This window comes from Cydia amplana, chromosome 19 (assembly GCF_948474715.1).
Source record: "Cydia amplana chromosome 19, ilCydAmpl1.1, whole genome shotgun sequence".
NCBI classification, from domain to species: Eukaryota; Metazoa; Arthropoda; class Insecta; order Lepidoptera; family Tortricidae; genus Cydia; species Cydia amplana.
In genome coordinates, this window is record NC_086087.1 from 6,403,934 (window position 1) to 6,643,358 (window position 239,425).

The 239,425-nt window shown below is 35.9% G+C and overlaps 7 protein-coding genes, 1 long non-coding RNA gene and 1 pseudogene across 8 annotated transcripts in view; 4 read left to right on the forward strand and 5 right to left on the reverse strand.

Annotated features, from left to right (window-relative positions):
• Positions 1-7,329, forward strand: part of LOC134656932 (alpha-tocopherol transfer protein-like) — a 14,374-nt gene extending 7,045 nt beyond the window's left edge. Inside the window, exons 2-8 of the mRNA XM_063512486.1 lie at positions 844-996; positions 2,242-2,401; positions 4,252-4,310; positions 4,615-4,811; positions 5,233-5,343; positions 5,742-5,844; positions 7,123-7,329. Coding sequence (XP_063368556.1) covers positions 858-996; positions 2,242-2,401; positions 4,252-4,310; positions 4,615-4,811; positions 5,233-5,343; positions 5,742-5,844; positions 7,123-7,274 — 921 coding nt within the window. The 5' untranslated portion in view covers positions 844-857 and the 3' untranslated portion in view covers positions 7,275-7,329. The remainder of the gene's footprint in view (positions 1-843; positions 997-2,241; positions 2,402-4,251; positions 4,311-4,614; positions 4,812-5,232; positions 5,344-5,741; positions 5,845-7,122) is intronic.
• A 3,828-nt stretch (positions 7,330-11,157) lies between these two features.
• On the forward strand, positions 11,158-22,647 carry LOC134656930 (alpha-tocopherol transfer protein-like). The gene is made up of 8 exons (XM_063512483.1): positions 11,158-11,311; positions 16,573-16,721; positions 17,560-17,719; positions 18,301-18,359; positions 18,811-19,007; positions 20,381-20,491; positions 21,669-21,771; positions 22,487-22,647. Exons 2-8 carry the CDS (start codon positions 16,574-16,576, stop codon positions 22,636-22,638), a joined length of 930 nt encoding a protein of 309 aa, XP_063368553.1. The 5' UTR covers positions 11,158-11,311; position 16,573; the 3' UTR covers positions 22,639-22,647.
• Positions 22,648-27,592: 4,945 nt separating this feature from the next.
• LOC134656928 (alpha-tocopherol transfer protein-like) lies at positions 27,593-40,576 on the forward strand. Its single transcript, XM_063512481.1, has 8 exons — positions 27,593-27,696; positions 34,824-34,982; positions 36,017-36,179; positions 37,071-37,129; positions 37,632-37,828; positions 38,351-38,461; positions 40,038-40,140; positions 40,355-40,576. The coding sequence occupies exons 2-8, from the start codon at positions 34,829-34,831 to the stop codon at positions 40,504-40,506; spliced, it is 939 nt and encodes a 312-aa protein (XP_063368551.1). The 5' UTR covers positions 27,593-27,696; positions 34,824-34,828; the 3' UTR covers positions 40,507-40,576.
• Positions 40,577-43,213: 2,637 nt separating this feature from the next.
• On the reverse strand, positions 43,214-48,887 carry LOC134657061 (aldo-keto reductase AKR2E4-like). The gene is made up of 7 exons (XM_063512616.1): positions 48,776-48,887; positions 47,551-47,634; positions 45,676-45,840; positions 45,256-45,372; positions 44,811-44,978; positions 44,115-44,315; positions 43,214-43,438 (listed from the first exon to the last, which is right to left on the reverse strand). The coding sequence occupies exons 1-7, from the start codon at positions 48,818-48,820 to the stop codon at positions 43,250-43,252; spliced, it is 969 nt and encodes a 322-aa protein (XP_063368686.1). The 5' UTR covers positions 48,821-48,887; the 3' UTR covers positions 43,214-43,249.
• Positions 48,888-49,709: 822 nt separating this feature from the next.
• On the forward strand, positions 49,710-198,620 carry LOC134657025 (uncharacterized). The gene is made up of 3 exons (XR_010097580.1): positions 49,710-49,857; positions 196,471-196,572; positions 198,528-198,620. It is a non-coding gene; the product is annotated as an uncharacterized LOC134657025 (long non-coding RNA).
• LOC134656802 (uncharacterized) lies at positions 53,997-54,811 on the reverse strand. Its single transcript, XM_063512325.1, has one exon. It carries the CDS (start codon positions 54,384-54,386, stop codon positions 54,069-54,071), a length of 318 nt encoding a protein of 105 aa, XP_063368395.1. The 5' UTR covers positions 54,387-54,811; the 3' UTR covers positions 53,997-54,068.
• On the reverse strand, positions 61,758-86,683 carry LOC134657011 (cytochrome P450 4C1-like). Its single transcript, XM_063512578.1, has 10 exons — positions 86,508-86,683; positions 85,317-85,423; positions 85,025-85,115; positions 82,459-82,644; positions 81,980-82,055; positions 81,194-81,488; positions 79,637-79,703; positions 63,537-63,707; positions 62,613-62,795; positions 61,758-61,955 (listed from the first exon to the last, which is right to left on the reverse strand). Exons 1-10 carry the CDS (start codon positions 86,662-86,664, stop codon positions 61,792-61,794), a joined length of 1,497 nt encoding a protein of 498 aa, XP_063368648.1. The 5' UTR covers positions 86,665-86,683; the 3' UTR covers positions 61,758-61,791.
• Positions 192,905-201,541, reverse strand: LOC134656888 (cytochrome P450 4C1-like). The gene is made up of 10 exons (XM_063512431.1): positions 201,370-201,541; positions 199,452-199,558; positions 198,065-198,155; positions 197,351-197,536; positions 195,566-195,644; positions 194,897-195,206; positions 194,524-194,592; positions 194,072-194,240; positions 193,567-193,746; positions 192,905-193,067 (listed from the first exon to the last, which is right to left on the reverse strand). Exons 1-10 carry the CDS (start codon positions 201,527-201,529, stop codon positions 192,907-192,909), a joined length of 1,512 nt encoding a protein of 503 aa, XP_063368501.1. The 5' UTR covers positions 201,530-201,541; the 3' UTR covers positions 192,905-192,906.
• A 13,565-nt stretch (positions 201,542-215,106) lies between these two features.
• Positions 215,107-232,861, reverse strand: LOC134657134 (cytochrome P450 4g15-like; annotated as a pseudogene).
• Between the last annotated feature and the right edge of the window lie 6,564 nt (positions 232,862-239,425).

The following is a 239,425-nucleotide window of genomic DNA, read 5'->3' on the forward strand; positions in this document are numbered from 1 at the left end:
TTTTTAGAAGTCGTTCTAAATGGCGGAGCCATGGGTGTTCACTATGTCTACAACTCGCAGATCCTCTAGTCTTATTAATATATGCATCGTCACGCCCCAGTCATCAGTGGCCATAGTTAAAGTCTGATTGCTGTGTCGTCACACGCAAGGTTGGAAAGCGCAGTTTCTTAATCGTGCGGATTGCACACTGTATGTGTACTGTGTATGCGCAAGTACAGTGAAAACAAAGAAGTAGGTTTTCATGTATGGTTCGGTAATTTATTGATAATCCGTTGATTAAAGGATGACTTACATAAAAATTAACAAGATTGTACCTTAGCTAGTCAGGAAACTAATTTATTGTAAGTGAAGGTGATGGTGTGTGGAATACGCCTCTTTGTCATGTCAAAGTCTCTGAAGAGTTAGCTTAGACAATGCTATTTGGAAATAAATTCAAATTGCTGCAATGCTGGCTAAAACATTACACCAACTTTTCGTGATAATGATGCTTGATGACAGACATTTCGGAAATAATGCAATGTTTTCGGCCGGTAATCATGTAAATAACTAAGTATGCAGTGGATTTAGTTTCTCTGTTTACTGACTTTAAAGCAATGTATTTACAACATGCGGAAAGTATTACACTTGGGTAAAGAGTGGTGGTGATAAACCAGGTTCCAAAAACACTTATTTAATTATAATGATACTAGTGTCTGCCCGCGACGTGATAAAATCTCCTGGAAATGGATCTTATGTCCATCCTCGGGCCGACCATACTAATATTATTTCTAACAAATTAACTTATCTTGAAATAGATATCATATGACATCATTTCGCTAAACCCCAGTCTTTTGCTAATTTCAGCTCCCAAGGCCAAGATGACTCTAGAACAGCCAGCTGGTGAGATGTGGCAGAAGATCCGGGAGGAGCTAAACGAGAAAGCAGACACTAAGGATGCTGACCTGGCCCATATTAAGGAGTGGCTCACGAAGGAACCTCATCTTCCTGATGAGTTCGGTAAGAGTTTATGCTTTTGTTTCATATATTCCTGTTGTGCCCACTGGGACAAGTACAGATTTCAGCCCATATATTATGTCAGCCACAAGGATCTTTTCTACCTACAGATTCAGTTTCTTTATTCATAACGTAAGTTACATGTCAATTTTATTATACCTACATATTTACATCTTATGTATATTTTATATTAACAATAATAAGTATCTCGTTTCAATATCACATAACATTTTTTGGATTCGTAAATTCATCTAATGAGTAGAAGGCCTTATCTTTTAAATATTTCTTTAGTTTACTAATAAACATATTGTCTGATAATTCAACTGACTTAAAATTATTTGGCAAACGATTATAGATTCTAGGACCTATGTACCACAAACATTGCCACAGCCTTTGAAGCCTATGTGTATATGTGTGAAATTAGTGTTAAGTGTTATGTGGTGAACTTTGCGTACCGTTCACCGGCAGGCGCTTATAGTGCTTTAATGCTTAGAATGTATCATCCTTCACTTGTCCTACGATCTCTACAACAGACTTTACGTCTGTGGCCTTAGTGAAAAAGTGTACAAGTCTGGCAGCGCAGGGGCCCGTTTCTCAAAAGCTTGTAACTAACTTGTAATACAATTGGAAGTCTCTTTCTAACAAAAGCTGTCATAAAGTGACATCCGCTTGTATTATAAGTTACAAGCTTTTGAGAAACGGGCGCCAGGTGTAAAAGAAGTTCCAAGTAACAATTATGCCCTTTTACACCTAAGCTGCGCGAGACTTGTACCCTTTTTCACTAACGCCACAGATGTATTATTTTTGTATGTGTATGAGCATTTACACCAGTATATCTGCTAAATATGTACAACTGTTCCCACAAAAATGAGTCATATCGTTCAGCTGTAATACCCGGATGAGCAATCATTATTGCACCATTAAACCAACCAATAAATTTACTTAAATACAATAATAACACGTCTTCGCCTCGGCTAGTCTGTGGCCATGAGTAAGCCCATTTATAATATAAAAAAAAAATATTATAACAATAAAATAGTAAAATTCATAGCAATAAAAAACGCATCTATTAGTCTACTAGGATTATTTGCATTTTGTTTCCTCTGTTTTCTCACAATTACCGATATTTTACTTGTGCTCGACTAACTATTAATGAAGTGTGTTCTCGTATTGTATTTGCACTTTTACAACAAGACATGAAAGAACTTAACGATATATTGTTACTGATTCATAAACCTCCATCTCCAGATGACCAGCGTATCATGACCTTCCTTCGCGGCTGCAAGTTTTCCCTGGAGAAGACCAAGCGTAAACTGGACATGTACTTCACCATGCGTTCGGCCGTGCCCGAGTTCTTTACCGACCGCGATGTCTCCCGCCCAGAGCTCCAGGAGATCCTCAATATTGTGTAAGTCCATTAAAAATCTTGTTTTTTTAAGTTTATTTAGAACACAAACAATCGTAATAAGCATATTACATAATATTGTACTTACACAATGTACAGAAACTAAGATAAAGAAGAAATAGATTTGGAGGTTTATTAGTATTAGGTATAAACAACGTTTACAAGATAAGATAGGTTAAAATAAAGTTTAGTAGTTCCAGAATAATAACATCCAGATCCAGAATAATCACGGACTAATGAAAACGGCCCACTTTGTATAGAGAACGCCTCACAAAGAGACCCATATTAATTGTGCCTGAGGGTACATTAAAATTCTAGACTAGTATTTTTTTATACAATTTTTTTCATGTTTGACGATCCTTTTGTGAAATTCTTAAATTTGTGTTAAATTTGATTTGTATAATAATCCAATATTATTATGGAATAATAACATCAATAAATTGCTCTGATAATTAGCTTAAGATAATATTATTTATGTTAACGATTCATAAGTGCTTGTTGCTAGGCCTACATGAATGAAGTATATTTTGAGTTTGAGTTTGAGTTTATCGAAAGGAAAAAGAAAATAATTCATTAATAATTAATAAAAAAAATAGCTTCAATATAATAAATTTTGAACATAAATAAAAGAATGCCGCTTTTGTCCCAATGAGACCCAGTTTCCCTCCTGGGTTCAATGGTGTTGTTGTAGTCTCTTTCGTAAAAACAAATATCTACCTTATGCCAATATTTCGTCGGTGCGAATAAAACAATCGCTATGTGTTTTTTTTTTACGATTTTTTGATTTTGGCATATTTTAATTCCTTTTTCAATTTCCCGTCGACCTATATCAATATTTTTTTATATCTATATTAGTATTGAAAATAACTAACAAAATTTGTACAAAAAAATAGCTATGTGATTTTTTTTGCACATAACGAAATTAAATGCCTTGTTTTCCGTCGAGGGTGATGGCGATAATGTTGCACATGGCGATTTATTGACCCTAAAATCCGCTATGTATCATTTCTCGTGCTACGTTACTTTGGCAACAAATCGCTATGTGTAAACTTTACACATGACGATTTTAAGTGAACCAAATTTAAATCGCTATGTAGCCAAATTACGGTTAAAATAATTTATATTGTAAAAATTTACGAAAACAACTGTTTATTTTCTGCATAAGTATCATGTAAAAACCATTGATCTACCAGAAAAAAAATACAGGTGCAACAAATATATTACAAACAGGAAAATAAGCAGTTTCTTTTGTCTCCTGTTTTAAAGTAGCTAAAAAATACATGGCGATTTTTTTATTCGCACCGACGATTTGTCTTTTTACGTGAGCTGTACGGATATGATGGTCGTTCTTGTCTACGTGACAGCGTGATAAAACGGTGTCCGTCACTTTCTTTCCCACGGTGTTAAACAGTGACAGTTATTTTATCACGTGGATAAAGATGGATAAAGCTATCCATAATAGGCTGGCTGGAGCAAAAATAGTGGGACAACGACGCTGCAAAGATAACGATAATTTGTTATTATTACCGCACAAAAGTTGTTGCTGTTGCTGAATTAATCTTACAATGTAAAAAGAAAATCACATGTTCCATACGTGACAAATGTAAGGATCATGGTATTTAAGATAGCTACTTAAAATTAATCGCAGGTACCACTTATGAGATTTCCACCGGGTACAATAATGAACATAATGCACTGTTCAATTAACAATATAATAATAAAAAACATTTTTGCTTCTATCAGGTTTAAAATTGCGCGTGATCCTTTTTCCTGATCTAGAAAAGAAGAGTGGCGTCAAGTGACAGTGGCAGCTTTATTTCTAAGTGTAGATACTAATGAACACTATGTTTTAGGCAAATGCCGCCTCTGCCTGGCCTTACTCCCGAGGGTCGCCGTGTTATCCTAATGAGAGGTAAGAAAACGAACTGGTTATTTCTTTAACACCCCTTAAAGGTATAGATACCTGCCGTTAATACATAATATAATATGTATTGTACGAAAAGGGGGAACTATGTTCAAAGTAAAAGTCCAAATATCTAATGCTAACAATCCATTCTCCTGGACATGTTTATCGCTTTAGTAATGAAAAGGCGTGGTCAAACTTTTCTTAAATTTTTACAACTATAGCTCCAGTCGTTTGTACTACGTATATTATTATAAATCGCAGAAGAAAAACTATTTTATATAGACTAATTCCATCCTCTTTTCTCAATCAGGCATAGACAAAGACATCCAAACCCCGAACGTGGCCGACGCATTCAAGCTGGCGCTCATGCTGGGAGACGTGAGGCTGAATGAGGAGAAGGAGGGAGTAGCCGGAGACGTTTACATCCTCGACGCTTCCGTGGCCACGCCTACACACTTCGCCAAGTTCACGCCAACGCTGGTGAAGAAGTTCCTCGTGTGTGTACAGGTATGGAGGTTTCCGTCCTCATTCATGATCATCATATTCTTTAGCCTGGTATCGTTCGTTGGCGAGCATACCATTTCCTCTTTGAGGATTCCACCCACCCAAGTTCTCCAGTGTAGTCTTGTCCAGAAGTGACCGGTAAATTTTCAACATAATATTAACATCGAGCGATGGATGTAAGCCACCGCGATCACTATTCTTTAATTGTATCCTTAATAAAATACAGAAGATTCTCAAAATGATTCCGTAATTCGTATCCATCGTTTGTACTATTATGCTGATATGCTTGATATTAATCCACAGCCTAAAGACAACATGCTGCGGATGTTCATGCTAACACTCTTGAGCAATCGCTCAACTAGAACTCGAAAAAATCTTTTTTTGTGTACATCTCTTTAGTATATGTTTTTATTTTGTATTACAGGAAGCCTACCCAGTCAAACTGAAGGCAGTCCATGTGATCAACGTGTCGCCATTGGTCGACAAGATCGTCAACTTCGTCAAACCTTTCATCAAGGAAAAGATCAGAGACAGGGTATGTTTAACCATTCTTTTAGCAAAGAAAAGAATCACATAATTAAATATGTAGCTGCCTTTAGGAAATCCTTGCATACTGATGTGTGTAACGATCAATATGTATCGCCCACTATAGTCTGCCATCTTCCCAAGCTACATATTTATTGAGAACCCTATTTCTTGTACAGTCAGCAGCAGAAGTTGCTAAGCGGGCGAGGTGTTTAAGGTAATTAATTACCTTGACACGCTCGTATTCTCTAAACAATAAAGTCGCGTCAAGATCATTTTGAACACCTCGCCCGCTTAGCAACTTCCACTGCTGACTGTATCTACTCACGTCAAAATCACATGACAATTTCTCGCGTAAGCTGTATCGTCGCATTGACCGAGTTTCCATTATTTGAATGCTTATTCCAGATTCATCTCCATTCTGATATCAATGATCTCTACAATCACGTTCCTAAGGAAATGCTTCCTACAGAATACGGTGGCAACTGCGGCTCCATGAATGATCTACATAGTAAGTTAGACATTAACGGCGTTATTTATAAACATCTGCCAAGTTAATCAGCTGGTGATCGTCGTTTGTCCCTCTCTATAGCATAACGACAGATAGGAACAAACGACGATCATCAACTGATTAAGTTAGCAGCCGTTTATGAATAACGCCATAATCTTTTAAATGTACAGCTTGGGAACAACTGAAGCGTACAATACAAAACTTGTCATTAATTTCACACTAGGGTTTGACTGCGACTTCATCTATTCATGATGATTATTGATTAAGTACAAAATCGACGTTCTACGTCCTTCTGGTGGTCTCAAACTATCTCGATACCAAATTTCATGTATATGTTCAGCGCTTTAAGACAAACAGCGTTACATTCGCTTTTATAATGCATACTAGTATAGATCTCAAACAACGAAAAACGTGATAAGTTCACACGTGTGTAAGTAGAGGTTAGAGAAAAACAGGTCTAGTGTTGTTGTTTTGTATTAAACAGTCAACTGTAAAATAACTTCATAAAGTTCGAATCAGGCCGATAGTTTTTGTGTTGTGATATATTATTTTCATATCCCAGTGGTAGGCCGTCGTAACCCGACCGATTACGTCATTTAAATTTCAAATTTGATAAATTTAAATAAAATAAAATTTCTAACTACTGAAAAACGATGTATAAGGTCAAGTGAGGTAAATGCAACTATGGGGTTATTGCGTCTCTCCGTTCTTTATCGAATACGATTGGTCGAAACGTGACCTTACCACTTGAAGAGGTAAGTATATAAAAGTATAAAAAGTATATAGTTGGAGCATACTTGTGTAGTGGCTAGCAAAATAGGCACACTTTACGGTAATAAAATATAGCACAAGAAACAAGAAAGACGAATATTTTTTGAAATTATCTATTAGCTCGAATGAAAATTATTTAATAAGTACCTATATATAATAGATACTTCATTTACGTTCTGACAATAACAATGCTGTTCTGACGTAAGTCGTTAAAAATAATGTTGTTTCTCAGAAGACGTATCTTTCTCGTCTTGAATATTTTTGTAAATTTCATATGTACCTACCTATTTCATACAATGCAAAGAGTGACATGTGGACAGACAATTATTGACAAGTTTATTATATTCTTGTTACCTTACCTATACCTCTCAATATTGCTTAATGTGTTAATTCAATCTGGTATCAATAAATGAGTGATCTGACTTTTACAATCCAAGACAATGCCCAACGCCCAACACGAAAAATCCTATTTAGTAAATTAGTCTAACATATTTTGCTGTTCCACAGATTCATGGGTGAAGAAACTGGAAGAGTACAAAGAATGGTTCGCTGAGCATGAAAATATTAAGGCGGACGAATCACTCCGGCCAGGCAAGCCCACCAACTACGATGAGCTCTTTGGCATCGACGGTTCCTTCCGTCAACTCGTCATCGACTGATCAGTGACGTAGACGTAGTCCTTGCTGAAAGCGACATATGATCTCCAAAAGCGACTATAATTAAAACAAGTGACAGTTTATATTGTCGCTCTGTCGTGTTTGTCGCTTCAGTTAGGAGGCCTAACGACGAATGGGAACGATCTTAGTTTAAAACTAATTGGTAATTTTGGTCAAAAAGTTCCACTTGGTCGGTTGTTGGAAAGCACAAAGGTGATTTAAAAATCCTTTCTAATAACAACCGATAAAGTGTTTCCTTTTGCCGAAAAATTGTAATTAATAATTTTCAAGTATGTAACAACACGATAACATAAACGTATAAATTTTTGTTTAGAAGGACCGTTACCATTTGTGTTTGGCGTTAGGTATAATTTTTGATACTCGGCCAGATTCAAAAGACTTTGTCATACAAAAAAAAAATACTCAAATTGATGTCTTTCTAATTTGGCAACGTATTGTTAGCGTCTCTCTACTGTCGCTTTACTTAGTTACCATTTAGTTTATTTGGTGCTCTTGTATTATATGGACCAAATATTTCGTGGACCAAAGTTTAAGGTCCTTGCTCAATGTTTGCGGTGATATGTTTGATGTTTGCTTTGAATATTTTAGGCGTTTGGACCAATAAATACTCTATTTTTTACAATGTGTTTTTTTTACTACTATTTACCTATACATATATCTGTCCCATCTTATTCAGGAAAATATCGAACTAAATTGTAGTTACTAATAGTTTAAAAGATTTAGTACACACATAGGACAGGGTATTTAGGACATTAAGCCTGAAAAAACTAACTTTGCAATAAAAGTTAAATTTCTATGAAAGTATGACATTTTATAGTGTCACTTTCACACTTTGTTACTTTAAGTCCGTGCAGAGTTACTTTAGACGGAATTAAGTAACAGGATTTTGGAATTTCACGCACTTCTATCAATTTATTTGCAGAATGTATTATTTGCTTACCATGTTTTCATTTTAACAATGAATGATTCGATGATTAACAAACGTTTAGCCCTGATACAAGTTTTTGGTCCTGAGAGCCTACCGCGAACCACGTTCGACGTGTTGCCTCCCTGTCACACTTACGTACGAATTAACAAGTGTGACAGAGAGGCAACACGTCGAACGTGGTTCGCGGTAGGCCCTCTGGGTTCTAAGCATAGGAGCATTTATTCGTTTCCGGGTCTAAGGAGAATAAAGGTACTCAAAATATTTTTTTGGTTGGTTAGAGTGGTTTGGTTGGTTGAGATTGAGAAACGTAACGATTACATACCGGGCTCTGCATTATACCGACCTACATGAAGAATTATTGTTGTCATCAACGTCTAGTAAACCGGTAATGTTCTTATACTCGTATTTAATGACTGTCATGACTAGTCAGATATCATACGAACGAAACGAAACGGGCTTTTAAATGCCAGCCGGTCTAGTATGATTTGCGTTCTCGCACGCGAGTCCATACTCGAAATCGCGCTACTCGCGCTAGATGTATGGAGTTGCGCGCGTTAGAACAATTTCGAGGATGCTGTTTATTTAAATATGACAGTTCATTTTTCCACTTTTAATTTGTTTCTAAGCTTAGGTAATAGCATAGTTTGCAGATGCTTCTGATTAATACAAAATTAGTTTGCTTTCATGTTCACCGATCTTAACTACCTATTTGTTTTCGTCTCAGGTATGGTTAACATAATTTAAAAGCAACACTAGTGTTTCCCTTTCTTTTTTGTTTTTTACCAACATTAGCTACATGGTGGCTACTGGCTACATGCATGCCATGTTTCGTGCTTTCTTCAGGATCGAACTGAAACCGGAATTTAGAAATGGTAATGGGCAAACACCTCCCCTCTTTCCCGCCATATTGCAATTAAGTTACGAAATTCCACTGTAGCAGCATTTTGCACGCAATTTACCAATAATTCGAAACTTCGTCGCAACTGTTACCGGATGATGCGAGTCGTCCTATTGCACGGTTAAATGGAGCGTGGATGAATTAGGGTAGAATACGTAACTTAGAGTTTACGAAATATCTTATTATTGAGAATATGATTTTAAATTAGTATCGGACTTTTGGTTCTCTGCTGCTAATGGTGATGACTACAGTATGAAGTGAAAATACCTAGATTTTTGATTTCATACAGAGTCTAATACTATTTGGAGATCTTCTTTAGCGAGCCGAAGTGCCGAAAACTCAAGATAAGATAACACTAAACGAAAAACAATAACAAGAAATAAGAGGTGATGATAAACACACCTACGAATATGACGTTGTTATCAAACCACACCCCACGTTCAAGTTTAATCAACAATATTATCTAGATAACGGGCAACAATAGCTTTCGCATTTCGCATGAAATAGCCGATAAGATAATATAATTTATATAGAAATTCAGCTAAAATTATCAATTGTGAGCTGCCAGTGACGAGACGACAATTGAAAACAATTGTTCAAAGTGTGAATCAAACCAGAACAATTGTATCAAAAAGATACTAAGCGCCACTTGCACCATCCCACTAACCCGGGGTTAACCGGTTAAACCGTTACCCGAGTGTCAATTTGTACTGGTACTGCTAACCATGGTAACTCCAGGTTACCATCCATACCATACTCCAGTATCTGTACCTATATATTATAGTGCAACCATTATAATTTTAGATCCTGGTATCAGGGATCGGAACCGGTTTTTGGCAAAAACTTAGAAATAACCATATTTTTCGAATTGTTTTATACCCGAAATGTAGGACTCAGTTGTGTTTTTAGGTTACGACTTCGTATTATTAGATTGCCCGATTAGAAATGAAGTAATTAACAAAGAACGAAAAAATACCGTTTCCGTTCCCATACAAAAAATACCGGTATCCGATCCCTGCCTGGTATACAAAGGTCGTTTGCTTACTCAATAATCTAAAAATCTTTTTACATTACTGGAAACAATTTAAACTTTAGTTAATTAAACGAAAACATACTTAATCAAATAAAATAGAGCAATAGATATTTTTAAATTTTTCCTACTGAAATTCAAGCACTTTTATGACCAGTTTAAGTACGAGTATATTCTTTTTAGAGCCCGGTCTCAGTAGTACCACTAGTATCAGTAGTACTACTAGTACCAGTCGAGTTTCACGCATTTTTCTCGCCGTGTTGCAATCCGCAAGGCCTGCGAGGCAGCCACCTGCGGATGCAGGGTTAAGCCGCATCCACAATATCCACATGTTGATACTAAAGTCATGTTGGTATTAACACTATTTTAATGTAACTGAAAGGATATGTCTCAGAGATAATGGATACAATTTCTGTTATAGCCTTGGAAGGTATGTTCATACCGAAAGAATAAAAAGAACCTGGATGGTTAAAGTTTGTAAACAACAGTCAACATAAATGAACAAGTTACTGTGAAAATATGTATGTATTGTTTTTTATACGCATTTTACTTCACCTCCTATGCATGTCTATTGCAACTGTAATCAGTTACATGGTGTAAATTACCTAACAACGTAATTACTACAACGTTCTACTATAAGCCATCTCTTAACAATAATGGTATTTTAGAAGTTAATATCACTAGAGATCGTCATTCAATCTTTTTGACGGATAGAGAATACGGTGATAATAATTATATTAATTATTATTTTAGTTCTCAAAAGAAATACAGAAGAACATTCAATTTAAACATTTAACTTTATTTGATATAATCTCAGTCCGATTATTATGTAGCCGTAAGTTTATACAAGTACGTGCACTGAAACAGTACCTAATATCAGATTTGAAAACCGAAATTCCTGAAAATGCCACTCGAGAATGTATTAAGGTTTTGCACTTAAATTTAATTTAATTAAACTTTATTGTAATGCACCCTTAGTTCCAGTAACTAAACACTGCCATAGTTCATTTTGCTCGTTCAGTTACCCAACACTAGTTTAGCGCACTTGCCGGTTCACTCAGTGCGTCTAGATCGATGGTGGAAGGCGCACGTCTCAAGTTCACTCACATTTGAACTTTCGCAATAACTTGTAAACTTTTAAGTGCGAGGACGACCGGTTAAAAGTAAGTCAAGTTTCCATATATATGTTTCTTAAATTTTGTAGTTGAATAAAAAAAGGAAATTAAATATCGGGTTTGTGATAAAACGGTAAGGATCGGAAAAACAATACAGACTCAATACAAGGTTGAGCTAGAGGAAAATGGATTTATGAATGAAATGTTTTCCATTAGTATTATGGGTGGAAAAGTAGTTTTATTTTATATTATTTGTCGTTCCCATAGCTCAAGAAATGGATAACACCAAAAACTAAAAATAAATTAGGTGTTTGAAAACCTTGTCAATAATCGATAATTATATGAACTAAATTATAACATAAAAAGTATTAAAATTTTACTATAAATTCATGATGATGATTCATCTAAAAACCTCGATTTGAACAAATATAAAAAAACAGTACTATATTAAACGAGACGACGTTTCGACGTAAATGCAAAATACGTGTGCGGCATAATTAATCCGCATCTACGAGTGATACGGAATTATAATACCTACTTGTAAAGATAACAATACGTGAGTGGCATAAATCCACATCTAATTGGTACGACGAGAAATACGACAAATAAAATGTTACATACTCGTGCGAATAGACAAAATGTAAAAATATTAGGAACATACCACTGCTGTTTCCTTCGAGTTATTTGAAGGTTTCGCATTCACCAATCTGTTATTGGAAAAACATCACAAATTTAAAATTTTCACGGAATATCTAATGAAGCCTAATTTTTTTTAAAATAAAATTATGTATAAACTAAATAAATTAAAATAAAACTTACCCACCTATCTTAGGTCCCCCAGATCTATCCACTGCGGATTTAGAACTCTAGTTTCTGGTTATCCATGTGTCACTTTAATAAAATAGAAATTCGTTATTCGCCTGCAAGATTTACTTTGACTATTTATAGTATTTATTGTTGTAATAAGTTATTCAATTATACTAGTAGTTCGCCCCGAACTGAGAACTCGCGGTTAACCAAAAATTATATAGCGATTGACTTTGTTTTGTTGCACCTACTTAGGTACTCGTATAGTGCGACATATAATAATAGAAAATAAATGAGGGCGCCACTTTCTACGTAACTGTCACATTTTTGACGTAAAATGCTTACACATGGCAACAATTTAGTATGGACATTTTTGAGTTCCATTTTATTTAATTTCTACTATTTTCTGTCGCTCTATAGGCGGCAATGGATCAAAGATCGCGTGGATTTATTGCAAGGTCTGTGGAGCCCTTAACTGATTGATTTAAGCAAAGAGTAGCATGTATAATATAGTTGGCCAAGCAGATCTTGTCAGTAGAAAAAATGTAGGCGCGAAGGGATATGGTCTCATAGAAAATTTGAGTTTCGCGTCTTTTTCTACTGACAAGATTTGCTTTTTTGCATCAATTTTGAAGCGCCATTTACAAGTTTAGCGTTAAGTAATATAGATGGCGCAATTTTTTCGAATAAAGGGCTTCGTATACTGCTGTCCCTCCCCTGGATTTAAGTCACCACCATAGAGATTAAAATAAACTGTATCTGTGCTAAGTCGAAATATTTCCTGTCAAATGTCAAATACATGTATTATGTTTATTCTATTTTATTTTTATCTTGCTAATTATTTCAAAATGGTAAATTTAAAAACGATATTATAAAAGTGTAAGTCGAGCACTTTCATTTGATACTAAACTCGACCATGTTTCTTGCAAAAAAATGACCAGAATAGCAAGACCTCTCACAAACAGCTTTTTGGCCTTCTAAGCTCTTCTAGCTCAATAACCTCTTGATCGGGCCTGCTCATAATTTAATGACTAAAATATAATGCCCTCGACTACACGTTTACCCAATTTTATTTAAATTAGAACAAATTTACTTAAGTTATTGAGTATCAAACTATCTTCTGACAGTTCAGCTTAAAAACATCGAAATGCCGAGACGTGCCGCTAGCCAGCCGCGTGTTCAAAGTCGAATGTAAGAACTTCGCTTCGCTTCGCTCGCTCGTTCGATAAGAACTTCGCTTCGCTTCGCTTCGCTTCGCTCGCTCGTTCGATAAATATTTGTGCTCATTTTTATCCAAGAGAATATAATAACTACGTTTATTTTTCCTTCTGGAGTTCTTGTGACACTGACATTAAGTCACTTAATTCTTAAAAGTTATAAGAGTCAAAGTTTACAAAACACCATCAAAACACACTGTATAATATTAAGAGTAATACCTATTCTAAATTCTAAGTCATACCGACATGTAAAGTGTGTGGAAGCGACACAATAAAATTTATTGTATTATATTTAATACTAGCGACCCGCCCCGGCTTCCTCTTGAATGATACTATGTAGTGATAGTGATAATACTCCTGCGGAAATATGACGTCGATAGTGGTGCTTCCGCACTTTGTTGATGCTCATAGTGCAAAATTTAGCATAGACGGACTCCATTTAGTACCAAATGTACCTACTCTATATACTTTCAAGGTCATTCGACATACATACCTATAATTGCGACCTTAATATGCTTCATATAATGATTATTATTTGCTTATATAAAAAAAGTTTAGGTAGGTACATTAACAATTCGCATTATGAATGTATACTTTCTGGTGTTTGTGGACCTTAAAACAAAAAAAAAAACAATCTTAATCATACATTTATTTAGAATGAAAGATAATGCAATAATAACTAATTCGCTCTTTCTTTATCTTTCGTATTGGTGTAAGTAGATGCGGTTTTTCTGACCTCAGAATAAGCAAATTAAATCTCAAACAAGATATATCCTCGACCTACATAGCCCGGAACCGGCATTTCATTTCAACCTGCGACTTGGAAATTTAAGCAACATTCTAATATGGCGAAATGCTGTGGTTTAAGTACATAGATAAACTTATAAATAGTTCAAATATGAACACTACTGAACGTTATACTTATTAGATTAGAAATAAGGACCGATTTCACTCGCCTCGGCTCATGTTTAAATAATGATAATATAATAAATCAAAGAAGCTTTCCTTTTAGGCTCTCAAACATTCTGGCAATAAATTTTGTGGTTTATGGGACTAGCTGTGAAACTATCCTATAGTAGGTAACTGAATATAGAGGTAAAAATAAAACTTGCATGTAGTACGGTTTGCAAAGTAATTATGTATGTACTTGGTTAAGAAGTTTGATTATTTACTATAAATGACACAATAACACTTAGCACAAATAAATTAAAAAATATTATCAAATAATTTGATTAGGTACCTATAGGTGTTATTGCAAACTATACATACAAATTTATAATAGGTAGGTACTTTTCTTAAGTTTTATCAATTTCTTTTAATATTTTAATGATATCGGGGATGTCGGGGATGTACTAAATGATAATTATCGGACAGTCCTAATCTTTTTTTTTAATTCATGTTGGAAAATTCCTTAAATACTTACTTACCTACATTGTTCTCATTTTACACGTAAAAACAAATCCAGACCTTATCCATTACGTGATTACTTATAGATTCGGACCAAAGCTATAGCTGGTCAACCAAATCTTGTCAGTAAAAAAAGGCGCGAAATTCAAATTTTCTATGGGACGATTCCCTTCGCGCCTACATTTTTCAAATTTGCCGCCTTTTTCTACTGTCAAGATCTGGTTGACCAAGTATAACTCTGCATGGAATTTGCAAATATTGTAAAATATTGCAATGTCTTCATTAATGTCCAATTTCTATGGAAATATGACGTTTATAATGACACTACCTCACTTTGTTTTATACAAGGCCGTGCAAAGTTAGCTTATACGGACTCTAACGTGCTTGTAGGTACTAATATCATTTAATTGTCTAGATTGAATAGGTTGGGAAATGCAACCTATAGAGGAGATAAATATACTTATACTGGGTCAACCAAATCTTGTCAGTAAATAGGAACAAAAAAAACTATACTCATCCTTTTCTTTTGGGTGCTAGTACTAGTGTAAGACAAAGATAGTATGATTCTCTCTGTCTATGTTTGAAATCAAACAGACCTTTGACACACTTTATGTTTGAAGCTTTAAAAAGTTAAAAATTAATTTTGAAATTAAAATTTTGCGCAGAAGTTGTTTTGTTTTTATTACGTAGTTGTCAATATAAATAATTATCAGGTACTTTTTACCTATATTTAGTATTTATTTAGTCGATCTGCACAAAGACTTGAATACATCGACCGTTAAGTTCTATGTATGGAAAGTTTAAAGAGGATATCCTGTGAATGCATGTACGTAACTACGTATGCAAGTGTATGTATGTATGTGTATGTTTGTACCTAACATTTCCTGTAAAGTGTTGATAATTGTTTTAAAACTTGATAAGATCTTCAGTTGTTGTGTACATAGAGTGACGTAGGTTTTCAGTGTCACGTTCGGACATTCTATACCTACTTACATACACAATATTATTCGCTTAGAATAAATACCTACGAGTCTCTTTATTTTTCTAACCCTGATTTGAAAACAATATTAAAGGCATAATTATGATTATTTTACATTTAGGGCGACAGAGTGAGAGACCCAAGGAAGATGAAATCTTAATTTTTTTTGTTTTCAGTGAAAGTGCAAAGACTGTAAAGCTTCAAACATAAAGTGTGTCAAAGGTCTGTTTGATTTCAAACATAGACAGAGAGAATCATAATAACTGAAGATCTTATCAAGTTTTAAAACAATTATCAACACTTTACAGGAAATGTTAGGTACAAACATACACATACATACATACACTTGCATACGTAGTTACGTACATGCATTCACAGGATATCCTCTTTAAACTTTCCATACATAGAACTTAACGGTCGATGTATTCAAGTCTTTGTGCCGATCGACTAAATAAATACTAAATATAGGTAAAAAGTACCTGATAATTATTTATATTGACAACTAATAAAAACAAAACAACTTCTGCGCAAAATTTTAATTTCAAAATTAATTTTTAACTTTTATTGAACAACAAAATTATAGATTTTATACACTAATAGGTAATAGGTAAAAAAATAAATAATAATAAACTGACCTTCCTTTTTGTCCCGAATTGCAATTTAATGGTCGTCTTCTAATCAATTAAATTTCATTATCTTTATCAAAGGGGATGCATCCGGGGCATTGATAGATGAAGGAGACCAACCGACTAGACAGCGACTTTCACACCACCGCACCACGCTAGCAAAATCTTTGAATATGCCAACTAATATTCAGGAAGAGTTCGTCTAATACAAATACTAATTATTTAATTCCAAAAATAAAAAATATTTTAATTACCAAATTAACTATTTGTCAGAATGACGGCAGCCACTTTAGTTCAGCCCACGGGTGAACTGTGGAAGAAGACCAGAATCGAGCTGAATGAAGATCAAAACACGAAGGACCGTGATCTCGACATCATAAAGGAGTGGCTGAGAAAGCAGCCGCATTTGCCGGATGAGTTTGGTAAGTCGGTACATCCATGATCCATCAGTCCATCACCTATCACTTTTTTAAATGTAAATGCTTCACTCGACGATGTAAATACAAAAATCACTGTGTTTGCCTAGGATTTGAGGAGTTCCCTGGATTCCTAATGGGTCTCATCCAAGGAGTGCAACCAATGTTGTTGTACATTTTCGAAAAGCTGTAGCCAAAGTGCTTACAAATAGTTTTTAGTGGCAACGCAGCAGTTTGCAGCAACATTGCTCATCGATCGAAAACTACACACATAGACACACACACACGCACACAGCACAGCTACGCACAGTTAGTTATCTAATCAGCCATTTCCATTCTTTGAAATTATGTGACATATATATGTATATTATATCTTGCTTGTCATCAACAATTTTCTTAGAACTATAGTATTTTCACATAAGTTCGGTACGGTAACAGCTGTCATCTCCATACATATTTTGTATTTTAAGGTTATGTTATAAAAAATGTATGGAGATGACAACTGTCACCGTACCCAAAGCTATGGAAAAAATACTATAATAGTCAATATAAAAGTTATTAAATGTTGAAGTCATGAAACCCTATTCTTCTCAAAAAATTGTCAGAAGTTATCACTACTTTTGTGATAAGCTTCAATGGCATGGCTTTTGTGCCTGATTGTTATATTTACTTATTGAAGAAGCACAATTAAGGGTTCTTTCCCTGATATTTCAGAATTTTTCCCGTATGCTGTCGGCTTTTTCGGTTTTTCTACAAATATTCTGCTGTCTAGGAACTACATTTATCGGCCCTCCTGATCCTGACATCTTAGCGCAGGTCCTTAACTGACTCACTATGATTCCAGACGAGCAATGCCTCCGTAACTTCCTTCGTGGCTGCAGCTATTCCCTGGAGAAGACCAAGCGGAAGCTGGACATGTACTTCACCATGCGGGCCGCGTGCCCCGAATACTTCTGCAACCGCGACATGAACCGGCCGGAGTTGATGGATCTGGCTAACAGAGCGTGAGTATTTTTTTTAATTAGCCTAACTTAGTGTCTGCTGGGCAAAGGCACTCATTTCTCCACTCGACCCTGTCGTTGGTATTTTCCCACTGTTTTAGAATGGGTCCAAGTCGTCCCGTCATCTCCTTTTCGGTCTGCCTGCAGCCCGGCCTGCAGTTAATACTGTTCATTGCATATCTCAATTATAAAATCAGTAGGTAAAGAAAAATATTAGATAAAGTCAACACTTCTTCTTGAAAAATCTTCTTCTTTACTAACAACGATTTCTTCTTGAGAAAACTCGGGTAGCGGAAATTTAAGATCTAAATAGCATGTCTGAAGAAATAGGTCCAGCTCTTTGAATCGTAAATATTGAAATAAGATGCGAAATTACATTGGTACCTACAAGCTAATGAGGTGTTCATTTCATGATTAGCCAAAGGCATACCAACTAGATTTTGTTTTAGAATTAAAGAGGACCTTTAACTACCAAAACTTGCTCATAAAACTTGTGGGCTAGGAAAGCCAAGCTGCAGCCGCTTTAGATGAAAATGTCCTGTATTTATCACATCATATAAACCGTTTTAAAATGCGCGTTTCAGTCAAGGACCACCGCTGCCAGGCCTGACCCCCAACGGGCGACGTGTCACTATCTGCAGAGGTTAGTTTCCAGAAATTTGAAAAACACAAAATAATTTAATAGAAAGCTCATTTTTACTTAATTTACGTAACTTTCCAGTTTCATCATTACAATCATCATGCACAATTATTTTTGTAACTTGTATGACGCCAAACTACGAGTCAAGGTGAATCGTTTAAGATTTTACGTTCGCGCAAATTTTTGTGTGGGTTGAGTCTGATGCGTTTCTTAAATTACTTCTTTTGTTTTAGCCAACTTAGCCGCTATACTTATTTTAAGTGTTTTGCCTTAATGATTTTGATTGATACTGTGCCAGAGATTGGCAATTTTAAATTTACCTCCATAGTAATACAGTTGACTAACAAGCAATGACGTAAACGCGTAAATATTGTCACCTTTGATCCCGTTTCATATTCCGTCTGTTAAGTTAATTTTCTTATGTTGTTTTTAAAATATACGTGTATATTTCCAGGAATAGACAAGAATGTTGACACCCATCAGCTGATCGATGCGTTCAAGATGGCCATGATGATCGGTGATGTGCGACTGAAAGAGGAGATAGAGGGAGTTGGAGGAGATGTGTACGTTCTAGACGCTTCTGTCGTGGCTCCAAGCCACTTGGCCAAGATTTCGCCCACCGCTGTGAAAAAGTTCTTGATTTGCGTGCAGGTAATTATTTATATCATGTACCGATATTAGCTAATTTGGAACAATTAGTTCCATATGGTTCTGCACCTACTAGACCATTATACATAGGGCCTTCCATCGTGATTTTTTCCAGTAAGGACCTATTTATCTAAATGTAGAAGGTATCTAACTAAACGAATTTATGGCATAATAAAAAAAATTAATTAAGTAAGGTTAACTATGTTGTATCCCCACGACATAGTTAGGAGGACAAAGGGAGGGTCCTTTCAATTGTTGTAGTCGAGTAAAATAAATTGCACCGATTTGCCATACAAGTTTATGCTCAATCTTCTCATCACCTCTCATTTGCCCTTTGTAGTAAGATAAAGAACCGTGAAACGCAATTCCCATTAAGTACATTATAAACAATAATTATCAACCTTGACATAACCACTCGGTCAATATTTTCCAAGGTAAACAAAAAGTGAGAAAAGTGGCCATGTGCAACTCTTAACTGACACCATGGCCATGGTTGTGAAACCTGCACTTAAGAGTAAGTTTGAAGGTGAAACACAAATGTGTGTTGAGATTACACATCATTCTGATGGTCACTTAGATGTGAATGTTAAAAAATAGTTATTTGTACAACAAGAGATCAAAGTTTGATATTTCTTCGAGTACTTATTTTGAGTCCCGTGCAAGCGAAAGATTCTATAATAGATTCACGAGCGTAGCGAGTGAATCTAATTTAGAATCTTGAGCGTAGTAAGGGACTCAAAAGCGCACGAGATGTAAATAACTTTGATCTCGTGTAGTACTACACAACATTTTTCACCTGAGCAGTGAGAACATATTAGAGAACCCGAAAAATGTATTCCTTCTTCATCACTTACCTCTATGCAAGCAAAATGCGATTTTGCTCACTGTTTTTAAGTAGCAAAGTACCCTTGTTCGAGCTGCTGAGGTGAAAATGTAATTATCTAACTTATTTTAGAGTTGTGGAGCTTTAAAGGGATATGTTGCAATTTAAGATTTTGGTAATTTTTGAATAATGTGGTGACTATATAAGTTACACATGGACGAATGTTAGCTAGGTAGGTATAAGTTATTAATGAGAAATTATGAGTGTATTAAATTTTCTAATAATTACATACTTTCTTAATTTTTGTTATGACTACGAGTACTAAGACGAATTTATATTTTATTTTAATTTTTAAGAAAAACATGTAACTAATTTTGGCTCTCTAAGCGTCTAGAGTACTTGTATTATTAAGCCTAGCATTACATTCACCCACGAATTCTTATCATATTACACCCAAAAGGGCCTTTGACGCATTGGGTTCAATTCTGACGCCTGAGTTTTGTAGAAAATCTGTAAAATGTATAATAATTAATCTTTTTTTGTCATATGTCAGGAAGCCTACCCAGTGAAGCTGAAAGAGGTGCACATAGTAAACGCGTCGCCACTCATCGACAAAATCATCAACTTCGTAAAACCTTTCCTCAAGGAGAAAATCAGGAAACGGGTAAGAACTGCACTTAAACCTTTAAGAAAGGAGAAGTTCAAGGCTAGCAACCTGTTTATTGTTTTCTTATTTTTCTTTTCTGTTACCAAAAGTTAAGAACATTGGTGAAACAAATGCCTATAATTTTAATAAGCCTGAAAATTTGATTAGGGTCGGTAGGCCAGACCACGGAAATCAAAAACTGAAATGTTGTTATCTACCTCTCTATATCTTATTTGAGCGATAGAGGGCGAGATAGCGAAATTTGGATTTTCGCGGTAGATCCTCAGTTTTGACCGAGTCACCACCAGAAATTATGCCACACTTCATTTTCGCGTAAGGAAGCGTTTTTTAGGGTTCCGTACCCAAAGGGTAAAAACGGGACCCTATTACTAAGACTCCGCTGTCCGTCCGTCCATCCGTCCGTCCGTCCGTCCGCCTGTCACCGGGCTGTATCTCACGAACCGTGCTCCCATACAACAAACGTGATTTTTGACCGAAGTTAAGCAACGTCGGGCGGGGTCAGTACTTGGATGGGTGACCGTTTTTTTTGCTTGTTTTGCTCTATTTTTGTTGATGGTGCGGAACCCTCCGTGCGCGAGTCCGACTCGCACTTGTTTTTTAATACGTCATAAATCCCCTAAATACGGAACCCTTCATGGGCAAGTTCGACTCGCACTTGGCCGCTTTTTATGGATACCTATGTATGTGTGTGCACAGTTGAGCTAACGTTCTAACTAGTTATGTAGGTACATATATGTAGGTAGGTAGGTAGCCAAGAAGGGTTGTGTTTTCTTACAACAAAGCATCAAAGTATACGCAATAGAAAAGTTAAATAGTAACATTAGTGTACAAAAACATTTTAAAATACTAATTACTTAGTTAAGTACCTAGCCCACGGATTCCGCTTTATCTTTAACCGCTTCAATAAGCGCGCCGATAAAATGTTTATGAACACTTGACACTAATATCGCAAACCGTACAAGTTTTATCTTTCAATCAGGCGTTCATTTATAGTTAAGCTTACTAATAAAATACGTAATTAAGTATGTCTCATTGCATCATCATCAAATGAAATAGAGTAAAGAGCAACAACAAACTTAAGTAGGTACTTAAACTAAATAATTAATTAAAATGCATTTTTAAGTATCTAATTACACAATAGTAACAAACTTCACGCAAATATTATCATTTCTAGATCTTCTGCCACACGGACTTCTCGACTCTGTACGAACACGTCCCACAGGAGATGCTCCCGGAAGAGTATGGTGGCAACGGAGGATCCCTTGCTGATATTAACAGTAAGTTACATATTAGTACCTACGAGTATAGTTTTAGTAAACCTTACCGTATGTTTTTTCACAATTCCTTTTTTAACGGCAACGGTATTTCCCAAGGTCCCGTATTCGAATCCCGGTAATGGTGCTCCCACATTGCATCCAGTTATTTACGATACAAGTGCGAAAAAATAGGAATTAACTATTCGCACGTGTTTCATACAACGTTTTACAGTACATGTGGCCCTTTAAAATTTCTACGTAGTCTCGTAATGTACTTATTATAGCATCGGTGTCGTAATGTAGCAAATATACTGTAATAATAATATACGTAACGTTCGCATCTCTCAGCCCGATACATTTTGCGTTTCCTGATAAACAGCGTCCATCTTGGTTACGCCCTCTGTCCCGGTACTTAGATACTGACAGACAACACACGCCCTGACTTCTTCTGATTTTGTTGGACTCTTCTCTTCTTTTTTCTTTCTTCTCGGCATATTTGCGTCGACTGCTGAACATATGCCTCTTTCCTGGATTTCCATGTTGTTCTGCACGCGGCGGTTCTATGCCAGGTCGGCCCTGACATCTTTCTAATAATCATCCGATCATCTGGCTCGTAGTTTTCCGTCTCTTCGGCTTCCCAGTCGAGGTCTCCAGATCAATACATAGTCTAGTGTCATAATAACTTACCTAGTTTTTGGTAGCAGCATTTTAAGAAAGGTAATCATTAAATTTACAGAAGCGTGGCACGCGAAGCTGATCGAATACACCCCCTGGTTCAAGGCCCAGGAGTCAGTGAAGGCGAACGAAGCCCTCCGGCCCGGGCGGCCCACCAACTACGACGAGCTTTTTGGCATCGACGGCTCCTTTAGACAGCTCTCTATAGACTAGAATGTATTGTGTTCATGTCTGGGGCCCGCTTCTCAAAAGCTTGTAAGTAACTTGTAATACAAGTGGAAGTTCTTTTCTAACAAAACCTGTCAAAAAGTGACATCCGGCGCTTGTATTACAAGTTACAATCTTTTGAGAAAGGGGCCCCTGGACGCAGTTTATCAGCGTAAGGAAAATACTATGGTCAATGTAGCTAATTCCGTCATTCTACTAAAGTTTTTCTCGAACAACGGACAAAATCGATAATTTATCGACAAAGCAGCGATTGTTTTTAGTTTCAGCAATTTTTTACGCTTTACGCTCGGGGACGGAATAGGCCCTAATGACGGAATTTGCCACATTGACCTTATAAGGATTCTCAAGTGTTGGCGTAACGTCAGTAAATGTAAGGGTAGTAACTGTCTTTGTATTTATGAGACTAGATAGTTTTTAAAACCTAATGAAAATAAGCAATGAATGTAATGAGTGATTGTATAGTACATTACATACCTAGGGAGGTGAATTCGTGAATGCTCCAGATCGCAGGTGTTTGCGTAAAGCCCTTGCTACACGGTCGCCGACAAGCCTTCTAACCGTCTGACCTTGGTCTGTCCTTGGTCAGTTTTGGTCAAATTTTGTTGGAAACAACTGTCTACACGATCCGGGACGGACCAAGGCCACGCGGTCTGAAGGCTTGTCGGCGACCGTGTAGCAAGGGCTTAATAGTTTTACGTCTTGCCTTGGCCAGGAAGTGAGATTTTCTCCTCGCGTAGCGGGCACTTGCGAGCCTAGGGTGACGTAAAATATTTTGTGGTATAAACATATAACTTTTCCAAAAGACGAATAATGCCCGTGGGTTGATAATGATGCAAATTTAGCTTCAGAAATTTCCTTGGAAACACCAAATACATCCATAATGTATTTTGTATGTATACAAAATACATCTAAGGCTTGCGTATTTACCAAAATACTTTTCACCTCAGCAGCTCGAACAAGGGTACTTTGCTACTTAAAAACAGTGAGCAAAATCGCATTTTGCTCACTGAGTGAGACAAAATGAGCAAAATGCGATTTTGCTCACTCAGTGAGCAAAATTCGATTTTGCTCACTGTTTTTAAGTAGCAAAGTACCCTTGTTCGAGCTGCTGACGTGAAAACTTAATTGTTGGTAGGTATATCTTAAAAAAACATGAGTGAATAGAGTAAGTGATGAAGAAGGAATACATTTTTCGGGTTCTCTAATATGTTCTCACTGCTGAGGTGAAAAGTTTTGTGAACTACACGAGATCAAAGTTATTTACATCTCGTGCGCTTTTGAGCCCCTTACTACGCTCAAGATTCTAAATTAGATTCACTCGCTACGCTCGTGAATCTACTATAGAATCTTTCGCTTGCACGGGACTCAAAATAAGCACTCGAAGAAATATCAAACTTTGATCTCTTGTTGTACAAATAACTATTCTTAGCCTGAGTATTGAAGAAATACATTTTGCACCGATCTTTCGAACAACTTGTATGTCGAATCGATGCAAATTATATTATAAATAGAAGGATATTTTGAACATACGTCCGTTGCTTTAAAAAGTTTTTTAGGCGCTTATATAACCCGAATACCTTTTTTACGTTAGATGGCTTAAGGAAATTAAAGTGCTTAAAAAATGTTCGTTTATATTTTTTATTTCGTGATATTAATGCTGTAAGTGCTTTTGTTTTGTTCCTTGTTTTACGTTTATTGCGTATGTTTATTGCGTGTTTATTGAGCTGGGTAAAATAAGGTTATCATTTATTTTCATAATTTACTTATACCTACTTAATTTTAGGTTCACTCTTTCAGTTTTATAATAAAAACTATCGATTATAAACATGCATTGTTTTACTTTACAAATATGCAACTTCAATAACCCTGGTACAATTTTTATTGATTTGTATGGTTTTGTGCGTTTGAATTGTATAATTTATGTAGTAAGTTACCGCTCTTACTTTTTAAGTTAAATAAAAAATGACACTACCTATGTTTACTGTGAAAAATATAAGTAAAATGGTGCATAAACGTTATTATTTCTTGTCAGTCAATTTATAAATCTTTGTTTGTCACTCAGTATCCAAAAGAGTAAATGGGACTACGTTTTTATGGGTAATTGATTATTCTCTTAAATAATTTTATTATCTCACCATCCACTGGCGATGTATCTCATGCAATCTGCTAATTAAATATAGCTGGTCAACCAAATCTTGTCAGTAAAAAAAGACGCGAAATTCAAATTTTCTATGGGATGATATCCCTTCGCGCCTACATTTTTCAAATTTGCCGCCTTTTTCTACTGTCAAGATCTGGTTGACCAAGTATAAATCAATTTTGGTTAGGGAGACTAAATAGTAATAAATATATCTATACTGATATCTATGAATTCACGATTCGTTTTTTGTCAGATTACGAGTAGGTATGTTAGATTACATAACATTTCTAAAAGTCTATGTTTACCAAATAAATTTCCGGTTCATAACCCGTTTATTATAGAAACTTATAAATAAGCGTAGACATTTAAATAGACATAATTTCCTATTTAGGAAAAATTATTTGTGATAATCACACTTAATATAAATGCCCTTACCGAGTTTCGAACCCAAGATCACCGTCTTTGTACCTAGGCACAGTCTCCTAAGTCAAGGAGGCCGGTAATCCCCCACCGTGGCTCTAATTCACTATAACAAAACACATTTGAGTACGAAACAACATTAATATTATGCTCATGAACTATCAAGTTCATACGTCAAGTTATCTATGCGCATCACTGCACGTTTGATCAATTGATGCGCGGTTGAAGCTTTTGTCATTATTACTAACCAGTATATGTGTGACCAGTACAGTACACGTACGAGGGGCGTTCAATAAAAAGTGAGAATGAGTATGTTATATACAACTTTTATTAAATGTTATTTTATTTTTCGACATAGTCACCTTTTAGCATAATACACTTAGTATATCTTTTTTCTAAACTTAATATTCCATTTCTAAAAAAGGTTTCATCTTGAGTACTTAAAAATTCTTGTACTGCAGCGACTACCGCGTCGTCGTCTTCAAATTTCATGCCTCTTAGGTATTCCTTCAATCTTGGAAATAGGTAGAAATCACTAGGGGCGAGGTCTGGTGAATACGGAGGATGCTTAAGGATATTGAACCCAGCATCACGTATTGCAGCCATTGCAACGGCGGACTTGTGTGCCGGTGCATTGTCCTGATGGAACAACACAATTTTCGAGAGTTTACCTCGCCGTTTTTCACGGATATCATTGCGCAATGTTGCTATTTGTTTGGCATATAAAGAGCCCGTAATAGTGGCTCCATGCTCGAGATACTCAATCACTACGACCCCTTTACCATCCCAAAAAACAGAGCCCATGACCTTACCGGCAGATGGGCCCACCTTGAATTTCTTCGGAGTTGGAGATGATGGCCTTTTCTATGTCATAGACTGCAGTTTCGTTTCAGGGTCGTAATGATGGAGCCTTGTTTCGTCCATTGTTATAAATCGCGCCAAAAAAAATTCCCGGTCTTGCTGTATCAGGTCCAACAAAACAAACAAACTTCTTGACAAATCTCGACTCTAGTTTGTTTTTGCGTGTCAGTAAGCATTCTGGGTACCCAACGCGCTGATACCTTTTTCATACCCAAGCGTTCATGTAAAATATTATGCACGCTCCCCGTTGAAATCTTTACATTTTCAGCAATAAAACGAACCATGACACGACGATCCGCCAAAACTAAGTGTTCGACTTTTTTCACAATTTCTTCAGTTACTGCTGTAGTAGGGCGTCCGGAGCGGGGGTCATCCATGGTCGATGTTCTTCCACGTCTAAATTCGGCGCACCAATGTGCGACTGTCGAATACGGAGGAGCATTAGACCTTAAAGTGTCCCGTAAATCTAAATTGACTTGGTCCGTAGAAAATTTTTTCAAACACAAGTATTTATTAACGGCGCGCAGTTAAATTTTCTCCATTTTCGCTAACGTACTCAACAGCATCGCAAAGAAATCGCCGCATTTTTTTTTTAAACAAAAAACAGTTAGTTTTTTTTTTCATGGCAATCAGCTAGGTAGATTAGCTTTACCGGCCAGTATTTACTTTCCTAATATTTAAAGAGTTTGCATCTCATTCTCATTATATATTGAACGCCCCTCGTAAGTTTATTTTTTGAAAAAGTAGACTCGCTTAAGAGACTTAGCGCTTAAAAGTTGTAAGTGTATAAATTTAATATTTTCGAAACATGGTTCTAAAGTAGATACCTACGTCTGCTCTGTAATAAAGACTATTATCAATTTTGAACGTTTAATCTAGACTTAGCTTACAGTATTAGATACCCGTGATTGTAACTTTATTTAGATTAAACAGTGAAATAATCTTAAAGAAAAACATTGTTATAAAAGTCATATCATCAAAGAAATATGATCATTTATGGAGGTTTTGCCAAATTTTAGCAGTGAAGACTTGGCTTGAGGCTTGAATTTACTTAAAATTAACGTTTATATATGTTTTTATTATAAAAAATTGTTCAAACAACTCAAGTCCTTAAAAAAACCCGACCGTCTATTTAAGTAACGACTATTCTAACAATAGTTTGATGATTCTAAAGACTCATCTTTACCAACACTAGATACGCTTACCACTCGCCAAGTTACTTGCTCATACCAATAAATTATTGATCTCCTATTACGCATAGTTCTTAGGGATCTGAAGCTCACATTACACTGGCCGAGAACTTGGTGATGACTGCTTACTTATGGCAGTGCGTCATTTTGTTCGGTACAGTCGCCATCAGAAATATCGGAGCGGCCAAGGTGCTCACAAATATCTGATCACGCCTCTATTGTCAAGGCGTTAGAGTGCTTGTTCAGATATTGTGAACACCTTGGCCGCTCCGATATATCTGATGGCGATTGTACAATAGCAGAACCATAGCAGAGCTGTACTGTACAGTGTATCGGTCAGTCATCTCTAGGTAAGGCGGCCAGTCGGACGCCCTTTTCTAACTAGTTTGTACTTAATTGTCTGTGATATTTTGTGCCAGCCAGCGTAACTAAGTAAGTTTATAATTAATTTTATATTTTTATTCAAAAAGATAATACCATTACATGAATAGTTAGTTCAATTTTTTTTATATAAGTTATTACTTATTTAACCCTATTGCTACATCCTGAATATATCTACATACATGTCTTAAATAATTAGAAGATGGATTTTAAAGAAAATTTTGTCTCCAGTAAATCTTTTCAGAGATATTCGATCTGAAATACGCACAAACTTTAGACAAATTTTTCAATCATAAAAAATTAAGAATTGAAGCTTATATAAACTCTATTTCATCCATATTTTATAATCTAAATGATACAAATATTTTGTATTTTTTTGTTGTTTATTAAATTTGTTATTACCATTAGGTTTTACGTAGGCTACGAAAACCCTTTATAATGCATGGTCCGACACGCACTTGGCCAGCTTTTATTATTAAGCGTTATTTTTGTATGTGTAATAAATAATATTGTTATGCAATTATTTTATAGTAGACAATGGAAATCAGGACTATGATAGTTTTTAGGGTTCCGTAGCCAAATGGCAAAAAACGGAACCCTATTATGGATTCGTCATGTCTGTCTGTCTGTCCGTCCGTATGTCACAGCCACTTTTTTCCGAAACTATAAGAACTATCCTGTTGAAACTTAGTAAGTAGATGTATTCTGTGAACCGCATTAAGATTTTCACACAAAAATATAAAAAAATAAAAAAACCGGCCAAGTGCGAGTCGGACTCGCGCACGGAGGGTTCCGCACCATCAACAAAAAATAGAGCAAAACAAGCAAAAAAACGGTCACCCATCCAAGTACTGACCCCGCCCGACGTTGCTTAACTTCGGTCAAAAATCACGTTTGTTGTATGGGAGCCCCACTTAAATCTTTATTTTATTCTGTTTTTAGTATTTGTTGTTATAGCGGCAACAGAAATACATGATCTGTGAAAATTTCAACTGTCTAGCTATCACGGTTCGTGAGATACAGCCTGGTGACAGACGGACGGACGGACGGACGGACGGACAGCGGAGTCTTAGTAATAGGGTCCCGTTTTTACCCTTTGGGTACGGAACCCTAAAAAACAATAAATTTTGGGGGTTCCCCATATTTAGAACTGAAACTCAAAAAAATTTTTTTCATCAAACCCATATATCTATGGATATGGATATATATGGTATCCATGGATAGGTCTTCAAAAATGATATTGAGGTTTCTAATATCATTTTTTTCTAAACTGAATAGTTTGCGCGGGAGACTCTTCCAAAGTGGTAAAATGTGTGTGTCCCCCCCTGTAACTTCTAAAATAAGATAATGATAAAACTAAAAAAAATATATGATGTACATGCAAACTTCCACCGAAAATTGGGTTGAACGAGATCTAGTAAGTAGTTTTTTTTTAATACGTCATAAATCCCCTAAATACGGAACCCTTCATGGGCGAGTCCAACTCGCACTTGGCCGCTTTTTCAATAGCTGTTATTGCTATTAATGCGTGGTGATACAGTATAAACCCTTTAGTTAAAGTAATTGACATAGTATAACAGGCAGTGGAGTTAATTTATTCATTTATCTAATTACTTATATTTACTTAATTACTTATACCACAATACATTTTTCTTTCTCTGTCAGTTGGGAATAAAAATACACGGCCCTATCATATTTCCTGTGTCATTAATTTTATTACATCCTTGTACTAGGGGCAGTTCGGTTGAATGCCCTATGGACTGTATGCAAGGCAAGGTATGAAATGCAAGGCTAAAGTCGGGAACCAGTTATAGTGCAGTTTGTAGACATATGGGAGAATTCTCGGGGTTCAAGTGCGTGAGTGGTTTAACACATTCACAGCCAATAACCCGCTAGGTGGGAATTTTTTTATTGGAAACTGCACTTTTTTATGGAAATTTAAAGTACCGTTTTATTAAAATTTTAATTCAGTCTTAATTTTGGCTATAAAAGTTCATAGAAACAAAATCAATACTAACTTATACTGACAGTACCTAATATGATTAATGGTTGATTCATTCTTGTGAACGTCATAAAAAATATAGGTACTTTAAAAGCAAATCTTACTTTATCCTTATCGGTATGTTTAAACCACTACTTCTTAATAAAGTTGTAAGTATGTATCATGAAAACTTTACAAAAATTTACCCAAATCGTTAAGGGGCCCACTGATTAACAGTCCGCCGGACGATATCAGCCTGTCAGTTAGAACAAAAAGTTGACATTTCCGAACAACTGACAGGCCGATATCGTCCGGCGGACTGGTAATCAGTGGGCCCCTTTAACTTTTATAATGTGTACAACTTCACAGGAAAGACACCCGATATTTCGAAAGTTTTTGACTCATTTTGTAGGTACTTACTTATACAAGACAAATAGAAATTAAAACATTAATATTACCTAACTTGATTGTCAGGCTCACTTCTCTAACTTCCAAATGAAAGCATTAAATTTGGCATACGTGTAGCTTATGTGGGCATTGGGCAAGATAAGTTGCCTGAAATAAAAGATTTCATTCATTCATTCATTCATTAAAAAAAAATAGAAGTGGAAACAAGTTGTCAAGTAACACCCACACCACAACTTGTTCCACAGACAATCTGTCTCTATGGTAACTATGTGTTTATTAAAATTATTGACTTGTTTGACGTAATGGTCAAGGTTGAACAGGGGTAACCAGTCGCCTTAACACAATAGGGTAGTTAAATAAATAAATAAATAAATATTATAGGACATTTTACACAAATTGACTAAGCCCCACGGTAAGCTCAAGAAAGCTTGTGTTGTGGGTACTCAGACAACGATATATATAATTATACAAATACATATATACATAGAAAACAACCATGACTCAGGAACAAATATCTGTGCTCATCACACAAATAAATGCCCTTAATGGGATTCGAACCCAGGACCGCGGCTTCACAGGCAGGGTCACTACCCACTAGGCCAGACCAGTCGTCCAGGCCAGTTAAATGTTCATAAAATTAAACTTCAACACATCTATCACCAAATGGCATTGATGCAGGTACACGGATGAATCAAACAAGGTAGAATTAAACGCTTTCAGTTTATAGTTTTTTTTAACGACGTGCTACAAGTTTACCTAGCTCGTATCACATCGTTTTGATATTTGTATAAAGATTAGCTGAATTTTAATAGGGCAGGGCCCTAAAATTCATTAAAATTATCTTATCATTCAAAAAGTTAAACTTCCGTCTTAAAATATGTATGTACTAAGTAGGTACCTATTAATAAAGAAATGTACCTTTTTATGAAAACTACATAATTTGGTACCTCCATAATTAACTTACTTATACGTTTTACAACATAATTCTAAGTTTCTAAGTGGTACGATAGAATAAAGTAATTTTAGTCTAAATTTAAGTTCTACATACTGTAGGTTGATTCAATGTACATTTTTTCAAAGATCCTATTTGTGGTAAGATGTTAATTGCTGCCACAATCTATTTGCTTAGTCAACGTCGGAGCAGTGTTCACATTTTGAACTTTAGTCCGTTGTAATAAGGGGAAATTTGTATACATATCTATGACGCACACACTTGTGTTAGCTTTGCGCTCACATGCAAATACATAGACAAGGCTGTAGTGAACCTCAAACTCGGTAAACCTGCAAAGTCCCCACTATACCTTACTACTTAACTACGTATTTATATTATTCGCACTTGTATCGTTGGTTGTGTAAGTACTAATATATATACTTCACTATTTACTTAGTATAGGTAACATACAGTCCGCCTTTAGTCTAATAATTTTCTATATTCATTCGTGCAAGATTGTACTCGTATATTATCAAAGTTATATTAAACTAAAACGCACGACGCATCAGACGTTTCGCTCGTCTTTAAATTAAGGCCCTAGTGTTCATTGTAACTGCGTATATGTTCCGTAACGTCACAGACCGTGACGCAAGCCATTACTCCCATATTAATCTAAAGAGGTGTACTTATGTTCCTGAGGCCGATTCTGTTATAATAGGTTGATACGGTTTTCATCTTATTTCGATTTCTTGACCTTGGCCGCCAGCAATGTTAGCGGCTCACGAATCTCACGACAATTGGTGCTGACGAAATGCAATGATAAGTTTTTTTTTCTACTTCAGCACTACAATCTGTCAATTAAATGATCGACATTGGTATCTAAATCAACTTCATTTGATTCAACGCGGCGCGATGGCACTGTTTTAGGATCATAAGACAACTTATGAATAAATCTATTGTATTTTATTAAAAGGTAATAGTTATATTCGTTAAAGGTTAATAGTTTTTGTTTTCAAAATTAATCACATTTTCAAATTGAGATTAACTAATTATAATTATTGGAGTTTGCGGGTTTGCCGCTTTCTTATAAAAAATATTGTGTGCAACAAACACATAGTTAGGTTTTAATGGTTTTATTAAGATCCCTTATTATATTATACACCTGTTGCACAAAATACTATTTTCTCGCATTTATGGGGCGCGTGAGAAGCCTGACAACACGATTCAAGGCCGTATCAAAATGAAATGAAAACCATATCCAATTTGTAAAACAGAATCAACCTCCGTTGCGTATTGTCTCAGCGTGACATACGTCTCTTCGGTATGGAAAGGTATATTAGCGATTAAGGCTTGTTAGGATGCATGCATGCGCTCGGCAAGTTCTCAATATCATTGCCACATCACATTGGCTCCACTATTGTAGTCTGACTACGCTAACTCTGCACCGACGTTTAATGACAAAATGTGGATATGCCAGAAATCCGTCATATTATTATAGGATATGGTGTGCTCCTCAACAGGGGATACTTTAAACTTTGTAGATAAAGAAGGCCGCCTGAATACGTAGGCAACAGAGCCCTTAGTGTAAGGCCTGAGTGGACGCTCGAAGCGGAGCGTTCGGCGGGGCGTGCAGCGTGGCGTCGGGCTCACAACTAATTTGAGCAGCGTGTACTAAGGCCGCTCCTATACGTTTGTATTTGTTTAACATGCACGCCGCACGCCCCGCCCCGCTGCACGCCCAACCCGAGCGTCCACTCAGGCCAGCTTCGCCTTACCTGGCCCGAACAGGAGGGGCAAACCAAGGCAGCGGTGGTGTAATGTCATCGCCAAAGATTTAAACACCTGTGGGTTGGCAAAAACCGATGTCCAGGATAGAGCGAAGTGGAAGGAGAAAAGTAGGAAAGCGGACCCCGTCACAGTACGGGACAAACGCTAGGAGGATGATGATGATGGAGATATATCGCCAGATGGTTAAATGGAGCTCGAAAATGTATATTTAACGAAAACGACTTTGGTTCATAATATACCTAATTGTGTTTTATATTACTTGAAAAGTTGAACATATTTTCATTATCTTTTTTTGGGTTTGAACTTAAATGAAAACAATCAATTTATTTTAAAGGCCAGTAATTAAAAATACATAGTAATAAAGAGTTTTTATCCTGTAATAAAGTAATTATTGATTTTCTCTAATGTTCAAGTGTGTTATTTACAAATAAACAAAATAGATAAAGTCTATTTTTTTATTCGGTAGCCTAAAATGACATTTCATAGTATGAACATCATGTGTCATTTCATACTATGAAATGTCATTTTAGTCTACCGAATAAAAAATAGACTTTAATTATCTAAACTGTATAAGGTGCACAGTGCTAAAGAGCAACGTTATATAAAATTGGTACATTGACTATTAAAACTCTATATTTTTATAAATAAATAATGAAAATTGGACTTCGCGTTATACAAAGTGAATTTATGTAGGTAAGGTAAACGTACTGGTGCTCGACACGATACCAGTACATGTCATCTTGAAACTTAAGTCATTTTCAATAGAGGTGACAGCAGGGTGCCATCTATTGGGCATTAGCATGTCGAGCACTAGTACGTTTACTTTTTACGAAGCAAATTTATTTGGCCATAAAGAAATCAAATATTTGACTTGAACTCGTTAACCGAAGGATTTGCAACACCTGACCTTTGTTACACCATACCCTAGCCGCACCTACATGAGGCCTCTGTTTGACATGCACGCTTTACTCGTGTTGTATGGTCTGCGATGGAGACTTAATTAAAGAATTATATTTCTTCTTTAAAAAAATACTGTACTCGCAATTAGCACTAGGGTTTGCTCCCGGTACTGAGTTTGTATGGCGAGAACCGGCAATTCCCGGGAATTCCCGGTTCTCGCCATACAAACTCAGTACCGGGAGCAAACCCTAATTAGCACTAATCGATGTGTAAACAGGCCCCAATGTGAACACTTATACATACTTACCAGTACTAATCTTGGGATGTACGGAACTCTGCTTTTTATGCTAAGTCTCACTCAAACACATATGCACATATATACCTACTTATGTTGTTGTTCAATAAAGATTGTGAGGTCATTTCATAGTCAAAATCAATTGTACAAAAAATCGCAAAAACTCAACAGATATTCAAAAGAGCCTTTCAAAGTTTACAATTTATAAAAAACCTATAAATACGGATGTTTTAGGAATGTACATATCTGCTCATCTGGTGATAGTATTATGTTTATAAATATGCAATTAATATGTAAAAAATCAAGTATTGTTGGGTAAAGGTAATAACCATAACCTGCTTAAATATTTTTGTATTATTAAATTAACACTCTTTTGCTTCATTTTAGTATAATATTTAAGTAATTTAATAAAAACTTACTCCTAGAAAACCTACATAATAAAATAATCCACTTACTACAATCACTTCTCTAAAATGTATTACATACTTAATTATCTACAGTACGTGTATTTTCTGGGATTAAAAATCACATCAGTTTTTACCTTAATGATGAAGGATAATGCTCGAATGTACGAATGCTTGTACATACTTATACGAATATAAGAATATGAATTATTTTGATATGTTTTACAAATACAAATACAAATTATACAAATGCATTTATTTCATTACTTTTTACATCAGTTCTTAGGTATAATATAAGGGTTAGGTAGGTAATTAGTCCATCTTAGGTACATGAAGTAAGTTGGTAAGTATTTATCTAAACATTGTGCTACAAATTGTGTAAGTAATGAAAAAGGTGCGGGTAAAGCTTGCTGAATTTAAACCCGCCCTTGGTCAGCTAATTGTTTTGCAGCTTCACATTTATATTTACAGTAACCATGAAGTTAAAGTCAGAACTCCTGGAGCAGCCAGCCGGCGAGATGTGGAATAAGATCAGAGAAGAGCTGAAGGAAGATTTGGAGACTTGTGACAGGGACGCGGCCCTCATCAGGGATTGGCTGAAGAAGCAGCCGCACTTGCCTGATGACTGGGGTAAGGTAAATCATCATAATTATGCAACGTATACAACGGCCTTTGGCCTCGCGTGCTTGGGCGGCCATGTCTTCGACCCGGAGCTCGGTCTTATAAAAGGGAGAGCTAAAGAAAGACTTGGAGACTTGTGACAAGGACGCGGCCCTCAGCACCGATTGGCATCAGCCAATAGGGCTTCTTCAGAATCAGCTGCACTTGCATGCTGACTCGAGTAAGGTACATCAATATATAAGTATAGAAGATCAGGGGTGAGCTGAAGGAAGACTTGAAGACTTGTGCTAGCTATAATTATATTATGATTTAATTTTCCGAATCTAAAATAATTCATTTAATAATTGTATCTAAGTATGTAGGTTTAGATGGGTGTACAAAAATATGCCGACTAAAGCTACAAGATTGGAAGAGAAATATATAAATTATAACCTAACAAAAATCTATGAATATAATCAAATTAAAACTGACATATTATATTCTAATAAATAGTGGTAAGCCTGTCAGCTACCTAATAGATCAAAGTGTACAACTAATTAAAAATCAATCACATTAATTGAATTTAAACGACTTAATGCATTCTGAATTTTTAAATATGAATTTAGAATGTAGCAAATAATAGATTTATGCATTTAACCTGTTTATAAATTACTTATTCAGACTAACACATCCGGAGATAAAATAATGCTCCAAACACGTGACTCTCCCCTCTCCTTGCTAACTTTAAAACAGTGGGAGGTACTTACTATGAAAAAAAAAATCATGAAACTACAACTTAATAAAGGCTAACAATGAAAACTATTTGATCATGATCGGAAGACTCGTTTTTGAGTTTCCGTCAAAAGTCTTCTCTTTTAAGTAAACTCACTTTGAAAGGAGATATGATGGAAGAGACAGGACCGCGCGGCGACTCTAGTGTACTCTCAGGTATTTAGTTCTATTCTATTTAGAGGGCACCAAAACAAGCAGTTGCAAGCAAAAACAATGGAAGATTATTAATTGTAACACTATCTCCTGATGACCATATTTTTATATATTTCCAGACTACCAATGCCTGCTCAATTTTCTTCGCGGCAGTAGCTATTCACTGGAGAAGTGTAAGCGTAAGCTGGACATGTACTTCACTATGAGAGCTGCTTGCCCTGAATTCTTCACTGAGCGGGACATCACTAAGCCGGCTCTGAAGGATGTATACATGACCAAAATGTAAGTATTCTGATGAAATCCAAAAGAACCAAAGGCAACTAAGAGGAAAAACCCCACGGTAAACTTCTCAATCCTACCAGCTCACGTTTACGATACATTATCTTAAAAAAAGGAACATAACAAATGTTAATCAACGGACGTAACATGCGGGTAATCATTACTTACCTACCTTTTTAAAATGTTTGATATTTGCTAAATGAAAAGAGGTAGATAAAAAAATATTGGCATTTTGCAAAATGTGCGTTGCGTATACAAAAATAATGTACCTAATTATCTTAGTATCCGTCCAAAAAGTGACAACCGGGGTCATGATACCTTTATTATCACGCTGGCAAGACCATGATATTTTGCACTTAAGGTTACATTCAAATGGCGACTGCAGCAGCCTTGCTTGTGTAACGTAGCTAGACGCGGGTGGTGATGTCAATTTCCTTGATAAATTCCTTACTTTCGTTGACACATTGCAGTCGCGATTAGAACGTTTGACATCACGCATTTAGACAAGAAGGTTGACAGTGACATTACCCGTTTACCCCTGCAGTAATGCTAACTTCAAATTGACGGGTATATTAAAAGTATTAGGTACTATTGGATGGTAATTTCGGAGTTGACCTATGATCAAGGCCATTGGTCATTGTGTGCCAACTTCGCTAATATTTACCGAGGGGCTTCGCATGTAAAAATGTACTCAGATTCGTCCAAGATAAACACATGATGGCCCAAAAATATGTAGAGAATTTTTGTTACTGCGACATTTTGTTGATAAATTTAAGAAGCTAAAGGAGAATATTTTGAAAATAATACGTTTTGTTTAAGTTAAGCGATTCTAGATTTAATTTTTAATGTTTAATTAAAAACAACAGCGATATGAAAAAAAAAACATCTTTTCAGACAAGGCCCGCCACTGCCCGGGATCACTCCGAATGGAAGAAGAGTCACATTAATCAGAGGTAGGCATATAAAAATGCTACTTTTGTGTATATGTCGTGGCCAGATTATAGGATTTTCTCTGATTATTTCATAAAATCCTATTTGAGAATTTTATTGATCACTTCATGATGTGATATCCTATCCAACCTAACTAGGTTAGGTTTTACCATGGTTTTACTATGTTAATATCTAGCCACGACATATATTAGCCCGGACACGGCCTGGAAATATATTTGAAATATGTAATTTCTCAACCTTTATTTACATAGTATTTAGATTTCGATAACAATTTAAGAGACGAGAAAATCTATCAACAGAATCCAGCTAGGTAGTTGTTGTAAAGATCAAATGCGGCTCTTTTGAGGTTCAATCGCGGCTCTTTACATCACCCATTTACCCTTGAGAGTTCTTACACAACTGAAAACGATATTTGCGGCTCTTTAAACTTATTGTTGCATTTGGCTCTTCTCAAAAGATTGTCGACCTTTAAAGTGTTAATCTTCCTCGTTTAAATAATTCCAGGCACCCATCCTAATCTCGACTCGAAGCAGATCACCGACGTGTTGAAACTGGCCTTGATGATCGGTGACGTCAGACTCACGGAAGAGAAGGTTGGGGTTGCTGGAGACGTGTACATCATAGATGCCACGGTGCTCGGACCTAGTCTCTTAGCTAAGCTGTCTCCTAGCGTCATTAAGAAGTTCTTGATTTGTGTCCAGGTAAGATTAAGTTGAAGATTTAGTAAGGTCAATGTGATGATCGGTGACATCAGACTCACGGAAGAGAAGGTTGGGGTTGCTGGAGACGTGTACATCATACATGCCAAGGTGTTCGGGCCTAGTCTCTTAGCTAAGCTGTCTCCTAGCGTCATTAAGAAGTTCTTGATTTGTGTCCAGGTAAGATTAAGTTGAAGATTTAGTAAGGTCAATGTGATGATCGGTGACGTTTAACTCACTTGGGAGAAGGTTAGAGTTCCTGGAGACGTGTACCTACATAATAAATGCCACGAACCTGGGACCAAGTCTCTGAGTTAGGTCTCCTAGCGTTATTAAGATGTTCTTCATTATTAAAATCATGTACAGAATGTACCGGCAGATCGGCACCCTCTCTCTAGTAAATGTTCTTAAGGGGATAAATAATATGCATGTTAATCATTCTCAAACATTGGAACATTTTCCTATATGTTTTAAGTTATATTTTTCTAAGTAGCTCATAATGATATATAAATTACGTGTTTACAGGAAGCCTATCCAGTTAAGCTGAAAGAAGTCCACATCATCAACACATCGTCATTAGTTGAACGCTTTGTCAACTTTATCAAACCTTTCCTCAAAGAGAAAATTAGGAAAAGAGTAAGAATATTTTATTTTATGATTAACAAAATGTGCGTAGGTGACTTGCGTCAGATTGCATAACTGCTGACATAGCGAAAATATCAGAGCAGGGGCCCGTTTCTCAAATGCTTGTATCTTGTAATACAAACGGATGTCACTTATTCACAGCTTTTGTTAGAAAGGGACTTCCACTTGTATTACAACTTGTAATTTACAAGTTACAAGCTTTTGAGAAAGTCTCAATTGAGTAAATTGACAAATTGGGCATTGTCGCAGGAAACCGATGAGCATGGACATCGGGCAGCATGCGGTCGCTCACTGTAAAGATCCCTGGATAAGACGTTTGGTCAGAGGGTCGACCGCGAAAATCATAAAACGAAATGTCGTTATCTGCCTCTCTATCGCTTGAATATGCAAGAGTGACAGAGATACAAATAACGAAATTTTGATTTTCCTGGTAAATCCTCAGAGATGATGATGTTGACTGATAACAGGTTCAGAAGATAACAGACTTAACAAACCTAACCTAATCATGACTCAACATTTCGCGCAAAAACTCATTGATTGCTTGTTGCCAAAAAATTGGACGCGTCAAAACGAATCATAATTACTTATTAATCCAAACTCAAGCGGTCTATTAAGTACTAGGCTCCGAACAATTCTACTATTCATCTTCGGTTATTAGAAGTAGGTTTAAAACTTAAAATCTACTTACAAGTTTTTTATATTTACATTTAAACCAATGAGGAACCTGCAAAGTATTTATAGTTTTAAAACGAAGCTTAAACAGTACATGCTTAGCCACCAACTTAGCCAGGAAACCTGCTTACACGATACAAGCTGCCTGTAGTTTCTGCTTGTACTTACCACTTAGATTACGTTCCCTTTGCATTGCCATGGCACATTACTTTAGAAATTGCCATCAGTTGTCTGTTTGTACGTAGTTAAATCTGTGAGATTGATAAAATATTGATGTTGCTCATGAAATCGACCTGTCTTCTTCATTTAGTTTTTAGTTTAGTCTGCATAGCTGCCGCATGGCGCTAGCTGTCAGGCGTAATGTACGGCCAAGACGGGTTCGACCCAACATTGTACATAGTAATTTATTGTAATGTATTTTTATCTTTTTGCTGTCTTTGTCTTTTGTATGTTATATATTAATTTTGTTTTGTATTCATGTTACCTGTCGTGATTGTTTCACCGGATGGTCTCATCGGAAGATCAGCGCTGGAAGTCGCCAGCAACATGCTGAGATGAGACCATTTCGTGGCACTTTATCCTTTTATTCTCTGTTATATCTCTTGTCATCTCTTGTTATATCTGTGTTTTATCTGTTACATCTGTTTCTATTTTGTGTTTGTGCTCACGAATAAAATTATTTCTATTCTATAGCCCTTGCTACACGGTCGCCGACAAGCCTTCTAACCGTCTGACCTTGGTCTGTCCTTGATCAGTTTTGGTCAAATTTTGTTGGAAACAACTGTCTACACGGTCCGTCCAGACCAAGGCCATGCGGTCTGAGGGGCTTGTCGGCGACCGTGTAGCAAGGGCTTATTCTATTCTATTCTAAAATATTTATTCCGTCACATTACAGATATACGTCCACAAAGGCATGAAGGAGCTGAGCAAACACATCCCTCTGGAGATGCTGCCAACTGAATACGGCGGCAAAAGCCCCAGCATTGATGTTCTACATGGTGAGTGCATCAACCTATGTCCACAAATATTAATGGTTAGGCCTAATGTACCTGTACTGTACGGAGACACGGAAATGAAGATAAGCAGACGGACATGCTATTATAAGAAAAGAAAGATGTTTTGTTGTTTCACGGACGGCGGTAAACATATTGCCACTGTTTTACTTTAAGGTCAAGTCTGGGTACAATGCTAACGCTATCTCGCTCATTCCAGAACAATGGCGGCTGAAGTTAGAAGAGTACCGCGACTGGTTCGCTGCGCAAGAGTCAGTGAAAGCCAACGAGGCGCTCCGGCCGGGTCGGCCGACCAACTACGATGAACTCTTCGGCATCGATGGCTCCTTCAGACAGTTGTCTATCGATTAAGCTTAACCAGACCGCTTAGCATAACTTGCGTTGTCGTACGCTACTCCATGTGACTAGCGCGACTTCAAGTATGGAGTCGCGTGTGACAGCGAATTTCTACACACAAGTTCTACGTCCAATTTTACTACCAAAAGTATACGACTTTAAAATTATGACAATAAGGTGGTTCAGACTTATTTATTCTAAAATGGTCCCATTAATATTTCAGACCTTTAATGTATCCAGTAGTACTGAAATTAAACTCATGGACTGTACAAGCTAAGTCAAGAATGTCAAGATCCATTGACCCGAAGATGGTTGTACTATTAATACAAGAAAAAAATACTATTGCAAACTATCAATTTTGACACCTATAATTTTGAAAGTAATTTAGATAATTTAGACACTTACATGAGTAATTTCTTTGATAATGATTTTTTAATGACTGGTTTAATGACTGGTTATAGATCTAATAATCGAACGAGCGAGCGAAGCGAAGCGAAGCGAAGCGAAGTTCTTACATTCAACTTTGAACACGCGGCTGGCTAGCGGCACGTCCCGGCATTTCGATGTTTTTAAGCTGAGCTGTCAGAAGATAGTTTGATACACAATAACTTAAGTAAATTCGTTCTAATTTAAATGAAATTGGGTAAACGTGTAGTCGAGGGCATTATATTTTAGTCATTAAATTATGAGCAGGCTCGATCAAGGGGTTATTGAGCTATACTTCGTTTTTTTTAGGATTAGAAATTTGGTAAACAATCTTGATGTGTCTTTTAATTGAAAAACACTTTTTAAAAATCAATAACTATTACTTATGAAAGCAGAAGACTATAAAAGATCGTATTAGATTCATAATTGTTACATATTTACCGTAACTTATTTTTAAAATGTGTTTTTCAATTAAAAGACACATCAAGATTGTTTACCAAATTTCTAATCCTAAAAAAACGAAGTATAGAAGAGCTTAGAAGGCCAAAAAGCTGTTTGTGAGGTGTCTTGCTATTCTGGTCATTTTATTTGCAAGAAAGTATGGTCGAGTTTGGTATCAAATGAAAGTGCTCGGCTTACACTTTTATAATATCGTTTTTAAATTTACCATTTTGAAATAATTAGCAAGATAAAAATAAAATAAAATAAACATAATATAGGTATTTGACATTTAACAGGAAATATTTCGGCTTACCACGCTTACCACAGATACAATATCAGTTAAGGGCTCCACAGACCTTGCAATAAATCGTACGCGGTTTTCGATCCTTTGACGACTGCATTCAATTGATATTTTTGGCGAACCGCGAGTTCTCAGTTCGGGGCGAACTACTAGTTTAATTTTATGATTCATTAAAATAAAACTTTGATAAGACCGCGCGTAAAATGTGATATGTTACTGGAATGAGTGATACTTAGGTGGAGTTATTGTATTTAGCAGCATTTCACCATTAGGCTCCAGAATAGATGTGATATGGTAAATGATTGACAGGGACACGGAAACAAACTCACAATTTGTCCTTATAATTTAATTAGTCCTTTAAGTTACAAAATCACAAATGGGGAATCTATAATAAAAAAATTAATTGGTATAAGTACATTATGTTTTATTATAAACATTGATAATATATTTTTTCTACTCCCGTACTTTTATTTGTCATTTAAAGGGTCGTGCACACACCTTTAAAACCCTACTTTATAGTTGTCAAGACAAGTCTTTAGTCTATTCCCCAAAAAAGAATTTGTGCATACACGCAGTATCTTTTTGGCGATTTTACGATACTTCGTGTAATGACCAATAAAAAAATATTGAATGAAATACAGTGTTGCCAACCTTATTTTAAATGTCATCTCTGACAAATAAGTGAACCATAGACACGTTTTTTTTTAATTTCATTCATTCATTTATTCTTTTCCCGCCAGTACCCTCCATTTTTGCAACTTCTTGAATTAAAGATATTTGTTAAATTTACAATTTTATTTCAAAGTAAGTGTTTGGTCGTAGAAAAAGTATTGTATGCAACGTTGTTTAACTGAGTCAAAAAATACTCGTGGCGTCTTTATTAACAATTTTCGGCTTCGCCTCAAATTGTTACTCACGCCACTCGCCTTTTTTGACCCCTCTTAAACAACGGTTGCATAAAATACTATTTTATGAAGTACCATCTAGTATTTTGAGTACTTTTATGTTTTATTTCTCGCCTCGCGTTTTTTTACAAATCACTTCCAATTTTACAAGTACTTATTGTAAAATATCTTGTTGTCTAAAATTAAATACACTGGATTGGCCATATTTTCACTAACTCAAAACTCAGTTGAACCTTAACAATGGACAATAAATCAAAGAATAGCACCATAAAGCCCAAAACTATCCTTTTGACATACTTCGTGCGTCTCTCTTTCTTCGAAGAACTCCCTCCTTCATCTAACGCCTTGACCACGCCATTGCGCGGCTGGATTCGGCCAGCCTATGGTTGTTATCTTAACAACAACCATAGGTTGGAGCGAGACACAGCAATCGGAGCTTTTGTTCCCACCTATGGCTATCGCCTTAGCCGAAGCCAGGCGCGCAATGTCGTGGTCAAGCCTTAATTGTCTAAGACCTCTTGCATATTCAAGAGAGATGCAGAATAACGAAACTTAAATTTTCGATTATCGCAATGCTTTTTTTTTCTTCTAAATCAAGACATTTGAAGAAGTTATGATACTTAAACTCCAGCTAGGGGTGGAATAATTTATATACTTATTCCATAATATTTGACGTGTAGGCAATCTAGTCTTTATTAAAAGGGTAATAGGGGTGGTCAAACCAGAACACACCCTTTATTACTCTGGTATTGCTGTTAAATTTGTTGATAGCTGCAATTTCTTCCTCTGTAAGTTTGAAATCGTAAATGTCAATGTTCTGCTTTTGGCGATGTTTGTCTGATGATTTGGGTACAGGAGCTGTTCCGCGATCAACCTATAAATTAAAAAAAAATAGTTTAATTTTGAGAATTTGTAATTATTGGTAATTTGGAATAATGAATAATGATAAACTGAAATAGATGTCATATTAAAGAAAAAGTGACGAAACCCTCCAGTGGTGAAGGCCGCGGATTCGAACCGGCGTCTTTATCAATCCGGGTTTCGTCACTTTTTTTTAATCTATTTCAGTTTATAATTTTATATATAGTTAGTGTGATTAAAAAACACAAAAGTTGTTCCCAAAGTTGTGAATGAATAATGAGTCAAATGAGTGGCGTTTAACCTAGCCAAGATGACAATAATGTACGGAGTCACGTGACTTATAGTAGCATCTATCATCCCAATACAATATTTCATTTCGTTTTGCATTTGTTGTCTTTTTGAATTGACGTAATTTTTTATAAATAGTCACTTCCTTGGGTACATTGACATACCTACGCCAAATTAAAGTGAAAATTTCACTTGCGTATGTCGATGTACGATTAACATCTTGGCTAGGCCCTATAAGATAATGGTTGCAATAGACAGTATCGCAGCCCAACATAGTCAGCAGAAGCTGCTAAATGTGGAAGTTGGCAGTAATGCCACGCTGCAATACTGCTGCAGTAATACTGGTGTAGTCTGAGTCTGAACGGTAAGTGAGACCTATAAGAATGAGTAGATCTGCTTACCAAATACCGCAGCACCACTTGGAACGTGGTCTTCCCATATTTCTTCGCTATCTTCGTCAGTACCGGATCGTCGGCTGCAGGAGGCGGGGACTCCAGAGATTCTCGGTCCACCATAAAGCCAAAGGGGCTGTGAGCCATGACCACGATTCCTTTTTTCTGGCAGTATGCTACCAAAGATTCTTGGGTCAACGACGGGTTTACCTGCAAAACAGTGATATATAGGAATCACGTTTATGCTTTTTGTATCTCTTTAATAATATTTAAAAAGTTTCAGGTCAACTAGGGATTTCAATAACTTTACAGTGATTGAGAGCTCCTTTGCAAAAAAACTCAAAAATAACCGTTTGATCAATGCAAGCAATATTGGTGCTTTTATGTGTGATCAAAAAACACAACGATGTATTGAAGATACGATATGAGTTAAAGTTCACTAGATGAAGCTAGTTTGGTGTCTATCCAGATATGGTGGCGATGCGATGCTTGGATCTAACTTAGTAACTACCTATTTAAATCAGTAAAATGTTTTTCTCTAATCCTTATATCCTCCTGACGACCGGTATCCTACACGTAGTACCTACAAAGCTCCAATTAAGTTTTGAATTTTTGTAAACTTGACAGGGTTAGGTAAATTATGAAATAAAATTTTTGATACTCAATCATCAGAAGTTATTAAGTATTCTCATTAGAAAGTAATACCTCTATTTGATTCACTGCTGGTATCGTGTCACTGTTGGCGATAATCCTGTCTATCTGCTCGCTGTTGAAGTTGGACACTCCGATGGATTTGGCCAGTCCCAGCTTTTTGGCGTCCTCCATGCCCATCCAAGTTTCAAGATAATCAGTATCCGCGTGTTTGTCATTAGCCTGGAGGTTAAATTGTATGATTACTTGCGAGCCAGTTGGCTTATCACCTTTTAGAGCATTGCGACCATTTGGAAACTTATCACGAAGGTTGTCGTAGAAATTGTAATTAAAGTAGGTAGGTAATAAATTAATACATAACATGGATGTTTCTTAGTTGAGGTTGAAAAAAAGTACTAAATATTCATTCACCTTTCTAGGTAATTTTGTAGTTAGGAATTATCTACGGCAACATATATTATATATGAATAATGAGGATTAGACAGTGTATAAAATATACCTTTTCACCTATGGGAAAATGTATGAGGTATAAGTCTGCATATGTCAAGTTGAGTCTTGCCAAAGCTTCTTTTAATGCCGGAACTACGTCTTCTCTGGAGTGCTTGTCATTCCAAAGCTGAAATTATAACAAAAATATTATTGAAGTTATTAGATCCTCAAGTTTTTATTGTTTGGAAAATTGCAATTTCAATCAATATCTATTCAACATAAACTTAACCATTTGAAATAACTGCTTAAGCTGTTATCTTTTTGATAGCAGTCTCCCCGAAGAGCCTCTAAAACAGCCGGTCATCGGTTACCCGAATCAAACTCTTGGTTGCTATCGCGCCCAAATCATCAGCTTCTTGTTGGAGCTTTCATATGCTGCTTCCTGCCACACTTCGACTAGGCTCCAATAACAGTTAATAGCTCTAAATACCTTGGTTGTAATAAAGAGATCCTCTCTCTTGACGAGTCCTCGCTTCACCACATCAGCGATAGCTCTGCCTATCTGCTCCTCATTTTCGTATATTACTGAAGTGTCGATGTGCCGATAACCTAGCTCGATGGCCGACACAGTGGCTGCGACCGCTGCCTCACCAGTCTGTTAGAACCATTAGATCATATCATCAATAATATACTTTTTGTCGCTGCTATAATATCCGTAATATCATTATCGTTGTTATTATTATTAATATCCGTAAACTAAACTTAGGACCGGTAGTAAAACTTTTTATTCACATTTCAAGAATGACAAAGATAGTAACAGGCATAACACCCGCCCGGAGAGAGTTACTCTCTTTTTCCGTCCCTGTATCTTGTATCTTCTCTTGTGTCTCCTGTATCTTCTGTGTCCTGTGTCTTCTGTATCTTCTTTGTGTTGTGTTTCTTTTTCCCTTCTCCTCAAGACTACCTATAAAGGTAATATTCCATTTCCGACCGCAGCTGCACTACTGCACCGACACTATTGTAGTAATGTCGCACCGGTAACGTCGCAACGGTAGTGCAGCTGCGGTTGGAAATGGACTGTCACCTTAAGAAGATCCTTTGGCTACCCTCTGTTATATTTTATATTAGCATATAGGTACTATTGCGTTATAAAAGGAATTACGGAAGAATTTACGCCAGACTATAGAATCAGATACTTATCCAAAAGTGATTCAAGTTAGAATATTAGAATCAAATGTGCGAAGATTGCCAAGATAGAAACAACAACAAGCTACATTGTGCAAAAACCGGCTAGTTGCGTGTCGGTGAATCATGAAGTACCTATACAGGGTGGATTTTCTTTTTGGGTCAGTGAGGGCAGCTACCAGATCCCGTGCTGCTACGAGAAAACGGTCTAAGAAGACCTTCCCTCGATTTCAAATTAATGAAGATTGGCTTTTACAGATTTTGGAAAAAACATACAGGGTGCGAGAAAAAGGTCATTTTTGATAAACTTTTTTTTTGATGCCAATCGATCCCATTCCTATTAAGGATCAAAAGCTTGTATGGAACCAAAAAAAAATTTCCGGCTAGAAAAGCCACAAATCGAGGAAAACTTTTCCCATACAATTTGTATGAAAATGAAAACTTTTATTTTTCACATGCTATTTTTGTATGCCAATCGATTCCATTCCTATCCAGTATCAATAGTTTCTTTGGGTACAACTTACGGTAATGTACTAAAAAGCCACAAATTAAAGAAAACTTTTTCCATACATTTACTATGGAGAAAACGTGAAATTTAATTCACATTTTTCTATCTGGCCAATCAGTCCTGTTACATTTAAGGACCATAATACTGTATGAAGACATTGCTGTAGGACTGATGGGCGAGATAGAAAATTGAGAATAACATTTCAAATTTTCCCCATAGTAAATCTATGGAAAAAGTTTTTATTAATTTGTGGCTTTTTAGTACATTACCGTCGGTTGAACCCTAGGAAACTATTGATACAGGATAGGAATGGAATCGATTGGCATACAAAAACAGCATGTGAAAAATAAAAGTTTTAATTTTCATACAAATTGTATGGGAAAAGTTTTCCTCGATTTGTGGCTTTTCTAGCCGGAAATTTTTTTTTGGTTCCATACAAGCTTTTGATCCTTAATAGGAATGGGATCGATTGGCATCAAAAAAAAAGTTTGTCAAAAATGACCTTTTTCTCGCACCCTGTATGTTTTTTCCAAAATCTGTAAAAGCCAATCTTCATTAATTTGAAATCGAGGGAAGGTCTTCTTAGACCGTTTTCTCGTAGCAGCACGGGATCTGGTAGCTGCCCTCACTGACCCAAAAAGAAAATCCACCCTGTATATAAATGATACCTACTGAATTGTGCGTCCCCAGAGCAAGCATAGGCATCTTGTTGCCATCGTTCAGAACCTTCAATGGAGCCAGCACCGCTAAGGCAGCCTGAAAAGGAGAGAGTTGGCACAATGAAATATTTCATTTCATTTCATTTATTTGTTGTAAAATCATGTACATAAAATTAGAAAGGTGTTAAATAATCAAATAATGTCGGTCCATGACACCCTGCTAGGGTACACAACATACTTAAAACTAATATAAAACTAATTAAATTAGTTGAAGACAAAATCGAACCAATTAAAACAAAATGATTTAAATTAAAACAACAGTAAATGGAATTAAATTAGAAATAATGCAAATTAAAAATAATAAGAAATTTAAATAGTAAAATCAATTAAATTAAGTTAAGACAAATAGGTATAATTTCATGCAATCAAAATAAATTAGATCCAATACTTTTCAAAGTCCAAATACAATTAACTATTCTTACCCGCCACCTAACTCGATCTGATACGGTAACCGAATCAAAATGTTGCCTTATCAGAAGGATACCGATATGGTAGGGGTTTTTATAACCACTTCTAAAATAACCCTATGGAAAACCCCGGTTAAGGTAAGCGGTTCCGGTCCCTGATCACAACACAACAACAAAAAGCAGGAAAATATGCAAGCTTATGACAAACATATTTTGTTAGGAATATAAAATAATCTGACTAGGTCAGTTGTTTGTTACATTAGGTAATAAGTATAGTTTGGGTTATTGTAGTTTTCTGATTAAGTACAAGGAAAACGGAGTTAGGGCAAACTGGGAAGAAATAGGAATTGTAGTTTACCCAATGAAACTCTATGTCAATTTACTTTGAATTCAAATTGAATATGAACTGTCAATAAAATAGATCAACTGTAGGCACACGGTGCAGAAGTGAAACACATAAATAATAACAAAGCAAATGAATGTGTAATTAAGTATATAGTTATAATATATATATAAACTAATTGGTACGCTTAACGGAAAAATTAGCTAACAATACATTTTACCTATATTAAACCTGTGATTAAACGAATAAATGCATTCTGATTCACATCTTACACATTTCTTCCAACCTATCAAATACAGATAAAATCCGTACTCTAGCACATACCTATAAGAAGGTAACATCTTGCAAGTGACCAAGCTTGATGGTCATTATTTGCGCGATGTTTTTCTTTACAAACAACTCAATAAATAATCAAACAGAGCACTCACGTTTAGCGTCACAATTGCCACAAGCAACACGAGACTCGAGATCATTTTGCGCGCAATGCTGGCCTCATACTACATGGGACTGTAAAATGACGAAGCGACGACCTTACGCCTGGTGCGTCTTGTACCCAAGACCCTTGGTCACAGCTCACGATACGTCCACGATTATCGTTATTAGGCTGCGAACTTATACAAACTCAAACTGGTTGAATAATATTTGTAATGTTGAAGATAATTGAGTACTAGCGGGTGTCCATGGACGTTATTAATCGCTTACCATTAGGCGATCCGTGTGCTCGTTTGCCTCCTATATCATTTTTATTTTATAGGGAATCGTATCTCTTCTTCCTCGCGTTTGTCCCGGCATTTTGCCACGGCTCATGGGAGCCTGGGGCCCGCTTGGCAACTAATCCCAGGAATTGGCGTAGGTACTAGTTTTTACGAAAGCGACTGCCATCTGACCTTCCAACCCAGATGGTAAACTAGGCCTTATTGGGATTAGTCCGGTTTCCTCACGATGTTTTCCTTTACCGAAAAGCGACTGGTAAATATCAAATGATATTTTGTACATAAGTTCCGAAAAACTCAATAGTAATACGAGCCGGGGTTTGAACCCGCGACCTCCGGATTGCAAGTCGCTCTTACCACTAGGCCACCAGCGCTTCAATCACGTATCACGTACCATTATTTATTTTTAATCGCTTCACCGAATGAATGTACCTACTTGATTATGATTACATGACAAAATTTAACATTTACTCGATACATGACAATCTGTACATGTACATTTGTGATGTTTAAATTTAGTACATCATTTTAATTGAACAATATTTGAGGTCGTTTATGGGGTGGTTACTGTAGTGCCTTAGAAACGTTTAGTATTGAACTTCTTTACTTAAAACTATCTCGTTCTAAAAGGCGTGGCGTGGGTACAGACAACTAATACTCACCGAGACAATTCTAAAAACCCCTAACACAATTAGGTTGCGTTGTTTCATCACAGAGTTCCTATGGCCACCTCCTGTCTCCATCATCAGATCAGCTCGATGGTACCATAATATTGCATTGTCACCCGACTTACATGTGTATGTAAAATTTCAGCTCAATCGGAAACCAGGAAGTGGATCAAATTTAACTTGCAAGATTCCATTACAAGTTAGTTACATACAGGTCGACCTAATAATGGCCACCTCCTGTCTCCATCATCAGATCAGCTGAAGTGAAAACTCAATGACATTTTACGTCTTACGCTCTCGCGACATTTTTTCCCCATCACAAAAAGTGCACAGCGCCGCTAAAGAAGTTTTCACTTCAAAAATACTCAATGATTTCAAACAAACATTTGATGAGCGCGGTCAAGATGTTTATTACGGATCGCAAAGTATAAATAAGACAACGATTCTATATTTATTCAAGTAAAACAGGTTTATAAGAAGCTATGGAATAATGCAATTTTTATAAATAAGAATAACAGGAAGTCACAAGACATATATTTGTACACAGGAAAATGCTCGTATGCGCATTATTGTAATGTCATTTTTACCTACCTACTTTAAAAAAATTGACAGTTGTCTATTCGTCAGCGTCACTCGAGGGTATTTCTACAGGTTTGAACTGACATTAGGTATGATTGACCACGATGAACATGATAAGCGTCACTTGCACCATCCCACTAACCCGGGGTTAACCGGTTAAACCTGGAGTTAACAAGTTCAAGTTGAAGTGTCAAATAGTACTGGTAACCATGGTAACCCAGTGGGGTTAGCGCTTTAACCGGTTAACCCTGGGTTAGCGGGATGGTGCAAGTGATGCTTAAGTGTTCTGTGTACTTGAAAGCGCTATTTTACGTGCAACGTGCTTGGCCTCCTATTATTGGGGTTGCAGGTGGTGGTGCGTCTACGATTAAGAATAAAGTCACTGTTGCTAATTATGCGTACTTGTCATAATTAATTATTATCGGTTTGATTAATTACAACATACCTGGGATGAATATTATTATGTGAGAAAACGTACATTTTACATCATCATCTATGCAAGAGTTTTTAATGTTAAAAGACCGCTTCACCCATTAGTGAGGGTGAAGCGGTCTTTTAACATTAAAAACTGAGCGAAACTGAGCGAGAGCTACAAAATTTTACAAATCATTTTAAAATTTTCTAAATTGTTTATTAAATAAATAATATTAAATACTAACAGGTACATAACAACTTACACATATTGTTAACTAGCTGTTGCCCGCGACTTCGTACGCGTGGATTTGTATATTGGTGGTTATAAATTCTACATTAGCTTAGAACATTATGCAGCAAAAGATAGCAGTAGGGACGGTTAATCATTTGTTAATGATTATACAACGCATGAGATTTGTCTTTCACAACCTGGCTACGAAGTTTCAAGCCCCTAACTGAATAAAATTGTTCTCGATAATCTCGATATAATCTCTCTCAACCCCCAGAAGATTTTCAAGTCCACTATTTAATAAAACCTACTACCTAACTACCTATTTACGAAGTTTGAAGTTCCTTGCTTTAAATAAAATTTGAACCCTCTACCAACTCTCAACCCCTGTTTAAACTTTTAGGGGATGAATTTTAAAAAAAGCTGAAATTACTTTTCTTGCATTGTAATAATATGCCTTTATACAACGATTCAAGTCCCGCACTCCGATAAATATTTGGGTTCCATACAAATTTTCGACCCCCTTCACCACCTTGGGGGATGAATTATCAAAAACTCTGAAATTAGTTTTCTTTTCTCTTAATAAAATATCTTTTTACGAAGCTTCAAGTTCCTAGCTTTAAATAAAATTATAACCTATACAATCTTTCAACCCCTTTTTAACCCTGTTATGGGATGAATTATTAAAAACGCTGAATAAGTTTTTTTGTTTTTTAATAAAATACCTTTTTACGAAGTTTCAAGTTCCTAGCTTTAAATAAAATTTGAACCCTATACAAATTTTCAACCCCTTTTGAACCCTTATAGGGTATGAATTTTTAAAAACGCTGAAATTACTTTTCTCGTATTCTAATAATATGTCATTATACAAAGATTCAAGTCCCGTACTTACAAAAAATATTGACCTCCATACAAATTTTCAACCCCTTTTTCACCACCTTAAATGTTGAATTTTGAAAAACGCTAACAACAGTTTTCTTCTCTTTTAATGAAATAACTTTTTACGAAGTTACAAATTCGTAGGTTAAAATATAATGTAAACCCTATACAATCTTTCAACCCCTTTTTAACCCTTTTAAGGGATGAATTATTGAAAACGCTGAAATTACTTTTCTTGAGAATTAATAATATGGCTTTATACAAAGACTCAAGTCCCGCAATCTAAAAAATATTTGATCTCCGTACAAACTTTCAACCCCTTTTTCACCAACTCGGGGGATGAATTTTTAAAAACATTGAAATTTGTTTTGTTGTTTTTTAATTTAATGCCTTTTTGCGAAGTTTCAAGGTCTTAGCTTAAAATAAAATTTGCACCCCAAGACAAAGTTTCATCCCCTTTTTTACCCCCTTAGGGGTTGAATGTCCTAAAACTTCGCAATTACTTTTTTTTGTAATCGGCTATTATGCCTTTCTAAGAAGTTTCAAAGCATTTGTAATGGATTCAAACTTTCAACCCCTTTTTAACCCTGTTAGGGGATGAATTTTCAAAAACGCTGAAATTACTTTTCCTGTCTTATAATATTATACCCATATACAAAGTTTAAAGTCACACACTCACAAAAATATTTGATCTCCATACAAACTTTCAACCCCTTTTTCACCACCTCGGGGGATGAATTTTTAAAAACGCTGAAATTATTTTTCTTGTTTTTTAATTTAATACCTTTTTGCAAAGTTTCAAGGTCCTAGCTTAAAATAAAATTTGCACCCCAAGACAAAGTTTCATCCCCTTTTTTACCCCCTTAGGGGTTGAATCTTCTAAAACTTCGCAATTACTTTTTTTTGTAATCGGCTATTATGCCTTTCTAAGAAGTTTCAAAACATTTGTAATGGATTCAAACTTTCAACCCCTTTTTAACCCTGTTAGGGGATGAATTTTCAAAAACGCTGAAATTACTTTTCCTGTCTTATAATAATATACCCATATACAAAGTTTAAAGTCACACACTCACAAAAATATTTGATCTCCATACAAACTTTCAACCCCTTTTTCACCACTTTGGGGGATGAATTTTCGAAAACGCTGAAATTAGTTTTCTTGTTTTTTAATATAATACATTTTCACAAAGTTTCAAATTTCTAGCTTAAACTAAAACTTGAACCCCATACAACCTTTCATCCCTTTTTTAACCCCCTTAGGGGTTGAATTTTTCAAAATCGCTTCTTATCTCTTGTACACTTTACAAATGCAACCTAGTGTGCAAATTTCAACTTTCTAGCTTTTGTAGTTTCGGCTCTGCGTTGATGAATCAGTCAGTCAGTCAGTCAGTCAGTCAGTCAGGACACTTGCATTTATATATATAGATAAGGTAACGTATCTTAAATCTAGGAAGTAAAATTATAAATGCACGTCTTGTTTTGGTATAAAAGCCACTAACATAAATACTTTAGCTACAGAACTCTACAGCCACATATCTGAATTAACGCAAAATGTTTGGTTTTGCCTTTGATATGGTAATAAGATAATAACAATTTCGTACCCTACTTTTATGGCTTGATTACAAACATTAAATGCAATACATTTTTGGTGACCAGGTACATTGCTTCTATTACCATTTCTGATTGTCAGTAAAACAACCCGGAGAAGCTTAACCTTATAAATAAAAATTTTTTAAATTGAAATATTTTAGCGAATTGTACTATAATAGATACACATTAAGAGATATGTAGTAGTATCAAATACGTAAACACTTTCTTGTACATAACAAAATAGTATAATACAGATCTTAAGGAAATTGCAAGTAAAAAGACGAATACGAAATATGCAACAACATAAAAGTGAATGAATAGGTATTTAAAACTCGTTAAATAAGAGATATTTTGAATAATCCTTAGGTATGTAAAGTCAGACCGAGAAAAGTCTGCAGCGATTTTGATAGCCCACGCAGTGCAAGTGTTATTTACACGTCATAAATTTTCATAGAAGTTTGTCATTTAAAATGACACTTGCACTGCGTGGGCTATCAAAATCGCTGCAGACTTTAAGGATTATTCAAAATATCTCTTATTTTTGATAAGTAAGTAGCAGATGAAACCAATTGAGCATAGTACTAAATAATATTTGCAGGCTATAAACACAATTATCAAAGGCAAACACATAAACTCCTGTTCCAAGTTACTAGTAATCGTCATCACCACCAAAGATACCATCGTCATCATCATCATCACCGAAAAAGTCATCATCGTCATCATCATCGGCTCCCGGTGGAACAAGAGCACCATTCAACACATTACCAACTTGCTCTTGGAAACCCATCATCTTCGCCACTCCGTACACAACCCTCATCACCAGTAGCCTAGTAAAGTCCACGGGCGTCGTTTCCTTTCTTTGCAAAGTCAACTGCTTCTCCGTTGGGTAATCCCTCACCTTTTTCCTCTTCATTTCACATGATGAAAACACCAAGCACAACGTCAATAGAATTAAAAAGCCTCTCATATTTGTAGACAGTTTTCCCGCCAAAACCAACGTCAAGTTGCGATGCGTTCACAGATAAGACTTAATATTTTTTCGATTTTTCGATGACCGAGATGCTTGATGATGGAAAGTGAAGCCGCCTCAGTAGCCGACTAACGGAATGACTTGCGAGCGAGTAGTGTGTTCGCGTGCCTGCGCTACCATTGTGTGTCAGCTATGCCAATATGTATGGATAACTGTCGTCAAAACGTGCGATCGCAAAAAGAAACGCTTACCGTTATCTATGAACATGAGACGAGTAAACGATTGGTTACTTTTTGTACTCTTTCTCTTTCGTTTCTCTTTACCGAAGCCGACGGTCAATATTGTCTGCCTGTCAATGTTTGTTTTCTTTTTACTAAAATTTGATGAGCAATGCGTTACTTTTACTTTCTCACTGCATCGGTAATTACTCACAGGAATGTTTGCCTTCTACTCCATTAATTCAGCTGTTTAAAATAATGTTATATTCTTGTGCCCTCAATCCTAGCTAAGGTCACTTATCCAGCAAATATTGACGTTGTTCCATTTACAAATAAACGTTTACGTCATCTATTTGATAACAATGGGTAACCTTTTAAGTTTTTATTACGCATTGCACGAAAATATTACACAAAATTACTTTTACATAAAGAACGAGTGTACAATTTACATTTTCGTATTACCGTCGATGTCGGGCCCGTTTCTCAAAAGTTTATAGCTTGTAATACAAGCGGATGTCATTTTTTGACAGCTTTTGTTAGAAAGGGACTTCCACTTGTATTACAAGTTACAAGCTTTTGAGAAACGGGCCTCAGACCTTTTTTTTAGTCCAGAAGGAAGTTTCTCGGTCACCCAAGTGTAGTTTGAAACATTTGCGATAAGTATGTAACCTACTTATTTATATTGTGCAAAATAATACATGTGTACCTCACTTCTCATGGTTTTTAGGGTTCCGTACCCAAAGGGTAAAAACGGGACCCTATTACTAAGACTCCGCTGTCCGTCCGTCCGTCCGTCCGTCCGTCCATCCGTCCGTCCGTCCGTCCGTCCGTCCGTCCGTCCGTCTGTCACCAGGCTGTATCTCACGAACCGTGATAGCTAGACAGTTGAAATTTTCACAGATCATGTATTTCTGTTGCCGCTATAACAACAAATACTAAAAACAGAATAAAATAAAGATTTAAGTGGGGCTCCCATAGAACAAACGTGATTTTTGACCGAAGTTAAGCAACGTCGGGCGGGGTCAGTACTTGGATGGGTGACCGTTTTTTTGCTTGTTATCTTGTTGATGGTGCGGAACCCTCCGTGCGCGAGTCCAACTCGCACTTGGCCGGTTTTTTTAATATATAGACTGAGATTTTGTCGCTTTTTCTTTCCAATTCTTAAGAATAAGTACAATAACATAAGTGCTTGTTTCGTTGTCTTGCCGTGGCCTTGATCACGGGCGTGACTTGACTGTGACCTACTGCAACCTCGGCACCGAGACGACATCGGAGAAGATAGCTATGGGTATTCAGCGTTGAGTGCAATATACTTAACATACTTATGTACTCGTATGTTGAGTGCTTTAAAATAAACAATATAATCCTGAATGATTATGAAGGTTGTATTAATTTCCTAAAGTGTCATTCTATGGAACTTGCTAACTATGTAAACAAAAGTCACAAGTAAATTGACATTTAGAGACAATTTTAATATGGCGGTTTGTTTACATAGTTAGCAAGTTCCATAGAATTACACTTTATGAAAGGGTCTGGCCGGAATCCTATAGTGAAACTGCCCCTGGCTGAAATGTATACCTTTCTTAGGTGCGTTTATTTGTCTTAAGATACCGTTTTACCAAATTTCAAGCCTAGAATCCCCTTGGTTTAGCTAAAAAAAATTAAAAATATCGTTTTTATTTTTTTGTAGCTAAACTAGTTGTTCGATTTCTTTGAAATTTAGATGTTACATGCACCTAATAGTAATTCATTTTCAAAAAAAAAACAAGGTTCTAACTTGTTCATAAAAGCCTATTTTTTTTTTAATTTTTTTTTTTTTTTTAATACTTAGAAGATAGCGACAACCTCAATTTTTGGTTATATAATGCAGAATATATTATTGCATAAAATATATTTTTGTAAAAAAATCCATTTGGAGCAACAAGGTAAAAATGTCTTACTAATGCATATTGGCCGTCCTTAATATGGGAAAAATTCAAACTCGAGCTAGAATAAGCGGCACCCCCTTATTTAGTTACACTTATTATGCTGATAATGTACACCAAGTTTTGTAACTTTATCTCAACTACAAGGGGGTGCTCAACCAAAAACAAAAAATTATATATTTATTTATATTTTTCATAATTTTTCAAGTTAGATTTTTTTTTAATTTCAGCTGAAAAATTCTTAAAAAAAAAATATTTTTTTTCTACTTAATAACTAATAAATCACATTTACAAATAATGTGAAAACAACTACATATATAAAAATCTAAAACAAATTATTTATTTATTTTTGGATTTCATACAACGTTGAAAATTTTCAAAGTGGTTGAGCACCCCCTTGTAGTTGAGATAAAGTTACAAAACTTGGTGTACATTATCAGCATAATAAGTGTAACCGAATAAGGGGGTGCCGCTTATTCTAGCTCGAGTTTGTATTTTTCCCATACAAACGTGAACCACCCTAAAGTACGCAAGAAGGACGGCCTGTATGCATTAAGTAAGACATTTTTACCTTGTTGCTCCAAATGGATTTTTTTACAAAAAATATATTTTATGCAATAATATATTCTGCATTCTATAACTAAAAATTGAGGTTGTCGCTATCTTCCAAGTATTAAATATAAAATAAAAAAAAATAAAAAAAATTAAGCTTTTATGAACAAGTTAGAACCTTGTTTTTTTTTTTAATGAATTACTATTAGGTGCATGTAACATCCAAATTTCAAAGAAATCGAACAACTAGTTTAGCTACAAAAAAATAAAAACGATATTTTTAAATTTTTTTTTAGCTAAACCAAGGGGATTCTAGGCTTGAAATTTGGTAAAACGGTATCTTATAATAAGACAAATAAACGCATCTAAGAAAGGTATACATTTCAGCCAAGGGCAGTTTCACTATAGGATTCCGGCCAGGGGACCGATTTTTGAAATTCGACCGCTCGATTTCGTGTATTTCGTTTAGTAATATCTCCACTACTAGGCATGTAAATTCTACTAATAGAATAGAAAACGAGTGGTCAATACCACTAGATTCCCAATTTCTATCGCTCGTATTTCAAAAATTACCATTGCGCCGTTATCCACCGATTTTCGAGTGATGAAATCGACCGATCGAAATTCAAAAATCGGCCCCCTGACCCTTTTACCTTAGTCATAGTCAAATTACGAAAAAAACGGATTTTAACCAAAAATTTTAAAAATCTTAAGAAAGAAACGCTGGTGGACTTCCACCAATGCACGGGGAAATTTTCTCGCTAGATTATACGCCGACAAAAAATCTGGAAACATCGGATTTTCATACATCCACTTTCGTTGGGTGCTCAAGCGTTGCGTTCCTTCGCGCTGAGCGTAAACGTCCGATTATTGGGTTGTTTACTTATGTAAACTACTCTACTCTTATGAGTAGTGTCCACAATTTTATTAAGCACCTAATAACTACTTAAAATATTAATTTAAAAAACTTTTAGCTTCAAAAAGCTCATCTGTGTCAGTTTTCGCTTTGGAGTCTCTTTGTCTGTTTTTAGGGTTCCGTACCCAAAGGGTAAAAACGGGACCCTATTACTAAGACTCCGCTGTCCGTCCATCCGTCCGTCCGTCCGTCCGTCCGTCCGTCCGTCTGTCACCAGGCTGTATCTCACGAACCGTGATAGCTAGACAGTTGAAATTTTCACAGATGATGTATTTCTGTTGCCGCTATAACAACAAATACTAAAAACAGGATAAAATAAAGATTTAAGTGGGGCTCCCATACAACAAACGTGATTTTTGACCGAAGTTAAGCAACGTCGGGCGGGGTCAGTACTTGGATGGGTGACCGTTTTTTTGCTTGTTTTTTTTGCTTGTTTTGCTCTATTTTTTGTTGATGGTGCGGAACCCTCCGTGCGCGAGTCCGACTCGCACTTGGCCGGTTTTTTGTTTTCTATGATTAGGTACCTACCTAGTGTCCGCAGTTGCGCATAAAATAGCTAAAAAACAACTCTTTTGCATGCACCCAAGAAATCAACCAGCAAATGTGTATCCAACCTACTACAGTAGGTAGGTAGTTTTATCTAACCCCCTCAGTGACATCAATAACAACATTTAAAAAATGATCAGTTGATTTAATTATCAACATTTGAACACTGAGAATCTTTTATTAATATTATTATTCATTGCACGCAATACCTGTATCGATATAAAATTTAATGATCGGCCAAACAGTTGCATTCAAATGTTAAATTAATCAATCGATTCCCTAAAAGGCGCAGGCCCTTGATTTCTAATCGATACATTCGATCCACTTGCGATTCCGAATCGGTATCAGCGTCCGGCAGAGAAAGTATTATATGTAGGACGCACCGGTTACGTTTGTTATATTGGAACGTACCCTTAACCCATTAGTGTTGACTGTACCCACTTGGGTACACCTGGGTTAGGTGTTTGGTTCGATTTTCTACTGTAACTCTAACTAACAGCACAGTAACAGCATTAGAAAGATGGTGGGTTCCCAAAAGTAGGTGTAATAGGCGCTGATGGGTTAAATAAGAGTTTAATATACTTAGCGCCACTTGCACCAAACCAATAACCCGGGGTTAACCGGTTAAACCGATAACCCAGTGTCAAATTGTACTGGTAACCATGATAACTTGATAACTACAGGTTTAACCTTATTGCTATTTCTACGCCTCTAGCGACATCTCTACGCCATGTTTTAAAATATTTACAACCTTAGCCTTGCTACGAGCCCTACGAGGTAATTGTGTCCGTAAATACCTTCCAACGGTTCCAACCAAATGAGATTGTTGTGTTAAGTCGGCTAGATAGATGGCGTTGAAATAAGTTGTTAAAAAAAACATCACATAGATAAAATCTATTTTTTTATTCGGTAGACTGAAATGACAGTTCATAGTATGAACATAAAATGTCATTTCATACTAAGAAATGTCATTTTAGTCTACGGAATTAAAAAATAGACTTTTAGGTTAGAATACTCTTTATAGGCACACCTCAGTAAAAAATTGCAAAAGAAAATACAAATGATTAAATGTAGAGGCAGACAACAGGCGGTCTTATCGCTAAAGAGCGATCTCTTCCAGAAAACCTTTGGGTAGCGGAAACAGAGAAATAATCGAAAAAGTTGGTGTAGGTGTACATTACGAATGTTATTGTGAAACATTTACAAAAAAGAAAAAATGCATATCAGCAGCTTCTGCTATCCGTCAGTAATCCCTCAGTTTACTATGAACACGGTAAAAATATCTTGCTTGACTAATCAGTATAATATTTTGACTGTGACTTCAAATAGATACAGTAACGTATGTACATATATTATAATTTATAAAAAAAAAACATTTATTGCAGACTAAAATGTCCATACATGGTTAGTAATTTAAACATAAATATCTTATTTCTAGTGTAAATACGAAATAAAAAGAGACTAGTTAGTCTCTAAGACAGTAAGAGTAAGTTAAAACTAAACGACGACTGCATGCAGTATTTGCCAACGGCTGAGCATGGGGCCGTTTTCGCGCACCATATATTATAAACACGCTCAGAATGCTGTTGGGGCATATTATAATGCGCCATCATAATATACATTGGAATGCATGATAATATATTACATTGACACCGTGCGCGCCTGTGGAAGTCTTTGACGGTCGAAGGGCTAAATAAACAATGTTTCGAAAGAACTAGTCTACAGGTCAAGGCAATTTAGAATGAAAACGCAACGGTCTACTAAACCTTCTGAACTACTCGTACCTAAATAACTGGTTTCAAAATTTATATATCGTTGTAGTAATATTCCCACTGTTCGACATGTACTGTCTTGGTAAACGGCAAGAATCTTGTTTGATAGGTAATTGCATAAACGCTTGTGGGACAAGTTTAAATGTATTATTTCTTTATATTAAATATATACAGCTTTTTTCTTCGACAAACGTATATTCATAACTCATCAACTCAACAAATCAATTCAAAAAGTTCATTACTCAAGTAGGCCTAGCAGTAAATGCTTTTGAATGATATTACAACTCTAACTTAAGTATACCTACAAATATATCATCTTAAGGGGCCCACTGATTACCAGGCCGCCGGACGATATCAGCCTGTGAGCTGTTCGGAACTGGCGGCCTAGCCAAGGTGACAATCGCTATCACTCCGCCATCAAATCGCTTTGTGTCTCTCTATCACTCTTCCATATTAGTGTGACAGTGACAGTTGCATTTCGTTCGCTACGGAGCGTTAGCGAGTGGCATGTTGTCTACGGGTCCTGTCACCTTTTGCGTTTAACGCACTGATATCGTCCGACGAACTGGTAATCAGAGGGCCCACTTTGTCGTGCAAAGTTAGCTTAGTCTATGCAATTCGCAATGTCCCGGCAGCTTGAATATGTCATGCTCGCTTAAAAGTCTTTGCTTACGGTGGCGTTGTTGATCGGGTCGCCAAAATCCCGAATGAAGGTTGAGAGACTTGAGAGAGCCGATGGCTGAGATACGCGTCATACTCGTGAACGGGTGCTGTTTGTGGAGACTGGTCTATTTAAGCTAACACGAGCTATTATATTTAGTAACTTTATTTTTGACGATAATTACATGGACACTCCTCATTCGGTTCTCGTATGCTATTTTATTTTTACTATCATTTTCTTTCTTAATGAATGTTTTAATTAGGTATACAGGATTTTGACTCTTGGAGACCCTATACATCTCTAAGGATAATTTGATTAACTACTATATATTGTAATCTTTTAGTTATGATGCCACGTAGAGACATTTACATCTCTAAATAATTTTTGATTATAGTTTTTGTATCTTTGTGTTTTTTTTTCAATACTATTGTTATTGCGTTTTTTGTAATTTGACATTTAGAGACTGTATACATCTCTATGTTAGTTTGATTTGATATTTACGGCTTAGTTGTATTTTATAATTGTGTTTTTTTTTTGCTGTATGTAAATTCCATATTGACGTGTAAAAGTGCCCTTGTGGCCTATTTGCTGAATAAATGTTGATATTTGATATTTGATATTCGCTGCAGACTGTTCCATATTTAATTCAAACAGTAGTAAGTTTCAGGTTTTAAAAAGTTTGATGGGAGCGGCATCAATGAAACCTAGCCTAGAAATAGACATATTATCAATCTTATATCAAAATAATATTTTTATTTATACTAACCAAGGATCAAAATCCTGAATAAAGATTTTCAATGAATTCTTTCAAATTAGTTTAGTCTAGGGTTCAAGAACACTGGATATCCGTTGACAGACTCGACTGACACGGCGCACAGCAGCTTGAGATCCGCGTACGTCTCCGGGGAGGTCAGCCTGAACTCGCGCAGAACCCGGATGCAGATGGTCTTCACCAGTTTGGTGCCGAAGTGTCTTCCTGCCGAGAAATTGCAAGCGTTTAGGTTACCTGCGTAAAATATTTGATTTAAATTTAAGGCAGATAAAGAATCAATAATAAAGAGTGATAATCTCCGTACAACGCTACGTGCCTCATCGTTTAAAACGCTGTTTAGGTTTATTTAGCAATCAAAGAAGCTCTGTGACAGGGCCCTCTAGCCTGCTTTGGCCGGCTGTCCAGAGAAGAATAGTTTTATTAAAGCGACTACCATTCTGACCTTCAAACCCAGTGGTGAGCTATAGGTATGCACCGTACAGCCTCAACCAGAAACTAAAACTAGAAAGCATTGGTGTTTTAACATACGTATAGCCAACTCGCCACTTACGAATCCACGTCTTCCCTCGAAAACGCAGTTACGCATCAGATATACGTATGTTAAAACACCAATGCTTTCTAGTTTTAGTTTCTGGTTGAGGCTGTACGGTGCATGCCTATAGTTCACCACTGTGTTAGAAGGTCAGAATGGTAGTCACTTTCGTAAAACTAGTGTCTCCGTCAATTCTTGTCCATTACTTCTACACTAAAAACTAAGATGAAAAAGAGGCAGCGTACAAAGTCACATTGTACCTATGTGAAGCTACATTACAATTATATATAATGTGACACGGCATATGGATCAACCAGCGAACAACTTACCTAAACAGTTCATGGAGCCCAAGCTGAAAGGGATGTAGCAGTAGGGGTGGCGCGCCGCGGAACGCTCAGGGCTGAACCGCTCTGGGTCGAAGGCATCCGGGTCCAGCCAGAACTGCTCGTCACGGTGCATGTGGAATATCAGCACGATCAGGGAACTGCCTGCTGGGAGCGTGACGCCGTGACCTGGAAACAAAATGGAACTAGTGTTCTCATCGGAAGATCAGTGTTGGCAATCGACAGCATTAATACAGAAATGAACTCATTTCGTAGTCCGTTTTCGCCGTATATAAAATGTGGCAGCTAAATATCCACGGTCACCTGCATTTTGGCACCTCTATACTTTATGTGTGCAGCTAAAGGAATGATTCTATTAATTTAATACTATGACTCACGTTAGACCGGGCCGTGTTCGGGCTGGAGCTTCCGGAGCTTACTTTTCTATGACAGATGACCGGTGATCACGTGATGCTTTCCATAGAAAATGAAGCTCCGGAAGCTCCGGCCCGGACACAGCCCGGTCTTACGTACCTAAATATAATTAATTATCTACTGCAGCCAACGAATTGCCTGCCATAATATTTTGGAACATTCACCAGAAATAAGCTTTTGCAAGCTACCCTTTTAATTAATTTTGTATCAAGCAAAAACGTCGTTTTATTTCTACCCCTTTTCATTCTTCAAATTACGTCACCACATGGGATTGTTATGCCATTTAGGGTTCTTGCTAAATTGGAAATTCTATAGCGTAAGTATTGATCAACCAATTTAGCTAGGACCTTAAATGACGCAACAATCGCGGAGCGTAATCTGCGTGATGGTACATAACGATTTCCTTTCCATAAGTTAAGCATTTATTCGACAACCCAAAATCTGTTTTTTTTTTGCAATATGCATCAGTATATTCCATTGCGTATAGCTACATACTAATATCGATATCTTCCATAACCGTGCGCTGCACCATCGCCGCGATCGGAAACAGCCGGACGACCTCCTTGAATACCATGTCCAAGTACGGCATGCGCTTGACATCCTCATCGGTCACATGCCGGTCTTCTTCACCAAATACTTCCTTTATCTCTGCGTACAGTTTTTCCTATAAACCAAGTTATAATATTATATCGAATACTATGTTAAGAACTATTATTTGTATTCAGGGTTTTAGAATCGTAATGAAGCAGTGACAGCAAATCTAGACACGCGGCAGCGTGTCAAGCCAAGTTCAAGCAGAGGAACTGGCTAGCCAGCGCCGAATGTAATATTACACGAACCACTTGGTGCCACTTTTGACCCTTCTATAACTCAAAACCTCTTTAACGTAAACACATAAAACTACGTGTGTTTAATTATATCCATAAGGACATCTAGAAGCCCAAATTTCATGAAGCTCGAACGGTTATAAAGATATGAATGTCAAAAAGTCGTAAAGTTTAGCACTGATTGACTGACTGACACATAGTACCTAAATCTAACCTACTTTCAGATGACCTAGAAGGATAAAATTTGGAATCCAGCTCGGTAGTTGTGTGTAAGCGTAGGAAAAAATTTAAAAATAAAAAAAGTTAAAAAATAGGACAATTTTATTTTTTAATTGTAGCGTTGGAACCGTTACAAGCAGATATTTGAAACTATCCCAATATATGTATTATTATATTTGCTATATAACAGAAATATAAAAATAAAGTTAAGTCAAAAAATAAGTGGTGTCCTTATACAAAAAACTTGTAATACGCGCTAAACAACCGGCCAACAAGTCAAATCTAACCTACTTTAAAATCTCACATTTTTTTAAATAACAGCACTTGTTATAGGTATCCAATAAAGCAAAGAAATAGAGTTTAATACTTGTTCATAATGTAATTTTTTTCCTATAAATACATATTTGAATTTGGTATAGAACTTGGCACTCATTTAGATCTCCATTCTTTTTGCGGCGAAGCCCACAGCCACGCATAATTTTTGTATTGAACTTGGCTCTCCTTTTTAGGGTTCCGTAGCCAAATGGTAAAAAACGGAACCCTTATAGATTCGTCATGTCTGTCTGTCTGTCTGTCTGTCTGTCTGTCTGTCTGTCTGTCCGTCTGTCTGTCCATCCGTATGTCACAGCCACTTTTCTCCGAAACTATAAGAACTATACTGTTGAAACTTGGTAAGTAGATGTATTCTGTGAACCGCATTAAGATTTTCACACAAAAATAGAAAAAAAAACAATACATTTTTGGGGTTCCCCATACTTTGTACTGAAACTCAAAAATTTTTTTTTCATCAAACCCATACGTGTGGGGTATCTATGGATAGGTCTTTAAAAATGATATTGAGGTTTCTAATATCATTTTTTTCTAAACTGAATAGTTTGCGCGAGAGACACTTCCAAAGTGGTAAAATGTGTGTCCCCCCCCCTGTAACTTCTAAAATAAGAGAATGATAAAACTAAAAAAAATATATGATGTACATTACCATGTAAACTTCCACCGAAAATTGGTTTGAACGAGATCTAGTAAGTAGTTTTTTTTTATACGTCATAAATCGCCTAAATACGGAACCCTTCATGGGCGAGTCCGACTCGCACTTGGCCGCTTTTTTACATTTATGTTTTTGGTGGGATCAGAAACGACTCCAATGGCTTCATTAATTTTTTTGTAAAAATTTTAGTGTAAAGAATAATTAGGTATCTGTTTATCTTAATGTATTATGGGCTACATATCGAGACTTTCGGAGGCAAGATGATATCAATAGCAAGTTCTCAATTATTTTCCATTTTTTACGTACTTGTCCTCTCGATAAACCGATAGGTTGCCAAACAGCTATTTTTGTTAGACAAGGCATTTTTTCCTAGCATAATGAAATTGTTTTATAGAAATGAACAATCAAGACATACAAATTTAAGTGAGTAGGTAAACAGAAAAAATCAGGTCAACTTTGACGAGTTTTCCAACGATTTTTAAACCAGTAAAAACCCAGTTAAAACAAAAAATTTTGGCTGTCAGTTACCTGGGCCCCTATTCGACATGTACAACTGTCAGATTTCGCGTCATTTGAAATTCAACTGTTGAAGTTCATTTGAAGTTCATCAAGTGCTGAAGTTCATTTGGTACAAACAATAATTTAACAAAAAACAACTTTGTTTTATTATTACTTTAAGGTTTATAATGGTTTGGTTTGGTTGTCACCTAACTGTGGATTGCTAATGTCAAATTTTGACAAATAATGATTCCAAATGTAGACTTTTTTCTCTATGACCTTCGGCTCCATCTTGGAGTTTTTGACGTGCGAAAGGGTAATTTATAGCAAAGAGTAAAACTTTTTTTTTTCAGTACGTAAGTTTACATGAATTAATGACATCTTGTGAGCGATAGACCAACGAATGCGCTGTAGGCGATGCGGCGGCGAGTAGTGGAACTTACGTGACAATTTCCATCAATCAAAAAGGGACTACATTGCTGATGGTCGATAAAGGCTATTAATAATTGAATTTTAACAGCAAGAATGCCTTATTGACAAGCGATCTTTTTGTTGAACCCACACCTACACGTCAAATAATGCTTGCTCCACACATTCTCCTATAAACGCTCAAAATTGTAAAAAAATGAAACAATTTACTCATCACCTCTCCCAACTCAAGCTGCCTATTTCTAAACCACGTTAATAAACCACAAGTTGTACCTTAACACATTTCGTAAACCACATATTCAGAAAAGTCCGAACATGATGATGAGTGGAACATGAATAGCTTGTATTACTTTTTTGGCATAAAAATAATCTAAATTAGTCAAAATATTTTGACTAAATATTGCGCTACTGCTACCTACTATATACCTACTACTGCTACCTACTATATACCTACTACCTTAGTAACTTGGTAACTTTGTCAGTCACCAACTATTTTGATGCTACCTACAAAGAGCATCAAAATAGTTGGTGACTGACAGGTCAGGCTCCGGTCTTGGTAAGTAATATAGTCAAATACAGTAGGTCATAAGACCTAACATTACTACCAAGACCTAAAAGTACCTATTGTTTAATATGTATCTACTCAGAGATGATTTTTAATTAAAGGAGACTAAATACATATATGTTATTCAACTACAAATAAAAAAAATAGATCTATTTCAGTTTACACTTCTTTTTTCGTTTAATTTTAATAAAACATTAAAGTTTTTAAGCATTCAACTTTATTTAATTTTCTTCACTTTATTATTTTCTGATATTTAAATAGGTATGGTGTTTAAGGTTGGTAACAGGAAATAAGAAAACCACACCTCTCCAAAAACTCTGCTGGCGATTCACATCTGTAAGTTTAAATATGAAACATGATAAAAACACTTAAATTAAAAACTTAATGTCTGGGAGACCGAGTTTTGCTCGGGAAACATATAATAACCCAAAAATGCGCGTTTTCCCAGAGATTTTTATTTTATTTATTTTTTTCCACACTTACAACTATCTTTACAGGTAAACCTAAGACAATAGTGTAACTATTAACCATACATATCTAAAGTAAGCCATTACGTCTATAACATAATATATTTAATGTTGATATTGTGAATTCAGTCAAAGAGCATGAGAATATGTCAATATTTTCCGCTATTATATTGAGGGTCCGAATAGCGCGCGTCAGTGGCGCCAGACCTAGCAGGTTGGTGCGCCCGCGCGACTCGGCCAGCAGTCGCGGCCGCCGCCTGCGCCCCACGTACCTGTCCGGCACATAGATAAAAACATAGATAAAACCTAGCAAGATCGATTTTGCGCCCCCGTAAACCTCCATATAGCAAATTTCATCTAAATCCGTTTAGAGCCGTTCCCGAGATCCCCGAAATATATATAGGTACATATAAATAAATAAATAAATATACAAGAATTGCTCGTTTAAAGGTATTAAAAACTTATAAATAAATTATTAGCCCTAAATCCTGGTAGTGAGTGTAGTGACCTACCAAGTGCGGTAGGGTGCCCTTCTGCAGGCTGGCCGCTTGCCCCGCTGGATAACAATGCTGATCCGCATCATCAAAAGCATACAGATATAAAACGCTTTGACAGCTCCTCATAGAGGCAACGCGCGCTAGGCCGCACGCCATAAATCTAAGCTAAAGTCTTAAATTCGAGATCATGAACATGAAATATTGTTCGCTATAATATTAAAATCATAGGTATTAGACCTATGATTTTACTATTATAGCGAAAAGTTAGCAGGAGACGGCCGTGCCGTGGTCGTGATAGGTACAGCATTCGTGGACCAGACAAGCAAACCCTGAATTATGTCCCTACCTATTTTACTATACCTTTGTTCACCATTATGTTCACCTATGTATATTTACTCTTCTTTCCAAGATAATCATCTTTTTCAAGATGTAACCCGTATAATCGGGCTGTATAATTGCCTCAATTTTTTTTACACAAAGTTGTATGTAATCTTAATTCGATAATTAATGATGTTTTACATATTTATCATATACTATTTTGCCATTTTTTCTTGGATATTACGTTGTTTATTCCGATTGACGTGTTTATTATTTTCGTTACTATAACAGCGTTTTTTTTTCTTTTTTGGCATTTACTACAGTAGCCAGTGTCATGTCTATATAAAAACACTTTAAAAATGGAAAGGTTGAGTCCTCAATACAGTGACATTATAACTCAAACAAGAACCATCCAAAGGGGGATGGGGGAAATGTCGTTATCTGCCTCTCTATCACTCTTGCATATACGAGCGAAATTTAATGGTGGCAGATAACGAAATTGGTTTCGCGGTAGGCCCTCTTTAAACAAACCGCCTTGATTCATCAATGTTATATTTATTAGGAACAAACGTTGACTGCCGACTGTCCTATATATTATACTACTCTTTGCTGCCCACTTCTAGCGCTGGCGGTACACCGCGAAAATCAGTATAATGCTGCAAATGGTGTTAAAGGTCTGAAAATCGGTACGATTGATCTTTAGGACATTTGAAACAATTTGACCCGAAGCACCAACAAATAAAAAAAAAGAGAGGAGTTATGACGTCATGTTTTTTTGTATGAAATAAAAAAAAAATGTTTAGAAACCTATCGTGTATGGTATTAAACGAAAGGGCTTTCTGAGCCAATGCTATCACATATAGTCCGTCAACCAAATCTTGTCAGTAGCAATGTAAAGCAAACTAAAGTAGGGCAACACTCAAAGAGCAGTATTGCGCTAAGAATAGCAGCAATGTACATCGAACCAAAAGATTTTTTTTTTCCGCTGAGCGCGCCCTGCGTACGTCAATTCAAATTTGCACTCGCGGTTTATTGAAAAAATTTGAAACATGGACGGACAATTTAAAAGCGATGTTAAAACAATGTTAATCAAAATGATGAACAAATTTGAAGATATCAAAAACAACTCCCTATGGTAGTGCTTATATTCTCTTTGTTCCCTATCTATGTCTTCTATGTTTACTAAAATAAAATCATATCAAAATGCAGATAATTAGATAGTGCATATATTTGTTATTTACAATATAATATGCCACTTGTTAATGTAAATTAGTGTACTCTTCTGGATGAATATGACATACCTGTGTAATTTTTTTGATTGGTATATATTGTACAATAGGATTACATATTAAAAATAAAACAACTGATATTTGGGTGTTTATTTAATTTAAAGGTAAATAAGATAAGGGTCACTTTAGCTTACACTATAATTCAGGTCATTAATTGAAAAAATATAATGAAGTTACCAATGTTACCGGGTCACTTCAACCAAGCATAATACATAATACTCTGTAGTATTCTATTGCATCTTTGTAAATAGTCACAACTGATTGCTGAAAATATTAGACATGTGGGCCTATGGACGGTTTCCAGGACACAATTTATGGTCTTGTTGGATAGATTTAGGCATACGTTTTAATTTTATTTATGCCTTTTAACCCTAAAACAAAAAAACTGAACATAATCTTAAAAGTTCGAAAGAGTTCTTCCAGTATGTACTTGTCATAACCTCAATTTTTAGTAATGTTTACCATCAACGAGCATGATTGTACATTGTAGGCCCCTTAGCTTTGCTTATTCTTATTTAATGTATTGGTATTTAATGGTGACAGCAGAAATATCTCTTGAAACAGAAACGATTCAGAATGAAAACCAAATGAAAACAAATAAGGTGACGGCTGTCGTTCACGATACACATTCCACAGATAAAACACAGATGACACGCATTTTGGAATTATTCGAACACAGTGTTGCTAACCCGCGATTTTTCAAATTTGCCGCCTTTTACTACTGACAAGATTTGGTTGACGGACTTTAGTTACATTTCAGTCATTTTGTTTAAATTATAATAAAAATAGTTTTCAAAACATACCAAGTTTGGGCTTCTCCAGATACAATATCATATTTTTTTTTTTGTAAAATATACCTCAAATTATCCCTAATATCCTCATATCTAACCCTAATAAAGCAACTTTGAAAATATTTACATTTAGGATTTTTTTTTAATTTTTCAATTTTACAAAGTGTAATAATAGCCTTGCCGAATTACTCAATACGAGTAATAATGTCATTCGGGTAAAATAAGAGTATTGAAACTTGGTTTTTCTACTCCCGTACTTTTATTTGTCATTTAAAGGGTCGTGCACACACCTTTAAACCCCTAACTTATAGTTATCAAGACAAGTCTTTAGTCTATTCCCCAAAAAAATATTTGTGCATACACGCAGTATCTTTTTGGCACTTTTACGATACTTCGTGTAATCACCACTTAAAAAATATTGTATGGAATACATTGTTTCCAACCTAATTTTAATTGTCATTTCTGACAGATGAGTAAACCATAGACATGTTTTGGTTAATGGTACGATTATTTTCATCTTTATAGGGCTGTATCTCCTAAACCGTGCGTCGTAGCACAAAAATAATCAAATTTTCGTTCCCCTTTGAAACTCTTAAGTAATATTTAGAAAACACGAAAAACAAAAAAAAAAGATTTTTTTTATAGGGTTGTATCTCCTAAACCGTGCGTCGTACGAAAAATATTAAAATGTTCATTCCTCTGTAAGAAACCCTAATTAATATAAAAAAAAAAACAAAAAAGAGATAAAAAAAAAACAAAAAAAAACTTTATAATGCTGTATCTCCTAAACCGTGCGTCGTAGCGCAAAAATAATCAAATTTTCGTTCCCCTTTAAGGAATTCCTAAGTAAGATTTAAAAAACACAAAAAAAGAAAAAAAAAGAAAAAGAGGAAGAAAAATATTTATAGGGCTGTATCTCCTAAACCGTGCGTCGTAGCGCAAAATAATAAAATTTTTGTTCCCCTTAAGAATCCCACGCACTGAACATCCTATCACATTAGGACATGAAACAATCATCATCATCCATTTTTATTATTATTTCATTGCATTTCAAAGTGCTTGGTCGTAGAAAAAGTATTGTATGCAACGTTGTTTAACTGAGTCGGTTGTTGTTTGTTGTTATTGTTACTCACGCCACTCGCCTTTTTTGACCTCTCTTAAACAACAGTTGCATAAAATACTATTACATGTTCCTTTGGTAATATCTAAGCTTTAAGTAAGAAAAAGTTCAGATGAGTGGAGGGTGGAGAACTCGGGAAAGGGGGGACGTTAAAGGTGAGTTTTTTCGGTTAATTCTTTCTTAATTATTACATAGACAATTTTTACTACGACTTATAGATTCCCAGATATAAGCGACTTTCTGAAAAAAACCGTTATATATTAATTTTATGCTTTCTTTTTAAATATTTAATTGAGAGATTCATAGACTATGTAGGGGAAACTGGGGAGGGTTGATCACCCCTTTTGTTTTTAGCATACATTTTCTTAACTATTTGTAGTATTGAAAAACTTTATAGACCATACGATTCAGAATTTATCTCTTCATTAATAGTTTGAATTAGAATAGATTTGTGCAATAGATTAGACCATTATTTAATGAAAACCCATACTGTTGACTTTTACCATGTGTCCCCTATGTAAGGGAGACTTGTTTACCCCTGGTCGGGAGCCTTGATCCTAGGGGGATCAAGTGACCCTGGTTCTTGGGACACATGGTAAACAGATTTTTACCATGTCTCCCCATACCAGATTCTCATTGATTATATAACTCGGATCGCTATTAGCAATGCATCTATAATTTGTAAAATACACAGCAAACATATATATATTGAATTTTCCATGCTTTGAAGTTGTATTTCCGGTAATCAGATGTCTAAGCCGAAGGGATCAAGTCTTCCAGATTTGGGGATACTTGGTAAAAAGATTTTAAGCGGCAATGTCATATTTCGAGGGTAGTATCTACATTAATTTATTCACTTTATCTACAGAAAATTAATACATGAAGATATTAAACACATATTAATCCATAATCTTATACTTTTAAAAAACAATGTAATCGTATTATCCATAAAACAACATAAAATAGGGAATCAATTTTTGAACTAAAAAAAAGTTAAAAAAAAAAACAAAAATCTAAGTTATTAACATAAAATTTCTTGTAACAAGCTAAATTTTTTAAAGTTATTATGAAGGTATTTTTAGCGTCAGATACCTACAGCAATTTTAATTTTTTTACCCATCTCTGGTCGTTATTGTTTACTATAATAAATAAGTTTAGAAATTTACTGCTCACGTTTCGAGGACGGTGTTTGAGCTGCATAATCCTAAAATCCTTTCTATGGACCGTGGGTTCTATAGTACATAAGGTCGGAAAGCCATTGAAATAGCATTTCATCCATAAAAACAAATATCGCCGGTTGAAAACCAAATATCGTTATAAGTGTTGTTTGTCGACCGAGTAACATCCCCGGTGTGTAAAACGTTTAACTTGATAAACAAGACCAAGTGCGGGTAGTTCGTAAAATGTTGATGTCAACTTTAGTTAGTCATTTCAAAGGCCACGGGGATAATTCCGTTTTCGGAGTTCGGAGTCGGTTGTATAATTAAAAACTGAATTATACGCCATTAAATCCCGTTTTAATAAACAATAATGAGTCAAAAACCTTGAAAGTTTAAATCAGTGTTTCTCTGGTCGTACTTTTGCGGCATGATTTACTAAAGAAAAGAAAATATTTATGATAGCTCTATGAATCATTTTGTAAGTAAATTTATTACAATGTATACTTGATCGCTTTGGGGGTGACATGATCCCGGAATCATATCTCCCCTGAAGAAAAAGACAAAGTCTCCCCATACATAGTAAGATTATAAAACGTGCCGTACTCGAAACGTGTGTTCGCGTATATCATTGTAATCCAAGTTAATCATCACTTCAATAAACAACAAATAAAATAAGCACACTCACTAACATCATTTCCATCTCATATTATAAAATAAATCCAGTTAAAACTTACCGAAAATTGAATATAGTACGCAGAAAATCTTTCACCGTCCGCCATTTTTGAACCACTGACTCTTCCGATACAGTGCCATGACAGAACGTGAAGTTAGGAACGAATGAATGAGTGTTACCAGTGCAAAAAAATGTATCTCGTTTGGTTTGATTAAAAATGAAGTTTACCAAGTGTCCCCTAGGGATCGACCCTCCCCACCCTCACCTACCATTGAAAAATTAAAAAAAACCTAAATGTATATAATTTCAAAATTGCTTTATTAGGGTTAGATATGAGGATATTAGGTATAAGATTAGAGGTATATTTTACAAAAAAAATTTTTTACCGTATTGTATCTGGAGAAACCCAAACTTAATTGGTATGTTTTGAAAATTATTTATATTATAATTAAAAAAAAATTACTGAAATGTAATGATGTGATATATGTTTGGAATCGGCTCAGAAAGCCCTTTCGTTTAATACCAAACACGATAGGTTTTTAAACAATATTTTTTTATTCTTTACAAAAAAAAGATGACGTCATAACTCCTCTCGTTTTTTTTTATTTGTTGGTGCTTCGGGTTTGTTTCAAATGTTCTAAAGATCAATCGTACCGATTTTCATACCTTTAACATCATTTGCAGCATTTTACTGAATTTCTCGGTGTACCGCCAGCGCTATATAGGTATACTTGGTCAACCAGATCTTGACAGTAGAAAAAGGCGGCAATTTTGAAAAATGTAGGCGCGAAGGGATATCGTCCCATGGAAGATTTGAATTTCGTGCCTTTTTTTACTGACAAGATTTGGTTGACCAGATATATATATACATATTATACTACTCTTTGCCTACGCCTTTGCTTTAAACTTTTTTTAACAAGTTTTCACAGACAATTAATAATTTGACATAGACACATCAATGTTTACAAAGGGGCCTATCGGGAAGTGCGAAAATCGAAACTCAGCTATTTGCCTCTTTATCGCTCGAATATGCAAGAGTGATAGAGAGGTTAGATAACAAAATTTCGAATTTCTGACTGTATTTTTCTTTAAATATTTTCAAATATAATTAAGTTGCGTTGTTTTATCACAAAGTTAAAAAGACTTAAAAGACCACTGTCTGTATCATCATCAGGCCTCGGAGTATTTTTAGCACGGTAAGACTAAGGAGAGCTATGGAGTCTTTGTTAACATTAAAATTAAATTCATACTCATACTCATCCTCATTAATTAAGTTCGTCCGAATCGTTTTATAAATAATTAATGAGTCTCTATCTTTATCATTTCTGTAAAAAAACACGTAAGTCAAAATTTCTAAATTTTTTTTTTTAGTTTCGAAGGCGTGACCACTCTAAATGACATTGCTATAAAAACTCTATTTAATGGTATGTCAGTCATATTAGTTTCACAGCTAAAATCGAAAAGCAACAGTGTCAAAATTAAAAAAATATGTTGGTTGGATTTTGTTACATTTTGCTCTTAAACCATTCTAACACCGGTAAAGAACTTTATGCATAAATCCTCTTTAAAACAAAATAAAAAACATAAGTATTTTGACGATAAAGCGATTCGATTTTGTTTTTATTGTAATATATGTCATTGTTAGCTCTTGCATTGCACCTTTGAATCTTAAGTAATTAAGTAATAAAAATGCTGTCCAAGAAGTACGCGATTAAAAAACTGTTCTCGAAAAATCCACAATCATTGTACCATATTGCAATGGTGAAAGTTATTGGTCTTATAAGAGAGGCATACGATTTTTTCGAAAATGATTATCCAGTTTTGGATCAAGTAAAGTTATTATAATGTTATTGTAGCGTTTCCGTGTCAGCGTGATTATTTACACTCAGTTTATATTGTTTTAATTTATTTTAGATAGAAAATATGCGGTCCACGTTTTACTGTTTGAAACTTCCTCATACAATCTACGTTGACATGTTCTTCAAAGGACTACCTCGTGAGGCTATATCTCTTAAAGATGAAGGGATGAAATCAACTGGATATTGTGAAGATTGCTGCCGTCACTATTGGTGTCTTGAAAATGATGCCCATGAATGCGACTTACGACGTTTATACTGCCCATTATGTGTGAACGAACTGTTTTGTAGACGTAAGGAAGAGTAACGCATAACTATTCTAAAATATTGTAGCTCTATATCAACCTTAATGAATAATAAACAGTTTTAATATCTATGGAATATCGTTTTAATATGTCGAATACGTATTACCAATGTTTATAATCATAGGTTGCATGTCTTAAGTACTTTTTTAAGTGATAGGCCACTTATGATTAAACCTCTTTACCTAAATATGTGTATGAGTAAATCAGATGTCACATTATGTCATCTATATATATAAATGCAAGTGTCCTGACTGACTGACTGACTGACTGACTGACTGACTGATTCATCAACGCAGAGCCGAAACTACAAAAGCTAGAAAGTTGAAATTTGCACACTAGGTTGCATTTGTAAAGTGTACAAGAGATAAGAAGCGATTTTGAAAAATTCAACCCCTAAGGGGGTTAAAAAGGGGATGAAAGGTTGTATGGGGTTCAAGTTTTAGTTTAAGCTAGAAATTTGAAACTTTGTGAAAATGTATTATATTAAAAAACAAGAAAACTAATTTCAGCGTTTTTGAAAATTCATCCCCCAAGGTGGTAAAAAAGGGGTTGAAAGTTTGTATGGAGATCAAATATTTTTGTGAGTGTGTGACTTTAAACTTTGTATATGGGTATATTATTATAAGACAGGAAAAGCAATTTCAGCGTTTTTGAAAATTCATCCCCTAACAGGGTTAAAAAGGGGTTGAAAGTTTGAATCCATTACAAATGCTTTGAAACTTCTTAGAAAGGCATAATAGCCGATGACAAAAAAAAGTAATTGCGACGTTTTAGTTAATTCAACCTCTAAGGGGGTAAAAAAGGCGATGAAACTTTGTCCTGGGGTGCAAATTTTATTTTAAGCTAGGACCTTGAAACTTCGTAAAAAGGTATTAAATTAAAAAACAAGAAAACTAATTTCAGCGTTTTTAAAAATTCATCCCCCAAGGTGGTAAAAAAGGGATTGAAAATTTGTACGGAGATCAAATATTTTTGAGAGTGCGGGACTTGAATCTTTGTATTTGGGGATATTATTAAAATACAGGAAAAGTAATTTCACCGTTTTGTAAAATTCATCCCCTAACAGGGTTAAACAGGGGTTGAAAGTTTGAATCCATTACAAATGCTTTGAAACTTCTTAGAAAGGCATAATAGCCGATAACAAAAAAAAGTGATTGCAACGTTTTTGTAAATTCAACCCCTAAGGGGGTTAAAAAGGGGATGAAAGTTCGTCTTAGGGTGCAAATTTTATTTTAAGCTATGAACTTGGAACTTTGCAAATAGGTATTAAATTAAGATACAAAAAAAACAAATTTCAGCGTTCTTAAAAATTCATCCCCCAAGGTGGTAAAACATGGGGTTAAAAATTTGTACGGATATCAAATATTTATGAGAGTGCGGGACTTAAATCTTTGTATTTGGGGATATTATTAGAAGACAGGAAAAGTTATTTCAGCGTTTGGTAAAATTCATCCCCTAACAGGGTTAAACAGGGGTTGAAAGTTTGTATGGCGTTCAAATTTTATTTTAAGCTAGGAACTTGAAACGTCGTAAAAATATATGGTATTAAAATACAAGAAAACTAATTTCAGCGTTTTTGAATATTCATCCCCTAAAGTGGTGAAAAAGGGGTTGAAAGTTTGTATGGATATCAAACATTTTTTCGAACGCGGGAATTGAATCTTTGTATTTGGGGATATTATTAAAATACAGGAAAAGTAATTTCAGCGTTTTGTAAAATTCATCCCCTAACAGGGTTAAACAGGGGTTGAAAGTTTGAATCCATTACAAATGCTTTGAAACTTCTTAGAAAGGCATAACAGCCGATAACAAAAAAAAGTAATTGTAACGTTTTTGGAAATTCAACCCCTAAGGGGGTTAAAAAGGGGATTAAAGTTCGTCTTAGGGTGCAAATTTTATTTAAAGCTAGGAACTTGAAACTTCGTAAATAGGTAGTTAGGTAGTAGGTTTTATTAAATAGAGGACATGAAAATCTTCTAAGGGGGTTTAGAGGGATTACATCGAGGACAATTTTATTCAGTTAGGGGCTTGAAACTTCGTAGGTTGTGAAAGACAAGTCTCATGCGTCGTATAATATTAATAATTAAGAAATGATTAACCGTCCTACCGCAATCTCTTGCTGCATAATGTTCTAAGCTAATGTAGAATATATAACCACCAATATACAAATCCACGCGTACGAAGTCGCGGGCAACAGCTAGTAGGTCGGGCTTTTTCTGTTAGTTTTTCAAAAACTTGGTTTATTGTTAAAAACTAGCCAAGACAAATCCTTTATAATTTCAGGATTTTCTACACAGCACAGAACTTGGCACCCATATAGATCTCAATTCTTTTGTCGGCGAGTCAACAACGACACATATTCTTAATATTGAACTTGGCTCTCATTTCACATTTATGTTTTTGTTGGGATTTAATTTGCATGATTTGATTGGAACCACATTGGAACAGACAGACAACCAACGGGACAGATGAAACTAAGTAAAAGCTTGAAAAAATGTGGCTTTCCAATTTCTATTGCAACTTCAGGTGAAAACGGAGTCTCTATTGTTTCCCAAATAGTTTTAAGCCATAATGTATTGTTTGCTCGAATTTTCGTTAGTCATAATTCCTTTGGTTCAGAAACGCGTCACTTTTCAGGATTGCCATAAAACAAATCTAACCTAACCTAACCTATCTATAGGATAACCTAACTAAAATCTTGAAATGTTAACGGTTTCAGTTTTATGAGTAATGATAATATGACAAACAATACATTGACTTAAAACTTTATGGGAAACAACGGGACCCCATGAAAACGTCCTTATTGAAGCATAAGGACCTTTAATTTATGGAAAGCTACATATAACAACCAATTCGAGGCTACTAGGTGGCAAAATACGATTAAATACGAGTAGGTAGGTCAAATACACGAGAGTATTAAAATAAGGATTTATATTTGGCCAAATATTCTTGTGACAAAGTTATTCTTCCTCGCGTTATCTCGATTGTGTCACGGATCATGAGAACCTATTGTTAGCTTGACAATTAATCCCAAGGATTGGCGTAGGCACTAGTTTTTCCGAAAGCAACTGCCATCTGACCTTCCAACCCAGAGGGTAAACTAGGCCTTATTGGGATCTGTTAGGCTGTTAAAGTTTAAAGTTACCTACTCGTAAGTCTCGTAACACAACATATAAGTTTCACATAACAAAATTACTTACATATATATTATGTACCTAAACATATTACTTTTCTAAAAAAAGGACTGAAATCTAGTGCTGCGAAGAAACGGTATTTTTGTTCGGCTTTTTTGTTGCTATTTTGGCATATGGATACATGGTAGAAGAAGTAAGTATGGAATCCTCCTCCGTTTTGCGTGGTCCGACGCACCTGACCGGGTTTTCGCGATTTTCCGTCAATGTCTGTCAATACCTTATTTCTTACGAACACCTAAAATAATAAGTTTAAAATTAATCTCAATGTCTCCAGTTTGCTGTTCATTCAAACTGAGAAAATCCAAATTTCTGAGGCAATATACGACCGCTGTCTTATATAAGCCATTAAAATTCATCGTGAATAACCCCACGTTGCGTTGTTATAAATTTAATTAAATAAATAATTATTTTATTTAATTTATAACAACTAATTAGGCATAGCGTCCAATTTAGAATATGACACAGGCACTAGTTCTTACGAATTTACCTTAATTTATTAATCAAAGGACCTGAGGTAAAAGTGAGAAGAGGTTAATAAGCAGATGCACCAGCTAGTCGCCGACGCTCCGCTTCCCCCGGGATTAGCCCTTAAGCCTGCACCTAACAGACTGGCTCATAGAGGGCTATAAGCTTGCTGTTGCGTCAATTTTCATTTTTAGAAAAAAAACTAGTCTACTAACTACTAACAACACAATAAATGCTTATTTTGCCGCATTCTTCACTATCTCTCACTGTTTCACTGCCATCTAACCCAGAGGACAAAAATATAGCTTATTGTGGCTACTGGCTACTCCGTCTTCCTCATGACTCATGATATTTTACTTCACCATAAAGTAATTGGTGTAATATCAAATGATATTTTTCACACAAGTTACAAGAAGTTCATTGCTAAGAGCCGGGGTTAGGACCCACGACGATTGGTTTAAAATATAATTTGTTACCTAGTAATTATACTAAATCTGTTTTCTTTTTGACATTTAGTGGTATATGTATTGCTGTGTGTTTATTGTCAAGTTTTTTTTAATTCTGGACAATTGTCATATATTCGTTTTCATGATAGATCTACACCAACGCAACTGCATGTCATGTTCTTGCGGTTTATTTTTATAACGCCAAGATCGAAATTTGAATGTTAACTCCATCTTGCGTCGAGTAGGGGAATCAAAAAACTATAGAAAATAGAAATGCAGTTTACTCTATGCCATAGAATCCCCTTTTAAATGTCATAAATCCAAACATGGCGGCCATACCAATAGACAACCAAGTCTAGCGATGAAATGATTTGTTTACATGAGATTCACTGACAGGTGACACACTTTACCTATTCGACAACCCATGATTGTTCAGATTCAAATGAACTTCAACATGCGACGTCAAAAGTGGCATGTCGAATAAGGCCCCTGGCATTCGGGGTGGTAGGCCATCATCAGTAGTAAGAAAGAAGCAATATTCGCTGATGTTTCCTGACTCTAAAACATAATATTTCATTCGTTTTAGTATTGACTAAGGGCACGAGTATTCAACAGTAAACAGTACAATTAGGTACCGTAAAATGGGGTGAGTAGGGATAAAACTGACATTGAAACCTTGATAAAACTTTATTTTTACATGTGGCAAACTGATTTTTATTACATAATAAATGTTCCGGTCATTTGTATTTTGGTTTTATTATGACTTTGTGTAGTTCCATTTCATAACTTTATAGATAAACACGAAATAGTAGGAAATCCCAGCTCACCCCGTAGTTGGGATAAGGAGGGATTTCCTACTAAGGTGAGTTAAGAAAATTGCTGGTTCTTGGGGACTTTGGGATTATGAACATTATAATAGCTTGATAAGGCCTATAAATACGGCTGTCTCGGCGCCAACTACGAGTTCGTTGCTTTTGGCGTCGAGACACTCGGGCCGTGGGATAGAGGAGCGCGTGGGCTCCTTAAGGAGCTTGGTAAGCGGTTAAGGGAGGCAACAGGGGACTCTCGCGCAGGCAGCTTTCTCGCGCAAAGGATTGCCATCGCTATACAGCGCGGGAATGCTGCCTGCGTGATGGGCACCTTGCCGAGGGGCCTAGGTTTAGAAGGTAGGTTTTAGGGGTTTTTTTGTTTTTTTATTAGGTTTAGTTTTGGTTATTTTATTTTATAAGGTACTTAAGTATTAAGTTTGTATTATTTACGTTAAATAAACTTGTTTTTTACTTTTATAGCTTGATTTGTTATTAGAATATATAATTTACGTAGCAGTAGCCTGTAAAAACCAACTCACCCCTCTGTCATACCTTCTCTCCCCATTCATAACCCAACTGCCCTTGTAATCCCTACTCACCCAATTTACGGTAATGATAGAATTTGTAAACTCGATTCTCAAAAACTTCAGTTCAACTAAGTGCCAGTTTCGAGAGTTTGGTAAAAAATTGAAACGTTTTAAAAAAAAAAAAAAAAAAAAAAAAAAAAAAAATGCATTTATTTCAGACTTATAAGTGTCCATAGTTTGTTAGTAACAACAAAAAAACTAAAAAATACTTAAACAACTATATTAGTACCTAAACCTAAGTGAAGCGAGGACCAGTGCCTGATTAGGCCACTGTCCCACCTCTCCGCTACTACGCTCAGGAGGCTGTGGCGGCTGTCACGGACTCTGCGGAGCGTCGCGGCGCAGCGCTTGCGCAGCGTCGCATAAAAAAAAAAAATAATAATAATAATAATATAAGTAGGCGTTTTGAAAATTAGGGCTCATTTAGACGGTGCGAGAACTCGCATGCGAGTTTCATTACATTGCGTCATTTGATCGGTCGGCTGAATTACTGTCACCTCAATGGTCCGCAGTGTAACTATAATCGTATACGAGGTCACGCGCCGACTTAATGAGACCTTAAAGATAAACCAAAGACATGCTGCTTAACTTCTATAGTTTCTAAGTACTCGTAATTTGTATCAATATAAAAATAATATAATAACACACTTACCGTTGTAAATATAGTAAATATTTGTTTTAACATATCATCATAATCGATTGATTTTGCCAAAATTAACTTATCCGCAGTACTAAACATATCATGCTTGTTAGCAATTTCGCTGTCGTCCAGTTCAATTAAGCTTGTATCATCTAGTTTTTTAACTCTATGTTTGACTACAGCGTCCGCCATGTGTTTTGTTTTTTGTATGAACTTTTTATGTCTTGGGTAGTACTGTGAAAGCCAGTAGTAAGGCTCAATTTGTAGATACCATTTTGTCATTCTCATGAACGCTTCTGCGTACATCCTGAAATAAAGTATGACAAGTGTATTAACATACGCAACTATAGTATGCAAGTTTAACTATCGGTTTCGGTAAGCATGTTTCTTACTCTTATAGAAGAAGATCAAAGTTTCAAACGCGAAGTTTAATTAGTCAAAATCTGTATAGACAATTCATTGTTGTACGGGAATGATGGATTAAATTTATTAGGAGAAGGATCTGATAATATACAACTAAACATGATGGTATATCAAACTAGTTCGCCTTTTATCCAAATTCCCATAGCATTATTCAAATGAATAAGATCACAATCAGGTATTATATCTCGTTGTGAGACCTAAGGCTCACTTCGGGACATCAAACTGAGTGAGGATCTTTTAGCACAATGTTCTGTTCGGCGTAATGAAGCTTTGTTATTATATTTTGTTAATTTTTGTTCTAATAAATATTACTTATACTTACTATATTGAGATTATAGAGAAAACGCATTGGTTAACAGTCTAGAAAATACTTACTGATGTGTTTCATTAACTATTTCCTGAAGATATGGGAGGCTCAACGTTTGTTCTCTGCTCAAGCCGAATAAGGTTTCTGAAATAATTCCATGAGATGAATTAGTGACATATCAACAAATAGTTAAGGGCTGAATACATTATCCTAATCTTAATTTCAAGGGATATTGTCAACGAAGGCCATAACTCTCTATGTATTTGTATGTAGGTACTTAAATGTATCTACCTACTTCAACATAATGATAAAAACAAAAGAACGTAGGAAGTCCCTTTCTAACAAAAGCTGTTAAAAAGTGACACCCGCTTGAATTACAAGTTACAAGCTTTTGAGAAACAGGCCCCAGACGTATGAAGATAAGTGTAATAAGACTAATAAGGGATCTATTATTCTATTCTATTCCACATAATCTTTCAAAAATTGTGAAAAATTAAGAAAAATAGACTAACGCACGTCACATACAATTTAATTACATATTGCTTACGGCAGACCGTGTAGGTGGTCGTTTTGACGACTTCTTCGTAGATATTAAATGATTCCCCCGCAGGTCGCGCCCTGAGTCTCTGCAGTAAGATGCCAGTTTCTTCATTGAATACATAACTGTAGTTTTCTATAGCTTTATGGTTATAATTCGGGCTGATTAGCTTTCTGCGCTTCCGCCATACTGGACCTTAATACAACAACAACATCAAGTACATGTAGGTAATGTATAATTTGCGTGGCACAAAAATTTAATAATTTAACTAATACAAAAAAAAGCGGCCAAGTGCGAGTCGGACTCGCCCATGAAGGGCGATTTATGACGTATTAAAAAAAAACTACTTACTAGATCTCGTTCAAACCAATTTTCGGTGGAAGTTTACATGGTAATGTACATCATATATTTTTTTTAGTTTTATCATTCTGTTATTTTAGAAGTTACAGGGAGGGGGGGGGACACACATTTTACCACTTTGGAAGTGTCTCTCGCGCAAACTGTTCAGTTTAGAAAAAAAGCGGCCAAGTGCGAGTCGGACTCGCCCATGAAGGGTTCCGTATTTAGGCGATTTATGACGTATAAAAAAAAACTACTTACTAGATCTCGTTCAAACCAATTTTCGGTGGAAGTTTACATGGTAATGTACATCATATATTTTTTTAGTTTTATCATTCTCTTATTTTAGAAGTTACGGGGGGGGGGACACACATTTTACCACTTTGGAAGTGTCTCTCGCGCAAACTATTCAGTTTAGAAAAAAATGATATTAGAAACCTTAATATCATTTTTGAAGACCTATCCATAGATACCCCACACGTATGGATTTGATGAAAAAAAAATTTTTGAGTTTCAGTTCGAAGTATGGGGAACCCCAAAAATTTATTGTTTTTTTTTCTATTTTTGTGTGAAAATCTTAATGCGGTTCACAGAATACATCTACTTACCAAGTTTCAACAGTATAGTTCTTATAGTTTCGGAGAAAAGTGGCTGTGACATACGGACGGACAGACAGACGGACAGACAGACAGATATGACGAATCTATAAGGGTTCCGTTTTTTGCCATTTGGCTACGGAACCCTAAAAATGATATTAGAAACCTCAATATCATTTTTGAAGACCTATCCATAGATACCCCACACGTATGGGTTTGATGAAAAAAAATTTTTGAGTTTCAGTTCTAAGTATGGGGAACCCCAAAAATTTATTGTTTTTTTCTATTTTTGTGTGAAAATCTTAATGCGGTTCACAGAATACATCTACTTACCAAGTTTCAACAGTATAGTTCTTATAGTTTCGGAGAAAAGTGACTGTGACATACGGACGGACAGACGGACAGACAGACAGATATGACGAATCTATAAGGGTTCCGTTTTTAGGGTTCCGTACCCAAAGGGTAAAAACGGGACCCTATTACTAAGACTCCGCTGTCCATCCGTCCGTCCGTCCGTCCGTCTGTCCGTCCGTCCGTCCGTCCGTCCGTCCGTCCGTCTGTCACCGGGCTGTATCTCACGAACCGTGATAGCTAGACAGTTGAAATTTTCACAGATGATGTATTTCTGTTGCCGCTATAACAACAAATACTAAAAACAGAATAAAATAAAGATTTAAGTGGGGCTCCCATACAACAAACGTGATTTTTGACCGAAGTTAAGCAACGTCGGGCGGGGTCAGTACTTGGATGGGTGACCGTTTTTAGGGTTCCGTAGCCAAATGGCAAAAAACGGAACCCTTATAGATTCGTCAGGTCTGTCTGTCTGTCTGTCTGTCTGTCTGTCCGTCTGTCCGTCTGTCCGTCTGTCCGTCTGTCTGTCCGTCCGTATGTCACAGCCACTTTTCTCCGAAACTATAAGAACTATACTGTTGAAACTTGGTAAGTAGATGTATTCTGTGAACCGCATTAAGATTTTCACACAAAAATAGAAAAAAAAACAATAAATTTTTGGGGTTCCCCATACTTCGAACTGAAACTCAAAATTTTTTTTTTCATCAAACCCATACGTGTGGGGTATCTATGGATAGGTCTTCAAAAATGATATTGAGGTTTCTAATATAATTTTTTTCTAAACTGAATAGTTTGCGCGAGAGACACTTCCAAAGTGGTAAAATATGTGTCCCCCCCCCCTGTAACTTCTAAAATAAGAGAATGATAAAACTAAAAAAAATATATGATGTACATTACCATGCAAACTTCCACCGAAAATTGGTTTGAACGAGATCTAGTAAGTAGTTTTTTTTTATACGTCATAAATCGCCTAAATACGGAACCCTTCATGGGCGAGTCCGACTCGCACTTGGCTGCTTTTTTTTGCTTGTTTTGCTCTATTTTTTGTTGATGGTGCGGAACCCTCCGTGCGCGAGTCCGACTCGCACTTGGCCGGTTTTTTGCCATAATTTGGCTACGGAACCCTAAAAATTGTTTTTAGTGGGTATTCGCGGCCGACAATTTTAAGGTACTTACAATAAAGTTTTCTTTAGTGAAAAATTATTATTTGACATTAGGTAATTTCCAAATAAATCATCAACCAATCAAATTGAAAAACTTTGGAGGGCAAAATGTGAAAATGTTCTTACCTGATCCGCTAAGAATACCATAGCCTAGGAAATCTACCATGTATTTGTATTGCGGGCCTCTTTCGTTTAATTTTCTGCTTTGAAGAAGAATCTGAAATAATTATTACAAAACACAAGTTTTAGTTTACCTGGTGTATCTTTAATAGGTCCTCTAAATTAGAGGGTTAAAGTTTTGCTTTAGGTGGTGATGAAATGATAATTTAATATTTTAAGGAGGACGAAGATTAGCGAAAAGTCGATAAATGGGAAGTGACTATGACGGGTTAGAAACACCATGCTTAAAATAACTTACTTTGACGTAATCAGGTTCTGAGATACAATAATTGAGATCGAGTCCCAGCCAGAATCTGAATGCACGGCCGTACTCCTGCTTGAGGTTCTCAAAAATGACGAATATTCCTGTAAAAATAAGTTAAGTGTTTTTCAAGATAGTAAAGTTGCTTTTTCAAGTGGTGGTCAAGTGGAGACAAAAATTCAAAGGAGTCTTGAACCTGCCGCGAAACGTAGCCGTCATCATGTTATTGGATTGGATCTTTCCACGGGGCGTCCCGTCTTATTTTTTGTATTAAAATGTATTTCAGCGTTTTTTTCCTGAGCACTTCTTTGATCCTTTGTTACAGGATATAATATAATATAAAAATAACTTCCTATAATGATACCTGCCAATATTCAGAAACCTTGCGTGTTTACAGGACAACTATAGACAATTTTGTGGTATGCTCCTATTTATCTAAGAAGCAGATTTATATTACAAAAAAAATGTGTACGAATTTTGGCAAACATAAATATACCGGAAAGTACTAAGACACACTTCACCGATCTAAAAATACTTACCTTAACATCAATATACATTTTGGAAACCTGTAAGTTTGTAAAAAAATACCCTCAATTTTATACCAAACATTCAGATATACCCCGACGTTACGCCAGCAGGTTTCAAAATAAGCTGGTGCAGGTAATACCCTCAAAACTAAAACTACATTCAAAAAGTCCAAACTCAATGGCAATAAAAATATTTAATAAAATTAGTAACGAAATAAATAACACTAAGTCCGACAATGAATTTTTTAAAAAACTAAAAGATCACCTCATTAAAAAAGCTTATTATACATTAAATGAATTTTTTCACGACCAATAATTGCAATTAAAAAGTACCCCTATACAATAAATAACATTTAAGTATAAATAAATAACATCTTGTACAAAAAACTCGATCTCCTCTTGAATAAACTGTTTGCTGTGCCCTACAGGGTGTCATGTTGTACACGATTCTATGCAATAGGTTAAGATACAATGTGATATGCAATAAAGATTATGAGTATGAGTATGAGTATGAGATTTTTTTAATTGTATTATTGTATTTATATTATTGGAATTATGATCAACCATTTGGAATATAACTTGTATTAAATAATATTATAATGATCTATTATATGTAAAAAAAAAAAGAAGCAGATTAAATGATTATATATAATGAAATTACCTTCTGGATTTCTAATCAACATTAGGGCGTTGCCGAGCACGGGCAGTGCTGGCGGGCCTGGCAGCTGGTCGGCCAGCGCCAGCAGCCGCCGGCGCCGCGTACGCCACAGCGCCCACCACGCCAGCGCCACACACGCCAATGCTAATAACAGGAACATCCTACAACAAGAAACCGAAAAACACCTTTAGGAATATTTGCATTTATTTTTAACTCTTAACATTGACCGATTTCATAAAACATTTTGGTCTTGGTCTTGATTAGCAGTGCTACCCCTCCAATGGCTATTTCTGAGAGCTTAAGTAAAGATAGTGGAATCAACTGTAAAGTCTATTATTTAAAACCAGTAACGGGTTTTTGCATCCGTAATAATTACGGCACCGCTCGCCCAAGAAACCAGAGCTTAAAGTCCCGACGAATTGAGAACCTACTCCTTTTTAGGGTTCCGTAGCCAAATGGCAAAAAACGGAACCCTTATAGATTCGTCATGTCTGTCTGTCTGTCTGTCTGTCTGTCTGTCCGTCTGTCTGTCCGTCCGTATGTCACGCAGCCACTTTTCTCCGAAACTATAAGAACTATACTGTTGAAACTTGGTAAGTAGATGTATTCTGTGAACCGCATTAAGATTTTCACACAAAAATAGAAAAAAAAAAACAATAAATTTTTGGGGTTCCCCATACTTCGAACTGAAACTCAAAAATTTTTTTTTTCATCAAACCCATACGTGTGGGGTATCTATGGATAGGTCTTCAAAAATGATATTGAGGTTTCTAGTATCATTTTTTTCTAAACTGAATAGTTTGCGCGAGAGACACTTCCAAAGTGGTAAAATGTGTGTCCCCCCCCCCCCCTGTAACTTCTAAAATAAGAGAATGATAAAACTAAATAATTTTTAAGAAAAAAAACCGACTTCTATGCGGCCCGGTGAAAGATTATTGTAGATGGTGCGCTATGTAGAAAAGGAAGCATTTCGTTTCTGTAAGGCTCGCAGTTCTAACCTAACCTAACCCACTTTTGTTCGGTTCTGTGAGGATAGCAGTTCAAACCTAACCTAACCCACTTAACGGCGCATGCGGTGCGGTGTACGGGGGTTTGAGCGGGAGGGGTTTGGCCTCATCATACTTTATACCTACATTTTATGGTAGGTAATCATAGTGGTTTGTTTAGTTTAGGTATCATAGTGGTTTTCTGGGTCAAGGTCCGGGTCTGTGTCCGAGTCCGGGTCCGAGTCCGGGTCTAGTCCAGGTCCGAGTCCGAATCCGATTCAAGGTCCGGGTCCGGGTCCGAACCGGATCCGGGTACGAGTCCGGATCTGGATCCGAGTCCGGGTCCCAGTCCAAGTCAAAGTCGAAATTCGAAATCACTTAACATGTACTATGCGTCGTTGAAGAGTTCTGTTCTGATCATCATCAGCAGTTCCAGTTCATCAAATGCGACAGTTTTTAATGTTAATGCTTTATTTTATGATGAAAATACAGAAAATTCTATACGTGTGCCTTTAAGATTTGAGGAGTTCCCTCGATTCCTCATGGATCCCATGTTCAGAACTTGAGCTTGACATAAATATGGCTTAAAAACCTAACTTGCTTAACAAACATAACGAAAAGAAAAAATCGCCAAACGCGAGCTATGCGTCGTTAAAGAGTTTCGTTCTGGTCATCATCAGCAGTTACACTTCCTCAAATGTTACTTTTTAAATGTAAATGCTTGATTTGTTGATTAAAACACAACAATCACTATATGTATGCCTTTAAGATTTGAGGAGTTCCCTCGATTCCTTATGGATCTCATCATCAGAACTCGAGCTTGACAGAAATGTGGCTTAAAAACTAAACTTGCTTAACAAACATAACGAAGAGGACAAATCGCCAAACGTGAACTATGGGTCGTTGAAGAGTTCTGTTCTGATATCATCAGCAGTTCCACTTCATCAAATGCGACAGTTTTTAATAAAAATGCTTGATTTTCTGATGAAAATACAAAAATCTCTATACGCACACCTTTAAGATTTGAGGAGTTCCCTCGATTCCTCATGGATCCCATCATCAGAACTCGAGCTTGACAAAAATGTGGCTTAAAAACTTAACTTGCTTAACAAACATAACGAAGAGGACAAATCGCCAAACGTGAACTATGCGTCGTTGAAGAGTTCTGTTCTGATCATCATCAGCAGTTCCACTTCATCAAATGTCACGTTTCTGAATGTATATGCTTGATTTGTTGATAAAAACACAAAAATCACTATATGTATGCCTTTAAGATTTGAGGAGTTCCCTCGATTCCTCATGGATCCCATCATCAGAACTGGGTGTTGACAAAAACGGGACCAATCTGTATGCATATACATACAATCAAAAAAAGAATTTTTAAAATCGGTCCAGTAATGACGGAGATATGGAGTAACAAACATAAAAAAAAAAAAAAAAAAAAAAAAGAAATAAAAAAAAACACAACCGAATTGATAACCTCCTTCTTTGAGATTTGGAAGTCGGTTAAAAAAATATATGATGTACATTACCATGTAAACTTCCACCGAAAATTGGTTTGAACGAGATCTAGTAAGTAGTTTTTTTTTATACGTCTTAAATCGCCTAAATACGGAACCCTTCATGGGCGAGTCCGACTCGCACTTGGCCGCTTTTTTTAAGTTGGCGGAATTCGTCTTTGGTGGCCTTTGGTGTAGATGATTTAGCACTCACAAAACAACAAAATTAGTGTCACAACCGCCCGGCCCGGGCTTGATCACGGCCAACCAGATTGCAAGTCAACTCCTGCTGAATGGTAAGCCGCCTCACCGCATACCTAGGCCCCCTTCCACCGCGGCTCTTCAGGATAACACCAACCATAGCCTGAGCAGACCATTTACTGTATATGAACTCCAAACTGCCATAAAAACCCTGAAAAGCGGAAAGGCGTCTGGCATGGACGACCTCACAGTGGAACAAATTAAGAACTTCGGACCTGTGGCGACCTCCTGGCTTCTGGCTCTCTTCAACGATTGTCTGGTGTCGCTCAGCATACCTAAAGTGTGGCGCAAATCAAAAGTAGTAGCGCTGCTGAAACCCGGGAAGCCTCCCGATGATGCTAAAAGCTACCGCCCGATCTCCTTACTGTGCCACACTTACAAGCTGTTTGAGCGTCTTCTCCTCAACCGGCTGACACAAGCAGTGGATCATCTTCTTATCAACGAACAAGCAGGATTCCGCCCCGGCAAGTCGTGTACGAGTCAGACCCTAAAACTGACGCAGCACATTGAGGACGGCTTTGAGCTTGGCATGGTCACTGGTGTGGCTTTCGTCGATCTATCTGCAGCCTACGACACTGTGAACATCAAGATCTTGCTGTCAAAAGTTGCCAACGTCACTCGAGATAGAGGCTTCGTTCGTGTACTTGGTGAACTGCTACGGAACCGCTGTTTTCAAGTCCAGCTCCATACGGGGAAGAGCCGATGGCGACGCCAAAATAATGGTCTCCCCCAAGGCAGCGTGTTGGCGCCAACCCTTTTCAACTTATACACGAACGACCAGCCAAGCCCACCGGGGACTCAACGTTTCATCTACGCAGACGATCTAGCCCTCGCAGCTCAGTGTCGCTCTTTCGAAGACGTGGAAGGGACTCTGTCTGGGGCATTGGAGCAACTCGGAAGTTACTATAGGGCTAACTGCCTCCGACCAAACCCAAGCAAAACTCAGACATGTGCGTTTCACTTGCGAAACCATCACGCAAACAGACCCCTTCGCGTAGAGTGGGATGGTGCAACACTTGAACATTGCCCCCACCCACGATACCTAGGAATAACTCTAGATAGAGCGCTAACCTACAGGGCGCACTGTTCTAACACACGCATGAAAGTTAGTGCGCGGAATAACCTACTGCGTAGGCTAACTTCAACAAGCTGGGGCGCAACCGCGCACACCTTGCGTACCACCGGACTAGCTTTGTGCTTTTCTGCTGGAGAGTTTGCCTGCCCAGTCTGGCATCGGTCCCCACACGCCAGCCTCGTAACCGCCGCGCTCAACGACACCTGCCGCACCGTCTCAGGCTGCCTCAAGCCGACCCCGCTCAACAAGCTTTATCCTTTAGCTGGAGTGGCTCCCCCTGATATCCGCCGGGAGGTAGCCTGCGCTGTCGAAAAGCACAAACAGGAGAACGACCAGCGGCACCCCTTGCATGGTCATATCCCACCACCGGCTCGTCTTAAAAGTCGCAGGAGTTTCATGCGGAGCACCAGCCCCCTGCAGGGTGAGCCGCCCGATGTGCGCCGCTTGCTGTGGCAGACCCGGTGCCCTCCACCGGACGTGTACGTGGAGGCTTTGGAGCAACTACCGCCTGGCCATAAAGAACCTTGGCCAATTTGGAAGTCCTTAAACAGGCTCAGGTCCCAAGTTGGTCGCTGTAGGCAAAACATGGCCAAATGGGGACTGCTCCGTAGCCCCTCGACTCAGTGTATCTGTGACACAGCAACGCAAACCATGGCACATCTACTGGCGTGCCCCGCTTGCCCGCATCACTGCTCGGAGCTGGATCTGAGGGACGCGACAGCCAGGGCTGTCAACACCGCTGCCTACTGGGCATCCATTGTATAAAAAAAAGGAACCTCGACACGAAAAGAAGAAGAAGTGTCACAACCACACCAGATGATTGATTGTCCAGATTTATATTCCAAATTATTTCCATAAATTTCTTTTTCAATCTTAAATCACAGCACCAGTGAACACAGCAGCAGCAAATCAGATAGAAAACTAATAGCATATACTCGTAACACTTTAAACTCTCGCCTTTTTAGGGTTCCGTAGCCAAATGGCAAAAAACGGAACCCTTATAGATTCGTCATGTCTGTCTGTCTGTCTGTCTGTCTGTCCGTCTGTCCGTCTGTATGTCACAGTCACTTTTCTCCGAAACTATAAGAACTATACTGTTGAAACTTGGTAAGTACTTAGATGTATTCTGTGAACCGCATTAAGATTTTCACACAAAAATAGAAAAAAAAAACAATAAATTTTTGGGGTTCCCCATACTTAGATTATTATATTAACTTGGCCGGAAAAACACACGCAACTACGTCAACTTGTACCTTAAAGACTTCAAACGCCAACTCTATGTTCTTAAAACCAATGTCAGAAAATGAAGTCAGATTGGAAATCATGTCCCTAAATAAAACTAACTCCGAGGGATACGACGGTATCAACACAAAAATTATAAAGTTAATATTAATGAAATAGTTCCAATATTAACCTATGTAATCAATTTTTCATTCGCCTCTGGAACCTTTCCAGATATATTAAAATTATCAATTGTAAAGCCGTTGTTTAAAAAGACTGAGAAAGATAATATAAATAACTACCGTCCTATCACTCTAATACCTATAATGTCTAAAATATTAGAAAAATGTATGTATAAACGACTCTTAGACTTTTGTACAAAATTCCAAATTATTAATAAATATCAATTTGGCTTTCAGAAAGATAAGTCAACAACACTGGAAATCTATTCCCTGATCAAATCGATATTAAATAGTATAAATAATAACAGAATAACCACAGGGCTTTTCTTTGATTTATCGAAAGCTTTCGATTTCGTTTCTCATAGCCTGCTTTTAAATAAATTAGAAAAATACGGTAGAAGAGGGCTGCCACCAGGGCCGGATTAACCCTAAGTCAGAGTAGGCAACTGCCTATGGGCCCGCCTCGGATAGGGGGCCCCGCCTCGGCTAGGGGGCCCCGGCGGCCCCGCGCGCGCCAAAAACAATATTTGTTTCATATGGCCAAAATTCATAAATATTGTTTTTATTGTACCTAAATATTTATACCTAATACCTACTTAATGTCCAATATCAGTTTCTCAGATACACAATAATTAGATGATTATGTAAATTATGTTATTTTATAGATTTAAAGTCTGTAATATCGAGCTCGATTTTCAGGCTCCCGAGGGCCTAATACCTCATCTCTGAGTAACTCTTGCACATATTATTGTCGAGTAACATTTGACGATTGGTTCGTGTCAGAGCGCTGCTTTCTTACAGTTCGACCTTCGGCGTCGTTTTTTAACAAATATAAACATTGATTTAAGAAGCTTGGCCTTTTGCCTCGCATGAAAGCTCACCTCGCTGGTTATAAGTACGCTTCGGGCTTGTTAAGTAATGTGGAGATTGCTGAGCTCGACCTTCAGCCTCACTTTTTACCTCCATTTTTGGTTTGTCTTCCAAATCTCCTCTTCTTCAGCTTAGCCTTTGGCCTCGCTGCGCCAAGCTCGGCCTGCGGCCTCGCTTTTTAATACAATGGACATTGGTTGGCGTCTGTGCTCTAGCTGAGCTTATCCTGAAGCACGGCTTTGACCTCGCATGAAAGCTCTGCTCACTGTGGAACTTCGGATTTTTAGGCCCGGCCCGGCCTTTTTAACACGCTTTCACAATTTTTTAACAAAAAATTTCGCGCTCGCTGCGCTCGCGTTTTTTTGCTGCTTTTCTGGTTGACCCTGTACCTACATGCTAACTTGACTGGTGAATCAATAGTAATTTAAACCTATGGAATATCTTTATTATTACGTTAATTTTAATCATGTGGCTCGGCGTATGGTATTATGGTCGGACAATCGCTGTTCAGCCTCGCACAATATTTAACTACCTATTAAGAAAAAAAGTTTTCTCCCCACACTTGACGCAAAAAGGAATCGGCAAAAACTGATAGAAAAAAGCTTTATGTCCACGCAATAACAGCGAAAAAGACATCGCTTGGCATGTTCGGATCGGCTCAACCGACACCTGAAGGTTGAAATTAAAACCACAAACTTACTTCCCTGAACTGAAAAATGAACATTATGTATACAGAATTGACTGTAAGGGCCTAAGGGGGCCCCGAGCATTGCACTGCCTAGGGGCCCCGATATGCTTAATCCGGCCCTGGCTGCCACTCCAGTGGATATCCTCATATCTGAGTAACAGATTGCAATGTGTTGAAATATCTAAAGTTGACGAAAATAATGAAAAAAGGAACTACAACTCTGAATACAAATTAAATAAGTACGGCGTACCACAGGGGAGTATATTGGGCCCTATTCTCTTCCTGTTATACGTAAATGACATAACTGAAATAACTCATCATCAATTTATATTATTTGCTGACGACATATCTGTAATTGTGACATCCGAAAATAGTATAGTTAATAGTAATACAATAGAAGAACATGAATCTGACATTAACAGAACGATAGAAGTAATTATTAAATGGCTCCATATTAACAACTTAGACATCAATTTGAGTAAATCAAAATATATCATGTTCAACAAAAATATACCTCATCTGAATGTTACACGAATAGAGAAAGTAACACAAACAACATTTTTAGGTGTAACAATAGATGAAAGCTTGAACTGGAAGGCACAAGTACAAATCGTATGTAGCAAAATCAATTTTGTTTACGCACTTAAACAGGTACGGAAAGTTACAACCGTCGCTACCGCAATTTCAACATACCGAGCATACGTAGAATCCACGCTACGATATGGTGTTCTAGCCTGGGGCAATAGCACTGATAAGGATAGACTATTTATCGCCCAAAAAAATGTGTTCGAGCAATTTGCGGCCTCCCACCTTGGGAAAGTTGTAAACCTATTTTTAATCAACTTGGCTTACTACCGCTACCCCGGCTACTACCGCTACTACCGCTACCGCTAACTCGGGCCCTGGAGGGAAACTACCTTAAATCCTTGAGCTAGCTCATTTTACTTAAGGGAGACATTCCTTTATTTTTAAAAAGAAACAAAACTGCATTCAAAAATTTTCTAAAACTCGCTTGCCTCACCCGGGACTCGAACCAACTAAAATTAAAAAAAACACACACACCCTATTTTATTATACTAATCGATAGTATTAATATTCAGGATAACATTTCTCTAACAAACATTTGGTCTTAAAAATAAAAACAATAGTTAAATCTAACATTAACTTTATTTTACTATCAATTTGTTACACTTAAATTATTTAACTGATAAATTGTTCGAAATGAGCCCCGTGGTTCCGTCTACACAAAATTAGTCGCCGTTGAAATTCATTTCTTGTAGCCTTCATCAAAGTGTTGTGTTGTATGCTCCTAATAACATTTTCTACCGCAACCCTTAGCTCTTGAACGGTTTCATAGCAAGTTTCATAAATAACATTTTTTACATGACCCCATAAAAAGAAGTCCATGGGCGTCAGGTCTGGACTTCTTGCAGGCCATCTAATCGTCCCGTTTGTACCTATCCAGGTATTGAAATGTGCATTGAGGTAAGCCCTGGCAATTCTGCTGTTGTGGGCAGGTGCACCATCTTGTTGAAAAATGATATTATTTCGTTCCTCTTCTGGTAGAAGGTTTAATTGATATTGTAGAAGCTCCAATATTTCAATGTATTTTGCTGCATTCACATGTCCTTCGTAAATGTGCACCAAAACAACCATATTACTTTTGATTCCATACCAAACATTAAACGAAAATCTGACCTGATTGTTCGTTTCACGGACACGGAATGGATTTTGACGACACCAGTAATGATTGTTATGAGAGAGATAACAGAATTGTTACGTGTCTTTTACTTGTTAAAAGTGAACAGTAACCAAATGTTTGTTAGAGAAATTTTATCCTGAGTATTAATACTATCGATTAGTATAATAAAATAGAGAGTGTGTGTTTTTTTTAAATTTTAGTTGGTTCGAGTCCCGGGCGAGGCAAGCGAGTTTTAGAAAATCTTTGAATGCAGTTTTGTTTCTTTTTAAAAATAAAGGAATATCTCCTTTAAGTAAAATGAGCTAGCTCAAGGATTTAAGGTAGTTTCCCTCCAGGGCCCGAGTTAACTTTCCACACTGTATATACGAAATATGTATGTTTGTCAGCAAAAATAAGCATCTCTTTAAAAAGGCAGCTGACCTGAACCAGCGTCCTCGTAGAGACCCTAACAGGCTCGTATTAGATGTTACTCCAAAACTAGCACTCTACAGTAAAAGCTGTCTCAAAATGTGTGTTAAGCTTTTTAACAAATTGCCTGATCACCTTAAAGAGTTGAATGCCAAAGCACTAAAACCAAGGCTCTATAAATGGCTACATGAAAAAACTTTGTATAATATTAATGAAAATTTAAATTGACGGTTCCTTTAATTAATTAAATTTCTTAGCTTTAGCATTGACATTTGAACTATGTTGTATATAACTGTCTATTTTGATTCATGTGTTGTATGTCCTAGAGTTTAAGGTGTAAATTTGCATGCTACTATGTAGTTAAGCATGTGTTAACCACTGTACCATGTTTATTGCAAATAAATGAAATCTAAATCTTAGAACTGAAACTCATTTTTTTTTTCATCAAACCCCTACGTGTGGGGTATCTATGGATAGGTCTTCAAAAATGATATTGAGGTTTCTAATATCATTTTTTTCTAAACTGAATAGTTTGCGCGAGAGACACTTCCAAAGTGGTAAAATGTGTGTCCCCCCCCCCTGTAACTTCTAAAATAACAATGATAAAATTAAAAAAAATATATGATGTACATTACCATGTAAACTTCCACCGAAAATTGGTTTGAACGAGATCTAGTAAGTAGTTTTTTTTTAATACGTCATAAATCGCCTAAATACGGAACACTTCATGGGCGAGTCCGACTCGCACTTGGCCGCTTTTTTTTTACATACATTTAATTACACAACACTTAAATTCCGACGTTTCTGCTGAGTTGGACCAGCTGTGGTCACTATACTTATCAATGACTAGCTGTTGCCCGCGACTTCGTACGCGTGGATTTGTATATTGGTGGTTATATATTCTACATTAGCTTAGAACATTATGCAGCAAAATATTGCAGTAGGACGGTTAATAATTTGTTAATTATTAATATTATACAACGCATGAGACTTGTCTTTCACAACCTACGAAGTTTCTAGCCCCTAACTAAATAAAATTGTTCTCGACATAATCCCTCTCAAACCCCTTAGAAGATTTTCATGTCCTCTATTTACCTAACTACCTATTTACGAAGTTTGAAATAAATAAAATTTGAACCCTATATAAACTTTCAACCCCTTTTAAACCATTTTAGGGGATGAATTTTAAAAAACGCTGAAATTACTTTTCTTGTATTCTAATAATATGCCTCTGTACAAAGATTCAAGCCCGTTCTCACAAAAATGTTTGAACTCCATACAAACTTTCAACCCATTTTTCACCACCTTGAGATATAAATTTTCAAAAACGCTGAATTTTTTTTTTTCAGTTTTAAAATAATACCTTTTTATGAAGTTTCAAGTTCCTAGCTTAAAATAAAATTTGTACCCTGTACAAACTTTCAACCCCTTTTTAAACCTGTTAGGGGATGAATTTTACAAAACGCTGAAATTACTTGTATTGTCTTCTAATAATATCCCCAAATACAAAGATTCAAGTCCCGCGCTCAAAAAAATTTTTGATATCCATACAAACTTTCAACCCCTTTCTCGTCACCTTAGGGGATGAATTTTCAAAAACGCTGAAATTAGTTTTCTTGTGTTTAAATTTAATATCTTTTTGCAAATTTTCAAGTTCCTACCTTAAAATAAAATTTGCACCCCAAGACCAACTTTCATCCCCTTTTTAAATCCCTTAGGGGTTGAATTTCCAAAAACGTTGCAATTACTTTATTTTGTAATCGGCTATTATGCCTTTCTAAGAAGTTTCAAAGCATTTGTTATGGAAACTTTCAACCCCTTTTTAACCCTGTTAGGGAATGAATTTTACAAAACGCTAAAATTACTTTTCCTGTCTTTTAATAATATCCCCAAATACAAAGATTCAAGTCCCGCGTTCGAAAAAATGTTTGATATCCATACAAACTTTCAACCCCTTTTTTACCACCATACGGGATGAATTTTCAAAAACGCAGAAATTAGTTTTCTTGTATTTTAATATTATATCTTTTTACGAACTTTCAAGTACCTAGCTTAAAATAAAATTTGAACCACATACAAACTTTCAACCTCTTTTTAACCCTGTTAGGGGATGAATTTTACAAAACGCTGAAATTACTTTTCCTGTCTTTTAATAATATCCCCAAATACAAAGATTCAAGTCCCGCGCTCGAAAAAATGTTTGATATCCATACAAACTTTCAACCCCTTTTTCACCACCTTGTGGGATGAATTTTCAAAGACGCTGAAATTAGTTTTCTTGTTTTTTAATATAATAAATTTTGACAAAGTTTCAAATTTCTAGCTTAAAATAAAACTTGTACCCCATACAACCTTTTATCCCCTTTTTAACCCCCTTAGGGGTTGAATTTTTCAAAATCGGTTCTTATCTCTTGTACACTTTATAAATGCAACCTAGTTTTCAAATTTCAACTTTCTAGCTTTTGTAGTTTCGGCTCTGCGTTGATGAATCAGTCAGTCAGTCAGTCAGGACACTTGCATTTATATATATAGATAGATAGAAGATAGATGAAACTGTATCGTGGTAGACCCGTTTGAGTAATTAAATAGCTATAGCATAAATGTGCAATTGTGCATGTTTCCACAATTAACAACGGTACGCGTACCAGATGGAAAATATATTATGATTGTGAATGAAACTACAATTTATTACTTACTAGCTGTTGCCCGCGACTTCGTACGCGTGGATTTGTATATTGGTGGTTATATATGGCTGCTATTTAACTTATCACCAGATTTAGTAAAATTTAATACCAAAAAAATTTATTTTACCACCCTAAAATAATAAATGATCATTAAAATTATAACTCCATTTTAATGTGAAATGATTACCAATTTTATTACATTTTACTATCCTATTAAAGGAAATGACACCAAACTAATCATTATTAACCCAAAAATAGTAAATGATTACCAAATTTCAAATCCCATTTTAATGTGAAATGATAACCAAATTTTTACATCTTGCTATCTTATTAAAGAAAATGACATCAAAATAATCATTGTAAATCCAAAAATATTAAATGACCACCAAAATTAGAACCCCATTTTAATGTAAAATTATAACCAAATTTTTAAATCTTGGTATCCTATTAAAGCAAATGACTCCGAAATAATCATTTTAAACCCAAAAATAGTAAATGGCCACCAAAATTGTAACCACATTTTAATTAAAAATGTGCAAATATTTAATATATATTATCGTTATCCTAATAAATTAATTAATCCACTTCGTCACCTTTTTCTAATAGCATTTTATTTCTGTAACAGTCGTAGTTCTAACAACCTAACCTAACCCACTTTTCTAGTAGCATTTCGTTTCTGTAAGGGTAACAGTTCAAACCTAACCTAACCCACTTTTCTAGTAGCATTTCTTTTCTGCTAGGGTCGCAGTTCAAACCTAACCTAACCAACTTTTCTAGTATCATTTCTTTTCTGTATGGGTCGCAGTTCAAACCTAACCTAACTCACTTTTCTAGTATCATTTCTTTTCTGTAAGGGTCGCAGTTCAAACCTAACCTAACCCACTTTTCTAGTAGCATTTCTTTTCTGTAAGGGTCGCAGTTCAAACCTAACCTAACCCACTTTTCTAGTAGCATTTCTTTTCTGTATGGGTCGCAGTTCAAACCTAACCTAACCCACTTTTCTAGTAGCATTTCTTTTCTGTAAGACCAAGACAGCCAGACAGACAGACAGGGGCTAGTAATTTTGGCATCATTTTACTTTATTTGGTAATATGTATACATTTTTTGGTACCTAATCATAGTGGTTTAATTAGGTGAAAATATCGCATTAATTTGGTCTTCAAGATTTGGTGATCATTCAATATTTTAGGTAATCGTTCAATATATTTGGTATTTGAATACAATTTGAAGTGCAGTCGTAATTAAAACGGTGGTACTTTTGTAATTTTAGGCCTTATATTTTTGGTGTTCAGTAATTTTTTTTGGTAAGCATGATTATTTTATTTAGGGTACCAAAGTATTTTTTGGTGGTCATTATATTTGTAGCCGTTAGCCGTTAGATATTCTACATTAGCTTAGAACATTATGCAGCAAAAGTTCGCAGTAGGACGGTTAATCATTTGTTAATTATTAATATTATACAACGCATGAGACTCTTTCACAACCTACGAAGTTTCAAGCCCCTAACTGAATAAAACTGTTCTCGATATAATCCCTCTCAACCCCCTTAGAAGATTTTCATGTCCTCTGTTTAATAAAACCTACTACCTAACTACCTGTTTACGAAGTTTGAAGTTCCTAGCTTTAGGTAAATAAAATTTGAACCCTATACAAACTTTCAACCCCTTTTTAACCATTTTAGGAGATGAATTTTTAAAAACGCTGAAATTACTTTTCTTGTATTCTAATACTAATATGCCTTTATACAACGATTCAAGTCCCGCACTCAAATAAATGTTTGACCTCCATACAAATTTTCAATCCCTTTTTCACCACCATGGGGATGAATTATCAAAAACTCTGAAATTAGTTTTCTTCTCTTTTGATAAAATACCTTTTTACGAAGTTTCAAGTTTGTAGCTTTAAATAAAATTTGAACCCTTTACAAACTTTGAACCCCCTTTCGACCCTTTAAGAGATGAATTTTAAAAACGCTGAATTTACTTTTCTCGTATTTTAATAATATGCCATTTTACAAAGATTAAAGCCCCGCACTCACAAAAATGTTTGATCTCCATACAAACTTTTAATCCTTTTTCACCACCTTGAGGGATGAATTTTAAAAAACGCTGAAATTAGTTTTCTTCTCTTTTAATAAAATACCTTTTTACGAAGTCTCGAGTTCCTAACTTAAAATAAAATTAGAACCCCATACAAACTTTCAACCCCTTTTTAACCCTTTTAAGGGATTCATTTTTAAAAACGCTGAAATTACTTTTCTTTTTCGAATAATATGCCTCTGTACAAAAATTCAAGCCCCGCACTCACAAAAATGTTTGATCTCCATACAAATTTTCAACCCCTTTTTTACCATCTTGAGATATGAATTTTCAAAAACGCTGAAATTAGTTTTCTTGTATTTTAATTTAATATCTTTTTGCAAAAGTTTCAAGTTCCTAGCTTAAAATAAAATTTGAACCCCATACTAACTTTGAACCCCTTTTTAACCCTGTTAGGGGATGAATTTTACAAAACGCTGAAATTACTTTTCCGTTCTTATAATAATATCCCCAAATACAAAGATTCAAGTCCCGCGCTCGAAAAAATGTTTGATATCCATACAAACTTTCAACCCTTTTTCACCACCTTAGGAGATGAATTTTCAAAAACGCTGAAATTAGTTTTCTTGTATTTTAATTTAATATATTTTTGCAAAGTTTCAAGTTCCTAGCTTAAAATAAAATTTTAACCCTATACGTTCTTTCCACCCCCCTTTTTAACCCTGTTAGGGGATGAATTTTACAAAACGCTGAAATTATTTATCCTGTCTTCTAATAATATCCCCAAATACAAAGATTCAAGCCCTGTGCTCGAAAAAATGTTTGATATCCATACAAACTTTCAACCTCTTTTTCACCACCTTAGGGGATGAATTTTCAAAAACGCTGAAATTAGTTTTCTTGTATTTTAATAATATATTTTTTTACCAAGTTTCAAGTTCCTAGCTTAAAATAAAATTTGAACCCTATACGAAACCTCAACCCCTTTTTAACCCTGTTAGGGGATGAATTTTACAAAACGCTGAAATTACTTTTCCCGTCTTCTAATAATATCCCCAAATACAAAGAATCAAGTCCCGTGCTCGAAAAAATGTTTGATATCCATACAAATTTTAAACCCCTTTTTCACCACCTTAGGGGGTGAATTTTCAAAAACGCAAAAATTACTTTTCTTGTATTTTAATTTAATACCTTTTTGCAAAGTTTCAAGTTCCTAGCTTAAAATAAAATTTGCATCCCAAGACGAACTTTCATCCCCTTTTTAACCCCCTTAGGGGTTGAATTTCCAAAAACGTTGCAATTACTTTTCTTGTAATCGGCTATTATGCCTTTCTAAGAAGTTTCAAAGCATTTGTAATGGATTCAAACTTTCAACCCCTTTTTAACCCTGTTAGGGGATGAATTTTCAAAAACGCTGAAATTACTTTTCCCATCTTATAATAATATCCCTATATACAAAGTTTCAAGTCCAACACTCACAAAAATATTTGATCTCCATACAAACTTTCAACCCTTTTTTCACCACCTTGGGGGACGAATTTTCGAAAACGCAGAAATTAGTTTTCTTGTTTTTTAATATAGTACATTTTTACAAAGTTTCAAATTCCTAGCTTAAAATAAAACTTGCACCCCATACAACTTTTCATCCCCTTTTTAACCCCCTTAGGGGTTGAATTTTTCAAAATCGCTTCTTATCTCTTGTACACTTTATAAATTCAACCTAGTGTACAAATTTCAACTTTCTAGCTTTTGTAGTTTCGGCTCTGCGTTGATGAATCAGTCAGTCAGTCAGTCAGTCAGGACACTTGCATTTATATATATAGATGATGTACCTAATGTGTGTTAATTTTGCATTTATAACCTTTTTTAAATGTTTACGTCACCCTAGGCCCGTAAGTGGGATTTTCTCCCCGCTACGCGAGGAGAAAATCTCACTTCCGTACGGTTACCATCAGTTTGTCACTGACATAAACGCCTTCGAGAACGTAATTTACTTTTCACCTCAGCAGCTCGAACAAGGGTACTTTGCTACTTAAATCAGTGAGCAAAATCGCATTTTGCTCACTGAGTGAGACAAAATGACATTCAAGTGACCTTAATATTCAAATGTCATTTCAACATGCGGGGTCTAATACAAGTTCGAAGTAGTTGGATTCTATTATCTCTGTCCCTTTCACGTCTTTAGCAAAACGAAAGAGACAAAAAAAAGTTCAAACTACATTCAACGGTACATTGACGGTTTATAATAGACCCCCGAAAAACGTCAGAACGCATCGTTCCAAAATACATACGAGTATGGATTCTTAATAATTAATTAATGAAAATAAAATTTAAGATTTCATAAAAACTGATAAAAACACTATATTTTACGTTATTTATTGTATGATTAAAATAATGAACTCAAAAATACACAGAATATCACGTAAAATAAATAATTATAGTTTTAAGAATCTCTACTATAGTTTACAAATAGTAACTATCCGCAATTCGGACCGTATCTTACAATGTTTTTTTTTACAAAAAAAAGTTGTCGATTGAAGTGTCAATCAATTGATGGTCGTTGTTTCCATATTGAAATTTACTACGTCTTGTTTTTGTGTTTGATTGTGGTAATTCAACTTAATTGTTAGTATATCTTAAGAAAGCATGAGTGAATAGGTAAGTGATGAAGGAGGATTACATTTTTCAGGTTGTCTAATATGTTCTCACTGCTGAGGTGAAAAGTTTTGTGAACTACACGAGATCAAAGTTATTTACATCTCGTGCGCTTTTGAGTCCCTTAACTACGCTCAAGATTCTAAATTAGATTCACTCGCTAAGCTCGTGAATCTACTATAGAATCTTTCGCTTGCACGGGACTCAAAATAAGCACTCGAAGAAATATCAAACTTTGATCTCTTGTTGTACAAATAACTATTCTATACATCCCGTTTGCACGAATATGCGAGTGCGAGCGAGATGAATAGAAAGTAAATTACGTTCTCGACGGCGTTTATGTCAGTGACAAACTGATGGTAACCGCACTGGCCAAGGCAAGACGTAAAACTTTAGATAGGTAAACCACGGGCGGTAATTCGTAAATCCCCATTCACGAATCCACCTCCCTAGGTATGTAATGTGCTATAATATCATTGTACGACTATAACAAGTATTTTTGACCTACCTACCTAAAGCGTGTATTGCCAGTTCGTGTATTCTAAGTTAGTTAAACAGTGGCATCCAGGCCATGCCTAGTGCGGGGTTCAATGTAACCTTCCTGCTAAACTTTAATTATGAATATTGTTATTGTTATTGTTATAGTTGGTTAGTTTTATTTTAAGATTAAGATTGTTTGCATTAAGATTTGCATTTTCTATTGAACACCACTTTACTTTATTCATCCACATATTGAAGTTTTTTTTTAATACTTTGGATCTCTAGTGTAATTACTTACCCACCATTGGATTAGTAGGCCGGGTCACTGCCAATTAGGCCAGAGAATTTGAATCGAAATTATGGCATTAAAATGATAAAAATTGACTTTTACCTACATAAAATATAAAAAAACTGACCAATATTATTACTTTTCTATCAGCATAAGGTAATTCATTTTTTTCATTAAATCTAAGTACTTATTTCGTTTTCTACAAACGTACCTCTCTTGGGATTCTTGTCGCAAAAATTAGTAATTTTTCAATAATCAATATATTTATTTACTTCCCTAAACTAACACCACACCATTCAGTTGGATGCCTACAAACTTGTGATACAAATCACGAATTACCTAATCATTAATATAATAAAAACCGGCCAAGTGCGAGTCGGACTCGCGCACGGAGGGTTCCGCACCATCAACAAAAAATAGAGCAAAACAAGCAAAAAACGGTTACCCATCCAAGTACAGAGGGCCTACCGCGAACCACGTTCGACGTGTTGCCTCTCTGTCGCACTTGTGAATTCGTACGTAAGTGTGACAGGGAGGCAACACGTCGAACGTGGTTCGCGGTAGGCCCTCTGACCCCGCCCGACGTTGCTTAACTTCGGTCAAAAATCACGTTTGTTGTATGGGAGCCCCACTTAAATCTTTATTTTATTCTGTTTTTAGTATTTGTTGTTATAGCGGCAACAAAAATACATCATCTGTGAAAATTTCAACTGTAGCTAGCTATCACGGTTCGTGAGATACAGCCTGGTGACAGACGGACGGACGGACGGACGGACGGACGGACAGCGGAGTCTTAGTAATAGGGTCCCGTTTTTACCCTTTGGGTACGGAACCCTAAAAACCAGTGTCATCAAACTCACACATTCATAGTTAAGTTAGAACACGTAGAAAAATTACAAAAATGCTATGATTGGTAGTAGCACTCCCTTCCAAATGGGTGTTACCGGTTTACATTTATATTAGAACTAGCTGTTGCCCGCGACTTCGTACGCGTGGATTAGTATATTGGTGGTTATATATTATACATTAGCTTAGAATATTATGCAGCAAAGGTTAGCAGTAGGGACGGTTAATTATTTGTTCATTGTTATACAATGCATGAGATTTGTATTTCACAGCCTGGCTAAGAAGTTTCAATAAACTGAATAAAATTGTTTTCGATAAAATCCCTCTCACTCTCAAAACCCTTAGAAGATTTTTAAGTCCACTATTTAATAAAACCTACTACCTAATTACCTATTTACGAAGTTTGAAGTTCCTAGCTTTAAATAAAATTCGAACCCTATATAAATTTTCAACCCCTTTTTAACCTTTTTAGGGGAATAACTTTTAAAAACGCTGAATTTACTTTTCTTGTATTCTAATAATATGCCTTTTTACAACGATTCAAGTCCTGCACTCAAAAAAATGTTTGATTTCCATACAAACTTTCAACCCCTTTTTTACCAACTTGAGGGATGAATTTTCAAAAATGCTGAAATTACTTTTCTTGTAATCTAACAATATGCCATTTTACAAAGATTCAAGTCCCGCACTCAAAAAAATGTTTGATCTCCATACAAACTTTCAACCCCTTTTTTACCAACTTGAAGGATGAATTTTCAAAAACGCAGAAATTACTTTTCTTGTATTCTAATACATAATATGCCGTTATACAAACATTCAAGTCCCGCACTCAAAATAATGTTTGATCTCCATACAAACTTTAAACCTCTTTTTTACCAACTTAAGGGATGAATTTTAAAAAACACTGAAATAACTTTTCTTGTATTCTAATAATATGCCTCTAAACAAAGATTCAAGTCCCGCACTCAAAAAACGTTTTGATCTCCATACAAACTTTCAACCCCTTTTTTACCAACTTGAAGGATGAATTTTCAAAAACGCAGAAATTACTTTTCTTGTATTCTAATAATATGCCTTTATACAAACATTCAAGTCCCGCACTCAAAAAAATGTTTGATCTCCATACAAATTTTAAACCTCTTTTTTACCAACTTAAGGGATGAATTTTAAAAAACGCTTAAATTACTGTTCTTGTATTCTAATAATATATGCCTTTAAACAAAGATTCAAGTCCCGCACTCAAAGAAATGTTTGATCTCCATACAAATTTTCAACCCCTTTTTAACCCTTTTAAGGGATGAATTTTTAAAAACGCTGAAATCACTTTTCTTACCTTTTTATATTATGTCCTTGTACAAAGCTCAAAAAAATATTGGATGTACGTACAAACTTTCAACCCCTTTTTCACCACCTTCGAGGATGAATTATCAAAAACGCTGAAATTAGTTTTCTTCTCTTTTAATATAATACCTTTTTACAAAGTTTCAAGTTCCTAGCTAACAATAAAATTGGAACCCCAAGACGAACTTTCATCCCCTTTTAACCCCCTTAGGGGTTGAATTTTTAATAACGTTCAATTAATGTTATTTTGTAATCTAATATTATGCCTTTATAAGAAGTTTCAAAGAATTTGTAATGGATTTCAACTTCCAACCCCTTTTAAACCCTGTTAGGAGTTGAATTTTTAAAAACGCTGAAATTGCTTTTCTTCTATTTAATTAATATGCCGATATACAAAGGTTCAAGTCCCGCACTCAAACAAAAATTTGATCTCCATACAAACTTTCAACCCCTTTTTCACCACCTTAAGAGATGAATATGCAAAAACGCTGAAATTGGTTTTCTTGTATTTGAATAGTATATCTTATTGCGAAGTTTCAAATTCCTAGCTTAAAATAAAACTTGAACCCCATACAAACTTTCAACCCCTTTTTAACCCCCTTAGGGGTTGAATTTCTCAAAATCGCTTCTTATCTCTTGTACACTATGTAAATTCAACTTAGTGTACAAATTTCAACTTTTTTGCTTTTGTAGTTTCGGCTCTGCGTTGATAAATCAGGCAGTCAGGACACGTGCATTTATATATATAGATGAATTAACATAACTATAACACTGTCTAAAATATAATGACAAAGTTATGAGATATACCTAATGCTTTTTTTTTGATGAAATTTGGTAGTTAAATTATAGTTACCTTGCTTACTGTGCCACTAGTTTCCATTTTAAATGGATTCATCAGTTTCATCACCCATAAATCTCATAAAGCAATAACCGCTGAGTTTTGCATTTTTTTACCAAATGACGTAGTATTTTTGGGTTATTTTAATTTTTTGGGAGAAGAAAGGCTTAACTTTTCTTAACGTTTGCCGATGCCCATTGCCCATGTCTATTGCCTACGAGTATGTCATTGTAAGATTGCTGTCACATAATATGTCACATATTTTCTAGTGATTCTTGTAAAGCGAGGCGTACTTTGCGTGCAAGCTCTTGCTACCTACTCTAAGCCTCGCTTAGAAAGATTTTTTGACTAGGCTTACTGAAGCTAAAATGTTTCCCTGGACCAGGCTTTCTAGCCATTGGTTTTATAAAGTAAAATAATAATTTATAATTTAATAATTTATTTATTTAAGAATCCTACTCGTACATGATCGGTTTTTATATTATGTACCTATAAGATATTTTCTACTTTATACTTTATAAGTGTATCGACATAATATTTAAGTACTTATAAGCAGTTGTCACGTAAAATATTTGTAGATTTTTTTGGAAGTATGTGTCACGTCATCATCAGGCACTAGTTTTTATGAAAGCGACTGCCATCTGACCTTCCAACCCACAGAGGGTAAACTAGGCTCTTATTAGGATTAGTCCGGTTTTCTCACGATGTTTTCCTTCACCGAAAAGCGACTGATAAATATCAAATGATATTTCGTACATAAGTTCCGAAAAACTCATTGGTACGAGCCGGGGTTTGAACCCGCGATCTCCGAATTGCAATTCGCATGCTCTTACCGATAGGCTACCAGTGGTTCCTAGGCCTCCAGCGATTTTTTTGAAGTACGTATAGCACAAAAAATTATTTAGAAATGTAACATTTAAGGTAGGTAATTAAAATAAGGTATAAACATTATTGGAGGAGACTTGGAGGAAGTGTCATAGGGATCTACATTCGATGCGTGAAAAACAAGTTCTTTTGTCTAATTATAATCGATCGGCAATCACGCGAGCGCATAAATCGAAAAATCATTTTTTTTTTCACTCCCTAAAACTCCCTTAACCTAATAACAGTAAAATAAAAAATAAAAGATATAGGGTTACCAACCAGCCAAAGAATTATAAGTAGATATATGCACTTATCCCAACGCTTCTCACGTTTTACTCTGCACGGGGTTCATTGCCGCTCCTACCGCCCTAAGTAACTATCAACACCTACATTATCAAGGCTACGATCGAAGATAATCGGTTCAGCACTGAAATAATACCGTTACCGGTGGAATACCCGTATATTTTTTATTTTCATTTTATTAATTTAACAGCGAAACTAAAGGCGAATATATATACCACATAAAAGTAAATCGGTAAAGATATTAGGGGTACATTAACCAACACTGTTTCCATATATTTTCAAATTTTATTTTGTCTGCCTTAATGAAATTTTGCACCCTGCCGGAACTTTATTTATTTAAATTCTCATTGAATTGATTTTGCGCCTTATGAAAAGTAGTATAGAGTACCTAGTAAATAAAATTTTACATCTGACTTAATGACATCTGGTTTTATTCGGCTTAACTTTAGAAAACGCGTATCTCGACAAAGCCATAATGTAGAAAATTGTCAACAATCAAATGAATTATTAGAATTTAAATACGTCGCGTGTGACATGAACAGACAAGGAAAGCAAGATTAAATGTATTGTTTCTCTTTCTTCTTTCAATGGAACGCTTTTCCTAAATGGAGGCCAGTGGTTAATACTAAACTCAAAACGCTATCTTTAAAAAAAACTTGATGGGTCAATGACCTGTCCCAGTAAAGTGAAGTAGTGTGCGTGAAGTGCGCTTGTGTGTGAAATGGGGTAAATTGACAGAATCTGAAAATTTACCCACCTCTACCGTCGCATTAACCCTAAGCAACCAAAGATCAGGCTGCAGTTGAAAAACTAATAAAGATAAAGTTAAGTTGATAATTTTCCCACCGTCTTCATGGCTGGTTTAGTTGGGTATTGACTGGTCAGCTGCCTGTTCGCTATAGTTTTCGCAAAAATCGCCAGGACAGAGGTGAAATTTTTTGTATGAAAACTTGCAACTTTAAATGCATATTTTAGCGAAACCACTGCTCTCTAAAATGAAGTCAAAATCAGTCCATCGACTCAATTTTTTGCAAGCTTTCTAATGGTACCCGACACCATTCTTACAAATAAAAAATAATTTCAGCTGACCCCTTTAAACCCCCAAATTTTCCCCTAAAATAATAAATAGTAAGCGATTTTGACTTATTAATAATGTTAGTTGTGGTAGTTGCTATAACTGTTCCAAATCAGCTATCTACGTCAAAACGTTTCTGAGAAAAACACATTTAACTGATTTGCAAGACCGATGTGATTCCATAAGTGTACCGCGAACAAAGTTTGTGCGGTAAAAACTATGTCTTTATTTATCAATAGAAATTTTAGTAGAATAAAGTATCTAAGTATACGTTAGCATAGTAATATAATGTGCTAAGTATTTTTATCGTGTTTTAAGTTTTGGCAGCAAATAGTTTTTTCTCAAACATGCAATGAAATATTGATGTTTACGTTCCTTTTAATAGGCTGCGAAGTATGACATTTCAGATGCGGCTAAGACAAGAGGTCGTTAATGGAATTTCATACAAATCTCAAGGCCGGCAAAGTTCTCTTTTTTAATTTCCATTTCACAGATATTTGTGACACAGCATCGTGGCATTCATCCAGTAAACAGTAATACTATTCAAATATAAGTACTTAAATCTTACCAATTGGCACACAACTACATTGAGGAAATAATTGACTATTATTCGGGGATCGTGCAGATATACATTTCAAAAGCAACAATATACAGTGTATTGAATCCTAAAAATGTCGCAAACATTATCACCAAAGCGAACAGCAAGTTACCGTCAAATTTAAATATCATTCAGACTCAGTTGATTCGTACGCGATTGTCCGAAAACGAAACTCACAAGTATTAGCCTATTATCCCATAGCAGAAAAGACAAAATACATGTTAGTACACATTACTCCGATTCCTAAGAAAAATAGTAACGAACATTTGAGAGCATGGATATTCCACAGACATTTATGGGAATAGACTATAAACTATAACAATGAACGATATTTTTAACTTACTCATGATGAATTTAAGAACTGTGGGCATAGACTAACTAATTATATTTGTTTTCCTCTGGCGGTGAAGAACATGCAATTACACCAAAATTTCATTGTTAAACTGATAACCAAAAACGACAACACTACCGACTGTCCTATTCGCAGTTATAACATACCTAGCGATATCATTTGGAAACAACTTCAGATGACAAACACTTGGCTATATTTGACTAGATACCCAGAGACTGTGTCCATTGTGTGTGACGGTCAGAGGCAAGAAATTATGTATCCCTGTCTGTTGAACGGACTATAGAACTAAGTGCAGTAGAATTGGAGCAATTTATTGTTGTCTGTGTGTATAGGCCGCCATTAAGTAATTTTGAACTACATATTTGAAAGCATAATGGAATCTGCCGTACTTAAAATATCATCTTCTAGTAAGAAATTGCTTATATGCGGCGAATTTAATGTAAATATTTTGGAAAATTCAACAATGTCTTGTAGATTATTGAATCTTTTCAAATCTTGTAATCTCAACCACATGTTTATGGAGCCCACTAGAGTGACTGCTACTAGTGCAACCTGTATTGATAATATTTTCACTGATATTTTTCCAGGCGTCCCAGCCCAATACTCCCAATAGTAAGTAAACCTGATTTAAATATGAGTCATAAATAGATTTATTCGCAACATGGAATAATCTAATTGACCTGACAGAGTTAACCTGCATAATTTCATTTGGAAATGACAAGGTAAGCCTCTGAAACCAGTCGTAACAGTGTTACATTACAAAGTATATACAATTATTAGCTAATAGCTGTTACCCGCGACTTCGTACGCGTGGATTTGTATATTGGTGGTTATATATTCTACATTAGCTTAGAACATTATGCAGCAAAAGATAGCAGTAGGGACAGTTAATCATTTGTTAATTATTATACATACAACGTATGAGATTTGTGTTTCACAACTTGGCTACGAAGTTTCAAGCCCCAAACTGAATAAAATTGTTCTCGATATAATCCCTCTCAACCCCCAGAACATTTTCAAGTATACTATTTAATATAACCTACTACCTAAGTACCTACCTATTTACGAAGGTTGAAGTTCCTAGCTTTAAATAAAATTTGAACCCTCTACCAACTTTCAACCCCTTTTAAAACCTTTTAGGAGATGATCTTTTAAAAACGCTGAAATCACTTTGCTTGTATTCTTATAATATGCCTTTATACAACGATTCAAGTCCCGCACTCAAATAAATGTTTGACCTCCATACAAATTTTCAACCCCTTGTTCACCACCTCGGGGGATGAATTATCAAAAATTCTGAAATTAGTTTTCTTTTCTTTGAATAAAATACATTTTTACGCAGTTTCAGCTTTAAATAAAATTTGAACCCTATACAAACTTTCAACCCCTTTTGGACCCTTTTAAGGGATGAATTTTTAAAAACGCTTAAATTACTTTTCTCTTATTATAATAATATGTCATTATACAAAGATTCAAGTCCCGCACTTAAAAAAATGTTAGAAATCCATACAATTTACAACCCCTTTTCCACCACCGTAAAGGATGAATTTTGAAAAACGCTGAAATTAGTTTTCTTATCTTTTAATGAAATAACTTTATACGAAGTTACTAATTCGTAGCTTAAAATAAAATTTAAGGGATGAATTTTTAAAACCGCTGAAATTACTTTTCTTGAGTCCTAATAATATGGCTTTATGCAAAGATTCAAGTCCCGGACTCTCAAAAATATTTGATTTCCTTACAAACTTTCAACCCCTTTTTCACCACCTCGGAGGATGAATTTTTAAAAACGCTGAAATTAGTTTTCTTGTTTTATAATTAAACTAGCTGTTGCCCGCGACTTCGTACGCGTGGATTTGTATATTGGTGGTTATAAATTCTACATTAGCTTAGAACATTATGCAGCAAAAGATAGCAGTAGGGACGTTTAATCATTTGTTAATACAACGCATTAGATTTGTCTTTCACAACCTGGCTACGAAGTTTCAAGCCCCTAACTGAATAAAATTGTTCTCGATAATCTCGATATAATCTCTCTCAACCCCCAGATTTTCAAGTCCACTATTTAATAAAACCTACTACCTAACTACCTATTTACGAAGTTTGAAGTTCCTAGCTTTAAATAAAATGTGAACCCTCTACCAACTGTCAACCCCTGTTTAAACTTTTAGGGGATGAATTTAAAAACGCTGAAATTACTTTTCTTGTATTGTAATAATATGCCTTTTACAACGATTCAAGTCCCGCACTCCAATAAATATTTGGGTTCCATACAAATTTTCGACACCCTTCACCACCTTGGGGGATGAATTATCAAAGACTCTGAAATTAGTTTTCTTTTCTCTTAATAAAATACCTTTTTACGAAGCTTCAAGTTCCTAGCTTTAAATAACATTATAACCTATACAATCTTTCAATCCCTTTTTAACCCTGTTATGGGATGAATTTTGAAACACGCTGAAATAAGTTTTCTTGTGTTCTAATACTATAGCTTTATACAAAGATTTAAGTCTCGCACTCTCAAAAATATTTGATCTCCATACAAACTTTCAACCCCTTTTTCACCTCCTCGGGGGATGAATTTTTAAAAACGCTGAACAGGTTTTTTGTTTTTTAATAAAATACCTTTTTACGAAGTTTTAAGTTCCTAGCTTTAAATAAAATTTGAATCCTATACAATCTTTCAACCCCTTTTTAACCCTTTTAAGGGATGAAATGCTGAAATTACTTTTCTTGAGAATTAATAATATGGCTTTATACAAAGATTCAAGTCCCGCACTCTAAAAAATATTTGATCTCCGTACAAACTTTCAACCCCTTTTTCACCACCTCGGGAGATGAATTTTTAAAAACACTGAAATTTGTTTTGTTGTTTTTTAATTTAATACCTTTTTGCAAAGTTTCAAGGTCCTAGCTTAAAATAAAATTTGCACCCCAAGACAAAGTTTCATCCCCTTTTTTACCCCCTTAGGGGTTGAATTTCCTAAAACGTCGCAATTCCTTTTTTTTGCAATCGGCTATTATGCCTTTCTAAAAAGTTTCAAAGCATTTGTAATGGATTCAAACTTTCAACCCCTTTTTAACCCTGTTAAGGGATGAATTTTTAAAAACGCTGAAATCACTTTTCCTGTCTTATAATAATATACCCATATACAAAGTTTAAAGTCACACACTCACAAAAATATTTGATCTCCATACAAACTTTCAACCTCTTTTTCACCACCTTGGGGGATGAATTTTCGAAAACGCTGAAATTAGTTTTCTTATTTTGTAATATAATACATTTTTACAAAGTTTCAAATTCCTAGCTTAAAATAAATCTTGAACCCCATACAACCTTTCATCCCCTTTTTAACCCTTTTAAGGGATGAATTTTTAAAAACGCTGAAATTACTTTTCTTGAGTTTTAATAATATGGCTTTATACAAAGACTCAAGTCCCGCACTCTCAATAATATTTGATCTCCGTACAAACTTTCAACCCCTTTTTCACCACCTCGGGGGATGAATTTTTAAAAACGCTGAAATTAGTTTTCTTGTTTTTTAATTTAATACCTTTTTGCAAAATTTCAAGGTCCTAGCTTAAAATAAAATTTGCACCCCAAGACAAAGTTTCATCCCCTTTTTTACCCCTTAGGGGTTGAATTTCCTAAAACGTCGCAATTAATTTTTTTTGTAATCGGCTATTATGCTTTTCTAAGAAGTTTCAAAGCATTTGTAATGGATTCAAACTTTCAACCCCTTTTTAACCCTGTTAGGGGATGAATTTTCAAAAACGCTGCAATTACTTTTCCCGTCTTATAATAATATATCCATATACAAAGTTTCAAGTCCCACACTCACAAAAATATTTGATCTCCATACAAACTTTCAACCCCTTTTTCACCACCTTGGGGGATGAATTTTCGAAAACGCTGAAATTAATTTTCTTGTTTTTTAATATAATACATTTTCACAAAGTTTAAAATTCCTAGCTTAAACTAAAACTTGAACCCCATACAACCTTTCATCCCCTTTTTAACCCCCTTAGGGGTTAAATTTTTCAAAATCGCTTCTTATCTCTTGTACACTTTACAAATGCAACCTAGTGTGCAAATTTCAACTTTCTAGCTTTTGTAGTTTCGGCTCTGCGTTGATGAATCAGTCAGTCAGTCAGTCAGTCAGTCAGTCAGTCAGGACACTTGCATTTATATATATAGATATCGTTTTGCAAAGATTCAAGGTCCTAGCTTAACTAACTTTCATCCCTTTTTTAACCCCCTTAGGGGTTCAATTTCCTAAAATGTTGCAATTAGTTTTTTTTGTAATCGGCTATTATGCCTTTATAAGAAGTTTCAAAGAATTTGTAATGGATTCCAACTTTCAACCCCTTTTTATCCCTGTTAGGGGAGGAATTTTTAGAAACGCTAAAATTACTTTTCTTGTATTTTAATAATATGCCCATATACAAAGTTTCAAGTTACGCACTCAAAAAAATGTTTGATCTCCATACTAGATGTGTGCGCCGATTAAAAAACGATCGGCGGCGGCGTTTTCCAAAAAATCGCCGGCGGCGGCGTGTTTTCGGCGTAAAATCGGCGTGACCTTGACTTTCAAGTTTCTACAGAAAAATCATTAATTTGTTGTTTTTTCTTGAAAATTTGATTAATCCTGAATGGTGGTAAGTGAACTACGTAATCTACGTATAGTTTTGAATAGGTTGTGAGTAAAATAGGGTCGCGTTTGTAAATGAATATAGGATATAATAACTTACTTTTCCTAGTAACTGGCTTGCATTAAGGGGTTACCAGCGCTCGTAGCACGGTCGCATTTTTATCACCTGTCACCATGCCTATCACGTTCTAACAAGTATGTAAGTACGAAAGTGACAGGCATAATGACAGGCGATAAAAATGAAACCATGCTGCCACCACTGGTCCCAATGACTTTCGATCCGATCTGTATCGCTCTGTGACTCTGTTTTCTCATGCTTTCCATGGCTTATCTTTAAATATCCTTGAAATTTGCAAGACATAATGGATTGCTATGGCTTCCCTTTAATGGTTTTCTTGTCGTACTAGCACCAGTCTCACTGAGACGTATCTTCATCTTTCTCATTTTATCATTGCTGAGGATTGCGACCACTTGTAATTTGTCTCCATTTCGTGCGGTCGCGGTCATAAACCGTGTGGACTGCACGGTGCAGACTGCAGACTGCCACCAGCCATCGACTATCTCACACATGCTCCACTCCGAGCACGTTTGCCATCCATCCTTCACTTCACTTTGCTTGCCTACTGTTCGGTATTGTGAAGTCTCAAGCACCTCAATACCTGCATGAGAAGCTCCGGTTTTTGCAGCGCCAAAGATTATCCACTCTACTCATGTGTCCAAAACACAAAACTGCAGCATTTCGTGGCAGTTTTAAGTATACCGCCACAAAATGCTGGAACTACCTGCCACCACCTTTTAAGCAACTAACTTCTTTACAGTCTTTTAAAGTTAAACTAAAAAGTTATCTTCTGTCCAAGCAAAAAGTAGTGTCAGAGTCATTTCAAAAAGCAAAGATAAGCAAAAAATAGAGTCATTTCGAATTTTAGGTACTGTAACTGTTTAGACTTTATTTATTTTATGTCTTGTATTTATATATATAGTCAGCCAGACACACTTTCGTATTTATAATATTAAGTCCATATGTTACATTTTCCAGACCATGCTAGTCATACTATCATTTGATGTCAACTGCTTCATTGCCGCTTCGTTGTGTATTATCGTAATTAATACAATTAATATAGTTATCTTATAACTGTACTGTATTTAGTTGGTGCGCGCAACTACGCTCCCTACAGGTGTTCACGGAAGACCAGCGTCAGGTACTACTCCAGTAGGACCCGGCATCATGCTGAATGTTCACCTTTTTCAGTGTAGTGACAGTGTACAAGTTAGTTATAAGTTTTTTCTTTCTTCCTGTGTATGTATTGTATAACTGTGTACCTATGCTGAAATAAATAATATTCTATTCTATTCTATTCTATTCATTGGGCCTTAATGCATATGTTTCTCCACATTATGAGTTGGAAAACGCATAATATGTCCGAAGAAAGATGTTGTGGAGAGCCGACTAGCGGTATTGAGGTCTCTGAGAAGCTGAGCTGTCCTAGGTATAAGCAGCAGTCATCGCAAACACCACATCTCAAAAGCGCCACCCTTTGGACGTCACACTTTTTGAGGCTCCACGTTTCGGCACCATACTGAAGACTGAAGATTACTCCGTTTAACCAGTATGTCAAAAAGTTTGTGCCACTGACATAAATCCGTTTCATTTAATAAATAATTGATAAAAATTTGACAACTGTAACATATATAATACAATAAATCCAAATTTTAATACAAATGCCAAGTTAGAATAACTGATTAACAACACTCAAGGTCACGCCGATTTCACGCCGATCATTTATCGGCGGCGGCGGCGCGGCAAAAAAACCCGGCGGCGGCGGCGCGCCGGCGCGGCGCACACGTCTACTCCATACAAACTTTCAACCCCTTTTTCACCACCTTAAGGGATGAATTTTCGAAAACGCAGAAATAAGTTTTCTTGTTTTTTAATGTACATTTTACAAAGTTTCACATTGCTAGCTTAAAATAAAACTTGTCCTCCATACAACTTTTCATTTCCTTTTTAACCCCTTTAGGGGTGGAATTTTTCAAAAACTCTTCTTATCTCTTGTACACTTTATAAATTCAACCTAGTGTGCAAATTTCAACTTTCTAACTTTTGTAGTTTCGGCTCTGCATTGATGAATCAGTCAGTCAGTCAGGACACGTGCATTTATACATATACATATATAGATACTAGCTGTTGCCCGCGACTTCGTACGCGTGGATTTGTATATTGGTGGTTTATTCTACATTAGCTTAGAACATTAGGTATGCAGCAAGAGATTGCGGTAGGACGGTTAATAATTTGTTAATTATTAATATTATACAACGCATGAGACTTGTCTTTCACAACCTACGAACTTTCAAGCCCCTAACTGAATAAAATTGTCCTCGATATAATCCCTCTAAACCACCTTAGAAGATTTTCATGTCCTCTATTTAATAAAACCTACTACCTAACTACCTATTTACGAAGTTTGAAGTTCCTAGCTTTAAATAAAATTTGAACTCTATACAAACTTTCAACCCCTTTTTAACCATTTTAGGGCATGAATTTTTTAAAAGCTGAAATTATTTTTCTTTTGTTCTAATAATATGCCTTTATACAACGATTCAAGTCCCGCATTAAAAAAAATGTTTGGCCTCCATACAAATTTTCAACCCCTTTTTCACCACCTCGGGGGATGAATTATCGAAATCTCTGAAATTAGTTTTCTTCTCTTTTGATAAAATACATTTTAACGAAGTTTCAAGTTTGTAGCTTTAAATAAAATTTGAACCCCATACAAACTTACAACCCCTTTTTAACCCTGTTAGGGGATGAATTTTAGAAAACACTGAAATAACTTTTCCTGTCTTCTAATAATATCCCCAAATAGAAAGATGCAAGTCGCGCGTTCGAAAAAATGTTTGATATCCATACAAACTTTCAACCCCTTTTTCACCACCTTAGGGGATGAATTTTCAAAACCGCTGGAATTAATTTTCTTATATCTTAATTGAATACCTTTTTGCAAAGTTTCAAGTTCCTAGCTTAAAATAAAATTTGGACCCTAAGACGAACTTTCATCCCCTTTTTAACCCCCTTAGGGGTTGAATTTCCAAAAACGTTGCAATTACTTTTTTTGCAATCGGCTATTATGCCTTTCTAAGAAGTTTCAAAGCATTTGTAATGGATTCAAAGTTTCAACCCCCTTTTAACCCTGTTAGGGGATGAATTTTACAAAACGCTGAAATAACTTTTCTTGTATTTTAATAATATCCCGAAATACAAAGATTCAAGTCCCGCGTTCGAAAAAATGTTTGATATCCATACAAACTTTCAACCCCTTTTCACCACCTTAGTCGATGAATATTCAAAAACACTGAAATAAGTTTTCTTGTATTTTAATAACATATATTTTTACGAAGTTTCAAGTTCCTAACTTAAAATAAAATTTGAACTCCATACAAACTTTCAACCCCTTTTTAACCCTGTTAGGGGATGAATTTTACAAAACGCTGAAATTTCTTTTCCCGTCTTATAATAATATCCCCATATACAATGTTTCAAGTCCAACAATCACAAAAATATTTGATCTCCATACAAACTTTCAACCCCTTTTTCACCACCTTAAGGGATGAATTTTCGAAAACGGAGAAATAAGTTATCTTGTTTTTTAATATAGTACATTTTCACAAAGTTTCAAATTCCTAGCTTAAAATAAAACTTGCACCCCATACAACCTAGTGTGCAAATTTCAACTTTCTAGCTTTTGTAGTTTCGGCTCTGCGTTGATGAATCAGTCAGTCAGTCAGTCAGGACACTTGCATTTTTGCACTTGCCCGCGACTTCGTACGCGTGGATTTGTATATTGGTGATTATACATTCTACATTAGTTTAGAACAGCGGTCGGCAACCTATTAGCAGCCAAGGGCCACATAGTAGTTAACGAAGTTGACGCGGGCCGCACTTTGTTAATATTTATGACTTTATCAGACATTGTCGTTTGTCAATATTACATACAAAATAGCCAGGGAGGCTCGCGGGTCGCAAGTGACAGGCTCACGGGCCGCATGCGGACCGCGGGCCGCGAGTTGCCGACCGCTGGTTTAGAACATTATGCAGCAAAAGATAGCAGTAGGGAAGGTTAATCATTTGTTAATTATTATACAACGCATGAGATTTGTCTTTCACAACCTGGCTACGAAGTTTCAAGCCCCTAACTGAATAAAATTGTTCTCGATATAATCTCTCTCAACCCCCAGAAGATTTTCAAGTTCACTATTTAATAAAACCTACTACCTAACTACCTATTTACGAAGTTTGAAGTTCCTAGCTTTAAATAAAATTTGAACCCTCTACCAACTCTCAACCCCTGTTTAAACTTTTAGGGGATGAATTTTTAAAAACGCTGAAATTACTTTTCTTGTATTGTAATAATATGCCTTTATACAACGATTCAAGTCCCGCACTCAAATAAATATTTGGGTTCCATACAAATTTTTGACCCCCTTCACCACCTTGGGCGATGAATTATCAAAGACTCTGAAATTAATTTTCTTTTCTCTTAATAAAATATTTTTTTACGAAACTTCAAGTTCCTAGCTTTAAATAAAATTATAACCTATACAATCTTTCAACCCCTTTTTAACCCTGTTATGGGATGAATTTTTAAAAACGCTGAAATTAGTTTTCTTGTGTTCTAATAATATGGCTTTATACAAAGATTTAAGTCCCGCACTCTCAAAAATATTTGATCTCCATACAAACTTTCAACCCCTTTTTCACCTCCTCGGGGATGAATTTTTAAAATCGCTGAATAGGGTTTTTTGTTTTTTAATAAAATACCTTTTTACGAAGTTTCAAGTTCCTAGCTTTAAATAAAATTTGAACCCTATACAGACTTTCAACCCCTTTTGGATCCTTATAGGGGATGAATTTTTAAAAACTTCTCTTTTAATGAAATAACTTTTTACGAAGTTACAAATTCGTAGCTTAAAAAAAATGTAAATCCTATACAATCTTTCAACTCCTTTTTAACCCTTATAAGGGATGAATTTTTGAAAACGCTTAAATAACTTTTCTTGAGATCTAATAATATGGCTTTATACAAAGATTCAAGTCCCGCACTCTAAAAAATATTTGATCTCCGTACAAACTTTCAACCCCTTTTTCACCACCTCGGAGGATGAGTTTTTAAAAACACTGAAATTAGTTTTGTTGTTTTTTAATTTCATACCATACCATTCCTTTTTTTTGCAATCGGCTATTATGCCTTTCTAAAAAGTTTCAAAGCATTTGTAATGGATTCAAACTTTCAACCCCTTTTTAACCCTGTTAGGGGATTAATTTTCAAAAACGCTGAAATTACTTTTCCTGACTTATAATAATATACCCATGTACAAAGTTTCAAGTCCCACACTCACAAAAATATTTGATCTCCATACAAACTTTCAACCCCTTTTTCACCACCTTGGGGGATGAATTTTCGAAAACGCTGAAATTGGTTTTCTTGTTTTTTTAATATAATACATTTTCACAAAGTTTCAAATTCCTAGCTTAAACTAAAACTTGAACCCCATACAACCTTTCATCCCCTTTTTAACCCCCTTAGGGGTTGAATTTTTCAAAATCGCTTCTTATCTCTTGTACACTTTACAAATGCAACCTAGTGTGCAAATTTCAACTTTCTAGCTTTTGTAGTTTCGGCTCTGCGTTGATGAATCAGTCAGTCAGTCAGTCAGTCAGTCAGTCAGTCAGGACACTTGCATTTATATATATAGAATAGATAGATAGATATAACTGGTATAGGTTATACTTGTTAAGCTAGTTGCTTTGAAGTGCCTGGGGTGCATACTGTTCATAGAAAATCAAGAAAATTGTACCTACACTTGAACTGTCATGAGCCATTACCTACTCTATATAATAGAGTAGGTACTTTAGCTTTAACCTATGTAGTGAAATAATTCGTTTTTGTTGTTAACTTTATATGTGACAAGCCATAAGTGTGAAACAAACAACTGTGTTAATTGACCGCAGCGTAGCGAAGGTCTACGTTTTGACTCGGGCATTTTGCTTTTGTATGTCCGGATGTTCTCCTCTACAGGTCGCAATTCTTAACCGATTTTCGTGAAATTTTGTGACCGAATTCTATGACTAAATAAAAAAAATTTGTCGATCCGGTTTTTGGAAATTTTTCAAAATGGCGGAGTCGTGATAGCTCCCGCCTAAACAAATAGTCGTATCGGTATCATAAGAGTTTTTTCTTTTTGAGACATATTTACATAGTAAATGGCAAAAAATGCAGAAAAATTGTATTGCTGGTTTAGGCGGTATTTAGATATTTAGTTTGTACTCGAGAATGAGTAGCCGAATTTCGTCAGCTTAGCTAAGAACTATCATGGCGCATTTTGTAAACAATCGCTTTTTAGGGTTCCGTAGCCAAATGGCAAAAAACGGAACCCTTATAGATTCGTCATGTCTGTCTGTCTGTCTGTCCGTCTGTCCGTCTGTCCGTCTGTCCGTCTGTCCGTCTGTCTGTCCGTCCGTATTAGACGTGTGCGCCAATTAAAAAACGATCGGCGGCGGCGTTTTCCAAAAAATCGCCGGCGGCGGCGTGTTTTCGGCGTAAAATCGGCGTGACCTTGACTTTCAAGTTTCTACAGAAAAATCATTAATTTGTTGTTTTTTCTTGAAAATTTGATTAATCCTGAATGGTGGTAAGTGAACTACGTAATCTACGTATAGTTTTGAATAGGTTGTGAGTAAAATAGGGTCGCGTTTGTAAATGAATATAGGATATAATAACTTACTTTTCCTAGTAACTGGCTTGCATTAAGGGGTTACCAGCGCTCGTAGCACGGTCGCATTTTTATCACCTGTCACCATGCCTATCACGTTCTAACAAGTATGTAAGTACGAAAGTGACAGGCATAATGACAGGCGATAAAAATGAAACCATGCTGCCACCACTGGTCCCAATGACTTTCGATCCGATCTGTATCGCTCTGTGACTCTGTTTTCTCATGCTTTCCATGGCTTATCTTTAAATATCCTTGAAATTTGCAAGACATAATGGATTGCTATGGCTTCCCTTTAATGGTTTTCTTGTCGTACTAGCACCAGTCTCACTGAGACGTATCTTCATCTTTCTCATTTTATCATTGCTGAGGATTGCGACCACTTGTAATTTGTCTCCATTTCGTGCGGTCGCGGTCATAAACCATGTGGACTGCACGGTGCAGACTGCAGACTGCCACCAGCCATCGACTATCTCACACATGCTCCACTCCGAGCACGTTTGCCATCCATCCTTCACTTCACTTTGCTTGCCTACTGTTCGGTATTGTGAAGTCTCAAGCACCTCAATACCTGCATGAGAAGCTCCGGTTTTTGCAGCGCCAAAGATTATCCACTCTACTCATGTGTCCAAAACACAAAACTGCAGCATTTCGTGGCAGTTTTAAGTATACCGCCACAAAATGCTGGAACTACCTGCCACCACCTTTTAAGCAACTAACTTCTTTACAGTCTTTTAAAGTTAAACTAAAAAGTTATATTCTGTCCAAGCAAAAAGTAGTGTCAGAGTCATTTCAAAAAGCAAAGATAAGCATAAAATAGAGTCATTTCGAATTTTAGGTACTGTAACTGTTTAGACTTTATTTATTTTATGTCTTGTATTTATATATATAGTCAGCCAGACACACTTTCGTATTTATAATATTAAGTCCATATGTTACATTTTCCAGACCATGCTAGTCATACTATCATTTGATGTCAACTGCTTCATTGCCGCTTCGTTGTGTATTATCGTAATTAATACAATTAATATAGTTATCTTATAACTGTACTGTATTTAGTTGGTGCGCGCAACTACGCTCCCTACAGGTGTTCACGGAAGACCAGCGTCAGGTACTACTCCAGTAGGACCCGGCATCATGCTGAATGTTCACCTTTTTCAGTGTAGTGACAGTGTACAAGTTAGTTATAAGTTTTTTCTTTCTTCCTGTGTATGTATTGTATAACTGTGTACCTATGCTGAAATAAATAATATTCTATTCTATTCTATTCTATTCATTGGGCCTTAATGCATATGTTTCTCCACATTATGAGTTGGAAAACGCATAATATGTCCGAAGAAAGATGTTGTGGAGAGCCGACTAGCGGTATTGAGGTCTCTGAGAAGCTGAGCTGTCCTAGGTATAAGCAGCAGTCATCGCAAACACCACATCTCAAAAGCGCCACCCTTTGGACGTCACACTTTTTGAGGCTCCACGTTTCGGCACCATACTGAAGACTGAAGATTACTCCGTTTAACCAGTATGTCAAAAAGTTTGTGCCACTGACATAAATCCGTTTCATTTAATAAATAATTGATAAAAATTTGACAACTGTAACATATATAATACAAATAAATCCAAATTTTAATACAAATGCCAAGTTAGAATAACTGATTAACAACACTCAAGGTCACGCCGATTTCACGCCGATCATTTATCGGCGGCGGCGGCGCGGCAAAAAAACCCGGCGGCGGCGGCGCGCCGGCGCGGCGCACACGTCTAGTCCGTATGTCACAGCCACTTTTCTCCGAAACTATAAGAACTATACTGTTGAAACTTGGTAAGTAGATGTATTCTGTGAACCGCATTAAGATTTTCACACAAAAATATAAAAAAAAAACAATAAATTTTTGGGGTTCCCCATATTTCGAACTGAAACTCAAAAATTTTTTTTTTCATCAAACCCATACGTGTGGGGTATCTATGGATAGGTCTTCAAAAATGATATTGAGGTTTCTAATATCATTTTTTTCTAAACTGAATAGTTTGCGCGAGAGACACTTCCAAAGTGGTAAAATGTGTGTCCCCCCCCCCTGTAACTTCTAAAATAAGAGAATGATAAAACTAAAAAAAATATATGATGTACATACCATGTAAACTTCCACCGAAAATTGGTTTGAACGAGATCTAGTAAGTAGTTTTTTTTTATACGTCATAAATCGCCTAAATACGGAACCCTTCATGGGCGAGTCCGACTCGCACTTGGCCGCTTTTTTTGTTTGCACACAGAAAGTCTGGGTTCGATCCCCAGTAAGACATAGCTTTTTGTATTTTTTTTTCACTTAAACTTCGTATTTTTTTTTAATAAATTAAAATCTTTGTATTGTTGATTGATCAAACCGCTGTGTGGCGCTGTCATCGTGCACGGTCCCAATAAGCTATGCTCGCGAGGTCTACAGCTCACAGAGCCACTAGTACAGAATATTACGTTATATATATATGTCGGAGCGAGACACCAGAAAGACGTATTGCAGCATTACAGTTCATAGTTAGACGCCTGTATAAAGTCGATTAGCAATGTTTGGCTACGTATTATTTGCTTGTAACGAAATAATAAAGTTGCGTAGTGAATAACGCCACCATCTATTGGCGTATTGCTGAACTAAGATGACAGGTAGAAGGCTTTGGAACGTCAAGAGGTATATCTTGAGTGAACGTAGGCACGAGTGGGCATTTTTGTCGTTATGTTTTTTATTTTTTATTTTTATTTTTATTTTATTGGTATTCAGGACAACAACAGCCGTAAGACTTATTACGTAACTAAGACATATTAATTACCGCATTAAGATTTTCACACAAAAATAGAAAAAAAAACAATAAATTTTTGGGATTCCCCATACTTCGAACTGAAACTCAAAAAAACTTTTTTCATCAAACCCATACGTATGGGGTATCTATGGATAGGTCTTCAAAAATGATATTGAGGTTCCTAATATCATTTTTTTCTAAACTGAATAGTTTGCGCGAGAGACACTTCCAAAGTGGTAAAATGTGTGTCCCCGCCCCCCAGTAACTTCTAAAATAAGAGAATGATAAAACTAAAAAAAATATATGATGTACATTACCATGTAAACTTCCACCGAAAATTGGTTTAAACGAGATCTAGTAAGTAGTTTTTTTTTTATACGTCATAAATCGCCTAAATACGGAACCCTTCATGGGCGAGTCCGACTCGCACTTGGCCGCTTTTTATTTAAGGAGCAATTATTACCAGTACTGAAATTAAATGTAAAATTACAATAATAATAAAAACAGAAACTGATTTTATATTAATTTTCTTTGAACAAAATGGAATATATTGATTTTTTGAATTTATTTTTTGACCCTACAAAAGGATCAGCAGTGCAGAATTCGGTGTTATACAAGTGAAGGATCCGTGATAACACGGCGTTAGAACCATAGTTAGTGGAGTGGAAGGGTACATGAAACAGAGTTGTGTGCCGAGTTCGACGTCTTGGAACTCGAAACGATAGGCCAGATAATAATTCAGGGCAGTCTAAACGATTTCTAGTTATGTCGAAAAGTAGACTCATATCAGCCAATTTGCGCCTAGCCTCAAGTGAAAGGAGGTTAAATTTGCGGCAATTACCTTCGTACCCAACAGATGCTTTCTTAAATTTAAAATTTAAATGAGCTATAATTTTTTTTTGAATTTTTTCGATGCGGTCTTTATGAACAGCGTAACAAACTGACCAGATAGGTGATGCATATTCAAGGATGGATCTCACATATGCGTAATATATTACTTTTAGACATGACAAGCTATTAAAAGGTTTGCAGGTCCTCATGACGAAGCCTAAACTGCGATATGATCTGTTAACAATGGAGTCAACGTGATTTCTCATTGTCATTCTGGAGTCTAGAATTACACCCAGGTCACGCACAACATCGACTCTGTTCACCGCCACGCCATTAAAGTGGTATGAGTAATTGAATGGCTTAAGACTTCGAGTAAAACTTATACACTGACACTTATTAACACTTATTGTTATCTTGTTACAGGAGTAATACTCGACTAAGTTATTATATTAAGATCATTTTGCAGGAGTTCGCAGTCTGCTAAAGATTTAACACGCATGAAAACTTTTTTATCATCTGCATATAGTAAATGACGTGAATGTTGGTAGACTGGTCAGGCAGGTTTACCAACTTGAATTGGAGGCGGGAGCGGTTGGCTCCGCCGCTGGAACTGGCTTCTTCTTCTTGATCGGACCGCGCTAGAGATCGGACGTTAGCCAAGCTCGTGCCTAATTCGCTACGTTCCTGAAGGCTTACACCTGAAGGATCATGCTGAAAGCTTATAGATTCTCACGTTCTTTAACCGTTTAGCTAAGTGTTTTATTCCAAGTGTTATTTTGATTTCTTATGTGCCATTATAAGCTTACTTTTGTAAAATAAAGAAACTATGTGTTGTTTTGAAAAGATGTGTCCCGCCGAGTTTGTTGCCGGGTTAAATCTTCTCGGGTCAGAGGTGTAGGGTTGGAACCGGTTTAGTTTGACTGAAATTAAGATTTGAACGATTTCATGTGATCTTTTTATTTTCAATTTAACCAGTTTTTATTCCAAAAAAAATCCCCTAAAATGAAAGGTAAGGTGTAGGTTTGTACGGAGAATCAATAACGCTGAACCAATTTGGATAAAAATGATACTAAACTTGACTTAGAACCTATACTTAAAGAATTATTAACCTCAGATGTCGCAGAAGCTTAAAAACCCTCCCACCCCCCACCTGTATCAAAAAACTGGGTGGCTCCACTTCTTAAATCCATCCTTGGGTCCTAAGGACCAATCCTGCCAAAGGAAATCCCTTGTTCATGCAACGACGTCGTTGACTTTTTTGGTCTATGAGCACACTCGACTACTATAGACAAGTCAAAATCCACTTATAAAACTCAACTTTCATTATGAAATTGCAAGAGCTTCAGTGTTAATGTAACACAGGTACCTACTGTAAGTAAATAACATAGGTACTTAAACATATATATATAAATATTTTTATAAACAGGTATGTTAGGGCAGGTCAAATTTTTTGCTAGTAAATGTTAAATACCTCAACATATGACATTTAAACTTGTTAGACCAGAATTTTCTGTGTCCTTGTTATCAAGTATTTTATTTTAGACATCTAGTTTTGGAGACTGATTGGACAAGCTTTGCCTATTTATGCATTATCGTCCGTCGGCAACAGGTTTTATAAGTACATATGTTCAGCGCGATGATTATATCATCTTTCTCCTTTACTTTATCCTTTCAGTTTTATCCAAAATGAATTTCACTTGCTTGCTCTTCTGCTTATTTGTCATGACAAGATAATAGGTACCATACCTACAAGTGCAACATTCGACCTTCTGTAACCTCAAAACCAATTGGTCTATAAATTTGCCTGCGATTAGTTGTGTATTTTGTAAACGTTTTAAGGATTGGCTCAGAAAACCCTTTCGTTTAATACGACACACGATAGGTTTCTGAACAATTTTTAGGGTTCCGTACCTCAAAAGGAAAAAACGGAACCCTAATAGGATCACTCGCTTGTCTGTCTGTCTGTCCGTCCGTCTGTCACAGCCTATTTTCTCCGAAACTACTGGACCAATTAAGTTGAAATTTGGCACACATATGGAAGTTTGTGACCCAAAGACGGACATGTAACGTAAACAAATGAATTTTAAATATGGAGGCCACTTTTGGGGGGTAAAAGAGCAAATTAAAAAATAAAGTTTTTCAAACTATATCGTGTTATATATCAAATAAAAGAGCTCATTTTGGGAATCTCAAATATATTTTATTTATAATTTTAGGATAAACAGTCGAATAACTTACAATATAAGCATAATATTGTTATGCGATAGTAATACTTTAAAAGTTAAGGATATATGTTAATAACATCCGGCAATGACGTTAAATTAAGTCAATAATTTATGTAGTTTTCATGGCTCGGAACATCAGTACCTCGCGTTGGGACACGACAGGTTAGCGGATAAACGTAGTTACAATATTTTTTTTCTACTCCAGCACTTAAATGTGTCAATTAAATGACTGACAGTGATATCTAAAGCAATGTCATTTGAATGATTTGTCTATAGGCTCATAAGATGACTGCTAGCAGTCATCTTATGAGTATAATACAACTGCTTTATTTTTTTTAAAGATACAAGTTCCGATCATCTTGATTGAAAGAGGTATGTTTTCATTTACAATAATAACTCTTTTTTTTTTTTAATAATAACTCAATTTTTTTTAAATAATAACTCAATTTTTTTTAAATAATAACTCTTTTTTTTTTAATAATACCTCTTTTTTTTTTTTTTTTGCTGCAGCTGTCATAGAAAAAGTAATGTATGCAACAGCTCATAATTGGTTCTTAAAATTCTCGGGTCTTTTTTTACAAAACTCGACTACGTCTCGTTTTGTAACTTCGACCCTTGAATTTTAAGAACCCTTATTATATCACTGTTGCATAAACTACTATTTTTTGTAATCAATATTTATTAAATCTTTTTCAAAGTATTAGGCCTCTGTGTAAAAAGTCTCTCTAAATATGTGTTAAAATTTTATATATAAAAATTATACATAATGAAAAAAAAGTTCTAACATAAACCTATTGACAGGTGGCGGTGCCAACTTTTTGAGAAACGACCCAAAATTCTTCTTCGAGTCAGATACCCGCTGGGCTTGCATAGAAGCAGACGTGTACGTCGTCGTAGCTCGTTTTTGACATTATTATAGACATCTCCGGTCATTTCATCATATACGCATACGAAAATGTATACCAGTAGATAAATTGTATTTCAAAAAATAGGGTAAATAAATATAATTAAAATTTGATTTGTTGTTATTTACAGGTCGTAACGATCGAAAACAGCAGTAAACTATCCTGAAACAATACGATTAAAATCGAATTTAAGTAACTTGTTCCTTCAAAATCCGCTTAAAATGAAAAAAGTTTAAAGACTCGTTTTACTGATTAGGATTGATTTTCATTACGCTGGTATCAATTTTGCGTCATTAAAAAAAATGTATATGACTTCTGTACGTCAATGACTTTTGATGTCAATTGTAATCTTGTATTTACGTTAGAGAATTATATATTCATTTAAATATTACTTACCTATTAATACGAAGCGTAATTCGTTTAATACCTGAAAGTCTTACAGTGTCTACACCTACTTTGTTGCCGTTCGTTCCGTCTATATGTATGCGATTACGTGCTGTTCTGATAATCTTCAAGAATCAAGAATAAGGGCGAGACCAGCATTTAGTACTAACTAGTTTTTGCGGATTTGGAGACCGAGATGAAACTTGCAGGCCAATATCGCAGCGGCCTGGTTATTGTTATGTGCATATATCGAGTATTATATAAATTCACTATAAAAAAACAATGTTTTATTTCAATGACATTATGTGCGTAGGTATGTTTCGGTGATTATAAGAATTTTGTCCACACAATAATTGTGCAAAGCAGAGACATGCTTTCTTTACGGTATAAGGGGTATGGTACCGTTATTATTTATCAATACCGGTTCGTTTTGAAGTTAAAACTATACCAGTTGAAATATAAAGTACGGTACCGGTATACAATTACAGCAGGGACAACCATTTTTATAGGTGTACAGTCAGCTGCAGAGAAAAGGTACCACCCTTGCAAAGATGATTGTATGCAGGGGTGGTATATACCTTTCCTCTGCAGCTGGCTGTACCTAAACCATCATTGACCGAGCGTTAGCGAAGGTCTCCGTTTCAACAATTGTCACAAGATTTTTTCGCAAGAGAAATGTCTGTTTTATCCGATAAAATAAAGTTTTTTTAATAATACAATGACGGTGGCAAACACGAACACGACCCGCCCGATGGTAAGCGGTAACTGTAGTCCATGAATGCCTATAGCGTCAATAACAGTGATGTTTTATAATTGTCGTACCTGTCACCGTGGTGAAATAGGGGCCAGATTACGCCGCGCCGCGTAAAACGAAGTGCATTGCCATAAGTGCATACCGTTCACTCAAGGAAAAAAATATCCCTTATAAGATCACTCGTGTGTCTGCCATTTTGTTAAAGTCAATTTTCACCGTAACTACTGGACTAGTTCAATTGAAATTTGGTACACATATGTCAAGTAAGGAAGTAGTAATTAAGTCGGTGATCAGAAGATGGACTACTAACGTAAATAAATGAACTTTTTTTAACTTTGCGGCGATTTTGGTATCATGTGACATATCAGATATAATACATAATTAGAAGTAGGTAAGCAAAAATGTACCATAACCTATCTCAGAATTGTATGACATATACAAAAAATAGTTCAACGCCAAAAGATGAATGGAAGACCCCTATGTCCTATAGGTGAGTTGGTCTTAAACAAAAAATATGCAATAAAAATGTGTAACTGTGGAACCCATAGTGAATCCTACTCGTAGGTACATGATCGGTTTTTATATTATGTACCTATAAGATATTTTCTACTTTATACTTTATAAGTGTACCGACATAATATTTATTTATAAGCAGTTGTCACGTAAAATATTTGCAGAATTTTTTGGAAGTATGTGTCACATCATCATCAGGCACTAGTTTTTATGGAAGCGACTGCCATCTGACCTTCCAACCCACAGAGGGTAAACTAGGCTCTTATTAGGATTAGTCCGGTTTTCTCACGATGTTTTCCTTCACCGAAAAGCGACTGATAAATATCAAATGATATTTCGTACATAAGTTCCGAAAAACTCATTCGCGATCTCCGAATTGCAATTCGCACGCTCTTACCGCTAGGCCAGTGGTTCCTAGGCCTCCAGCGATTTTTTTTAAGTATGTATAGCACAAAAAAATATTTAAAAATGTAACATTTAAGGTAGGTACATTGTAATTAAAATAAGGTATAAACATTATTGGAGGAGACTTGGAGGAAGTGTCATAGGGATCTACATTCGATGCGTGAAAAACAAATTATTTTGTCTAATTATAATCGATCGGCAATCACGCGAGCGCATAAATCGAAAAATCTTTTTTTTTCACTCCCTATAACTCCCTTAACCTAATAACAGTAAAACAAAAAATAAAAGATATAGGGTTACCAACCAGCCAAAGAATTATAAGTAGATATATGCACTTATCCCAACGCACCTCACGTTCTACTCTGCACGGGGTTCATTGCCGCTCCTACCGCCGTAAGTAACTATCAACACCTACATTATATTTTTTATTTTCATTTTATTAATTTAATAGCGAAACAAAAGGCATACCACATAAAAATAAATCGGTAAAGATATTAGGGGTACATTAGCCAACACTGTTTCCATATATTTTCAAATTTTACTTTGTCCGCCTTATTGAAATTTTGCACCCTGCCGGAACTTTATTTATTTAAATTCTCATTGAATTGATTTTGCGCCTTATGAAAAGTCGTATAGAGTAGTAAATAAAATTTTACATCTGACTTAATGACATCTGGTTTTATTCGGTTTAACTTTAGAAAACGCGTATCTCGACAAAGCCATAATGTAGAAAATTGTCAACAACCAAATGAATTATTAGAATTTAAATACGTCACGTGTGACATGAACAGACAAGGAAAGCAAGATTAAATGTATTGTTTCTCTTTCTTCTTTCAATGGAACGCTTTTCCTAAAAGGAGGCCACTAAACTCAAAACGCTATCTTAAAAAAAACTTGATGGGTCAATGACCTGTCCCAGTAAAGTGAGGTAGTGTGCGTGAAGTGCGCTTGTGTGTGAAATGGGGTAAATTGACAGAATCTGAAAATTTACCCACCTCTACCGTCGCCTTAAATAACTTGACGCTGATAGAAAAATTATAATACCTAATATTTTTCAATATTTGTATAGGTATTTATGTATTGTCATTTTAATAATTAAAATTAAATAGTTTTGATTCGAATGCAATGGTCTTTGTCCACATAAATATTATGGCGAAACTGATTTAGGTCAATATTTTTGAAGTTTCGTCCTTTTTAGGGTTCCGTAGCCAAATGGCAAAAAACGGAACCCTTATAGATTCGTCATGTCTGTCTGTCTGTCCGTCTGTCCGTCTGTCCGTCTGTCCGTCTGTCTGTCCGTCCGTATGTCACAGCCACTTTTCTCCGAAACTATAAGAACTATACTGTTGAAACTTGGTAAGTAGATGTATTCTGTGAACCGCATTAAGATTTTCACACAAAAATAGAAAAAAAACAATAAATTTTTGGGGTTCCCCATACTTCGAACTGAAACTCAAAATTTTTTTTTTCATCAAACCCATACGTGTGGGGTATCTATGGATAGGTCTTCAAAAATGATATTGAGGTTTCTAATATCATTTTTTTCTAAACTGAATAGTTTGCGCGAGAGACACTTCCAAAGTGTTAAAATGTGTGTGTCCCCCCCCTGTAACTTCTAAAATAAGAGAATGATAAAACTAAAAAAAATATATGATGTACATTACCATGTAAACTTCCACCGAAAATTGGTTTGAACGAGATCTAGCAAGTAGTTTTTTTTAAATACGTCATAAATCGCCTAAATACGGAACCCTTCATGGGCGAGTCCGACTCGCACTTGGCCGCTTTTTTTTATTTTATTGACTATTTTCTTTTTAAAATACAATCGGACATGTTAATAAGGTTTTTTATTTTAAATAAATATTATTTTTCTTCATCTTCTTAAATAGAAGATATTATGCTAACTGGCAGAATGAAATGAATGTTGAATCGTTGAATCCGTGTAAGCGAATCCAGCATCGTCTTTGATAGAACAAAGTGTGGAAACTTAAATAAATGTCATATACTAAGAAAAAGTGACCAAGGCCTCCAGTGCTCCAGGCTGGAATCGAACCAGCGTCCTCTGCTATCGCGGCGGGTGCCTGTGCCATTCGGCCACCGGGCCACAGCGGCATAGGTCGAATTTTTGGTCGAAGTGTATGCACTTCTTACTGAAGGCTTATGGAAAATATTTTCTGAAAATAATTTACTTTCTTTGTTCTAATACAAAGTGTGGAAAGTCATTATAAACGTCAGATTTTCATAGAAATTTGACATTAATGACGACGTTTACATACCTACACACAGCATCCCTAGCACATGATTGGAGCGACAGTATACGATATAGACTGCCCGTCTTTTCCTAACTATGTTAATAAAAGAGGAACGGGTAGTCTATCTCGCCGCGAGATACTGTCGCGCCAGTCATGTGCTAGCCCGGCAGGCGGTCTAGCATGAGTTGCGTTCTCGCGCGCGACTCCATACATCCGGCGCGACTTCAAGTATGGACTCGCGCGTGTGAGATACGTAGTATAAAAACAAAGATCACACTTACATTTTCACGAAATAGTCCACTTTTGCTAAGCTAATACGTATATCGAAATAATAAGTTAGAACTGCTGTTTAATTACACAACTACCCTCCATGTATATTTCTTGACCATAACTGTCAGAACATTAGTAACGTAAATAAGGTATCTTATAATAATAAGCCATGATATTAAATTCGTATTAATTTGCGATTAATTATTCTATAATAAATTAAATTAAAATGTAGCAAATACATTTGTTAAATTGAATTATTATGATAACCGGATGTGCAGGAAACATCTTACTTGTTATTCCTACCAAGAAGTGGTGGAAGGGGTAAAGTCTGATCGAATATAAGCGGGTGTCTGACAGTTGTGGCTCACTTCTCAGTTGGAGAGCTAACGATGACAAACGAAGCTAAGTATCCATTTTTGTTTTATTGTGTTTTTATGACTTGTATGTTTTCTTTGTGTTATAGTCTGATGGTATGTACGTTACAACCTTTAATGTGAATATAACCCTTTGATGACCTTTTAACGATTACTATGTAACGTATATTCCAACTGTACCATAATGCTAGATTTTTTACTACTGTTTTGAATTATGTCAGTGTGTACGTTAAGGTAGCCAGTGCTAACTATAAGCCACCAATATCTATTACGCAGCGTACCTACTTGACTAATTTAGCAATACCATATTAAGATTTTTGTGAATTGTGTGGTAATAAAGCCGATTAATTGTTCAGTAAATCTACAATATACTTTTACTTACAATCTGCTTATATAAATATATTACTTAAATAATGTTTACCATTTTTATATTCTAAACCTTGTAGTTGTCCCTATAATAAATACATTACTTTGACCAATAACTAACTGGACTTAATTAAATACTGCATTACATCCTTATTTTCCTATTTTATTAATGATTATACTGGTGGTAAATCTGACACGCGCGAGAACGCAAGTTGTGCTAGACCACCAGAACACAGATTTAGTTTGGTAGCGCTAGCGCTTCCCCAAAAAACGCTGCAAATGGTGTTAGAGGTATGAAAATCGGTACGATTAATGTTTAGGCCATTTGAATCAATTTGACCCGAAGCACCAACAAAAAAAAACGAGAGTAGTTATGACGTCATCTTATTATTGTGTGGAATAAAAAAAACCGGCCAAGTGCGAGTCGGACTCGCGTTCCAAGGGTTCCGTACATTGCACAATTTTTAACAATATGTTTTTTTAATGAAGTGAGTAAAATATCTTTAAAAAACCCATCAAAAACTGCATATTTCTAATAGGTTTTCCTGTCATCTTTAGGTAAAGATATATTTAGTATATTTTTTTCAAAATGTGAGACTCGGTAGTTTCAGAGATAAAGGGCGGGGGGAGGGGTGTGGTCATTTTTTTGCTTATTTTCTTGAATAACTGCTAAACTATTTATCTTAAAATTATAAAAAAATATATTTGAGATTCTCAAAATGAGCTCTTTCATTTGATATTTAACACGATATAGTTTGAAATGCAAATGTTAATTTGCTCTTTTACCCCCCAAAAGTGGCCTCGATATTTAAAATTATTTTTTTTACGTTACATGTATTTTTAACAATATGTTTTTTTAATGAAAAGTGAAAAACTTAAGTCCGACTCACGCTTGACTGCACATTTCTAATAGGTTTTCCTGTCATCTATAGGTAAAGAACTATTTGAAGGGTGCACGGAAAGAACATGCTAGTCACTTCAGTAACATTTTGAGTAATCGCGGTTTTAAAATTTAGAACAATGTCAAAACGTATGGTAATTCCGTGACCAGGTATTATTTAACTAAAAAAAAAGTTGTGTCACATTTATTATACAGTGGTAGCAAAAGATATAACTAATAGTTCATTAACCCTTCGTATATCTAAGCACTGAACAGTGCTCATGAATTTAAATCCATTGTTTAATTACAATAGGTTTAAATTTATTCGCACTGATCAGTGTTTAGACATACGAAGGGTTAAGAGCTCTTCATTTAGAGATAATAATCTCCTTTTCCGAAAAAAAGTGACTAGACATGTTCTTTCCGTGACCCTTCATTTAGTGTATTTTTTTTCAAAATGTTAGACCCAGTAGTTTCAGAGATAAAGGGGGGAATGGTTATTTTTTGCCTATTTTCTTGAATAACTGCTAAACTATTTATTATAAAATTATATTACGAAGCAGTAGTGTAGAAAAGGATAGGAAAACCGTTGGTAGATCGGCAGGATCATCTTCTACCGTTGAAATATGCACACTTGAGGATAGATTCACAAGTGCACGATGAAATAATAACACGTCGAGATAGCCGATAATTGGTTTTAATTAACAGTATCGATTACACATCAAAATAACTTAAGATCACTTCGGTTGTCATGAATTACAAAAATCAGTTATCAAGAAACGTGGCGATCCCAGAGATGACGTCACGTCACAACCGCTTTGCTCGATCGCCTCAATCATAATGACCCCGGGCCGGTCTTTCCCGCCCTTCTTATAGTGATAGTGCTTACAGCGATATTTGGGTCGAAAGCTGCACTTAATGCAGAAAGCAAGCCGCTTTGCTCAGTGATACTAGGGACCAATCTGAATGATTTCATCCGAGGAAACACAAATTTAAAAAAAACAAAATAAAAAAAATGCTTGACAATCCGTTGAGTAGTTTTTGAACTATATGCATTACAAAAAACGTCCGAAACGGCCCGCTCGCGCCAAAACTGACAACTTTGATCATTTTCTTCATTTTCAAACGTAAAAAAGGACAGAAAATTTATTTACTTACTTTAATAAATGAGATAAATAAATAAATAAAAATGTATTTCCGCTAATTATTTACTCCTTGTTGTTGTTGAACTTACAGAAAAGAAAATTCGTATGAAATCAGAACAAAATATTCCATATATACTTAATTAAATTAAATATATAGTATGTGTCCCGCCCTCCATTACTATTTCAATATGTGTAGTATTAGAATAGTAATGGAAGGGCGTGACAGTTTGGCGTAGTTCATCTACTGAATACATACTTGATTTATATATTTTTTACTGAGGTGTGCCAATAAAGAGTATTCTGTCTATCTATCTATCTATTATACCTTTCGTTTTTGCAGCTGCCTTTGCATAATTATGCTGCATTGCACTGTGCAGGGTAGACCCATCCTCCGACACGCGCGGCGCATTGTTTCGCAGCCTTTTTTATTTACAGCCGCAATGGTCCAGGTATGATTATTTACGCCATATATCCCTGGCTTCAGACCATTGCGGCGTCCAATTGTCATTGGCTGACTTCCAACCCCAAGAAAATGGCAATGGCACAGAAGCATAATCAAAAATAAGGGCATTGCCCCATAAGTGGCCCACTTGATGTGACACAAAGCGCGTGTTTGTGTAATGCTGCCGATGTTAGTGGGATGCTGGTTACCAATTTATTTTGAGTAGCAAATAGTTGCGTACCAGGTTGACCTACAAATGTGCTGTTTGTGTGTCAGATAGATAGCAGGTGTCATTTTCCAGTATAGCCATGAATTATTCAGGAAGACTTTCTAATGACTGCGATATTTCTTTCAAAGCTGGCGTAACTTCAGGGTGTGATAACCATGTTTTGAAGCAAGACTTCTTTCCTTTTGTACGGAAATAAGGAGTAGTGTCACAACTTGTAAAGGTGTGAACGCCACGAAGAGCAGGACCCAAAGTATTAGCTATTTTATGAACTTCAACATAACGGCGTTTATTTGCAATCCCGATCAACAGCCATATTTTTTCAAGAGTACCAGCAGATCTCAGGCCTCATATCTACGGTACAAAAAGTAAATGCGAAGAGAATAGACCTTGTATGGGATCTTTATCTGCCAAATAGCCGAGTTAGACAAGAACGAGAAGGAAGACGGGCAGGCATTCGACGAGCCGCTGACCGGGCTGGCCTGCAAGAGTGGCCTGCTCTTGACCGGGACTGCAAATAAACGCCGTTATGCCGAAGTTCCTGAAATAGCTAATACTTTGATTCCTGACAGATCGACCTCTTCGTGGCTTTCATGCCTATACATGGTGTGACACTACTTACTTCTTATTTCCATACAAAAGGAAAGAAGTCTTGCTTCAAAACGTGGTTGTCAAGGTTGTCACACCCTGAAGTTACACCAGCTTTGAAGGAAATATCGCAGTAAATAAAAATGGCTGCGAAACAATGAGCTGCACGTGTCAGAGGATGGGTCTACCCTGCACAGTTCAATGCAGCACATGCAAAGGCAGCTGCATAAACATAGATGATCTACGCCACACTGGGCGGGACAGTTTGACGTCGTTCGTCTCTATATATTTAATTTAATTATATGTATTAGGTATATTTTGTTCAGATTTCATATGAATTTTCTTTTTTACAGACTGTATTTACATAAAATATATATACAGTGGTACTACTGAAATAAATTCATAACAAGCTTAAATCTAAAATAGGCTCTTGAGGCATTGTACCAAGGATGCTGGCGGCATTTCCTCGTTGTATTGCAATGCTGATACGTTGTGCGAGGAAGCCGCCAGCTCTTCGGTCACCTCTTTTCTGTAAGTTCAACCGAAGAAAAAGAACTAGTAAAAGACGAAAATGATAAAAAGGAGTAAATAATTAGCGGAAATATATTTTTTATTTATTTATAGCTTATTTATTAGCTTATTAATTAAAGTAAGTAAATATATTTTGTCCTTTTTTAACTTTGAAAATAAAGAAAATTATCAAAGTTGTCAGTTTTGGCGCGAGCGGGCCGTTTCGGACGTTTTTTGTAATGCATATAGTTCAAAAACTACTCAACGGATTGTCAAGCATTTTTTTTTTATTTTGTCGATAATATTATCAGGTTTCATTTAAATAAAATAATATGTGACCATATCATAGAATATTTAGTTATTTTCATTAGAAGGAAAAAAAATCACAATTTTCTTAATATTCGGCCGCCATCTTTAATTTATCAAGCGGAACTATCAAAAAATATTTATTTATAGCCCATTAAAGAAAGTAAATATATTTTCTGTTGTTTTTTTACCTTTAAAAATAAAGAAATATCGTCAAATTTGTCAGTTTTGGCGCGAGCGGGCCGTTTCGGGCGGCTGTTACGCGCTTTTTGTAATGCATATAGTTCAAAAACTACTCGACGGATTGTCAAGCATTTTATTTTATTTTATAGATAATATTATCAGGTTTCATTTAAATAAAATAATATGTGACCATATCATAGAATATTTAGTTGTTATTTTCATTAGAAGGAAAAAAAATAAAATAAAAAATCACAATTTTCTTAATATTTGGCCGCCATCTTTAATTTATTAAAAGGTATATTTTTTTTACAATTACAGGTGTTAATACGAATTGATTGATATATCAATCACTAAAATCAGTGCAGCCGTTCTGTGTCTACAATTTTTTTAAATTTTGCAGCCGCCATTTTGGAAAAGGTCCGCCATCTTGAATTCTGGTGGATGAAATTTGTGTTTCCTCGGATGAAATCATTCAGATTGGTCCTAGTATCACTGAGCAAAGCGGCTTGCTTTCTGCATTAAGTGCAGTTTCGTTTTGCTAAGCCCTATCACTATTATATAGCCGCCAACTGTCACTGTCCACGTGACAGCTCCGCAACGCCATCTCTGATTTCACCCAGGCAACTACCTGACGTTTCTTAAGTTACAAATCGACTAACCATGGTTCATGGTTTACGCATTGTTATCATTCTGATAGATCTCACTCCGACATATAAATAAAATATATATGAGATTCTCAAAATGAGCTTTTTCATTTGATATGTAACACGATATAGTTTGAAAAAAGTTATTTTTGAATTTGCTCTTTTACCCCCCAAAAGTGGCCTCCATATTTAAAATCCATTTTTTTTACGTTACTTTAGATATGAGCGCCGCGCCGGCGCGCCGCCGCCGCCGACAAAATTGTCGCGCCGCCGCCGCCGACGCTGCGCTATCGGCGTGGCATCGGCGTGACCTTGGTAGTTACTATTACTTTCGGAATCAAATAATATATTTTTAATCGAGTTTAGATCACTAACGGCGCCATTTCGAATAGTTTATAGGCATTCAAAAGGTATTTTAGGCCCATATAATTCAAAAATATCGAAGGCAAATGCAGTTATCTGTCTAGTATCCGCGCTACTAGTCTTGTGGAAACGAAATTATTTAATGTCAATTTTAACATCAATATGCTTGTAATAAACATACTGATTTCCTTCCATTTTTATTGTGGAACGTTTCACATTACAATTTATAGATTGTATATATACACTAGACATACAATACTAGACACTAGACAATGAAAAAATTAACTGTAATCAACTCTGGGTAACGTGAGAATCGAACCCACATCTTTGGATTACCGATCCAATGACTAGACGAACAGTTAAAAGCTACTTCTGACTCGATATTCGAGAAAAAACTAAAGCAGATATTGTTGGACATGGCGTGCTATAGTATTGACGAATTCGTTAACTGCTACAAGTCACTGACCCATCTACACAATTATTAAATAAATTACCTATTTTAAGTAGAGGAAACACCCGCATTGCATGTTATTGTAATTTGTGATATTACCAGTGTACCTAATTAATAATAATGTATAGTACTTATCAGCCCATCGACACCCCATACTATGATAACTTAGGAACGTACTTGTTACCAACGTTGAGGCATAGTAAATAATCTTATCGAATTAAAATGACTGCTGTTGCATTTTGGTAGCACATACCATACTTGCTTTCAAACCTAGACGTATTATACCTACTTTTCTTTAGGTTGGTATGATCGGTAAAACGTCTACCGTCATTCTAAATTGTCGTGAAAGCGGTTATGTTACGTGTTTATTTTTGTGTTTAGACTAAATAACTTTAGCTTTTATTCAAATGGGGGGCAAATCTTTAAGAAAATGTGAAGTTTGTGGGGTCAGGCGTGTAAGGAAACTTACTTCTGATATATTTTTGGCAAGATTTCCCCTTGATTCGAACAGGTCGGTAAACTGATGTTTTTGTGCGATATTTTCATTTTGAGTCGTTACCAGATACTAATTTAATTAGTTTGGAGTAGTTTTTATCGTTTACAATCCTTGATTAAAACGAAAACATTCTGTGAATAGATTCTTCTTGTAAAAAACTAGGTAACCTAAGACACAAATAGTGTGCGAACAACTTATCGATAATCCCTTTATTTCAGATATCGACTATACTATGGGTAAAGGTAACAGGTAATGAGGATTTGGAATATTTACCTATACAAAGGCTGAATGAAACTCCAACCTCTGAATATCTACAAGTGAATGTAAATAAGCCTGACAGCTTTTTCCCTTTGTGGGAAGTTGGAGTTCACAGCCTTCACAGGCAAGACTCAGTGTTTGCAGGAGTGCTCTAAAAGTAGATTGTAGCTTTAGTTACGTTCATAAGCGTATTGTAATATGCCTTCGTAAATATAAAACTATCTGTATCTTATCTTTATTATGTAAAATAAAATTATTTTTATGTTTTGCATTTATTTTATTAATCCACCTGATTCTCAATATTTACTTTTACAGTAGTACAGTACAACAGCACGTATCGCACATTAATCGATATCGATAAACAGTAGGTACCGGAAGTGTCGAGCCCTAGCGTTGTTTTTTTTGTGATGGCAGTATTGACATTTATTTGGTGTGTTGGCACAATGTACGTTCTTAATTCGGTTTAAGGCTTGTTCGAGAGTGCCGACTCTTAAAACGTAGTGATTTAATACTCTTTGGTACTTATAGGATAAGAAAATGACATGTAAATCTTTTTATATTTTTATCAATAAATGATCTATCTATCTATCAAAAAATGCATAACTAATTTTGCCAGCTAACCATCCGTCATTTACCGCGAATTTAACCATTGCAAGCATGGTTAAACGTCTTTAAAAGGTATAAAATGGGGTTAATTTTGAGATATTAAGCGTTTCCACGTCCAAAAGTCCGGCCGTGGGCTTCGCACGGAATGGCGTCGGAATCGGGTCTCAATTAAACTTGGCCACTGTTCAAATTTCAAGCTTTGCTCTCTCGCAGCTCAATATTTGGCCTTGCATCGCTCGGAATCGCATCGCATGGAATGTGGAATTAAGCCGCTATCTGAACCTGCAAGTTTATGGTCCTGTTTGGAGCTCGACTTTCGGCCTGTTTTAAAACGCTTGAACATTGGTCCTTATCCGATCTTAGCTCCATTGCAGCTTGGCCTTTGGCGTCGCATAAATGCGCCCGCAGGAAAGCTCCAGATCTTTAACACTATGGCTTCAGTCTTTATCGGCCTGCGCCCTCGCTCTGCTCTCTTGCAGCTCGGCCTCGCACAGAAGCGCGCCGCAATCGGCGCTCCAGGCGTTCGGCCGTCAGCCAAGCTTACACTTGGCGTTCGATTCTTAGCTGTATGCTTACCTGCAGCTCATCCTCTGGCCTCGCATTGGGAGGCGTCGAAATCAAGTCGTCGGTGTTACATGGAGCTCGGCGTTGGGCCTCACTTTTTGATATATATCGGTTTTGTTGAATCGATATTGGTTAATGACGGAGCTCGATTTCTTTGGACTGTCGGCAAGACGTTTCCCTGATACAGTCAATCCTCAATTTTTAACTTAGCACAAAAGATAAGGGCCTCGTTAAGATCTTCCGGCCAGAGCCTCGCCAAGATTAAGATCGCTTCTGATGCCGCGCGATTCCGCTTATCCACAGTTTATACGATATCAATTTTTTTCGTACCATTATTCAATAAATTATCCTTGAAACTAAAAAATGCATTTATTTCATAACTTTCTTACAGCAAAAACATGTTTTTTCGGTAAAATTTTGGTTTGAATTCTTTTTTCATTAATCGAAGGTGTTTCAAGGCCACGCCGCCGATTCGCCGCCGCCGCCGACCTATTTTGACCGGCGCGCCGCCGCCGGCTATATGCCTATCGGCGCTCATATCTACGTTACTTACATGTATTTTAACAATAGGTTTTTTTTTTCTAGAAAAGTAAGTTAAATGTCATTAAACAACCCGTAGGGGTCGGATCAAAAACTAAGTACTTAAGTCCGACTAACGCTTGACTGCACATATCTAATTGTCATTTTTTGGCTATTTTCTTGAATAACTGCTAAACTGTTTATCCTAAAATTATAAATAAAATATATTTGAGATTCCCAAAATGAGCTCTTTTATTTGATATATAACACGATATAGTTTGAAAAACTTTATTTTTTAATTTGCTCTTTTACCCCCCAAAAGTGGCCTCCATATTTAAAATTCATTTGTTTACGTTACATGTTCGTCTTTGGGTCACAAACTTACATATGTGTGCCAAATTTCAACTTAATTGGTCCAGTAGTTTCGGAGAAAATAGGCTGTGACAGACGGACGGACAGACAGACAGACAAGCGAGTGATCCTATTAGGGTTCCGTTTTTTCCTTTTGAGGTACGGAACCCTAAAAATTGTTCAGAAACCTATCGTGTGTCGTATTAAACGAAAGGGTTTTCTGAGCCAATCCTTAAAACGTTTACAAAATACACAACTAATCGCAGGCAAATTTATAGACCAATTGGTTTTGAGGTTACAGAAGGTCGAATGTTGCACTTGTAGGTATGGTACCTATTATCTTGTCATGACAAATAAGCAGAAGAGCAAGCAAGTGAAATTCATTTTGGATAAAACTGAAAGGATAAAGTAAAGGAGAAAGATGATATAATCATCGCGCTGAACATATGTACTTATAAAACCTGTTGCCGACGGACGATAATGCATAAATAGGCAAAGCTTGTCCAATCAGTCTCCAAAACTAGATGTCTAAAATAAAATACTTGATAACAAGGACACAGAAAATTCTGGTCTAACAAGTTTAAATGTCATATGTTGAGGTATTTAACATTTACTAGCAAAAAATTTGACCTGCCCTAACATACCTGTTTATAAAAATATTTATATATATATATGTTTAAGTACCTATGTTATTTACTTACAGTAGGTACCTGTGTTACATTAACACTGAAGCTCTTGCAATTTCATAATGAAAGTTGAGTTTTATAAGTGGATTTTGACTTGTCTATAGTAGTCGAGTGTGCTCATAGACCAAAAAAGTCAACGACGTCGTTGCATGAACAAGGGATTTCCTTTGGCAGGATTGGTCCTTAGGACCCAAGGATGGATTTAAGAAGTGGAGCCACCCAGTTTTTTGATACAGGTGGGGGGTGGGAGGGTTTTTAAGCTTCTGCGACATCTGAGGTTAATAATTCTTTAAGTATAGGTTCTAAGTCAAGTTTAGTATCATTTTTATCCAAATTGGTTCAGCGTTATTGATTCTCCGTACAAACCTACACCTTACCTTTCATTTTAGGGGATTTTTTTTGGAATAAAACTATCCTATATTCTTCCCCGGGACTCAAACTATCTCTATACCAAATTTTATCAAAATCGGTTCAGCGGTTATTAAATCCCCATACAAATTTCCACCTCCCTTTTCACACCCTTAAGGGATTATTTTTGAGATTAAAAGTATCCTATGTTCTTCCCTGGGACTCCAGCCAAGATCTATACCAAATTTGAACTAAATTGGTTCAGCAGTTTAAGCGTGAAGAGGAATTTAAAAAAAGTATTTTTTTAATATTTTATGTGTTTTTACTTCGGAATTGTGTCATTATGATATCATAAATGAATTCGGCATCCCAGATTTATACTAAAACGATACCAAACTTGGCCTAGTAACTAAAATAATGTAAATATCAAGATAAAGTTTACATCAAAAATCTCGGTGGCTCCACTTCTTAAATCCATCCTTGGATCCTAAGGACCAATCATGCCAAAGGAAATCTCTTGTTCGTGCAACGCCGACGTTTAGGGCTTCCACTCTCGACTATAGTGACACCGTATTAGAATGTATCTTATTATAATATTCGGATAAACAATAAGGGCTGATTTAGACGGCGCGTGAACTTGCTTACGATTTTAGTTACATTGCGGACTGTTGGTTACGTTTAATTCAACCGACCGATCAAAACCCGCAATGTAATGAAACTCGCATGCGAGTTCTCGCATCGTCTAAATGAGCCCTAATTCTGCAGCCACAGTTTTATTTCTAAAATTCATTAAAAAAACTGTCCCTGGTAGAACAGCTTCCGCTATATATTTTACTTCTTCTGTAGTAGCAGAGACAAGGGAAACTTAATTCTCTTTGGTAGTAGGTAGGTATTTTAATTAAGACTGCGTCGAGCAAAATCTGCGAAAAAGGCAGTCACCGTCAAGTCGCTAGCGTTCACATCTCTTGATATTTCTTTTTATAATAAATGTCATTATTATCCCAAAGAGTGTGTTTGCAACGAATCACCTTTGAAAATCTGAAATCTTTTACAATATAATAAATACACTTATGCAAAGTTGTACCTAAAATGTGATGAACGAGTGTCAGCGTTTAGTAAAATTTGTATAAAAAAATCGATGCTCAAGCTATAAAATCGGGTGATTTTGCAAGCCAGATAACTGGACTACAACGAATCAGCCTTTTCCTATTTTCTTTAAAATTTCCTCTTAAAGGCAACAGAGAAATTCAATCGTAAATTTAAACTTTCGTAAAATTTCCATACATTCGCCATATCTGTCAAAATTCTCCTTTGAATCAGATGCCCCACTGCCTCCTCCGGGGCGGTCGCGTACCTGGGCGTCTCATTTTGACATTTCGTTTTGGCATAGGTTCATCGGTTCATATTGACAGAAATTCATGTCCGTATACGGAAGATGATACCAGTCAAAAACTGTGTTCAAAATTAATAGGGTAAATAAATAATGTCACACGGGGATCTAGAGTCATTAAAATTTTGATTTATTTTTATTCACAAGTCATAATACTTAAAAAATATAACAAATCCCACCAAAAACATTTTCATGTAAAATGTTGCCAAGACGAAACCATAAGGCTCGCACTGACAAAAAGTTATCAGATATCTTGTAGAGCCAAGCTTCTAACTCTACAGGCCCTACCTTCACAGACTCTACACCTTAGTCAAAATATGTGGCTTGGCCGTTTCGTGACATGGGCGTAAGGTGAAAAATGTAGTATTCACTATTCATTATTTTTTATTATAAAATAGTTCTTGTAATGAAACGACCAAGCCACATATATTGACTAAGGTGTAGAGTCTGTGAAGGTAGGGCCTGTAGAGTTAGAAGCTTGGCTCTACAAGATATCTGATAACTTTTTGTCAGTGCGAGCCTTATGGTTTCGTCTTGGCAACATTTTACATGAAAATGTTTTTGGTGGGATTTCACATCTTTTTGTAAGTTGCTTATGACTTCTTGGAGCGACTTGTACAATGAAAACACATGTGAAGGAAAAGTACAAGCGTTCTATAATATAATGTATAGCTTAATTGACAAGCACTTTCCTCTTAAACATGTAAAACTACGGAATCACCAAAAATCCTGGATAACACGAGGAATTAAGGTATCATGCAGAAGAAAAAGGTCGTTACTGTTAGCAATGCGTAAATTTAGAAACGATAGCAATCTTAGGCAGCTTTACAAGTCTTACAACGGCATCCTAAAGAAACTGATTTTTACAGCAAAAAACATACACATTAAAAATGCTATAAAAAGGGCAAAGTCAAAAAGTAAGGTAATATGGAGAATAGTGAATGAAAATACTGCCAAGAAGTCAATCACTGATAAAAGTACAATCAAACTCCGCGTTAATAATGATATAATCGATGATCCAACAAGAGTAAGTAACATTTTTAACGAATACTTTGTTAACGTGGGTAAAGTCTCCGATATCAATACAGATCATGGTAGTGAACATATGAATCTTTTACATAACAGTCACATTAATAACACTAAATCTGTTTTCATGTCAGCCGTTGACGAGTTTGAAGTCATAAGAATCGTCAAGTTACTGAAAAACACAAGCTCATGCGGCCCGGATGATATAAGTACGACGTTGATCAAACATAACGTAGAAGCTATTTGTGCACCGCTGTGTGACATTTTCAATACGTGTATTTGTGATGGGATTTTTCCAATTCAATTTAAAACTGCAAAAGTGATTCCATTGCATAAAAAGGATAGTAAAGAGGAGATATCGAATTATCGCCCTATTTCTTTGTTGACTGTACTTTCCAAAATTTTCGAAAAGGCAATTGCGAATAGAATTATTAATCACTTTGAAAAATGCAATTACTTTTGTTCTCAACAGTTTGGCTTTAGACAGAATCGAAATACAGTAGCAGCTATTACTGAATTGGTCCTAGACGTTATGAACAATCTTAATCAAAATTATAAATGTGCGGGTATCTTTTGCGATCTAAGTAAAGCTTTCGACTGTGTAAACCATAAAATATTAATTGATAAGTTGCAATATTACGGAATCCGTGGACCGACTCTAAAATTACTGACATCGTACCTAACGGATAGAACACAATTTGTTCAAATAGTTAATGTAGATAATTCCGGGTGTGTTAGTTATGTTAATTCTACTAAGCAAGTAATTGACTGTGGAGTTCCCCAAGGGTCTGTCTTAGGACCTTTACTATTTATTATTTTTATGAATGACTTGCAATCCAATATAACTCATGGTACACCTTATCTTTACGCAGATGACACAAGCATAATAATAGGTAATGAAAATATAAATTTACTTGAAACTCAAATAGGTGAAACATGGGAGGAAATATCTTACTGGTTTAAGTGCAATGGTCTTAAAATAAATTTGGACAAAACGGTATATTTTCCTTTTCTCAGACACTCAAATAGCATACCGTATGATCTGCCTCTACCTGTAGCAAAAGCAGATGATGTTAAGTTCTTAGGTATACATTTAGATACACAATTGCGCTGGTCCAGTCATATAGAACTTCTAAGAAAAAAATTAGCCTCCGCCTGTTACACACTGAAAAGCCTCTCTAAAATATTTAGCTCGTCTGCGCTTAAAACAGTCTATTTTGCATATTTTGAAAGCCTAATGAGCAGGCCTCGGAGTTTTTTTAGCACGGTAAGACTAAGGAGAGCTATGGAGTCTTTGTTAACATTAAAATTAAATTCATACTCATACTCATCCTCATTAATTAAGTTCGTCCGAATCGTTTTATAAATACTTAGACTACTTATATGTAATTAATTCTGTTTACATATATTTAATTAAATGTTATATTATAAAAAAGTAATAATATGTATATGTGTATGTTAATATTATTATATTACCCATATTGCAGTGTCATCGCTCCAATATTTTATTTAAGTACTTAACGTACCTACATACTATAATTACTGTTAAGATAATGATATTGGTGTCTTGAAAATGATGCCCAATAATATAATATGTATATGTGTATGTTAATATTATTATATTACCCATATTGCAGTGTCATCGCTCCAATATTTTATTTAAGTACTTAACGTACCTACATACTATAATTACTGTTAAGATATTGATATTGGTGTCTTGAAAATGATGCCCATGAATGCGACTTACGACGTTTATACTGCCCATTATGTGTGAACGAACTGTTTTGTAGACGTAAGGAAGAGTAACGCATAACTATTCTAAAATATTGTAGCTCTATATCAACCTTAATGAATAACAAACAGTTTTAATATCTATGGAATATCGTTTTAATATGTCGAATACGTATTACCAATGTTTATAATCATAGGTTGCATGTCTTAAGTACTTTTTTAAGTGATAGGCCACTTATGATTAAACCTATTTACCTAAATATGTGTATGAGTAAATCAGATGTCACATTATGTCATGAATATATAGTTACGTATTTCGTTATTGTGATGATCGCTGATATTTATTAGGTCTAGAGCTGTACATAATTTACTTGTACTTAATTAATGAGGATGAGTATGAGTATGAACTTAATTTTAATGTTAACAAAGACTCCATAGCTCTCCTTAGTCTTACCGTGCTAAAAAAACTCCGAGGCCTGCTAATGAGATATGGCCTTGAGGTCTGGGGTAACAGTGTCCATGTGAAATGTGTTTTACTTTTACAAAAAAAGGCTGTGAGGTATGTTGATAAGGCAAAGCGACTTGAACATTGCCGTCCTCTGTTTGTGAAGCATAACATATTGACAGTGACATCACTTTACATATACTTAGTCTGTATTTTTGTTTATAAAAATAAGACCCGATTTGCATGTAAAAACAAAAATAGACATCCTAGATTAAGACATAAATTTGACATACAATTACCAGAATCTAAAAATTATATACTTTTCAAAAGAAGTCTGGAATACATGGGAATTAAAATTTATAATTTTTTGAATGAGGACATTAGACAATGTGATAATATAATTGACTTTTCCAAAATTTAAAATCATTTCTACTAATAAGACCATATTATAATCTGAAGGAATATTTTGATAACTTGTCATTTTAATTGTAATTAGATTATTATTTTAATTTAAGTTAATCTAAGATTTTGCATGCCATATTGTGGTAGACCATACATTCATGTACACAATAGCTACAATAAGTACCTATAATACCCCTATGACATGTAACCATGACAACTGTGTATGTTCAAGCAAATAAATAAATTGAATTGAATTGAATTGAATCTTTCGATTTAAAGGGTTGCGCGTGATTTACTATTAAAAATCCTGAAATACGTACTTGGGGGGTATCTTTTATATACAATCTGCTTTTTTACTGATTCCCCATACAAACTTCAACCCCCTTTTTCCCCTAACGCCTTTTTCCACCCCTTTTCACCCTTACGGGGTGATTTTGGGGTTGAAACTGTTTTATATCCTTCCCCATAACAATAACTATCTACATACCAAATTTCAACTAAATCGGTTCCGCGGTTATCGATTTCCCATACAAAATTCCACCCCCCTTTGCACCCCCTTAGGGGCTAATAATTTCAAGTTTTTGAATAGTTTTGTTGTTTGTGGACTAATACTATCTCACATACCAAATTTCAGCTTCCTAGGACTTCAGGAAGTACCCTAGAGTGTAGGGTTTTTGGTATTTAGCATACCTACTCGTTCTTAAAGTTAAGGGTAGTTTGAAATTGAAGACTTAGCATACCTACTTAATTCGTTTATACAGTTAAGGGTAGTCTGAAATTGAAGACTATTATGGGTTGGGTATAAAAAGAAACTACACTTGGCGGACGGGTCTCTTTGGTTGTTGAGCCGTGCTAGCAGACGGTTGTTATAAGACGAGATTATTGTGAATTGGAACAAGACAAGAAAATAAATGGATAAATATCTTCAAGGGTGTTGTTATTTTACACTTCAGAAGTGTGCAGAACGTAAGTACACGCCTACTACTATTAATTATCGATTTAGTGAGATAACTGATAACAACATGACCCTTATTCTGAGATTTGAGATAATTAAATATACAAAATTCTAATGGATTACGTATAAAATATGGTACTGGTAACATTTTTATTTAATTTAAATAAGTACCTACATAATTTATTAATATATTATGATGATCAAGTACACGTGTTCTTCCTAATAAATAGATACTTGACGGTAGTTACTTCTTTTGCTACTTACCTATCCACACATGTGGAAGTTAGGCAGAATATGTCAACACGTGGGTCTTGATATTTGTGTTGGTTATGGAGTGTTAAAGGGTGCCTTAATTTTCATTATTTTTTCACCACGGCGCATAGTTTCCGAGATAAATTGATAATTATGATTTAAAACCAGGTCTCGCAAATGAATTTGATGATTTGAGTTTTGATTTTGATCCTTAATGTTAAAATTTGTGGAATATAAATAGATGGCTACTATGCAAACGGGGCATTAAAGGGGGCTTGAATTTTAATTCATTTGTTTCGCTATGATGCACCGTTTTAGAGATAAATGAATGGTTATAATTTGAACTACCATTAAACATAATTGTATGTATATATAATTCCTTCAAAGTGTATAAGGTATTATGATATAGTATATAGGTATTATATAACACCGGATACTTTTACATTTCATACGGAGTTGTTGGAGAATATGGCTGACGATGACTCATGATGATCAACGACGCTTGCGAACACCAGAATGTAGCTGGAATTACAACGGCAGTGAAAAAGGAATCCAGAGTGAAGCAGAGTCCTGTTGTGAAAGTCAGGAGTAACCCCGCTTCGACAGCCTTAGCGAGGGGTACGCGCCAGTGGACATCAGGTCATGTACACCTACTTTTACTATTTATATTATGAAAGATTTGATATGGTAATGTGTTGGATTGATATTGTTGATTTATTTATTGATCAAATATTGATTTATCGAGTATCTAGTATCGAGTATCTAGTATCTAGTATCGAGTATCTAGTATCGAGTATCTAGTATCGAGTATCTAGTATCGAGTATCTAGTATCGAGTATCTAGTATCGAGTATCTAGTATCGAGTATCTAGTATCTAGTATCTAGTATCTAGTATCTAGTATCAAGATTAATGAGTTATTGGATTAATGAGTTATTGGATTAATGAGTTATTGGATTAACGAGTTATTGGATTAATGAGTTATTGGATTAATGAGTTATTGGATTAATGAGTTATTGGATTAATGAGTTATTGGATTAATGAGTTATTGGATTAATGAGTTATTGGATTAATGAGTTATTGGATTAATGAGTTATTGGATTAATGAGTTATTGGATTAATGAGTTATTGGATTAATGAGTTATTGGATTAATGAGTTATTGGATTAATGAGTTATTGGATTAATGAGTTATTGGATTAATGAGTTATTGGATTAATGAGTTATTGGATTAATGAGTTATTGGATTAATGAGTTATTGGATTAATGAGTTATTGGATTAATGAGTTATTGGATTAATGAGTTATTGGATTAATGAGTTAATGGATTAATGAGTTAATGGATTAATGAGTTATTTTGGATTAATGAGTTAATGGATTAATGAGTTATTTTGGATTAATGAGTTATTGGATTAATGAGTTATTGGATTAATGAGTTATTGGATTATTAGTTAGTATTGTTGAGTTTTGGTTTATTGAGAGTTTTGGTTTCCGAAGCATGTCGCCAATAGCGACTAAAAATTCATGTGAGTGAAACCGTCGTCGTATAAACAGTTTTTGATTTATTGAGTTTTGATTTATTGAGAGTTTTGATTTATTGATTGATTTATTGAGAGTTTTGATTTATTGAGAGTTTTGATTTCTCTAGTTTTAATTTATCGAGAGTTTTGATTTATCGAGAGTTTTGATTTACTGAGAGTTTTGATTTATTGAGTTTCGATATATTGGTTTGAGTTTGGAATTATTTGATTCGACATTTGATTTATTTGATTCGACATTCGATTTATTTGATTCGACATTCGATTTATTTGATTCGACATTCGATTTATTTGATTCGACATTTGATTGATTTGATTCGACATTTGATTTATTTGATTCGACATTTGATTTATTTGATTCGACATTTGATTTATTTGATTCGACATTTGATTTAATTGATTCGACATTTGATTTAATTGATTCGACATTTGATTTAATTGATTCGACATTTGATTTATTTGATTCGACATTTGATTTATTTGATTCGACATTTGATTTAATTGATTCGACATTTGATTTAATTGATTCGACATTTGATTTAATTGATTCGACATTTGATTTAATTGATTCGTCATTTGATTTATTTGATTCGACATTTGATTTATTTGATTCTACATTTGATTTAATTAATTCGAGATTTGATTTATTGTTTTGAGATTTGATTTATTGATTTGAGATTTGATTTATTGATTTGAGATTTGATTTATTGATTTGAGATTTGATTTATTGATTTGAGATTTGATTTATTGTATTGAGATTTGATTTATTGTTTTGAGATTTGATTTATTGTTTTGAGATTTGATTTATTGTTTTGAGATTTGATTTATTGTATTGAGATTTGATTTATTGTTTTGAGATTTGATTTATTGTTTTGAGATTTGATTTATTGTTTTGAGATTTGATTTATTGTTTTGAGATTTGATTTATTGTTTTGAGATTTGATTTATTGTTCTGAGATTTGATTTATTGTTTTGAGATTCGATTTATTGTTTTGAGATTTGATTTATTGTTTTGAGATTTGATTTATTGTTTTGAGATTCGATTTATTGTTTTGAGATTCGATTTATTGTTTTGAGATTCGATTTATTGTTTTGAGATTTGATTTATTGTTTTTAGATTTGATTTATTGTTTTGAGATTTGATTTATTGTTTTGAGATTTGATTTATTGTTTTGAGATTTGATTTATTGTTTTGAGATTTGATTTATTGTTTTGAGATTTGATTTATTGTTTTGAGATTTGATTTATTGTATTGAGATTTTGAGATTTGATTTATTGTTTTGCGATTTGATTTATTGTTTTGAGATTTGATTTATTGTTTTGAGATTTGATTTATTGTTTTGAGATTTGATTTATTGTTTTGAGATTTGATTTATTGTATTGAGATTTGATTTATTGTTTTGAGATTTGATTTATTGTTTTGAGATTTGATTTATTGATTTGAGATTTGATTTATTGATTTGAGATTTGATTTATTGATTCGAGATTTGATTTATTGATTCTAGATTTGATTTATTGATTCGAGATTTGATTTATTGATTCGAGATTTGATTTATTGATTCGAGATTTGATTTATTGATTCGAGATTTGATTTATTGATTCGATATTTGATTTTATCCAAAGTATAAGAGTTATGCAATTAAAAATTTTTATGCTTAATAAGTCCACTATTGACATCATATCCCGATTGTTTTGTTTATCTGGTATAATCCAAACCCAAGTTAAGAGGGTTCAAAAAAACGACGTAGCGCTTCGAGAAAAGGTAGGTAGTGCCCTTGCGCTTCGCTTTGCTCGTCTTGGCAGGGGCACTACCGTGCCCCCAGATTATTAAAAAAATATACGAATACAACCAAATCAGTGTAATTAGTTTCTTCCTAATTCACTTAAAATGAAAAAGTTTGAAGATTTGTTTTTTCTTATTGGAAAAAAATTTAATTGTGCTGGTATTCATATTATACGTCATTTAAAAACATATATGACATAATGTCAATATACTAGATAGACAATTTATCAACAACATTCTTCACATTTTAACGTAAACAATTTTGAAGATGAAGCAATGTTGTTCAAATAATTTCCGCAATAAAATTCGTAGTGTCAACTAGTTTTGTTCATATTCTATGTGCTTTGAAAGTTAATTCAATGTAGACGTGTGCGCCGATTAAAAAACGATCGGCGGCGGCGTTTTCCAAAAAATCGCCGGCGGCGGCGTGTTTTCGGCGTAAAATCGGCGTGACCTTGATTTTCAAGTTTCTACAGAAAAATCATTAATTTGTTGTTTTTTTTTGAAAATTTGATTAATCCTGAATGGTGGTAAGTGAACTACGTAATCTACGTATAGTTTTGAATAGGTTGTGAGTAAAATAGGGTCGCGTTTGTAAATGAATATAGGATATAATAACTTACTTTTCCTAGTAACTGGCTTGCATTAAGGGGTTACCAGCGCTCGTAGCACGGTCGCATTTTTATCACCTGTCACCATGCCTATCACGTTCTAACAAGTATGTAAGTACGAAAGTGACAGGCATAATGACAGGCGATAAAAATGGAACCATGCTGCCACCACTGGTCCCAATGACTTTCGATCCGATCTGTATCGTTCTGTGACTCTGTTTTCTCATGCTTTCCATGGCTTATCTTTAAATATCCTTGAAATTTGCTAGACATAATGGACTGCTATGGCTTCCCTTTAATGGTTTTCTTGTCGTACTAGCACCAGTCTCACTGAGACGTATCTTCATCGTTCTCGTTTTATCATTGCTGAGGATTGCGACCACTTGTAATTTGTCTCCATTTCGTGCGGTCGCGGTCATAAACCGTGTGGACTGCATGGTGCAGACTGCGGACTGCCACCAGCCATCGACTATCTCACACATGCTCCACTCCGAGCACGTTTGCCATCCATCCTTCACTTCACTTTGCTTGCCTACTGTTCGGTATTGTGAAGTCTCAAGCACCTCGATACCTGCATGAGAAGCTCCGGTTTTTGCAGCGCCAAAGATTATCCACTCTACTCATGTGTCCAAAACACAAAACTACAGCATTTCGTGGCAGTTTTAAGTATACCGCCACAAAATGCTGGAACTACCTGCCACCACCTTTTAAGCAACTAACTTCTTTACAGTCTTTTAAAGTTAAACTAAAAAGTTATCTTCTGTCCAAGCACAAAAAGTAGTGTCAGAGTCATTTCAAAAAGCAAAGATAAGCAAAAAATAGAGTCATTTCGAATTTTAGGTACTGTAACTGTTTAGACTATTTATTTATTTTATGTATTGTATTTATATATATAGTCAGCCAGACACACTTTCGTATTTATAATATTAAGTCCATATGTTACATTTTCCAGACCATGCTAGTCATACTATCATTTGATGTCAACTGCTTCATTGCCGCTTCGTTGTGTATTATCGTAATTAATACAATTAATATAGTTATCTTATAACTCTACTGTATTTAGTTGGTAGCTGCGCGCAACTACGCTCCCTACAGGTGTTCACGGAAGACCAGCGTCAGGTACTACTCCAGTAGGACCCGGCATCATGCTGAGTGTTCACCTTTTTCAGTGTAGTGACAGTGTACAAGTTAGTTATAAGTTTTTTCTTTCTTCCTGTGTTTGTATTGTATAACTGTGTACCTATGCTGAAATAAATAATATTCTATTCTGTTCTATTCATTGGGCCTTAATGCATATGTTTCTCCACATTATGAGTTGGAAAACGCATAATATGTCCGAAGAAAGATGTTGTGGAGAGCCGAGTAGCGATATTGAGGTCTCTGAGAAGCTGAGCTGTCCTAGGTATAAGTAGTGTTGAGTCGCTCACTCGTGAGGCACCTCATTTGTACCACTCATTTTGTTAATTTGTCGCAGTACTTCGTACCGCAAAAATGTCTTACTTCACTCCTCTATTCATTTTACTTGATTCTAAAATAATCTTTCTCCTAAAAGTTCTATTCTTAACCTCCAGAATTGCACTCCAATTAAATGTTACTATTTATTTATTTATAAAGGAAGTTATGAATACATAAATATGTATATACATTAAATATTTTTGTCGCCGTTGGAATTAATGGAATAGTCGACGCTGAAAATAGGCTAGTACCTCACCTCATTTGAAGTAAGACATTGTAACACCTCATTTTAGAAAATGAGGTACTCATACAAACTCATTTTAAATTGATGTCCTACCCATCACTAGGTATAAGCAGCAGTCATCGCAAGCACCACATCTCAAAAGCGCCATCCTTTGGACGTCACACTTTTTGAGGCTCCACGTTTCGGCACCATACTGAAGACTGAAGATTACTCCGTTTAACCAGTATGTCAAAAAGTTTGTGCCACTGACATAAATCCGTTTCATTTAATAAATAATTGATAAAAATTTGACAACTGTAACATATATAATACAAATAAATCCAAATTTTAATACAAATGCCAAGTTAGAATAGCTGATTAACAACACTCAAGGTCACGCCGATTTCACGCCGATCATTTATCGGCGGCGGCGGCGCGGCAAAAAAACCCGGCGGCGGCGGCGCGCCGGCGCGGCGCACACGTCTAGTCCAGATTAAGGCATGTAGGTCACCAAAACAAACCGGAAATACACCTGCGCTCCCACGTGGCTGTACAAGCAATACATGAGGATCGGAATATTCGAAATCCCACTTCTGATGTCGAAAAGGGAAAGGGGAAAACGCTAATTGTGCGGGTGGTGGGCATGGTACCTCGATGTATTACTTCACAGCCAAAATATAGTACGTGTAGGCACACATGAATGGATAGCTACCTATTTTACCTATATGTAACTTAATATAACCGCGGCTGCGCCCGCGATGGATAAAAAGCTTCAGTCAATAAATTACTAGTTAACGTATCACACGTGTGTTTCACTATCTCCGAACTCTAATTGCAACCTTCAATATTAGGCCTTGAGACTATTAATATACGTACACAGTACATAGTACGTACAGTGGTGACCCGTGTTAGAACATTTTGAAAATATTTAAGATAGTGAAGTAGTATAGTGTTGTGAAAATGGCAAATGGACAAAAACCCGGCGCCGCGCTAGGACCTGCGCCAACCTCGGTGCAGGGTGCAAGTACGGCTCCTGTGGCTGGAACATCAGGAAATGCGGTTCAACCACCGAGTGTACCAGCGAGCCAGCAGCCGTTACCAGGCCCCAGTAGGGACTTGGGGGATGCTACCGCGCTCGCCAGCATCACAGTATCTTCAAGGATCCCAGAGTTTTGGACCGACATGCCAAGACTCTGGTTTTTACAATTTGAAGCGGCGGTGGAGAATCAGCGTCTGGGAGATACAGCCAAGCAGAATTTAGTGGTGACGAAGCTTAGTAAGCACGCGATAAAGCAGGTGAGCGACTTACTATTATCACCACCGCAAAGTGAACGCTATGAGACGTTGAAGGAAAGGCTCCTTAAGATTTATGAAGAGTCCGATACACGTCAAACGCAGAAATTGCTTGGGGAGATGGAATTAGGCACACAAAAGCCGTCCCAACTCCTCCGGAACATGCGTGACCTTGCGCGAGGGAAGATATTGGACCAAACTCTGATCATCATGTGGAACGGCCATCTTCCACCGGCGGTGCAGGCAGTGTTGGCCGCATCAGAGGTTACAGACATGGAAACATTAGCGACCATCGCCGACAAGGTAATGGAGGCGACGCGTCCATTGGAGGTCACAGAAATAGCTGCCAGCAAACAGCGACCCAAGGAGTCATCCTCGTCAGATTTAACAGCGAAATTGAATAGACTCTCAGTAGAGGTGGCGGAGTTACGGCGGGCAAGGCGTCCGCAGAGAAGTACCACACCAGGGAGGCAGCCTTCAAGGTCGCGAGAGCGGAATGCCAGCAGAAGCGGACGGAAGCCGGGTTGGTTATGCTTCTACCATTTCCGCTATGGGGAGAAAGCCGCGAAGTGCGTTAAGCCGTGTTACTGGGAGGGCCAGAAGAAAAAGGAAAACTAGATTCGGTACAATCTGAGGCGGAGATGTGTATCGACGCAACGAACAATCGCCTATGTGTTACAGACTTAAATAGCCGGTTAAACTTTCTTATCGACACCGGATCTCACGTGAGTGTTTTACCCGTGTCGAACAGGGGCCTTATTCGACATGCCACTTTTGACGTCGCATGTTGAAGTTCATTTGAATCTGAACAATCATGGGTTGTCGAATAGGTAAAGTGTGTCACCTGTCAGTGAATCTCATGTAAACAAATCATTTCATCGCTAGACTTGGTTGTCTATTGGTATGGCCGCCATGTTTGGATTTATGACATTTAAAAGGGGATTCTATGGCATAGAGTAAACTGCATTTCTATTTTCTATAGTTTTTTGATTCCCCTACTCGACGCAAGATGGAGTTAACATTCAAATTTCGATCTTGGCGTTATAAAAATAAACCGCAAGAACATGACATGCAGTTGCGTTGGTGTAGATCTATCATGAAAACGAATATATGACAATTGTCCAGAATTAAAAAAAACTTGACAATAAACATACAGCAATACATATACCACTAAATGTCAAAAAGAAAACAGATTTAGTATAATTACTAGGTAACAAATTATATTTTAAACCAATCGTCGTGGGTCCTAACCCCGGCTCTTAGCAATGAACTTCTTGTAACTTGTGTGAAAAATATCATTTGATATTACACCAATTACTTTATGGTGAAGTAAAATATCATGAGTCATGAGGAAGACGGAGTAGCCAGTAGCCACAATAAGCTATATTTTTGTCCTCTGGGTTAGATGGCAGTGAAACAGTGAGAGATAGTGAAGAATGCGGCAAAATAAGCATTTATTGTGTTGTTAGTAGTTAGTAGACTAGTTTTTTTTCTAAAAATGAAAATTGACGCAACAGCAAGCTCATAGCCCTCTATGAGCCAGTCTGTTAGGTGCAGGCTTAAGGGCTAATCCCGGGGGAAGCGGAGCGTCGGCGACTAGCTGGTGCATCTGCTTATTAACCTCTTCTCACTTTTACCTCAGGTCCTTTGATTAATAAATTAAGGTAAATTCGTAAGAACTAGTGCCTGTGTCATATTCTAAATTGGACGCTATGCCTAATTAGTTGTTATAAATTAAATAAAATAATTATTTATTTAATTAAATTTATAACAACGCAACGTGGGGTTATTCACGATGAATTTTAATGGCTTATATAAGACAGCGGTCGTATATTGCCTCAGAAATTTGGATTTTCTCAGTTTGAATGAACAGCAAACTGGAGACATTGAGATTAATTTTAAACTTATTATTTTAGGTGTTCGTAAGAAATAAGGTATTGACAGACATTGACGGAAAATCGCGAAAACCCGGTCAGGTGCGTCGGACCACGCAAAACGGAGGAGGATTCCATACTTACTTCTTCTACCATGTATCCATATGCCAAAATAGCAACAAAAAAGCCGAACAAAAATACCGTTTCTTCGCAGCACTAGATTTCAGTCCTTTTTTTAGAAAAGTAATATGTTTAGGTACATAATATATATGTAAGTAATTTTGTTATGTGAAACTTATATGTTGTGTTACGAGACTTACGAGTAGGTAACTTTAAACTTTAACAGCCTAACAGATCCCAATAAGGCCTAGTTTACCCTCTGGGTTGGAAGGTCAGATGGCAGTTGCTTTCGGAAAAACTAGTGCCTACGCCAATCCTTGGGATTAATTGTCAAGCTAACAATAGGTTCTCATGATCCGTGACACAATCGAGATAACGCGAGGAAGAATAACTTTGTCACAAGAATATTTGGCCAAATATAAATCCTTATTTTAATACTCTCGTGTATTTGACCTACCTACTCGTATTTAATCGTATTTTGCCACCTAGTAGCCTCGAATTGGTTGTTATATGTAGCTTTCCATAAATTAAAGGTCCTTATGCTTCAATAAGGACGTTTTCATGGGGTCCCGTTGTTTCCCATAAAGTTTTAAGTCAATGTATTGTTTGTCATATTATCATTACTCATAAAACTGAAACCGTTAACATTTCAAGATTTTAGTTAGGTTATCCTATAGATAGGTTAGGTTAGGTTAGATTTGTTTTATGGCAATCCTGAAAAGTGACGCGTTTCTGAACCAAAGGAATTATGACTAACGAAAATTCGAGCAAACAATACATTATGGCTTAAAACTATTTGGGAAACAATAGAGACTCCGTTTTCACCTGAAGTTGCAATAGAAATTGGAAAGCCACATTTTTTCAAGCTTTTACTTAGTTTCATCTGTCCCGTTGGTTGTCTGTCTGTTCCAATGTGGTTCCAATCAAATCATGCAAATTAAATCCCAACAAAAACATAAATGTGAAATGAGAGCCAAGTTCAATATTAAGAATATGTGTCGTTGTTGACTCGCCGACAAAAGAATTGAGATCTATATGGGTGCCAAGTTCTGTGCTGTGTAGAAAATCCTGAAATTATAAAGGATTTGTCTTGGCTAGTTTTTAACAATAAACCAAGTTTTTGAAAAACTAACAGAAAAAGCCCGACCTACTAGCTGTTGCCCGCGACTTCGTACGCGTGGATTTGTATATTGGTGGTTATATATTCTACATTAGCTTAGAACATTATGCAGCAAGAGATTGCGGTAGGACGGTTAATCATTTCTTAATTATTAATATTATACGACGCATGAGACTTGTCTTTCACAACCTACGAAGTTTCAAGCCCCTAACTGAATAAAATTGTCCTCGATGTAATCCCTCTAAACCCCCTTAGAAGATTTTCATGTCCTCTATTTAATAAAACCTACTACCTAACTACCTATTTACGAAGTTTCAAGTTCCTAGCTTTAAATAAAATTTGCACCCTAAGACGAACTTTAATCCCCTTTTTAACCCCCTTAGGGGTTGAATTTCCAAAAACGTTACAATTACTTTTTTTTGTTATCGGCTGTTATGCCTTTCTAAGAAGTTTCAAAGCATTTGTAATGGATTCAAACTTTCAACCCCTGTTTAACCCTGTTAGGGGATGAATTTTACAAAACGCTGAAATTACTTTTCCTGTATTTTAATAATATCCCCAAATACAAAGATTCAATTCCCGCGTTCGAAAAAATGTTTGATATCCATACAAACTTTCAACCCCTTTTTCACCACTTTAGGGGATGAATATTCAAAAACGCTGAAATTAGTTTTCTTGTATTTTAATACCATATATTTTTACGACGTTTCAAGTTCCTAGCTTAAAATAAAATTTGAACGCCATACAAACTTTCAACCCCTGTTTAACCCTGTTAGGGGATGAATTTTACCAAACGCTGAAATAACTTTTCCTGTCTTCTAATAATATCCCCAAATACAAAGATTTAAGTCCCGCACTCTCATAAATATTTGATATCCGTACAAATTTTTAACCCCATGTTTTACCACCTTGGGGGATGAATTTTTAAGAACGCTGAAATTTGTTTTTTTTGTATCTTAATTTAATACCTATTTGCAAAGTTCCAAGTTCATAGCTTAAAATAAAATTTGCACCCTAAGACGAACTTTCATCCCCTTTTTAACCCCCTTAGGGGTTGAATTTACAAAAACGTTGCAATCACTTTTTTTTGTTATCGGCTATTATGCCTTTCTAAGAAGTTTCAAAGCATTTGTAATGGATTCAAACTTTCAACCCCTGTTTAACCCTGTTAGGGGATGAATTTTACAAAACGGTGAAATTACTTTTCCTGTATTTTAATAATATCCCCAAATACAAAGATTCAAGTCCCGCACTCTCAAAAATATTTGATCTCCGTACAAATTTTCAACCCCTTTTTTACCACCTTGGGGGATGAATTTTTAAAAACGCTGAAATTAGTTTTCTTGTTTTTTAATTTAATACCTTTTTACGAAGTTTCAAGGTCCTAGCTTAAAATAAAATTTGCACCCCAGGACAAAGTTTCATCGCCTTTTTTACCCCCTTAGAGGTTGAATTAACTAAAACGTCGCAATTACTTTTTTTTGTCATCGGCTATTATGCCTTTCTAAGAAGTTTCAAAGCATTTGTAATGGATTCAAACTTTCAACCCCTTTTTAACCCTGTTAGGGGATGAATTTTCAAAAACGCTGAAATTGCTTTTCCTGTCTTATAATAATATCCCCATATACAAAGTTTCAAGTCCAACACTCACAAAAATATTTGATCTCCATACAAACTTTCAACCCCTTTTTCACCACCTTGGGGGATGAATTTTCGAAAACGCAGAAATTAATTTTCTTATTTTTTAATTTAATACCTTTTTACGAAGTTTCAAGGTCCTAGCTTAAAATAAAATTTGCACCCCAGGACAAAGTTTCATCCCCTTTTTTACCCCCTTAGAGGTTGAATTACCTAAAACGTCGCAATTACTTTTTTTTGTCATCGGCTATTATGCCTTTCTAAGAAGTTTCAAAGCATTTGTAATGGATTCAAACTTTCAACCCCTTTTTAACCCTGTTAGGGGATGAATTTTCAAAAACGCTGAAATTACTTTTCCCGTTTTATAATAATATCCCCATATACAAAGTTTCAAGTCCAACACTCACAAAAATATTTGATCTCCATATAAACTTTCAACCCCTTTTTCACCACCTTGGGGGATGAATTTTCGAAAACGCAGAAATTAATTTTCTTGTTTTTTAATATAGTACATTTTTACAAAGTTTCAATTTCCTAGCTCAAAATAAAACTTGAACCCCATACAAACTTTCATCCCCTTTTTAACCCCCTTAGGGGTTGAATTTCTCAAAATCGCTCCTTAGCTCTTATACGTTTTATAAATGCAACCTAGTGTCCAAATTTCAACTTTCTAGCATTTGTAGTTTCGGCTCTACGTTGATGAGTCAGTCAGTCAGTCAGTCAGTCAATCAGTCAGGACACGTGCATTTATATATATAGATAGATATGCCTATACTTAAAAACTAGCCAAGACAAATCCTTTATAATTTCAGGATTTTCTATTATTTTATAATTATTTTGAACAAGCTAAGGGACTTGAATACATGTGCCAAATTTCATGTGTGTAGGTTAAGTAGGTTTCAAGTTGTGAAGGGGTCAAAAGTAGCTCGAAATGGTTCGTGTAATATTACACACGGTTGCTGCGTCGCCAGTTCCTTTTTCTTTGAACTTGGCTGGACACGCTACCGCGTGTCTAGATTTGACCCACTTCTCGGGTGTTCAATGAAGCTGAAAATTTACATAAGTACATAATATGTAATATGGGTGACAATACAATATTTTTATGGTTACCATCGATGATGATACAGACAGTGGTCTTTTAAGTCTTTTTAACTTTGTGATAAAACAACGCAACTTAATTATATTTGAAAATATTTAAAGAAAAATACAGTCAGAAATTCGAAATTTTGTTATCTAACCTCTCTATCACTCTTGCATATTCGAGCGATAAAGAGGCAAATAGCTGAGTTTCGATTTTCGCACTTCCCGATAGGCCCCTTTGTAAACATTGATGTGTCTATGTCAAATTATTAATTGTCTGTGAAAACTTGTTAAAAAAAGTTTAAAGCAAAGGCGTAGGCAAAGAGTAGTATAATATGTATATATATATCTGGTCAACCAAATCTTGTCAGTAAAAAAAGGCACGAAATTCAAATCTTCCATGGGACGATATCCCTTCGCGCCTACATTTTTCAAAATTGCCGCCTTTTTCTACTGTCAAGATCTGGTTGACCAAGTATACCTATATAGCGCTGGCGGTACACCGAGAAATTCAGTAAAATGCTGCAAATGATGTTAAAGGTATGAAAATCGGTACGATTGATCTTTAGAACATTTGAAACAAACCCGAAGCACCAACAAATAAAAAAAAAACGAGAGGAGTTATGACGTCATCTTTTTTTTGTAAAGAATAAAAAAATATTGTTTAAAAACCTATCGTGTTTGGTATTAAACGAAAGGGCTTTCTGAGCCGATTCCAAACATATATCACATCATTACATTTCAGTAATTTTTTTTTTAATTATAATATAAATAATTTTCAAAACATACCAATTAAGTTTGGGTTTCTCCAGATACAATACGGTAAAAAATTTTTTTGTAAAATATACCTCTAATCTTATACCTAATATCCTCATATCTAACCCTAATAAAGCAATTTTGAAATTATATACATTTAGGTTTTTTTTAATTTTTCAATTTTACATAGTCTATGAATCTCTCAATTAAATATTTAAAAAGAAAGCATAAAATTAATATATAACGGTTTTTTTCAGAAAGTCGCTTATATCTGGGAATCTATAAGTCGTAGTAAAAATTGTCTATGTAATAATTAAGAAAGAATTAACCGAAAAAACTCACCTTTAACGTCCCCCCTTTCCCGAGTTCTCCACCCTCCACTCATCTGAACTTTTTCTTACTTAAAGCTTAGATATTACCAAAGGAACATGTAATAGTATTTTATGCAACTGTTGTTTAAGAGAGGTCAAAAAAGGCGAGTGGCGTGAGTAACAATAACAACAAACAACAACCGACTCAGTTAAACAACGTTGCATACAATACTTTTTCTACGACCAAGCACTTTGAAATGCAATGAAATAATAATAAAAATGGATGATGATGATTGTTTCATGTCCTAATGTGATAGGTTGTTCAGTGCGTGGGATTCTTAAGGGGAACAAAAATTTTATTATTTTGCGCTACGACGCACGGTTTAGGAGATACAGCCCTATAAATATTTTTCTTTCTCTTTTTCTTTTTTTTTCTTTTTTTGTGTTTTTTAAATCTTACTTAGGAATTCCTTAAAGGGGAACGAAAATTTGATTATTTTTGCGCTACGACGCACGGTTTAGGAGATACAGCATTATAAAGTTTTTTTTTGTTTTTTTTTTATCTCTTTTTTGTTTTTTTTTTATATTAATTAGGGTTTCTTACAGAGGAATGAACATTTTAATATTTTTGCGCTACGAGGGGCGTTCAAAATATTCTCGGTATTGATATCTTACGACCTCTTCTAAAATTTCTTTCGTTACTGGCCGCTAAGGTTTATTCATTGACATTAAAAAAAAGTATAATTCGAACCGAGATAGTCTTTTGTTTTTCTGCAATTGCTGAACAAACATGAACATCATGTGCGAATTGACAATGTTAACTAAATTAGAACATCGATGCGTGATAAAATTCTTGACAAAACAGGGTAAAAATCAAAAAACCATAAAAGAGGAAATGGATTGTGTTTACCGTGAGTCTGCTCCTTCTTTATCTACCATTCAAAAGTGGTCAAGCGAGTTTAAACGCGGAAGGGAGAGTATTGAAGATGACCCTAGACCTGGCCGGCCTGTAGTAGCTACTTCACAAGAAAATATTGATAAAGTGGAAAAACTTATATTGGAAGATGGTCGAGTGAAGGTAAAATCTATAGCACAAGTAACCAATCTCTCTATTGGTACCGTACATGATATTATACATGACCATCTTAATATGTCAAAAGTAAGTGCAAGATGGGTTCCGCGAATGCTGACTCGGCTTCAAAAAGACATGCGTGTAGCTTGTTGTTCCGATTTTATTGACCTGTGCGGTGAAAATCCTGATGAGGTGCTGCAAAGAATAGTTACTGGAGATGAAACCTGGGTTCATCATTATGACCCAGAGAGTAAACAAGAGTCCATGCAGTGGCACATTAAGGGTTCAGCTCATCCCAAGAAGTTCAAGGTCATCCCTTCAGCTGGCAAGGTCATGGCCACGATATTTTGGGATTGTGAAGGAGTATTACTAATCGATTATAAAGAAAAAGGTGTAAATATCACAGGACAGTACTACGCTAACATTCTATGTCAATTAAAGGATGTAATTAAAGAAAAGAGGCGAGGAAAGTTAACCAAAGGTATTCTGCTTCTGCATGACAACGCCCCCGTCCATACTGCTCATATTGCCAAGGCAGCTATTGTTGAATGTGGGTTTAAAACTGTTACTCACCCACCGTATAGTCCGGACTTAGCCCCCAGCGACTTCTTTTTGCTCCCCAATCTTAAAAAGGATCTGCGTGGAAATAAATTTTCTGACGATGAAGCATTGAAGGCGGCAGTGGAGGAGCATTTTTACACGAAAGATAAAAAATATTTTTACGAGGGAATAAAAAAAATAATTGATCGATCTTTTAAGTGTATAAACATAGGGGGGGAGTATATTGAAAAATAAAAATATCAAACTTTTCGTACTTGTTTGTTTTCATTCTCATACCGAGAATATTTTGAATACCCCTCGTACGACGCACGGTTTAGGAGATACAACCCTATAAAAAAAATCTTTTTTTTTTTGTTTTTCGTGTTTTCTAAATATTACTTAAGAGTTTCAAAGGGGAACGAAAATTTGATTATTTTTGTGCAACGACGCACGGTTTAGGAGATACAGCCCTATAAAGATGAAAATAATCGTACCATTAACCAAAACATGTCTATGGTTTACTCATCTGTCAGAAATGACAATTAAAATTAGGTTGGAAACAATGTATTCCATACAATATTTTTTAAGTGGTGATTACACGAAGTATCGTAAAAGTGCCAAAAAGATACTGCGTGTATGCACAAATATTTTTTTGGGGAATAGACTAAAGACTTGTCTTAATAACTATAAGTTAGGGGTTTAAAGGTGTGTGCACGACCCTTTAAATGACAAATAAAAGTACGGGAGTAGAAAAACCAAGTTTCAATACTCTTATTTTACCCGAATGACATTATTACTCGTATTGAGTAATTCGGCAAGGCTATTATTACACTTTGTAAAATTGAAAAATTAAAAAAAAAACCTAAATGTAAATATTTTCAAAGTTGCTTTATTAGGGTTAGATATGAGGATATTAGGGATAATTTGAGGTATATTTTACAAAAAAAAAATTATGATATTGTATCTGGAGAAGCCCAAACTTGGTATGTTTTGAAAACTATTTTTATTATAATTTAAACAAAATGACTGAAATGTAACTATGTGATAGCATTGGCTCAGAAAGCCCTTTCGTTTAATACCATACACGATAGGTTTCTAAACATTTTTTTTTTATTTCATACAAAAAAACATGACGTCATAACTCCTCTCTTTTTTTTTATTTGTTGGTGCTTCGGGTCAAATTGTTTCAAATGTCCTAAAGATCAATCGTACCGATTTTCAGACCTTTAACACCATTTGCAGCATTATACTGATTTTCGCGGTGTACCGCCAGCGCTAGAAGTGGGCAGCAAAGAGTAGTATAATATATAGGACAGTCGGCAGTCAACGTTTGTTCCTAATAAATATAACATTGATGAATCAAGGCGGTTTGTTTAAAGAGGGCCTGCCGCGAAACCAATTTCGTTATCTGCCACCATTAAATTTCGCTCGTATATGCAAGAGTGATAGAGAGGCAGATAACGACATTTCCCCCATCCCCCTTTGGATGGTTCTTGTTTGAGTTATAATGTCACTGTATTGAGGACTCAACCTTTCCATTTTTAAAGTGTTTTTATATAGACATGACACTGGCTACTGTAGTAAATGCCAAAAAAGAAAAAAAAACGCTGTTATAGTAACGAAAATAATAAACACGTCAATCGGAATAAACAACGTAATATCCAAGAAAAAATGGCAAAATAGTATATGATAAATATGTAAAACATCATTAATTATCGAATTAAGATTACATACAACTTTGTGTAAAAAAAATTGAGGCAATTATACAGCCCGATTATACGGGTTACATCTTGAAAAAGATGATTATCTTGGAAAGAAGAGTAAATATACATAGGTGAACATAATGGTGAACAAAGGTATAGTAAAATAGGTAGGGACATAATTCAGGGTTTGCTTGTCTGGTCCACGAATGCTGTACCTATCACGACCACGGCACGGCCGTCTCCTGCTAACTTTTCGCTATAATAGTAAAATCATAGGTCTAATACCTATGATTTTAATATTATAGCGAACAATATTTCATGTTCATGATCTCGAATTTAAGACTTTAGCTTAGATTTATGGCGTGCGGCCTAGCGCGCGTTGCCTCTATGAGGAGCTGTCAAAGCGTTTTATATCTGTATGCTTTTGATGATGCGGATCAGCATTGTTATCCAGTGGGGCAAGCGGCCAGCCTGCAGAAGGGCACCCTACCGCACTTGGTAGGTCACTACACTCACTACCAGGATTTAGGGCTAATAATTTATTTATAAGTTTTTAATACCTTTAAACGAGCAATTCTTGTATATTTATTTATTTATTTATATGTACCTATATATATTTCGGGGATCTCGGGAACGGCTCTAAACGGATTTAGATGAAATTTGCTATATGGAGGTTTACGGGGGCGCAAAATCGATCTTGCTAGGTTTTATCTATGTTTTTATCTATGTGCCGGACAGGTACGTGGGGCGCAGGCGGCGGCCGCGACTGCTGGCCGAGTCGCGCGGGCGCACCAACCTGCTAGGTCTGGCGCCACTGACGCGCGCTATTCGGACCCTCAATATAATAGCGGAAAATATTGACATATTCTCATGCTCTTTGACTGAATTCACAATATCAACATTAAATATATTATGTTATAGACGTAATGGCTTACTTTAGATATGTATGGTTAATAGTTACACTATTGTCTTAGGTTTACCTGTAAAGATAGTTGTAAGTGTGGAAAAAAATAAATAAAATAAAAATCTCTGGGAAAACGCGCATTTTTGGGTTATTATATGTTTCCCGAGCAAAACTCGGTCTCCCAGACATTAAGTTTGTAACACTCTCCCACCTCTCTCCTCAACTAACCCTACTTTACCCTACCTAGCTAGACCTAGACTAGCCTAAAATACTAAAAATTCCAATAAGAAAATCTAAAATTCTAAAAAACCTTTAAAATACCGCAATCCGTAAATACCTTTATTAATAAATATAAAAGTAATGTAAATAACCTAAAAAGCTAATTAAATAAGTTAATATCTTGAATTGGATCAGTAAATTGGCCAAATGATCGTCTAGTGTTTGTGTAGAACCCCTCGTCGTAACCGCTAATAGTAACCGAAATCCCTTTCGCATATAAGGAAAGAGTTATGAATCCTAACAATGTCAAATAATTATTAAACCGTAAATTATGTCAGAATAAAATATATCCGAGTTGTAAGAAAGATTATTGCAAGTTTTAGTAATGATAGACTTAGTCTAAGTCTGTAATATGATGTAAACAAAAAGTCAATAGTAAAACGTCATAATTAAGTATGTCCAAGTAATGTCATAGTAAAATTGTCAGTAAAGTATGTCAAAGTAAGTAAAGTCTGTCATATGTAATAGTCAGTTGGTCAATGTCAGAAAGAATTCTAATAAATGTCACAATTACAAACATTTTTGTTTTTGGGGTATAGATGTCGCTCCGCCTCCGCGACACCCGTGATCATCATCCAGTTGCAGGTCAGAATCCCCGCCCCAGTTCGGAAGGAACTATTTTGTGGTCCAGAAGGGACATCTTTTATAATGACTGGCCTACTTCACCATTTGACCAAGTCATTATTTTGTGACATTTTTCGTCAACATTGAGAGGACATCAAAGGGACAATTTAACATAACAAAATACTGGTAGTAGAGCAGCTGTATTTGATCCACTCTAAATCCCCAGAATACTGTAATTTTGTAGTAAACATATTTTAGTATACAATGAAATGATATTATCCAGACCGTTGTTGTAGTCATTCTGAATCACACTTTCGGACCAAAATAAACTACGGTCTTGCATCTGCCTCGACCTAGCCCAGACAAACCACTCATTGATATATTTCAATAATAATATGACCTTGTATTTTTAAGGCCAAGTGTGAAAATTACAGATCTGTAGAAAACAGAATGAAATCGTCATACAGACTGCCAAGGGACAGGCAAAATAAATATTTCTTTCATAAGCAAAGTGACTCTACAATACTACAGTATATTGTGGTTATTAACTTTAGTTTTTCCCACAATATATTTCTACCAGTAGTGTTGCAAAGGACCAAAATATATTTAAAGTCATAAGTAGATATGTCAAGTTTGTCAATAAGTCATAAATAAGTATATGTAATAAAATCCTAATAATCCCTAACCCCACACTACATCCTAGCTATTGCTATTGTGATATTAAACCATAAACCCATAATTATAATCGTAATATACAATTAAAATAGCCATATCAAATGTATCGATAGGGATCCTAGCTAACTACTGTGAATATCTAATGGCTTTGTTAAATTAAAATTATAAACCTAGATTAATCCTACATTCCCTAAGCCAAACAAATATAAAACCTAGCCCTAACAGCTAAACTAACCAACTAATCTACCGATATATTTGCAAACTAGTATCCCGGGATACACATTTAATTTACTCGCGTAATTACTCGATGTGCAATGAGTAATCTCTAGTCTACAGCTAACTAAGACGAGTGAGGAAGCTCGATTTAGTATAGATCCTATTCCTCGTGTGCTGGCCAATATATCCACACAGGGGGTTGGGACAGCGGATATATAGCCGGAAAAGGGTAATATAAAAGTGAATATATAAGTATATAGATACGGGATATTTGGACTAGAACCTGGCTTTTTTAAGAAGTCTAGTTGACAACCCAAATCGTCCAGATTCCAGGGGTAAAACCTGTCTTAGTAAACGCAGGAACTGCCAGGTCCCACCTGGTATTTATCATAAATCCGCAATTAGTGAACTAGGGCTGTAGTTGACACCGTTTGGTTACCCGCCCTATCTCTCTAACCACCCAGCACTGTGCTGAATTGGAACTTGTTCTGTCTACCCCATCATTTATATAAGAAAGCTATGAAATATATCGCAAAACTACTTTAAATTAATATATAAAGTCCTCCAACCAAGATCATTTTAGTGTTAAATATTACTAAAATAATCCTAGTCAAAACACTAAATATATTAAACACAATTAAATCACAAATTAATAAATTGCACTGAAAACTAAACATGACTTTAAAATCTTAACACTATTGATTTGTAACCTAAACTTCACCAATATATTCACATACATTAGCGCTTGTCTGAGCACAAATCAATAAACAAATAAAATAATTTAAATTCACTATGAATGGCACTATGAACAACACAAACTTTATAATCTTATTAAGTCTATTGATCAATAGTTTAGACTTCACTTAGTACAAATTTAAAATACTAGCGCTTGTCTAATCCACAAACCAATAAACAATAAAACCCTCAAAATTAACACAAATTAAATGAACTTCTCTAAAACTATCAAATAAAACCCCACAACAAGTTACGTTATATTATGCTCCAACTCAAACTCTACCAGCATCATAAGATTCTAGCAAAGTCCAGGCTAGGACACAACATAGGTAACCTAGATTAACCTAACGACCTACACTATTGAACCAGTTCCAACGGACTGCTGAAGGCCAAGAAAATGCTTGTGCAATTCCTTATAAACATCCCTACCATGCCATGACGCTTCCCCGCTATCCCCAGTTCCTTTGCCCTCATTGGTATACCTCAAACCAATGCTGAACTTCATAATCGCATACAAATTAAACCTTATTTACTAATTAAAATAAGGCCCAATTTGACCTACTTAATGGGTGTGGTTTAAAATATTATTTTGACGGCTGTGGGCTGACATCTCAGTTTCTTTTAGGGTTCGCATCTCAAAAGGCAAAAACGGAAACCCCATAGGACCACCCGTGCGTCCCTCTATCCGTCTGTCACAATCTACCTTCTCCGCAATTACTGGACCAATTAAGTTCAAATTTAGCACACATATATAAATTTGTGACTCAAAGTCAGACATGTATAGTAAACAAATGAATTTTAAATATGGAGGTCGTTTTTGGGGAACAAATGAGAAAATTTAAAAATAAAGTTTTTCAAACTATATCGCGTTGCATATCAAACAAAAGAGTTTATCGCAAGAATCTTAAATATATTCTTTTTTTTATAATTTTAGGATAAACAGTTCACTCACGTTTAACATAAAAATAGATTGCCAAAATCCGTGCAACTTACTGAACCCCCCGGAACGCGAACCCGACCCGCACATGGCCATTCTATTCTAATCGCCTTTGTTTTTTTATATGAGCCATTTATTGTAGAGCTCCGCCCTTTCTTAATTCTTTATAATATGGTTCAGTTTTGCATAGAATATTTTAACCAAAACAAACATATCTCATTCATTTTTATGATGACGTGCGAAGTGTTAGTCGAAATTTGAAACTAGTACTTGAGCTAAGAGAACCAATCTAATTTTTGGGCAATGTTTTATAATGCAAAAGCTTTATAACATTGAAATAAAGTTCAAATTATTTTATAAACAAGTATCTTAATAAATTGGTTTACTATAAATCACCAGGCCCTTCAAAACTTTATCTAGAATTTCAGTCACTTCGGCTTATTTAAGATGTGAGACGAAAAATAGCTGTTCCAATTACCGTGTGAAACAAGAATTAAATTTAGCCGATTTAAAAATAGAATAATACTATGTTTACATATAATGATAACATGGTAGATAGATTCTGGCATGTTACAAGTTTTTAATTTAAGTGTTTTTATCATGTTTCATATTTAAACTTACAGATGTGAATCGCCAGCAGAGTTTTTGGAGAGGTGTGGTTTTCTTATTTCCTGTTACCAACCTTAAACACCATACCTACTTAAATATCAGAAAATAATAAAGTGAAGAAAATTAAATAAAGTTGAATGCTTAAAAACTTTAATGTTTTATTAAAATTAAACGAAAAAAGAAGTGTAAACTGAAATAGATCTATTTTTTTTATTTGTAGTTGAATAACATATATGTATTTAGTCTCCTTTAATTAAAAATCATCTCTGAGTAGATACATATTAAACAATAGGTACTTTTAGGTCTTGGTAGTAATGTTAGGTCTTATGACCTACTGTATTTGACTATATTACTTACCAAGACCGGAGCCTGACCTGTCAGTCACCAACTATTTTGATGCTCTTTGTAGGTAGCATCAAAATAGTTGGTGACTGACAAAGTTACCAAGTTACTAAGGTAGTAGGTATATAGTAGGTAGCAGTAGCGCAATATTTAGTCAAAATATTTTGACTAATTTAGATTATTTTTATGCCAAAAAAGTAATACAAGCTATTCATGTTCCACTCATCATCATGTTCGGACTTTTCTGAATATGTGGTTTACGAAATGTGTTAAGGTACAACTTGTGGTTTATTAACGTGGTTTAGAAATAGGCAGCTTGAGTTGGGAGAGGTGATGAGTAAATTGTTTCATTTTTTTACAATTTTGAGCGTTTATAGGAGAATGTGTGGAGCAAGCATTATTTGACGTGTAGGTGTGGGTTCAACAAAAAGATCGCTTGTCAATAAGGCATTCTTGCTGTTAAAATTCAATTATTAATAGCCTTTATCGACCATCAGCAATGTAGTCCCTTTTTGATTGATGGAAATTGTCACGTAAGTTCCACTACTCGCCGCCGCATCGCCTACAGCGCATTCGTTGGTCTATCGCTCACAAGATGTCATTAATTCATGTAAACTTACGTACTGAAAAAAAAAAATTTTACTCTTTGCTATAAATTACCCTTTCGCACGTCAAAAACTCCAAGATGGAGCCGAAGGTCATAGAGAAAAAAGTCTACATTTGGAATCATTATTTGTCAAAATTTGACATTAGCAATCCACAGTTAGGTGACAACCAAACCAAACCATTATAAACCTTAAAGTAATAATAAAACAAAGTTGTTTTTTGTTAAATTATTGTTTGTACCAAATGAACTTCAGCACTTGATGAACTTCAAATGAACTTCAACAGTTGAATTTCAAATGACGCGAAATCTGACAGTTGTACATGTCGAATAGGGGCCCAGGCGTACAGCATCAGCGTTGGTGAGTGCTAGATATAAGTTATATGCCGCAAATGGCAGCGAGATAAAAACTTACGGTGTGCGTACCTTAGTGTTAAATTTGAACCTCAGAAGGGCATTTAAATGGATTTTTATAGTGGCAGACGTTAAACAGCCTATAATCGGAGCCGATTTTTTAAGCCATTATAGGTTGTTAGTCTTGGAGGATACAACTAAACGGAGTAGCCATTAACAGGCTTTCCCCTCTGTCGAAAATAGGCGGCCAACGGTCATACACAATGTATGGACTGACGTTTATCTGACATGGCTATTTTTACGTTACGCATACATTTGACGTTCCCCTCCCCCGCAAAAATCGGCAGACTGTTTTGTACAGAAAATTACAGACATGGCGTCTCCGTTTGATTATATCCTCCAAGTTGTTAGTAGATCTACACGCGCGGAAATTGTGGGATAAAGTCACTAAGTTTACAACTGTCGGTTCAATTGTTAGCCACGATGCGTTATTATCTATTAAGTCTGTAGATATAAGAAATCCTTGGCATGAAATGTTATTAAATTACCCGGATTTGACGAAAGCGGTGTGTTACAAGGACACCCCAAAACATTCCGTTGTTCATCATATTGAAACGACGGGACCTCCGGTATACGCGAAAGCTAGACCGTTACCACCAGATCGGTATAATAAAGTAAAAGAGGAATTCAAGTTGATGGTAGAACTTGGCATCTGTAGACCGTCCAACAGCCCTTGGGCAAGCCCTTTGCACGTTGTACCCAAGAAAAATGGGGAATTGCGTCCGTGTGGCGACTATAGGAGGCTTAATGCAATTACAAAACCTGACCGATACCCGATTCCTCGTTTACAAGATTTTACATATCTGTTGGCAGGCAATAAGAAAATATTTTCTCGATTGGATTTAAATAGAGCGTATCATTTTATACCGGTGGCCCCGGCCGATATAGAGAAAACCAGTATAATAACGCCTTTTGGGTTGTTCGAATTTCCTCGTATGTGTCTTGGAATGCGAAATAGTGCACAAACTTTCCAGCGTTTTATGGATACAGTGGTACTGAGGAATTTGGATTTTCTGTTTACTTAATAGATATGAGCGCCGCGCCGGCGCGCCGCCGCCGCCGACAAAATTGTCGCGCCGCCGCCGCCGACGCTGCGCTATCGGCGTGGCATCGGCGTGACCTTGGTAGTTACTATTACTTTCGGAATCAAATAATATATTTTTAATCGAGTTTAGATCACTAACGGCGCCATTTCGAATAGTTTATAGGCATTCAAAAGGTATTTTAGGCCCATATAATTCAAAAATATCGAAGGCAAATGCAGTTATCTGTCTAGTATCCGCGCTACTAGTCTTGTGGAAACGAAATTATTTAATGTCAATTTTAACATCAATATGCTTGTAATAAACATACTGATTTCCTTCCATTTTTATTGTGGAACGTTTCACATTACAATTTATAGATTGTATATATACACTAGACATACAATACTAGACACTAGACAATGAAAAAATTAACTGTAATCAACTCTGGGTAACGTGAGAATCGAACCCACATCTTTGGATTACCGATCCAATGACTAGACGAACAGTTAAAAGCTACTTCTGACTCGATATTCGAGAAAAAACTAAAGCAGATATTGTTGGACATGGCGTGCTATAGTATTGACGAATTCGTTAACTGCTACAAGTCACTGACCCATCTACACAATTATTAAATAAATTACCTATTTTAAGTAGAGGAAACACCCGCATTGCATGTTATTGTAATTTGTGATATTACCAGTGTACCTAATTAATAATAATGTATAGTACTTATCAGCCCATCGACACCCCATACTATGATAACTTAGGAACGTACTTGTTACCAACGTTGAGGCATAGTAAATAATCTTATCGAATTAAAATGACTGCTGTTGCATTTTGGTAGCACATACCATACTTGCTTTCAAACCTAGACGTATTATACCTACTTTTCTTTAGGTTGGTATGATCGGTAAAACGTCTACCGTCATTCTAAATTGTCGTGAAAGCGGTTATGTTACGTGTTTATTTTTGTGTTTAGACTAAATAACTTTAGCTTTTATTCAAATGGGGGGCAAATCTTTAAGAAAATGTGAAGTTTGTGGGGTCAGGCGTGTAAGGAAACTTACTTCTGATATATTTTTGGCAAGATTTCCCCTTGATTCGAACAGGTCGGTAAACTGATGTTTTTGTGCGATATTTTCATTTTGAGTCGTTACCAGATACTAATTTAATTAGTTTGGAGTAGTTTTTATCGTTTACAATCCTTGATTAAAACGAAAACATTCTGTGAATAGATTCTTCTTGTAAAAAACTAGGTAACCTAAGACACAAATAGTGTGCGAACAACTTATCGATAATCCCTTTATTTCAGATATCGACTATACTATGGGTAAAGGTAACAGGTAATGAGGATTTGGAATATTTACCTATACAAAGGCTGAATGAAACTCCAACCTCTGAATATCTACAAGTGAATGTAAATAAGCCTGACAGCTTTTTCCCTTTGTGGGAAGTTGGAGTTCACAGCCTTCACAGGCAAGACTCAGTGTTTGCAGGAGTGCTCTAAAAGTAGATTGTAGCTTTAGTTACGTTCATAAGCGTATTGTAATATGCCTTCGTAAATATAAAACTATCTGTATCTTATCTTTATTATGTAAAATAAAATTATTTTTATGTTTTGCATTTATTTTATTAATCCACCTGATTCTCAATATTTACTTTTACAGTAGTACAGTACAACAGCACGTATCGCACATTAATCGATATCGATAAACAGTAGGTACCGGAAGTGTCGAGCCCTAGCGTTGTTTTTTTTGTGATGGCAGTATTGACATTTATTTGGTGTGTTGGCACAATGTACGTTCTTAATTCGGTTTAAGGCTTGTTCGAGAGTGCCGACTCTTAAAACGTAGTGATTTAATACTCTTTGGTACTTATAGGATAAGAAAATGACATGTAAATCTTTTTATATTTTTATCAATAAATGATCTATCTATCTATCAAAAAATGCATAACTAATTTTGCCAGCTAACCATCCGTCATTTACCGCGAATTTAACCATTGCAAGCATGGTTAAACGTCTTTAAAAGGTATAAAATGGGGTTAATTTTGAGATATTAAGCGTTTCCACGTCCAAAAGTCCGGCCGTGGGCTTCGCACGGAATGGCGTCGGAATCGGGTCTCAATTAAACTTGGCCACTGTTCAAATTTCAAGCTTTGCTCTCTCGCAGCTCAATATTTGGCCTTGCATCGCTCGGAATCGCATCGCATGGAATGTGGAATTAAGCCGCTATCTGAACCTGCAAGTTTATGGTCCTGTTTGGAGCTCGACTTTCGGCCTGTTTTAAAACGCTTGAACATTGGTCCTTATCCGATCTTAGCTCCATTGCAGCTTGGCCTTTGGCGTCGCATAAATGCGCCCGCAGGAAAGCTCCAGATCTTTAACACTATGGCTTCAGTCTTTATCGGCCTGCGCCCTCGCTCTGCTCTCTTGCAGCTCGGCCTCGCACAGAAGCGCGCCGCAATCGGCGCTCCAGGCGTTCGGCCGTCAGCCAAGCTTACACTTGGCGTTCGATTCTTAGCTGTATGCTTACCTGCAGCTCATCCTCTGGCCTCGCATTGGGAGGCGTCGAAATCAAGTCGTCGGTGTTACATGGAGCTCGGCGTTGGGCCTCACTTTTTGATATATATCGGTTTTGTTGAATCGATATTGGTTAATGACGGAGCTCGATTTCTTTGGACTGTCGGCAAGACGTTTCCCTGATACAGTCAATCCTCAATTTTTAACTTAGCACAAAAGATAAGGGCCTCGTTAAGATCTTCCGGCCAGAGCCTCGCCAAGATTAAGATCGCTTCTGATGCCGCGCGATTCCGCTTATCCACAGTTTATACGATATCAATTTTTTTCGTACCATTATTCAATAAATTATCCTTGAAACTAAAAAATGCATTTATTTCATAACTTTCTTACAGCAAAAACATGTTTTTTCGGTAAAATTTTGGTTTGAATTCTTTTTTCATTAATCGAAGGTGTTTCAAGGCCACGCCGCCGATTCGCCGCCGCCGCCGACCTATTTTGACCGGCGCGCCGCCGCCGGCTATATGCCTATCGGCGCTCATATCTATTACTTATATTGATGACGTCATAATAGCGAGTGAAACAGAAGAGCAACACAAAGAGCAGTTAAAGTTAGTTTTCGAACGATTTAATCAATATGGAATTACAATTAATGTGTCTAAATGTGATTTTGGCAAATCTAAACTCGAATTTCTCGGTTACGAAGTGTCTACGAGCGGTATACGACCTTTGGACGACAAAGTGCAGGCCATAGTCAATTTTCCGAAACCAGAAACCGTCGAGCAACTACGACGATTTCTAGGTATGTTAAATTTTTATCGACTGCACATTCCCAAGGCGGTAGACCACCAGGCCGAATTAAATCATTATTTGCATAACGCGAAGAAACGAGATAGGACTGTTATACAGTGGACAGATAAGGCTAACGAAGCATTCGAAAAATGTAAGGAAAGCTTAAAAAGCGCCGTCACACTTTCTCATCCATTACCTAATACCAAGCTGGCGCTGATGACGGATGCGTCAGAGGTCAGTCTTGGAGGCGCGTTAAATCAAAGGGTTGGGGATGTTTGGCAACCCTTAGGATATTTTTCGCGGAAATTATCGGATGCGCAAAAGAAATATTCAGCGTATGATAGGGAATTGTTAGGAATTTATGCCGCTGTGCGATATTTTCGGAATCTATTAGAAGGTCGTGATCTTAGTATATATACGGACCACAAACCTCTAACTTTTGCTTTTAGTAAGGTACATAGCTATAAAGAAAGTCCTAGGAGAGTGCGTTATCTATCATATATGAGTGAGTTCACTACTAACATATACCACATAAGTGGTATACAAAATGTAGTTGCAGATACTTTGTCCAGGATAGAAGCTATCTACTGTCCCACGGGAATTGATTACGCAGAGTTAGCAGTAAGTCAAGCTAGCGATAATTACCTACAGGAAAGCGTGCAAGCGTCACACGATACCCTGCAGTTTAAGCGAGTCAGCTTGCCCGACTGTGAGAAAAATACTTACTGCGAGGTGTCGACAAACAATATTAGACCGTATTTACCTGAACCTTTTAGAAAGCAAGCATGGCAATATATACATAATCTAAGTCACCCTGGTATCAGAACTACGAAACGTTTAGTTACCGAAAGATTTTTTTGGCCGAAAATGAATGCCGATATTATTAAATGGACTAGGTCATGTATACAGTGTCAAAAAGCGAAAATAATACGTCACACAGTGTCAGGCTTAGAACGATTTGCGGAATCTGATCGTTATGCACATGTACACATCGATATTACTGGACCGTTAGCAACGACCAGCGAAGGTTATCGTTACTGTGTCACAATGATAGACAGGTTTTCAGGGTGGCCTGAAGCATATCCGGTTCAAGATATAACCGCAGAGACGATTGCTAGGGTAGTGTATGAGGGTTGGATTACGCGTTTCGGTTGCCCTACGCGTTTAACAAGCGATTGTGGTCGGCAATTTGAAAGTGATTTGTTCAAGCAATTAATGAAGTACCTAGGAGTCCATAAATTGCGTACAACCCCTTATCATCCCCAGAGCAATGGAATCGTCGAGAGGCTACATAAGAGCATGAAAACAGCCCTTAAGGCTCGCCTTAGTGATAACACTTGTTGGGTGGACGAATTACCAACGATCATGTTAGGTCTGCGTGCCGCGCCTAGAAGTGACACTGGAGTGAGCGCAGCTCAGTTAGCGTATGGAAAAACAATTAGGTTACCTGGTGAATTTTATGACGATGTCAAGGTTAGTGATTCAGATTCGGAATACTTGCAGATGCTTAGGGATTCCATAGGTAAATTAAAACCCAGACCGCCAAGTCACAGTAATTCACGTTCATTGTTTGTCCATAAAGATTTGAAAACTTGTGAATATGTATTTTTAAGGAACGATTTAGTAAGAAAGTCCTTACAGCCCCCTTATGACGGACCCTATAAAGTCTTAAGTAGGAAAGATAAGACATTCGTTATTCAATTGGACAATAAGGAAACAATCGTTTCAATCGATAGGTTAAAACCGGCATATGTAATTAACGATATGGAAACTACAGACAAAAATCCTGTAAACAGTTTACCTAACAATTTTAATTGCATACAGAATGATTCCACATTGAATAACAATGACACTTCTTGCAAAATTATACCCGTGAAAACAACGCGCAGTGGACGTGTTGTAAAGAGGCCAGTGCGATTTGCAGATGCAGCGTTATAGCGAGTACAATAACAACGCCTCGATTCTTTAGGTATAATGTTGCAAAAACATAATGTGCGTTAATGTCATAACATACGGTGTATTTTACTATGTTATATGATTTTAGCAATGGAAAAGTATGATTTAGGTTACGAACGTGTAATTTCTTCATAGTAAGATATTTGTATTAGTATATAATATAACGTTTTACATTTTTTTCTCATTATAAATTTCAATTTGGAACTAGTAACTACTGTTACTATACAGAATTTAAACGCTATTTTGTGTGATACTTGCGAGTAAACTTTGTAAACCTACAACTATGGGTTGGGGACAAAGCAAGGAAGGTGATAAGCTTGGCAGTGTCGTAACCCAAACGCAGACGGTTACAAACGATTTCCAGTATCAACTCAGCACCATCAGTTTGGTATTGGTGGCCATGTCGATAATGTTTGGCGTGATCCTGTTATGTATACTGTGGTATCGCTGCAGGAAGACAGCGAGAAACTGGGTGCAGAGACAGTTAGTGATTAATACCCCGCAACAGGCGGCACCGGGCGCCAGCTATGCATAGGGGTCTTTCCGCGTAACTCGGACATGACAACGAAAAAATAAACTATTGAATTTAGAATGTGTTTGAATGTAGAATAATCAAATTAGGGTAGCAGAACAAATTTTATAACCTTAAGTCAATAATAAGTCAACGGTTGTCATAATTTCCGACATTGTAAGTGCTGCTTGCGGAATCAACTACGAACGTAAAATAAGTGATTATAAATATTACGACTTTAATTGATTTTTACGCAAAGAAGAGGTAAGTAACCTTTATTTATCTGTTGTCTATTAAATTATTCACGCGTTACTTTGATTACAATTATCATAAGTTGAAAGAAAAATATGTAAGAGGTGAATGAAAATTGCATGTCGTTGAGTAACGTGAGTAACGTAAAAAACAATATTTTTCATTTACTGTACTGAAGTTTTGGACAAACGAACTTATATTGAACTATGTGTATGATTGGGCTTAGATGGTGTCATTCTCGCGGTTTATTTCTCCGCATAAGTGTTATTTTATAGAAATACATGACTTGAGATACTTGTAACGTGAGTCACAGTGAATCGCGTTGTTGCAACTGTAAAGCGAGTAACTAAATATTTGAATGTATTTTGTAGCTACAATGCCTCTATCAGCGGCAGAAAGGGCAAAAAGAAGAAGACAGAAGCTGAAAGACGACGGAAAGTACGAAGAGTATAAGAAAAAACATAGGCTTTCCGCCAAAAAATCAGGCAAAAGAAGAAGTTGCTAGATAACATGACTCAAAAAAAGAAAAACCAATTTATAAAGGATGAAAGAGAAAAAACCAGAAAAAGAGTTGAAAAACATATAGATCAAAGAAAAAAGCTGAATAAGCAAGAGCCTTAGATAGTTCAATTGCATCCTCATCTTCGATGTTAATTAATCGCCAAGCTTTGGGTAGAGCTAAATAACGTATCAGAAAAGTTCTAATTCTAATAATAATAAGTAAAAAATATGCTATTTGTTTGCTAGAAATGATAAAAAATATCAAAATATTCTAGGTAGTCGCAAGTAACGTGATTCACGAAATCGCTGTAACGTGAGTTCGTAAGGTTTTATATTTTATTTAAATAAGGGTGTATCTTTGATTTTATTTGGTTAACTATTAAAGAAGCTTGCATATTTATGTCATTGTTTTGTTATTTTGTTAAAACTAATTCATTCAATAATCAAAGGGAAATCAATAAACACAAAAGGCGTAAAACTCCGTGTCCATTTCTTGTAACGTGAGTCATGGAGTTATTTTCCACTTTTCTCCAATTTTTATAATTTGATGGAGAAAAAGTACTTCGATAAATGATTCGCAGTAATGTACTCTGTGATATTATTATCAAGTTTTCGACGTAGAAAGCTCTTGATCTCAAATATACGACAAGATTGTTAGGAATAGTGACTACAAAGTAACGTGAGTCACCGTGGATTTACCCATAGCGTTATGCTTACGTATTGTGTGGTGTAGAAACACTAAGTGTTGCTGCAACAGAGTGTTTTTTTTTTAGTTATAAGGTGTTAGAATTTAAGAGTGTTAATTAAATAAAAAACTTTTAGTATTGTTTTCAATGGTGTCTATTCTCTCGTCATATTTTTTTTTGTAAAAAAGGGGAAGGGGGAATGGTGTAGGCACACATGAATGGATAGCTACCTATTTTACCTATATGTAACTTAATATAACCGCGGCTGCGCCCGCGATGGATAAAAAGCTTCAGTCAATAAATTACTAGTTAACGTATCACACGTGTGTTTCACTATCTCCGAACTCTAATTGCAACCTTCAATATTAGGCCTTGAGACTATTAATATACGTACACAGTACATAGTACGTACAGTACGTATGCTACCAACGCATGAAATAAACATTCGGACTCGTTAACCATACTAGTACTATATTTCAGTACTAAATAATCAAAACGACCAATCACTATTTGGATCCAAAATGATTTGATTTAGAATAAAAAGATCACATGAAATCGTTCAAATCTTTATTTTACAAAAGTAAGCTTCTAATGGCACATAAGAAATAACACTTGGAATAAAACACTTAGCTAAACTGTTAAAGAACGTGAGAATCTATAAGCTTTCAGAATAATCCTTCAGGTATAAGCCTTCAGGAACGTAGCGAATTAGGCACGAGCTTGGCTAACGTCCGATCTCTGACGCGGTCCGATCAAGAAGAAGGAAGCCAGTTCCAGCGGCGGAGCCAACCGCCCCCGCCTCCAATTCAAGTTGGTAAACCTGCCTGACCAGTCTACCAACAAAACGACAAAAATGCCCACTCGTGCCTACGTTCACTCAATATACACCTCTTGACGTTCCAAAGCCTTCTACCTGTCATCTTAGTTCAACAATACGCCAATAGATGGTGGCGTTATTCACTGCGCAACTTTATTATTCCGTTACAAGCAAATAATACGTAGCCAACCATTGCTAATCGACTTTATACAGGCGTTTAAAGCTATGAACTGTAACACTGCAATACGTCCTTCTGGTGCCTCGCTCCGACATATGTATTAAAAATTAAAGATATCTTATTGATACGGTTTTAACACCCCCTGGCACTGATTAAAATAACCGACTTGGTTTCACATTACATCTCAAAACTTTTTTGTAGTAGAAGCGTTGCGAGACTTGCACCTTTTTACATGTAATGTTTTTGATGGGATCTCATCTCTTTTTGTAGGCAGTCCTTCTTTTCGGCGACTGCCATCTGACCTTCCAACCCAGAGGGTAAACTAGGCCCTTGTTGGGATTAGTCCGGTTTCCTCACGATGTTTTCCTTCACCGAAAAGCGACTGGTAAATATCAAATTATATTTCGTACATAAGTTCCGAAAAACTCATTGGTACGAGCCAGGGTTTGAACCCGCGACCTCCGGATTGCAAGTCGCATGCTCTTACCGCTAGGCCACCAGCGCTTGTGGGTATGCTACAAGTACCTTAGAAATATGATGATCGTGAGTGTGTCAGTGTGGAAAATAAGGAACTTTGACGTACAATAATTCTTAAACTACAAGTTCAAATTGAATGTTTTTGAGAATACATATATCTTAAGCATGTTAAGCCCTATATATTACTGAAAATTCAGGGTTCTAGCTTCAGCCAGCACAAAATTAGAGGACGTCGAAAATGGCCTGTATCGCTTCGAGAAAAGGATGGTACGGCCGTGCCTCTTTGTTTTGCTCGACTTGGCGGGGGCACTGCCGTGCCCGCAGATAATGACAAAGTTATGAGATATAATGCTTTTTTTTTATGAAATTTGGTAGTTAAATTATAGTTACCTTGCTTACCGTGCCACTAGTTTCCATTTTAAATGGATTCATCAGTTTCATCACCCATAAATCTCATAAAGCAATAACCGCTGAGTTTTGCATTTTTTTACCAAATGACGTAGTATTTCTGGGTTATTTTAATTTTTTGGGAGAAGAAAGGCTTAACTTTTCTTAACGTTTGCCGATGCCCATTGCCCATGTCTATTGCCTACGAGTATGCATTGTAAGATTGCTGTCACATGTTTTCTAGTGATTCTTGTAAAGCGAGGCGTACTTTGCGTGCAAGCTCTTGCTACCTACTCTAAGCCTCGCCATAGAGAAAAAAATACATAGAGTGCTCACTCCATACATCAGTTTTAGTACCAAAAAGACTATTAGCATCTAGCATCGAGTAGCGGAACTATCAGTACTGCTACTTGACAATAGATGTAGCCACCGACCGGAAAGTCTTATGCTGTTGAGATAAGACTTTCCGGTCAGTGCTACATCTATTGTCAAGTAGCAGTACTGATAGTTCCGCTACTCGATGCTAGATGTAGACACTGAAATTAATAGTCTGAACTGATGTATGGAGTGAGCACTCTATGTATTTTTTTCTCTATGGCCTCGCTTAGAAAGTTTTTTTGACTAGGCTTACTGAAGCTAAAATGTTTCCCTGGACCAGGCTTTCTAGCCATTGTTTTTATAAAGAAAAATAATGCAAAAATATCATAAGAAGAGGTTCAACTCTCACCACTTTCACTCCACTACAATAAGCAACCTAACACCAACACTTGTGTCAATCTAAATTAGGCTACTGATTACACGTGGGCGGAGGTCGCAAGATCTTGAGGGGAGTTGGAAACAAAACAGCGTGTGCTTCTTGTGGCGTATATGAATTGGGAAAGTGAAATGAGTACAGCTACATTAAAAATTCCTTAAATAATTATAATTAATTACAGCGCCACCTATGGACTGTATAGGGAACTATGTACCTTACTGGAGGCGTATCTACATCGATAAGCCATCTAGGGTTCGATAAAGGTCATATAGATGACGCTGTTAACTGCGCAAGTTAACAGCTACAAATAAAAACAAAGTCAATTTACTGAAAACTGTGCTTTTACCAAAGAGAATAGGGAGTTACTGCAATGTTTTTCCGCCAGAGTGCAGCACTAGTGACTTAAGTATACCATAGAGTAACTTATACATACTGTACCTTTAAACTGTTTTTTGACAAGTTTTCACAGACAATCAAATATGACATTGATACATCAAGGCGGTTTGCTTACAAAGGGCCTACCGAAAAACGCGAAATCGGAACTCAGCTATCTGCCTCTTTATCGCTCGAATATGCAAGAGTGATATAGAGGTTAGATAACAAAATGTCGACACTCTCGTTTGCGGTAGATCCTTAGATTGTTTACTTGGTGTTGATGTGGCGCCCCCTACGCAGACTTTCGCGTAATATTTCCTATTTGAAATAGGGAATATTCCCGGTGCTGCACTCTGGCGGAAAAACATTGCAGTAATGCTCCCTATAGAGGCGGATTGTCAAAGTAAATTATGTAGCCACAATAAATATACTGCCATCTTTCGACAGCAGATTAAAACTGTTAGAACGCCATTTTATTTTGACCCTTTTTACATGACTGCCCAAACAAAAAGAGTGTATTGTTTTCAGCGTTCATGTTTGTATGTATATATGTATGTGAGTTTCTTTATTCCACGATAACTTCAGAATGCCTTAACCGATTTAGATGTATGATATATCATTAGAATCCTTACGTCATCCCGGGTGACATAGGCTATGTGACGTCATTACAAAATCAATATGGCGGACTTAATACGCCATATTACGCAACCTTAAGAAAAAAATATCTTGCAAACCTATCGAGTAGGGTATCAAAATGTAGAGCTTTGAAAGACGAGTAATAATATATATGCAACATGTTGGTTTAAGTCTAATTTTGAGAAAGTAAGAATTTTCAAAATATGTTAAGAAAAGCAAATCCCATTAAACCATTTATTATTATTGAATCGGATAATAAAAGGAAGGTTTTGACCGCCGATCATAAAAAAAAACATAATATAATACATATTACATTATACTACTTAAAGTTTTTAACACATGTTTTAAAAGCAGCCAAATACCTATGTTCCAAATTGCGCTAATGGAATCGAAATGTGTACATATAACTTATATTTATTAATCGATAAGATTGTAGAGTCCGTCTAAGCTAACTCTGCACCGACTTTGACAGAAAAAAAGTGTGAAAGTGTCATTAATAACCTATTTTTTTTGTAAAAATCTACATTTCTTCAAAGGCCAAAGGCCGAGCTGCATACCCTACACGAAGGCCCGGGGCGTAAGACAGACCCGGTGCGTGCTTTATACAACATCCCCAAGTATTCTAATTGCAAAGGCCGAAAGCCGAGCTCCTCGCAGGGCCGAAGGACTGGAGCGTAAGGCAGGTGCGTGCTTTTTGTATCTTCCCCAAGTTTCTTAATTGCGAAGGCCGAGCTCCGCGTAGGGCCGAAGGCCCTTAGCCAGGCTCGGTGCGCGCTTATAACTTCCCCAAGCATCTTAATTCCGAAGGTCGAGCTCCGCGTAGGGCCGTAAGGCCCGGAGCGTAAGTCAGGTGCGAGCTTTTTGTATCTTCCCCAAGTTTCTTTATTGCGAAGGCCGAAGGCCGAGCTCCGTGTAGGGCCGAAGGCCCTTAGCCAGGCTCGGTGCGCGCTTATAACTTCCCCAAGCATCCTAATTCCGAAGGTCGAACTCCGCGTAGGGCCGTAAGGCCCGGAGCGTAAGTCAGGTGCGAGCTTTTTGTATCTTCCCCAAGTTTCTTAATTGCGAAGGCCGAAGGCCGAGCTCCGCGTAGGGCCGAAGGCCCTTAGCCAGGCTCGGTGCGCGCTTCCAACTTCCCCAAGCATCTTAATCTTGAAGGACGAGCTCCGCGTAGGGCCGTAAGGCCCGGAGCGTGAGCCAGGTGCGTGCTCTTTGGAACTACCCCAAGTTTCTTATTTGCAACGGCCGAAGGCCGAGCTTCGAGTCGGGCTGAAGGCCCGGAGCCAGGCTCGGTGCGTGCTTCCAACTTTCCCAAGCATCTTAATTACGAAGGCCGAGTTCCGCGTAGAGCCGAAGGCCCGGAGCGTAAAGCAGGTGCGTGCTTTGTGGAACTTCCCCAAGTTTCTTAATAGCGAAGGCGAAGGCCAAAGCTCCAATTAGGGGCCGACGACTCGAAGCGACCGAGAGAGGATCGTTTCCACGCAAGCTCGCGTCCATGCTTAAGTACTAGTTCTTCAAACACAGAAAAATATTACAAGTATCTAAATGATAAAGGCCGAAGACGGAGCTCCACAAAGGTTCGAAGGAACTTTTACAGCTCGCTATAAGCCCACATATTTTATGCTGGTACTATTAACCTAAATCGCAGTAATAGGTATCTATCAGATGCCACATTTTTCGCTCAAATCCGTTGATTAACTGATGAGGAGGTAATCACGTAAATAAACCTCCACGAGTGTTACTTTAGATCCGAATAAATCAGCGTCATCTGTATCAGCATTAGGTACATGCAATTCTGAGTAAGGGCTACCATGTACATATATTATTATCTAAATATCGGTATTAAAGATATTATAGGAAATATGTAGGGTAAAGGCACCAGTAGTCAGCCTTATAACGACTTTTTTAAGTTTGAACGTTCGGCATTTCTACAGGATTAGTCGGATACTTAAACAAATGTCATGGTTAGATCAATTGTTTATCATAGTTTTAAAACAAAATATTTAAAAAAATAACAATCCTCTTTATAATATCTCTAATTAAGTTTAAACAAAAAGTGGCACTTTTCTCCAGTAGTCAGCCTCCAAAATCCAGTAAGCAGCCTCTGTGTACCCAGTACTCAGCCTATATAAACTATTCATAATAATTAGATCAAAATCACTAATATTTATATCAAAATCAACGATATTATAATATTTATTTTTTCTTTATAATTTATGTTATCGTTATTGTAGTTAGTTGTTATTTTTAATTTTAGTTTATAATTTTTTGCATATATCAAAATCAACGATGTTATACAAATATCTATTTTTTATTACTATTTTAGTTATTGTAGTTAGTTGTAGTTTTTAATTTTACTTTATATTTTTTTGCATATACATATGTATTACTTACCTACTTGTTTACTTATTTAATGAAAATAAATCTTATAGGTACATACAATTCTTATGAAGCGAAATTTGTTGGCCATAGGTACTTAATTAACTAACACTATTCTTGCAAACTAAGAATCGCAATATTTATTTTCTAATAATTAATCCGTCAAAAATTAATGAGGTAAATCAGGTAATATATAATTATGTTCCTAGTAGGTATTCGGTAAAAAAGAATTAATCGAGTCTATGCAGATCTAATTAAGGAAAAAGCAAAATGATAGTTATGTATAGTTAATGTCAAAAATATATATACACTTTTGAACCTTATTTCAATGAGATAGGGTTTAAAAATGTGGACATATGTTTGGCGGCGACGTACCAAGCAAGGTCAATGGCTGAGTACTGGATCCGCGAATCCCAGTGCTCAGCCGCATTAAAACGTTATTTCAAATGCGGCTGACTACTGGGTTTTACTTTAAATTGACTAGGGCATGCCTAACTAAATTTGAAAATGTAAATTTAACGGTCCTAACGGTCGCATTGGCTCGAAAATAATAAAAAAAACGAATAACCCAAAGATCAGCCGTGGGGGGCTGGGCACTGGATTCCTTGGAAAAAAGTGTTATCCAGTGGCCAGCCCCCTCAATTTATAAGTGAAATATTGATATTTTCATTCAAATATAATGGAATTTAATAGATAAATTAATAAATAAACCAATCATTAACAAAAACAATAACTTTTAACATTAAAACATAGTTTTTCTTGCCTTTTAAGAGAACACCACGTGCAGTAAAAAATATGGCGGACATGACACTATTGCACTCGTCGACAAACAGCACCTGTATGAACGAGTATATTTCTTCCCCCCGTTCCCTCACCGCACCTGTCGTGTGACGTATTAACCAATAAGGAATCAAAGCTCCTATTTGAGTACTCGCGATTTGTTTAAACGAATATACCAGATATTTATGACCAATAAACGGCTCAAAAGGCTGACCACTGGTACCTGGCTGGCCACTGGTGCCCTTATAGTAAGCTCTAGCACTTTTCAATACGTCTGGTTTTTGGGTCCGACCTATTTAGATGTTCAAGCACGTTTCATGGTAACATATCAAAAATCAGCATGATGAAATCTCCTTGAAGGAACTACATTGCCTTAAATCATAAAAATATAGTTAGTTTGTATGATCACTAAAATGTATAAAATAAAAATAATTAATTAAAAATTAAAAAAACACGACTGCAGTTTAAAAGCGAACTGAAAAGCTAAAAATAAATTTAGTTATGTTAGTTACTCAACTTAATGAATGTAAATTAGAATATAAGTGTTCAGTCAGGGTTATAAACAGCAAATGCAAAAGTTTAGGCTTATTTAGGATCGTGACTGTACCTGTATATTTTATTTTGATTGCGCAGTCGGGGACCTTTTAAATGGGAAAATTTTAATACAATACATCTAGGTCCCCGACTGCAATTGAAATAAAATATACAGGTACAGTCACGATCCTAAATAAGCCTAAACTTTTGCATTTGCTGTTTATAACCCTGACTGAACACTTATATTCTAATTTACATTCATTAAGTTGAGTAACTAACATAACAAAATTTATTTTTAGCTTTTCAGTTCGCTTTTAAACTGCAGTCGTGTTTTTTTAATTTTTAATTAATTATTTTTTCTTTCACTGATATGTGTTGATTTGTTAAATATTGAAATTAACGCCATCTACCCGACAGTAGGCCAAAGGTATGATTTGGCTTACTGTCGGGTAGATGGCGTTAATTTCAATATTGAACGAATTGGAACATACCTGTGAAAGAGTAAGGGCGTTCAAAGGGCGTTCTAATAGTTGGTAAGCACTTCCCCACTTACACATTGACCTACAAAAAGTGCATACCTAAGACACAAGTAAATGTTTACTTAGTTTAGGTATTGTTATCAAATTTCCATTAGCGACAGAAAATACACATTTGTCCGGTATTTATAGTTCTTAACATGACCTTTACTTATTTTAAGTTGAATCTATGAATGTACTAGTATTTAAGCATAAATTGGATAATTACCATTGTATCAATCAAATTAGCATAAGTTTTAAATGAATAAATATTATCTTATCTTATCTAGTTTTAATCTACTGTCGAAAATGGCAGTAAATTTACTGTGGCTACATAATTGCCATTATCATGGCAGTAACTCTCTACACTCTATTCTCTTTGCTTTTACTTTTTAGGGTTCCGTAGCCAAATGGCAAAAAACGGAACCCTTATAGATTCGTCATGTCTGTCTGTCTGTCTGTCTGTCTGTCTGTCTGTCTGTCCGTCTGTCTGTCCGTCCGTATGTCACAGCCACTTTTCTCCGAAACTATAAGAACTATGCTGTTGAAACTTGGTAAGTAGATGTATTCTGTGAACCGCATTAAGATTTTCACACAAAAATAGAAAAAAACCAATAATTTTTTGGGGTTCCCCATACTTCGAACTGAAACTCAAAAAATTTTTGTGGTAAAATGTGTGTCCCCCCCCCCTGTAACTTCTAAAATAAGAGAATGATAAAACTAAAAAAAATATATGATGACATTACCATGTAAACTTCCACCGAAAATTGGTTTGAACGAGATCTAGTAAGTAGTTTTTTTTTAATACGTCATAAATCGCCTAAATACGGAACCCTTCATGGGCGAGTCCGACTCGCACTTGGCCGCTTTTTATTGCCAATATTCATCCAAATTGTATCGCTGGATAGGTCTTTTAAAACGTACTTATAGGGTTCTGTAATATAAAGTAGTCAATTGTTTCACATATGTATTTCAATAAACATGTAATTAGTTTAAATTTAAAAGTGGAAAAATTACTGTCTTGGGTGAGACTTGAACTCACGGCCTCTGGATAGATACTCCAGCGCTCTGCCATCTGAGCCACCAAGACCTCATTCATAGCCAGCAAATCTTTCCACCATATTATGGGTCAAGGGGACCGTAGCGACATCTACCGTAAGAGTGTTACACTTCTTAAACGGCTACCGGAGTTCCAAGTCATATTGGAAATTCACCAGTTACGATGTGCTACCCATACTAATTTTAATTTTTAACAAGCAGAAACGTCTGCGAACGATGCTATTAAGCTTAGAATAAATTTAAAAGTGGAAAAATTACTGTCTTGGGTGAGACTTGAACTCACGGCCTCTGGATCAAGTCAAGAGTTCAAGTCTCACCCAAGACAGTAATTTTTCCACTTTTAAATTTATTCTAAGCTTAATAGCATCGTTCGCAGACGTTTCTGCTTGTTAAAAATTAAAATTATGTAATTAGTTTACCTATGGTTTCCTGTAATGATCAAAATTCTTAGTGGCCCTTATTTTCTTTTTTAGTAGCTACTATATAATGGTCACCTCTTTTTGAATTTTGGGATTAATCTTTTGCAGTAAAATATCAAATATTGAGTATTACAGTTACTGACATAACTTTTGATTCGCTTAACTTTCGTATCTTTGCAAGGAAGACTGAAGACATGAACGAGTTAAAAGCAGACGGTAACATGTATGACCCATTTATTACACGACTGCCCAAACAAAAAGAGTGTATTGTTTTCAGCGTTCATGTTTGTATGTATATATGTATGTGAGTTTCTTTATTCCACGATAACTTCAGAATGCCTTAACCGATTTAGATGTATGATATATCATTAGAATCCTTACGTCATCCCGGGTGACATAGGCTATGTGACGTCATTACAAAATCAATATGGCGGACTTAATACGCCATATTACGCAACCTTAAGAAAAAAATATCTTGCAAACCTATCGAGTAGGGTATCAAAATGTAGAGCTTTGAAAGACGAGTAATAATATATATGCAACATGTTGGTTTAAGTCTAATTTTGAGAAAGTAAGAATTTTCAAAATATGTTAAGAAAAGCAAATCCCATTAAACCATTTATTATTATTGAATCGGATAATAAAAGGAAGGTTTTGACCGCCGATCATAAAAAAAAACATAATATAATACATATTACATTATACTACTTAAAGTTTTTAACACATGTTTTAAAAGCAGCCAAATACCTATGTTCCAAATTGCGCTAATGGAATCGAAATGTGTACATATAACTTATATTTATTAATCGATAAGATTGTAGAGTCCGTCTAAGCTAACTCTGCACCGACTTTGACAGAAAAAAAGTGTGAAAGTGTCATTAATAACCTATTTTTTTTTGTAAAAATCTACATTTCTTCAAAGGCCAAAGGCCGAGCTGCATACCCTACACGAAGGCCCGGGGCGTAAGACAGACCCGGTGCGTGCTTTATACAACATCCCCAAGTATTCTAATTGCAAAGGCCGAAAGCCGAGCTCCTCGCAGGGCCGAAGGACTGGAGCGTAAGGCAGGTGCGTGCTTTTTGTATCTTCCCCAAGTTTCTTAATTGCGAAGGCCGAGCTCCGCGTAGGGCCGAAGGCCCTTAGCCAGGCTCGGTGCGCGCTTATAACTTCCCCAAGCATCTTAATTCCGAAGGTCGAGCTCCGCGTAGGGCCGTAAGGCCCGGAGCGTAAGTCAGGTGCGAGCTTTTTGTATCTTCCCCAAGTTTCTTTATTGCGAAGGCCGAAGGCCGAGCTCCGTGTAGGGCCGAAGGCCCTTAGCCAGGCTCGGTGCGCGCTTATAACTTCCCCAAGCATCCTAATTCCGAAGGTCGAACTCCGCGTAGGGCCGTAAGGCCCGGAGCGTAAGTCAGGTGCGAGCTTTTTGTATCTTCCCCAAGTTTCTTAATTGCGAAGGCCGAAGGCCGAGCTCCGCGTAGGGCCGAAGGCCCTTAGCCAGGCTCGGTGCGCGCTTCCAACTTCCCCAAGCATCTTAATCTCGAAGGACGAGCTCCGCGTAGGGCCGTAAGGCCCGGAGCGTGAGCCAGGTGCGTGCTCTTTGGAACTACCCCAAGTTTCTTATTTGCAACGGCCGAAGGCCGAGCTTCGAGTCGGGCTGAAGGCCCGGAGCCAGGCTCGGTGCGTGCTTCCAACTTTCCCAAGCATCTTAATTACGAAGGCCGAGTTCCGCGTAGAGCCGAAGGCCCGGAGCGTAAAGCAGGTGCGTGCTTTGTGGAACTTCCCCAAGTTTCTTAATAGCGAAGGCGAAGGCCAAAGCTCCAATTAGGGGCCGACGACTCGAAGCGACCGAGAGAGGATCGTTTCCACACAAGCTCGCGTCCATGCTTCAAACACAGAAAAATATTACAAGTATCTAAATGATAAAGGCCGAAGACGGAGCTCCACAAAGGTTCGAAGGAACTTTTACAGCTCGCTATAAGCCCACATATTTTATGCTGGTACTATTAACCTAAATCGCAGTAATAGGTATCTATCAGATGCCACATTTTTCGCTCAAATCCGTTGATTAACTGATGAGGAGGTAATCACGTAAATAAACCTCCACGAGTGTTACTTTAGATCCGAATAAATCAGCGTCATCTGTATCAGCATTAGGTACATGCAATTCTGAGTAAGGGCTACCATGTACATATATTATTATCTAAATATCGGTATTAAAGATATTATAGGAAATATGTAGTTGCAGAGATAGTAAGCTCTAGCACTTTTCAATACGTCTGGTTTTTGGGTCCGACCTATTTAGATGTTCAAGCACGTTTCATGGTAACATATCAAAAATCAGCATGATGAAATCTCCTTGAAGGAACTACATTGCCTTAAATCATAAAAATATAGTTAGTTTGTATGATCACTAAAATGTATAAAATAAAAATTATTAATTAAAAATTAAAAAAACACGACTGCAGTTTAAAAGCGAACTGAAAAGCTAAAAATAAATTTAGTTATGTTAGTTACTCAACTTAATGAATGTAAATTAGAATATAAGTGTTCAGTCAGGGTTATAAACAGCAAATGCAAAAGTTTAGGCTTATTTAGGATCGTGACTGTACCTGTATATTTTATTTTGATTGCAGTCGGGGACCTTTTAAATGGGAAAATTTTAATACAATACATCTAGGTCCCCGACTGCAATTGAAATAAAATATACAGGTACAGTCACGATCCTAAATAAGCCTAAACTTTTGCATTTGCTGTTTATAACCCTGACTGAACACTTATATTCTAATTTACATTCATTAAGTTGAGTAACTAACATAACTTAATTTATTTTTAGCTTTTCAGTTCGCTTTTAAACTGCAGTCGTGTTTTTTTAATTTTTAATTAATTTATTCATTTGAGTTTATGTTTGTGCACGCCAGCTTAATCTCTGAACACTCATCTTCTGTATTACAGTTATTTAACTCCTCGGATGCACTTGAACAGGATAGCCATTGACGGAGGCAACCGATACTGCCATCACGAGCCGCATGTCCTCGTACGACTCTGGAGAAGTCAACCGGAACTTTTGGAGCACCTTGACGCATATAGTCTTCACAAGTTTGATAGCGAAGTACCTCCCTGAAATCAAAATGTGATCATATGTCATGGCTGCGAGAAAAGTGGACTAAAGATCCCAATATGGCAGCGGACCAGCTACAATATGGCATTAAAATCAATTTTTTTAAGTTTTTGTGGGTTGACACATTATTGCTTATCAGCATCCGTATTGAGATGTGAATCCGATATGTTTACTAATTTAGGTGGATTTCCCAACTGTAGATTCTTTACTGACATTCTATAGGTATGTACAAGTAAAATTTAAAATCCCAAATAATCCGCCGTTAAAAATTCACTACTTGTTAATCTCTATTCATTTGGCTTTATTTATATTTAATCATTTATAAATTTTATAATCAACATGAGTAATATTTTAGGTTATGGAAAGTTGTTAAAATTCATCTTAGATGATTCAAGTGAAGCAAATTATAAAACCATCGCATAAAATAAACTTCATAATAGAGCACCAATCATGATAGGTACCTAAAATACTGAATAGTGTAACAAAAAAAAATGTTACCCATGCAATCCATTGGTCCAAGGCTGAAAGGAATGTAGCAATTAGGATGGCGCAGCCTGGAGTTTTCGGGACTAAATCTTTCCGGTTCGAAGGCGTTCGGGTTGGTCCAATGCCGCTTATCACGATGCAAATGGTATATTGGCACCACGAGCGAGCTCCCAGCGGGCAGTGTCGCTTTGCCTGCAATACAAAGAATTTCTTATATTTTTCTCTCAAATCTATGGGCACAATAAAATTAATGCTAAAAAGTTTCGCTAGCACTCCATTAAGGCATATAAAGGGTAACAGAACATCAGTGGAACGACATTTGTGTTTAGGTACGTAAATACGTAATTTCCTTTAATAAAATCAGTCATCTTTTTTGCACATGGGTTTTTTTGAACTGATTTTAATAATTTAATCTATTTTCACGCATTTTAATTACCCAAGTAAACATTATGAAAATCCAGAGAGATAAGAGATATCCAAAGCGCTTGTTGTACGAGAGAATTCCGTATATACATACTTATTTCAATGTCTTCAGCTACGGTTCTTTGAAGCATCACTCCGATGGGGAAGAGTCGAATGACTTCCTTGAACACCATGTCTAGGTACGGCATCAATTTCAGGTCGTCTTCGGTGACATCTCGAACATTGTCTTCGAAAACCTCCTTTATTTCGGCGTAGACTTTTTCCTGATTATAAAAAAAAAACAATTTTTTATTAACATTATAGGTATATTCGCATTCGCATCAGACCGTTAAACTGTCTGAAATGTGTTTCTTACATTTTGGTGGTACATAATTTTATTGTGAATAAATGACATTCCATTTTGATTGTTGATTCTTCTATCAGTACGTCTCGATCATTGATGATATCACTATGCTTGAGATGCACTAGTCGCTAGCGTAAACCACAAGCGTAAACGGTTGTGGGAAACTCATGGTAAGGGATTATTATAATGTAAACTTTTCCTACCTGGCATTCGGGATGATATGCCATCATTAGCAAAGCGTATGATGTTATCTTGGCAGTCGCCTCTTGACTCTGTGAACATGTTGAGAAGCTGAGTAAAACACTTATTTGTAAACTTTGTTTGTTTAAGTGTAACTTTATGTTACTTTGTGTTATGTTTATGTGTAACTTTATGTTACTTTGTGTTATGTTTATGTTTCCCCTCTAGTAACTGCGCAACTTTATTAGACAGCAATTCTTTTAGACTGGCTGTCGGCCTCCGCCTGGGTCCGAAATAGTTCCCCCACCGCTGTCCCTGCGGAACAGAAGTTGACGATCTGCCGACGTGTGTTCAGTATGTGCTGACAGGTACCTATGTGTATATATTAATACGCACCGCTGTAAAAAGAGTGAACCATTGCTTCACCAGTTCTTCATTGCTCGGTAATTGGTTCGACAACAAAAGCCTGTCGATGACGCTGAGCTCTGTGTTATGTGTGCTGTCACCCTCTGCGTTCAGGATTTCCTTGATCTTACATTCGTCCATCGATTCCAGAATTTCCAGTCTATGCTTCACATTTTTATTTGCGATTTCAGTGTTTTTTTTAATCAGCTCTTTTTGTTTTTGATAATATTCGGTCATCCAGTAAAATGGATCAACTTGAAGGTACCATTGAGTCATTCTCATGAAAACTGTTAAGTACATACTAAAAAAATTAGAGCAATAGCTGAAGTACACGTAAATGTAAAAAGTAAGTATTAAAAAGTGTGAGAGTTGCGAGCTCAACCACGCAAAATAATGGGTCCCGTACCTTTGTACGCCCTACACTAACCGGGACCCCATGGTCCCGAGATTATGTAAGTGACAGACATAATGATAATTTTTCTATCAGCGTTTATTACATTATATATTATCATTGCCAAAACAAGCATGACGTTTCTTATACATTATAGACTTCAAATTTCAATATTTAATTTTATTAAATACTGTCATAGCGGAGAGACAGACGGACAGACGACCAAGATTACAAACCACAAGTAATTGTACAAAAAAAAGTGTTCTCACTCGTGTGCTTCATGTAGAAATTTGAGATTCATATTTGGTAGGTTTATGGTTTGTTCCTTTGTCAATCCCATTAATGTACCTGAAAAAGTAGATAATAATAGGTAATTTATGTGACTGCTACATAATGAAATGCATTAACATACGAGTGTGGGTTTATGAAACGAATGAAGTTTCATTAAAGGATCACACGAGTATTTAATGCCTATTTATGTACAGTTACATACACTGCTTTATCTACATCCATACCATAAGCTTCAGCAAATTAAACGAATTAATTGTATACCTACTTACAGAGTATTAATTAAAAGGTGTTGAGTGGAAAGATGGCGTAGCTGTCAAATGTAACAGCTCCTCCGTATAATTTAAAATTTTAAAATATTTCACCTAGGAAAAAACGCGAGTTTCTATAAAAAGGTAAACAAAACGTCAAAGGCGGTAAATGAAAACGTTTTTGCAAAATGTCAGGCATCCGATTTTTTTCCAGGTACCTATTAAATATAGTGTGTCAAAGGACTGTCTTATTTCAAACATAGACAGAGGGAGTCATACTATCTTTGTCTTACTAGTGAGTACTATCACCCAAAAGAAAAGGATGAGTATAGTTTCTTTTGTTCCTATTTACTGACAAATTGGCTTGACATGCGAGATTTGTTAAATTGTTTGCAACTGACATTTCATTTCAAGGCATCTCTACTGATATTAGAAATAGAGGTCAAATCAAATCACTTTGTTTCTCAGTGATGTTCTAAATTTAAATGTTATTAAAATATCAGTTATCGATAAAAGTAATAAGTTTTTGGCAAAAATTTCATTTTTGGTACAAGCTTTTATCGCCTACTGTACTTTTCTTACGACAGACAACTAATACTCATCGAGACAATTCTAAAAACCCCTATAACAATTAGGTTGCGTTGTTTCATCACAGAGTTCCTATGGCCACCTCCTGTCTCCATCATCAGATCAGCTCGATGGTGCCATAATATTGCATTGTCACCCGACTTACATGTGTACGCAAAATTTCAGCTCAATCGGAAACCGGGAAGTGGATGAAATTTAACTTGCAAGATACATGCAAGTTACATACAGGTCGAGTTCCTATGGCCACCTCCTGTCTCCATCATCAGATCAGCTCAATGGTACCATAATATTGCATTGTCACCCGACTTACATATGTATGTAAAATTTCAGCTCAATCGGAAACCGGGAAGTGGATCAAATTTAACTTGCAAGATTCCATTACATAGTTACATACAGGTCGACCTAATAAAAGCGTGTTAAAAATTAAGATTCAAACACCGATGAATGAAGTTATTATATGGATGTAGATATAGTAGTTTATGCAACAGTGATATAATAAGGGTTCTTAAAATTCAAGGGTCGAAGTTACAAAACGAGACGTAGTCGAGTGATCAAATCAGGTTCAAAATTCTCTATTTTCAAAAATAGATGTAGCAGGTTTACACTCTTAGCCAACGAATTAATCCTTTCCTTATACGTAAGTATAATCTTAGTGCCAATAATATTCAGTCTGAGTACACCACAGACAATCCAACCTCTAGACATAGCATAGTCGCGCTACCCCCTCTGCCACACATACGGTAGCGTTACTCCATCTTCGAGTCAATCCCGTGCCGTGATTGGTCCGTGTCTTTGAACGGACCAATCACGGCACGGGATTCGCTCACCTCGTCCCCCCGCACCCCCGTATTTTTGGCAGCATCGGTTTCATGAAAGAATTGGCCTAAGCTCAGTCTAGAGGTTGGATTGTCAGTGGAGTACACTTACGGCAAACAGTGTAAGTAGTGCCTAAGACTATGTCATCATATATGTCAAACGATTTTCCTCCAGCTTTAGTCATAAGCCGTTTGACAGTTTCATTTGCTTCCTCGTTGATAACTTCATCGTAGGCCTCTAATGCTTTTTTGCCATAGTTTGGTAATACCGTCTTTCTGCAGATTCTCCATCTAGGACCTGGAATTTTCCTATTTTAAGAATTACACGCCATGCTGGATAGAACAAGGCAAATTAGCAAATTTTTTTGCTCAAATAAAGGGTATTTAAAATAAGCGTTGCATATTTTTATGTAAGGTCCTGGCAGAATACCAGCGATGTGGCTTGCCGCATCACAATGCTGAGCCAGCGCCTTTTCTGCGCCACAACACATAGCTTCATAAAGAACTTGTTAATAGTTTTTAGTAATTAAGTTGTTTTGCATGTTCTTATCTTGTACTTTTCTATGCCATGTATGTTGTGAGTATGAATGAATAAAGAAATTATAGATGGTCAAGCAGATCTTGTCAGTGAAAAAGGCGGCAAATTTGAAAAATGTAGGCGCGAAGGGATATCATCCTATAGAAAATTTGAATTTCGCGCCTTTTTCTACTGACAAGATTTGCTTGACCAGCTATATCTATCTATCATAAATATATGATGATATTTCTTGAATAATTTCATTAAGTTTCATCAACAAGCTTATTTGTGAAGTTCGGAGGTACCTACCTGAACCACTGAGAAGGCCGGATCCGCAGTAATCTTTTATGTACTTATACTGGGGATCTTTAACGCTGGTCTTCTGGCTTTTGAGAAGCGTCTGCGAAAGGAAAGATTTAAATTATACTTATGTCATGTCACTACCTGTCACTTTAATCTTATCGACTGATTGTGAACGACTGACACAGTATTTTGAATTAATTTAACTTTTAAAATATATTTTTATGTTCATCTAATTAAATAATTTACCGTATTCGAACATTCCTGAGAAGGAACTCTATTCGGGATCTTGGTCAATGTCCAGAGAGTAGAAACACGTTGTGTAATGAATGGCCATATCGGCACTACTTTGAATAAGTTTTTGGAAAAAAAAAATAATGTTTGTTACACACTTTTATCGCTGCCTGTACTTTTCTTACGACAGACAACTAATACTCATCGAGACAATTCTAAAAATCCCTAACACAATTAGGTTGCGTTGTTTCATCACAGAGTTCCTATGGCCACATCCTGTCTCCATCATCAGATCAGCTCTATGGTACCATAATATTGCATTGTCACCCGACTTACAAGTGCATGCAAAATTTCAGCTCAATCGGAAACCGGGATGTGGATCAAATTTATAGCCTGACCAGTAATATATGATAATTGTCAAGAGGGCGCTGTTATTCTCATGTATAGGGTGACAATTCAGTGTAGTATGAAAAAATTTGTTCCAGTGAAATTCCGCAACATGGCGCACCCTCAATAGATCCTGGTTCACCTATAACTTGCAAGATTCCATTACAATTTAGTTACATACAGGTCGAGTTCCTATGGCCACCTCCTGTCTCCATCATCAGATCAGCTCGATGGTACCATAATATTGCATTGTCACACCACTTACATGTGTATGCAAAATTTCAGCTCAATCGGAAACCGGGAAGTGGATCAAATTTAACTTGCAAGATTCCATTACATGTTAGTTACATACAGCCCTAGTAGCACGGTCGCATTTTTATCATTTATCACCATGCCTGTCACGTTCTAACAAGTAGGTAAGTGCGAAAGTGACGGGCATAGTGATAGTGGATAAAAATGGATCCATGCTGAGCCCGCAGGTCGACCTAATAAAAGCTGTTAATCAAAAGAAAAACAAATCTGGTCAGTAAAAAAGGCGCGAAATTCAAATTTTCTATGGGACGGTATCCTTTCGCGCCTACATTTTTTTGCCGCGTTTTTCTACTGACAAGATCTGCTTGACCAGCTATACCTATGTATGCGATGCATACATAGTTACTGCCGTTTAACTTTGAGAAGGTAGCAGTGTGAGATACGAGATTATTCCAAAGTAGTGCCAATATGTAGTGACAGGGTTAGTCTTATTGTTTTAAATTGCTTTCTTTATTATAATTACCTTAATGTCATCGGGGTCATTCACAAAAATATTGAGATCAGGCCCAATCCATACCCTGAAGAGGTCACCATACTCTTGCAGGAAACTTCCAACAGTGTTTGTTAACTCTGTAACAATAATAGTACATTATTGTCGAGGATCGGAAGTAGCTACTTGCAGGCTGAGGATTCGTTTTAAACGGACGACCTTGGGAGTCCGTTTAATTGAATCCGAAGCCAGCAAGTAGCCTTCCAGCCGAGTCATATATAGTGCTTTTCTCAAAAATGGTGCAAGAAATAGAAATATTTTACAGAAGCAACGTTCAAATTTTCACAGAAAAAGGTAAAACCATTAAAAAGATTTTGCTTGCCGCCTTTAAAAAAAAAGTGTATTTTTCTGCTGAAAATACCTATTTGAGACACCTAAATAATCGCGGTACCAACATTAAGCCTATAACAGACTATCGCACCGCACCGCGACCTAGGAGCGTCGCACCCATAAGTGAGAGCGAGAAAGAGATATCTGTTTCTCGCTCTCACTTATGAGTGCGACGCTCCAAGGTCGCGGTGCGGTGCGATAGTCTGTTACAGGCTTTATAATAATAAGTGCTGATCATCTGTTTGGCTGTTTAAGGGACCTATGCCTTCATTTGATATGGCCATTTAAAGTTTTAAAAAGTTTGGAACTCGTTAAATAATGGAATTTGTATGCGACATTGCAGTCCCGAAATCGAGACTGCAATGTTTTTAACTTTTTAATTTTTTGAATGACCATAAACTACGCACTTCGCGACCTATTTTTTAACCGGCAACGTCGACTTTGCCGTCCATTTTTGAGAAAAACATTTTATTATTTTATGTCCATTCGATGTACCAGCTCCAAGCAGCAGCTTTGCAGCAGGTTTAAAACCAGCCTTGGCCACCAGAGGTCTTGTAATTTTCGGCGTTACGTACCAAAAAGGAATTGAAGTAATCCTTATGGTGCGATTTTGTCTGTCTATCATTTCGCTAAATATCTTGGTAACCACTTGTCTTATGATATCGATTTGATATTTAGAAAAGTTATAACGAGAGTAGCCCAGAGGCATTGAACATATTTTGTTTTTAGGGTTCCGTACCGAAAGAGTAAAAAACGGGATCCTATTACTAAGACTTCGCTGTCCGTCCGTCCGTCCGTCCGTCCGTCCGTCCGTCCGTCCGTCTGTCACCAGGCTGTATCTCATGAACCGCGATAGCTAGACAGTTGAAATTTTCACAAATGATGTATCTCTGTTGCCGCTATAACAACAAATACTAAAAATAAAATAAAATAAATATTTAAGGGAGGCTCCCATACAACAAACACGATTTTTTTGCTCTATTTGTTGTTGATGGAACCCTCCGTGCGCGAGTCCGACTCGCACTTGGCCGGTTTTTTTTAGTAACCTACTGTGGAAAAATATAATTATGTTTATTTATCTACATTATTTTAATTTAAACGCGTTTACATGTGTTTATTATTCTTGATATATGTATGAGATTACGCTAAAACAATTTTTTTTTTTAATAAAAATTTTTTTTAGGATCGGTTTACATGATGATGAACATCCTGAAAATAAAACATAATTATATGTACATTTGATTATATTAAGTCGCGCATAATATTTACCTGCTTGCCGATAGATAGCGCTATATATCTTGTAAAATAGTATATGTAACGCACTCCTAGCACCACCTACCGACGCGACGCGACGAGTAGAAACCAACCGCAGATTTTAATTTGTACATATGTAGTATGTACTTACCGATTATTTCATTGAGGTATGTAATAAAAAAACTGTCTTTTATTTATCAATGGAAATTTTAGTAGAAAAGTACCTTAAGTATACATTAGCATAGTGATATAATGTGCTAAGTATTTTTATCGTGTTTTATTAAGTTTTGGCAGCAAATAGTTTTACCTTCAGGAGGTCCCGCCACTTGTAATGCGTTACCCAAGATTGGTATCGCAGGAGGGCCAGGGAGCTGATCGGAAATGTCCAGCAATTTCTTGTTCTTTATACGCCATCTCATCCAGTAAAGTGACACAGCGGACAGCACGAGGGCGATGAACCAGATCATTCTGTAAACAGGAAAAATGTTGTTTAATAAACCGGCCGGGTGTGAGTCGAGCTCGCCCACCGAGGGTTCCGCACAAAAGAAAAAAAATTCTTTTGGCTTTTTTGTTTTTACATATTTACAGTTTTCAGATTTTTTTCCCTATTATAGTGTAAGACGATATTACTTGCCAAATTTCATAGTTCTAGGTCAACGGGAAGTACCTACCCTATCAATTTTGATTCCCGTGAGACTGTCGAAATATACGTTTACAGAGTTTACACTTACAGTACATTTGGCGCTACTTTCCCGCACTAGTGCATAAGCACTTTTCGTTGCTATGTCAAATATTTAAAGGGGCATATGTACTGTAAAACATTGTACGATACGCGTGCGAATAGGTAATTCGCAACTCGTGTCGATTTAAAACACTCCCTTCGTCGTGTTTTAATTTATCGCCACTCGTTTCGAATTTCCTCTTTTCCGCACTTGTATCGTAAATAACTATTTTACGACATAAATAGCCGTATCTTTTTATAGGTACATGCCGCAAAGAGAATTTTTACATGCGTAACAAGTGAAAACGTGTTAAAATATTTATTATTAAGGTTAGATACTACTGAATTTTATTTAATTAAAATACCTACCTACTACAGAAGAAGTAAAATATATAGGGGAAGCTGTTCTACCACGGACAGTTTTTTTAATGAATTTTAGAAATAAAACTATGGCTGCAGAATTAGGGCTCATTTAGACGATGCTGCGAGAACTCGCATGCGTTAATTACATTGCGGTCGGTTGAACCGAACGTAACCAACAGTCCGCAATGTAACTAAAATCGTAAGCAAGTTCACGCGCCGTCTAAACCAGCCCTTATTGTTTATCCGAATATTATAAGATACATTTTAATACGGTGTCACTATAGTCGAGAGTGGAAGCCCTAAACGTCGGCGTTGCACGAACAAGAGATTTCCTTTGGCAGGATTAGGACCCAAGGATGGATTTAAGAAATGGGCTCTCAACTTTGTCTTGATATCTACATCATTTTAGTTACTAGGCCAAGTTTGGTATCGTTTTCGTATAAATCGGGGATGCCGAATTCATTTATGATATCATAATGACACCATTCCGAAGTAAAAACACATAAAATATGAGAAAAAAATACTTTTTTAAATTCGTCTTCACGCTTAAACTGCTGAACCAATTTAGTTAAAATTTGGTATAGAGATGGCTGGAGTCCCAGGGAAGAACATAGGATACTTTTAATCTCAAAAATAATCCCTTAAGGGTGTGAAAAGGGAGGTGGAAATTTGTATGGGGATTTAATAACCGCTGAACCGATTTTGATAAAATTTGGCATAGAGATAGTGAGTCCCGGGGAAGAACATAGGATAGTTTTTATTTAAAAAAAATCCCTAAAATGAAAGGTAAGGTGTAGGTTTGTACGGAGAATCAATAAACGCTGAACAACAATATATTTCGAAATAAACTCAAATCATGGTTAATTGCTAAATCATTTTATTCTTATCAAGAATTTATGGCATCTGACAATAGTGATACGACTGAGAATTAAATAAATTATTATTATAAATGAATTGACACTATTATTATTATTTTAATTGATAATGTATTGTAATGTCATCGGAAATATATTTGGATTATTCAGTGTAGAAATCAAAATTATGTTATGTTATGTTTTAAGGTAATTTTAAGTATTTAGTTTTTAAGATTATCATGCTATACCCTATTCAGGGTCCATGCTGTTACAATTTAAATGATTATAACACCTATATGTACCATGGATTGCAGTAAATAAATAAATAAATGAAACTTGTATAAAAATGATACTAAACTTGACTTAGAACCTATACTTAAAGAATTATTAACCTCCGACGTGGCAGACGCTTAAAAACCCTCCCACCCCCCACCTGCATCATAAAAGTGGGTGGTTCCACTTTTTAAATCCATCCTTGGGTCCTAAGGACCAATCCTGTCAAATAAAAGGAAATTCCTTGTTTATGCAACGCCGTCGTTGACTTTTTTGGTCTCTGAGCACTTTTATAATAGACCCCCGAAAAACGTCAGAACGCATCGTTCCAAAACAGATACAAGTATGAATTCTTAATAATTCATTAATGAAAATAAAGTTTCAGATTTGACAAAAACTCATAAAACACTATATTTTACGTAATTTATTGTACGATTAAAATAATGAACTCAAAAAATACACAGTATATCACGTAAAATAAATAATTATACTTTTAAGCATCTCTACAATAGTTTACAAATAGTAAGTATCCGCAATTCGGACCGTATCTTACAATGTTTTTTTTTTTTACAAAAAAAAGTTGCCGATTCAAATGTCAATCAATTGATGGTCGTTGTTTTCATATATTACCTATTTTACTGAAATTTACTACGTTTTGTTTTTGTGTTTGATTGTGGTAATTAAACTTAATTGTTAGTATATCTTAAGAAAACATAACTGAGTAGGTAAGTGATGAAGAAGGATTTCAATTTTCGGGTTGTCTAATATGTTCTCACTGCGGTGAAAAGTTTTGTGAACTACACGAGATCAAAGTTATTTACATCTCGTGCGCTTAACTCAAACTACAAACTAAGCACTCGAAGAAATATCAAACTTTGATCTCTTGTTGTACAAATAACTATTGCTAGTAATTGTTAAATAACTCAACATATGACATTTAAACTTGTTAGACCAGAATTTTCAGTGTCCGTGTTAAGTTTTGAAGACTGATTGGACAGGCTTTGCCTATTTATGCATTATCGTTAATCGGCAACAGGTTATAGATATCAGATTACCTATAGGTACCTATCATCTTTCTCCTTTACTTTATCCTTTCAGTTTTATCCAAAATGAATTTCACTTGCTTGCTCTTCTGCTTATTTGTCATGACAAGATAATAGGTACCATACCTACAAGTGCAAAATTCGACCTTCTGTAACCTCAAAACCAATTGGTCTATTGGTCTACATTTTTTTCAGGATTTATTCAGAAGCATTCATGAGAATGACAAAATGGTACCTACAAATTGAACTTTACTACTGGCTTTCACAATACTACCCAAGACAAAAAGTTCATACAATCTCGGAATCGTAGTAATAATTGTATATGTAAGTCCCCCACTCATCAGAACTTTTCGTACTTAAAGCTTAGATATTACCAAAGGAACATGTAAACCAAGTTTCAATACTCTTATTTTACCCGAATGACATTATACTCATATAAATAAATAAATAAATATTATAGGACATTATTACACAAATTGACTAAGTCCCACGGTAAGCTCAAGAAAGCTTGTGTTGTGGGTACTCAGACAACGATATATATAATATACAAATACTTAAATACATAGAAAACAACCATGACTCAGGAACAAATATCTGTGCTCGTCACACAAATAAATGCCCTTACTGGGATTCGAACCCAGGACCGCGGCTTCACAGGCAGGGTCACTACCCACTAGGCCAGACCGGTCGTCAAAAATTTAATTACACAAACGGGTCTACTAGTGAGGGTGTTAAGTGAAATGACCTTTTTTTGCTTGATTAAAGCATGAAACTTGGCACAGTTGTTCCTTATATCAAAATAAGCCGATTAAGATCGGTAGCCCGAGGGACCCCCCGCTTAAGCCCGAGAGGGGGGGGGCTCAAGTAGCGCCCCGCCCGGCTTCATTCTAAAAATTCTAACAGGCCCCGTTTAGCTAATAGGTCATATTTGGTATCAATTTCGGATAAATCAATAACGTAGAATTCATTTCTGGTATAAAAAATTGCAATTTGTTGAAAAAAATAATAAAAAAACACAAAAAATCTAATTTTTCAAGTGTAATTTTTGTTTTTTATTTATTGTCAAAATTAAACTGCTTGGTTTTTCTACATTCAAAAAATATGACAATAAAGCCTATTTAATGCAGATTTTAAAAACATAACTTTTACTAACCTTTATTAAAAGAAAATTGCATAAAAAAAACTTATATCGTCTCGCGCCGGTGAATATCTTTTTACCGACATCGGCATCGATATATACAACATCCGAAGTGCACACTCTGGAGACCGATTAAATGTATTGTTTATTGTTGTAGATTCTATTATAAAGATAGAAAAGCGTACAATTTTTTTTAATGTGTCGTTCAATGAAAAAGGGACCTTAAAAAAATTATCACAGCCAGCCTCGTGTTTGTATAGAAGCATACTCGTATTTAGTTAGTGCCAACCACGCCATGGACTCCATGGTCCCTGTTCTCAATTAATAAGAAGTAAACTGTAAGTATTCTTTAATATACTTGCTTATTACATTATACCACACTTTAATTTTGCGTCTTGTGTATTAATACAGTTCCTTCCCCCGACACATGAATGGGTACATTTCGTCATTCACGTATATATGTCAGTTTCAACCATATTCTGGCCACAGCAGGGTTGTCAGAACAGTTTGGAAACAGTCGTCTGCTCCTTGCTTTCATTCCCAAGAAGACGGACTGAGCAAGTTTAAAGAGGAACTAAAGTCTGACCCCAAACATATAATCCTATCCTGATAAGGCTGCTTCTATTTAAGTAGTCGATTCATGTAAAGAATTATTTCGGGCATTTTTTAATTATTTAGCAACGGCTTTATCTGTAAGTATCACTTTACTTTGCTTTACAAGGTTATTTCACCTATCATCATATAAAGGTATAATAAAGTTTTGGCGAATGCTATTTATTTACTGCTATTGCTCCATCCTGTAGGAGCTTGAATCCTTGTATCGGCAGAGGCTAAAAAGGGTCCATGCTTAGATCTCACTTTTATACACCTTATATTAAATGGGGAACCCGGGTTCAAATTCTAGAAGGCATTTATTTGTCTGTTTATCGTGAATACTTGTCCCTGAATTACCTATGGATGTTTTGAGGGTATGTATCAAATATATATGATATATATCATGTAGTACCCACATCACAAGTCTTATTGAGCTTACAGTATTACAAGGTCGATCGAGAGAATGCTTGGAATACGAGTACGACTCCTGGTTTTTCAGGGCCCGATGAAATAAATTAGAGTTTAATTTACCATGACTGTAAGCTTCACTTATAACCACTGATCTTTTAGTGAAACTCATTTTTTTACCACTAGGTAAATCATTTTGAGACACTGTGTTGACAAAACTTCGAAGAGTTAAAAGTCCTTATTTATGCCATCGCGAAATTGTGTAGAGAAACATGTCACAAGTAATGTTCCTCGTGAGATTCCGAATACTCCAAGAACCATGAAAAGTCCGATTCATTTAATATGATGGCCCTAGTTGCAGATGCTGTAAAACAGTCATTGCAAGGTATTGATACGCACAGTAGACACGAACGTAGTCATAGCAGCTAGACTAGATTCATGCGTACGAATATTTCCCCAACTACAGGAATTGTGGGCTCACGTTGACACAGTGGAAAACACAATTATATCACATGACACACAATTGCATCCAGGTCAGGGAATTATATTTTAAGCTAATAAAATTATCTATTCTATAAGCTAAGTAAACTATCTTTTATTTACCCTAAAAGAGCGGAAGTCTTACCCCTGTTTCGAGCATTCAGTGGAAAGGGGAGAAAAAGTGAATTCGAAGCATGGAATCTGTTCAGAGTTCAACCAAACCACTACAAGGATTCAAGCTCTTACAAGATGGAGCAATAGCAGTGGCTAAAAGCATTCCCCTAAAATACTAAAATGTTATTATATGATCGGTAATAAGTGCAATATTGAAGAAGGCAAGTTATACCGGGATATTGAAATGAAGAGTTGTATAATGTTATATCTGTTCTATGAGATGAAGTCACTGCTAAATTATTTTATTATTAATTTCCATAATGTATACCTACTTCTAACAAAAGGGAGCCATATAAATGCCCTATTACGCGCAGTGTACCGAGGGGTTGATGTTTAGGTTCAGACGTTAGTTCGTCGTCAAACTTGCTCAGTCCGTCAGACTTCTTGGGAATGGAAGCAAGAAGCAGACGACGGGTTCCACACTGGTCTGACACCTGCTTTGGTCAGAATATGGTTGAAACTGACCAGAAGTAAATGCAAACCGGAATAAAAAACGCGATGCAACTACATGAATGATGAAATGTACGCATTTATGTGTATGGGGAAGAAACTGTATTACGACACAAGACGCAAAATTAAAGTGTGGTAGGGTAATTCGCCAGTAACTGGCCACTTTTAGTAACTGGCCACCCAAAACCAAAAATTCATTTTAGGCTAGCCAGTGGCCAGTTATTGAAAGCTGGCCAGTTTTTGGAACCTTATACTAAAATGAATTCTGTTTATAGGTGAATAGAATTCATTTTTAGTTTAGAGCGGCTAGTTATTAAAGCGGCCAGTTACTGACAAATTATTCTATAATGTAATAAGTAAGTAGATTAAATAATACTTCCAGTTTACTTCTTATTCATTGAGAACAGGGACCATGGAGTGCATGGAGTGGTTGAAATTAACTATGCTTCTATACAAAAGAGAGGCTCTATGATAAATTTTTCCAAGGTCCCTTTTTTCACTGAACGACACATTTTTTTTCTAATCAAATATTATGTACGGCTTTCTATCTTTAATATATGATCTACAATAATAAACAACACATTTGGAATTTGGAATTTGGAATTTGGAACATTTAGTCGGTCTCCAGAGTGTGTACTTCGGATGTTGTCTATATCGATGCCTATGTCGGTAACAAGATATTCACCGGCGCGGGACGATATATGTTTTTTTAATGCAATTTCTTTTTCATAAAGGTAAGTAAAAGTTATGTTTGTAAAATCTGCATTAAATAGGCTTTATTGTCATATTTTTTGAATGTAGAAAAACCAAGCAGTTTAATTTTGACAATAAATAAAAAACAAAAATTACACTTGAAAAATTAGATTTTTTGTGTTTTTTTATTATTTTTTTCAACAAATTGCAATTTTTTATACCAGAAATGAATTCTACGTTATTGATTTATCCGAAATTGATACCAAATATGACCTATTAGCTAAACGGGGCCTGTTAGAATTTTTAGAATGAAGCCGGGCGGGGCGCTACTTGAGCCCCCCCCCTCTCGGGCTTAAGCGGGGGGTCCCTCGGGCTACCGATCTTAATCGGCTTATTTTGATATAAGGAACAACTGTGCCAAGTTTCATGCTTTAATCAAGCAAAAAAAGGTTCGACCTTTTTTTGTTACTTAAAACCTTAACTATACCGCGATATAATAATTAATATCTCCGTTGACATTTGTTGGGACGTCAGTCTTTCCGTGACCGCCGCTGGTGCAACTCAGCTGAAACGTCGGAATTAAAGGTAAAAACAATGAAATTATATCGCGGTAGACCCGTTTGTGTAATTAAATATGTGTTAAAGTGTGACATTATACTCGTATTGAGTAATTCGACAGGGGTATTATCACACTTTGATTGAAATGTAATTAGGTATGTGATATATTTTTAGAATTGGCTCAGAAAGCCCTTTCGTTTAATACGACACACGATAGGTTTCTAAACAATTTTTTTTATTCCATAGAATAATAAGATGACGTCATAACTGCTCTCGTGTTTTTTGTTGGTGCTTCAGGTCAAATTGATTCAAATGGCCTAAAGATTAATCGTACCGATTTTCGTACCTCTAACACCATTTGCAGCGTGTTTTGGGAACCGCTAGCGCTACCAAGCTAAATCTGTGTTCGTAGGAATCGTAGGTATGTAAACGTCGTCATTCATGTTAAATTTCTATGAAAATCTGACGTTTATAATGACTTTCCACACTTTGTATTAGAACAAATTAAATTATTTTCAGAAAATATTTTCCATAAGCCTTCAGTAAGAAGTGCATACACTTCAACCAAAAATTCGACCTATGCCGCTGTGGCCCGGTGGCCGAATGGCACAGGCACCCGCCGCGATAGCAGAGGACGCTGGTTCGATTCCAGTCTGGAGCACTGGAGGCCTTGGTCACTTTTTCTTAGTATATGACATTTATTTAAGTTTCCACACTTTTTTCTATCAAAGACGATGCTGGATTCGCTTACACGGATTCAACAATTCAACATTCATTTCATTCTGCCAGTTAGCATAATATATTATCTTCTATATAAGAAGATCAAGAAAAATAATATTTATTTAAAAGAAAAAACCTTATTAATTAACAATACCTATAGTGTCCGATTGTATTTTAAAAAGAAAATAGTTAATAAAATAAAAAAAAAGGACGAAAGTTCCAAAATATTTACCTAAATCAGTTTCGCCGTAATATTTATGTGGACAAAGACCATTGCATTCGAATCAAAACTATTTAATTTTAATTATTAAAATGACAATACATAAATATACAAATATTGACAAATATTAGGTATTGACAAATATTAGGTACTAGCTGTTGCCCGCGACTTCGTACGCGTGGATTTGTATATTGGTGGTTATATATTCTACATTAGCTTAGAACATTATGCAGCAAAAGATTGCAGTAAGACGGGTAATCATTTGTTTTAATTATTAATATTATACAACGCATGAGACTTGTCTTTCACAACCTGCGAAGTTTCAAGCCCCTAACTGAATAAAATTGTGCTCGATATAATGCCTCTCAACCCCCTTAGAAGGCTTAGAAGATTAACATGTCCTCTATTTAATAAAACCTATTACCTAACTACCTATTTAAGAAGTTTGAAGTTCCTAGCTATAAATAAAATTTGAACGCTATACAAACTTTCAACGCCTTTTTAACCATTTTAGGGGATGAATTTTTAAAAACACTAAAATGACTTTTCTTGTATTCTAATAATATGCCTTTATACAACGATTCAAGTCCCGCACTCAAGAAAATGTTTGGCCTCCATACAAATTTTCAACCCCTTTTTCATCGCCTTAAAGGATGAATTTAAAAAAAACGCTGAAATAAGTTTTCTTCTTTTTTAATGAAACACTTTTTACGAAGTTACAAATTCCTAGCTTAAAATAATATTTGAACCCCATACAAACTTCCGTTTTAACCCTTTTAAAGGATGAATTTTTAAAAACGCTGTAATAACTTTTTGTATTCTAATAATATGCCTTTATACAAAGATTCAAGCCCCGCATCTCACAAAAATATTTGATCTCCATACAAACTTTCAACCCCTTTTTAACCCTTTTAAAGGATGAAATTTTAAAATCGCTGAAATAACTTTTCTTGTATTCTAATAATATGCTTTTGTACAAAGATTCAAGCCCCGCACTCACAAAAGTGTTTGATCTCCATACAAATTTTAACCCTTTTTCACCACCTTGAGGGATGAATTTTCAAAAACGCTGAAATGAGTTTTCTTCTCTTTTAATAAAATACATGTTTACGAAGTCTCGAGTTCCTAGCTTAAAGTAAAATTTGAACCCCATACAAACTTTCAACCCCTTTTTAACCCTTTTAAAGGATGAATTTTTAAAAACGCTTAAATTATTTTTCTTGTATTCTAATAATATGCCTCTGTACAAAGATTCTAGCCCCGCAATCACAAAAATGATTGATCTCCATACAAACTTTCAACCCCTTTTTCACCACCTTGAGATACGAATTTTCAAAAACGCTGAAATCATTTTTTTGCCGTTTTAAAATAATACCTTTTTACGAAGTTTCAAGTTCCTAGCTTAAAATAAAATTTGAACCCCATACAAACTTTCAATCCCCTTTTAACCCTGTTACGGGATGAATTTTACAAAACGCTGAAATTACTTTTTCTGTCTTCTAATAATATCCTCAAATACCAAGATACAAGTCCCGCGCTCGAAAAAATGTTTGATATCCATACAAACTTTGAACCCCCTTTTCACCACGTTAGGGGATGAATTTTCAAAAACGCTGAAATTATTTTTCTTGTATTCTAATTTAATACCTTTTTACAAAGTTTCAAGTTCCTAGCTTAAAATAAAATTTGCACCCCAAGACGAACTTTCATCCTCTTTTTAACCCCCTTAGGGGTTGAATTTCCAAAAATTTTGCGATTACGTTTTTTTGTAATCGGCTATTATGCCTTTCTAAGAAGTTTCAAAGCATTTGTAATGGATTTCATCTTTCAACCTCTTTTTAACTCTGTTAGGGGATGAATTTTTAAAAACGCTGAAATTAGTTTTCTTGAATTTTAATAATATGCCCATATACAAAGTTTGAAGTCCCGCACTCAAAATAATGATTGATCTCCATACAATCTTTCAACCCCCTTTTCACCTCTTTAGGGGATGAAGATTCAAAAACGCTGAAATCAGTTTTCTTGTATTTTAATAATATATCTTTTTACAAAGTTTCAAATTCCTAGCTTAAAATAAAACTTTAACCCCATACAAACTTTCATCCCCTTTTTAACCCCCTTAGGAGTTGAATTTCTCAAAATCGCTTCTTATTTCTTGTACACTTTACAAATGTAATCTGGTGTCCAAATTTCAACTTTCTATCTTTTGTAGTTTCGGCTCTGCGTTGATGAATCAGTCAGTCAGTCAGTCAGTCAGGACACTTGCATTTATATATATAGATAGATAGATAGATTATAATTTTTCTATGAGCGTCAAGTTAATTAAGTAGTATCATTATTTTTACACGACTGCCCAAAAAAAGAGTGTATTGTTTTCAGCGTTCATGTTTGTATGTATATATGTGAGTTTCTTTATTCCACGATAACTTCAGAATGCCTTAACCGATTTAGATGTATGATATACTTATCATTAGAATCCCTACGTCATCTCGGGTGACATAGGCTATGTGACGTTATTACAAAATCAATATGGCGGACTTAATACGCCATATTGCGCAACCTTAAGAAAAAAATATCTTGCAAACCTATCGAGTAGGGTATCAAAATGTAGAACTTTGAAAGACGAGTAATAATATATAATATGAAACATGTTGGTTTAAGTCTAATTTTGAGAAAGTAATTCAATACGTCTGGTTTTTGGGTCCGACCTATTTAGGTTTTCGAGCACGTGTCATGGTAACATATTAAAAATCAGCATGATGAAAGCTCCTTGAAGGAACTACATTGCCATAAATCATAAAAAATATAGTTAGTTTGTATGATCACTAAAATGTATAAAATAAAAATAATTAATTAAAAATTAAAAAACACGACTGCAGTTTAAAAGCGAACTGAAAAGCTAAAAATAATTTTAGTTATGTTAGTTACTCAACATAATGAATGTAAATTAAAATATAAGTGTTCAGTCAGGGTCATAAACAGCAAATGCAAAAGTTTAGGCTCATTTAGGATCGTGACTGTACCTGTATATTTTATTTTGATTGCAGTTGGGGACCTTTTAAATGGGGAAATTTTAATACATCAAGGTCCCCGACTGCAATTGAAATAAAATATGCAGGTACAGTCACGATCTTAAATGAGCCTACACTTTTGCATTTGCTGTTTATGACCCTGACTGAACACTTATATTTTAAGTTACATTCATTAAGTTGAGTAACTAACATAACTAAAATTGTTTTTAGCTTTTCAGTTCGCTTTTAAACTACAGTCGTGTTTTTTAATTTTTAATTAATTATTTTTATCTTATATATAACTCGTATCTACCAACTTACCTCTCTCGCCTTTCTCTTCGAAAAATTTAGTAAAGTTACAATATTTTTAATAGGTACCTACGTCTTTTCGTAAGTAAAACTTCCTAGTTTGAACTATCATATAAACTAACACCACACCGCACAACATATGCCTACAAACTTGTGATACAAATTGCGAATTGATAATCAATATGAAAATCACACATTCATAGTTACTTAAGAGAAGTGACGTTAGAACCCGTCATGGAATTGCAAAAATGCTTTTAGTTGGTAGCTACTTTCTTTTACGATAGGCTGTTACTGGTTTACATTTTCTAGAATGAATTTCAACCGTAGGTAACATATGCCAAGGTCTAAAATATATTGACAGAATTATAAGACATATGCTCTTATAACTACTAAACTAGTAGTTAGCCTTGAACTATGAATTCGCAAAATATATCCAATAAATCGAGAACAGTAGTCCGGTTATAACGACGCCCAAGGGACCGCTGACGAACTGGCAATTTTAATATTATATTTTTGTAATCAATATAATTGCCTATATATTTGGTCATTTGAATACTCTCTCAAACGTTGACTGGAAGAGATTTCCTATACATTGTAGGTACATGTTTAGTTTTATTTTATCTTAACCTGTCTTATGTATGTACAATACAGTTTTTACATACATACACATTCAGTCTGTAATTCCAAAAAATGCGCCTACGTACGATAAAAAATTAAAAATAGTTAAATTAAGGGCTCATTTAGACGGCGCGCGAATTCGTATACGATTTTAGTTACATTGCGGACCATTGGGGTTACATCAATTCAGCCGACCGATCAAATGACGCAATGTAATGAAATTCGCATGCGAGTTCTCGCACCGTCGAAATGAGCCCAAATTAGACGGGGTTAGAAAAACAGTTTTACTTTATACTTTTACTCTTGCCCGGAGCAAGGTTATCTATGTTCCTCTTACCCCACATGACCTTATATACAATTATTTGCAGTTTGCAGGGGTGTAGGGGAAAGTGGGACTTCTCTGCAATTTCTGGAAGCTTTATTACAGTGTTGGTAATTTTACAACGTAAGTTAATGTAGATTTTTACTACTACCAAGAACATTTGTTGACCTACTTTACTATAAAAAAAAGCGGCCAAGTGCGAGTCGGACTCGCCCATGAAGGGTTCCGTATTTAGGCGATTTATGACGTATAAAAAAAAAACTACTTACTAGATCTCGTTCAAACCAATTTTCGGTGGAAGTTTACATGGTAATGTACATCATATATTTTTTTTAGTTTTATCATTCTCTTATTTTAGAAGTTACAGGGGGGGGGACACACATTTTACCACTTTGGAAGTGTCTCTCGCGCAAACTATTCAGTTTAGAAAAAAATGATATTAGAAACCTCAATATCATTTTTGAAGACCTATCCATAGATACCCCACACGTATGGGTTTGATGAAAAAAAAAATGTTGAGTTTCAGTTCGAAGTATGGGGAACCCCAAAAATTTATTGTTTTTTTTCTATTTTTGTGTGAAAATCTTAATGCGGTTCACAGAATACATCTACTTACCAAGTTTCAACAGTATAGTTCTTATAGTTTCGGAGAAAAGTGGCTGTGACATACGGACGGACAGACAGACGGACAGACGGACAGACGGACAGACAGACAGACAGACATGACGAATCTATAAGGGTTCCGTTTTTTGCCATTTGGCTACGGAACCCTAATTAAAACGACGACGTAACTATAAAATACTTATTCTTTGAAGCTAGAGTGCGGGTAGTATGGAAAACAATGAAATGCAATCTTACTGATACCCAACTCGTTTATTATATTATTTCTGAATTTTTCACGGGAAATATTTCTGAATTTTTCTATGCTACGCAGATTTATCATTCATGTAACTTTGTGTTCCGCGCACGTCTACTAAATTACTGGACACCGTCATCATGTTCTGTACCTATTGAAAAACTATGCACATACAAAATATAACTAATATATTTAATTAAACAAGCGTCTTTCAATATACATTTCCCCAAAATTTCAATTTACGCCTCCCCACTGTGAGCATTGGTCTTCGGCCTCGGGTAGGCCCTGAGCCGGTACCCGTCGGAGAAGGAGACGGAGATGGCGACGTCGAGCGCCAGATCCTCCAGGCGGCCGTCGGCCTCGAGCCTCACGTGCCGCAGCGTGCGCACCACCAGCGTCTTCATCATTTGTATGGTGTATATGCGACCTACCAACAAAACGTTTTTCTCAAAAATGGACGGCAAAGTCGACGTTGCGGGTTAAGAAATTGGTCGCGAAGTGCATAATTTATGATCAGTCAAAAAATTAAAAAGTTAAAAACATTGCAGTCTCGATTTCGGGACTGCAATGTTGCATACAAATTCCATTATTTGTAGAGTTCGAAACTTTTTAAAAGTTGAAATGGCCATATCAAATGAAGGCATAGGTCCATTAAACAGCCAAACAGATGATCAGTACTTATTATTATAATGTTGGTACCGCGACTATTTAGGTGTCTCAAATAGGTTGGCGTATTTTCAGCAGAAAAATACACTTCTATTTTTTTTAAAGGCGGCAAAGCAAATCTTTTTAATGGTTTTACTTTTTTCTGCGAAAATTAGAACGTTGCTCCTGTAAAATATTTCTATTATATTTACATTTCTTGCACGATTTTTGAGAAAAGCACTATATATGACTCGGCTGGAAGGCTACTTGCTGGCTTCGGATTCAATTAAACGGACTCCCAAGGTCGTCCGTTTAAAAGGAATCCTCAGCCAGCAGCTACTTGTTAACGGCTTACCCAAACAGTCCATATGCCCCAAACTGAAGGGCACGAAGCACTGACTTAATAAAAGAAATAGACACACAAAGCAGAACAAAAACGTCAAGAAATGTGGATCCCAATGACGTTTCGCACCATTTGCATTGATGATAAAAACGCTTACGTAAATTTTGAGTCAAGATAAATGTTTCGTACAGAAAAGAGCTTAATGTCGTAAGCATTAAGTGTCAAATTTGCATACATAAGTACCAACACTGTTAAAAAATTTACTCCGATGGCACTAAACGTAACGTATTTACGTCAAGCAACGTCAAACGAGAATAATGAACGAATGGAGTCACTTTGGTACACTTGAATAGGTATTACTGTACAGAAAAACCAATTGAAGTAATAAATAAAACAAATTTAATTTAATCGGGAGTTTAAATAATATTAATTCGTGGTTCAAATTCAAACAAATTAAATTTTTAATAAGTAAGTATACGTCTTTAAATACTAATTTCCTTGAAATAAATTCAACTTATTAAATAAAATAACTGTGTATTTTAGATCTACATTTACTCATCGCACGGGTGCACGGGGACATTTAGGTACTGATTGGATTTTTTTTTATAAAGTCCATACTTTATAAAAAAAATCGGGTTGTTCCCACTAGTTACCACCAAGTTGGTAACTACTAGGATTTTTTTTCCCACCTTTTACCACTGGTAACTACTGGGAAAAATAATTCCCACTAGTTACCACCAAAGCGAGTTGGTGGAAATAACCCAAAAAAATCCTGTGGTTGTCACTGTGTTCAGACAGGTTTAGCATTTACAGTTAGTCGATATAAGCCCTTATTGGTTGTCGGAAACAGGGAAATGGGCCGATCACACAAGTGCCGTTTTGCTTTGTTTAAAACTGCATCACCCCTATCTCTTGCTATAATTAAATAGCAGTCCACTTTGCACGTCGCATAGGTTTTCTTGGAAATCTTAAATTTAAACATAATATTATTCCTTACGAATTCCATATAAAAATAAAAATAAATATTGACCTCACATCGACTCATTAGATTTTTGTTCCTTGACATCCCTTCTTTGGTACTAACAAATTAATTTATTCAAAACCATAAAATTACCACCAAATTACATAAATTATGTAATGCTATCCAAAGAACTAACCGAAAGAAATACATTCCATCCTTTTTCCTTGTTTTATCATTGTTATTTTTACATATTTTAACGGCACATTTCGTAATTGTTGCCAACTTCACATTTGAGCGTTTCAAACAAGACTAAACGAAAAAGTAACGCGTGATCTGTTTCAACGTTACTTTTGTGGGGCCATTTTTTGCGGCTGATTGGGTATCCAGTTCTTTATTCTATATCAATGGCACGAAGGCATTAGAATCCCGCAGCTTCTCGTTTTGAGGGAGAAATCTCTCCGGCTTCACACTGTCGGGGTCCGGCCAGTACCGAGGGTCACGGTGGAGTATGTGTATTGGAATTACCAACGAGGTCCCAGCGGGCAGAACAATTTTTCCTACGCAGACCAATTTTATAAAGGTGTAAAAATTATGTAACGATATTAAGTATAATTTGGGATGCATTTGTAACAGGGTAATGGGATTGGATTCAACTATAGGTCCAAGCTGAAACGCGTCGAGATTGCGAGTTTATGATTTTATTCAACACGTTGACCATTTGTGACACCAGAAAAATTGTTTCTTAGGTACCTGAATTGATGGAAACTTCTTCTTCTACTCAGGGCTTTAAATACCGTTAAAAAGTTGGTATCGTTACCACAAGGTGACAGATTTAACGTTAAGTTGTAACTAACGTTAGACCAGGTACCGTTAGTTATACTACTCTTTACCGGTAACAAAATGGTAACGTTAGCAGCTGTCAATTTGAGCTAACGTTAAGTCAAAGGTATCGATACACCATTGTTAACGTTAGTAGGTAACGTTAACAGCTGCTTATTTACCGTTTGATTAACTGATAGGTGCCATCATCGTTGACAATCGAGCGAATGTTCATTCACTCTCAAGCAGAGATGGGCAATTTTAATAACAAAACTTCCGTGAGACAAAGACATATTAAATGGAGATGGGCATTTCGTAATTGATTCCTGGTTCCACGATTACTCGAAATTACTTTGTAATCTGATTACCGATTCCCAGATTACTTTGTAATCTAACAATACCGAATTACTAATAGTGGAGTCAATATAAAGTTAAAGTTACATTAATTGCACAGTAAAATGTTTCTACACGGGTGAATTATATATCATATTGAATACCCGTCTGCGAATTAACAACTTGATATCTGTTCCCGTTTTTTAGAATTAACATTTTTTTTATTTTATATTTTATACTACCTAAACAGTAATTTCTAACTAGAATTTTTTTGAAGAATGGGCTATGAAGCTTACACGACTACACGGTCAGAATTTCTCCCGACAATAATATTAATTATAGATTTAATGAAAAAAACAATAATTTTGTAAGTTTTCCATGACCGAGAATATCCCACACTGAGAGAAAAGTTTACTATTGTGGTTAATTTAATAGTATTTGTTTCGATCATGTTTAATTTATCTGCCCGAGGAACTGCTATATTCGCAGAATAGCAGCATGATTTTGTAAACAAACAGCAAATAATGTTCTACACAATTAATGGACACTTCTAGTTTTTTGGCAGTACATAACTGTACAAGTTATTGAAGACCACATGCTTATTTTTCTCGCAATAATTAAATCAATTTCCAGCATAAAAAGTCAATGAAGTATGCTGTATTTCCAGGCTTCCACAGAGGCCAAGTCAAACTTTGTTTAAGATGTCAAAAAGATATCATTTTGTTATCATTCGCCCAACCGTCTCGCTCGCACCAATACATATTTCATCTAGTACGAGTGAAATGCACGCGCGAATGATATAAAATGACATCTTTTATAACAAAGTTCGAATTAGCATCAAGGTATATTAGGAAAATATACCTTATGACTTATGGCATTGCGTTAAGGTTTAATAATTCAATGCATAAAGTGTCTGTGTTTATGTGAAAAATGATAGGTGTCAATTTTTATATCTATTCACAAAACGTTTAGAATACAGGATGCACAGTCAGATATAAATAGACCCTTAAAGTCTTACAACTATCTATGATACTGGATCTCAAGCTTATTTGGTTAGTAAGTACCGTCCACCAAGTTATACTTCGAATAGCCACCCGGACAAACTCCAAAGCTAATTTCGAATTTTAAAATTTGACAATTCACGAGAAGAGTAACGTAACGTCAAAGGATATGTTTGTCCCTTTTCAACGATCCTGTCATCCGATGCTTGAGTAGAGTGAAACTAAAAGAAGCAAATGTCAGCAATTCGTAACGCTTAGTTTTTGTTAGCGATAGCGCATCGCGACATGAGAACTAGTATGAGCCTGGCCCTCGATTACGTATAATTTCAAGGAAACTTGGGATCAAGTTATCTTAGTCAATTTAGAGCAGTTGGAAATCAACTCATTGTGAAATTTTTGAACGTTTTCAAATAATTTGTTGGATTAAGTAGTAAAAGTGTTACAGTATGTTATATATTTGTGATCTACTCACAAGGCCCTTTCATTTGATACCCCACATGGTATGTTTAAAAGAAAAATGGTAAAAACTTTGTATCACAGTAACTACCCTCACCACTTTCGCGCTTGTCATCTCATATATTTGTGTTCAGGATATTATACTGAATGCACTGATACCAAATATACTCATATCCGAGACGACATGAGCGTAAATTTTTCTAGAAGACTTTTCGAGAAAAGGCCAGGCTACAATATCTTTACAGGTTGATTGATACTGAGTGTATTAACACCATGTTCACCCATATCCAAGACGATATGAACGAAAAGTAACCTAAAGCCACCCTACCAACATTTTCGTAACAATGAGAGATTACACTGATTTAAACTTTCACGATTTTTACACATTATTAAATTATACAACGATACGCGATTAAGTCCCGTTGTATAATTTAATAATGAGAGATTATTTCTTGGAAATAATGTTGTAATATAAACTCCTTGTAGAGCACCTACCTGCGAAGAGATCGTGCTGTCAAAGTTGTTAATGATTTAATATAATATTGTTAGTTAACTAAAGTTTTATTAATGCATCATTTCATCTTATCCACTCACATGATTCCAGCAACTAGAGTTTCAAGATTGCGCACCTCTAAAATGATCGTCGCAACTCGAGTTGCAAAACGGAGTGTATGCGGTTTTTTATTTATTATCTGTGAAGGGCTGCACAGATACGGCATAAACAATTTTTAAAACACAGACTACCAACGTGACAATATTTAAAAAATGTTTCAACCATATAGACATAACCACAGTATTTCTTATCTATTTTACTTTGCAAGTTGTTCAGGAAGTGCGATGTGTAAAAAGTTGCTGCGTGTTTTAAAATGCCTCAAGTATTCAAATTTAGATATTTCTATTAGTAATGTATATTAAACCACTCCGCGTTTATTGGTCTATTAGTTTAAAACTATATTTTAGACCTACTTAATATTGATGACCAAATAATATCACTTCAAAACAATAGTTCTGTAGATTTTTGACGTGTTTCTTATTTGAATGCCCTACATTTCTAAGATTACTAAATATATCTTGAGCAACCAATAGCCATTAAATAGTTCGATTATTAAGTTACATTAATAAACCATATAATGTATTAAATCACTGTGTATTACACAGGATTAGCGATCAAAACATGTGACGGTAAATTGTAAGTACAAACCCGGCAACTGTGGTTGCTTAAAGCATTTCTGCATATCGTAAGGCATGTGGTGTACTAGACGCGTTGCATACGCGTTTTGGGATTTTTTTTACTACTTACTTATAATTTGTATTTACTAATATTTCTTTGCTATTTACATTGAATAAACTAAATAATTATACGATTAAATAAATAATTAATTAGGTATTACTATTTTAAAGTTCCTATTTCTGTTGAACATCTGCACCACGCGCTGTTGTGTCTCCACCCTAAATGGGTAGCCATCTTTATTTTTGAGATGGAAGAAGTCAGTTTACCGGCTTATTTACGTTTGTAATCAGTATAATTTTATGTGTTAATAGTTATTATTGGTTTATTGTGCTTAATATGTTGTGAAGTGTGTGTTATGGTGGATGTATTAAACGTGTTAGTGTAGTTATAAGTTAGTTCGGTTGTTGGTGATCGGAAATTATAAAAACACCAAAATTTAGTAGGTACGTAGATACTCTTTTGTTATTTTAAGTTATATAGCTACTATCATCGTTATAATTGCATAAGTTATGCATTTTATTTCAAGATTATTAGTGTCTTAAACTGTTTTTTACTATATTTTAGTACTTCAGTGTCTAAATTAGCCACAAAAAAATCATGAACATAATATATAGTTTCACAGCAGATTGAGCAATTCGAAAGTTTCTTATCGGAATTTGAATTAGTTTTACTCTGCAATTTCATAGGTGAGCTATCAAGGTGTTTAGTACCAATTAAAAGCTTATTAAGTCTTCTTTAAATTGAATACAAAAAAAAGATACGTTATCGATTTAGATTTTTAATTAAAAATAGTTTTCTACTATAACGCGGACATTATTTCATTGGGTAAACTTTGTGAATTTTTAATAATTATTTTTAGTATAACAGCACAATGCTATAGTAGTAAAATAAATTCTTTGTTTCTTTAACATTAAAAAACCAAAAGAATCGTTGAAAATGCTTTAGCAGAAGTAAAGTTATAGATTTTTGAAAATATCATGACACTGTGCCGTCGTATCTACGAAATGGCAGAGCAGTTCAGGGCACCTTTTGTTAAAATCGGAATCATGTGAGTGGTTATACACCGCGGGATTTAATAACCCGAAAGATTTAAACCACGTATTTTTGACGACAGTACGAGTAAATAATGTTATATCAACATGGGTCCAATTATATATTTTAATTAAACTACTATTTCAGTACAAATTAAATCATATTAATTTACCGCTTCTTTGTGAACAAACCTTTATTCAGAGAGTGAGCGAGTTTAATTAATCTCAACTCTCAAGTAGAGAAACAGAGAGCGAGCATGACATTTCACGAATCACTCCGATATCATACGATGCACGGCGAATGCAGTGTCAAGTTATGTCTAGGATCATGTTTACGTTGAAATTATTTCAATTGATTGGCACCTCAAAATACCACAAATTGTATCAAAACTTTATTAATTACTACAACAGTAGGTACAGTGCAGTTATTATAGTTGAAACTTTGCGATAAAATCTTTTCCTTTGAGTGAGATAACCAAAGCCATTAACCATGATTATATCCGAAAGAAATCATGTCTCTTATTGTTTTAACTCATACTACAGCTGGAAAGGGATGATTACTTTGTTAAAATCAATGAATGACCTTTTGTTAAAATATCGATCATGCTTATCAGTACGTATTTTAAATTCTCGATGTGTTGATTTATACTGAGTAAAGTAAAATAAACAACTATGTTAAACAATTACGCTTTTTTATTAATTTAATGAATTAGGTTTTCACACCTGAGGATGCCGAAGACCGGGCAAAGTGGAGTAGGCTGAGCAGGAAAGCGGACCCTGGCGCTAGACCGGGAAAACGCTAGGTTGAAGAAGAAGAATGAATTAGGTTTTCAGCACAAAGATTTAATTTTAAACGGATTTCATTATTTAGGTTTACAAAAGTGTTCTTTATTTCTTCGGAAGCCGTTCGAATTTTTATTAATAATTCTTCTCCAGACTTCACTGGTGTTGAGTATTCCTTCCTTATCTTTCAGAGTTCCCCATAGAAAAAAAACCAATGGCGTTAAGTCGGGTGACCGGGCGGGCCAGGTTAGGACGTTGCTTCCACGGCCAATCCACCTCTCAGGGTATTGTTCGTCTAGCCAATTTACGAACTGGGAACGAGGCTGAAGTGGGTCCGTCGTGCCGGAAGCACATAGTTCTTCGGGTTTCCAAATCCGTACACAAAGTGAATATCCGCTAAATGAGCCGGAGGATAATGCGGCATGGCGAATTTTATTTATTACAGTCAATCAAATTTAAAGATTTTATCTTGCGCATATCTTGACATCAATTTCGTCATTTTCGTCAAACTATCAGCCAGTTATCGTGAAGGTAAATAGTTTGCACTCTCGTGATTGAGAACAGAACAAAATTTCGTTAGAAGTTCGAATTTGGCTAATAACCATGCAGTTAGTGCGTCTGCGTGTAAAATTAGTTGGTGGCTACGTCACGCATAAGGGTGTGTTAGAATTGAGATTTTTTAACTTGTGATTTGTTTTAAATAATTAATATCTCTTAAATTAAGGGTTTTTGGACTATGTGTTATATAACTTTATATACTCTAATTAGGATCTAAAATCGTTGGTTTAAATCTTTCGGGTAATAACCCCCGCGGTGTATATAACCCTATTACCCTTTGAATGACCTTTTTCACGTTTTCTACAGCAATGCAGTCGACTGCAGCAATTTTGAAGCGCCACATTGCTACCGACTGCATTACTGTGGTAAATGTCAAAATCGAAGTTCCTGTCTGGATTTTGGCGTCCATTAAAAATAAATAATCAAAGGAGGTCATCGATCAAATGGCCCGGAGGACAAGCCATCGTTAACTGGTAGAGAATGCCTTATGGCATTAAGTCCGCCTCTTGTACTATAAGGTTTTTCTTTTGTGCAATAAAGATTAACCACTTTATTCATAAACTTTACGGGCCTGATTTAGTTCAATTATGTTTATCCCTTACTTACAAATACATAAGTTAAAGTGACAGATAAGGACAAACGATTATTACTATTATTAGCTAATTGAAGTTTGTAGCGCGTTTATGAATAAGGGGTTAAAGAAATAAAATAAATACAGATGATGACAGTAATTGTATACGCATTTTATTACGGAAAAAGATTTAATATTGGGTGTAAATGAAACGGGAATTGGAAATGTAAAATAAAATGATATTAAAATCTCGAGTGTCGGATTCATGTTTTGATATATTTTTTGTATTTTAATAATAGTTTGGATTTATTAAAAGAATGTGACATATTTTGTGGAGATTTCTTTTTAAATATAGTATTTGCAACATAGGTTATCACATCTCAAAAAATCTCTGGTGTGAGAATTCATGTAGAGCTCTCATACATTATGAACTGTGCTGACCAGACTATTTTACAAGCAAGCAGTAACATCAATAAATAGGTGTCTCATTTAATATAATCCGACTAAATTACATTTCAGCTCCATATTTCACAAAAAAAATCAAGACATTATCCAACCTATATAATCTTGACGTATATTATATGAAGACCCCGGACTTCTGACGCAATGACGTCACAATAGGGTAGTTTGGGGAGTAAATGAAACGGTGTTAATTAATACGGCTGTGTTAATAAAAATTTAATAATCAGGCATTCACGATATAAATCATCTATAAGTTAATTCAAATACATCCAAGGAACCGTTATAACTCCTGCTTTGATAAAAGCAAACTTTTATTCAAACAAATATGTACCAATAACATCTATCGAGGTGGAAAGAAGCTTTTCCTTTTTGAAATGGATCATATTCTGATAGAAGACGTAGGCTCACCGCAAACTTTTGATTTGTTACGGAGAGTCAGTTACCGAAAGAACAACGTCCATATCGGTATATTAATCAATTGACAATTAACTTATAGGTAATAATTATACCGTAGATGCCTGATTAACACAAGCGTATTAATTAACACCGCTCCATTTACTCCCCAGACTACCCTATTGTGACGTCATTGCGACAAAAGTCCGGGGTCAAAATTATATCAAAGACGCCTGTACCTAATATAAACCGACCAAGTAACGAATTAGCTATACCATCATATTTAACAAACTAATTTATGACGTTTTGCAACCTTCTTATTTTGGCAAATATATTCCGACACAGCCGGGTGGTATTTTATCTGTCCAATCTCGGTCCATTGTGTATTTGCGTCTCACATTTTGCTTAATGAGAGAGTGAGACGCAATGCATATTGGACAAAGATCTTAAACAAGTAGAATACCACCTCTTCCATTTGATAAACATAAAGAATAATGACAAAAGACTATGAACTCTAACTACTAGAATTAAAGTTGAGTTTTACTAACGTACATAATTATCTTTAATGTATTTTGACTGATTCTATTTCAATTTGACAGAAGCCCTGCCGTATTTATGGTCAATAAGGTCTACTGGCCTTAAAATTGTGTATGAAATTACAAGCAAATATCAGCTTAAAGAATGATAGTGTTAACGTTAGTTTGGTAACGTTAGTTTATAATGTGAATTGGGTAACGTTAACAAGCCCTGCAATAAAAAGTAAAATTACCGGTAAAATTAACGTTAACTAGCTAACGTTATAATAATGTTAAGTTATCAAGTATCGTTACCATTTACTACCGGTAATAAGGTATTTTTATGATTTTAACGTTAAGTAACGTTACTTTATAATGTGAATTGGTAACGTTAACAAGCCCTGCTTCTACTGTTCTTTGTATTAAAGCGGCTATGGACGCATATCTGAGCACCTCCTTCAACACCATGTCTAATAATTGGAGTGATTTAATTTGGTCTTCTGTTACGAATTCGTCATCTATTCCCAAGCGCTCTTGTATTTCGTCGTACACTTTTGTCTGCAAGTTCAAAAATACGTGTTTTTTTTATTATTTTAAATCAAGGCTTGAATTGTCAGGCAGCTAGGTTCGTGGTAATCTTATACTTTATTACAGCATCAGTACAAGAAATAAAGTGCAAAAGGCGGACTCAATGCTGGTTTGTTGGGGAGTATTTAAGCGCACGCGTTGATTTCACTGTGTAGAAGAGATTTTCGTCTTTTCTACAGTAGCTAATCGATTTTTTTGGTTAGAATTACAATGAAACTAATACAAGTATAACTATTTGCTACTACTTTAATTAAACCTACCTATAATAATTACATACTTGAAGTGCTGAACGAGTAGTTAGATGTGAACCAAGAAAAAGGTGGTGGTATGTGTTTAAGAGGAAAATGAGCAGGAAGGACGAAGGTCGCTGCTGGCAGGTGGTAGCGCGCCGCGTGCACGTGCATGGGCGCGCACGCACTGTACAACTCCGTGCTCGAGACACAGCACAGCCGGCGTGTAACTCGTTTGTAAGTGCGATGGAGCGAGTGCATTATCACTCGTCCATTCTCCTCTCTCTATTAGGACTAAGTATTAGGAGAGAAAGAAATGAATAGAAAAAGAGATGCCTGAAAGTAGGTACCATATCTACATAGTAGGCAGGTATAAAATCGTACAACATACCTGCCATTCTGGTAAATACGCCAAGAACAGAAATACTGTAGACACTATCTTAGCAGAAGCTTCTTGACTCTGAAATTGAATAAGTTTTTACAACTTGAAACTCCCTAATAGTACCTATCAAATGCGTTGGATTAGTAACTATTAAATATACCTAAATGTCCATTTATTTTATGCCAGTATCACAACCATTTTTTATTAAAATCACACTGCTTAGAGTCTGTTCGGTAAGAGAAGAGTGGTGGAATGTATTGGGCCATGATTGGGCCCCATACATTTCACGACTCTTCTCTATTCGCACAGACTCTAATCTAGAAGGATCATTTTAAAAAGGTTTGCTAAATTGTTTTATTTACTGAAATTAGTATACCGACATAATGTATTATTTATACCTACTATTTAAAAGTATTATACCAAAAAAACAAAGTAAGTACATAATTCTGCTTTCACAGAATACTCGTGAACTTACCACAAGCCATGCAAATAATGATTTAAAATGAGATAGTAAAGAATTAAAATATTAATATGACGTTTCTAATTAACTAACCGTTATGTTTATCTGCATAACATGAATTCATCTTAATTATCTACCATAAAATAGTGATTGACTCTATAAAAATAACTAGGCACACAATAAAACCGGCCAAGTGCGAGTCGGACTCGCGCACGGAGGGTTCCGCACCATCAACAAAAAATAGAGCAAAACAAGCAAAAACACGGTCACCCATCCATGTACTGACCCCGCCCGACGTTGCTTAACTTCGGTCAAAAATCACGTTTGCTGTATGGGAGTCCCACTTAAATCTTTATTTTATTCTGTTTTTAGTATTTGTTGTTATAGCGGCAACAGAAATACATCATCTGTGAAAATTTCAACTGTCTAGCTATTACGGTTCGTGAGATACAGCCTGGTGACAGACGGACGGATGGACGGACGGACGGACGGACGGACGGACGGACGGACGGACGGACGGACGGACGGCCGGACGGACGGACGGACGGACAGCGGAGTCTTAGTAATAGGGTCCCGTTTTTACCCTTTGGGTACGGAACCCTAAAAACGACACGTAACTCTTTACATTTTTGACCCCGACGCAAAAAGAGGCGTGTTATAAATTTTATTTTTTCTCAAGCTGAAAATTGGAGAGTAATAAGTCATAAGGTCATAACATCGTCTAAAAATTATCGCTGATGTTTTAAATACCTACTGATCTTTTATAGAAAATCGGTCCATTCTTTTTAGAGTTTGAAGACAGACAAATGGGAAATATATTATACATGAGACTTACCGTGGTAAAAATAGTTAAGGTCTCCCACTTTATCTCCTGGTGAGTCAACTCTCCACTAAGGATAAGTCTATCAACCACACCTGGAACACCCTCTTCTGTTCTTTCATTTCTCTCCAAAGCCTTGCGCCTTTTAGTGACTATCTCCTCGGAAAACTTGTCGCCAAGATCCTTAAAGTAGTCGTGTTCCGTTTTGGCACCGATTAGCCAGAATATAAACGGTAACTGAAGCCACCATTTAGTCGTTTTGGCGTAAAATACACTGTACATCCTGTAGAAAAAAGTTTTGGTTAGATATATACAACGATTAATCATTCAAAAATAAAAACTGTTTTTTTTGCATGTTTGATTTCGTCCCCAAGGACTCCTTCACTAGAAAATACAACATTACAGTCATATCATAATATTATTTTTTATGTATACTAACATGAAAAGTCTGGGTAAATATATCTATCTACTGAGACATACAAGCGTTACATTTGTAAATTAGAGAAAAAGGTACAGTATCAACTTAGAAACTTATCCACGAAATTTATCTATCATAAATATGTGGCTGAGATTTTTTTCAACATCCAAATACGTACATCATCATCATCCTCCTAGCGTTTGTCCCGTACTGTAACGGGGTCCGCTTTTCTACTTTTCTCCTTCCACAAATACCAAATACGTACATAATATTTTCAAATACATACAATATTCTGGATGTTTTTTGCACACGTAAATAAAAGAGAATCATGATCATTTTTCTATTTGACCCTTGGAGGATACACCTAAACGGAGTAGCCATTAACAGGCTTTCCCCTCTGTCGAAAATAGGCGGCCAACGGTCATACACAATGTATGGACTGACGTTTATCTGACATGGCGTCTCCGTTTGATTATATCCTCCAAGATTTGACCCCATAGTTAACTAGCAGAGACTTCCTTGAGGCATTACCGCCTTTTTTATGTGCGTTAAATTTGGCGTATGGCGGCCGACGCCTGTTCGTGCGCTCCGTGGCCGAGGCGTTATGGCTCCTCTACACGATGGGCCAACTCCGGCCACTCCAAGGGACGCAGCCATGAGGTAGAATGAGATAGCAATATCACTTGCTCCCTCTAACGTATAAATGCGTCCCTTGGAGTGGCCGGCGTTGGCCCATCGTGTAGAGGAGCCATTAGATTTAGGTCGTTAGCTGGGTTAGATTTGTCGTTCCCGAAAGCAAAAACATTTGTAAATAAGTGAGGTGAGGACAGTGTAACCCATTTATGATAACGCACGGCAAACACACAGCGTAGTGGCGTCGACGACGTCCTGGTAAACATCGAAAATGTTCGCGTCGCGCGCGCAGAGCCGCTGCGCTCTAGCGCCGCCGCAGAGCCGCTGTGCTCTAGCGCCGCCGCCTCCGTGTTGAACACGCGCGCGAACGCGGCTACCGACTTTTTGTTGTATGACGGTGTCACTATTTTGCGGTGGTTACGCCAAACATTACCTGAAAGTATAAAATAATTTATATGAAAATAGTAAGACGGATTATATCGATTATCGGGTAGATTTGCACAGAGTAGTTTTATCCTCAGTCACTCGTTGACCACGAACGCTCGGCTGTAAAGGGTTCGAAACGTCGGGATGTAGTATAAATTCAATACACGCGATATGATCCGTTTTATCAGTTTTATTTCAAAAATAGTAATATTTGTATAGATGGAATTAAAAAAAAAAACTAACAGCAAGTTAAATTTCTCATCCATGACAATTTATTCAAAGATACAACATGTCTAATCGATTTAACACTACACTTTAATAAGAAGGGCCCATTTTGTCGATACTGTAGACACAGCGAACAAATAATATTTAATAGTTACCTTTAGAAACGACTTCACAAAGCAGTGTCAAATGCCATTCATTTATTATTTACCTTACCTACTACCATAATAAGACATTTAACTAAAATGTTGCTAAAAAATTTAAATTGATTAATAAACTGAATGAGAAGAATACCTATAGGTACCCGGCCTGATTCGAACTTTAAGATATGTCAAAAATTTTGGCTAAACATACGATTTGGATCGGATATGTCAGTGTTAACAGTGACGTTTTTGTTTGAAGACACTTTTGATGTCGTATCTTTAGCAGATTTTTGACATATATTAAAGTTCGAATCAGGCCGCTAATATTGCCAAATAAATACGTATCGTTGCTTCGTTGTCTTCACCAACAATTTCATTTCGTCAAATTACTTTTTTCACGTAAATATTTGATTTGTTGATGAAAATACAATAAGATTAATATTTAATGAAATTAAGTAAGTATTATGTAATAACATACGATAAGCAAATAAATAAATCTCACCGCCAGTCAAAATTCCCGGGCCAATAACAGTTTTCATGTGATCGTACACCGGGCCTTTCTGGTTCACTTTGTTGCTTGTCAACAGCAGCTTAAAACAAATAAAAGTTAAACTAAAATATTCATTTAAGATTTAAGCTAGTTTTTAATTTCTTTTAGTAATACACTGTATATATCTTGTTTGTAAATAAATGATTATTCCAAATATTCATTATATGAATTTATTTCATCTAAATTATAATACATCTAAATAAGGCCCCCGCGGCATTATGCCAAAGATGCTGGCAGCATTCCCTCGCTGAATGGCAATACTTATGCGTAGCGAAAGAAAGATGCCAGCGCTCTAGTCTGGTCACCGGTAGTATAGTATATGAATAGGAATATAAAATTGTCTTAGTAGCCAAATTAATGAGGAAGGTTCTTCTACGTAAGTATTTTCAAGTTATTTTTATTTATGCTTTAGTTCTCAGTATTATCATTTCATTTAGTTTTTAATATAATCTTTGAGTATTTCTTAGTGTTTATTTTTCCTACAAGAAAAGCTCCATATGTTCTCTTACCACACCTAACTTATACGTTTTAAGAGTATATGGCAAGTTTATTTTTATAATTTAATACCTTAATATCATCCGGGTTCTTGAAAACTATATTCAAATCTGGACCCAACCAAAATTTCACATAATCACCATATCTTGCTATCATATCGCCTATCAATTTTAATTGCTCTGTAAGAAACATAACATATAATTTACATGTATATAAATAAGTACAAAAATATTTTTTAATTGCAAATGGTTGTTTAAACACAGTCATGTTTGGCAGCCGTCGTGTGGACACATTGTATACTCGTGGCATAAATAATGTAATGCTGTAAAATTTTATTTTAATAAATGTGACGTCCCACGGATAAAGGTACCTTATGGCCGTTGGCGCTTACGCTATTATTAACGCCGCTCCGCCGCCGCGCGTTATTATTATTGCGGCGCTGTGCGACGTAAGCGCCAACTGCCATAAGGTACCTTTTGCCGTGGAACGTCACAAATATCAATATCAATTAAGTAGGTAAGTAAGTAAACAATTTATAACATACAAACATATAAAACACTTCATGACAACTAGTTTACCTACAATTAGACGAAACATAGATTTCCAAATAGATTAAACAACAACTTTAGGAGCCACAAGAATCTAGCCGCCGCCATACATTCGAAGTAATGCTCTTATTTTAAAACGACATTATGCGTAGCTTGAAATATGATATTAATATTCAAGTAACATATCTATTATCTTGTTTGGTACTTGTTTTCGTTGCTCTATTTCGTTTTTTTTAATGAACTGGAGCTATATAAACTTACTAGCGACCCGCCCCGGCTTCGCACGGCACGGGTTAACAAATTATACATAAACCTTCCTTTTGAATCACTCTATCTATTAAAAGAACCAGCCAAGTGCGAGTCGGACTCGCGCACGGAGGGTTCCGCACCATCAACAAAAAATAGAGCAAAAAAAGCAAAAAAACGGTCACCCATCCAAGGACTGACCCCGCCCGACGTTGCTTAACTTCGGTCAAAAATCACGTTTGTTGTATGGGCGCCCCACTTAAATCTTTATTTTATTCTGTTTTTAGTATTTGTTGTTATAGCGGCAACAGAAATACATCATCTGTGAAAATTTCAACTGTCTAGCTATCACGGTTCGTGAGATACAGCCTGGTGACAGACGGACGGACGGATGGACAGCGGAGTCTTAGTACTTAATAGGGTCCCGTGTTTACCCTTTGGGTACGGAATCCTAAAAAAAGCGCATCAAAATCCGTTGCGTAGTTTTAAAGATCTAAGCATACATAGGGACAGACAGCGGGAAGCGACTTTGTTTTATACTATGTAGTAATTACAAGACTAGATATACCTCATGTATGTGCATAGTTTCATTACAATCAAACACGTAGGTAGTTTTAAACTGAGAGCGAAACTCCGTTTGTATGGAAAGGCCGAGCTTGCTCTCTTAACTCAACTCAAGCTTGGACTCTTAAACATCTTCACCGTGAGATTAAAATTACGGCTTTAAATATTTATCACACGATTTCAACTTCTTAAAAAATTTTGAAATATATACGCGATGCATACATAACAAACATTATAGTCATAAGGCTCCGTGTTATAAACATGTTTATTATGCACAGCACGGTTATATTGAGTGAATTGACCTCGACATTACGGTGGCGTGGAGAAAAATGTTGCAATCTAATCTGTGAGATCAGTGATGGCGTTTTTCCTTCTGTGCAGATAAATATGATACTTACATTTATTTATCGTGTCATACAAACTCTTGTATAGGTACTCGTGGCATTAAAAACGACGATAAATATAATTATAAACCGCCGGCTGAGAATACGTTTGAGCCATATCCATTTTTGAGCAAAATCGTCCTTTAATCATTTCTAAAATAACAAAAAATATGCTATAATTGACACTAATCGGTTTTCGAAAAATATTATTTTTCGAAATGTTGTGCCATATCCGCATTTTACTATAGGATTGTAATTATCCTCTCTCTGTTAACAGAAAATTATTACAAAAGTGTGACATATCCAAAACTTTTGTGTCATAATATCATACATTGTACGTGTAACATACTCATCAAAAACGGATATGGCAATAATAAAATGCTTTTATATCATGATTACCGCTATGTATATTCACAACATTTGTATAGTACTAGAAATAGTAAACATATGTGCCAAAATGATAAATAAATTCAATGCTTCCTAAACGTAAAACTTTTCGAAAAAATAAATTTTTGCTTTTTTTCGCACTCCTGTAAACCAATGTAAGTGCCGTATGGCACAAACGTATTCTCACCCGACAAAACTCCTTTATACAGTGGTATAAAAACGAATTACCATTAGGTTTAGCCATGAAGAGCAAGGCGTTGCCGAGCAGCGGCAGGGCCGGCGGTCCGGGCACGCGCGCCGCCAGCTCCAGCCGCCGCCGGTTGCGCGCGCGCCACCTCAGCCACAGCAGCAGCGTCGCCAGCACCGCGCCCAACGCAGCTGTACCGCTCCACGCCATTATTGTCTGAAACGTTACATATTTTAGCACTTTATTGTGGAAAAAAAAGCACAACAACGGGAGTTGTGGAGATCAAGGGCCTATGCCCAGCAGTGAGACACTATAACGGACTAAGAAAAAAAAATATAATTATGGAATAGGTTAGAAGCAATATAGGGATATTTTTGCATTCTTACTACTAAGTAAGTGCAATCGTGATCAGGGTTTAGGAACATTGGCAAATACGTCGCTCTCATCAATCTGCAGTATTATTTGTAAGAATTTTAAGCCTTTCGTGATATGCCTGGACAAATGTTAGGCATATCAGTACCTATATGTCTAGGAATTCCATGATCCGGCGGATTTTACTTCCGGTAATTTATTCGTTTTATTAATGTATTGTAATGTAGTGTACACTAGCAAAAAGCAGAGCTTTGTAGGGGCTCGCGGAGTTTTTCTTTTTACCTAAACGTACCGGACCGCGACTTTGATCCCAGTCCGAGGCTTGTTCCATGTTCAATCGAGTGGGTACGTAATAAGTCCGTTAAGGACGCAGCTATAAGTGAGAGTAAGAAAGAAATATACCTACTAATTGGACCCCGGTCGCTGTCCGGTACGCCTGTTTTTTATAACTTTTACTTTGTCTATTAAAAACGTGTCCAGACGACAAAATCAAATTGCCAATATCATCCAGGCGTAATATACAATTTCATAAGCGCTTATTACATCCTACACGGTCGCCCAGTACTTTTTGTAAGGAAGCCAACTGGCTTTCCTACATAATGTTGGGTCAGCGAGCCAATGTCCTTGAATTTATTTATGCGTCCGCACCACACAATTGAGCGTAAAACTATCCCGTCTGGACACCTACTGGCAGTAATCATGCTGCTCCGCACATAAACTTACATCTCTTAAGTGCTCATCAAGCTCTATCTTGGGTACTACTCTCCTAAGTGCTCATCAAGACGAGTGAGATGACCAAAACAGCGTGTGCCTATCAATATAGGCACACGCTGTTTTGGTCATCTCACTCGTCTTGGTGCAATCACCAAACCTGAGTTCCACTAGGTACTGCGATGGTCCAGCATCAGCGCTATCTTGGGTACTGCTCTCCCAAGTGCTCATCAAGACGAGTTGGATGACCAAAACAGCATGTGCCTATGTTGTATTAAACCCGAGCTCAACTAGGTACTGCCAGGGTTCAGCATCAGCAATCTTGGGTACTGCTCTACCAAGTGATCATCATGACGAGTCGGATGTCCAACCCAGTGTGTGTCTATGTTGCACCAAACCTGAGTTCCGCTAGGTACAGCCAGGATTCAGCATCAGCTCTATCGTACTGCTCTCCCAAGTGCTCATCAAGACTCAAGACGTGTCGAATTACTAAAACAGCGTGTGCCTATGTTGCACCAAACCTGAGTCCCACTAGGTACTGCCAGGGTTCTGGGTCATTATGTTGAACTGCACGTGCACGCCGACGTTGCAATTGGCGTGCAGTCGGCGTGCAGTTTCCATACAAGTTGCAGTCGGGGTGTAGTTTGTTAATACAAACTTCAGTGATTTAGGGCCGATACAGACGGCCTAATATGCTTAAGTATCTTTATTTATAATTTTGGCAGTTCCAAGCAGTAGTTTTAAGTTTGCTAACACAAGATGACAGATTAGTTCATCGGCGTCACAGAATAGAACAGAACATACGAGTAAATTGACCTCCGTAGTGCATATACAGCAAGATTGAATGTTCCAGTATTCAGAGAAACTTAATTACTAAATTGGGAATCAAACTGAGCGAAGCGAGATGGGTCAGAATCCAAAATATTAACCCTTTTTAGAATAGAATAGAATAGAATAGAAATAATTTTATTCGTGAGCACAAACACAAAATAGAAACAGATGTAACAGATATAACAGAGATATAACAAGAGATGACAAGAAATATAACAGAGAATAAAAGGATAAAGTGCCACGAAATGGTCTCATCTCAGCATGTTGCTGGCGACTTCCAGCGCTGATCTTCCGATGAGACCATCCGGTGAAACAATCACGACAGGTAACATGAATACAAAACAAAATTAATATATAACATACAAAAGACAAAGACAGCAAAAAGATAAATATACATTACAATAAATTACTATGTACAATGTTGGGTCGAACCCGTCTTGGCCGTACATTACGCCTGACAGCTAGCGCCATGCGGCAACTATGCAGACTAAACTAAAAACTAAATGAAGAAGACAGGTCGATTTCATGAGCAACATCAATATTTTATAGGGTTCCGTACCCAAAGGGTAAAAAACGGGACCCTATTACTAAGACTTCGCTGTCCGTCCGTCCGTCCGTCCCTCCGTCCGTCCGTCCGTCCCTCCGTCCGTCCGTCTGCACCAGGCTGTATCTCATGAACCGCGATAGCTAGACAGTTGAAATTTTCACAAATGATGTAAGTATCTCTGCTGCCGCTATAACAACAAATACTCAAAATAAAATAAATATTTGAGGGGGGCTCCCATACAACAAACACGATTTTTTGCTCTATTTTTTGTTGATGGTGCGGAACCCTCCGTGCGCGAGTCCGACTCGCGCTTGGCCGGTTTTTTTTGTATTTATCGTTGTTAGCACATAGTACATTAGCACGAATTTTAATTCGTAATTTTTCTAACAGATGGCGCTAGTAGTAATACAAAGTGTTTTTCCTTTATTTTATTTTTTTAGGTTTATAAAATAATATTTTTATGTTTGATAACACATCTAGACATGAATTTAAATTACTATGTTAAATTTCAAACCTATAAGTGCGATAGTTTTTTCGTAAAGTGTACCACAAGAATGCATAGTTTGTCGAATAGTGATAGGGCTCGCTTCGCTCGCCCTAAATTATTAAAACTAAACTCTACAATATTATAGTATTTTATGCAACCGTTGTTTAAGAGAGGTCAAAAAAGGCGAGTGGCGTGAGTAACAATTTGAGGCGAAGCCGAAAATTGTTAATAAAGACGCCACGAGTATTTTTTGACTCAGATCGGATCGGACGTAGTGCGAAACCGCTCTTATACATGCATTTCTTATTTAGTCGCATTACAAAAATTATAGCAACAGGCGGGTTTTAATTTCCCACTCAATAATGAACCTTACTGCATTCATAGTATGGTCCAAACGATCCGGAAAAGGAAACAGTGGCCAGGTGGCGCTATATGCATAGCACTCTTCGTAGGACACCTGGCCGCGAGAACAAAAGTACTTAACTAATTAAGGCTATAAAGTTTGTAAATCCTTTATTCGGCTAAACTTTTTATGCTCAAAATATTGTTTTTAAAATGAAGTCCAAAAATAGCCAAATATAACAATTTAATTCAGACATAAAACAATTTGTTAAAATATCAATAAAATATAAAAATAAACTTGTTAACTAAAGTAATACATATATATATGTATATTTATTACAACACTCCCTATTAAATGCAGTTAATGTATTAACCAAATTAAAAATGAACGCCTTTATTACATACCTACTGCTTTATAATTGTCATATCTGGCCCTTTTGGGTATCTTTTAATAACATCCTGCAACAATGTTATTAACTGACAAATCACCTATGTATATTCACACTTGGTGTTCATCGATGAGACAAGTACTCTTCACTATACCTATATTAACCCTCTTGAATTTACAATCAATTGCGAAAATGTTTATTCAAAGATATACTACTTCTGCATATGCTTACTGTGGTTTTTCACATGACGTCATTGAAAATAACCGTACAAATAACAATAATTGTTTGCTTGGCTATTATATCAGGCATTGAGGCTTAATAAGACTGGCAGTTATCTTGGATGCAAGTCTGACTAAACAACCTACCTTTTTAATTAGTCAACTCGGAACCTGTCTGTTCATATCTGCTGAATCTGCCTGCGATTGATTTCGACCTGAAGCACCTTGAAGTAAAGAAAGTAAGCAAAGTAACGGTTTCGTTTGACAAGTAAAACCTTTGATTACCTAGACTAGACGATGTAAATACATCGTCAAGTCTTTTTTCCTCGGCAATATCAATATCAATATAGTATTTTTCAAACAGCTGGGACAGATGTCATCTCCATTCAACTTAAGTTATGAATTAAACGAAAAATCTCTCGACATTGTATTGAGATGTTATCCGTCACCATACCCAAGTTGTTTGAAAAATAATCTAATTGTTCAAGCTACATACTTGCATGACAAATTCACCGCTTTATTTCTGATTAGATCAATGGTTTAATGCCTATCAAGAGCTTTGTTCATTCGTTGTAATGGTCCCATATTCGCTGATATAAAATATATGTTATATAACATCGTGTGACAGGAACAGCATGATGGTATTGGTAGTGATTTATTGTGTCGTCCCTGTCACACGATGTTATATAACATTTTATAACATCCAATGTGGGAGCACCACAACTTCGTACTAAACGCAAGACATTTACTTTGAATAACGTGGGATTTGAAGTACATAGTGGAAAGTGACTTGCATTATATATTATATCCGTAGCTTAGAGCCGGTTAAATCTATATATATATATATATATCTATATGTATATATAAATGCAAGTGTCCTGACTGACTGACTGACTCATCAACGCAGAGCCGAAACTACAAAAGCTAGAAAGTTGAAATTTGCACACTAAGTTGCATTTATAAAGTGTACAAGAGATAAGAGGCCATTTTGAGAAATACAACCCCTAAGTGGGTTAAAAAGGGATTGAAAATTTGTTTGGGGTTCAAATTTTATTTTAACTTAGGAATTTGAAACTTCGCAAAAAGATATATTATTAAAATACAAGAAAACTAATTTCAGCGTTTTTATATAAATTCATCCCCAAAGTGGTGAAAAAGGGGTTGAAAGTTTGTATGTACATCAAATATTTTTTGAGTGCGAGACTTGAATCTTTGTATAAAGGCATATTATAAGAATGCAAGAAAAGTAATTTCAGCGTTTTTAAAAATTCATCCCTTAAAAGGGTTAAAAAGGGGTTTAAAGTTTGTATGGAGATCAAACATTTTTTGAGTGCGGGACTTGAATCTTTGTATAAAGGCATATTATTAGAATACAAGAAAAGTGATTTCAGCGTTTTTGAAAATTCATCCCTCAAGTTGGTAAAAAAGGGGTTGAAAAGTTTGTATGGAGATCAAACATTTTTTTGAATGCAGGACTTGAATCTTTGTATAAAGGTATATTATTAGAATACAAGAAAAGTGAATTCAGTATTTTTGAAAATTCATACCTCAAGTTGGTAAATAAGGGGTTGAAAGTTTGTATGGAGATCAAATATTTTTGTGAGCGTGGGACTTTAATTTTTGTATAATGGCATATTATTAAAATAAGAGAATACAAAGTTCAGCGTTTTTAAACAATCATCTCCTAAAGGGGTCGAAAAGGGGTTGAAAGTTTGTATAGGGTTCAAATTTTATTTAAAGCTAGAAACCAGAACCTTCATAAAAAGCTATTTATTAAAAGAGAACAAAACTAATTTCAGAGTTTTTTAAGGAAAGGTGGTGAAAAAGGGGGTGAAAGTATGTATGGAGGTCAAACATTTTTTTGAGTGCGGGACTTGAAACATTGTATAAAGGCATATTATTAGAATAAAGGAAAAGTAAATTCAGCTTTAAAAATTATTCCCCTTAAAGGGTTAAAAAGGGGTTGAAAGTTTGTATACGGTTCGAATTTTATTTAAAGCTTGGAACTTCAAACTTCGTGAATAGGTAATTAGAGTGTAGGTTTTATTAAATAGTGGACTTATAAATCTTCTAAGCTTTTTGAGAGTGAGAGGGATCGAATCCATTTTATTTAGTTTATTGAAACTTCTTAGCCAGGTTGTGAAATACAAATCTCATGCATTGTATAATAATGAACAAATATATAACCACCAATATACTAATCCACGCGTACGAAGTCGCGGGCGACAGCTAGTATTATAATATATCTGTGATGATACGTACTCGTCTTACACTCGTACGTAGGTTTTCGTAAGCGCTGGATTGCCGTAACTGTAACGTTTTTTCCTTCTCACACATTCCGTTTTGTTGATGCAGTGATATGGTCTCATTTAGAGCTAATGGTTGACGTCTATGGTCTTACTACGTCGAATAACTGAAATGTCCAATAAAATTCATGTGAGTAGTAGATTAATTTGTAATCATAACAAACGACAGTAACCAAATGTATTAACCGATTTCAACATTTAGAAGCAGATCCTAATGTTGGGATATTATTAATAATTGAGTACCTACCTTTTTAAAGTGACACGTGTATTTAATCCCGGCAAGTAAAATAATACTGATGATCAATTTATTTTTCTCAAAAATGGACTGCAAAGTCGACGTTGCCGGTTAAAAAATAGGTCGCGAAGTGCGTAGTTTATGGTCATTCAAAAAATTAAAAAGTTAAAAACATTGTAGTCTCGATTTCGGGACTGCAATGTTGCATACAAATTCCATTATTTAACGAGTTCCAAACTTTTTAAAACTTTAAATGGTCATATCAAATGAAGGCATAGGTCCAATTAAACAGCAAAACAGATGATCAGCACTTATTATTATAATGTTGGTACCGCG

What these genes read in the sequence shown, in the direction of transcription:
- LOC134657061 (XM_063512616.1), bottom strand. Translation starts at nt 48,820, where the DNA reads ATGATCTCGAGTCTCGTGTTGCTTGTGGCAATTGTGACGCTAAAC. An exon ending in CTCTGGGGACGCACAATTCA is followed by an intron (nt 45,841 to 47,550) that starts GTAGGTATCATT and finishes TGGTTCTAACAG; the next exon opens with ACTGGTGAGGCAGCGGTCGC. An exon ending in AAGTGGTGCTGCGGTATTTG is followed by an intron (nt 43,439 to 44,114) that starts GTAAGCAGATCT and finishes TTTAATTTATAG; the next exon opens with GTTGATCGCGGAACAGCTCC.
- LOC134657011 (XM_063512578.1), bottom strand. Translation starts at nt 86,664, where the DNA reads ATGTTCCTGTTATTAGCATTGGCGTGTGTGGCGCTGGCGTGGTGGGCG. An exon ending in ATAGTTAATGAAACACATCA is followed by an intron (nt 81,489 to 81,979) that starts GTAAGTATTTTC and finishes ACTTTATTTCAG; the next exon opens with GATGTACGCAGAAGCGTTCA. An exon ending in TATGGAAGATATCGATATTA is followed by an intron (nt 62,796 to 63,536) that starts GTATGTAGCTAT and finishes TTTTGTTTCCAG; the next exon opens with GTCACGGCGTCACGCTCCCA.
- LOC134656930 (XM_063512483.1), top strand. Translation starts at nt 16,574, where the DNA reads ATGACGGCAGCCACTTTAGTTCAGCCCACGGGTGAACTGTGGAAGAAG. An exon ending in ACGTGTCACTATCTGCAGAG is followed by an intron (nt 18,360 to 18,810) that starts GTTAGTTTCCAG and finishes GTATATTTCCAG; the next exon opens with GAATAGACAAGAATGTTGAC. An exon ending in AGTTCTTGATTTGCGTGCAG is followed by an intron (nt 19,008 to 20,380) that starts GTAATTATTTAT and finishes GTCATATGTCAG; the next exon opens with GAAGCCTACCCAGTGAAGCT.
- LOC134656802 (XM_063512325.1), bottom strand. Translation starts at nt 54,386, where the DNA reads ATGAGAGGCTTTTTAATTCTATTGACGTTGTGCTTGGTGTTTTCATCA.
- LOC134656928 (XM_063512481.1), top strand. Translation starts at nt 34,829, where the DNA reads ATGAAGTTAAAGTCAGAACTCCTGGAGCAGCCAGCCGGCGAGATGTGG. An exon ending in GCACTTGCCTGATGACTGGG is followed by an intron (nt 34,983 to 36,016) that starts GTAAGGTAAATC and finishes ATATATTTCCAG; the next exon opens with ACTACCAATGCCTGCTCAAT. An exon ending in AGTTCTTGATTTGTGTCCAG is followed by an intron (nt 37,829 to 38,350) that starts GTAAGATTAAGT and finishes ACGTGTTTACAG; the next exon opens with GAAGCCTATCCAGTTAAGCT.
- LOC134656888 (XM_063512431.1), bottom strand. Translation starts at nt 201,529, where the DNA reads ATGATCTGGTTCATCGCCCTCGTGCTGTCCGCTGTGTCACTTTACTGG. An exon ending in ATGACCCCGATGACATTAAG is followed by an intron (nt 198,156 to 199,451) that starts GTAATTATAATA and finishes TTCCTTTCGCAG; the next exon opens with ACGCTTCTCAAAAGCCAGAA. An exon ending in GGTTCACTCTTTTTACAGCG is followed by an intron (nt 194,593 to 194,896) that starts GTGCGTATTAAT and finishes ACATGTTCACAG; the next exon opens with AGTCAAGAGGCGACTGCCAA.